We start from the raw sequence: 247,409 nt of genomic DNA on the forward strand, positions 1-247,409 counted from the left end.
ACTGATCCCCCTGTGATATGTGGCTACTTCCCACTAGCTATCAATTTTACGTTTGGTAGTGCATATATGCCCATGCCACTCTCTCACTTTGTCACAGCTTACCCTTCCTTACCATAGTGTCTTGATTACTGTAGCTTTGTAGTATAGTCTGAAGTCAGGGAGCCTGATTCCTCCAGCTCCATTTTTCGTTCTCAAGATTGCTTTGGCTATTCGGGGCCTTTTGTGTTTCCATACAAATTGTGAAAATTTTTGTTCTAGCTCTGTGAAAAATGCCAGTGGTAGTCTGATAGGGATTGCATTGAATCTGTAGATTGCTTTGGGTAGTAGAGTCATTTTCACAATGTTGATTCTTCCAATCCAAGACCATGGTATATCTCTCCATCTATTTGTATCATCTTTAATTTCTTTCATCAGTGTCTTATAATTTTCTACATACAGGTCTTTTGTCTCCTTAGGTAGGTTTATTCCTAGATATTTTATTCTTTTTGTTGCAATGGTAAATGGTAGTGTTTTCTTAATTTCACTTTCAGATTTTTCATCACTAGTGTATAAGAATGCCAGAGATTTCTGTGCATTAATTTTGTATCCTGCTACTTTACCAAATTCATTGATTAGATCTAGTAGTTTTCTGGTAGCATCTTTAGGATTCTCTATGTAGAGTATCATGTCATCTGCAAACAGTGACAGCTTTATTTCTTATTTTCTGATTTGGATTCCTTTTACTTCTTTTTCATCTCTGATTGCTGTGGCTAAAACTATGTTGAATAAGAGTGGTGAGAGTGGGCAACCTTGTCTTGTTCCTGATCTTAGTGGAAATGGTTTCAGTTTTTCACCATTGAGGACGATGTGGCTGTGGGTTTGTCATATATGGCCTTTATTATGTTGAGGAAATTTCCCTCTATGCCTACTTTCTGCAGTGTTTTTATGATAAATTGGTGCTGAATTTTGTCAAAAGCTTTCTCTGCATCTATTGAGATCATCATATGGTTTTTCTCCTTCAATTTCTTAATATGGTGTATCACATTGATTGATTTACATATATTGAAGAATTATTGCATTGTTGGAATAAACCCCACTTGATCATGGTGTATGGTCCTTTTAATGTGCTGTTGGATTCTGTTTGCTCATATTTTGTTGAGCATTTCGGCATCTATGTTCATCAATGATATTGGCCTGTAGTTTTCTTTCTTTGTGACATCTTTGTCTGGTTTTGTTTTCAGGGTAATTGTGGCCTTGTAGAATGAGTTTGGGAGTGTTCCTCCCTCTGCTATATTTTGGAAGAGTTTGAGAAGGATAGGTGTTAGCTCTTCTCTAAATGTTTGATAGAATTAGCCTGTGAAGCCATCTGGGCCTGGGCTTTTGTTTGTTGGAAGGTTTTTAATCACAGTTTCAATTTCAGTGGTTGTGATTGGTCTGTTCATATTTTCTATTTCTTCCTGGTTCAGTCCTGGCAGGTTGTGCATTTCTAAGAATTTTTCCATTTCTTCCAGGTTGTCCATTTTATTGGCATAGAGTTGCTTGTAGTAATCTCTCATGATCCTTTGTATTTCTGCAGTGTCAGTTGTTACTCCTTTTTCATTTCTAATTCTATTGATTTGAGTCTTCTCCTTTCTTTGGCTGATGAGTCTGGCTAATGGTTTATCAATTTTGTTTATCTTCTCTAAGAAACAATTTTTAGTTTTATTGATCTTTGCTATCTTTTCCTTTATTTCTTTTTCATTTATTTGTGATCTGATATTTATGATTTCTTTCCTTTTGCTAACTTTGGGGGTTTTTGTTCTTCTTTGTCTAATTGCTTTAGGTGCAAGTTTAGGTTGTTTATTTGAGATGTTTCTGTTTCTTAATGTAGGACTGTATTGCTATAAACTTCCCTCTTAGGACTGCTTCTGCTTAATCCCATAGGTTTTGGGTCATCGTGTCTCCATTGTCCTTTGTTTCTAGGTACTTTTTTATTTCCTCTTTGATTTCTTCAGTGATCACTTCGTTATTAAGTAGTGTGTTGTTTAGCCTCTGTGTGTTTGTATTTTTTACAGATCTTTTCCTGTAATTGATATCTAGTCTCATAATGTTATGGTTGGACGTCACTTGATGCGATTTCAATTTTCTTAAATTTACCAAGGCTACATTTGTGACCCAAGATATGACCTATCTTGGAGAATGTTCCATGAACACTTGAGAAAAATGTGTATTCTGTTGTTTTTGGATGGAATGTCTTATTAATATCATTTAAGTCTCTCTTGTTTAAGGTGTCATTTAAAGCTTATGTTTCCTTATTTATTTTCACTTTGGATGATCTTTCCATTGGTGAAAGTGGAGTATTAAAGTCCCCTACTATGATTGTGTTACTGTCGATTTCCCCTTTATGGCTGTTAGTATTTGCCTTATGTATTGAGGTGCTCCTATGTTGGGTGCATAAATATTTACAATTGTTATATCTTCTTCTTGGATCGACCCCTCGATCATAATGTAGTTTTCTTGTTTGTCTCTTGTAAGAGTCTTTATTTTAAAGTCTATTTTGTCTGATATGAGAATTGCTACTCCAGCTTTCTTCTGATTTCCATTTGCATGGAATACCTTTTTCCATCCCCTCACTTTCAGTCTGTATGTGTCCCTAGGTCTGAAGTGGGTCCCTTGTAGACAGCATATATACGGGTCTTGTTTTTGTATTCATTCAGCCAGTCTGTCTTTTGGTGGGAGCATTTAATCGATTTACATTTAAGGTATTTATCGATATGTATGTTCCTATTCCCATTTTCTTAATTGTTTTGTGTTTGTCATTGTAAGTCTTTTCCTTCTCTTGTGTTTCTTGCCTAGAGTAGTTCTTTGAACATTTGTTGTAAAGCTGGTTTGGTGGTGCTGAACTCTCTCAGCTTTTGCTTGTCTGTAAAGGTTTTAATTTCTCCATCAAATCTGAACGAGATCCTTGCTGGGTAGAGTAATCTTGGTTGTAGGTTTTTCTCCTTCATGACTTTAACTATGTCCTGCCACTCCCTTCTGGCTTGCAGAGTTTCTGCTGAAAGATCAGCTGTTAACCATATGGGAATTCCCTTGTGTGTTATTTGTTGTTTTTCCCTTGCTGCTTTAATATGTTTTCTTTGTATTTAATTTTTGATAGTTTGATTAATATGTGTCTTGGCATGTTTCTCCTTGGATTTATCCTATATGGGTCTCTCTGTGCTTCCTGGACTTGATTAACTATTTCCTTTCCCATATTAGGGAAATTATCAACTATAATCTCTTCAAATATTTTCTCAGTACCTTTCTTTTTCTCTTCTTCTTCTGGATCCCTTATAATTTGAATGTCGGTGCATTTAATGTTGTCCCAGAAGTCTCTGAGACTGTCCTCAGTTCTTTTCATTCTTTTTTCTTTATTCTGCTCTGCAGTAGTTATTTCCACTATTTTATCTTCCAGGTCACTTATCCTTTCTTCTGCCTCAGTTATTCTGCTATTGATCCCTTCTAGAGTATTTTTAATTTCATTTATTGTGTTGTTCATCATTGCTTGTTTCATCTTTAGTTCTTCTAGGTCCTTGTTAAATGTTTCTTGCATATTCTCTATTCTATTTCCAAGATTTTGGATCATCTTTACTAGCATTATTCTGAATTGTTTTTCAGGTAGACTGCCTATTTCATCTTCATTTTTTAGGTCTGGTGGGTTTTTACCTTGCTCCTTCATCTGCTGTGTGTTTTTTTGTCTTTTCATTTTGCTTATCTTACTGTGTTTGCGGTCTCCTTTTCACAGGCTGCAGGTTCATAGTTCCCATTGTTTTTGGTGTCTGTCCCCAGTGGCTAAGGTTGGTTCAGTGGGTTGTGTAGGTTTCCTGGTGGAGGAAACTAGTGCCTGTGTTCTGGTGGATGAGGCTGGATCTTGTCCTTCTGGTGGGCAGGTCCACGTCTGCTGGTGTGTTTTGGGGTGTCTGTGGCCTTATTATGACTTCAGGCAGCCTCTCTGCTAATTTATGGGCCTGTATTCCTGTCTTGCTAGTTGTTTGGCATAGGGTGTCCAGTACTGTAGCTTGCTGGTTGTTGAGGGAAGCTGGGTGTTGGTGTTGAGATGGAGATCTCTGGGAGATTTTCACTGTTTGATATTATGTGGTGCTGGGAGGTCTCTTGTGGACCAGTGTCCTGAAGTTGGCTCTCCCACCTCAGTGGCACAGCCCTGACACCTGGCTGGAGCACCAAGAGACTGTCCTCCACAGACTCAAAATAAAAGGGAGAAAATATAGAATGAAAGAAAGAGGATAAAATAAAATAAATATAAAATAAAATGAAGTTATTAAAATAAAAAATAATTATTAAGAAAAATAAATTAAAAAGTAAAAACAAACAAACAACCAAAAAAAATGAAAGGACAGAACCCTAGGGCAAATGGTGAAAGCAAAGCTATACAGACAAAACCTCACACCGAAGCATACACATAAACACTCACAAAAAGAGGAAAAGGGGAAAAAATAATCTCTCTTACTCCCAAAATCCACCTCCTCAATTTGGGATGATTCGTTGTCTATTCAGGTATTCCACAGATGTAGGGTACATCAGGTTGATTGTAGATCTTTAATCCGGTGCTTCTGAGGCTGCTGGGAGAAATTTCCCTTTATCTTCTTTCTTCGCACAGCTCCCAGGGTTCAGCTTTGGATTTGGCCCCGTCTCTGCCTGTGGGTTGCCTGAGGGCATCTGTTCTTCGCTCAGACAGGACGGTGTTTAAGGAGCCGCTGATTCGGGGGCTCTGGCTGGCTCAGGCCGGGGGAAGGGAGGTGTATGAATGTGGGGCGAGCCTGTGGCAGCAGAGGCCAGGGTGATGCTGCACCAGCCTGAGGCGTGCCGTGTGTTTTCCTGGGAAAGTTGTCCCTGGATCATGCGACCCTGGCACTGGCAGCTGCACAGACTCCTAGGAGGGGAGGTGGTGATAGTGACCTGTGTTTGCACACAGGCTTCTTGGTGGCTGCAACAGCAGGCTTAGAGTCTCATGCCCGTCTCTGGGGTCCACTGATAGCCGCGGCTTGCGCCCATCTCTGGAGCTCCTTTAAGCAGTGCTCTTAATCCCCTCTCCTTGAGCACCAGGAAACAAAGAGGCAAGAAATAGTCTCTTGTCTCTTCGGCAGCTCCAGACTTTTCCCAGACGCCCTCCGGGCTAGCTGTGGTGCACTAACCCCTTCAGACTGTGTTCACTCCACCAACCCCAGTCCTCTCCCTGGGAGCTAAGCTCCGAAGCCCGACCCTCAGCTCCCAGCCCCGCACTTCCCGGCGGGGGAGCAGAGAAACCTCTCGGGCTGGTGAGTGCTGGTCATCATCGATCCTCTGTGCGGGACTCTCTCTGCTTTGCCCTCCGCACCGCTCTTGCTGTGCTCTCCTCCGTGGCTCTGAGGCTTCCCCCTCCGCCAGCCACAGTCTCCGCCCTCAAAGGGACTTCTAGTGTGTGGAAACCTTTCCTCTTTCACGGCTCCCTCCCACTGGTGCAGGTCCCATCCCTATTCTTTTGTCTCTGTTTTTTCTCTTTTCTTTTGCCCTCCCCAGGTACGTGGGGAGTTTCTTGCCTTTTGGGAGGTCTGAGGTCTTCTGCCAGTGTTCAGTGTGTGCTCTATAGGAGCAGTTCCACGTGTAGATGTATTTCTGATGTATCTGTGGGGAGGAAGGTGATCTCCGTGTTCTACTCTTCCACCATCTTCTCCTGTCTCGCATTGTTTACTTTAGATCTCCAGAACTTATACATCTTGCATACCTGAAATTTTGTACCTCTTGAACAACATCTCCCCATTTCCCCTTCCCCCGGCCCCTGGTAACCACAATTCTACTCCAATATATATTCTTTGAGTACACTGATTTTTCTTTACAGTGTTCAACCCGTATTCTTTCTTGCCTTTGTAGTTGGCATTTCCTCTGCCTGGAATACTCTTCCTCTTTACAGATTTTCCCCCACTAACCCTTATTTTTCACTTGTGTCTCAGTAGAAATGTCACTTCTTCTAAGAAGCCTTCACTTCTTCCAAGAAGGTTTCCTTATGTCCCTATTCCCCTAGTATGTGGATTAGTTTTCTTTTCTACATTCTCTCACATCACTCTGTGTCCCTTAGAATTGCCCTCATCATACTGTATTTGGCTGTTCAATTGTTACATCCTCCATCAAAATTATAGGATCAATAAGGAGTTGTCTACATATATTCTTAACACAAAACTGTATGGGCACATAGTAGGATCTTGATAAATATTTGATGAAAGAATGGATGAAACTGTATATGTTAAATGACAAGTAGTATATATATATTTTTAACTGAAGTATAGTTGATTTACAATATTGTTAGTTTCAGGTGTATAGCAAGTAAAGTGATTCCGATATATAGATAGATAGATAGATTCCTTTCTGTTATAGGTTATTACAAGACATTGAATATAGTTCCCTGTGCTATACAGTACATCTTTGTTGTTTATTTTATGTATGGTAGTGTGTATGTGTTAATTCTGTACTCCTAATTTATCCCCCACCCCCAATTTCCCCTTGGTAACCATAAGTTTGTTTTCTATGTTTGTGAGTCTATTTCTGTTTTATGATTTAATTTGTGCTACTTTTTCGATTCCACCTGTGTTATATAATATATAATATTTTTCTCTGTCTGACTTAGTATGATAATCTGTAGGTCCATCCATATTGCTGCAAATGAACTTATTTCATTCTTTTTTATGGCTAACATTCCAGTATATATATATACACACACACAGTATCTTCTTTTTCTTTTGTGGTACGTGGGCTTCTCACTGTTGTGGCCTCTCCCATTGCGGAGCACAGGCTCTGGACGCGCAGGCTCAGCAGCCATGGCTCACGGGCCTAGCCGTTCCACAGCATGTGGGATCTTCCCGGACCAGGGCACGAACCCGTGTCCCCTGTATCGGCAGGCGATCTCTCAACCACTGTGCCACCAGGGAAGCCCTCACAGTATCTTCTTTAGTTATTCATCTGTCAATGGACATTTAGGTTGTTTCCATGTCTTGGCTATTGTAAATAGTGCTGCTATGAACATTTGGCATGCATGTATCTTTTCAAGTTAAAATTTTCATCTTTTCCAGATATATCCCCAGGAGTGAGATTACTAGGTCATATGATAACTCTATTTTTAATTTTCTAAGGGACTTCCATACTGTTCTCCTTAGTAGCTGCACCAAGTTACAGTCCCACCAACATTGTAGGAGGGTTCCTTTTCTCCACATCCTCTCCTGCATAGATTATTTGTAGACTTTTTAAAGATGGCTATTCTGACCAGTATGAGGTGATACGTCATTGTAGTTTTGACTTGCATTTCTCTAATAATTAGCAATAATGAGCATTTTTTATGTGCCTGTATGCTTTCTTTGGAAAATTGTCTCTTTAGGTCTTCCTCCCATTTTATGATTGGATTGTTTCTGTGAAATTGAGTTGTATGAGCTGTTTATATATTTTTGAAATTAAGCCCTTGTCGTAGCATCATTTGCAAATATTTTCTCCCATTCTGTAGGTTGTCTTTTCGTTTTGTTTATACTTTCCTTTGCTGTACAAAAGGCTTTAAATATGATAAGGTCTCATTTGTTTATTTTTGCTTTCATTTCTATTGCCTTGGGAGACTGACCCATGAAAATATTTGTACGATTTATGTCAGAGAATGTTTTGCCTATGTTTTCATTTAGGAGTTTTATGGTGTCATGTCTTATGTTTAAGTCTTTAAGCCATTTTGAGTTTATTTTTGTGTATGGTGAGAGGTTGTGTTCTAACTTCATTGATTTACATGCAGCTGTCCAACTTTCCCAACACCCTTTGCTGAAAAGACTCCTTTCCCATTGTACCTTCTTGCCTCCTTTGTCGAAGATTAATTGACTGTGGTGTGTGGGTTTATTTCTGGGCTCTTTCTTCTTTTCCATTGATCCATATTCTGTTTTTGTGCCAGTACCACACTGTTTTATTACTGTAGCTATGTAGTATTCTCTGAAGTCTGGGATGGTTATGCCTCCTGCTTGGTTCTTTTTTCAGGATTGCTTTGGCAGTTCTGAGTCTTTTATGGTTCCAGATGAATTTTAGCGTTATTTGTCCTAGTTCTGTGAAAAGTGCCATTGGTAATTTGATAGAGATTGTGTTAAATCTGTAGATTGCTTTAGCTACTATTGCCATTTTAACAATATTAATTCTTCCAATCCAAGAGCATGTGATATCTTTCCATTTCTTTGAATCATCTTCAATTTCCTTTTTTAATGTTTTATAGCTCTCAGCTTATGAGTCTTTCACCTTCTTGGTGAGGTTTATTCCTAAGTATATTATTTTTGGGGTTGTGATTTTAGAAAGTATTGTTTTTTGTTTGTTGTTTTCTTTTTACATTCTTTCTGATATTTCATTGTTGTTGTAAAGAAATGCAACTGACTTCTGCATGTTAATCTTGTATCTTGCTACATTACTGAATTCATTTATCAGTTCTAGCAGTTTTTGTGTGGAGTCTTTAGGGTATCATACAGTGTATCATCTATATATAATTACAATTTTACCTCTTCCCTTCCAATTTGGATACATTTTATTTCTTTTTCTTGTCTGATTGCTGTGGCTAGGACTCCCAATACTGTGTTGAATAGAAGAGGTGAGAGTGGGCAATGTTGTCTTGCTCCAGATTTTAGCAGGAAGGCTTTCAGCTTTTCACCTTTGACTATTATATTGGCTGTGGGTTTGTCATAAATAGTTTTTACTATTTTGAGATATGTTCCCTCTCCATCCACTTTGGTAAGAATTTTTGTCATGAATGGATGTTGAATTTTGTCAAATGCTTTTTCTGCATCTATTGAGATGATCATGTGGTTTTTGTTTTTTCTTTCGTTTATATGGTGTATCACATTGATTGATTTGTGTGTGTTGAACCATCCTTGTAAACTTGGGATGGATCCCACTTGGTCACGGTTATGATCATTTTCATGTGTTGTTGGATTTGGTTTGTTAATATTTTGTTGAGAAGTTTTGCATCTATATTCATCAAAAATATTGGCCTGTAATTTTTTTTTTCTGATGGTGTCTTAGTCTGGTTTTATTATCAGTGATATGGTGGCTTCATTAAAATGTCCTTGGGAGTGTTCCCTGCTCTTCAATTTTCTGTAAGAATTTGAGAAGAATTGATATAAATTCTTCTTTGTATGTTTGCTAGAATTCACCTGTGAAGCCATCTGGTCCTGGACTTTTATTTGTAGGGAGTTTTTAAATTACAGACTCTATTTCAGTTCTAGTGACCAGTCTGTTCAAATTATCTATTTCTTCTTGATTCAATTTTGGAGGGCTGTATGTTTCTAGAAACTTGTCCCATTTCTTCTAGGTCACCAAATTTTTGACATATAATTATTCATAGTATTCCCTTATGGTTTTTTGTTATTCTGTAGTATCAATTGTTATGTCTCCTTTTTCATTTCTTATTTTGTTTATTTGGGTTTTCTCTCTTTTCTTCTTAGTGAGCCTGGCCAGAGGTTTGTCAATCTTGTTTATCCTTTCAACGAATCAACTCCTGGTCTTACTGATTTTGTCCTATTTTTTAAATTTCTATTTTATTCATTTCCTCTCTAGTTTTTATTATTTCCTTCCTTCTTTTGACTTCAGGTTTTGTTTTTCTTCTTTTTCTATTTCTTTTAAGTGGTTGGTTAAGTTATTTGAGATTTTTCTTCTTTTTGGAGGAAGGCCTGTATCGCTATAAACTTCCCTCTAAAAATTGCTTTTGCTGTATCCCATAGACTTTGTATGGCTGTGTTTTCATTGTCATTTGTCTCAAGGTATTTTTAAATTTCCTCTTTGATTTCATCATTGACCCATTGGTTTTTTAGAAGCATGTTGTTTAGTTTCCATGGAATCATTTTTTTCTCATTTCCTTTTCTGTGGTTAATTTCTAGTTTCATGTTGTTTTTGTCAGAAAAGTTGCTTGAGATATTTTCTATAGTCTTAAATTGGTAGAGGCTTGTTTTGTGCCCTAGTATGTGGTTAATTCTAGAGAATGTTCCATGTGCACTTGAAAAGAATGTGTAATCTGGTTTTTTGGATGTAATGTTGTGAAAATATCAATTAAGTCTAACTGCCCTATTGCATCACTTAGGATCTCTGTTGCCTTATTGATTCTCTGTCTGGAAGATTTGTCCATTGATGTGAGTGGGGTGTTAAAGTCTCCTACTATTATTGTATTCCTGTCAATTTCTCCCTCTATGTCTGTTAGTATTTGCTTTATGTATTTGGGTGCTCCTATTTTAGGTACATATATGTTGATAAGTGTAAAATCCTTTTGTATTGATCCTTTTATCATTATATAGTGTCCTTCTTTATCTTTCTTTATGGCCTTTGTTTTAAAGTCTATTTTGTCTGATATGAGTATTGGGACCCCCACTTTCTTTTCATTTCCATTTGCATGAAATATCTTTTTCCATCCCCTGGCTTTCAATCTATGTGTGTTCTTTGCCCTAAAGTGCATCTCTTGTAAGCAGCATACTGTACACTCTTGTTTTTTTATCCAACCTGCCACTCTGTCTTTTGACTGGAGCATTTAGTCCATTAACATTTAAGGTAATTATTGATAGATATATATTTATTGCCATTTAAAACCTTATTTTCCCATTGATTTTATATTTCTTCTTTGTCCGTTTCTTTTTCCTTTTGTTTTTCCTTTCATCATTTGATGATTTTCCTTTTGTATTATACTTATGTTCTCTTTTTGGTTTTTGTGAATCTATTGTGTGTTTCTGACTTGTGGTTACACTGTTTTTCACGTATGTTAACTCCTTCCTATATATAGTTGCCTTAGACTGGTAGTCATATAGGCTCAAACACATTCTAGGGAAAAAAAATCCACATTTTCTTACTCTCCTCCCCCACATTTTATGATTTTGATGTCCTCTCTTACATCTTCATGTTCTTCTTTTTGCTATTCATTGTGGTTGTCATCACTTTCACAGAAAATATTTTTGATTTTAAAATATTTTGATTAAAATTTAAAACATTCTGATTAATTTTGATTAAAACATTTCATTAAAATGTTTTAATCTGTGTACTGGTTTCTTTAAGTGATTATTTTCCAATTGTAATTTTCTTTTTCTTATAGATTCTTACTTCTTTTCTATTTAGAGAAGAGCTTTCAATATTTCCTTTAGGATAAGTATAGTATTGCTGTATTCTTTTAGTTTTTGCTTGTCTGGGAAGTTTTTTATCTCTCCTCTTCTAAAGGATAATCTTGCTGTGTAGAGTATTCTAGTTTGCAAATTTTTCCCTTCCAGGACTTTAAATATATCTTGACACTTGCTTTTGGCCTACAACGTTTCTGTAGAGGAATCAGCTGATAGTGTTAGTGGGGTTCCCTTGTAATTAACTCTTTGCTTTTCTCTTACTGCCTTTAGAATCTTCTCTTTGTCTTTAGCTTTTGACATTTTTATTATAGTATGTCTCAGTGTAGGTCTGCTTGGGTTTATCTTGTTTGGGACCCTCTGTGCTTCCTGTACCTGGATATCTGTTTCCTTCTTTACATTTGGGAAGTTTTCAGCCATAATTTCTTCAAACACATTTTTGATCCCTTTTTGCTTTCTTTCCCTCCTGGAATCCCTATTTTGCATAGGTTGGCATACTTTATATTATCCCATAGGTCTCTTGTATTGCTTTCTTCTTTTTTTTTTAAATTTGGCTTTCTGTCTTGATTGGACGATTTCCATTATTCCTTATTCTATTATTCCAGGTCACTTATTTGTTCTTCTGCATTATTCATTTTGCTATTCATTGACTTTAGCTCAGCTTTTATCTTGGCAAATGAGTTTTCTAATTTTTCTTGGTTCATCTTTCTAGTTTCTTTTTTCTGTACTCTGCATTTCCATTGATACCCCTTCTTAATTCCTTCAGTATTTTCATTATCTCCTGTTTTAAATCAGTGTCTATCATATTGAATAGGTCTGCTTCATTGTTTGTTCTTTCAGGGGAATGCTCTTGGTCTTTTAACTGGGAGTGGTTCCTCTGCTTCATTTTACTTTTATTTCTCTCTGTGAGTTTAGGAGAAGCAATTATGTACTCTGGTCTTGGAGGACTCTTTATACATGGGAGCATTCCTGTGTAGCTTGTATGGATTTAGTATTTTTGGTCTGAGGGCTTTTTTTAGTATGCATGCCTGGCACCTCTTTCCTCAGCATGTGCTGGTCATTATCCCCTTGATAGGTGGTATGCAGATGTGGCTGCTGGTGCCCAGTCCTGGAGTTCTCAGTGGTGGCAATGGCTTAGGAATGGCCCTGGGACACAGGATGGGAGCAGAGGTGGCTCACAACCACTCCTGGAGTTTGGGCAGGTGGCAGTGGGGGCTCTCAACCACTCCTGGGGTCTGCAAGGGTGGCAGTGGTGGCTTGCAACCACTCTTGGCTTGCAATGACTCCTGGTATCTGGGAGGGAGGTGGCAGGAGCCCACAACTACTCCCGGATTCCAAGAGGGAGATAGCAGAGACCTATGACCACTCCTTGGGTCTGGGAAGGAGGAGGTGGGGGCCTGTGACCATTCTTCGGTCTGGGTGGGTAATTATTTTTATTTTAAACACCTGAAATTGTTCTTCCTTTTTGAATACATGTATACATGCACAAACAAACCTGTTCAAGCATTTGAGCAAAATGTTAAAAATTAAAAGATATAATAACATACAAAATTGAAATGATTTGCTTCTCTTTTGTTTGTTCTTACCATTTTAGATGATGGAAAATTGTCCTTTGAAGAATTCAAAGCATATTTTGCAGATGGTGTTCTGAGTGGAGAAGAGTTACGTGATCTTTTCCATACCATTGATACACATAATACCAAGTAAGGAACTTTTTTTAAATCACTGCATTCTGTAAACAAAGTAGAGAGGGCATGAACAAGTACATACCAATGAAACAGATGGAGTAAAGCTGCAGAGGACACATTTTGTAACACGCCTATGTTCAGTTCTGAGATAGCCTCTATTGAAATGCTGTGAAAAACTGAATTTTGAACTGGAAAATAAAGATCTTCTGTAGGGAGTTCTCATAAAGAGTTTGCAGAATTAAAACAAAGCATAGGTTATAAATAATTCTAATTCTGCCATTAATAAGAAAGTAGAATTTTACCTTGTTTCTTAGATTTCATCTCAGAAATCTAAGAATTTAAAAATTGTTCTAAGTCCATTTTTATGTTACTGTAGTAAAATAGGAAATTGCAGCAATTATCTGGACAATTCAGATGTGTGTGCTGAACTCCAAATCAGTGTTACCTGAGAGATGTAGATAATGCAGGACACAGAATTTTCTCTGAGCAATCAATGTATATAGTGATATACTTGATTTATTTTAAAATCTAGCAAAATAAAATATGAGCTCTGAAAATTTGTAGGTTTAGCTGATGGATTTTTTTGAGTCATTTTACAAGAAATGATTTACTTAATTTTTGACATTTAAAGTGCTTTATTATGTTGCACTATAGGCACAGCTATGATTACATTTCTAAAAAATATTTGCTTCTCATGATCAAGCAAAATATTTTAAAAATATTATTTATGTGACAAAAGAGGAAAATTTAACTTGCAAGTTAAAAAGGAAAATTTAACCAACAAGATATATTTTCAATGTTTTCCTTCTTTCTTTCCAAATATTTTCAAAGTGGTTATGTCACTATATTTAAAGTGATAATAGGAAAAAAATATATAATGAAAAATATTCTACCCAACAAGGGTAACATTCAGATTTGAAGGAGAGATAGTTTTAAGACAAGCAAAATCTAAAAGAGTTTGGTACCACTAAAATGTCTGTACAATAAATGTTAAAGGGAGTTCTCTAAGTGGAAAAGAAAGACCACAAACAGAAATATGAAAATTATGAAGGTAAAGATCTCATTAGTAAAGGAAAATACACAGTAAAGGTGGTAGATCAATCACTCACAAAACTAGTAGGCAGGTTAAAAGACAAAAGTAGTAAAATCATCTAATCCACCATAAGTAGTTAAGGGATATTTTTTTAAATGCAAAATGTGAAATAAAAAATATTAAATGTTGGGTGGGGGTGCAGGTCTGTTAGAATGCATTTGAACTTAAGAGATCAGTAAAGTATAATTATCGTGTGTGTGTGTGTGTATATATATATATATATATATACACATATATATATGCACATATATATATATTGTTATATATAAACCACATGGTAAACACAAATCTATAATAGATATACACACAATATAGAGAAAGGAATCCAAAAATAACACTAAACATAGCATCAAGTCACATTGGAAGAGTGCAAAAGAAAAAGGAAAGAACAATAAAGAATTATAAAAATGAACTGAAAACAATTAACAAAATGGCAATTGATACATACTTATCAATAACTACTTTAAATGTAAATGGATGAAATGCTCTAATCAAATGACACAGAGTGCCTGAATGGATACAAAAATAAGACCCATATGTATGCTGCCTACAAGAGACTTACTTCAGGTCTAAAGATAGACAAAGACTGAAAGTGAGGGGATGCAAAAAGGTATTCCATGCAAGCAGAAATGAAAAGAAAGCCAGGGTAGCAATATTTATATCAGATAAAATAGACTTTTAAACAAAGACTGTAACAAGAGACAAAGTAGGACATTACATAATGATAAAGAGATAAATGCAATAAGGAGATATAACATTTATAAATATATTTAAATCCAACATGGGAGCACCTAAATATATACAGTTATATATACTAAATAACTAATGAGTCACTGAAGAAATCAAAGAGGAAATCACACAAATGAAAATAGAAACACAACAATCCACAATCTATGGGACACAGCAAAAACAGTTGTAAGAGGGAAGTTTATAGAGATACAAGCCTACCTCAGGAAAGAAGAAAAATCCCAGAGAAATAGCTTAATCTTACACCTAAAGGAACTAGAAAAAGAAATGCCAACAAAAATCTAATGTTATTATGAAGAAAGCAATAATAATGAACATAGGAGAAATAAATGAAATAGAGACTAAAAAAGAGACAAAAAAATCAATGAAACTAAGAGCTGATTCTTTGAAAAGATAAACAAAATTGATAAAACTTTAGACAGACTCATCAAGAAAAAAGGAGAGGTCCCAAATCAATAAAATAAGAAATTAAAAAAAGAGAGAGGTCCAAAATCAATAAAATAAGAAATGAAAAAGAAGTTACAACCCATGTTATAGAAATAGAAAGGATCATAAGAGATTGCTAAGAACAATTATACACCAATAAAATGGACAACCTAGAAGAAATGGATGAGTTCCTAGAAACATAAATCTCCCAAGACTGAATCAGGAAGAAATAGAAAATATTAACAGACCTATTAGCAGTAATGAAAAATAATCAGTAATAAAACAAACAGAAGTTCAGGACCAGTTGGCTTCACAGGTGAATTCTCTCAAATATTTAGAAGAGTTAATGCCTATCCTTCTCAAACTATTCCTCCCCCCCAAAAAAAAATTGAAGAGGAAGGAATGCTTCTGAACTCATTGCAAGAGGCCAGCATTACCCTGATACCAAAACTAGACAAAGACCCCACAGAAAAAGAAAATGATAGGCCCATATCTCTGGTGAACATAGGTGCAAAAATCCTCAACAAAATTTTAGCACATTGAATTCAACAATACATTAAAAGGATCAAACAACATGATCAAGTGGGATTCATCCCAGATTTATCCCCCGGATGCAAGGATGGTTTAATATCGGCAAATCAATTAATAGGATACACCACGTTAACAAATGGAAGAGTAAAAATCATATGATCATCTAAACAGATGGAGAAAAACTTTTGACAAAATTCAACACCAATTTATGATTTAAAACCTCTCAACAAAATGGGTGTAGAAGTAATATACCTCAACATAATAAAGGCATAAATAACTAATGCACAGCTAACATCATATTCAACAGTGAAAGGTTGAAACTTTTCCCACAAAGATCAGTAACAAGAAAAGCATGCTCAATCTACCACTCCTATTCAACATAGTACTGGAAGTCCTAGCCACAGCAATTAGACTAGCAAAGGAAATAAAAGAATTCAAATTGGAAGGAATAAGTAAAACTGTCATTGTTTGCAGATGACATGATACTATATATAGAAAATTCTATATAGTATAGATACTATATATAGAAAATTCTAAACACACTGCCAAAAGACTACTAGAACTTTCAATGAATTCAGTAAAGTTGTAGGATAAAAAATTAACATACAGAAATCTGTTGCATTTCTGTACACTAAGAACAAACTATCAGAAAGAGAAATTAAGAAAACTATCTCATTTACAGTGGCATCAAAACTAATAAAATTCCTAGGTATAAATCTAACCAAGGAGGTAAAAGACCCATTTGGAAAACTATAAAACGTTGATGAAAGAAATTGAAGATAACAACATACAAAGGGAAATATATACTGTGCTAAGGAATTGGAAGAATTAATATTGTTAAAATGTCCATGCCACCCAAAGCAATCTACAGTTTTAGTGTAATCCCTATCAAAATACCAATGGTAATTTCCACAGAACTAGAACAAATAATTCTAAAATTTGCCTGGAAACACAAAAGACCCTGAATAATCTAAACAATTTTGAGAAAGAAAAACAACACCGGATGTATCCCACTCCCTCATTTCAAACTATACCTCAAAGCTACAGTAATCAAAACAGTATGGTACTGGCATGAAAACATAGATCAGTGGAACAAAATTAAGAGCCCAGAAATAAACCCATGTTTATATGTTCAATTAGTCTACAACAAAGGAGGCAAGGACATACAATGGAGACAAGACAGCTTCTTCAATAAATGGTATTGGGAGAACCAGACAGCTACTTACAAAATAATCAAACTGGACTACTTTCTCATGCCATATAAAAAATATACTCAAAATGGATTAAAAACATAAATGTAAGGCCTTAAACCATAAAACCTTTAGAAGATAACACAGGCAGTATGCTATTTGACATTAGTCTTAGCAATATTCTTTTGGATTTGTCTCCTCAGGCAAGGGAAACAAAAGCAAAAATAAATAAATAAGACTACATCAAACTAAAAAGCTTTTACACAGTGAAAGAAAATTTCAGAAAAATGAAAAGGCAGCCTACTGAATGTGAGAAGATATTTTCAAACTATATATTGGAAAAGAAATCAGTATCCAAAATATACAAGGAACTCATACAACTCAACCTCAAAAAAAACAACCAAGTAAAAAAGGGCAGAGGACTTTAATAGATATTTTTCCAAAGAAGAAATAAAGATGGCCATCAGACACATGAAAATATGCTCAAGGTCACTAATTATCAGCAAACTGCAAATGAAAACCACAATGAGATATCATCTCACACCTGTCAGAATGAGTACTATCAAAAATACAACCAATAGCAAATGTTGGTCAGGATGTGGAGTAAAGGGAAACCTTATGCACTCTTGGTGGGAGTGCAATTTGGTACAGCTACTATGAAAACATAGTGTAGAGTTTCCTCAAACAATTAATGATAGAACTACCATACAATCTAGCTATTTCACTTCTGAGTATTTTTCTGAAGAAAACAAAATCAAAAAGATACATGCACCCCCATGTTCACTGCAGCATTATTTACAATAGCCAAGATTTGGAAGCAACCTAAGAGTCCATCAATAGATGGATGAATAAGGAAGATGTGGTACATACATACAATATAATACTATTCAGCCATAAAGAGAATAAAATTTTGCCATTTGCAACAACATGGATGGACTTTTGGAGGATATAATGCTAGGTGAAATAAATAAAATAAAGAAGGCGAATACTGTGTGATATCACTTACATGTGGAATCTAAAACATACAACAAACTAGTGAATATAACAAAAAAGAAGCAGACTTACAGATGTAGAGAACAAAATAGTGGTTACCAATGGGGAGAGAGAGGGGAGAGGGTCAATATAGGGTTGGGGGACTAGAGGTACAAAATACTATGTATAAAATGAATAAGCTACAAGGATATGTTGACAGCATAGGGAATATAGCTAATATTTTATAATAACTGCAAATATTGTTAAAAATTGTGAATTGCTATGAGTCATGGGGATGAATTGTACTGCATGAGGAATACAGTCAATAATATTGTAATAACATTGTATGATGATAAATGGTAACTAGATTTACTGTGATCATTTTGTAATGTATAGCAATATTGAATCACTATGTTGTACACCTGCAACTAATCTAGTCAATTATTCTTCAACATCAAAAGAAGTGTTTTCACTTATCAGAAAGCCAGGATGTCCACATTTTTCAGTCAGTTAGAGGAATACATGAAGAAATTAGCACAATTCCTTGTAGAAGAGATTCACAGCACAGGCAGGGAGAATGATCCCCTGGAGGCAAAAATGATTCTTCCAGTATAGCAATTTGGAGTTCCAGATTGTCAGGATAGACCAAACAGTAGACCAGATGGAAGTTTTGCTGTTATGTCAGACAGTGAACACACAGGAAATTTTCTTGGGGCCTGCAGATGGAAGCCTGTGATAGAGATGGACAACTGATGTCTTTAGATCAGGTGTTCCTTATTCCAGACTAAAATAATTTTTTTGGATGCTGAGCACTGGGATTTCAACCCAGTACTTGTTAAATCACTGAAGCACACTAAAGCAAAAAAAAAAACAAAAAACAAAAAATTACCACCTACAAAAAAATCATAGTTCATCTTGAGCTAGACTTGAAAGTTTAAAATTTTCTTTCTTAACCTAACATGAAACTTTTCTCTCTAAAGTTTCACTTAATTTGTTCAATTTCTTAGGGCCATGCAGAATATGAATATTTTATAACAAGTCTTTCTAATATTTGAAGACAGTTTTTATGCACCAATAATGAGATAAAGTCCCATAATAATTGGAGAGTAATAATATCAAAGGGTTTGTTTTAGATGATAGAATTTTATTCCTTCTGAAACAGGAAAATCCGTTCATTTTATACTTGTGCATAACAGTTAAATTTTAAAGCTTGATTAGTTGGTTGATGAAACCGCCTTCTCCCTTGAGTTATCCATTACCCTCCTTAAGTAGACACATTTTATGGGCATTAGGAAAAGAAGGCAGGATCAGTACCCAAGGAATAAGTATTTAGTAGGTTGGTCTGAAGACCAAAGCCTGCACTGCATTATGACTAGAAAGGTCATTCCAATTCCAATAGCTCCAATAGTGGGTAAGAGAGATCTCCCTATTAACGTAGCCTATACATCTTCAACTAGCACTGAACGCTAAGAGAGCAGCACCAAGTGCCTGGAGGATAGGGCAGACCCCAGTCCCAAATGCTAAGCTAAGGAAGTATGGCATGACTTAGAGTCATGAAATCAGAAAATGGAAAAAGGTGGTGTAGCTGTATGTCAAGAGAGCACAGTGAAAATCAAAGTCCAGAGAATACAGGCTAAAGTGTGGTGGACACACTGGCTGTGTCAGGGTTGAGTTTTAGCAATATAGATTGGGCAAAGGAACACTGGCAGAAGAGTACTCCAAGTATTCAGACGAAGCCCAAACTGCCCATGAGCAAACTCACAGAGAACGAAGAGTCCAGATGGAGCATTTTATGATCAAGACTTACCTGTTAGAACCAGATGGCGGGCTGACATCTGTCCAGGCATTAAGTTGCCTCTTTGGCATAAGCAGACAAAGCCCAACAGATGTATACTGTTTTCCACAGAGAGGCACAAGTTAGCTGACACATGTGGTCAATGATGTTAGTTTAGCATACTTATATGCCAAATGAGGCATGGCGCCAGAGGAGCCAAGGAAACTAAGGAGGGAGAGAATAACATTCTTTTTATAGATTTCCCTCAACTTCTCCTAAGCCTTACTTAGCAGAGTTCACAGCAGGGCAGAAGATGTACTAGGAAGGACTTTACTGGTTGTGAGTGACAGAAACATAAATTAAGCTGACTTAAAGAAATAATTATCTGGTTCATGTATCTGAAAAGTCCAGAGGTAGGCTTCATGTGTGTTGGAGTAAAGTGCCCAAACAGTGGTGCTAGGAATCTGTCTATCATCTCTCACCTCTTCTTTCTCTATGTTGGCTATTCTCTTGTGCAGACTCTCTTGCTGAGAGGTCAAGATGGTTACGAGAGGCTCAAGGTTCATATTGCCACCACCTTGGCAAATGCCAAGAGGCTGGTTTTCTTTCAGAGTAGTACCAGCAAAATTCTGGTCTTGAATTATGTTAGCCTGGCTTGGAGCTCATACACATCTCTGGAAAATCACTGTTTTCAAGGAAAAAATAAAGTGAAAAGGAACCAGGATGCTATTATTGAGTTGCTATTATTGAGTTGCATGTGCTGCTTATAAAATTTGGAGATTCATCCTTTGTCAGTTGCTTCATTTACAAATATTTTCTCCCACTCTGAGTGTTGTCTTTTTGTCTTGTTTATAGTTTCCTTTGCTGTGCAAAAGATTTTAAGTTTCATTAGGTCCCATTTGTTGATTTTTGTTTCTATTCTCTAGGAGGTGGGTCAAAAAATATCTTGCTGTGATTTATGTCATAGAGTGTTCTTCCTATGTTTTCCTCTAAGAATTTTATAGTGTCTGGCCTTACATTTAGGTCTTTAATCTATTTTGAGTTTATTTTTGTGTGTGGAGTCAGGGAGTGTTCTAATTTCATTCTTTTACATGTAGCTGTCCAGTTTTCCCAGCACCACTTATTGAAGAGGCTATCTTTTCTCCATTGTACATTCTTGCCTCCTTTGTCAAAGATAAGGTGACCATATGTGTGTGGGATAGTCTCTGGGCTATCCATCCTGTTCCATTGATCTATATTTCTGTTCTTGTGCCAGTACCATACTGTCTTGATTACTGTAGCTTTGTAGTAATAGGCTGAAGTCTGGAAGCCTGATTCCTCCAGCTCCATTTTTCTTTCTTAAGATTGCTTTGGCTATTCAGGGTCTTTTGTGTTTCCATACAAATTGTGAAATTTTTTGTTTTAGTTGTTTGAAAAATGTTTAGTTTGATAGGGATTGCATTGAATCTGTAGATTGCTTTGGGTGGTAGAGTCATTTTCACAATGTTGATTCTTCCAATCCAAAAGCCTGGTATATCTCTCCATCTGTTTGTATCATCTTTAATTTCTTTCATCAGTGTCTTATACTTTTCTACATACAGGTCTTTTGTCTCCTTAGGTAGGTTTATTCCTAGATATTTTATTCTTTTTGTTGCAATGGTAAGTGGCAGTGTTTCCTTAATTTCTCTTTTAGATTTTTCATCATTATTGTATAGGAATGCAAGAGATTTCTGTGCATTAATTTTATATCCTGCTACTTTACCAGATTCATTGATTAGCTCTAGTAGTTTTCTGATAGAGTCTTTAGGACTCTCTATATATAGTATCATGTAATCTGCAAACAGTGACAGCTTTACTTCTTCTTTTCTGATTTGGATTCCTTTTATTTCTTTTTCCTCTCCGATAACTGTGGCTAAATCATCCAAAACTACATTGAATAATCGTGGTGAGAGTGGACAACCTTGTCTTCTTCCTGATCTTAGTGGAAATGTTTTCATTTTTTCACCATTTAGAACGATATTGGCTGTGGGTTTGTCATATATGACCTTTAGTATGTTGACGTAAGTTCCCTCTATGCCTACTTTCTGGAGGGTTTTTTTTCATAAATGGCTCTTGAATTTTGTCAGAAGCTTTTTCTGCATTTTTGAGATGATCATGTTGTTTTTCTCCTTCAATTTTTTAATATGGTTTATTACATCTCTTGATTTGCATATATTGAAGAATCCTTGCATTCCTGGGATAAACCCCAGTTGATCATGGTGTATGATCCTTTTAATGTGCTGTTTGATTCTGTTTGCTACTATTTTGTTGAGGATTTTTACATCTATGTTCATCAGACACTTTTACTTGTATTAATTTTTTTAATCACAGATTTCTGCTTTTTATAGTTTATATTTCAAATATAGTTTACATTTTATATTTAACTTTGTTGCCCATGAAGCTAAATGTGTTTATGTCCTGGGTGGTGATGAACACTCAACGGGATTATGTCTTTAAAATAGTGTGTATTCAGAGAGACCAGTCCAATGAAAAAATCAGGGTGTGTTTTTCCTTTGCTTTTGATAAATGTATTAAAAGTAATTATTCTCATTGTATTTGATTAGAACTCTTCTTTAATGTGAAGAAAATAATTGGATTTCAAAGCCCATAACAGAAATCCCCCTGTCATAGACCACACAACAAATTTCTGTCCTTGATTTATTACTTAAAGTTTTTGGCACAATCTTTCTTAATCCAGGTAACATTAATCCCTGAAAATTTAATATAAAATATTATAGATATGAAGTATTTTTATTCTGGTAGGAAGGAAAGTGGGATGATTGATGCTTTGTATCAGACATTCAATGTCCAGTCTCAAAACAGCAAAGAAACCCTACATGAGATTCATCATCCCTCTTAACTTCTAAATCAGATGTCATCAGTTTTTTGAAAATAATTTTATATCAACCTTGATACAGCAAAAAAGGAGTTTAGATATTGTAAGAGGCTACCACAAAAACCCACTGAAGGTTCTTGGGAATTTTAGGAAGGAGGATCCTGGAGATTAGGGCGAGAAGGCTATTAAGTTGAACTCTGAAGTCAACCCATGTCTAAGATTCTGTCTTGCCCATGCAAACTGAGATTGCATTCTTTCAACAGAGTAACTGAGTGTTTACTAAGTGCCACATATTGTGCTAGGTACTGGGGATATAGTGGTGAACAAGAGATTTGTAGTTTAGAAGCAACATAGGAAAGTAATAGCTTGATTAATTATGACAGAGAAATACAACTGTTTTGGGGTTGGGGAGTTAGGGCAGACCTAGTCTAAAAGGTCAATCAAGACCTCATGGAAGAAGTGACTTCTAAGTCATGAGACATTATCAAGAAGAGGTATGGACATGAATGGGGATGCAGATGATAGAAGTTTCTAGCCAAAGAAAATAGCATATGTGGAAGTCTTTAGGTAAGAGAGAGTGTGGCATGTTGGAACAACTGAACACATTCAGCATGCCCATAATATCAAATTCAAGAGGGTGATGGTAAGAGGAGCTAGAGAGGCAAGCAAGGAGCCAAGTTGTGAAAGGCCTTGTGAACCAGTGGGGCTTGTGAATTTCCACCCTCAGGTCAGTGTGAAGTTGTCAAAAGGTCTTAAACATGCAAGTGACTGAATTAGGTTTATGTTTTATGATAGAAAATTGGATCCCCTCAAAATGAAGAGAATTGATGACAGCTGACAAGTCTGAAGACAGAAACACCAATTAAGAGGCAGCTGCAGCTGTACTTGAAAAGTGTTTATATGAACCATAATTTTGAGAGTCTGTACTCTAGTCTTTCTGAGTTGGCTTAAATCTTCCTGATCAGAAAGATTTTGGATGATAGTTATCCTGATGCTGCAGAGCAATAATCATGGTTAACCTTTATGGGTAATTTACCATGTGCAAGATCCTGTTTTAAGCACTTTACATTCGTTAACTTATTTAATCTTTACAACAAACCTATGATTGAGCCCAGTTTGCACATGAGAAAACTGAAACACAGAGAGATTGAGTAAGTGTCCCAAAGTCACACAGAGAGCAAGGGGTAAGGCTAGGCACTGTAGCTCTTAACCACCACTCTATACAGCCCCCTGTTAAATCAGTCTTTGTATGTATACTGCCTTGGTGTCTGGCAGAGTGGTAATCTTCATTTTGTTTCCAAAATCCCTGGCCAAGCAAACTTTTCAGTGTTTTACTATCTTTGAATATTAAGTGAGGCTAATAATATTTTCTGGCAGTAAATTGTAAAAAATTCATGGCACAAATGTTAAGAAACAGTTTAGTCTGCCATCCAAGGAAGGTTCTACATAAATATGTGACGTTTGTTTGACTTGGGTTAGTAGTACTTGTGAGTACAGAAGTACTTGTGAGTGCAGAACCACATGAAGCACCAATTCATTGCTCATTGCTGCTTCCTGGGTTTTAGACAGGAGAAAAATGATGGCAGCTGTGAAGCTACACTTTCATTCAGTTCTCTGAACACTGCCCTAAATTTTTTTTTTTTTTCGGTACGCGGGCCTCACTGTTGTGGCCTCTCCCGTTGCGGAGCTCCAGACGCGCAGGCTCAACGGCCATGGCTCACGGGCCCAGCCGCTCCGCAGCATGTGGGATCTTCTCAGACCAGGGCACGAACCCATGTCCCCTGCATCGGCAGGCGGACTCTCAACCACTGCGCCCCCAGGGAAGCCCCTGCCCTAACTCTTCTTTGGGAGATATTGCTGATACCTGTGGTGGGGGCACTCTCAATAAATAGAAATCTAATATTTCAAGAGGTGTTACCAAAATGGTGGTGATGAACCTATCAATTTAGTAACCAAGTAGCTGAAATAGCTGACTGGAACATGTGTGTAGAAATGAACTATCTTTGGGATAGAGAGCCTTTTGAGATTAACATCTCTCTTTCTGAAGAGCCTTAGTAATGTGAACTCTTGTTGACAGGATTTGCTTTTTTCCTAATCATGGCTTCAGGATGCGATAGTAGCTTGGAAAGTATCTTTTGAAAAAAAGATATTAGCATAGTATAGAGATAGATGGGGGTCAAAAAGTCATTGACTTAGTAATAATAGAATACTGGAGGCCACTTCAGCCTCTGGGTATCATCTAAGAAAGGGATTTAAAAACTGTTTGGGACTGTGCCTCCATCTCTCTTCTCCTAGTGTTTAGTTTCTCAGCCGTGAAAATGGTCTGGGGACTTGTTTTCAAAGATTGCAAGGAAAGGGGGGAACTGAGCAGACTGAGTTTTGGTCTTGAGAGAGAAGAAACTTCTTGGTGGATAATGGGGTTGCAGCAGTTCTGAGAATTAAAGGAAAACAGTCTGGGTAGCTCAGGCCTGAGAAGTAATTTGGGGCACTTAACAGTCAGGACCCCATGCAATTCTCTAGAAGGTAGATACTAAGGAATTCCACAAGGTGGGCCACAGGGAGCCTCCTAAAAGGTCCATCCACCCTGACCTCAAAGGTCAAATTTTGTCCTTGAGCTTGAAGTTATATCCAGTACAGATCTATATGTCTGACAAATACATGCGATGCTACTTTTTAAATTTTTCCATTGTTTCTAATCCCTTAAATACAAGTGCTGGGTAGGAGGGAAGATTGCTTAAGCTGCACCTCACATTGTATAAGCTGTCTGCAGAGGAAACACATCAGCAGGCTCTCATGGGCCTGGCTGTGTTTGTGGGGCTTCTTGGTTACTGTTGACTGTTTGTTTGATGTAGGCTGGAACCACTTGTCTGCTAGAGCTCTTTGCTCTTCATACAAGTCCTAGGCTGTCTAGCCCTGCATTGTGCATGCTTGGAGCTTTTTAACCACACTCAGAGGTTTTTCTAATGTAGGAATTTTCTATAAAGCCACAGAATGCTGAGACGATGCTATCACTTAGATGGCTAGAGGATTTTTTTGTTGTCTTGCTCGATGGATCTCAGAACTTTACACCTGATTTTTATGGTATGTGCTTTAAGAGTTTTGCTAAAGGTGCTAATGACTTTGGGGGCAGTATAAATGGTACATGATTGTAAGTGCTAGAAAAGTTGCCTTGGAATGTGGCAGATGAGAATAGACAGAAACATGTACAATTTACTGGTTTGTACCCCTTCCAGAATCATTCCTTTGGTTGAATGAGTGGATAATTACTGGTCTTCTTTTCCCTTTCATATCCAAGAGAGATATAGGTAAATACTTCCCTCATTAAAAGAAGGAGGAAAAAATCTTACTGTTTCCTCCTTGCATTTTTTTTTTATAATTTATTTCTGAAGCAGCTATGATTTGCAGGATGATGAGTAGAAAATCTTTAACACTTTCTCAGCATAGAGTAGAAAAAATGAATTTGATGATTTTTCAATGGTCCCATTGTCTATTGTTAGTGGGAATTATTTACATGCTCACCAGTCAGAACAGTGACAAGACCCTGAGGATAATTTCAACACTGAACCCTGGAAATTGTTTTATTTCACTCAAACAGTTGTTTATCAGTACTGACTATGGGTCAGGAACTATACAAATGTAAAATCTAGCATATTTTTGGACAGAAGTGCTTCCTTCTGAGCTGGATGTTTCCTTTTACATTTTTAGATCACTGACATGTATGTCAAGGAAAAGAAAACAAAAAAACTTGCTTCTGCAGGGAACTTCTAGTCTAACTCTTTCATTTTACATTCAAGGAAACTGAGTTCAAAGAAGATAATTATGACTGACTAAGCCTGGACTAGGACAAATGTCTCCTGAACCCATCCCTCCCTCTTCTCTATTCTCTACTGCCACCCTAGCAGACCATGAAACCCAGGTGGATGGGAAATGTAAGGGTTTTTTTCCTATGACTTAATTTCTATTTTGAGCATCCATTCTGCCAGGTGGTGGAAATTTATTGTCAGTCAGTACAGGGTAATTCTCTTCCATTTCTGTGTGCTGTGCATAAGTCTGGGGCCTTACCTAGTACAAAATCATGAGTGAAGAGGGGCATCTCTACCTCTCTGTTCACCTTTCCATGATGCATCTGTAGTATTATCTTCCTTTCCACCTGATTTTTGTTCATTAGTTCAGGAAGGTCCCTTTCATTCTCTCTTTTTCTCACGCCCAACCCTTTTCATATCTGCCAGCTCTCTGGGCCACGTCTCTACTGCTTTCAAATCCTGAGAGTCTCTGTAGTATTCCGAAATCAGTCTCTATGCAGGTAATTCTGTGAAACTGTTTCAGGTGATTCTGCTCAAACATACCACGTAGATGTGTTGGCTTGATGCTTCCCACCATGCCGATCAAGGAGAACATGGACTTTCTATCTGGAGATGCTAGATCTCAAACTTCTCTATGGTTCTACCACCAGACCACCTTTTTCACCTTACAGATGTAGCCTTGAGGGGAAGACAGGGTAAATGGCCTCAGGGAAGATGACCCTTGAATCACTTTCCCTATGTCTCTTTTCCTCTTCTACTCTAGGAAATCTTATCCAGTTACAGGGTGGGGACGATTAGCTATTAATGAGTTGTAGTCTTCTAAATCTCTCATCTTACCTAGGTCTAGACTTTTGAATTTCAAAAGTCAAGAGTCTGATCCCCTGTATTAGTCAAGGTTCTCCAGAGAAGCAGAATCAATAGGATGTATATTAATATAGAGATTTCTTTTGAGGAATTGGCTTTTGCAATTATGGATGCCAGTGAGTCCAAAATCTGCAGGGTGGGCTGGAGATCCAGGAAAAGCTGATGTTGCAGTTCAATTCAAAAGGCCACCTGCTAGAGAATTCACTCATGTTTGGGAGACGTCAGTCTTTTTTTTTTTTTCTATTCAGGCCTTTAGCTGATTGGATGAGGCCCACCCACATTATGGAAGGTAAACCGTTTTACTCACAGATTATTGATTTAAATATTAATCTCATCCAAAAACTGTCTCACAGAAATATCCAGAATAATGATTGATCACATATCTGAGCACTGTGGCCCAGCCAAGTTGACACATAAAATTAATTCTCACACCGTCTCTTATTTATGGTCTGCCTTGTCCTTGCTTCTCCAAGACAATAGTAGCTTAGTCAGTAGGAAGAAATAATGGTAGGTACTGTGGAGGTAGAAGTGGATCGTGAGACTCTTTCATATTTTTAAAATACCTAACTTGCATAGTTATAGTATTTATATATTTACTTTGACTGTTATTAATTAGAATTTTTCAATATGCTACCTCATAAGTACATTTTCATTTTCACAGGTATTTATCTTTGGTCTTCCAAAAAAATAAAGTTTCTGTGAAAACATACACTGGTTTATCTTCAGTTGATTATAATTTTTTTGTATTTTTCATCAATAAACAATGAATTCCATTAATTAAAAAAAATTGTTTTTAAACCACAGGTAGGGCACTATATATTTAAGTGGAAACTATGCAATTTTTCATTAATATTTGTCACTGAGAAAATTGAAGTATAACTTCTTTCACTTAACTTGATTTTTTAAAATTTTCTTGAGATTTGCATATTTTGTCTTTATGCAAAATCAAAGGACACTAGTCTGGTAAAACTTTTAGACAAAATCTTCTAAAATGAAGCAATGTTTTTTGCTCCAAACAGCTGGGTGTTTTTTTTTTTCTTTGAGTGACATCTATGTTCTAATTTTTTAGTAGATTTTCCCTGAGTGATTTTTGAAAGCCAGCAAAGTAATGCTTGTGACTCCCTTTGAGCTGCTGGGAGACCACAAGGTTTTCCAGAAGTTCCACTGGGTACATCCTAAGTTCTGTGAAGCAGAGATCAAGCTGGGCTAAGTGAACAAAAATGACATATCCTTAATTACCACAAAATGATACCTAATTACCTTCCTGCCAGATTTAATGTAACACAATATAGCTAAGATGGTGTTTGATTTCAATGTCACTTACAAAAGATAATCTTTTAGAACTGGAATGACTTCACCAATTTTACAGCTCGCATTTTAATAGGTGTCCCTTGGGTATGCATGCTGTCGATCATATTTTGGCCATTGATATCTAATGCTTTGCTAAGATTGTTATTACAACAAAATAACTTTTTGTTTAACACCAAAATTGCAGGAGCAATTATTTTACAGTGTCTTTAAAGTTGCTTTTGATACCTTAAAAAGAAAGAAAATAACAGACATTTTAATGTCATCAAAATGGAAACTGCAGTAATTATTTCATAATAGATTTATTCTATGAACTTTGCTTGATCTCTATTTAGATGGAACTATGATAGTTGTCGAAGCCTCCGAAAACTTCTTCAGTGAATGTTTTAGAGTGTTCTTATTGTAAGAGACTAGCTATGACTGGTCTTCCATCTTTTAGAGCAAAAGATTCAAGACAGAAAATTTAGTTTTAAGTACTTTCAATGATGAGAATGCTTCAATCAAACACCAAGTATTTCTTTCAGTTTATGCTATTTTCTACTTGTTCATTTATTCTATAATTATGTGAATGCTTACCATAGCCCAAACTGTCCAGACTAGAATTGACCTATAGTTTAAAATAATATAATAATTTATTTATAATTATTTTTTCTTCCAACTTTATTGAAATATAATAGACATAATTGGCATACAGCACAGTATAAGTTTAAGGTGTTCAGCATAAAGATTTGACTTACATATATCATGAAGTGATTATCATAATAAGGTTAGTGAATATCCATTATTTTATATAGATACAAAATTAAAGAAATAGAAAAAAACAATTTTTCCTGTGATGAAAGTTCTTAGAACTGACTTTTAACAACTTTTACACATAACATACAGCAGTGTTAATTATATTTATCAAGTTGTACATCACATCCCTAGTACTTCTATATCTTATAACTGAAAGTGTGTACATTTTGACTGCCTTCCTCCAATTCCCCCAGACCCCACCCTCCACCTCTGGTAACTACAAATCTAATCTTGTTCTATGAGTTTGTTTGTTGGTTGGTTGGTTTATGAAGTATAGTTGACCTACAACACTATGTTACTTTCTATTACACAATATAGTGATTTGATATTTTGGTATATTTCAAAATGATCACCACAATAAGTCTAGTAAAGATCTGTCACCATACTAAGATATTGTTTATTGACTATATTCCACACACTGTACATTTAAATACTTTGTAACTGTAAGTTTGTACCTTTTAATCTCCCTCACCTATTTCTTTCCTCTTGCCATCCCACTCCCCTCTTTTGTTCTCTGCATCTATAATTCTGTTTCTGCTTTGCTTATATTACATATAAGTGAAATTATATAGTGTTTGTCTTTCTCTGTCTGACTTATTTTACTTAGCATAATGCCCTCTAGGTACACCCATGTTGTTGCAAATGGCAAAATTTCATTTTTCATGTCTGAGAAATGTTCCAGTGTGTGTGTGTGTATCTCACATATTCTTTTTTTTTTTAACATCTTTATTGGAGTATAATTGCTTTACAGTGGTGTGTTAGTTTCTGCTTTGTAACAAAGCGAATCAGCTATACATATACATATATCTCCTCCTTCTTGCATCTCTCTCCCATCCTCCCTATCCCACCCCTCTAGGTGGTCACAAAGCACTGAGCTGATCTCCCTGTGCTATCTCACATATTCTTTATCCATTCAGCTACTGCTGAACACTTAGGTTGTCTCTATATCTGGGCTATTGGAAATAATACTGTAATGAACATGGGGTGCATATATCTTTTCAAATTAGTGTTTTCTTTTTCTTCATATATATATACTCGAGTGGAATTACTGAATCATATGATAATTCTATTTATAATTTTTGAGAATTATCCATATTGTTTTCCGTAGTGGCTGGACCAAATTACTTTCCCACAAACAGTATATAAGGATTCCCTTTTGTCCGCATTCTTGCAAATACCTGTATTTGTTGTCTTATTGATTATAGCTGTTCTGAATGATGTGAGGTGATATCTCATTGTGGTTGTCATTTGCATTTCCCTAATGATTAGTAATGTTGAACATCTTTTTATGTGCTTGTTGGCCCTCTGTATGTTTTTCTTTTTTTCCTGGAACTTCTTTGTTTTATTCTTTTTTTTTTTTTAACATCTTTATTGGGGTATAATTGCTTTACAATGGTGTGTTAGTTTCTGCTTTATAACAAAGTGAATCAGTTATACATATACATATGTTCCCATATGTCTTCCCTCTTGCGTCTCCCTCCCTCCCACCCTCTCTATCCCGCCCCTCCAGGCTGTCACAAAGCACTGAGCCAATATCCCTGTGCCATGCGGCTGCTTCCCACTAGCTATCTACCTTACGTTTGTTAGTGTGTATATGTCCATGACCCTCTCCCGCCCTGTCACAGCTCACCCTTCCCCCTCCCCATATCCTCAAGTCCATTCTCCAGTAGGTCTGTGTCTTTATTCCTGTCTTACCCCTAGGTTCTTCATGACATTTATTTTTTTCTTAAATTCCATATATATGTGTTAGCATACGGTATTTGTCTTTTTCTTTCTAACTTACTTCACTCTGTATGACAGACTCTAGGTCTATCCACCTCATTACAAATAGCTCAATTTCATTTCTTTTTATGGCTGAGTAATATTCCATTGTATATATGTGCCACATTTTCTTTATCCATTCATCTGTTGATGGACACTAAGGTTGTTTCCATCTCCAGGCTATTGTAAATAGAGCTGCAATGAACATTTTGGTACATGACTCTTTTTGAATTTTGGTTTTCTCAGGGTATATGCCCAGTAGTGGGATTGCTGGGTCATATGGTAGTTCTATTTGTAGTTTTTTAAGGAACCTCCATACTGTTCTCCATAGTGGCTGAGCCAATTCACATTCCCACCAGCAGTGCAACAGTGTTCCCTTTTCTCCACACCCTCTCCAGCATTTATTGTTTCTAGATTTTTTGATGATGGCCATTCTGACTGGTGTGAGATGATATCTCATTGTAGTTTTGATTTGCATTTCTCTAATGATTAATGATGTTGAGCATTCTTTCATGTGTTTGTTGGCAGTCTGTATATCTTCTTTGGAGAAATGTCTATTTAGGTCTTCTGCCCATTTTTGACTGGGTTGTTTGTTATTTTGTTATTGACCTGCATGAGCTGCTTGTAAATTTTGGAGATTAAGCCTTTGTCACTTGCTTCATTTGCAACTATTTTCTCCCATTCTGAGGGTTGTCTTTTGGTCTTGTTTATGGTTTCCTTTGCTGTGCAAAAGATTTGAAGTTTCATTAGGTCCCATTTGTTTATTTTTATTTTTATTTCCATTACTCTAGGAGATGGGTCAGAAAGGAGCTTGCTGTGATTTATGTCAGACAGTGTTCTGCCTATGTTTTCCTCTAAGAGTTTGATAGTCTGGCCTTACATTTAGGTCTTTAATCCATTTTGAGCTTATTTTTGTGTATGGTGTTAGGGATGATCTAATCTCATACTTTTAAAGGTACCTGTCCAGTTTTCCCAGCACCACTTATTTAAGAGGCTGTCCTTTCTCCACTGTACATTCCTGCCACCTTTATCAAAGATAAGGTGTCCATATGTGCGTGGGTTTATCTCTGGGCTTTCTGTCCTGTTCCATTGATCTATCTTTCTGTTTTTGTGCCAGTACCATACTGTTTTGATTACTGTAGCTTTGTAGTATAGTCTGAAGTCAGGGAGCCTGATTCCTCCAGCTCTGTTTTTCGTTCTCAAGATTGCTTTGGCTATTCGAGGTCTTTTGTGTTTCCATACAAATTGCGAAATTTTTTGTTCTAGTTCTGTGAAAAATGCCAGTGGTAGTTTCATAGGGATTGCATTGAATCTATAGATTGCTTTGGGTAGTAGAGTCATTTTCACAATGTTGATTCTTCCAATCCAAGAAAATGGTATATCTCTCCATCTATTTGTATCATCTTTAATTTCTTTCATCAGTGTCTTATAATTTTCTGCATACAGGTCTTTTGTCTCCTTAGGTAGGTTTATTCCTAGATATTTTATTCTTTTTGTTGCAATGGTAAATGGGAGTGTTTTCTTGATTTCACTTTCAGATTTTTCATCTTTAGTATATAGCAATGCCAGAGATTTCTGTGCATTAATTTTATATCCTGCTACTTTACCAAATTCATTGATTACCTCTAGTAGTTTTCTGGTAGCATCTTTAGGATTCTCTATGTATAGTATCATGTCATCTGCAAACACTGACAGCTTTACTTCTTTTTTTCCGATTTGGATTCCTCTTCTTTTTCTACTCTGATTGCTGTGGCTAAAACTTCCAAAACTATGTTGAGTAAGAGTGGTGAGAGTGGGCAACCTTGTCTTGTTCCTGATCTTAGGGGAAATGCTTTCAGTTTTTCACCATTGAGGATGATGTTTGCTGTGGGCTTGTCATATATGGCCTTTATTATGTTGAGGAAAGTTCCCTCTATGCCGACTTTCTGAAAGGTTTTTATCATAAATGGGTGTTGAATTTTGTCAAAAGTTTTCTCTGCATCTATTGAGATGATCATATGGTTTTTCTCCTTCAATTTGTTAATATGGTTTATCACATTGATAGATTTGCGTATATTGAAGAATCCTTGCATTCCTGGAATAAACCCCACTTGATCATGGTATATGGTCCTTTTAATGTGCTGTTGGATTCTGTTTGCTAGTATTTTGTTGAGGATTTTTGCATCTATGTTCATCAGTGATATTGGCCTGTAGTTTTCTTTCTTTGTGACATCCTTGTCTGATTTTGGTATCAAGGTGATGGTGGCCTTGTAGAAGGAATTTGGGAGTGTTCCTGACTCTGCTATATTTTGGAAGAGTTTGAGAAGGATAGGTGTTAACTCTTCTCTAAATGTTTGATAGAATTCGCCTGTGAAGCCATCTGGTCCTGGGCTTTTGTTTTTTGGAAGATTTTTAATCACAGTTTCAATTTCAGTGGTTGTGATTGGTCTGTTCATATTTTCTATTTCTTCCTGATTCAGTCTTGGTAGGTTGTGCATTTCTAAGCATTTGTCCATTTCTTCCAGATTGTCCATTTTATTGGCATAGAGTTGCTTGTAGTAATCTCTCATCATCTTTTTTATTTCTGCAGTGTCAGTTGTTACTTCTCCTTTTTCATTTTTAATTCTATTGATTTGAGTCTTCTCCCTTTTTTTCTTGATGAGTCTGGCTAGTGGTTTATCTATTTTGTTTATCTTCTCAAAGAACCAGGTTTTAGTTTTATTGATCTTTGCTATCATTTCCTTCATTTCTTTTTCATTTATTTATGATCTGATCTTTATGATTTCTTTCCTTCTGCTAGCTTTGGGGGTTTTTTTGTTCTTCTTTCTCTAATTGCTTGAGGTGCAAGGTTACGTTGTTTATTCGAGATGTTTCCTGCTTCTTAAGGTGGGCTTGTATTGCTATAAACTTCCCCCTTAGAACTGCTTTTGCTGCATCCCATAGGTTTTGGGTCGTTGTGTCTCCATTGTCATTTGTTTCTAGGTATTTTTTAATTTTCTCTTTGATTTCTTCAGTGATCACTTCATTATTAAGTAGTGTATTGTTTAGCCTCCATGTGTTTGTATTTTTTACAGATCTTTTCCTGTAATTGACATCTAGTCTCATGGTGTTGTGGTCAGAAAAGATACTTGATACAATTTCAATTTTCTTAAATTTACCAAGGCTTGATTTGTGACCCAAGATATGATCTATCCTGGAGAATGTTCCATGAGCACTTGAGAAGAAAATGTATTCTGTTGTTTTTGGATGGAGTGTACTATAAATATCAATTAAGTCCATCTTGTTTAATGTATCATTTAAAGCTTGTGTTTCCTTATTTATTTTCATTTTGGAAAATCTGTCTATGGGTGAAAGTGGGGTGTTAAAGTCCCCTACTATGAATGTGTTACTGTAGATTTCCCCTTTTATGACTGTTAGTATTTGCCTTATGTATTGAGGTGCTCCTATGTTGGGTGCATAAATTTTTACAATTGTTATATCTTCTTCTTGGATCGATCCCTTGATCATTATGTAGTGTCCTCATTTGTCTCTTCTAACAGTCTTTATTTAAAGTCTATTTTGTCTGATATGAGAATTGCTACTCCAGCTTTCTTTTGGTTTCCATTTGCATGGAATATCTTTTTCCATCCCCTTATTTTCAGTCTCTATGTGTCTCTAGGTCTGATGTGGGGCTATTTTAGACAGCATATATATGGGTTTTGTTTTTGTATCCATTCAGCCAGTCAGTGTCATTTGGTGGGAGCATTTAATTCATTTACATTTATGGTAGTTATCAATATGTATGTTCCTTTTTCCATTTTCTCAATTGTTTTGGATTTGTTATTGTAGATCTTTTCCTTCTCTTGTGTTTTTTCCTAGAGAAGATCCTTTAGCATTTGTTGTAAAGCTAGTTTGGTGGTGCTGAACTCTCTCAGCTGTCTATAAAGACTTTAATTTCTCCATCAAATCTGAATGAGATCCTTCTGGGTAGGTTAATCTTGATTGTAGGTTTTTCTCCTTCATCACTTTAAATATGTCCTGCTACTCCCTTCTGGCTTGCAGAGTTTCTGCTGAAAGATCAGCTGTTAACCTTATGGGGATTCTCTTGTGTGTTATTTGTTGTTTTTCCCTTCCTGCTTTTAGTATGTTTTCTTTGTATTTAATTTTTGATATTTTGATTAACATGTGTCTTGGTGTGTTTCTCCTTGGGTTTATCCTGTATGGGATTCTCTGTGCTTCCTGGACTTGATTAACTATTTCCTTTCCCATATTAGGGAAGTTTTCAGCTATAATCTCTTCAAATATTTTCTCAGTCCCTTTCTTTTTCTCTTCTTCTTCTGGAACCACTATAATTCGAATGTTGGTTTAATGTTGTCCCAGAGGTCTCTGAGACTGTCCTCAGTTCTTTTCATTCTTTTTTTCTTTATTCTGCTCTGCAGTAGTTATTTCCACTATTTTATCTTCCAGGTCACTTATCCGTTCTTCTGCGTCAGTTATGCTGCTACTGATCCCTTCTAGAGTATTTTTAATTTCATTTATTGTGTTGTTCATCGTTGCTTGTTTCATCTTTAGTTCTTCTAGGTCCTTGTTAAATGTTTCTTGCATTTTCTCTATTCTATTTCTAAGATTTTGGATCATCTTTACTATCATTATTCTGAATTCTTTTTCAGGTAGACTGCGTATTTCCTCTTCATTTGTTATGTCTGCTGTGTTTTTATCTTGCTCCTTCATCTGCTGTGTGTTTTTCTGTCTTATCATTTTGCTTATCTTACTGTGTTTTGGGTCTCCTTTTTGCAGGCTGCAGGTTCGTAGTTCCCGTTGTTTTTGGTGTCTGTCCCTAGTGGCTGTCCCTGGTGTCTGTCCCTTTGTTCAGTGGGTTGTGTAGGCTTCCTGGTGGAGGGAACTAGTGCCTGTATTCTGGTGGAGGAGCCTGATCTTCTCTTTCTGGTGGGCAGTTCCACGTCTGGTCGTGTGTTTTGGGGTGTCTGTGGACTTATGATTTTAGGCAGCCTCTCTGCTAATGGGTGGTGTTGTGTTCCTCTCTTGCTAGTTGTTTGGCATAGGGTGTGCAACACTGTAGCTTGCTGGTTGTTGAGTGAAGTTGGGTGTTGGTGTTGAGATAGAGATCTCTGGGAGATTTTTGCTGCTTGATATTATGTGGGGCTGGGAGGTCTCTTGTGGACCAGTGTCCTGAAGTTGGCTCTCCCACCTTAGATGCAGAGCACTGACTCCTGGCTGCAGCACCACAAGCATTTCATCCACACGGCTCAGAATAAAATGGAGAAAAAGTAGAAGGAAAGAAAGAAAGAGGATAAAATAAAATAAAATAATAAAATAAAGTTATTGAAATAAAAAAATAATTATTAAGAAAAAAATTTTTTTAAAGTAAAAAAAAAAATCAAAGAAAACAAAAAATAACAGACACATAGAACCCTAGGACAAATGGTGAAAGCAAAGCTATACAGACAAAATCTCACACAGAAGCATACATACACATACACGCTTACAAAAAGAGGAAAAGGGGAAAAAATAATAAATCTTGCTCTCAAAGTCCACCTCCTCAATTTGGGACAATTCGTTGTCTATTCAGGTATTCCACAGATGCAGGTACATCAAGTTGATTGTGGAGATTTAATCCGCTCCTCCTGAGGCTGCTGGAAAAGATTCCCTTTCTCTTCTTTGTTCGCACTGCTCCTGGTTCTCAGCTTTGGATTCTCCCCGCCTCTGCGTGTAGGTTGCCTGAGGGCGTTTGTTTTTCCGCTCTGACAGGATGGGGTTAAAGGAGCCGCTGATTCGGGGGATCTGGCTCACTCAGGCCGGGGGGAGGGAGGGGTATGGAGTGCAGGGTGAGCCTGTGGTGGCAGAGGTCAGCATGATGTTGCACCAGCCTGAGGCACACCGTGCATCCTCCCGGGGAAGTTGTCCCTGGATCCCGGGACCCTGGCAGTGGCGGGCTGCACAGGCTCCTGGGAGAGGCGGTGTGGATAGTGACCTGTGCTCGCACAGAGGCTTGTTGGTGGCGGCAGCAGCAGCCTTAGCGTCTCATGCCCGTCTCTGTGGTCCGCACTGTTAGCCACGGCTTGCGCCCATCTGTGGAGCTCCTTTAAGCAGCACTCTTATTCCCCTCTCCTTGCGCACCACAAAACAAAGAGGCCAGACAAAGTCTCTTGCCTCTTCAGCAGGTCCAGACTTTTCCCTGGACTCCCTCCCGGCTATCTGTGGTGCACTAGCCCCCTTCAGGCTGTGTTCACGCCGCCAACCCCAGTCCTCTCCCTGTGCTCCGACCGAAGCCCGAGCCTCAGCTCCCAGCCCCGCATGCCCTGGCAGGTGAGAGACAAGCCTCTTGGCTGGTGAGTGCCAGTTGGCACCTATTCTCTGTGCGGGAATCTCTCTGCTTTGCCCTACGCACCCCTGTTGTTGTGCTCTCCTCCACGGCTCCGAAGCTTCTGCCCTCCGCCACCCGCAGTCCCCGCCCGCGAAGCGGCTTCCTAGTGTGTGGAAACATTTCCTGCTTCACAGCTCCCTCCCACTGGTGCGGGTCCCATCCCTATCCTTTTGTCTCTGTTTTTCATTTTTTTCTTTTGCCCTACCCAGGTACGTAGGGAGTTTCTTGCCTTTTGGGAGGTCTGAGGTCTTCTGGCAGCGTTCAGTAGGTGTTCTGTAGGAGTTGTTCCACATGTAGATGTATTTCTGATGTATCTGTGGGGAGGAAGGTGATCTCCGTGTCTTACTCTTCCGCCATCTTCCCCCTCTCTCCTGTCCCATCTTATTTACCCATTCATCTGTTAATGGACACTTAGGTTGCTTCTGTATCTTAGGAATTGTAAGTAATGCTGCTATGAACATTGAGCTGCATGTATCTTCCTGAATTAGTGTTTTTGTTTTCTTCAGATATATAAATAGGAGTGGAATTGCTGCATCATATGGTTATTCTCTCTCTTTTTTTCATTAAGCATCTTTATTGGAATACAATTGCTTTACAATGGTGTGTTAGTTTCTGCTTTATAACAAAGTGAATCAGCTATACATATACGTATACACCCATATCTCCTCCCCCTTGCACTCCTTCCCATCCTCCCAATCCCACCCCCTCAGCTGGTCAAAAAGCACCGAACTGATCTCCCTGTGCAATGTGGCTGTTTCCCACTAGCTATCTGTATTATATTTGTCAGTGTATGTATGTCCATGCCAGTCTCTCCCTTCATCCCAGCTTACCCTTCCCCATCCCTGTGCCCTCAAGTCCATTATCTATATCCACATCTTTATTCCTGTCCTGCCGTTAGGTTTTTCAGGAACTTTTTTTTTGGATTCCATATATATGTGTTAGCATACAATATTTATTCTTCTCTTTCTGACTTACTTCACTCTGTTTGACAGACTCTAGGCCCATCCACCTCACTACAAATAACTCAATTTCATTTCTTCTTATGGCTGAGTAATATTCCATTGTATATATGTGCCATCCATCTGTCAATGGACACTTAGGATGCTTACTCATCCTGGCTACTGTAAACAGAGCTGCAATGAACATTGTGGTAATGACTATTTTTGAATGATGGTTTTCTCTGTGTATATGCCCAGTAGTGGGATTGCTGTGTCATATGGTAGTTCTATTTTTAGTTTTCTGAGGAACCTCCATACTGTTCACCATAGTGGCTGTATCAATTTATATTACCACTAACAATGCATGAGGGTTCCCTTTTCTCCACACCCTCTCCAGCACTGATTGTTTGTAGATTTTTGTTGATGGCCATTCTGACTGGGGTGAAGTGATACCTCATTGTAGTTTTGATTTGCATTTCTCTAATGATTAGTTGAGCATCCTTTCATGTGTTTGTTGGCAATCTGTATGTCTTCTTTGGAGAAATGTCTATTTAGGTCTTCTGCCCATTGTTAGATTACATTCTTGTTATTGTGGGTTTTTTTCTTTTTTTTTTTTTTGAGCTGCATAAGCTGATTGTAAATTTTGGAGATTAATCCTCTGTCAGTTGCTTCCTTGGCAAATATTTTCTCCCAATCTGAGGGTTGTCTTTTCATCTTATTTTTGGATACCTTTGCTGTGAAAAAGCTTTTAAGTTTCAGTAGGTCCCATTTGTTTATTTTTGTTTCCATTTCCATTTCTCTAGGAGGTGGGTCAAAAAGGATCTTGCTGTGATTTATGTCATAGAGTGTTCTGCCTATGTTTTTCTCTAAGAGTTTTATAGTGTCTGGCCTTACATTTAAGTCTTTAATCCATTTTGAGTTTATTTTTGTACATGGTGTTAAGGAGTGTTCTAATTTCATTCTTTTACATGTAGCTGTCCAGTTTTCCCAGCACTACTTATTGAAGAGGCTGTCTTTTCTCCATTGTATATTCTTGCCTCCTTTATCAAACATAAGTTGACCATATGTGCATGGGTTTATCTCTGGGCTTTCTGTCCTGTTCCACTGATCTATATTTCTGTTTTTGTGCCAGTCCCATACCGTCTTGATTACTGTAGATTTGTAGTATAGGCTGAAGTCAGGGAGCCTGATTCCTCCTGCTCCATTTTTCTTTCTCATGATTGCTTTGGCTATTCGGGGTCTTTTGTGTTTCCATTGTAATTGTGAAATTTTTTGCTCTAGTTCTGTGAAAATTGCCATTGGTAGTTTGATAGGGATAGTACTTAATCTGTAGATTGCTTTGGGTATTATAGTCATTTTCACAATGTTGATTCTTCCAATCCAAGACCATGGTATGTCTCTCCATCTGTTTGTATCATCTTTAATTACTTTCATTAGTGTCTTATAGTTTTTTGCATACAGGTCTTTTGTATCCTTAGATAGCTTTATTCCTATGTATTTTATTCTTTTTGTTGCAATGATAAAAGTGGCTGTTTCCTTAATTTCTCTTTCAAATTTTTCAGCATTAGTATATATGAATACAAGAGATTTCTGTGCATTAATTTTGTATCCTGCTACTTTACCAAATCCATTGATTAGCTCTAGTAGTTTCTGGTCGCATCATTAGGATTCTCTATTATAGTATCATGTCATCTGCAAATAGTGACAGCTTTACTTCTTTTCCACTTTGGATTCCATTTATTTCTCTTCTCTGATTGCTGTCACTAAAACTTCCCATACTATGCTGAATAACAGTGGTGAGAGTGGAGGTCCTCTTCCTGATCTTAGAGGAAATGGTTTCAGTTTTTCACCACAGAGAATGATGTTCGCTGTGGATTTGTCATATATGGCCTTTATTATGTTGAGGTAAGTTCCCTCTATGCCTACTTTCTGGAGGGTTTTTATAATAAATCGGTGTTGAATTTTGTCGAAAGATTTTTCTGCAACTATTGAGATGCTCATTTGGTTTCATTCCTTCAATTTGTTAATACGATGTATCACATTGATTGATTTGCCTATATTGAAGAATCCTTGCATTCCTGGGATAAAACACACTTCATAATGTTGTATGATCCTTTTAATAGGCTATTGGAGTCTGTTTGCTAGTATTTTGTTGAGGATTTTTGCATCTATGTACATCAGTGATATTGGCCTGTAGTTTTCTTTCTTTGTGACATCTTTGTCTGGTTTTGTTGTCAGGGTAATTGTGGCCTTGTAGAATAGTTTGGGAGTGTTCCTCCCTCTGCTATATTTTGGAAGAGTTTGAGAAGGATAGTTGTTAGCTCTTCTCTAAATGTTTGACAGAATTCTCTGAAGCCACCTGGTCCTGGGCTTTTGTTTGCTCTAAGATTTTTAAACACAGTCTCAACTTCAGTGTTTGTCATTTGTCTGTTTATATTTTCTGTTTCTTCCTGATTCAGGCTTGGAAGGTTGCGATTTTCTAAGCATTTGTCCATGTTTTCCAGGTTGTCCATTTTATTGCCATATAGTTGCTGTAGTAATCACTCGTGGTCCTTTGTACTTCTGGAGTTTCAGTTGTTTCTTCTCCATTTTCATTTCTAATTCTATTGATTTGAGTCTTCTCCCTTTTTTCTTGATGAATCTGTCTAATGGTTTATCAATTTTGTTTATCTTCTCAAAGAACCAGCTTTTAGTTTTATTCATCTTTGTTATTGTTTCCTTCATTTCTTTTTCATTTATTTCTCAACTGATCAATATGATTTCTTTCCTTCTGCTAACTTTTGTGGGGTTTTTATTTTTGTTGTTGTTGTTCTTTCTCTAATTGCTTTAGGTGTAAGTTTAGGGTTTTTTATTTGAGATGTTTCATGTTTCTTGAGGTAGGATTGTATTGCTGTAAATTTCACTCTTAGAACTGCTTTTGCTGTATCTCATTAGTTTTGGGTTTGTGTGTTTTCACTGTCATTTTTTTCTAGGTTTTTTTTTTTTGATTTAGTCTTTGATTTCTTCAGTGATCTCTTTGTTATTATATAGTGTATTGTTTAGCTTCCATGTGTTTGTATTTTTTACAGATTATTTCCTGTAATTGATATCTATTCTCATAGCGTTGTGGTTGGAAAACATATGTGATACAATTTCAATTTTCTTAAATTTACCAAGGCTTGATTTGTGACCTAGGATATGATCTATCCTGGAGAATTTTCCATGAGCACTTGAGAAGAAAATGTATTCTGTTGTTTTGGGATGGAATGTCCTATAAATATCAATTAAGTCCATCTTGTTTAATGTATCATTTAAACCTTGTGTTTCCTTATTTATTTTCAATTTAGATGATCTGTCCATTGATGAAAGTGGGGTGTTAAAGTCCCCTAATATGATTGTTGTACTGTTGATTTCCCCTTTTATGGCTGTTAGCATTTGCCTTATGTATTGAGGTGCTTCTATGTTGGGTGCATAAATATTTACAATTGTTATATATTCTTCTTGGATTATTCCCTTGATTATTAGGTAATGTCCCTCTTTGTCTCTTGTAATAGTCTTTATTTTAAAGTCTATTTTGACTTATATGAGAATTGCTATTCCAGCTTTCTTTTCATTTCCATTTACATGGAATATCTTTTTCCATCACCTCACTTTCAATCTGTATGTTTCCCTAGGTCTGAAGTGGGTCTATTATAGACAGCACATATACAGGCCTTGTTTTTGTATCCATTCAGCCAGTGTATGTCTTTCGGTTGGAACATTTAATCCATTTACATTTAAGGTAGTTATCGATACGTATGTTCCTTTTTCCATTTTCTTAATTACTTTGGGTTTGTTATTGTAGGTCTTTTCCTTCTCTTGTGTTTCCTGCCTAGAGAAGTTCCTTTAGCATTTGTTGTGAAGCTTGTTTGGTGGTGCTGAATTCTCTTAGCTTTTGCTTTTCTGTGAAGGTTTTAATTTCTCTGTCGAATCTGAATGAGGTCCTTGCAGGGTAGAGTAATCTTGGTTGTAGGTTTTTTCCCTTTCATCACTTTAAATATGTCCTGCCACTCCCTTCTGGCTTGCAGAGTTTCTGCTGAAAGATCAGCTGCTAACCTTATGGGGATTCCCTTGTATGTTATTCATTGTTTTTCCCTTGCTGCCTTTAATATTTTTTCCTTGTATTTAATTTTTGATATTTTGATTAACATGTCTTGGCGTATTTCTCCTTGGATTTCTCCTGTATGGGAGTCTCTCTGCTTCCTGGATTTGACTAACTATTTCCTTTCCCATATTAGGGAACTTTTCAACTATAATCTCTTCAAATATTTTCTCAGTCCATTTCTTTTTCTCCTCTTCTTCTGGAACCCTATAATTTGAATGTTTGTGCCTTTAATGTTGTCCAAGAGTTCTCTGAGACTGTCCTCTATTCTTTTCATTCTTTATTATGCTCTGCAGTAGTTATTTCCATTATTTTATCTTCCAGGGCACTTATCTGTTCTTTTGCCTCATTTATTCTGCTATTGATTCCTTCTAGAGAATTTTTAATTTCATTTATTGTGTTTTTCATCCTTGTTTGGTTGCTCTTTAGTTCTTCTAGTTCCTTGTTAAATGTTTCTCATATTTTCTCCATTCTACTTACAAGATTTTGGATTATCTGTACTATCATTTCTCTGAATTCTTTTTCAGGTAGACTGCCTATTTCCTCTTCATTTGTTTGGTATGGTGGGTTTTTAACCTTGCTCCTTCATCTGCTGTGTGTTTATCTGTCTTCTTATTTTGCTTAACTTACTCTGTTTGTTTTCTCCTTTTTGCAGGCTACAGGTTTGTAGTTCCCATTGTGTTTGTTCTGCCCCCAGTGGCTATTATTGGTTCAGTGGGTTGTGTAGGCTTCCTGGTGGAGGGCATTGGTGCCTGTGTTCTGGTGGATGAGGCTGGATCTTGGCTTTCTGGTGGGCAAGACCACATCCGGTGGTGTCTTTTGGCATGTCTGTGATCTTATTATGATTTTAGGCAGCTTCTCTGCTAATGGGTAGTTTTGTGTTCCTGTCTTGCTAGTTGTTTGGCATATGTTGTCCAGCACTGTAGCTTGCTGGTCATTGAGTGGAGCTGGGGCTTAGCATTTAGTTGGAGATGTTTCACCATTTGATATTACATGGAGCCAGGACGTCTCTGGTGGACCAATGTCCTGAACTCTGCTTTCCCACCTCAGAGGCACAGGCCTGACACCTGGCTGGAGTACCAAGACTGTGTCAGCCACACATCTCAGAAGAAAAGGGAGAAAAAAAGAAATAATTTAAAAAATAAAATAAGGTAAAGTTATTAAAATAAAAAAATAGTCTTAAAAAGTAAAAAAAAATAAAAAGGTAATTAAAAAAAATGGACAGGCAGAACCCTAGGACAAATGGTAAAAGCAAGACAAAAATCACACAAAGAAGCATACACATACACACTAACAGAAAGAGAAAAAGGAAAAAATATATACATATGTATACATAGGAAAAACAGGAAGAGAGCAACCAATTCAGTAAACAAATCTACCAATGATAATAAACTCTAAATACTAAACTAAAGTAAACATAAAACCAAGAACAGATTAGATGCAGAAAGCAAATCTCAAGTCTACATTTGCTGCCAAAGTCCACTGCCACAATTTTGGGATGATTCATTTTCTATTCAGGTATTCCAGAGATGCAGGGTACATCAAGTTGATTGTGGGGTTTAATCTGCTGCTCCTGAGGCTGCTGGGAATGATTTCCCTTTCTCTTCTTTGTTCTCACAGCTCCTGGGGTTCAACTTTGGATTTGGCCCCACCTCTGTGTGTAGTCGCCTGAGGGCATCTGTCAAAGTAGCAGCTGATTAGGGGCCTCTGGCTCAGTCAGGCCAGGCGGAGGGAAGGGTACGGAATGTGCAGGGAGCCTGTGGCGGCAGAGGCCAACGTGATGTTACAACAGCCTGAGGCACACTGTGTGTTCTCCTGGGGAAGTTGTCCCTGGATCATGAGACCCTGGTAGTGGCGGGCTGCACAGGCTCCTGGGAGGGGAGGTGTGGATAGTGACCTGTGCTTGCACACAGGCTTGTTGTTGGCTTCAGCAGCAGCCTTCGTATTTCTTGTCCATCTCTGGTGTCTGCACTGATAGCCGCAGCTTGCGCCCACCTCTGGAGCTCTTTTATATGGTGCTCTGAATCCCCTGTCCTCGCGCACCCCAAAACGATGGTCTCTTGCCTCTTAGGCCGTTCCTGACATTTTCCCAGACTCCCTCCTGGTTAGCTGTGGTGCACTAGCCCCCTTCAGGCTGTGTTCACACAGCCAACCCCAGTCCTCTCCCTGGGATCTGACCTCCGAAGCCCAAGCCTCAGCTCCCAGCCCTCACCCACCCCTGCTGGTGGACAGACAAGCCTCTCGGGCTGGTGAGTGCTGGTTGGCACCGGTCCTCTATGTGGGAATCTCTCCGCTTTGCCCTCTGCACCCCTATTGCTGCGTTCTCCTCTCTGCCTCCAAAGCTTCCCCCCTGCCACTCCCCTCTCTGCCTGTAAAGGGGCTTCTTAGTGTGTGGAAACTTTTCCTCCTTCATAGTTCCCTCTCAGAGGTGCAGGTACTGTCCCTATTCTTTTGTCTCTGTTTTTTCTTTTGCCCTACCCATGTACGAGGGGAGTTTCTTGCCTTTTGGGAAGTCTGAGGTCTTCTGCCAGCATTCAGTAGGTGTTCTGTAGGAGTTGTTCCACATGTAGATGTGTTTCTGATATATTTGTGGGGAGGAAAGTGATCTCCACGTCTTAATCCTCTGCCATCTTGAAGTTGTCTCCCACATGGTTGTTCTATTTTTCACTTTCTGAGAAACTTCCATACTGTTTTCCACCGTGGCTACAACAATTTATATTCCCACCAACAGTGTTCTGTTTTCTCCACATCCTTGCCAGCAGTTGTTATTTGTGGTCTTTTTGATGAAAGCCATTCTGACAGGAGTCAGGTAATATCTCATGATTATTTTGATTTGCATTTACCTGATAATTAGCAACGCTGAGTGTCTTTTCATGTGCCTGTTGGATGTCTACATTTCGTCTTTGGAAAAATGTCTATTCAGTTCTTCTCCCATTTTTTAATTGGGTTGTTTATTTTTTTGATGTTGAGTTGTGTGAGCTGTTTATATATGTTGGACGTTAATCGTTTATTAGTCATATCATTTGCAAATGTTTTCTCAAGTAGGGCTACTTCTGAATCACTGGTGGGTGGAACTGAGTTCTGGGGTGGGTGTTTGTGGGGTTGAGGGTCCCATGTGTACTGTTGACCTGCTGGCTGGTGAGGTGGTTCCTGCTAGCTGCGGGGTCCATGATGTCTCATAGCTGTTTATTGCCTGCTGTTGAGTGAGGGTGGATCTCTAGTTGACTGGCTGAGTGGTCCAAGTTGTCCTAGAGCAGGTATTGGCCTGCTGGTAGGCAGGGTTGGGGTCCTTGGGTCCAGGGGCTACTGCCAGCTCACTGATTGGCGGACCAGGTCCTGGGGTGTTGGCCACAGGGCCCTGGGGGTCTAGGAGCTGGAGTTGATCCTTTGGTGGGCAGGACCAGTTTCATACAAGGCTGGCTGCAGGGTCCTGGGTTTCCCAAAGCTGGTGTTGGCTCACTGGTGTGTGCGGCTGAATCATGGGTAGCTGGCTGAGGTGCCTAAGGTATCCCAAAGTTCGTATTGGCCTGCTGATTGTCCTGGCTGTGGTCCAGATGGTCCTGGTGCTGGTGCCTGCACACTGGTTTGTGAGGCTGATCCTGGAGATAGTGCCAGCCCACTGGTGGGTGAGGAGGGGTCTCAGTGTCATTCCAGGTGCCCTGGGGATAGTGCCAGTGAACTAGTATGAGGGGCCATGTTCTGGGCCCTCTGGTGGACTGGACTGGGCTCCAGGGTGGCTGAGGGCTCAGGGGATCTTAAGGCAGCTAACCTGCTCTGGATGGGGCTGTGTCCCCATCTAGCTATCTGCTTGGCCTGAGGCATCCCAGTACTGGTGCCCACAGGCTGGTCAGTGGGGCCAGATCCCAGTGCTAATAGGCTAGATGGAAGATTCCAAAAGGGCACTTGCCAGCCCCAGTGTCCTCATTGTAGAATGAGCTCCCCAGAATGACTTTGGCCAGTGTCTACATACCCAGGATGAGCTCCGGTTTCCTCTTGTCTCTCCAGAGGCTGTCCAAGAGCAGCATCGGGTTTGTCCCAGTCTTCTTTCAAATTACTGCTTCTGTCCTGGGTCCCAGGGCATGTGAGATTTTTGTGTGCCCCTTTTAAGTTCCTATTTCAAACAGCCTTCTGACTCTCCTGAAAATAAGCCCCATTGGCTTTCAAAGACAAGTGTTCTTGGAGGTTCATCTTTCTGGTGCAAAGTCCCCAGTATGGGGAGCTCTTTGTGATGCTGACTCCTTGTTCCTTGAGGAGAACTTCTGCAATTGTAATTATCCTCCCATTTGTGGTTCACTTACTCAGGGATTGGGTCTTGACTATATTGTGTCTCCACCCCTCATACCGATCTTCTTGTAGTCCCTTCTTTACATCTTTAGTTATAGAAAATATTTTCTAGTCTTAGTCTTTCTCATCAATAGTAGCTCTGCAAATAGTTGTAATTTTGGTGTGCACATGGAGGAGATGAGCTCAAGGTCTTCTTAAACCTCCACCTTTGGCCACTTATCCTTAGAATAATTTAGATTATTACTCAGATTTGTTATTTTATGGTAGAATACTCAAAAAACAAGTTAAAATTTCCCTGTATTATTCATTTTTAATAAAGCTTTTAACAAAACAGCCATAGTTGATCATTGCAAGTGGTAATAATTTCCATCTTTGTAATAAAATTATTTTCTTTTGTGTTTGAACTCTCCAGAGCAGAAAGAGAAGGGACTAGAATAAACTATAGTCTAGAATTGATTTAATATGCCAAAATTATACAAGGAAAAAGGGAATGCATTGTGACCTGTCAAACAAAGTAGTTGCTAATTCACTTCAAATCATTTAAATTTTCTCTTATGGATGTCAAAAAGGAACAGAGAGAGGAAGATAGAAATGGAGATGTGGAAGGGAGAAACTAGACGGTTTAAAAGAAAGGTAAGTAAGGTAAGAAAGGGATAGGATAAGCAATGCCCCTTGATATTCATTTCAATAACTTAAATATGTCTTTGTGCACAAAGCAGCACATTTCCCCAAAGCATGTTATAAATTAATGGAGAATAGGAAGAAGATTTAAGCTTGAAGAAATCTGGCATAATGTCAAAGATGCTGGGGGAACTGGCAGTCTGGAGCAGATAGTGAATCCTGGAGAGAAGGGAAAAATGAATCATGTAAAGATCATTTGTCATAAATCAAAGAGCTGATAAATATGTAATACATGATACAGAAACACCATAAAAATCGCAATGTATGCTTTATTGGACAGCTCAAAGGAAAGAGCACTGGATTAGGAGACAGGAGATCTTGGGTTTTGTTACTGTGTCTATATCTTATTAGTGGAGTTCAAGTCCCTTTTTCCATTGAAATCATTAAATTATTATTCAGTTTTTAATTGTGTTTATTTCTTTCCTTCCCCAGTACACAGGATCCAGTGTCTCCTTCATTACATTTAGTTAAAATGAATGAATATACTTTTGTTGTTGTTGTTTATAGTTTTATTGCTGGGGAAGGAGTGTTCTGAGAGAAATGTATCCATTAAAGCCTCTCCTGGATACCTTACTTGCATTGTGGAGAAATATCTGATTTCACCTTAAATGAATGTTTGTCAGGAAGAATACAAGCTAACATTTGTCAAATTCCTACTTTTTGCAGAGCACTATTTTAAATGTTTTATACTTTTACCTCCTTTTAAATTACCACCACTTATCAAGGCCCTGAAAAGTTCAATGTGACCTTCAAAAGTTCAAGGGTCACATAGCTTGTAAAGGATGGATCAGGGAATCAAACCAGAACTTCGTAGTTTCAAAATTTAAATTTTCTCATAATAACATGCTTTCCCACTCATCTCTCACTTAACCATTTTAAACAGAAAAAACTAAGGCTGTGAATGATTGACTAATTTTCCTAAGCCATGCTCTTTCATTCATAGCAAGTCACTGATACTTCTTAGAGTATTTTTTAAAGATTTTTGGGGAGGGGATACAAGATTAAAAACCATACTTGGTTTTATTATTTATTTATTTTTTTTAAGTTTTAATTTTATTTATTTTTGGCTGTGTTGGGTCTTCATCACTGCACACAGGCTTTCTCTAGTTGTGGCGAGCAGGGGCTACTCTTCTTTGCAGTGCGCATGCTTCTTGCAGTGGCTTCTCTTGCTGCAGAGCACAGGCTCTAGGCACACAGGCTCAGTAGTTGTGGTGCACAGGCTTAGTTGCTCCGCAGCATGTGGGATTTCCTGGACCAGGGATTGAACCTGTGTTCCCTGCATTGGCAGGCAGATTCTTATCTACTGCACCACCAGGGAAGTCCCTGATTTTATTTTTTAAATTGCATCTATAAAGAAAGCTATTAGGAAACTAGTATCATTCAACCCAACTGAAACAAAGATCACAGTTTTTTCTAATGATGTGTGTATTTAATATATTATTTCTTTGCCTGTTCAAATTTGCAATTATCCTAAAATATATTACCATTTGAAGCTGAGAAAAACATAGTTATACATGGATTATTATTTGCACAAAAATGTTCCCAAGGAATTAATCTCCCCTGAAGCCAAACTCCCACAGCAAAATACTTAAAGAAGGAATCTCAGAGAGTGCTATGAAGGCATATGCTCTGTGAATACACCTGCTGAAGTTCATTTGGTGGTATCATCAAGTCAAGGATGCTAACTCAGATAGACCATTACAGTCTATATTGTACCTGTCCCAGCTTCTTTCACTTATTATCTCCATTGGAGCTTTCTCTGCTGTTTCTACTGCCTCACCTAGAAACAGGATCTTATGATAGCTGAGCTGTAGCACAAAAACATGGAAACAGCTCCCTGGGAATAATGGCTAGAAGGATGGCACTTATAATTAAATGGGAATCACCTGTGTTGTTTCTAAGAGGGTAAGGCACTTAGGTCTTTGTTGTGAGGTGTATACCAAAGTATCTGTGTGTGTATGTTTATTATTTAAAGTAATAGTAGCAGCTGATATCTATTGAGTGCTTACTCTTTGCCTGACCCTGTCAAATGTTTCAAGATTTATCTCCTTTAATTCTCAGAACAACCTGTAGGGCTAAATTTATCATTATCATCACTTTACAATTGAGTAAACTGAGCCTCAGAGCAGTAACTTGGCTAAGATCATGCAGCTACAATGTGTAAGAGTTCGATTCAAACCTAATCAGTCTGATTCAGGAGAGTTTACTATTAGTCACCTACTGGTGGATCTCAACCTTGTCTGCCTATTAGAATTACCCTGGGAGCTTTAAAAAAAATTACTAGGCCAAGGCTGTACCCAAGACCAAATAAATAAGAAGCGGTGGCATCAGTATTTTTAAAGCTTTCTAGGTGATACTAATGTGCAGCCAAGGGTGAGAATCACTGCACAATGGCCCATTGCTGTTCCTGATATGCCCCTCCCTTCTGGGAGGCACCTGTATTTGAGATATTTATAGAACACTGAGAATGATACCAATAAGTTAAGAATTTTACTACCTATGTGCTCAAGAATTTACTAACCTAGGAGGGAGATAATACATGCATTACATTTACATTTACTAAATAACAATATTACATTACTGCATTGCAGTACATTTACATTTACTAAATAACAATATAAGGCAGTACCAAGTGGGTTGATTTGGAGAAAAATGCTAAGAACCTAGGATTTCAATGATAGGCCTTGAAGGTTCTCAAACTACCAAACTAGTTTTGTGTATATTTATATGCCATTTCTAGGTGGCTAAGTAGTTGGAGATGGTTCCTGGTTTTAAAGATTCTCAATAGGGTCAGTATGCACAAAAGGCTAAGAACGACAGTTGACGGTTCAGAAGAGTGAAAGTCAAAGATTGGCTGGAGTGGTCAAAAACAGCATTGTAAAGAAGATGGAACACACGCAGGGCATTGCAGGGCCTAACATAATGATATGAGAGGAAGGAAGTTGTCTTTCCAGGTCCAGGGAAGAGAAGGAAAAACTTATGGAAGTAGGAATATGTCTGCTGGTAGAAGAGTATTATGAGAGAAGTTAGGCTTTGGGCTCTTTGGGAGAATTTTTAAATTAGACATCAAGGATGATTTTTTTTCTTCCTTATAGATCTCGAACTAATGAATAGCTTCCATTTATGAGTAAAAATTTCAGAATTCTAAGAAGATGCCATCAGTCAGTCCAAAGGGGTTTCTACAAATCCCTTTATTTTCTGTTCAAGATAGCATTAACAATCAGGTATCACCCTGACTGGCTCTTCAGATTTCTACGATGGTGAGGTCTCTGTTGGAGCTGTTTTTATGCCCAAGGAGAATTGAATACACTCCCCACAATGTCTTCTCTGATCTTAGGAAGCACAGTCAAGGAAAGGTTCACCCACAGTCAAGCTCTGAAAACAGGAACTTCTCTCCCTCAAGGTAACCCAATGTGACTGGCAATGATGACATACAGTTTCACCTTTCTCTTCTTCATTTGAGCTTCTGGCAAATAAACAAGCATGGAAAATTTCCCTGACATAGGGAAAGATATAAAGTCTAAAGAGTATCTCATGCATTTATCCTCTTTCCCTTGTCATAATATCATAATATTACCTGGAAATAGAAAGACCTAATCCTTCAAAATGGTGTCATTCTCTCCTAATAATAGGTAATCAGTTCTATATGGTTAAGGGTAAAGGAAATGCTGGCACATGGTAAATGACTAAGAATCCTTCACCCCTTTGGTATGCTAAAGCATAATTATCTAAGTGTCCCTTGGAATGAGAGCTACCACTTTGGGGGATACTAGTTATGTGCCAGGCAAGGGGCTAAAGGCATTATATATATTAGGTTATTCAATCTTCACAAATAATCCATTGAGAAAGGTATAATTATTTCTATCCCTAATTTATACATGAGGGAACTCTAGCTTAGAAATCTAAGCAACTTATTTAAGTTCAGTAGCACATCTAGTCAACGGTGGATCCAAGCAAAAACTCACGTCTCCCGATTCTCTGCTGCTACAAGATACAGCCTCACAGTACAGATTTAAACCCAGGTTTCAAACATGAGACTATATATTGAGAATGGGATGTCATCTGATAGCAATGAATTGGAGAGGAAATTGCCTGGACTTAGGAGGAGTAGTTAGAGATGAGCGCACTGATGTGGGACTTCTTTATATGTAAAATTACCTTTCAGTTAGTTTGGAGGTAGCCTGTCTTAACAGTTATACTCATTGAGTAGGGCTTTTATAAATAAATTACGGTACGTTCATTTGGTAGAAAACCCCTATAGTAAAATAGTGAGACAACACTATATATAATGAGACAACACTATATGTATGGATAAGAAAGGTGTCCAAGATACATTGTCATTAAATCAGCAACATATAGAATAACCTGTACAGTATGCTACTTTTTGATTAAAAAAGAAAAATATATATGCATGAGTTTGTTAGTTAATATAAGAATATTCTTGGAAAGATACACGTGAAACTGGAAATAATATATGCCCTACCAGAAGTGAGCTGTGTGGCTAGGAGTTGAGGTAGGAGGAAGACAGACTTTTCACTGGAGATGCCATTTTACCTTTTGAATGTTATGTCTTGTATGTATAATTATTACCTGCCTAAACAAACAAGGACACTGCCTGCATGATGACAAAGACAAAGTTCTCAATGGCAACAGGGATATTTGAAATAAGCTTGCAAAATTGAGTTTTAGAAATCTTAGTAGAATGAGATATTTTATGAGGCAAACCAGTGAAACAGGTTCATGTACTGGTCCTGAAGGGGGATAAGCAGGCCATTGAGGGAATATATTGCTCAGCACATGTATGCAGACTTTTATATGTGATTATGTTTAAATTTGTATGGATTTTCTTTGAGTCTGATTTTTTTTAAATATAGGATCACTACCCAGCCATATTTTTGAATGGTTAAATTAATCAGTGGAATGGAAGAGATTATATTGGATATAGGTGATATAAAATGTATGCAAAGTCCAAAATGTTTCTACAAAGTATTTATTTTCCCTCCCCTAACTCACATACAAAATTCAGAACATCATATAATTGCTAATAGTACCTCAGAATGTTGGAATAGATCCCATGTGTCTTGGTTCCACATAATAACCTCCCTCTTTTTTCACTTATAATTAACATTTTGCTTAATTTTTGTAATTTCTGCTCTTTCCAATAACATAAATATATATAAACTCCAAAACAATTGCTTTTCCCCTCATGTCCATATCAAGCACTTGAATGGATTTTGATGAAAACACAATATTGATTTTAAGGAAAAAAAAGAAAAAAGGGAAGAATTCATTTTTCACTAATAAAGCTTTCTCCACTGTATTGAACAATTTTCTGGAATGTTTCTTCTTGCCTTTCTTATACTGCCTGTCTGATGACAGAGACTGAATTCTCAAAGCAAAGTGATATTTGAAATAAGCCCTCAAGATTGAATTTTAGAAATATTAGTAGAAAGATCAAGGATTTTATGAGGCATGCTAGGTTCAGAATTATTCTTAACAATGCATTTCATTGCATAAAAAGAAAGGTATAAACATGCTCCAAACCCATCATTTTTCCTACTCTCCAAAGTAACCATTTTATTTCTCTGAATTTTTCTTTTCATTTTTTGAAAAGATTGAAACATTGCTAGTCATATCAAACTTTCTTGAATTTGGACAATTTCCCAATGCTTTTTGTATATTTACAAAAAAGGGTGTGCAAGTTTTCTAAGAAATAGTTTATTTGATTTGAGAGAAAGTGTTAAAGGTAGAGTATTGAGAGGGAAGTACTGACTACCAAAATCACCTTGGCAACTTCTTTAAAGAGATTCCTAAGTCACACCTTGAACTTTAAGGGGTTGGCCTGGAAATCTGCATTTTAAAAATTCTTCATGTGGTCCAAATGCTTAGCCAGATTTAGAAAACTCTAAACTAGAAAATAGACATGGTTGTGAACTGATTAGATTTCTGCCATTAAAAAAAGTTTTTTTAGGCTAGGAGAAAGGAATATGCCTTCTCGGCTTTGAGGTTACAGCTGTGCTTCAAACCCCTCCTTCCTGTCTGTGCTTGGCGCCTCTCCATCTGTTACCTCCTCTTTCCACTCAGTGTCTTGTTTCCAGTCTGTAAATATAACTTTCTCCCTTCATTTGAGTCCATCTCCCTAAGTCTCCACAGCCCTACATTATTTCTTCCTTTCATGCCACATTTCTCCAGAGAGTGATTGTTATGCTATGCCTGCATTACCCTGGCTCTAATTTCAGGAAAGGACTGAAACTATTGTTTCAAAAGTTGCCCAAAACAGTAAGTGTAAATTGCAGTGGTTCTTCTTCATACCTTATTGTGCTCTTCTTCAGTATAGTGAACTCCTGGAACTCTCTTCTTGACTTCTGAGATAACAATCTCCCCTGGCCATTCTACTTAGGCTACTTCCCAGTAGATCTTCCACTGAGGATTTGTTTGTTTGTTTGTTTTAATCACAATAGTTCATTTTCCCCCAGTTTTGTAGAGAAATAATTGACACACAACATTGTATTAGTCCAAGATGTATAACATATTGGTTTGATATGTGTAAATATTGCAAAATAATTACCATAAGTTTAATTGACATCTATCGCCTCGCATCATTACATTCTTTTTTTCTTGGGTATAATTTCAAATATACAATACAGTATTGTTAACTACAGTCACTGTGCTATATGTTACATCCCCTTAACTTAAATCTTAACTGGAAGTTTTTACCTTTTGACCCCCTTCACCCATTTCCCCCACCCCACACCACTCACTCTGGCAACCACCAATCTGCTCTCTGTATCTAAGAGTTTGGTTTTTTTTAGATCCCACATATAAGCACATATTTGTCTTTATCTGACCTATTTCACTTAGCTTAATGCCATCAAAGTTCATCCATGTTTTTGCAAATGGCAGGATTTCTTCTTTTTATAGTTGAATAATATTCATATATATATGTATATATACATACACACACACATCACACTTTATTCATCCTTCTACAGGCACTTAAGGTGTTTCAATATCTTGGCTATTATTAATAATGCTAAATTGAACATGGAGGTGCAGATATCTTTTCAAGATAGTGATTTCATTTCCTTTGGATATATACCCAGAAATAGAATTGCTAGATTATATAACAGTTCTATTTTTAATTTTTTGAGGAACCTCCATTCTGTTTTCCATAGCTGTTGTACCAGTTTACATTCCTACCAACAGTGCACAAGGATTCCCTTCTCTCCATATCTTCATCAACACTTATTTCTTATTTTTTTGATGACAGCCATGCTGATGGTATGAGGTGATATCTCATTGTGATTTTGACTTGATTTCCCTAATTAGTGAGGTTTAGTACCTTTCATGTGTCTGCTGGCCATATGTGTGTCTTCTGCAGAAAAATGTATAAGTCCTTTGATGACATTTTAAACAGATTTTTTTTCTTTGCTGTTGACTTGTATAAATTCTTCATATATTTTGGATATTAACCCCTTATGTATATACGATTATATATAATATATCATGATACATGATTTACAAATATCTTCTCCCATTGTGTAGATTGACTTTTCATTTGTTCATAGTTTCCTTTGCTGTGCAGAAGCTTTTTAGTTTAATGTAGCTCCATTTTTTTCCTCTTTTTTTCTTTTGTTGTCTTTGCATTTGCATTTTTTAATTTGTCAAATTAAAAAAAATCATTACCAAGACCAGTGTTTAGGAGTTTACCCCATATGGTTTCTTGCTGGAGTTTTATGGTTTCAGGCTTATATTCCAGTCTTTAATACATTTTGAGTTGATTTTTGTGTATGGTCTAAGATAGTGGTCTGGTTTTGTTCTTCAGCATGCCATTGTCCAGCTTCCCAACATCATTTATTGAAGAGACTGTTGTTTCCCTTTGTATATTCTTAAACTCCTTTATCACAACTTAATTGACCATATGTGCATGGGTTTATTTCTGGGTTCTCTATTCTGTTTCATTGAGCTACATGTCTGTTTTTATAACAATCCCATACTGCTTTGATAACTATAGCTTTGTAATATAGTTTGAAATCAGGAAGTGTGATACCTCTAACTTCATTCTTTCTCAAGATTATTTTGGCTATTCGGAGTCTTTTGTGGGTCCATACAAATTTTAAAGTTGTTTGCTCTATTTCTGTGAAAAATGCTATTGGAATTTTGATAGGGATTGCACTGCATCTTTTTTTGCCCTTTTTAACATCTTTATTGCAGTATAATTGTTTTACATTGCTGTATTAGTTTCCGCTGTACAAAAAAGTGAATCACCTATACATATATCCCCATATACCCTCCCTCTTGTATCTTCCTCCCACCCTCTCAATCCCACCTCTCTAGGTGGTCAAAAAGCACAACGCTGATCTCCCTGTGCTATGCAGCTGCTTCCTACTAGCTATCTATTTTACATATGGTAATATATATATATATATATATATATATATATACATATATGTCAATGCTGCTCTCTCACTGCTTCCCAGCTTACCCTTTCCCCTCCCAGTGTCCTCAAGACCATTCTCTATGTCTGTGTCTTTATTCCTGTTCTGCCCCTAGGTTCTGGAGAACATTTTTTCTTTAGATTCCATATATATGTATTAGCATGCAGTATTTGTTTTTCTCTTTCTAACTTACTTCACTCTGTATGACAGACTCTAGGTCCATCCACATCACTACAAATAACTCAGTTTCGTTTCTTATTATGGCTGAGTAATATTCCATTGTATAAATGTGCCATATCTTCTTTATCCATTCATCTGTTGATGGACACTTCGGTTGCTTCCATGTCCTGGCTATTGTAAATAGTGCTGCAATGAACATTGTGGTACATGACTCTTTTACAATTATGGTTTTCTCTGGGTATATGCCCAGTAGTGGGGTTGCTGGGTCATATGGCAGTTCTATTTTTAGTTTTTTAAGGAACTGCCATACTGTTCTCCATAGTAGCTCTATCAATTTACATTCCCACCAACAGTGAAAGAGGGTTCCCTTTTCTCCACACCCTCTCCAGCATTTATTTTTGGTAGATTTTTTGTTGGTGGCCATTCTGACTGGTGTGAGGTAATACCTCATTGCTGTTTTGATTTGCATTCCTCTAATGATTAGTGATGTTGAGCATCCTTTCATGTGTTTGTTGGCAATCTGTATGTCTTCTTTGGAGAAATGTCTATTTAGATCTTCTACCCATTTTTGGATTGGGTTGTTTGCTTTTTTGATATTAAGCTGCATGAGCTGCTTGTAAATTTTGGAAATTAATCCTTTGTCATTTGCTTCATTTGCAACTATATTCTCCCATTCTGAGGGTTGTCTTTTGGTCTCGTTTATGGTTTCCTTTGCTGTGCAAAAGCTTGTAAGTTTCATTAGGTCCAATTGGTTTATTTTGGATCTTGCTGTGATTTATGTCATAGAGTGTTCTGCTTATGTTTTCCTCTAAGAGTTTTATAATGTCTGGCCTTACATTTAGCTCTTTAATCCATTTTGAGTTATTTCTGTATATGGTGTTAAGGAGTGTTCTAATTTCATTCTTTCATTCTTGTCCAGTTTTCCCAGCACCACTTATTGAAGAGGCTGTCTTTTCTCCATTGTATATTCTTGCCTACTTTGTCAAAGATAAGTTGACCATATGTGCGTAGGTTTATCTCTGAGCTTTCTATCCTGTTCCATTGATCTATATTTCTGTTTTTGTGCCAGTACCATACTATCTTGATTACTGTAGCTTTGTAGTATAGTCGGAAGTCAGGGAGCCTAATTCCTCCAGCTCCATTTTTCTTTCTCAAGATTGCTTTGGCTGTTTGGGGTCTTTTTTTATATTCATACAAATTGTGAAATTTTTTGTTCTAGTTCTGTGAAAATTTCCATTGGTAGTTTGATAGGGATTGCATTGAATCTGTAGATTGCTTTGGGTAATATAGCCATTTTCACAATGTTGATTCTTCCAATCCAAGAACATGATATATCTCTCCATCTGTTTGTATCATCTTTAATTTCTTTCATCAGTTTCTTATAGTTTTCTGCATACAGGTATTTTGTCTCCTTAGATAGGTTCATTTTAGGTATTTTATCCTTTTTGTTGCAATGGTAAATGGGAGTGTTTCCTTTGCACTGAATCTTTAAATGCTTTATGTAAACAGCTAAATAAGGTAATGTTTGAGGTGACAAACACTTTAGTACTTTAATAGTTTTTTATTGTGGAACTACTAGAGACCAGGAGGCAATTGGAGCTCATGCTAGGGACCTAGACATTGGCTGCAGACATTTTTTGGAACCCATTCTACCACAAAGTGCTGGCAAGTGCCCTCTTGGAATCCTCTGTCTAGCTTTTTAGCAATGGGACCTGACCCACTGACAAGTCTGTGAAACCAGTACTAGCAGATCTCAAGAAACAAAAATATCCAGTTGGAGAAACAGCCCCACCTACCAGGAGGCTGGTTGCATTAGGACACACACCAAGACACATAACTAAAATACAAAAATTAAAGAGACACTATTAAAAACAGCAAGGAAAAAGCAACAAGTTACATACAAGGGAACTCCCATAAGTCTATCAATCAGTTCACTTTTGAGGAGGAACACTGCAGGCTGGAAGGGAGTGGCATGATATATTTTAAGTGATGAAAGGGAAAAACCTACAAGAAACTCTATCTGGCCAGGCTTACTCCAGATTTGAAGGAGAGATGAAAATTTTTACAGACAAGCAAATGCAAAAAGAGTTCAGCACCACCAAAACAGTTTTACAAGAAATGTTAAAGGAACTTCTCTAAGTGAAACACAATGGCCAAAACTAGAAATATTAAAAGTATAAAAGGAAAAATCCCATTGTTAAAAGCAAATTACAGTAAAGGTAGTAAATCAACCAGATATAAAGCTAGGAGGAAGGTTAAAAGACATAAGTAGTAAAATCATACCTGTCCACAATAAATCCCTTATCTAAGGGATACAGAAGACAAAAATATGTAAAATATGATGTCAAAAACAGTAAGTGTGATGTGGGGGGGCAGTAAAAATGTATGGTAGTTAAAATATATTTGAAATTAAGAGATCAGCTTCTTAAATGAATCATAGATACATACATACATACATAGATGGCTACATAGAAACCTTACAATAATCACAAACCAAAAATCTATAATAGATACACAAAAAATAGAAAGGAATACAAACATAACCCTAACAATTGTCATTAAATCACCTTGGAAGAATGCAAAAGAAAAAGTAATAAAGAACTGCAAAAACAGACCAAAAACAATTAACAAAACAGCAATAGGTACATACCTATCAATAATTATAAATGTAAATGGATGAAATGTTCCAATCAAAGGACATAGAGAGGCTGAATGGATTCAAAAACAAGACCTATATCTATGCTGCCTATGAGAGACTCACATCAGATTTAAAGACACACAAAGACTGAAAGTGAGGGGATGGGAAAATGTATTCCATGCAAAAGGAAATGAAAAGAAAGCCAGGGTAGCAATATTTATGTAAGAAAAAGTAGACTTTAAAATAATGATTGTAACAAGAGACAAGGAAGGACATTACATATTGATCAAGGGAACAATCAAAGAAGAGGATACAGCAATTATAAATATATATGCACCCAACATGGAAGCACCTAATTACATAGGAAATATCAACAGGCATAAGAAGAGAAACTGACACTAACAAAATGTTAGTAAGAGCCTTTGACACCCTACTTAGATCAATGGACAGATCATTCAGACAGAAAATCAATAAGGAAACATTGGCCTTAAATGACACTTTAGGACAAATGTCCATTTCATCCCCAAACAGCAAAACACACTTTCTTTTCAAGTGCACATGGAACATTCTCCAGGATAGATCACATGCTCAGTCACAAAACAAGTCTCAGTACATTTAAGAAAATTGAGATCATGTCAAGCATATTTTCTGACCACAGCACTCTGAGACTAGAAATCAACTAAAAGAGAAAAACTGCAAAAAACACAAACACGTGGAAGCTAAACAAAATGCCACTAAAGAACCAAAGGTTCACTGAAGAAATCAAAGAAGAAATTTAAAAATACCTGGAGACAAATGACTATGAAAATGTAATAATCCAAAATCTATGAGATGCAACAAAAGGAGTTCTAAGAGGGAAGTTTACAGTGATACAAGCCTGCCTCAGGGAACAAGAAAAATCTTAAATAAGCAACATAATCTGACACCTAAAGGAACTAGAAAAAGAAGAATAAAAGAAACCCAAAGTTAGTAGAAGGAAACAAATCATAAATATCATAAATATCAGATCAGAAAGAAATTAAATAGACTAAAAAAAAAGATAAATGAAACTAAGAGCTGTTCTTTGAAAAGGAAAACAAAATTGATAAACCTTTAACAGTCTCATCAAGAAAAAGAGAGAGAGGGTCTAAATCAATAAAACAGAAATGAAAGAAGAGAAGTTACAGCCAACATCACAGATATACAAAGGATCATAAGATATTAATTACTATGAACAATTGCCAATAAAGTGGACAATTTTGAAGAAAGCTTATGTCTAGAAACATACAATCTCTCAAGAGTGAACGAGGAAGAAATAGACAATATGAGCAGACCAACTACTCTTAATGAAATTGAATCAGTAATAAAAAATACTCCTGACAAACAAAAGTTCAGGCCTCACAGATGAATTATACCAAACATTTAGAGAAGAGTTAACACCTATCTATTGCAAACAATTCCAAACAATTGCAGAGGGAGAAACATTTCCAAACTTATTCTATAGGACCAGCATCACCCTGATGCCAAAACCCAAAAAGATATCACAAAAAAATAAAATTACAGGCCAATATCACTGAAGACCATAAATGTAAAAATCCTCAACAAAAGTTTAGCAAACCAAATTCAACAATACATCTAAAAGTTCATGCACCATTATCAAGTGAGATTTATCCCAGGGATGGATATTATCAATCCATGTGATAAAACATATTAACAGGTTGAAGAATAAAAATCATATGATCATCTAAATAGGTACATAAAAACCTTTTGACAAAATTCCATATTCATTTATGATAAAACTCTCAACAGAGTGGTTATGGAACACACATACCACAACATAATAAAGGGCCATATATGACAAGCCCACAAGTAACATCATACTCAATGGTGAAAATCTCTAAGAACAAGATCAAGAACAAGACAAGGATGTCCAATCTTGCCACTTTTATTCAACATAATATTGGAAAACCTAGCCACAGCAATCACACAAGAGAAAGAAATTAAAAAAGATCAAAATTGAAATGGAAGAAGTAAAAAGTCACTGTTTGCAAATGACATGATACTGTACATAGAAAATCCTAAATACACTACCCCAAAACTACTAGAACTAATCGATGAATTTGGTAAAGTTGCAGGATACAAAATTAATACATAGAAACCTGTTGCATTTATATACACTAACAATGAACTATCAGAAAGAGAACTTAAGAAAATAATCCCACTCAAAATCATATCAAAAAGAATAAAAAACCTTGAAATAAATTGAACTAAGAGGTAAAAGACCTGTACTTGGAAAACTATAAGACACTGATGAAATAAATTGCTGATGACACAAACAGCTGGAAAGATATACCATGTTTCTGGGTTGGAAGAATTAATATTGTTAAAATTATCATACAAATCAGGGCAATCTACAAATTCAATGCAACCTCTATCAAAATACCAATGGCATTTTTCACTGACCTAGAACAAATAATTCTAAAATGGCAAGGAAACGCAAAAGACACTGCACAGCCAAAATAATCTTGAGAAAGAACAAAGCTGGAGGTATCACACGCCCTGATTTGAAACTATACTGCAAAGCTACAGTAATCAAAACAATATGGTACTGGCACAAAAACAGACAAATAGATCAATGGAACAGAATAGAGAGCCCAGAAGTGAAACTACACTTATTTGGTCAAATAATCTATGATAAAGTAGGCAATAATATACAATGGGCAATAGACAGCCTCTTCTATAAATGGTGGTCAGAAAACTGGACAGCTACATGCAAAATAATCAAACTGGACACTCTCTCATTCTGTGCACAAAAATAAATTCAAATGGATTAAATAGTTAAATGTGTGACCTGAAGCCACAAAGCTCCTAGAAGAAAACACAGGCAGTAGGCTCTTTGACATCAACCTTAGTAAGTTTTATCAATCTTTCTCTCAGGCATGGGAAATAAAAGCAAAAATAAACAAATGAAACTGAAAAGCTTTTGTCCTGTGAAGGAAACTATCAACAAAATTAAAAAGCATTGTACTGAATAGGAAAAGATATTTGCAAATGATATGTCTGATAAGGGCTTAATACCCAAAATAACAAAGAATTCATACAACTCAACATCAAAAGAGCAAACAACCCAATTAATAATGGGCAGAGTATCTGAATAGACACTTTTCCAAAGAAGACATACAGATCACCAACATGTACTTGAAAAATATTCAACATCAAATCATCAGGGTAATGCAAAGCATAACCACAATGAGATATTACCTCACCCCTGTCAGAATGGTTATTATCAAAAATACAATAAATAACATGTATTGGTGAGGATGTGGAGAAAACGGAACCTTCATGCACTGTTTGTGGAAATGTAAACTGGTGTAGCCACTGTAGAATACAGTATGAAGATTCCTCAAAAAATTAAAAATAGAACTAATTCCACTCCTGAAGAAAACAAAAACACCAATTAGAAAAGATATATGCATGGTCTCTCAGACCCACCCTGGTGTAACATGTGAGGGCACTTACACAAAATATGAATACCAGGAGGCAGGGGTCAGGGGCCACCTTGGAGGCTGGCCATTAGACTCCAGGGTTTGAATCACTCAATAACATTTGCCTCAGTTTACACATATGTAAAATGGGAGTAATAGTAGTATCTGCTTTTTACGACTAAAATAGCTAATATATTTTAAAAGTTAAGAATGTATTTAAGATATTTATGAGTGAATTATAGGACATCTGTCATTTTCTTTAAATACTCCAGAAAAAAAATTGAGGGAGGAGAATGATGGTGGTTAATAAAACATATATGGCAAAATGTTAAAATGTTGATGATAATGATTTAAAGTGGGCAATACATACATAAAGTTTTCTTAATGATCTTTAATTTTTTAAAAATAATTATTGATGTATGGTTGATTTACAATGCTGTGTTAATTTCTGCTGTACAGCAAAGTGACTCAGTTATAGATATATATATATATTCTTTTTCAGATTCTTTTCCATTATGGTTTATCACAGGATATTGAATATAGTTTCCTGTACTATACAGGAGGACCTTGTTGTTTATCTATAATGATCTTTTCTTTATTTCTTAAGTTTAAAATTTCCCATAATAAAAAGTTACATAATTTTTTACATAAAATGTTTATAGCAGTACCTGGAACATAGTAAACAGTCAATAAATGCTGGTTATTATTTTTGGAAAAAAGAAAATATATATGCAGCCCTATGTTCATTGCAGCATTATTTACAATAGTTAAGATATGGAAGAAACCTGTCTATTGATAGATGAATTGATAAAGGATGTGACATATATACATAAATATACATGAATATTAGCCATTAAAAAGGAATAAAGTCTTGCCACTTGAGACAACATGAATGGACCTAGAGAGTATTATCCTAAGTGAAGGAAGCAGACAGAGAAAGACAAATATTGTATGGTTTCACTTATATGTGGAATGTAAGAAACAAAACAAACTAACAAACATAATAAAACAGAAACAGAAACAGATGCAGAGAACAAACTGATGGTTGCCAGGGGGAGGGAGTGGGGGGAGGAAAGAAATAGGTGGGGGAGATTAGGAGGTATAAACTTACAGTTGCAAAATTAATGAGTCATGTGTATGAAATGTATAGCGTGGGGTATATAATCATTACTTATATAATATCTTTGTATGGTGACGGAACTTAACTGGACTTATAGTGGTGATTATTCTAAATGTATAGAAATACTGAATCACTATGTTGTGTAACAGGAACTAACAGTGTTGTAGGTCAATTATACTCCCAAAACGAACAAACTCATAGAAAGAGAGATCAGTTTTGTGGTTACAGAGGCAGGGTGTTGGGGAAGGGGGAATTGGAGGAAGTCAGTCAAAAAGTACAAACTTTCAGTTACAAGGTATATAAGTACTAGGGATATAATGTACTACATGGTAAATATAATTAACACTGTGTATATTATATATGAAAGTTTTTAAGAGAGTAAATTCTGAGTTCTCATCACAAGGAAAAAAATTTAGTTTCTTTAATTTTGTATCTGTATGAGATGATGGATGTTCACCAAACATATTATGATAATCATGTCCTGATGTATATAAGTGAAATCATTATTCTGTATACGTTAAATTTATACAGCGCTATATGTCAGTTATATCTCAATGAAAATCTAGGAAAATAAATAAATAAATAAAATACATTTTTCCAGAAAAATAACAATTATTTCTTTTAATCTGTTTAAAGACAAAATCTGACAATCAGTGCTAATATTTGGTTGACTACTTCAACAGTGTAGAATCTATAAGAGAAAATACCATAACTACATATCATCTATTAATATAACAATACAGATTGGGGAATAACTGTATTTACCTATTTAAAAACTTAAATATTACCAAAATAATAATACTTTTTTTCATCTTTTCAGCAACCTTGACACAGAAGAACTATGTGGTAAGTTTATTTAAAGCCAATCAAACCCATTACTTGCTTTAGAATAAGAAAGAACACTGTCTTACATATTTCTACAAACCCTGAAATTAATGCCATAGATTAGGAGTTCTGGAATAAAGTAAAAGATAGTTGAGATCTCAAGGAATTTATCTTTATCCATGAGTTTTGTTCAAGCATGTATTTCACTGAAGAAAGAGTTGGCCCTTATTAATTTGTTCATAGCAGGAGAATTATAATTAGTACAATAAGTTTCACAAGAATATATTCCACCAGCTTGAATATATTTTTAAAGTGTTGTTTAATACAACTTCATTATTCACTTCAAATATATTGTGCAGAGGCTTTGGTTACTTTTTTGCAAAGCTGATCCCTTGATATGTAAAAACAACTTTGTCCCATACCTTGCCTAAACCATTCTGGAATGTCACTTGCAAAACAAATGATTCAGTGGGGAGAGATGTCTTAACAAATTCCTGATTTAGTGGCCTCTTCATTTACTTTCTTCGTTTTTGTGGGTGGAAACAAAAGTAATAGGCTAGAAATATGAAAAGGCAAATACTTTTGAGATTTATTCTTCGTTCTCAAAAATTTGTCTTCTCTAATAATAGAACTAGATTAAAGACCTATTCTATATTTATTTTGAAAGATTTGACTCTGATTTTCCTGCATAATTTTAGTTAGGGAACTAGTTAAGGGGTTTTAATTCAACAGAATTGCTCTATATCTTTAAACCCAGTGATTGTACTCCTAATTCTGTGTTATAATACTCCCTCTCAGTTCAAGAATATGCATTTTAATTTCCAGAGTGAAGTTTCATTTTTCATTATTTTGTGAATATAAAGTAAACATATTCTAATCAAAATGGATTCTAATTAAAACCAAAGTTTTCAGTGCTAGCAAATGAAATATGTAGACTCACACCCAGCAAAAATACTCCCTTTTATGTGGGAGGGGCAGTGTTTGATTGACATGGAAAATGGATTTCTTGTGCTTTTTAGTGGAAGCCAATTAACAGGTCCAAGTATCTAAAACTTTCATTCTGTTGCTTTTATCTAGTTTATCAGTTTACTAAATTATGGACCTAGAATTCAAAATACTTTAATAAATCCTTTATTAAAATAAAGTATAGATATTTCTTATTTTATTTATGAAAGTAATATTTAACTTTTTTTTTTTAAATTTAGCAACACAGAATTATATAGGTGTATAAGAGAAAATGTCAAAGGCTCTCACTCCTCTTTCCCCTGATACTGATCTCCACTGCTAACTTCTTGGAATGTATCCTTCCAAACATTTTTACACATGTAATGACATTGATATATATGAGTATGTTTTTTTCCAACAATGTGTATACTATATGATCAACACAAGTGCACACTGTTCTATATCATTTTATTACAAAGGATGCATAGTGTCCCATTTACCTTAAAATTTTTAACCAAATCCCTTTCAGTTGTTTTGGGTTTTCAGGTTGTTTCCAAATTTCCACTGGGACAAACAACACTGAAGTAAATATCCTTGTTTGTATTCTCTTTGCACTCTTATACAAGTAGTTCTGTAAGATAGATTCCCAAAAGTGTAGTTACTTGGTCAAAGATTCTTCCAGTGTGCACGCCCAGCAGCAGTATATAGGCAAGTCAACATTACTCACTTTCCTAAATAGCAGCTTTAGGCCATAACTTATTCCAACCAGTCAATACATGACTTTAATTAGATAATTGTGTATGAACTTTAGCATTGGGTCTTTGGTTTCCTATTTGTGCCATCTTTAGCTATGATCTGAAATCTATTGGGAGCAAATTTATTACTTTCCTGATCTTACACAGCTTATAACTGTTTTTGTACTCTTACCCAATTTTTTATTAGTGTATAATTGCTTTACAAAGTTGTGTTAGTTTCTGCTGTACAAAGAAGTGAATCAACTATATATATATATATATATATATATATATATATATATATATATATATATATATATATATCCCCTCCCTCTTGGACCTCCCTCCCACCCCACCATCCCACTCATCTAGATCATCACAGAGTACCGAGCTGAGCTTCCTGTGCTATGCAGCAGGCTTCCACTAGCTATCTATTTTACATATGGTAGTGTATATATGTCAGTCCTAATCTCCCAATTCATCCCACCATCCCCTTCCCCCTCTGTGTCCACATGTCCATTCTCTATGTCTGCAATTCTGTTCCTGACATGGAAATAGGTTCTTCTGTACCATTTTTCTAGATTCCACATATATGCATTAATAGACGATATATGTTTTTCTCTTCCTGACTTACTTCACTCTGTATGACAGACTCTAAGTCCACCCACATCTCTACAAATGACCCAATTTCATTCCTTTTTATGGCTGAGTAATATTCCATTGTATATATGTACCTCATCTTCTCTATCCATTCATTTGTTGTTGAACATTTAGGTTGCTTCCATGTCCTGGCTATTGTAAATATTGCTGCAATGAACATTGGGGTACATGTGTCTTTTGAATTATGGTTTTCTCAGGGTATATGCTCATACTGGGTCATATGCTAGTTCTATTTTTAGTTTTTAAAAGGAACTTCCATACTGTTCTCCACAGTGGCTGTATCAATTTACATTCCCACTAACAGTGCAAGAGGGTTCCCTTTTCTCTACACCATCTCCAGCATTTATTGTTTGTAGATGTATTGATGATGGCCATTCTGACCTGTGTGAGGTGATACCTCATTGTAGTTTTGATTTGCATTTCTCTGAATATTAGTGATGTTGAGTATCTTTTCATGTGCCTCTTGGCCATCTGTATGTCTTCTTTGGAGAAATGTCTGTTTAGGTCTTCTGCCCAGTTTTGGATTGTGTTGTTTGTTTTTTTGATATTGAGCTGCATGAGCTCTTTGTATATTTTGGAGATTAATCCTTTGTCCGTTGCTTCGTTTGCAAATATTTTTTTCCCATTCTGAGAGTTGTCTTTTCGTCTTGTTTATAGTGTCCTTTGCTGTGCAAAAGTTTTTAATTTTCATTAGGGCTCATTTGTTTATTTTTGTTTTTACTTTCATTACTATAGGAAATGGGTCATAAAAGATCTTGCTGTGGTTTATCTCAGGGAATGTTTTCCCTGTGTTTTCCTCTAAGAATTTTATAGTGTCCAGTCCTACATTTAGCTCTTTAATCCATTATGAGTTTCTTGTGTATGGTGTTAAGTAATGTTCTAATTTCATTCTTTCACATGTAGCTGTCCAGTTTTCCCAGCACCACTTATTGAAGAGGCTGTCTTTTCTCCATTGTATATTCTTGCTTCCTTTGTCAAAGATAAGGTGACCACATGTGTATGGGTTTATCTCTGGGCTTTCTATCCTGTTCCATTAATCTGTGTTTCTGTTTTTGTGCCAGTATCATACTATCTTGATTGCTGTAGGTTTGTAGTATAGTCTGAAGTGATGAAGTCTGATTCCTCCAGATGCATTTTTCTTTCTCAAGATTGCTTTGGCTATTCGAGGTCTTTTGTGTTTCCATACAAGTTGTAAAATTTTTTGTTCTAATTCTGTGAAGAATGCCATTCGTAATTTGATAGGTATTGCAGTGAATCTGTAGATTGCTTTGGGTGGTATAGTCATTTTCACATTATTGATTCTTCCAATCAAAGAACATGGCATATTTCTCCATCTGTTTGTGTCATCTTTGATTTCTTGCACCAGTGTTTTATACTTTTCTGCATACAGATCTTTTGCCCCCTTAGGTAGGTTTATTCCTAGCTGTTTTTTTCTTTTTGTTGCAATAGTAAATGGGATTGTTTCCTTAATTTCTCCTTCTGATCTTTTGTTGTTAGTGTATAGGAATGTGAGAGATTTCTGCACATTAATTTCATATCCTGCAACTTTACCAAATTCATTGATTAGTTCTCATTGTTGTGGCATCTTTAGAATTTTCTATGTATAGTATCATGTCACCTGCAAACAGTGACAGTTTTACTTCTTTTCCATTTTGTATTCCTTTTATTTCTTTTTCTTCTCTGATTTGCATGGACAGGACTTCCAAAACTATGTTGAATACGAGTGGCGAGAGTGGACATCCTTGTCTTTTTCCTGATCTTAGAGGAAGAGATTTCAGTTTTTCAGCATTGAGAATGATGTTTGCTGTGGGTTTGTCATATATGGCCTTTACTATGTTGAGGTATGTTCCCTCTATGCCCAGTTTCTGGAGAGTTTTTATCATAAATGGGTGTTGAATTTTGTCAAAAGCTTTTTCTGCATCTATTGACATGATCATATGGTTTTCATTCTTTAATTTGTTAATATGGTGTATCATATTGTTTGATTTGCATATATTGAATAATCCTTGCATTCCTGAGATAAATCCCACTTGATCATGGTGTATAATCATTTTAATGTGTTGTTGGATTCTGTTTGCTAGTATTTTGTTCAGGATTTTTGTGTCTATGTTCATCAGTGATATTGATCTGTAATTTTCTTTTTTTTGTGATATCTTTGTCTGGTTTTGGTATCAGGGTGTTGGTGGCCTTGTGGAATTTAGAAGTGCGCCTCCCTCTGCAATAGTTTGGAAGAGTTTGAGAAGGAAAGGTGTTAGCTCTTCTCTAAATGTTTGGTAAAATTTGCCTGTGAAGCCATCTGATCCTGGACTCTTGTTTGTTGGAAGATTTTTAATTACAGTTTCAATTTCATTACTTGTGATTGGCCTGTTTATATTTTGTCATTCTTCCTTGTTCAGGCTTGGAAAGTTGTACCTTTCCAAGAATTTGTCCATTTCTTCCATGTTGTGCATTTTATTGGGATATAGTTGCTTTCAGTAGTCTCTTATGATCTTTTGTATTTCTGCTGTGCCCATTGTAATTTCTCCTTTTCATTTCTAATTTTATTGATGTGAGTCCTCTTCCTTTTTTTCTTGATGAGTTTGGCTAAAGGTTTATCATTTTATTTTTTATCTTCTCAAAGAACCAACTTTCAGTCTTAGTGATTTTTACTATTGTTTTCTTTGTCTCTATTTCACTTATTCTTCTCTGATCTTTATGATTTCCTTCCTTCTACTACCATTGAATTTTGGTTGTTCTTCTCTCTCTAGTGGCTTTAGCTGTAAGGTTAGATTGTTTATTTGAGATTTTTCTTGTTTCTTAAGATGAGGTTGAATTTCTATAAACTTCCCTCTTAGAACTTCTTTTGCTGCATCTGATAGGTTTTGGGTCATCACCTTTTCATTGTCATTTGTTTCTATGTATTTTCTTTTGTTTCCTCTTTGATTTCTTCAGTGATCTCTTGGTTATTTAGCAGTGTACTGTTTAGCCTCCTTGTGTTTATGATTTTTACAGGTTTTCCCTGTAATTTATTTCTAACCTCATAGTGTTGTGGTCAGAAAAGATCCTTGATATGATTTCAATTTTCTTAAGTTTTATGAAGGTTGATTTGTTCCCCAAGATGTGATCTATCCTGGAGAATATTCTGTTTGCACTGAGGTGAAAATGTCTTCTGCTGCTTTTTTGTCAAACGTCTATAAATATCAATTAAATCTATCTGGTCTATTGTGTCATTTAAAACTGTGTTTCCCTATTTATTTTCTGTCTGGATGATCTGTCCTTTGGTGTAAGTGGGGTGTTAAAGTCCCCCACTATTATTGTGTTACTGTTAATTTCCTCTTCTATGGCTGTTAGCATTTGCATTATGTATTTAGGTGATGGTATGTTGGGTGCATATTTATAATTGTTATATATTCTTCTTGGACTGATCCCTTGATCATTATGTAGTGTCCTTATTTGTCTCTTGTAAAATTCTTTATTTTAAAGTCTATTTTCTCTGACATGAAAATTGCTACTCCAACTCTCTTTTGATTTCCGTTTGCATAGAATATCTTTTTCTGTCTCCTCACTTTCAGTCTGTATGTGTCCCTAGGTCTAAAGTGGGTCTCTTGTAGACAGCATATATATGAGTCTTGTTTTGTTTTTGTTTTTGTTTTTTGTGGTACGTGGGCCTCTCACTGTTGTGGCCTATCCCGTTGTGGAGCACAGGCTCCGGACACACAGGCTCAGCAGCCATGGCTCATGGGCCCAGCCGCTTCTCGGCACGTGGGATTTTCCTGGACCAGGGCACGAACCCATGTCCCCTGCATCGGCAGGCAGACTCAACCACTGTGCCACCAGGGAAGCCCTGAGTCTTGTTTTTGTATCCATTCAGCCAGCCTGGGTCTTTTGGTTGGAGCATTTAATCCATTTACATTCAAGGTAACTATTGATATGTATGTTCCTCTTACCATTTTGTTAATTTCTTTGGGTTTGTTTTTGTGGGTCTTTTTCTTCTCTTGTGTTTCCTGCTTAGAGCATTTCCTTTAGCATTTGTCATAAAGCTGGTATCGTGGTGCTGATTCTCTTAGCTTTTGCCCGTCTGTGAAGTTTTTGATTGCTCCTTCGAATGTCCATAAGATCCTTGCTGGGTAGAGTAATCTTGGTTACAGATTTTTCCCTTTCAACACTTTAAATGTGTCCTGCCACTCCTTTTGGCTTGCTGAGATTCTGCTGAAAAATCTGCTGATAACCTTATGGGGATTCCCTTGTATGTTATTTTTTGCTTTTCTTTGCTGCTTTTAATATTTTTTCTTTGAATTTAATTTTTGTTAGTTTGATTAATATGTGTCTTGGTGTGTTTCTCCAAGGGTTTATACTGTTTGAGACTCTCTGCACTTACTTGACTTGAGTGGCTATTTCCTTTCCCATGTTATGTAAGTTTTTGACTATAATCTCTTCAAATATTTTCTCATACCCTTTCTCTTTCTCTTCTTCTGGGACCCCTGTAATTCGAATGTTTGTGCATTTAATATTGTCCCAGAAGTCACTAAGACTGTCTTCAATTCTTTTCATTCTTTGTTCTTAATCTATTCCTCAGCAGTTATTTCCTCCATTCTATCTTTCAGCTAACTTATTTGTTCTTTTGCCTCAGTTATTCTGCTATTGATTCCTTCTAGTGTATTTTTCATTTCAGTTATTGTTTTGCTCATCCCTATTTGTTTGTTCTTTATTTCTTCTAGTTCTTTGTGAAACATTTCTTGTATTTTTTTATCTGTGTCTCCATTCTATTTCTGAGATTTTGGATCACCTTTACTGTCATTACTGTGAATTCTTTTTCAGGTAGGTTGCTTATTTTCTTTTCATTGATTTGGCCTTGTATGTTTTTACCTTGCTCCTTTGTCTGTAACATATTGTTTTGTCATCTCATTTTTTTTTTTTTTGAGGCACGTGGGCCTGTCACTGTTGCAGCCTCTCCCATTGCAGAGCACAGGCTCTGGACACGCAGGCTCAGTGGCCATGGTTCACAGGCCTAGCTGCTCCGCGGCATGTGGGATCTTCCCAGACCGGGGCACAAACCCGTGTCCCTGCATCTGCAGGTGGACTCTCAACCATTGCGCCACCAGGGAAGGCCTGTCATCTCATTTTTTTGATGGGTGGGGCTGTATTTCTTCTTACTGGTTGTTTGGACTGAGGCCTTCCTCACTGGAGTTTGCAGGCAGTTGACTAGAGCCAGGTCTTGGTGCTGAGATGAGGACCTCCAGAAGACCTCTCTCCAATTAATATCCCCTGGGGTCTGAGGTTCTCTGTTAGTCCAGCAGCTTGGACTCAGCGCTCCCACCAAAGGAGCTCAGGCACTACCCCTGGCTTGCTTATCACTGAATTCCTTAACTGAGATTTGGCACTTTATTTTCACCTTGCAGAGCTATTCTCAGAAGACACATAGAATGTAGTTTCAGACCCTCTTGAGTGGTTCTTTTAAAATCTTGAATATCTTCTGTTCATAAACCGGTGCAGTTGCACTTCTCTCTCTCAGTTGCACTCTTACTCATTTTTATTGAACTATTTTGCAAATCTTCAACTTGGTACGTGAATATTTTAAGATACTTATGGATGGGTGATGAATAATTGCAATGAAAGTTCATATAGCTAGAGTGCTTGAGCTGAAAGCATATAGAAAGCTTTATGAGCAAGTTTGAATATATTCAGTAGTCTAAGTTTTCATCTAGTTAGTTTTTGCCTACCAATTACTTTAAAAGTTAGCTAAATTCTGTAAATAAGATTGATAAAACTGAGGAATCTCCCATAAGAATTGTATAAGCCTTATATGCAAGGTTCCTTTAAGTTGCTGTGCCCAAATTCCCCCTAGTCAGATTGTATAGGAGCACCACCTTGCATTGCCAGATCCTGGGCAGTGCCGAGGGACTTGTGCCAGCTGAGTCTGGGTACTAGAAAATCAAATCTCTACTCCAGACTTTTAGAGCTGTGACTACTTGGCACATTTATAAAATCACCTAAAGGAGTTGTAGAACAGTTTGAGTGACACTAATCTATATCCCCTCAAAATAACTCATTCTTAGATTTTTGACTGATGCCTTTATTCACAACATGTTCTAACTCTCTTTTTTTGTCTTGGTCATCTCAGTTATTTTCTTTCCTATCTAATACAATTCTTGGGAAGTTACAGCAAGGTACACACTGTGGGCCTCATCTAAGCTCATGAAAATGCTTTGTGAGATTAGTTGCCAGTGTGATCTTTGTGGAAGCTAGTTCTCTGGTTCTGACTTGGAATTCTTGGGTCAGATCCAAAAACTCAACAACTTGGAGGACTGAGATGCAGAATAGAAGAAAACTCTGTAATCTGGTGATGCGACACCACCAATTAAGTACAGTAGTGAAGGAGGAAGGGAGAAACTAACCTTTGGTTAGCATTTCTTTTTCTTGTTTTGGCCACACAGCTTGTGAGATTTTAGTTCCCTGACCAGGGATTGAACCCATGCCCTCAGCAGTGAAAGTGCAGTCCTAACCACTGGACAACCAGGGAATTCCCTTGTCAGCATTTTAATAGAGAAGATGTTACATTGAACATCCATGAGGAGATAATTTCCTTTCTGACAGATAATTTATTAAATGCATCTGTTTATAACTCTTGCTCTATTTTTTAATTATACTCAATACTCAGACTCTTACTTTTCAGAGCCTCTTCTCTTAAACTGAGGAGAATTGGTTCTCACACATTTCCATATGTGCTATACAGTTCTCTTTTGCTCTTGCCCATGAAACCCTATTGGTTTTCAAATTGGCTCTTGTACACAGAGGGCACAGGGAAACCAAAGAAAGAGGCAGACCACTCCACATTGGTAGGTGGCAGGTTTAGTAGACAAGGGAACTTACCCTTCCATACAAGGTTTACATACAAGGCTTGTCTTAGGCAGGTAGAAAACGAGTAGAGCTCTGCACCCTCCCACCAGAATCTTAAGTTTATATAGAGGTCTTAACTGGATTCAGTCACATACAACAACGTCCAGATTGCTCTCTCAAGGTAGTGTCCTTGAAAATGGCTCCCACTGTGGGAATGTTGGGGAAAGCATACACTCCAAGGACAGGAAAGTGGATGAGGAGCCTCCAATTGCCCAGGTATAACTTGCAGTTCAACCAGTGGTCACGTCCTCTACATTACCTTCTCCAAACCCACATATAGGTTTCAATAAAAGTAGGTCTTTTCTCCTGGAGGTTATCCCAGTTACAAATGACAAGAGTTTGAAAGAGTAAATATTTGTTCTAAATTTTTCTCTGTCTAATGCTAAACACATTTGCCCAGCTCACATTGGTTACATGATTCAAATAAGGAACATGAGTCATAGTAATAGGAATAAAACGTTAATTAGTTCAAGCTTAGCCACTTCCAAAGCCACCCCTGACCTTCCCTCCCTGCTTGCCATATTTTGGGGTATAAAGATATACTGCTGAAATTTCAGGCTCCTACCCACTACCACCTCAAAGCTTTGATATGACCTATGGTCCTTTTTCTGTGACTAACTTACTCCTGGCAATTGATTCTACTCTTGTCTCTCCTGATGGTGTATCACCAGTATTCCCCAAACCTTCCATAGTGTGTTCAGATAACACTTTTAATAGAAAAAATTGAGGATGTCGTTCTCCTTTTCAAAATTGCTCCATGGCTCCCCATTGCACGTAGTGGTTCTCAAATCTAATATGCCATATAATCTCCTAGTGAGCCTGTAAAAAAAAAAAAAAAGAAAGAAAAATGATGAGGCCTGGGCCTCAGCTGAAAGATTCTGATTTAATAGATGAGAACTATCAATAATATTCATTTCTAACAAGTATATCAGGGCAGTGCTTCTCAAACTTCAATGTGCCTATAACTCACCTGGGGGCTTATTAAAATGCAGATTCTGATTCAGTATGTCTGAGGTGGCATTCTAACAAGTTCCCAGATGCTGCTGATGCTGCTGGTCTACAGGCCAAATTTTGAGCAGTGAGGCTCTAGGGAATTCTCTGGAGGATCTGATGAAGGTGGTCAGAAACACTGACCTAGACTTCAGGATAAAACTTAGAGCACCTAGCAAGGAATATTTCCAAATATTCAGCTTCCTCTCTCATAACTGATTTGTAGCATCCCGCTTCCGTGCTGTCTCTTCTCCTTAAATATCTCCCAATCCTGTCCCTTATATCCTACCAATGCTGAACAACACATACTCCTACAAACATGAGAAGATATCATCTGCTTCCATGCCTTTGTTTACCCTCCCTCTGATCATCCAGCAGATTACTATTTATCTGTTAATTCAGGCCTTGTTGATGTGTCCTCTGTGAAGCTCTCTCTGACTTACTCCACATGAACTTGGGTGTTCTTTGCTCTGTATTTAAATTGCACACTGTACCTGGCTCTTTCTTGAACCATTGTCTTGAACAATGATCATGTGTATGGCAGTTGCTTGTTGGAGTGTTTATTTCCCCTACCTACCTGATTGTAGTCTTCTTAAAATAGAGGCTCTGTCTTTTTATCATTGTATTCCAAGTTCCTAGTATAGCATTTGACACATAGAAGGCACTAAGTGTGTGTGTTAAGTCATGGAATGAGTAAATGAACCCTCATCATGATGAAGTGAAGAGGGAATTATTTCCTTTCATCTATGTTAAATGTCCCTGACTTTTCCACCTAACTTCCCTCTTTGAGTTCATTGGACCCCTACTCGCCCTGGCACATGTCCTGCAGTGTGTAACTTTAAAACAGTTTGAATGACACTGCACTCTACCACCTCAAAATAAACATTACAATTAGATCCACAACTTAAGCTCCTGTTCAGAGCTTGGGTGTTGTAATTCTCTCTTCTCAGTTACTTCCTTTGTAATTGGGGAGTGATTGTTTTTCTCCTAACTACTTTGAATAGGTGAGAAGAACAAATGAAAGGAGGGAAGGAAGGAAGGAAGGCAGGCAGGCTACATAGTCACCTCTGAATCCTCTAATTATTGTCTTCTCATGTGCTTTATCAGCACATGACTGCATAGATTTGATTTCAAATTGGAAAGGCAACTTATGTTCTTTCCAGGGATCTTTACTGATTGAGCCAAATATCTTCTATATGAATTGAAATATTTATTTTATTTATGTTTTAATTGAAGTATAGTTGATTTACAATATTGTGTTAGTTTTAGGTGTACAGCATAGAGATTCAGTATTTTTACAGATTATATTCCGTTATAGGTTATTAGAAGATAATGGGTATAATTCCCTGTGCTATATATCTTTGTTGCTTATCTATTTTATATAGAGCAGTTTGTATCTGTTAATCCCATAACCCTAATTTGCCCCTCCCTTCTTCTCTCTCCTCTTTGGTAACCTCAAGTTTGGTTTCTATGTCTGTGAGACTGTTTCTGTTTTATATATAGATTCATTTGCATTATTTTTAGATTCATACATAAGTGATATCATATACTATTTTTCTTTCTCTAACTGACTTATTTCACTAAGCATAATGTTCTCTAGGTCCATCCACATTGCTGCAAATGTCAGTATTTCATTCTTTTATATGGCTGAGTAATGTAGTACTGTGTATATATATATACACACACACACACACACACACACACACACACACATCTCCTTAAGCCAGTTGTCTGTTAATGGGCATTTGGGTTGCTTCCGTGAATTAGTTATTAGAGACAGTGCTGCCATGAATATTGGGATGCATGCATCTCTTTGAATTAGTGTTTCTGTTTTTTCTGGATGTATATCCAGGAGTGTAATTACTGGATCATATGGTGTTCTATTTTTAGTTTTTTAAGGAACCTCCATACTGTTTTCTATAGTGGCTACACCAATTTACATTCCCACGTGCAGTATATGATGGTTCTCTTTTCTCCACATCCTCTCTAACATTTGTTATTTGAAGACTTATTGATGATAACCATTCTGACAGGTGTGAGGTGATACCTCCTTGGGGTTTTGATTTGCATTTCTCTAATAATTAGTGATGTTGAGCATCTTTTTATATGTTTTTAACCATCTGTGTGTCTTCTTTGGAGAAATGTCTGTTTAGATATTCTGCCCATTTTTTGATTGGATTGTTTGTTTTTTTGATATTGAGCTTCATGAGCTGTTTGTATATTTTGGATATGAACCCCTTGTCAGTTGCATCATTTGAAAATATTTTCCCCCATTCCATAAGTTGTCTTTATGTTTTGTTCTGGTTTTCTTTGCTATGAAAAAGCTTTTAAGTTTAATTAAGTCCCATTTGTCTATTTTTGCTTTTATTTCTTTTGACTTAGGAAACTGTACCAGGAAAATATTGCTATGATTTATGTCAAAGAATGTTTCGCCTATACTCTCTTCTAGGAATTTTATGGTTTCATGTCTTACATTTAGGTCTTTAAACCATTTTGAGTTTATTTTTGTATGTAGTGTGAAGAAATGTACTAATTTCATTGTTTTACATGTAGTTGTCCAGTTTTCCCAGGACCACTTATTGAAGAGACTGTTTTTCCTTCATTGTATATTCTTGCCTCTTTTTTCATAGATTAATTGGCCACATGTGAGTTTATTTCTGCACTCTCTATTCTGTTACATTGATATATGTCTCTGTTTCTGTACCAATACCACACCATTTTGATTACTATAGCTTTGTAGTATAGTCTGAAGTCTGGGACAGTTATATCTTCAGCTTTGTTCTTTTTTCTCAGGATTGCTTTGTCTTTGGGTGTTTTGTGGTTTCATATAAATTTTAGGGTTATTTGTTGCAGTTCTGTGAAAAATGTCCTGGTTATTTTGATAGGGATTGCATTAAATCTGTAGATTGTTTTGGGTCGTATGGCCATTTTAACAATATTAATTCTTCTAATCTAAGAGCATGGGATATCTTTCCATTTCTTTGAATTATCTTCAATTTCCTTCATCAACTTTTTATAGTTTTCAGAGTATAGGTATTTCACCTCCTTGGTTGAATTTATTCCTAGTGTTTTTTTGATGTGATTATAAATGGAATTTTTTTTTACTTTATCTTTCTGTTAGTTCACTATTAGTGTATAGAAACAGAACAGATTTCTGTATATTAATTTTTATCCTGCTACCTTGCTGAATTCATTTATTAGTTCTAATAGTTTTTGTGTGGAGGCTTTACGGTTCTTTAGATAGAGTACAATGTCATCTGCAAATAGTGACAGTTTTACCTCTTTCCTTCCAATCTGAATTCCTTTTATTTCTTTTTCCTGTCTGATTGCTGTAGCTAGGACTTACAATACCATGTTAAATAGAAGCAGTGTGAGTGGGCATCTTTGTCTTTTTCCTAAATTTAGTGGGAAGGCTTTCAAGCTTTCAGCATTGAGTATTATGTTAGCTGTGGGTTTGTCATAAATGGCCTTTATTATGTTGAGACATGTTCCCTCTGTACCTACTTTGATGAGGTACATGAATCATCATGAATGATGTTGAATTTTGTCAGATGCTTTTCCTGTGTCTATAGAGATGATCATGTGGTTTTTGTTTTTCCTTTTGTTAATGTGGTCTATCACACTGATTGATTTATCATTATATAATGCCCTTCTTTGTCTTTTATTATAGCCTTTGTTTTAAAGTCTATCTTTTCTGATATAAGTATTGCTATCCCCACTTTCTTGTCATTTCCATATCTTTTTCCATCCTCTCACTTAAAGTCTCTGTGTATCTTTCTTCCTGAAGTGAGTCTTTTGTTGGCAGCATAATGGAGGGTCTTGTTTTTTAATTCAATCAACCACTCTGTGTCTTTTTACTGGATCATTTAGTCCATTGACATTTAAAGTAATTGTTGATAGGTATGTACTTACTGCCATTTTATTCCTTTTTTCCAGTTGTTTTTGCAGCTCTTCTTTGTTCATTTCTTGTTTTTGAGTTTCTCATTGTGGTTTAATGACTTTCTTTTGTCATATTCTTGAGGTCCTTTCTTTTTGGTTTTTGTGTACCTATTGTAGGTTACCATGAGTTCCCCATAATTATACCTACTTGCTTTAAACTGATAATCATTTGGTTCAAACACATTCTAAACACATTTTATTTGTTTTTCAATATACCTTCTAGCTTATCTAAGTGATCTTCAATCCTTACTAAAAATTTGCCATTCCTGTTGGAATTTTCCCTTTCCTATAGATTCTTCCTTCTTTACCAGTTAGAGAAGACCCTTCAAAATTTCTTTTATGGTATATTTAATATTGATGATTTTTTTTAGTTTTTGCTTGTCTGAGAAATTCTTTATTTCTCCTTCTATTCTAAATGATGATCTTGCTAGGTAGAGTATCCTAGGTTGCAGGTTTTTCCCTTTCAGGACTTTGAATGTCGCTCTCTTCTGACCTGCAAATTTTCTACAGAGAAATCAGCTGATAGCCTTATCAGGGTTCCCTTGTAACTGACTCTTTGTTTTTCTCTTGCTGCCTTTAGAATTCTCTCTGCAACTTTTGCCATTTTAATTATATGTCTTGGTGTGATCTTTGTGTTCATCTTGTTTAGGACCCTCTGTGCTTCCTGTACCTAGATATCTGTTCTTTCTTTAGTTTTGGGAAGTTTTCAGCCATAATTTATTCAGATACATTTTTGATCCCTTTTTCTCTCTCTTCTTCTGGGACCCCTATTATGTGTATATTGGCACATTTTATATTACTTCATAGGTCTCATATATTGCTTTTATTTTTTCTTTTTCATTTGTCTTTCTGTCTGCTGTTCTGATCGGGTGATTTCCATTATTTCATCTTCCAGATCACTTATGTATTCTTCTGTGCCATTTAGTTGGCTATTCATTACTTCTAGAGTGTCTTTTTATCTCAGAAATTGAATTGTGTATTTTCGATTGGGTCTTCTTTATAGTTTACAGTTCCTTGTTAAAATGGTCTGAGTTTACTCTTTTTTTTCTTTTAAACTAAATTAAATTTATTTATTTTTAAACAGCATGTTTAAAAATTGTGGTGTTGAAGGAGTGTTTTTATGTGGGAGCATCCCTGTGTAGACTCTTTGTGTCCACTGTCTTTTGTGTAAGGGCTGGTTTTGATATGGATGCCAGCCACATATTTCCTCAGGGTGTGCTGGCTGCTATCCCTTTTAGAGAGGGTGTGTTTGGTGTTGGAGTATCTAAAACCTGTGCAGAGTGTGAGGCAGGACTTCCTCTCTGCTCCGTGGCTGTCTCTGCCCTGTCAGGGGTGGGGTTTGCTCCCAAGTTGCTGGAGTAGAAGCCTTGAGGGTCAGGCTGGAGCTGGCTCTCTTCCCTTTAAGTGTGTGTTTTTCCTTCTCCCTGTACTGAAACATTTGCCTCAAAGAAGTGGAGTGCTGAAGTAAGTGGGACTCATGCACTTATAGTGGTCTGGTATGCTGCCTGTGTGTGCATCTACAGCTCCCCTCATCAACATGTTAAAGTCACATATTTTCCCCTGCTGTGGTTATCTCAGATCTAGTGCAAGTTTGTGGTTAAGATTGCATATGACAGGAGAATTCACTAGGCTAGGACTTGGGGTAGGGGCATTGTGGTTAGAGGAATTGAAGTGGCTGAGCTGCTGGTAGAGGTCTGGACTGCTTCTGGGACACTCTTTGGGTAAGTGGCAATGTTGGCTGCTGCTGTCCCACCTGGACCACACCTCAGGCCCCCAGGCAATCTCTGTGTTGCTAGATCAGGTCTTTTCTCAGGACGTGGCTGCCCTAGGAGCCAGACCCTATACCAAGCTCAGAGCCTGTACCAAGGCTGTGGCATGGAGTGAGTGGGCTGGGATATTCGCCTAACTCAGATTGGGGAGTGTGGTGAGGCATCAGCTGCTAGGGCAGACTTCTCTCTGCCCTGTCTGTTGCCAAGCCAGCACACACACCCTCTTTGTGAGTGGAGTCTAGGCTTCTCCAGCCTTTCTATCTGTCCCAATGGTTCTCCCAGCAGCCAAAGGAAAATAAGATGTGCTTATCTCCTCCACATCAGACCCAGGATGGGGACACCCAGTCTGTGGCTTGATCCCCTGACTCCCCAGGGCAAGAGTCTGCCTATGCAGTCTTTCTTTTCCTCTTAAATCCTTCCCAGGGGCACAGGTCCCAACTGGACAATATTTTTCCCATCCTACCCAGTTACAGGGGACTATTTCTTGAATCCTTTGTTGTATAAGAGTTCTTCTGCCAGTTTCCAATTAGTTTTCTTATGAGAATTTTTCCACATGTAGGTGTATTTTTGGTGTGTTTATGGGGGCAGGTGAGCTCCATGTCAACTTATTCTGCCATCTTTATCCTCCTCCCTGAAATATTTATTTTGAAAGATGGCTTTCCTTCTTTTTTAAAACAACCATGCCATTAACCAATAACCATTTCAGAAAAATATTGATTTCTCTAAGCAAATATAAGGTTTTGCATTTATGTCTATTATATTTCAACTTACTACCTTGGGATCAATATATATTCCATACCTTTAATTTTAATTATAACATCCAATATAATATTTATTCTAACCAACTGAAAAATGTGTTAACCATGCCTTTTCCTCTGTCTAAATTATTTAAAAATAATTAGATAATGACAGGAATATTTACATGGAAGTTTTCATAGGAGACTGCCCTTGTGTTTAAATTCTTACCTTTGAAGAGAGCATACCTTTCTAAAATGTCTCCCAGAAGAAACCATAACATTTCACTTAATTTCTCAAAAATTACTGACCTAGAGAAGTTTATAATGATATGCTTTTGGGAACAGCTATTTTTTTTTTTTTTTGCTAACATCCTTACTGGAGTATAATTGCTTTACAATGGTGTGTTACTTTCTGCTTTATAACAAAGTGAATCAGCTTTACATATACACATAACCCCATATCTCCTCCCTCTTGCATCTCCCTCCCATCCTCCCTATCCCACCCCTCTAGGTGGTCACAAAGCACTATGCTGATCTCTCTGTGCTATGCGGCTGCTTCCCACTAGCTATCTATTTTACATTTGGTAGTGTATATATGTCAATGCTACTCTCTCACTTCATCCCAGCTTACCCTTCCCCCTCCCCTTGTCCTCAAGTCCATTCTCTAAGTCTGCATCTTTATTCCTGTCCTGCCCCTAGGTTTTTCAGAAATATATTTGTTTGTTTTTTAAGATTCCATACATAGGTGTTAGCATACAGTACTTGTTTTACTCTTGCTGACTTACTTCACTCTGTATGACAGACTCTAGGTGCACACAACTCTCTTCAAATAACTCAATTTCATTACTTTTTATGGCTAAGTAATATTCCACTGTATATATGTGCCACATCTTCTTTATCCATTCATCTGTCAATGGACACTTAGGTTGCGTCCATACCCTGGTTATTGTAAATAGTGCTGCAATGAACATTGTGAACTTTTTCAATTATGGTATTCTCAGGGTATATGCCCAGTAGTGGGATTGCTGGGTCGTATGGTAGTTCTATTTTTAGTTTTTGAAGGAACCTCCATATTGTTCTCCACAGTGGCTGTATCAAATTACATTCCCACAAACAGTGCAAGAGGGTTCCCTCTTCTCCACACCCTCTCCAGCATTTATTGTTTGTAGATTTTTTGATGATGGCCATTCCGACTGGTGTGAGGTGATACCTCATTGAAGTTTTGATTTGCATTTCTCTAATGATTAGTGATGGTGAGCATCCTTTCATCTGTTTGTTTACCATCTGTATGTCTTCTCTGGAGAAATATCTGTTTAGATCTTCTGACCACTTTTGGATTGGGTTTTTTGTTTCTTGATATTGAGCTCATGAGTTGCTTATAAATTTTGGAGATTAATCCTTTGTCAGTTGCTTCATTTGTAAATATTTTTCCCATTCTGAGGGTTGTCTTTTCATCTTGTTTATGGTTTCCTTTGTTGTGCAAAAGCTTCTAAGTTTCATTAAGTCCCATTTGTTTATTTTACTTTTTATTTCCATTTCTCTAGGAGGTGGGTCAAAAAATATCTTGCTGTGATTTATGTCACAGCAAGAGTGTTCTGCCTATCTTTTCCTCTAAGAATTTTATAGTGTCTGGCCTTACATTTAGGTCTTTAATCCATTTTGAGTTTATTTTTCTGTATGGTGTTAAGGAGTGTTCTAATTTCATTCTTTTACATGTAGCTGTCAGGTGTTCCAGCACCACTTATTGAAGAGGCTATCTCTTCTCCATTGTGTATTTTTGCCTCCTTTATCAAATATAAGGTGACCATATGTGCATGGGTTAATCTCTTGTCTTTCTACCCTGTTCCATTGATCTATATTTCTGTTTTTGTGCTAGTACCATACTGTCTTGATTACTGTAGCCTTGTAGTATAATCTGAGGTCTGAGGTCTGATTCCTCTAGCTCCTTTCTGAAGATTGCTTTGGCTATTCGGGGTCTTTTGTGTTTCCATACAAATTGTGAAATTTTTTGTTCTAGTTCTGTTAAAAATGCCATTGGTAGTTTGGTAGGGATTGCATTGAATCTGTAAATTGCTTTGGGTAGTATACTCGTTTTCACAATGTTGATTCTTCCAATCCAAGAACATGGTATATCTCTCCATCTGTTTGTATCATCTTTAATTTCTTTCATCAGTTTCTTATAGTTTTCTGAATACAGGTCTTTTGTCTCCTTAAGTAGGTTTATTCCTAGGTATATTATTTTTGTTGCAATGGTAAATGGGAGTGTTTCCTTAATTTCTCTTTCAGATTTTTCATCTTTAGTGTATAGGAATGCAAGAGATTTCTGTGCATTAATTGTATATCCTCCTACTTTACCACATTCATTGATTAGCTCTAGTAGTTTTCTGGTAGCATCTTTAGGATTCTCTATGTATATTATCATGTCATCTGCAAACAGTGACCCCTTTACTTATTCTTTTCCAGTTTGGATTCCTTTTATTTCTTTTTCTTCTCTGATTACTGTGGCTAAAACTTCCAAAAGTATGTTGAATAATAGTGGTGAGTCTGGACAACCTTCTCTGTTTCTGATCTTAGAGGAAATGGTTTCAGTTTCTCACCATTGAGAAGATTGTTGGCAGTAGGTTCATCATATATGGTCTTTATTATGTTGCCATAAGTTCCCTCTATGCGTACTTTCTTCAGGGTTTTTTTTATCATAAATGGGTGTTGAATTTTGTCAAAAGCTTTCTCTGCATCTATTGAGATGCTCATATGCTTTTTCTACTTCATTTTGTTAGTATGGTGTATCACATTGATTAATTTGCGTGTACTGAAGAATCCTTGCATTCTTGGGATAAACCCCACTTGATCATGGTGTATGATCCTTTTAATGTGCTCTTGGATTCTATTTGCTAGTGTTTTGTTGAGGGTTTTTGCATCTATGTTCATCAGTGATATTGGCATGTAGTTTTCTTTCTTTGTGACGTCTTTGTCTGGCTTTGGTATCTGGGTGGTTGTGGCCTTGTAGAATGAGTTTGGGAGTGTTCCTCCCTCTGCTATATTTTGGAAGAGTTTAAGAAGGATAGGTGTTAGCTCTTCTCTAAATGTTTGATAGAATTCGCCTCTGAAGCCATCTGGTCCTGGGCTTTGGTTTCTTGCAAGATTTTGAATCACAGTCTCAATTTCACTGCTTGTGATTGGTCTGTTTATATTTTCTATTTTTTCCTGGTACAGTTTTGGAAGGTTGTGCTTTTCTAAGAATTTGTCTATTTCTTCCAGGTTGTCCATTTTATTGCCATATAGTCGCATGTCGTAATCTCTCATGATCCTTTGTATTTCTGCAGTGTCAGTTGTTACTTCTCCTTTTTTATTTCTAATTTTGTTGATTTGAGTCTTCTCCCTTTTTTTCTTGATGAGTCTGCCTAATGATTTATCAATTTTGTTTATCTTCTCAAAGAACCAGCTTTTAGTTTTATTGATCTTTGCTGGCATTTCTTTTCATTTATTTCTGATCTGATCATAAAGATTTCTTTCCTTCTGCTAATTTTGTTCTTTTTCTCTAATTGTTATAGGTGTAAGGTTATGGGTTTTTTTTGTTTTGTTTTTTTTCATGGTATGCAGGCCTCTCACTGTTGTGGCCTCTCCCATTGTGGAGCACAGGCTCCGGACATGCAGGCTCAGCGGCCATGTCTCACGGGCCCAGCCGCTCCACAGCATGTGGGATCTTCCCAGACCGTGGCATGAACCCATGTTCCCTGCATCGGCAGGCAGACTCTCAACCATTGCACCACCAGGGAAGTCCAAGTTTATGTTTTTTATTAGAGATGTTTCTTGTTTCTTGTAGTAGGATTGTATAGCTATAAACTTACCTCTTAGAACTGCTTTTGCTGCATCCCATAGGTTTTGGGTTGTCGTGTTTTCATTGTCATTTGTTTCTAATTATTTTTTTGATTTCCTCTTTGATTTCTTCAGTGATCTCTTGGTTATTTAGTAGTGCATTTTTATCCTCCTTGTGTCTGTATTTTTTACAGGTTATTTTCTGTAATTGGCATCTAGTCTCATAGCGTTATGTTTGGAAAAGATACTTGATACGATTTTAAATTTCTTAAATTTACCAAGGCTTGATTTCTGACCCAAAATATGATCTTTCCTGGAGAATGCTCCATGAGCACTTGAGAAGATAGTGTATTCTGTTGTTTTTGGATGGAATGTCCTATAAATATTAATTAAGTCCGTCTTGTTTAATGTATCATTTAAAGCTTGTGTTTCCTTATTTATTTTCAGTTTGGATGATCTGTCCATTGGTGAAAGTGGGGTGTTAAAGTCCCATAAGATGATTGTGTTACTGTCAATTTCCCCTTTTATGGCTGTTAGCATTTGCCTTATGTATTAATGTGCACCCATGTTGGGTGCATAAATATTTACAATTGTTATCTCTTCTTCTTGGATTGATCCCTTGATCATTATGTAGTGTCCTTCTTTGTCTCTTGTAATAGTCTTTATTTTAAAGTCTATTTTGACTGATAAGAGACGTGCTATTCCAGCTTTGTTTTGATTTCCATTTGCATGGAATATCTTTTTCCATCTCCTCATTTTCAGTCTGTATGTGTCCCTAGATCTGAAATGGGTTTCTTGTAGACAACATACATATGGGTCTTGTTTTTGTATCCATTCAGCCAGTCTATGTCTTTCGGTTGGAGCATTTAATCCATTTACATTTAAGGTAGTTATCGATATGTATGTTCCTGTTACAATTTTCTTAAGTGCTTTGGGTTTGTTATTGTCAGTCTTTTCCTTCTCTTGTGTTTCCTGCCTTGAGAAGTCCCTCTAGCATTTGTTGTAAAGCTGGTTTTGTGGTGCTGAATTCTCTTTGCTTTTGCTTGTCTGTAAAGGTTTTAATTTCTCCATCGAATCTGAATGAGATCCTTTCTGGGTAGAGTAATCTTGGTTGTTAGTTTTTCCCTTTTATCACTTTAAATATGTGTTGCCACTCCCTTCTTGCTTGCAAAGTTTCTACTGAAAGATCAGCTGTTTACCTTATGCGGATTCTCTTGTGTGTTATTTGTTGTTTTTCCCTTGCTGTTTTAATATTTTTTCTTTGTATTTAATTTTTGTTAGTTTGATTAATACATGTGTTAACATGCTTCTCCTTGGATTTATCCTGTGTGGGACTCTCTGCGCTTCCTGGACTTGATTGACTATTTCCTTTCCCATATTAGGGAAATTTTCAACTATAATCTCTTTAAATATCTTGTCAGTCCCTTAGTTTCTCTCTTCTTCTTCTGGGAGCCCTATAATTTGAATGTTGTTGCATTTAATATTGTTCCAGAGTTCTGTGAGACTGTCCTCACATCTTTTCTTTTTTCTTTATTCTGTTATGAGGTATTTATTTCCACTATTTTATCTTCCAGTTCACTTATACATTCTTCTGCTTCAGTTATTCTGCTATTGATTTCTTTTAGAGAATTTTTAATTTCATTTATTGCACTTTTCATCATTGTTTGTTTGCTCTTTAGTTCTTCTAGGTCCTTGTTAAATGTTTCTTATATTTTCTCCATTCTACTTCCAAGGTTTTGGACCATCTTTACTATCTTTACCCTGAATTCTTTTTCAGGTAGACTGCTTATTTCCTCTTCATTTGTTTGGTGTGGTGGGTTTTTACCTTGCTCCTCATCTGCTGTGTGTTTCTCTGTCTTTTCATTTTGCTTAATCTACTATGTTTGGTTCTCCTTTTCATAGGGTGCAGGTTTGTAGTTCCTATTGTTTTTGGTGTCTGCTGCCAGTTTCTAAGATTGGTTCATTGGGTTCTGTAGGTTTCCTGGTGGACAGGACTGGTGCCTTTGTTCTGGTGGATGAGGCTGGATCTTGTCTTTCTGGTGGGCAGGACCACGTCTGGTGATGTGTTTTGGTTTGTCTGTTACCTTATTATGATTTTAGGCAACCTCTCTGCTAATGGCTGAGTTTGTGTTCCTATCTTCCTAGTTGTGTGATATAGGGTGCCCAGCACTGTAGCTTGCTGGTTGTTGGGTGGAGCTGGGTCTTAGCATTGAGATGGAGATATCTTGGAGAGCTTTTGCCGTTTGATATTATGTGGAGCCAGGAGGTCTCTGGTGGACCAGTATCCTGAACTCAACTCTCCCACCTCAGGGGCACAGGCCTGACACCCTGGCGGGGCACCAAGACCCTGTCAGCCCCACAGCTCAGAAGAGAGACAGAAAGAAAGAGAGAAAGAAAGAAAGGAAGAGAGTTATTAAAAATAAAAAATATAAAAATATTAAAAATGAGAAAATGAAAAAGTAATAAAAAAAGGAAAGAAACAATGAAAGAAGAGAGAAACCAAACCAAAAAACAAATTCACCAATGATAACAAGCGCTAAAATCTATACTAAAAAAAAATAAAAATAAAAGGACAGACAGAACCCTAGGACAAGTGGTAAAATCAAAGCTATACAAGCAAAATCACACAAAGAAGCAAAGACATACACACTCATAAAAAGAGAAAGAGGAAGGCTTCCCTGGTGGCACAGTGGTTGAGAGTCCACCTGCCAATGCAGGGCCACGGGTTTGTACCCCAGTCCAGGAAGATCCCACATGCCACGGAGCAGCTGGGCCCATGAGCCATGGCCCCTGAGCCTGCGCCTCTGGAGCCTGTGCTCCGCAACGGGAGAGGCCACAACAGTGAGAGGCCCGTGTACCACAAAAAATAAAAAAAAAAAAATGAGAAAGAGGAAAAATATGTATATATATCTAAAAAAAAAAGGAAGAGTGCAACCTAATCAACAAACAAATCTACCAATAATAATAAAGTCTAGATACCACAAAAGATAAACCTAAAACCAGAAAAAATTTAGAGATGGAAAGAAAACCCCAAGTCTACAGTTGCTCCCAAACTCCACTGCCTCAATTTTGGGGTGACTCGTTGTCTATTCAGGTATTCCAGAGATGCAGGGTACATCACATTAACTGTGGAGATTTCATCCACTGCTCCTGAGGCTGCTGGGAGAGATTTCCCTTTCTCTTCTTTGTTCGAACAACATCTGGTGTTCAGCTTTGGATTTGGCCCCGTCTCTGTGTGGAGGTCGCCTGAGGGCATCTGTTCTTCACTCAGAGAGGATGGGGTTAAAGGAACAGCTGATTAAGGGGCTCTGGCTCACTCAGGCTGGGGTGGGAAGGAGGGGTATGGACTGTGGGGCGAACCTACGGTGTCAGAGGCTGGCGTGATGTTGCAAGAGCCTGAGGCATGCCATGTGTTCTCCCAAGGAAATTGTCCCTGGATCATGGGACCCTGGCAGTGGCAGGCTGCACAAGCTCCTGGGAGGGGAGGTGTGGATAGTGACCTGTGCTTGCACCCAGACTTCTTGGTGGCTGCAGCAGAAGCTTTAGCATTTCATATCCATCTCTGGGGTCTGCACTGATGGCTGCGGCTCGCACCCATCTCTGGAACTCATTTAGTCAGTGCTCTGAATCCCCTCTCCTCATGCACCCTGAAACAATGGTCTCTTCCTTCTTAGGCAGTTTCAGACTTCTTCCCGGAATCCGTCCCAGCTAGCTGTGGTGCACTAGCCCCCTTCAGGCTGTGTTCACACAGCCAACCCCAGTCCTCTCCCTGGGATCTGACCTCTGAAGCTGGAGCCTCAGCTCCCAGACCCCACCTGCCCCGGTGGGTGAGCAGACAAGTTTCTCAGGCTGGTGAGTGTTGGTCGGCACTGATCTTCTGTGTGGGAATCTCTCCATTTTGCCCTCTGCACCCCTATTGCTGTGCTCTCCTCTGTGGCTCCAAAGCTTCTCTCCCACCCCCAACTCTGCCCATGAAGGGGCTTCCTAGTGTGTGGAAAGTTTTCCTCCTTCACAGCTCCCTTCCAGAGGTGTAGGTCCCATCCCTATTCTTTTGTCTCTGTTTTTTCTTTTGCCCTACCCAGGTACATGGGGGTTTTTTGCATTTTGGGAAGTCTGAAGTCTTCTGCCAGCATTCAGTAGGTGTTGCATAGGAGTTGTTCCACATGTACATGTATTTTTGATGTATTCGTGTGGAGGAAGGTGGTCTCCACGTCTTACTCCTCTGCCATCTTGAAGGTCTCTCGGGAACAACTTTTTATTGAAGCAGTTGTGTATGTAAATCCAGCTTCATTTTTTCCCTATTTTTTGTAAGATAAAAAGAATAATGGTAACCCTCCAGGACTTTTTCATTTTTAATGAAAGTATATTGACACTTTAGTTAGTCTCATCTGAAAATTTGTCAGTTTTATCCATTTGTTTTACTCATTTATTGTGTAAATCTTCAGTTGATATTTTGTTTTATCATTACCTAAAGGCAAACAAGTATTTATTTCAATATTTTTACTTTTCAGAATATTTTTCTCAGCATTTGGGCGAGTATGAGAATGTACTAACAGCACTTGAAGATTTAAATCTTTCCATCCTGAAGGCAATGGGAAAAACAAAAAAAGTAAGGAAATTTGATTATTATCTATAAAATCTCTTCAAAATATCTTTCTCTTGAAAATCATAACTAGTTCCTAATATATCATGGAAGTACAGATTTGTTTTAATCACTGATAAATTATTTTTTTGATATAAATGAGCTTTTTTATTCATTCACAATACAATTACAAAAAACTTACCAGATTCTAGATACTGTGCTTCATGCTAAGGATACAAAGAGCTGTTCAAATGGCTCTTATTCTGATGGGGAGATAAGTATGTAAACAAGTGATTACAACATAGCACAACAGAGAGAATTACAAGATAGAATACCTTATTCGTGCTGCAGGAGATGACATCTAAGCAATTTGAATTAAAAGAAATAGTTATAGCTAGGCCAAGGAGAACCAGATACAAGTAACATCAGGTACAAATGCCCTCTTTCAGGAGGGACACAGGGCATTCTAGGAATTGAAGATGTCCAATAAGGCTAAAATACAGAAAATCCAAGAGTGGCAATGTGTGAGGTAAAACTGGTGTTGTAGGGAGGGGTCACATCTTTCACAATGTTGCTGGTAAACCTAAAGATTTAGACTTGTATCCTTAATGCAAATGAATTAGCCATTTTAAGCAGAGGTATGACAACTCATGTAGTCTTTTGAAAAGACTGTGTAAGAATTAGCTTGGGATTAGGGTGGAGAATGTGGAAGAACAGAATTAAGAAGATGAGTAGGAGGCTAGTTCACTAATCCAGCTGAGAGATGTTGGTAGTTTGGCAGTACAGGCAGAACAAATGGAGAAACGTAAGTGAATTGCACATATATTTGAGATCACGTCAATAGAATTTGGAGAAGGATTGAATATGCGGACTGGGAGGGAAGGAATTTTCAAGAATGAATCTTAGTTTTCAGTTTGTGTTCCTGGACAGTGGCACTATCTAGACAGAGAATGCTAAAAGAGGGCCAAGTTTAATGAGATAAGATCATAAGTTATATTTTAGACACATTGGGTCTAAACTACATTTGAGACATCTAAGGAAAGTCAAATAAACCATTGGATACATAGGTCTAGACCTGAGAAATGATGTCTAGACTGGAGGTATACAATATGTGAACTGTTAGTGCTTAGGCAAGAACTTGAGTGATGTGTCATCTGAAGAGAGACTATAAAGTAAAGAGAAGAGGGAACCTAACACTGAGCTTTAAGGAACTTCAGCTCTGATGGTGAATAGAGGGGAAAGAGCTAGCAAGCGTGTCTGAAATGGAATGGGAAGAAAGGTGGGAAGAAAGACAGGAGAGTATAGTGTCCAGAGTTGAAGAAGAGAGTTTCATGAAGTAGGAGGTGGACAATAGTGTTGACTTCTATGAAGAAGTCAAGAGAGATGAGAATTAAGATTTCCACTATCAGTAAGTCAAAAAAGACATTTTAGCACATAGAGTGCATAACAAGAAATTTAAAAAATTAAAGAATATACAGAATTTCTGGATAAAGACACCACAGATTAACACATACAAGTAGTTCAGCTTGCTCTTGAAGCTCCATGAAAAAGACTGAAATTAGATATTTTAATGGGGAAATTTATAGCAGCAAAATTTGGAAACTGAAAAGCAAATGGACAACAAATAGTTGATAGAAGACCTGAGATATTTGACTGCTTGGCCTGGACTGAGCAAAAGGAGAAAACCACCAACTTGATTTGTAGAAAGGCTCAGGAATTGGTGGCACTAGTTGTCACTGGGAAACAAGGGGAATAGTAAGGCTAAAACAAGGTGACCTATTAGAAATCTGAGTAGGAAGCAGTTAGATTCCCCCAATCCCCTGTTCTTCTCTACCCAGCTAAGCAACTGTGTCTTTATCAATCCAGGTAGAAAACATACCCTTGTTCTCTGAAAAGGTAAAAGAGAGCCCTGAGGTGGCGTCAGTCATAGCTGAGGGATTAAATAAAAGTTTATGTACTGCATGAAAAGACATCCAGCTCTTTTCCGTAACTTAACTCCAAGTGTGGCAACCAGACATACATCCTCCTGGCAGAAAGGAAGAGGTTGTCTCTGAGAAGTCTAACCAATACAAGAGAAAAGACCTATGAATCCTCCAGTGATGGAGCTTGGCCTGATCTCTCCTCCCATTGTGTAATCAGCTTGTTTGTACCCCATCCTTAAATATGCAGTCAGCCAAGTGCCATCAAGCTTCTTACAGGAAAGAAAGAGACCAAAACAAACTGAAAAAGAAGAAGGAGGGAGGGAGAGACTAAGACAGCGTTCTATGCAGGAAGATGAAAACTTCAAGGTAATGTCCTCAACCTCTTCCAAGAGATAAGAGAAGATATAGTATCCATGAAGCAAGAATAGTATGACAAACAGTGGGCAACCAGAAAATAAGAAAGTGCTTTTGGAAATTTAAACAAGAGAGCAGAAATAAAGACTTAACAGAATTTTGGAAAATAAAGTTTAAAAAGTCTGCCAAAAAGTAAAGCAAAATAGTAGATGAAAAAATGGAATATCAGTCTAGGATCTCCTATATTCAAACAACAAATTTCAGAAAAAGAAAACAGGAAAAAGAAATCTAAATACATTTTCTCTTGACCTCTTCAGGAACATTTGGAAACTGTATAAAATTTTATCCCTTGGGACCTTCTCTCCAGAAATGGTAATTTTTAAAACCTCTGCTTGATATGGCTGGCTTCTCTTTGTTTAGATCTTATCTTAAATACAATGTTCTCATAAAGGTCTTCTCTGATCATCTTGTCTAAGAGAGGCTGTCTTTTTAGAGTAACTCATTTGCTCCTTGCTGGCAATTATCAGCATGAGTAACTATATATTTTTTTGTTTATTTGCTGTCTATAAGGAGGGAGAAAGGCAGTGTCTTTTTTGAATACCCAGAGTCTAGCAATTGAAATGAACCTGACAATTAAAATGAACTCAATAAAAAATTATTGATTGGCTAAATAATTGATGAAATAGATATTCATACAGCTCCAAAGGCTAAAAAATTTTGTGCCTAAAAGAAAAATTGTTCCTAAGTTCATTTAGGAAGCTTTCCAATTTCTACTTAATCAAGGATAAGCTCTTTGATTAAAAAAAGAAAAGAAAGAAAATCAGAAATAGTCAAAAATAAAATTAGAAAGGTTACTTGCATGGTATCTCAAAATGAGTGAAACACAGGAGTTTTGACATTTTTCAAACCACTGTTAAACTGACATTTTCTCCATACTGTCTAGCACAAAGAACCCTTCTGACTGAGAAATCCAGTATTTCTCTTTTGAGAGTCCTTATATATTTTTACCCAGATGAAAAGTCCTGTCTCAGTAGGAAGGGCTGACTGTTCTAGGTTTTTAAGAAAAATAAAATGCAAGCCATTTGTGGTCTATCTTCACTGGCAATACATTTGTCTGCTGTGTGAGAGAATGGACAAAATGGGTTCCAGCTGCTTAACTTAAATTCCAGGAGGTAACTCAGGACAGATATAATCTGTTAACATTATTTTCCCTTCCTCCTCCTCCTCCTTTAACCCCAGCCCTTTGATAGATCCTTAAAGAGTTACCTGGATTATTTTACTTTGCTTATTTTTCTGGAACAAGCACCACAGGTCAAGTTTCAAATGGTCTTGAAAGCTCTGAAGGTAGCTAAAACCAGAACTTCCTGAATTTGAATTACACACACACACACACACACACACACGCAAATTGGATTTGTCAATTTGTTTTTCTTCTTTCTATAATGGGGTGATAAGTAACTTATACCATCAGTATGTGATGTGCTTGTAATCTCAAAGCACATGTAGAATTCTGATGCTTAAGCTAAAATTTAAATGGGGTATCCTTAAGGCTTATTAGTAAGGCTTAAAAGGAGATTATCATAAGCTAAAATGAAGAATGGTGTTCTTAAAATAATTATTTAGGGTGTGATGGTCACGTTGCTGAATGAAGCTGCATCTATATAAAAAATGCATATATATACTATTTAGTTTTCTCCTAAAAGTTATTTTTCAAATAAGCACATCCTCCAATACATCAATGATTATAAGAAAAAATAGACTTGAGTCCTAGCATTGCTGAGCATCTGTCTCTCCCTTGCTTCTTATATCTGCCTTTGGGATCCAAGTTGTTTGTCTCCCTGGCATCTGTAGATGTCTTCATTTCAACCTTTCTATCTCTTCTCTATCCCTATTTCCTTATATTTAGCATATGGGCCTCCCAGGGCTCCGTAATTCTTTCACTAGTTAAAAATTATAATCATTTCATTTATGAGAAGTCTTATTATAAAGAAAAGAAGAAATAGCAATAGGTCTCAGAATTCCTATCTGGGTAAAACATCATTAATTACTATTTTTATATTGGATTTATCCTTATAAATTTCCCTTATTTCAGGCAAAGTATAGGTGCTGAAATACTACCATGTATGGAATAGTGAAACCCTCTTAAGCTCATGGAAGAAACACCCTCTTAGGCTTATAGAAGTCAGGCACTTTCATTCTTCATTATAGTTCCATTACAATCCTTTTAAGTATGCATTAAAAATAAAATGAAAAATATATTCTTAGACTTCAGAGCAACCATAGGAAAACATTTTCCAAAAAGCTTATTTGACATCCCATTTACTCTTTAAAATGATCTTTCGTGTAATGTGTTTAGGGAATGGGAGACAGAGACTCAGGGCATGGAAAATAGGAGAGAAATGTCTTGAGGTTGCAAATTTGGCTCTATAACAGAGAAGCCCTCTGTCAGGCCTAAGCCTTAGAATCTCTTTCAAACTTGGCCAGACTTTTGCCCAGCCTGACAAAGGGGAATCCCAGGTCCTTGGAAAGCCTGCTTCATTAAGTCATGGATGACAGAGTCTGCTAGGAGACCCAGGTCTCCTGAAGGAGTCTGAAGTATTTGCTGACTTATAAAGTGAGAATCCTGGGCAGAGGAACTTGCCATCTCTGTCTGGGGAAGGAGGGAGCAGAACTGAGATCACCTGACCCAGCTCATGTGAGTATGACTTTTGGGGTAATTTAAAGGTGAGATTACGGGTAGGGTACAGACCATGGGGTGGGTGATTAGTTCAAGCAAAGAACATCAACAAAGTGGTAGTTAGGAAGGTAAGGGACAGAAGCTTACAGTGAAGTCAGAGCAGGCTCAGAACTTGGATTGGCACCCACTTGGCAACCGTATCATTAGTTTTTTTTATTGCCGCAGCCCTGCCAAATTACCTGACCACTGACTTACATCTCTGAGCCAAGTTACCAAAGTCCAATGTGTCTTCTTTCCTATTAGTTTAAGGCTAGAGTAGCTTTGACCAAAAAGGGAATGAGAATTAACAATAAGTTCCAGCTAACATTTATATAGTGCCTTAGAGTTTTCAACATCCTTTAATACACATTATTTCATTTATTTTTTGTAATATCCTAGTGAGGAATGTTAGGCAAATGAAAATAGACTTATTTCAAAAATGTGGAAACTGAGTCACAAAGTGCTTAGTTGATTTATTAATAAAATAAATTTAGTGAGATTTAAGCCAAGTGATTTTCATTTGAAATTTTTTGAGGTTTATGTGACTCCATATTGAACGTATTACAAACATGTAATTCTAAGTTGTATCATGGCACAAAAAATTTCTGTTGTTAGATAAATTTGCTCTTTGAAACGATTAAACTCTTCAGAATTTGGCTGTGGATCAGCAAAGGCTGGAGACTTCCAGCTTCTCTGATAAAGTTACTTTCAATTTTGAAAGTGAACAAATAGGTGTCCAGAGCCTAGGGTAATATATGAAAGAAGTATGTAAGAAATTATAGACAGAAGTAGATGATAATTAAATGCTAAAATAATTAAATGCTAAAATCAAAAGATGAATGGTACATATGCAACATTCTAGACAAGGAAGTTCATACATTTTAAAATACATAGTCTAATGTCATCAGAGAAATAGATGTAGCTTTAATTGGAAAACAAGGGAAGTTACATGCCATATTTAGCTTTTTACTTGGAGAATAAATATATCCAAAAGAAAAGCTAATATACCTGAGACCAATAAGCAAAAATATTGGTGGCCCTCTGAGCTCTGGGTAGATTTATAAAGGATCCAATAGCATCCAAGTAGAAGTCCAACTGATTTTTTTCCAAATAGCCACCTAACTATTTCAACGCTTTTCATTCTTTGTCTACTCACTTAAAATACCACATTTACCATTTGCTGTATACATATTTATACTTGAGTCTGTGTCCAAGCTAAATGTCCTGTTCCACTGATAAAACTGTATATTCTAATTTTATTAACACATTGAATTCTTGCTTGAATACTTGGGTATATTTGGAAATGTGAAAGTACAAGTCTACCCTGGTTGTTCTTCTTCACCAAAGAATTGTCTTTTTTTGGTTTGTTTTGCCATTATATAAGTTTTATATTGTTTTTTCCAATTCTAAGGAAAAATTCCATGAGAATTTTTATTGGATTTGCATTCCTTTTGTAAAGTGATTTTGAGAGATTGTCATCTTATGTCTTCCTGTGCAGGTACATATATATTTCTTCATTTATCCAAGCTTCCTTTTAGGTCTCATTAAATTTTTTGATACTTCATATAGTTTCAAAACTTGTCTTGTTCAGTCAACTTATAGATATTCTGTATTTTTGTCGCTTTTATAAATGGTCTGCCTCTCCATATTCCTACCTTTATATTGGTGGTATATTGGAAAATGATTGATTTTTTTGTATATAAATTTGGTAACTAGGTTAGCTACTATCTTGAGTAGCTGCTCCATCTGTGACAGTCTATTTATCTTCATTAACTGATATTACAGGCTTGAACACTGAGATCCATTGCCATTTAGTGAAAGGACCAACCTATCTCATCTGTCTTCCAGAGAAATCTAACCAGTCGCTACATTGTCTTGAGCTTTCTGGCTCACTGTATCCCATTTTTCTAATCTGAACTTTAAAGCTTCACTTTATGCCTATTGTTATTATGTAAAGTTTCAAAATCTTCTTCAGTGCCACAAGGCCATAATAAGTTGTGACTCTACATGTAAAATCTTATATCTTAGTGGAACAAGATAATTTCCCCGATTATAAAATAAAGCTTTAAAATGGTTTCACAAAATACTACAAATACAAACTTGTAGAAAGCATAAATAGATTCTTTATATTTTTATTGGAAGAGGAAAAACAAATGGTAAAACCGTGAACAAATAACATATTTAATTAACTGATAATGCATTAATATAGGCTATGAATAAACTTGATGTTCAAAAACAATAGTCAGATAAAACTTCAGTGGGTGGAGGTGAGACTCAAGCAAGAAGGTGAGAATGGGCAGGACTTTAATAGAGAAAGAAGCTAGAAGAGCCTGCAGGTCTTTGACCTTTTAAGTAGGCAGTTTTGGAGCCTGGTTCTGCCAAAGGCCTTCATTCATGTCCACAAGAGGCTATGGTTTATCAGTGGATAGGGTCTGGTTATGTTGACTGCAGTTTGTTACATTTTACCTTATTTACTGTTTCCTGAATGAGTGTGTAAGCAGCAAGCAGTGATCTTGCATATAATCTTGAGTTGAGAGGACTTGAAAAAAACAACTTAACAAATTCCTAGAACTGTGACAGTTAGAGGCTCCAGGTAAATCTCTGGTGTAACCCAACGCCATAGGGATCCTTTTAAATAATCCCTTCTTTTTCATGATCATTTTTTATTTTTAGACAATCCTACCAATCCTTTCAACTCTACTCCCTTTCCTTCACCAAACCAGAAAAAAGATATGGTGAGAAATTATTGTATTTTGTGTCATGTACTTCTTATAGTTTTGGAGCTGTTTATTTCCTTCATGGGAATCTTTTAAAATTTATCTTTATTAAATCGCTGACTGGAACACTTATGTTCTTAATAGAAGTTGGGAGTTAATTTTCAGCTTAACGAAGTAATGAGTACAAAGTGTACTACTTTATTTAAACAGAAAAGGAGGTTTGCTTAAGGATATATCTCTGAACTACAGTTGCCTTCATGAAGTAATAACCCTATTTCTGAGGAACTGATCTTTGTAATGTTCAAAGCTAGATAAGGTAAAGAGAAATTAATACAAACATTTTTAGAGAATACACAGCTCAGCATGTGATTCCTTCTGTCATGAGAGTAAAATTTGATATGACTCATTTCTTTTGCCTAAAGTGTAAAAGTGCAGAGGGAAAGATTAAAACTTGGTCTGTGCTGTATTTCTCAGATCCAACAGGCATCAGTTATTATCATGTTGAAGTTGTTCTTTCCCTTTCTTGTTTGCTATTGCATACAAAAAATGCTAAATATTATTTGAAGAATATTTACTTTTTCCAAAGCCCTTATTTGAATAGTATATTCAAAAACAAAATAAATATGTAGTACATTATACCTGTGCTTCCTGTGTAGCTACAAGGCTCATGACCACATAGTGTTGTATGATGTCCCCTTTGGAATGATTTATTTAGTGATCTGACAGTTGTGTACTAGCACATGGCCTGTAGCTCTAATGGCCCTATAGGGCTGTAGCATGGTCTGAGATCTCTGGTGTGGTTCAAAAGTGACACACTCTTAGAGTTTCTTTGAACATGGACAGTATTCAGTTTTAATTTCTGTTATAGATCATATTCACTTTTCAAGACATTCACTAGCCCTGTAAGTGGCTTGACTTCTGACAGTATGGGAAGGAGTTTGTTTTCATTAATTTTACACATATGTGTCTGAATACTAGCTGTGTGTTTTACTCTGTGAGATTGAATGTCTATTCAGGCAATCTCTTAGCTTTTCTTTTTAAACCAGAATAATAATAATAAAGCTAACATTTATTGAGCAATTACAACTTACCAAAGACTTTGCCAACACTTTTAGTTTAGTATCTTATTTAATTCTAATATTTTATTAGGTATGTTCTGCTTTGTTCCTATAGTGAATAAAGAAACTGAGGAAAAAAGTGTTAGGTCATACAGCTAAGATGTAGACAGTAATCTCAAAACTGATGCCCTATGAATTTCTTCATAGCTTTTTTGGCTTGAATCTACCATGGTTTCTAGTCAATTTCTTGAAAAGATGACAAAAAACCATGATTGGTTAGAGAGAAAAGAAAAAATATTGTAGGACTTGTTAGTTATAACAGTTATCTACTGCTGTGTAACAAATTTTTTCCCTAAATTACCAGTTATTTCATGCAGTTTTTGAGGGTCAGGAATTCAGGAGTTGCTTAACTGGGTGATTCTGACTCAGAGCTTATAGTCAAGATTTGAGTAAGAGACTGCAGTCATCTGCAGGAGCTTGAGGAACTGCTTCTGAACATCTGTTGGCATATTCAGAGGGAATAGAGAGTCAGTCATGTAGCTTTAGTTCCTCATCATGTGAGCCTCTCCTTAGTGCAGCTCATATGACACGGCAGCTGGCTTTCTCCACAGCAAGACCCAAAAAGAGGAAAAGACAAAGACAGGCAAAAAGACATACAGAGAGAGATTAAGATGAGAGAGAGACTATGATTATAATATAACCTTGGCAGTAACATCCTATCACTTCTACCACATTCTGTTCATTAGGAGCAAGTCATTAAATCTAACCCTCCTTAAGGGGAGGAGAATTAAACTCCACTTATTCAAGGGAAATGTATCATAGAGTATGTGTACATGTCTTTAAAACCACTGTAATAGTTCACTTTTAACTGTGTTTGTGTGTGTTGAGATGGAGTGGTGAAAGGGAATCTTTACCTGGTTTTTTTTCTCTATTAATATTTGCCTCCATTAAAAGAAACCAAATAGATTTTTTAAAACCGACATACATGTCCATTCCTCGTCTTAGTTGAGTATTAATAATGCTGAAAGATAGTGAGAATCAATTATGTTTTTAGAACTGTGCCTCAAGCCACATATACAAATGTATGTATGATGAAATAGGTATCAAAAGAGCCAAAACATGCATAACAAGAGAGGAAATACATGTTTATGTGTTTGAATTAATATTAAAGATGACTAGTCTAAAATAAGCTTTTAAGGAAGTATTTCATAAGTACCAGCTTTCAAAGAGTGTTTCAGTTTTTTTAATAACTGAAAATCCATGACTTTTAGGAATGACTCCATTCAGTCACTCATTCAGCAGAAATGTTGTGCTAGGAAGTGGAAAGGAATCTAAGTTTTACCACACAATGTCCTCAAGAGGCTTACCATAGAGTAGAATGGGTAATGCAGGACTGTCGTAATGCAAAACTTTGAACAGATTTGATAAGAATGGTTCAAACCACGTGGTAAGAATAGAAAATAGGAATGCATCTCTTTGTCCAGCTAATCTGGAAAGTTACCAAGGAGTAAATGACATTTCAGCTGAACTTCAAAGAACAGAAATCTCTGTCTATGGGTAGAGATTGCTGGAGTAATAGTGGGAATGGAATTCACTTTCAGGAAAACAAATAACATAAGCACATGTGTGAGAAACAGTGTATTTTCATGGAAATACAGGGAATCATGCATGCTGGAAGCATAAGGCTATTTTGGTTGCTACTGGGTGTTCAGGCTGAAAGGCAAACTGGTTGGAAATTTAGTTTAATTGTTAAGCAGTGGAGGGATATTGAAAATTTAACTGAGGGAATATTCAGTACAGTGGAGGTCAATTAAGAGAGCTCTTACTTCTCTCATATATATTTATTTGGTTTCCCAGCTGTAACCTCTAAATTCAGGATAATATTTACTCCAGTCATAGTACTGATTTTTATTCTTTTAAAGAAAAGTTACTGTCCATTCTGCAATTTTGTGCATATTTATGTCTGTGAATTTAGGTGATTTTTATGAATTCTACAAATTTTTCAACAAGAATTACATATCCACACGGAAAAAATATAATGCAACTATTTTTTAAAATAACTATTTTTAAAAAGTGTTATTCTCGATCTGATTATTTTTTTCATTGTTAACAGTCAAAATGAATTAAGACAAGGTTGCCAGCACTGTTTTCCTATTTGGATATATTTTTGTGTGCTCCAAAAGTAGTGGATAAAGACCAAGAATTTTTGGCTTACAACAGCAAAGTTATGCAAAATGTTCAGAAAATATTTATGTGAGGATTTTTCTTTCTTTTCTCAGGAATATCAAAATATGTAAGTGATCATTCTTTCTTCCTCACATGGTCATATCATTTTTCTGTATTACTCTGAAAATCAGTATCTCAATTACATGAAATGTGGGTAGGTGAGGGAGTAACTCACAGGTATTATCTCTATTAAAGCAGAGAAATGCATTTTGACTTGCCTTATGATTCAGTCAAATATGGGCAATAATAACAATCTTATTGTAGTAAACATGTGTTAGCATCATGACTTCTATCTTAAGAAAAATATTATATCACTAAATATCACACCTATCAAATTTTCTTTGTAATATATACAATATTTAAAATGACATTATAGCAATAAAAATATATTTTAAATGAAAAAAATCACCCATATGACTAACACTCAAATGAAAGGGTTAATTTCAAATTTGTATCCCCTTCAGTTCTTTGTCACCTTCCACTCTTTCTTTTATCCCCTGTGGTAGAATCAATCACCTAGTCCCAATGATTTAATCTCTTTAATATTGTTCACATCCTCCTCTCTCAACCCACTCTCTGGACCATGCTCGGCAGAGTTGCCATGATTCTAACTGGAATTATTTGCCACAGACACCAAATTCATTATTCTGTTCCCAATGTTGTCTTTAGGTCATGCTCCATCCTGCAGGATGAGAAATCTTTCTAAAAAATAAGACTTTCCCTCATTTGCCTAAAACTTTGCAATGGCTCTCCACTGCTCTCAGGAAAAAATCCAGACTCTTTGCCCAGGGCACACAAGACTTGGCCCTCTTGTCCATCTGGCACTGCTGTTCATCTTTCCAGTCCCACCTTTAGCCAGTCCTATGTGATTTCTGTCCCAACCATACTCAGCCATTTACTATCTTGAAGCATCTTACAGTGCTAGGGCTAGTTAAGCCACTCAGTAACATTTTTTGAAATATATTAGATCACAGGAAAGGCTGTGCTGCAGGTCACTGCTGATCTTGTATCAGGTGGAAGGGAAGAGGGGATCAGTGACTGCAATACAGTTCTTGTCAAGCTGAGCGGCAAAGTGACTGTTCATTCCAAGGAACGAGGGAAAACGTGAGGAGGGAGCAGATTCACAAAATTTCCACCAAAAATTGTTTCTAAAATTTGGAATGTTTAGCTGCCCAGGGCAGCAACATACTGTTTCTGAATTTACCAAAATGTGAAGTGAGAACTGCCTGTCTCTAGCCTGCCTGTGTTCCATTGGTGCCAGAGACATTCAGGGCTCCCTGGCAAGGGGCCAGAGACATTTTGTAGCCAGCTGGAGAGGACTGAAAAAAAGAAAAGGATTAGCAGTTTTAATTTTAGTGCTCATACAGTTTGTATTTTATAAAGGATGCCTTTTTTTTTTAATTAAGTCAACATCAAGTTTTCTCGTGGTTGGATTTTTTTCCTTAGTCCATTATGTTGAACTTGCCTTTAAAACAGTTTTTTCTATGACACATCTTCAGTTCATGATCTTCTGTTCTGATATTTGAGAGCTATAACCAAGATTATAATGTGGCAGAACAGGGTAGGTGCAGGTGAGTAATATTTTTAGAGTTTCTTAGAAACAGAAGCCTCATTTTCATGCTGATAAAAAGCAAGGAGGAAAAAGAGACATATAGCATAAATTTCCTATAAAGTACATTGATAACATATTTAGTTATATGTTTCTTAACAGTTCTAAACACTTTTTTCCCACATAAATATTTTTAATAATGATGAAGTAAAATGAGCTTGTTTCTGGGAGAATTTCAGTCTGGTGAATGCATAGAAGTGCATGTATATCCCTGAGTGCCAGGCCAAACTGCTACTTATGGGTAGAGACACACATGAGTATGTGCAGGTACAAATGTCTGTCAATAACAGAATTATCAAAATCCAACAGAAATTAATTCATAACAATATAGGAGAATAACTGAAAAGGAAGCACAACTCTTAGTCAGCCATCTCTTCATTTATGTGATCAAAACAGATCATTTGCAGTGATAGATTATATACTCCTACAACCCCCTTGGAAGTACAAAGGATATAAATATCTTCAGGAGCAGAATCCAATGCCTCTGAATCCTAGAGAGAAAACAGGAAAAGTAGCTTCAACAATAGGAAACACAGACTTCTTTTGAAAAGCAATAAGCAAACAAACAAACAAAGGGTGTGGTGCGAAGGGCATAAGGATGCTTTCTCAATCCAATTTAATAAGCACACTAGGAGCACCTACTACATTCAAGGTGTAACCAGGTCTTAAGCACCAAGAAGATTGTAATAGGAAACAAAAGTTACCCAAGAGTGATGATAACAAGAACACTTTTATTAATAACTATCCTACTATCTTGATCATTGTGTTACCAGATTTTTTCGGCTGATAGAAAAAGTGATTGTTGATCTAATAAAGAGAAACAGTAGGAAATTTTGTAATCCCCCTTCCCTGTGCCGCAAAGTATTAATGCAAAATAGTCAACTCTTCAGCCTCTTTGCAAAGATGAGACTACTGTGAGGATGGACCTGTGGCCATAGGAAAAGGGCAGTAACTGGAAGGAGCTGTTTTCTTCCTTTAATTCTTACTCTCCACTCCCTTTTATATTTTCTCATGTATATCAGAGTCACAAGTAAAGCTCAATGAGTTGATTATCGGTAAAAGAATAATTCGTCCAAGTTACTCATTTTAGACAAACCATTATGTAGAGAGTCCATATTTTATGTAGCCTAAGAGAAATTTTGAAAATGAGTCTTAAAGAATTAACAGGTAGAAAGAATGCTCAACATCACTAATCATGAGAGAAATGCAAATCAAAACTACAATGAGATATCATCTCACACCAGTCAGAATTGCCATCATCAAAAAATCTAGAAACAATAAATGCTGGAGAGGGTGTGGAGAAAAGGGAACCCTCTTACACTGTTGGTGGGAATGTAAATTGATACAGCCACTGTGGAGAACAGTATGGAGGTTCCTTAAAAAGCTACAAATAGAACTACCATATGACCCAGCAATCGCACTACTGGGCATATACCCTGAGAAAACCATAATTCAAAAAGAGTCATGTACCAAAATGTTCATTGCAGCTCTATTTACAATAGCCCGGAGATGGAAACAACCTAAGTGTCCATCATCGGATGAATGGATACAATGGAATATTATACAATATTATACAATATTATACAATGGAATATTACTCAGCCATAAAAAGAGACGAAATTGAGCTATTTGTAATGAGGTGGATAGACCTAGAGTCTGTCATACAGAGTGAAGTAAGTCAGAAAGAGAGAGACAAATACCGTATGCTAACACATATATATGGAATTAAAAAAAATGTCATGAAAAACCTAGGGGTGAAACAGGAATAAAGACACAGACTTACTAGAGAATGGACTTGAGGTTATGGGGAGGGGGAAGGGTAAACGGTGACAAAGCGTTAAAGAGGCATGGACATATATACACTACCAAACGTAAGGTAAATAGCTAGTGGGAAGCAGCCGCATAGCACAGGGAGATCAGCTCGGTGCTTTGTGACCGCCTGGAGGGGTGGGATAGGGAGGGTGGGAGGGAGGGAGACGCAAGCGGGAAGAGATATGGGAATATATGTATGTATATAACTGAATCATTTTGTTGTGAAGCTGAAGCTAACATACCATTGTAAAGCAATTATACTCCAATAAAGATGTTAAAAAAAAAAAAGAATTAACAGGTAGAAAGTAGCAATAAATGTCCCCTACTTCAATTTCAAGCTAAATTCTTGGCAACTCTTTCTCTTCTGTTCCCAAAATCTTCATGGAGATTGTTTGAGGAGGAGTTAGGATGCAAAGTCACTACCACTCCTATTTGCAATTCCGAAATCCATAAAGTTCTGCAAACTGAATGCTTTGGCTTTCTTTTTCTTGTTGTTTGTTGGTGATGCTGTTTGATAAGTTTAGCACCTAAATTCACTTGGTAGCAAAACCTATTTTAATATTCAGTATTGTGCTGCAAAAATATCAATATAGTCATTGGGTGCTGGGTGCTACCCCAGACCCTGATAAGGATATTATATGATACATGGTATATACTATTACCTTTCTAGATTCTGAAAATTTCTGAATTTTGAAACACATTTGGCCCTGATAGTTTCAGTAAAAGATCGAGTTGAGATGGCTATATCATTGTATATGGTATGGTAATAGATTTCCTAATTAGTCTTTCAGACCACCAGACTGTATATTTCAGCAATGCTGAAATGCAATACTATCTTACATTAGAAACAAACTACCAATTCTTTGAGAAACTCATTGCATTTCAAGAGCAGCATAACACATCATGAATAGGCAAATTGAAAACTGACCCCTGGGGCGATGGGGTAAGCATGGATGGATCTATTAACCTTTCAAAAATGACACCCTTATGAGACTGGACTAATTATGTTTGTGGCAGGTGTACTGGCATGTAATGAATTAAGAATGCTTTCACTTGTAGGCTTAATTTACTAAGAGGAATCAGGAGCTACCTTCTGAAAGTCACTGATGACAGATCACTTAGATGGCTTTGAGCATAATCAATTGGTCTAAAGAATAATTCCTTTTATATTGCTACAAGATGAGATTAATTATTGCTTCTTTACAAGTTTTTTATCCTCTGTAGTATTCTGGAGGAACTTTTCTACTTATAACCTGTATCTTCTTAGGAGGTAAAGAATGTGACCTCAAAATTGTGTCTTACATCTGGAAAGTCTCTTTAATCAAACTACAATTAAGAAAAGCCCATAATCACACACCTAACTATGGAGCTGCATTTTAAGCAGATGAAAAAGCTAACTGCTAAGCCTTAGAGCTCTCAATGAGAATAAGTTCAGATAGAAAGGAAGTCAAGATCTCACACCAAGGCCCTGTATGCTCTCTCTTCCCCTCTTCCACCCACCACCACTCAGGGCCCCAAATCCGAATTTAAAAATATAGCCTTGTAGGACCACTTATAAATTGATACCAATAGTTCCTCATTCACTGAAATCAGACACTATATTAACAATTAGGGACCTGCAGAATCACAGAACCCTGAAAAATGAAAAAAAAATAATATTTGGGTCCACCAAGGGTGAATATTCCCAGAAGGTCTAAAACTTCATTAGTAACTGCAGCTCCTAAGGAGTTCTTCTCAGCCATGCCAAGATGACTGAACCCAGATTACTGCTTGGACTATACTCCCTTCAGATCCCTGACCTCCTTTCTTGCCTGATTCTTTGCCTCTTTCATGACTCTTGATATCTCATACCCACCTGACATTTTCATACAGAATCTAATGTAACTCTTTATAATAAGGATATCTGCTATTTATTGAGCATTTAATACATATCAGCTACTGAGCACACATTATTTCAACTAATCTTTTAGTCCAACTGCATGAGTTTCTCTTACAGCTAAGCACCTGGCAAATGGTAGGTACTCAATCTTGTTTCCTCACAGCTCACTTCACCTCTTCTAATAGTTCATGTATTTCATCCTGAGATTCCTTTGTCTGACCCAACCAATATTTATGGAGTGCTGTGTCTGCTCAAATCCTCTGGAAAGCAGATGCCAAGATGGATCTAGGAGTGCAAGAAATTTGTTGGGAGAAATGCCTCTGAAGGGTAAAGGGGAGAGGAAGCAGGAATAGTGGGAAGAAGCTTTGCACTATGATGCTGATCTGACATCTGGAAAAAGACATGAAAGTTGAGCATGAAATACCTCTAAGTCCTGACCAGGCCAATGGGGAGCCCCAGAGCAAAGCCTGCCCCAAAAGGAGTTCCACATCAGGCAGAAATGGCCCAGCTCTCTAACCTTCACTATGTTCAATCATTAGTTAGGAATAGCCTGGAGAGAATGTGGCTTCAGCATTAACATTTCAGAGGCTCCCTAAGGTATAGTAGCTGGAGGCTGTCAAATAAGTATGCTCTTTTGACAGGTTTTCTCTGGTAGCACCTCTATGGCTGCCATAGTACCTACTATATACCAGAATATGATTTCAGGATCATGGGCAAAGATTCACAAATTCTTAAAAATTCACCTTTAGCAATCCATTTCTCTTAAGTCTCAAAAGCAAATGTCCATGGGAAGGGAAAGACCTAATATCTTTGTTATCTAATAACTTAGCAAAGGATAGTGGGAAGCTTGCTAAGAGTGAAAGGATGGGATCCAAAGTTTCTGAGCTGGAGAAACTCTGAGACAGAGAGAGATGTGCAGAAAGGGATAGTGACTGCATCAAAAACAAATTGCCTAGGTCTATATCTACTGATGCTCATATATCATCCTTGGTGTATATAATACTATATAGTACATTTGATTTTTGTGTATATTTATTATACCCTGGTTTGATCCAGAAAGGTTTACAATGCTTTTTTTCTTTGTCATAGGAAATATGTAACTCAGGTAGGTCCTTATTCTTGATACAGTTTTATAATGAGGATGAACATTATAGTTCTTAGAATATTCTGGAAATATTCTGAGACCCAGTGTTGACAGTATGGGAGAAGGAAACCTAACATTCCTCCCTAGAGTCAAATACACTAGTAAGAATAATCAGTGTTGCTACGCAAACACTGACTACCTGATGTGAAGCTTTGAAGACGACATTAGTATTTAACTGGGTACTATAAAGGTATCCTCTCTAATTAAAAGGAATAAAACCTTCCCTGTGATTTTCTCTGGGATTCTACTGTTTGCACATTTTCATTATTAGAGTTATTTTCTTCATTTCATTAAGAAAATAAAAAGTTGCTCATCAGCAAAGCAGCTGACTTTAGTTCTTATTTACCGAAGTGGTAAGATTCAAGGATCATGTGAAATATCAAGATGCACGCAACAGAATGATCATAATTCTGTAATCTGTATCTCCCTGCATTGATCTTTTTTGAGACCATAGAGCAAGAAGAGAAGGGTAGAGTGGGTACAAGAGAATTGCTTCAGCTATGCAAAGAAGAGGAAAAATAGGTTCTTTTCTTTCCAACCAGCATTAGACGAACCAGTGAACACAGACTTAGCCTGTTCTGGGGTGGAAGCTGAGCCCAGTGCTCCCATTTCATAGATTTGAGGAAACAAACACATGAGAGTTAATGGACTTACCCAAAGTCACACTGTGAGTTCATGGCCAAGCCTGTCAACATGGAATCATGTCCTCCATGAGGATCAAAAAATATTATTCAGAATTTGGTAGAAATACTCAAATCAGTTCCTTGCAGTCCAATCACTAAACTGTTAACATGGGGCCACTTCTGAGCATAATGAAGATTATTAACCTTCCAACTACAGGACTCTACATCTGTTGTCATAGCAAAGGAGCAAACTCTAAGCTTCTGATTAAAATGTATCCTTTTGTAAGAAACCATCAAGATTCTTATGAGTTTCATCACTGTCTTATAATCTTTTCATTTTCCATAGTACCCCAAGTCTGGAGCTCAAAATGCCTAATCGCAATTTGCTTTTTGTTGTTTACATAAAAAATGAATTAATTTTGCTCTATCAGTTTCTTGTTTTTTTTTCAGCAACATACTTTAATCATTCTAAATATTTAAATGTTTTGATTTCAGTGATGAAAAATAGATTGATGGATAATAAGGTTATAACTTTTTCATTTCTTCTAAAATCTAAATTAGCATCTAATATTAAGGTTTTTGAGTGTTTGATTCAATACAGAACACAGAAAATCTATCTCAAATATGAAAGAAGAATATGAAATTATAATTGAAATAACTGGCAGCCTGGAGATACTCAGTTCAGCATGGACTTTGATGAATCTTTACGTGAAGGCCTTAAATGTTTCTGAGAAAAACCTTCTGAAGATGACATGATTTGTGTCTGTGATGAAGAAAAACTGATTTTCAGAAATTTATGCTGCCTTTTTGCTACTATCAGCTTAAATAGAAGTTTAGCTGCAATTTAGATGACATTTCCCCTCCATTTTAATTGCTCATTCTTCGCTCTGAAAAGCTTTCCTTCCAGAAGTGCCTTTAAGGGCAGTTTTAGAGTCAAGAGCCTCTGCCCTTCGCAGCCTCAAGAGGCTGGAAATTGCTGTTTCTCTCCACAGACCCAGAAATGATCAAGAGGAATTTTGTGTTTTAAACACTTTTTGATATGAAGCAGCAGGAAAAAGACAACTGTATTCTAGTCTACTCTAGGAGGGCTGTGTGAACTTGAACAAGTATCCTTAATCTATACCTCATTTTGGAAATGAGAAATTTGTATTCAGTGCTCCCTTTTAGCTCTATAATATGTTGTCTTTGATTAGCTGCTTGCCTATGAAATTCAGTGACTTTCTGATACTGAAGTTTGTTTCTCAGATCAACAGACTATAGATACCATGTTCTTGTTAATAATTAAATATCTCTCTCTCATGCCAAGTGAGACTTTTAGTAGTTAATATTCATTTTGTAGGGGAATGGAAATGTGTCCTAATTAGTAAACCCTATGCGTAGTTAGTGTTTGGCTAAAACCTTATCTGTACTTTATCAGTGTTTTCTGTGTGTTAATGTAAGATAAGTGTTCGTGAAATGAATGCATTTTAATCTATAACAACTGCAAAATCAGGCTGTTTTATTTCCTTTTTAAATGCACCTTACACAGTTGTATTTACAAAGGGATATTCAGTAAATAATAGTTACTAATCTACAAATTTTATTCTTTTTTTCCCCAAAGTAAAGATTAATCAAGGAGCTTGAAAGTAAAGCTTTACTTTTTTTTAAAAAAAAGATGCTCTGTGTGTGATAAAAATCAATTTGAAAATAGAGGTTTGGAAATGTTTCTTCTTTTTAGTGTTTCTCAGACTTTTAAAAAATGTATCCACTTATTTATCTATTTATTTATTTTATTATGGTAGTAACATGGGATCTATCCTCTTAAATTTTTAAGTGTACAGTACATTACCATTGGCTATAGGTACAATGTTGTACAGCAGATCTCTAGAATTTAATCATCTTGCTTAACTGAAACTTAGGCCTGTTGACTAGTAACTCCCCATTTTCATCTCCCCCGCTCCAGCTCCTTACAACCACCATTCCACTCTTTCATTATTTTAATTTGCATATTTTAGATACCTCATATACATGGTGTTTAGGAGGAGAAAAATTACAAGTGGATGTTACCCTTGAGGTATTTCATGTGCTTAAAAATGACATTCAAAAGAAAGTGTGTGAGCAGTAATGTGGAAAGCACCCTATTTTGGGAGAAGAAATTTTGGTTATATTTTATTATCAATATCAACAAATATATTGAGCTCAATTTATGCAGAAATATAGCTCTGGGCTCTTTATACTGAAAAAAAATGACATTTGTTTCTGTGTTACACTCCAGAAAAATGCAGACCAGCAGTTAAGAAGACAGTATATGAGAAGTGGTAAAAGTTACTAATTTGTATGTATTTCTACTGCTTGCCAAACAGTCCTGTATTTTACAGCCCATATCTGTCTATTCCCATAACCTCTCAAACATGAGAATAGTGTACCTCCACCAGACTGGTTCGTACACATATCTTAACCCTTTTGTTGTAAAATAAAATGAGAAAGAGAAAAGCCACAGAAATCAAATGTGGAACTTAATAATTATACCCTACCACTCAGATCAAAATTACAAACTTACCAACCACCCTAGACCTTCCATGTGCCTTGTCCCAATTATAATCCCCTCCCTCCCCTGTAAATAATGACCAAACTGATCTCTCTAGTAATCATTTCCTTGCATTTTATTATGGTTTCATCATACAAATGTTCATCCCTAAAAGCTATAGTTTATTTGTGCCCATTTTTATGTCTGTTAAACTCTTTTAATTTGCAGGTTACCTTGAAATCCTTTAGAGAGATGCTCACCATCTAGACTGCTGTTGACTTCTGATGGTACAATTCATCATATTCTTTTGAACTCTGTTTTTACTTCAAATTGTCAGCTGAATCCAAAGTCTCATTTGACAAGACTTTACCTGATAGTGTGTTATCTCATCAGGAAGCACATACTATCTGATTGTCTCTTTTGATGTTCAGTGCCCAAATTAGGGGTCAGAAAACTTCAGCCATCTGCCAAAATCTGCCAAGCACATGTTTAATATGGTCTACAAACACAGCCAGACTCATTCATTTAATAATTATCTATGGCTGATTTCATGCTATATTGGCAGGATTTGTGGCCTCTTGGTTCATAAAGTCTAAAATATTTACTGTGTAGTCCTCTCCAAAATAGTTTGCCAGTACCTGGCCTACATCATTGGTCTTTATGTTGAACACTCTAGTAATTTAGGCTGTATGAAGCTCATTCTCTAGTTGATTCCTCAGGAAGAGATCATGTGAACAATTTAATCTAAGTTTTTACATATTGACAATTTTTCTGTGCACCTTACACTTAGAAGTCAATTTTCCTGATGTAAAATCCTTGGCTTCATTTTCTTATTGTATACCTAAAATATGTTTCTATACTTTCTTCTGGTAAAAAGGCATTGCTTTTGTAAAGCCTCAACATAATCTAGGTTTTTTTTAACTCTGAGACTCATTTTCTCTTTATGTGTAAGTACACAAAGACTTTTTTCTTTGCGTTTAAAGTCCAGTAATTTCACTAAAATATGTCTTGATGTGTTTGTTCTGAGTTGGTATTCTTACACATGTAGTATGGCTTTATACCTAATTTCAAATCTTTTTATTTCAGAAAAACATTCTTGAATGTTAGATTCTAGTATTTGTTCTGTTTCTTTGTTGATTTCTACACTTATTCTTTAGGAACTCTAAGTATTTTGGATCTTCTTTGTGTATCTACAATATTCGTTACTTCATCTCAAATCCTTTTTGTTTCTTTTCCTTATTTTCTTTTTTCTTCAATTTTTCATTAATGTCTTTTGTCTCATTTAAAAATAGTTGGTTATACTTTTGATCTTTTTGGTGGGCTTGTCTTTCTGGTGTGCGTTCACTGTCTGCAGGAATGTTATTTTGCTCATATCCCTTTTTTATAATAAAATTATATAGAATTTGACCTTAATAATTTTCTATTGCCTACTTTAAAAAAATACTAATTTTCCTGGATTTTTCAAAGAAGGTTGTATTCAGAATAGTTTTTCTGAATTCACAGACCTCCCTCTTGGTTATCTTGTAGTATTGAAAACTATAGTGTCTTTTCTTCTGAGATTTCTGGCTCTGTACCTCTCCCTGACTTTTATTTGGATCTTCTCTTCTTGATCTCTGTGAACCTGTCCTGCTCAGTTTTGATTTGACTCCCTGCAGTTTATCTTCAGTGTGGCACCCTCCTAGCATACCATCTTAGCTAATTAATTTCAAGAGTTCACAGGGGCTCATGCTTCCAACCTCTCTAGACTTTACTAAGATTTTTATGCTCACCTACTTTGGGATAAAAATCCTCCCAGGTTTAGCTGTTCTCAAGCTAGCCAATTATCCTTTCTTGTGAACATTTGTTGGCTATTTTGGAGTTCTCTTGTCTTCAGGTGTGTCACATATCCCATTGCTTCCCTTTGTTTCTTCCTATACATCCAGCCAGTAATACCATGCAATGCAGACCTTCTGGCTATCAGTGATTTTGTCCTTAACCACTTGTAACTTGTGGTTCATGATGATACCTTAAACTCTAGTTTTGTTGTTATTTGTTGGCTATGGAGTTTTGTTGTTGTTGTTGTCTATTTGCACTATTGGTTTTTATGTGAGAATTCCTGGAGTTTCAAAAACAATGCCACCAACATGGACATCTTCCCCATATCCTCCTGCTATTATTTTTCTGGTTTCTATGTTCCTATGAAGCAGAATAAAGAAATGGGCCCGGATGAATAGAACCACACTCATAATGACTTGAGGAGAAGGGAAGAAATCTTAGCCAATATACATAAAAAGATCTGGGAGAGAAAAGAAAAAGAGGGAGTAAAATCACATTAGAGACTGAGAAAGAATTTTGAACAGATTCTGGAAAATGAAATGGTCTGGAAGTGGATATGGGTGACAGAATTCAGAGTAGATAAAAGAGATAGTGCAAGAAGTGTTGTTTAGATTTATAAATTGGATCTCATATGCTATCCTTGATGAGAAACAAGTCAAAGACAGAAACACTTTTAAATTAATTTTGCAGTTGAACTATATATTTGTAACTCTACATTGTAACTCCTCAAAGACCAAATTTCATGGGCCACAGCTTCAATGTGGTAACAAATATGAATGTAAAAATTATACATTTCTGAAAAATCAAGGTAACAGATGTGCAGTACTAACTATATGTAGAAAAAACTCAGAAAAATTAATATTTGTAGAAAGCCTGTTACATACCAAACGAACCATATATTTATCCTAGCAATAATTGTGAACTGAACTATTATCACACCATTTAAACCCAGGCCTTGTGAGTTTTAGGCCAATGATCTGTTCATTACACTTTGTAATATCCTTCCACCAATGGATTTATAACAATAGTGAATATTCATTTATCAAAAACTACAAGCTAGACATCATACAGTGCACTTTACATGCCATGTATTTTTCATTTACTTCTCACAGCAAGCTATGAGATTGATACTGTTCTTATCTTACAGTTAGGAAAATAGGAACTTAGAAGTTTTTAATTTTTTTTTAATTTTAATTTTTCCCAAGTTCACAATGCTGTTAAGTGGTACAAGCACATATTAGAACTTCAGTGTAAATATCTCCAGACCCAGTTTCTTTTTATTATTATTTATTTATTTAATTTATTTTTGGCTGCATCAGGTCCTGGTTGTGTCACACGGGCTCTTCATTGTGGCTCATGGGCTTCTCTCTAGTTATGCCGTGAGGATTTTCTCTTCTCTAGTTGTGGCACACAGGCTCCAGGGTGCGTGGGCTCTGTAGTTTGTAGCATGCAGCCTCACTAGTTGAGGTGCGCAAGCTCAGTAGTTGTGGCATGCAGGCTTAGTTGCCCCGCGGCATGTGGGTGTTGAGTTCCCCAACCAGGGATCGAACCTGCGTCCCCTGCATTGTAAGGTGGATTCTTTACCACTGGGCCACCAAGGAAGTCCCCAGACCCAGTTTCTTAACTACCACACTATGTTGTCAGATGCACATGAATGTGATCTGTGTCTTCATCTGTTATTAATCTCCAAGTTTGGTTAACTCTATATATGTTCCCATTTTCATACCCATGCATATTTTCCTGAAATTCTACTTGTTTGAAGAGGGTTACTTTGAGGTTACTTTGGCATTGTTCTCTGAGCAAAGACATTCAAGGGGCCATATGTTCTTGTTAGGGGCTGCTGGTGTGAGACAGAGCAATAGAAGGAGCCAGAGGAAAGAAACCTACATGAAAAAAATCCTTGACAACTCCAGGATGAGCCCTTTATAATGGAGTTTGTCAATTTAAAAGTCTTAAATAATATAACATCTCTACAGTATTTTCTGATTTCAAACTAGAAAATATCTAGTTATGATAGGATTTAGATTTTTAAAAATTTCTTGGTTATTTAATAACATTTTATTACAAAATTAGAGCCTTGTTTCCTCTTTCACTAAACTGCAAAACTATAATTCTCTTAATACATGGGGATCTGCAGTTTGAAAATATTTTAATCTCTTGCTCTGTCTTCTAAGCTTTCCAAAGACCTATCTGGGATTAACCTCAGTTCATTTTTAAGGCACGTAATTAAGGACCAGATTTTTTTCTCAGTTTTATAAGAATTAAACTTGATATGGTGTTCTCCTAGTTTAAAAAGTGTATCATTTAAAATGAAAGAGTACTGCGATTTATGTCTAAGGGTGTTCTGCCCATGTTTTGCTCTAAGAGTTTAATAGTGTCCAATCTTACATTTAGGTCTTCAATCCATTTCGAGTTTATTTTTGTGTATGATGTTAGGGAGTGTTCAAATTTCATTCTTTTACATGTAGCTGTCCAGTTTTCCCAGCACCATTTCTTGAAGAGGCTATCTTTTCTCCATTGTAGAGTCTTGCCTATTTTGTCACAGATTAGGTGACCATAGGTGTGTGGGTTTATCTCTGGACTTTCTATCCTGTTCCATTGATCTATATTTCTTTTTTGTGTGTCAGTACCATAATGTTTTGATGACTGTAGGTTTGTAGTACAGTATGAAATCAGGGAGCCTGATTCCTCCAGCTCCATTTTTCTTTCTCAAGATTGCTTTGACTATTCATCGTCTTTTGTGCTTCCATACAAACTGTAAAATGTTTTATTCTAATTCTGAGAAAAATGCCATTGGTAATTTGATAGGGATTGCATTGAATCTGTAGATTGCTTTGGGTAGTATAGTCATTTTCACAATATTGATTCTTCCAATCCAAGAACAGGGTATATCTCTCCATCTGTTTGTGTCATCTTTGATATCTTTCATCAGTGTTTTATAGTTTTCTGAGTACAGGTCTTTTGCCTCCTTAGGTAGGTTTATTCCTAGGTATTTTATTCTTTTTGATGGGATGTTAAATGGGATTCTTCTTTCTGATCTTTTGTTGTTAGTGTATAGGAATGCAAGAGATTTCTGTCTATTAATTTTGTATCCTGCAACTTTACTGAATTCATTTATGAGCTCTAGTAGTTTTCGGATAACATCTTTAGGATTTTCTGTGTATAGTATCATGTAATTGGAAACAGTGACAGTTTTACTTCTTCTTTTCCAATTTGGATTCCTTCTATTTCTTTTTCTTCTCTGATTGCCGTGGCTAAGACTTCCAAAACTATGTTGAATCATAGCAGTGAGAGTGGACATACTTGTCTTGTTCCTGATCTTAGAGGAAATGCTTTCAGTTTTTCACCATTGAGAATGATGTTTGCTGTGGATTTGTCATATATGGCCTTTATTATGTTGAGGTAGGTCCTACCTCCTAGAGTAATGAAAATAAAAACAAAAATAAACAAATGGGACCTAGTGAAACTTAAAAACTTTCGCACAGCAAAGGACACCATAAACAAAACAAAAAGACAACTCTCAGAATGGGAGAAAATATTTGCAAGTGAAGCAACCAACAAGGGATTAATCTCCAAAATATACAAACAGTTCATGCAGCTCAACATCAAAAAAACAAATAACCCAATCAAAAAATGGGTGGAAGATCTAAATAGATATTTCTCCAAAGAAGATATACAGATGGCTTAAAAGCACATGAAAAGATGTTCAACACACTAATTATTAGAGAAATGCAAATCAAAACTACAATGAGGTATCACCTCACACCAGTCAATGGCCATCATCAAAAAATCTACAAACAATAAATGCTGGAGAGGGTGTGGAGAAAGGGGAACCTTCTTGCGCTGTTGGTGGAAATGTAAATTGATAGAGCCATTATGGAGAATAGTATGGAAGTTCCTTAAAAAACTAAAAATAGAACTACCATGTGATCCAGCAATCCCACTCCTGGGCGTATATCCAGAGAAAACTATAATTCAAAAAGATACATGCACCCCAATGTTCATTGCAGTTATTGACAATAACTAGGATATGGAAGCAACCTAAATGTCCATTAACAGAGGAATGGATAAAGAAGATGTGGTACATATATACAATGGAATATTATTCAGCCATAAAGAAGGAAATAATGCCATTTGCAGCAACATGGATGGACCTAGACATTGTCATACTGAGTAAAGTAAGTCAGACAGAGAAAGACAGATATCATATAATATCACTTATATGTGGAATCTAAAAAAAAAAGGGGACAAATGAACTTAACTACAAAACAGAAATAGAGTTACATATGTAGAAAACAACCTTATGGTTACCAGGGGGTAAGCCGGGGAGGGATAAATTGGAAGATGGGGGATGACATATACACACTAATATAAAATAGATAACAAATAAGGACCTACTGTATAGCACAGGGAACTCTACTCAGTACTCTGTAATGGCCTATATGGGAAAAGAATCTAAAAAAAAGGGTATATATATATATATATATATATATATATATATATATATATATACATATATATATATATGTATATATATGATTCACTTTGCTGCACACCTGAAACTAACACATTTTAAATCAACTATACCCCAATATTTTTTTTTAATAAAAATAATAAGATGAAAGCCTAAGAATGTTTAAAGAAATAGGACATAGATAATAGTTAGTATTAGTATATTAATAGATAAGCCAGTTAGTATTTACAAAGTAACAGTTTGGGGGAAAGTAGGAAAGGAGAAAAAAACAGCACTATTTTTGTAAAAGTAAATTTTTTCCTGTTATAGAAGCTGGCACAGATGTCTCACACAACAGGTAGAGCAGCAGGAGCTTAGATTAAAAGGCAGTCAGAAGTAGTACCCCCTGCTAAGTGTGATTGTGTCTGATTTCATAAACAAGAAGACACTGAGATGGGTTGTCACTGACTTGATTAATTTTCAAGTAGGACAAATACAAACAGGGAAGACTATGCGCTCATTTTCATAATTAACTGAGGTGATTCATAGTGGGTTAATAGCTAAGATTTCCACTCTTCCATCACCCAGATGGGAAAGAGCTTGCTTTCTGATGATGACCTGACAGTAAAAATGCACAGTCAGTCCTCTAAGAAACCTGATTTTCAAAGTACCATGCTTCTAATGCTAAGGATTTTACTTGAATGACTCCTAGCCTTGTTCCAGCTCCACACAAAGTAAATACGTGGATTGAAATATTTACGTTCTGACTTTCCAAAGGCACAAATGGAAATATTAATGCTACTTTATTGACAATTTCCACTTGATTATCACTTGAACAATTATCAGTGAATTCAATGAACATTATTAGAATCTGAGAAACATGCTCTAAACCTTCATTTGCCCATATCCTTTTTAATAGACATGAAAGAATAACCTGTGTTTGGAAAAAGAGGCAGAATTTGAATATCAGGTACCATTTGTATATTTTTTTTACTGCTTTATTAGTTCTTTCTACCTATATCTCAGATTCCAGGTTTTGCCCAAAGGAATATGTGCCTTAAGCCAATATATCAGTCTTCCGGGAGTTCAGTATGCAAAGATCCCTTTCTGTACCTTCTCAGCCAACACATTTGTTGAGAATAAAAAGGGCAAGGCTTTGACATTTCCCAGCTTGTTATCTATTTAATTTTCCATCTGCTTCTTTTGCCACTGCCTTCCAAAGGAACATCTGCTGCATATCTGAGGGAAGGAAAGGAAGATTGGATCTAAGCCACCTGGGTCTACAGTCCTAAACCTTGGGATCCAGATTAAGGGAAGGGAAGAAGATGAACAAATGGTCTAGAAAATGAAATGAGGACAATCTGTTAAAAATAAAGCTGTATTTCTCTTTATTCTAGAGCCCACATGACTGGACAAGCTGCACAGCAGCATCTACCACCAGCAAGGGCTAGATGTAGGGGAAGGCATCTGGTAATTGGGGAGAGGCAAGAGGAGTTTCCAGAACTGACACTCCCTCTGGTGCCTGAATCTCCATGTGATTCCCTGTACCTCACGTAGTCTTTAAGCATTTAAGGATCAGCTGCTGTGAGCCAGGCTTTGTTCTGGGTATTCTGGAGGCAGAGATGATCAAGACATGTTAGTAAACAACATATTACAATATAAAATGATAAAATTATACCCTAGGTAAGGAAACATTGTTACAAGAGCATACAGAGCGAAAGGATGTGTGCCTAATCCTGTGAAAAGAAATAGTGGTTCAAGGGGAGGAAAGGCAATACACAGATGATACCATGAGCTGAGTTTGGAATGATAAATATTAGAAAACAAGCTCTTTTTTCTCCTTATCATCAAGGGCAGCACATAACAGCAAATCTTCATAGTTGACTCAAAAACCTAATCCCCCAAAGCCTTAAACCCACCCACCACTCCTCTCAATGTCAAGGCATCAACATTTCTGTCAAATGTACCATTTGGGTTGTGCCATCTCTTAATGTTATCTGGAGAGTTACTAATGAGATAACAAATTCTCAAGGTAAGATGCAAGTCTCAGCATAACAATTTCTTAATTTGCTATGATAGAAAATGACAGAGTAGCCAGTTGACTGATTTTAGCTGTCCTCAAAACTCTAACATCACCACAGTCTTTATATGTAAGACCAAAATAGCAAACACAAACAATTCTCATTTAGCTTATCTGCAAACATTCAAGTGTTGGATGAGTATTTTCTCTGGGCACCATGGGGCATACAGAAGAGTAGACCTTTGTGTCTCTGAAGCTAAAATCTAATCTCAGTGACCAGAGTGTTTAAATTGGATAACCCAAAAAACAAAATCTCCTTTCTATAGATAGTTCTGACATGACAAATATTTAACACTTAAATGAGAAAAGAATAAGGCCAATGTAGTGCTGCATAGCTCAATAAATGCATAGTTCCTTCACTTTTACCTGCTGTCCTCAAATAAGTACAATATCATTTGCTTTAGATTAGTGCAGTGTATACTGAGGTGCAAATACAATTGGTATGATCTCTGACTACACAATTACATCTTCTCATCGTCTTAATACATTTTATTTTAAAAATATGCTTTAGCAAAATGGAATAACTGCGGGGAATGGATCAAACACAATTTTTCCTGTCATCATGTTTCCTTTTCATCTCAAAGGAAAGCTTTACTCAATTTTAAAAAAACACATTGAGAAATAATTTTTGAAACTTTTATTGCTGCTGAGTGGCAAGCTATTTGGTCAAATTAAATATTTTGTATATTTTTTATCTTGAATTAACTCACCAAAAATCCTAATGGCTATTATAGCATGTGATGTTTCATTTTATGGTTAGTTTGTTAGGTGGAGTTTAAAGACATTAAAATTTTTAATTTTTAAATAAGATATGGTGATAAGAAAATCTCCTGTGCTGTTCAGCTGCAAAAAAAATGAACTTAGAAAAGGGATTGATGATCGAAACCTTCTATGATTTCACATTAGGAAAGAAATGAAGTTTTCTACAACATTAGGTTGTTCCGTTAACAGAAGAAAAATAACAAAGTAACTTGTATCAGGAGTCCAGAAGCTCAATATTTCTTAATTTAGAATTGATAGAAGTACAGAATGTTTTTGAGTTGGAATGTATGCCAGAGTGCTTAGTCTGATTTGTAAGTGAGAAAGCTGAGACCCAGAGAGATTAATTAAATCTTGTTTGCTTGGATTTGCAACCATGCCCCAAGATTCCCCAGCATGCTGTATTTCCTAGCATTATCTTGTCACCATCATTCCTTTCAGTTTTGTATTTTCAATCATGAGATAATCATGTTGTTTAGGAATGGAGCCAAATAAATCCTTTCCTTGGCTGAACTTTTATCTATTGTTCCCACCTGAGACTCTAGGAAATCAGGTTTAGCTGGCTGGTCCCATGACCTGAAAAAGTGGTTCTGTCACCGTTTCATTCCATGCCAACCTGATTTTATTTTCTGCCTTGGTTCTCTCTACGACTTTAGAAGGCAAGAGCGGGCTTCTCTGGTGGCTTAGTGGTTAAGAATCTGCCTGCCAATGCAGGGGACATGGGTTCGAGCCCTGGTCTGGGAAGATCCCACATGCCGCGGAACAATTAAGACCATGCGCCACAACTACTGAGCCTGCGCTCTAGAGCCTGCAAGCCACAACTGCTGAGCCCATGTGCCACAACTACTGAAGCCCACGCTCCACAATAAGAGAAGTCACCACAATGAGAAGCTCACGCACCACAACGAAGAGTAGACCCCGCTCGCCACAACTAGAGAAGGCCCGTGTGCAGCAAAAAAGACCCAACGCAGCCAAAAATAAATAAATTAAATAAATAAATTTATAAAATAAAAAAGAAGAAGACAATAGCAACAAGTAGCACCATCCACAATCCACCTGTATACCTAGACTAAGTTTGGCAGGTATAGTGATTATGTTTCTGATGATCTCTGTGTAGACTTGGGGTTGTTTGAGTGAAGGTGCTTTTGTGGCTGAGGTGTTGTACTAGAAGTTAGATGCAGCTGAGCTTCGGGTAAATTTCCTGAAGGAGGGACATAAGCAGATTTAGTAAAGTGTTTAAGTATTCCAAGCCTAACATTTTCTGAATTTTGAAATAACAACACACAAGTTCCTTTGGCTTCAATGTAATACAGATCAAGCATAATAAATACATCAAGAGAGAATTAAGCCAATTGTCAACATTTGAGTACATTTAGTTGGTAAGAGAAAAAAAACACCCAGAATTAGTCACCATCCAAACTTTTCTCCAGGTAATTTTCTTCCTTTTCTACATATGTCTATTCCATAATTTGACTGGTTTTTGTCATTTTTTCTAATCTTGAAGCAGGTGCAATGGGATATGAGATATTCAAGTCATTTCTGCAGCTTTCTTATTCAACTTCTGGTGGGTAGATAGAATTCTGCCCCAACCTCCAGGACCCAACATGTTTTCTCTCCTCTTTGTCTATTTTTCTCAGGGATTAATCTGAGATTGATGGGTACATGGGGAAAAAAACACTCCTGGTTATTTTTTCCTACCATATTTCTAATTGCATTTGTTTTGTCATCCTTAGGATTACCAAGAGGCTTCCAATTTGAAACAATTTGTAACTCGATTTTTATTGAAAGAGACCTTGAATCAACTGCAGTCTCTCCAGAACTCTCTGGAATGTGCCATGGAAATTACTGAGGAGCAAACTCGTCAAGAAAGGCAAGTTAAATGCTTTCATATGATGTGTCTTTAGTGACTCCATGTTTATGAAAGACCAGTTGAAGGGCATCATACTTAAACTAGTAAAAACTAAAAATGAGAATGAATAGATTTAAATGGAATGGCAGGGACCTCCAATGGATACTAGCCTTATATTTTCCTCTAGAAAAGACCATTCTCCTTTTTCTTTTACTATCCATCATTTATTCAACAAATTTTAATTGAGAATTTAATAGATGGAGAAGACTTTACAATTTGCTGTGATAATGTAAAGATACATTTTACAAAGTTCCAATTCTTAAGGAGGCTAAAGTCTATTACATAAATAAAATATGAACACTAAAACTATAATGCAAGTTACAAGTGATAAATACCACAGAGAAGGGGAAATATATTGCCAAGAGATTTCAGAAGAGTAAAAGATTTAGTATAGATAGACATGAAAGACAGTTTCATGGAGTTTCCTGATGACATTTGAGCTAATCTTCTTAATGAGTATACTTGAAAATTACGGAAATGATGGAGAAAAATCTTATAGGCTCAGTGAATCTAGATATAGCAGGAGACTTGAGAATTCAATAAGTCTAATTATTTAAGGAAATAAAGAAAAGTGAATGATGGGAGACTTTCAAAATTCAATGCCACTAATTGAGAAGATAAGTAGTGATAATATAGTAGTTGTATAAATAATGGTACTAATGCTAAAGATAAACTTGAATTAGAAATGTGTAAAGCAGACATCAGAATAATTCCAAACAACAGTTGGTAATTTCTTGAGTTATAATTTTTACCTTGCAAGCCAGAGAAGAGCTTGGCAAAACTCTTGCTTATGCAACAAATTTTTGCATGTGCAATGGCTTATCTAACTTCTGCATTTTAAGTTATAGAGAACCACACAGTAAGTTTTTTGAACAGGCTGATAAGAGACTGCTCAGTAGGCCAATTTTTTAAGACAAATTAATGGGTACATAATTATTAGGACGTATCAGAAAAACAGTGGAATTTTCAATTTTATGTTTATAATGTCAAAATGAGTGAGCACCACCAAATTCTAACAAAAAAGCCTGTAATCTCAGATCTAATGAGCTTGTGCAGCTGATGAACATTGATATGCACTCTCCAATGGATCTGCATGGCATTTCACTTATAAACTTAGTATTTTCTTCACTGTATTGGGTGATTCCATATCAAATGGCAAAGTGTAACAATTAGCTTTAGAGAAGCAACAACCCATCTCCTCAGGTTTGAACAGAGGATAACTGAATGTCTTGAAGCACAATGAAATTGATTTCATGTTCCTGATGAGAAAATGAGGCCTGATTTCTTGTCTTTTGTTCAGGTTTTCTTGAGGTAAAATGGATTGTCCATTTTTAGACTCAATCTTTTGCCACCTGAGAAGAGGCTTGAAAAAGGATTCTGTTCCCTTTCTTCACCTGCACTTTGGTTTTTATTTTCTATAGTCACCTTGTACAAATTTGCATTCTACATTCACCACCATAGAGTGAATGCATAATGAACAACTATTCCTTGTGTTAGGCCACAGGCTAGCCTTGAACTCCTGCGACTGCTGCCAACAGCTGCACTGCAGCTGTGTTTAATGAGAAGGAGCATAAGAGTTTAAGGAAATTAGAAGACACTAGAGAATTAATGAATCTTTTATTTCTAGGTTTCTAGCTCAAAAACAGCTTAGAAGAATGGAAAATATTACAGATCTAATATCAGTTTGGGAGAGTGTTATTGAATAGAATTTGGCTAAGGCACCCAGAGATGCCCAAATCTCACCACAAATCCACGATACTCTTCCCAGGGAGGTTTCTAGAAAAAAATACACAAACAAGCAAATAGAAAACAAAGTTCCACTATGGGTTTGTGTCCATAATATCCAACATGAAGTCTCTGGTTACTCTGACTGAAGCATGTTTGTGTCCATAATATCCAATGTGAAGTCTCTGGTTACTCTGACTGAAGCATGTTTGTGTCCATAATATCCAATGTGAAGTCTCTGATTACTCTGACTGAAGCATGCAAATTAGGCCCAAGCATACAGGGACTCTATCTCTGTTCCCAAGGCTCCATCTTCCTATCAGCTAGCCACCAGAAACCAAAGTGAAGAGAGCCCCAGGGGCCTCATCATTGGAAAAAAGACAAAGAGAAGAAAGATGGCTGTCCTTTTTCCTATGATATCAAATAAGAAACAAGTGAAGGAGCCTCATAGGGAGATAAGACCTGAATTGGATCTTTTGGGTAGATTTAATGGCAGAATGATATCTCCCTGAAGGGAGGGTTGTCCTCATCTACGCTATATTACCCATCTTCTCTCATCTGGCTAACTCATCCTCCTACTTTGTTTGGTCTCTGTTTGGACAGAACTTTCTCTAGGAAGCTTTCACTGCTCACAAAACAGAATTTTATACCTACCTCCCACTCCACTACTCCTGTTAGTACCCTCTACTTATATCTACTTACGATCTCAGTTCCTTAATTATCTCCCCCATTAGACTTTGAGTTTCTAGATGGCAGGGACTTTTTCTTGTTTCCCTATACCTGGCACAGCTACATGTTAAATATATAAAGCTGAATAAATCAAAGGGGATTCCAGGTAAAGCGAGCCATATAGAAGAGCAGTGGATATGGACCTGGGACAGTGGAAAGACCAACTTACCTGGAATCTAGGGTCAGGATAGGTCTTCAAAGCTAAACAGATGCATTTAGACTTCATATGATCAGAGATTATCATTGGTGGTTGTAAAGAAAGGAGAAATATAGTAAAAATGGAGTTTAAGGGAAATAGTCTCATAGTAGTATGTAGTAAAGATTTGGGGGAGAAGAGAAGAAGCTCAGAGAGGAGAGGTCAAATAAGTATATCCAAAAATTCATTAGTGTTTTTATACCATAAAGGAAGATTCCATGAGGCTCTGTGCAGTCAAAAGTTGCAACCCACAGATATCTTTAAAAATTCCACATTTGTAATAATTTGCTACCTCTCAGCATCAATATTACTTTGGGGCTTAACACTTGTGAAACCTAAGGATACAATGACTTGCTGAAATATAGAAAAAATTGAGAAGTCATCTATTCTAGCTATCAACTCCAAGGAGGAATCACACAGTATCATTCATCCTGCAGTAATGAGTTAGACATGCTGTGTTGAGCAAAATGTCTGTGTGTATTCATGTGAAAATGGCAATTCAGAAAGAAGAGATGCATGCAGCTGGAATGCCACAGAAGTGAGATTTTTCAGAGGGCGTTCTACAACACTCTTTATATCTGTCCTGGCCAGCTGGCTAAATGGAAGCCACTTTAATCCCATGTCGTTTGAAAGTACCCAATAGACGACAAGAATTATCATTAGTTTATACTAAAGTTTTCCTCTAGAGGACCCTTGTCTTCTTATATAAACCATTCTTCCTCAAACAAACTAGGTTTCTAGGAACACAGTTTAATTATATGTGAATTTCTTTTTTATAATGAAATCTGCAAGTTTGTTCTATTTTCCAAAGTTCTTCTTTATTCAGAAAAACAACTAATTCCTTCTGGCTTGGAAGTTATTTTTCTCCTTTTCATGGTTGTTTATTACAGAAGTAAGGGAAGGCTTTAATTTCACATATAGGTGATTATAAAGTTCAGACAACTTAAATTCCCTTATCTTGAACATAAAGAAGGAATGCTCTAAATCACTTCCTCCTATGTAGTAAAGATTTGGGAGAGAGGAGAAGTTACTAGAAAGTTGATTTTTTTTTAATATGCCATAGGAAAATCTAGAGGGAAGTGTAGTTAGATTGGAGAGTAAACATAGAATATTAGTTTTGCTCCCTCCCTAAACCCTTCAAAAATGGCATTAAGAGTGTCTGGATAAAAAGGAGTCATAAACCCACAAAGATAAGAAGGATAGAAGAAAAATGATATAGAAGCTTGGAACATGAAAAGAAGGTGAATCTAGCGGTAACTGATTTAGAAGATCTGAGAAAGCTGAAACATAAGCAGCTGGTGTAAGAAGCCAAGATGCAATCCAACTGGTATCACAAAACCTCAGAAAGCCTCAAGAATTAGCTTCACCATGTGCAACTGATAGTGGGGATGAAAGTGAGGTTGACATATTGTTGAAAGCTCCACCCAAAGCTTTATATTGACTGCCTCTCCCCAGCCCTTGAGGAAGCCTAGAGGTATACTCTTTGGAGTAGGTGAACAGATTTACACTGGCACAACTGGGTGTCAGAGCACAGTTCTAAAAAATGAGGCATTAACTGAAAGTCTCCATACTGAACAGTGAGATTTGAAACCCCCTCAGAATCCTGTGTTCCCAGAGCACTGGCAGTTGGGCTTATTCCCTCCAGTTGGGACCTCCTTCTTTTAGCGATCTCATCAGTCTTAGAGAAAATACTTAAAAGTACTGGGAGTCAGTGTCCTCCAATGAACAGGCCAAGCCAGGCCACCCTACAATGGAGGCTGCAAGTTGGCAGTCCCCAACATACACATATAGATTCCAATCATTCCTGTGGTTCCTTCCTCTGAGATAAGCAGGGACAACCAAGAGAACAAGTCAAACACAAGAAACAAAACTTGAAACAGAAATATCCAGGGAGCAGAAAACTTCAGAAAGTAAATCATCAATACCCTCAAAAATCAGAGAAGATATTGCATTTATGAATTAAGGGCAGGATGTTATTTTAAAAAAAGAATATTGAAAGCACAGAAAACAGTTCTTGGAAATTCTGATTGTAGAAATGAAAACCTATGAGGAATATTTGGAGATAAAAGTGTGATGACATTTTCTAGAAATAGAACACAGGAGAGACATTATCAAAGAAATAATTTTCAGAACAAGGACATGAGTTTCCAGGTTGATAGAACAGACTAAGAGCCATTATAACGAATAATAAAAGTCACATGCCAAGTCATGCCATTATGAAATTTCAGAATACTGGAGATGAAGAGAAGTGTCTAAAAACTCCCAGAGAGAAAAACCCAAATGATAAAGAAAACACTATATTTTTCAATAATGAGACTGGAAGCTAAAATTCAATCAAGCAACTTCAAAATTTGAATGGAAAAGATTTGCAACCTAAAATTCTTTACTCCATAAAACCACTAATAATGCTGGAGGAAAAATTAAAGTATTTTTATACATGCAGTGTCTCAAGAATTTTGCCTCTCATGGTATTCCATTTCTTCTGAAGCAATTGGAGGCATTTTCTCTCCAAAACAAAGGAATAAACTAAGAGAAAAATGAAATCCAGTTTTAAAAAAAAAGAAAGATAAAGGCAGAGGTGGGGTGGGGAGGGAGAATCCAAAATAGGAGAGAGGCTAAAGGAATCTTATTTTGGGTGTGGGGGGTTGCATATAACAGAGGGCGAAAAGTGGCTTAATCACATAAGAGCTTATTATTTCCTGCTAAAGAGCCTGGTGGTGGGCAGTCTAAGGCAAGTATGGCAGCTCTACAGATTTATCATAGATTTCCTCTCTTTTTCACATCTTCGTACATGACTTACATTTGCAAGTTTACCTCATGCCAAAGCTGGTTGTTGGAATTCCAGATACCATGTTCATATTCCAACCAGGAAAGAAGTATAAGGAAAGAATAGGCAGCCTCTCAGCTCAATTCTTCCTTTTAAACAGCCTTCCTGGAAGTTCCTTACATTTCCATGTATATATCTTTGGCCTGAGCTTTTCATATAGGGAATTTGATACCTAAAGCCTAAAACTGAAAAAGAAAGAGATAGCAAAAAGTTCACCACAATAAGTCTAGTTACCATCTGTCACCATATTGTTATTACAATATTATTGAATATATTCCCCATGCTGTACATTTCATCCCTGTGACTCATTTATTTTGTAACTGGAAATTAGTACTTCTTAATCTCCCTCACCTATTTCACTCTTCCCATCTCCCCTCCCCTCTGGCAACCACCAGTTTGTTCTCAGTAACAGAGTCTGATTCTATTTTGTTATGATTGTTCATTTTGTTTTTGAGATTGCATATATAAGTGAAATCATATGGTCTATCTTTCTCTGACATACTTCACTTAGCATAATTCTTTTTTGATGACTGAGGAATATTCCATTGTGTGTGTGTGTGTGAATATATATATATAAACACAAATATATATACATATGTATGTATATATATACATATGTCATATATGTAAATAGACACACACAGACACACACACACACACATATCCATTCATCTACTGAGGGACACTTAGGTTGCTTCCATATCATGGCTATTGTAAAAAAAAAATACTGCAATGAACACAGGGGTGTGTATATCTTGTCAACATTTTTTAAAGTTAATTAATTTATTTATATTTTATTTTTGGCTATATTGTGTCTTCATTGAGGTGAGCGGGGGCTACTCTTCATTGTTGTGCACGGGCTTCTCATTGCAGGGGCTTCTCTTGTTGTGGAGCATGGGATCCAGGCATGCAGATTTCAGTAGTTGTGGCTCATGGGCTCAGTAGTTATGGCTCACAGGCTCTGGAGAGCAGGCTCAGTAGTTGTGGTTCATGGGCTTAGTTGCTCCATGGCTTGTGGGATCTTCCCGGACCAGGGCTCAAACCCACGTCCCCTGCATTGGCAGGCAGATTCTTAACCACTGTGCCACCAGGGAAGTACCTCTTTTCAACTTTTCAAATTATAGTTTTTTTTCCTTTGGAAAAACATTCAGATGTGGAATTGATAGATCATATGTAGTTCTATTTTTAATTTTTTGAGGAGCATCTATAATATGTTCCATAGTGTCTGTACCAATTTGCATTCCCACCAGCAGTGCACGAGGCCCCCCTTTTCTCTACAACATTACTAACAGTTGTTTATTGTTGCCCTTTTGATAACAGCCATTTTGAAGGGTGGGAGGTGATATCTCATTGTGATTTTGATTTTCATTTCCCTGATGATTAGTGATGTTGAGCATCTTTTCATATGTCTGCTGGCCATTGCTATGTCTTCTTTCAAAAAATGTCTGTTCAGGTCCTCCACGCATTTTTATTGACTTGTTTGTTTTTCTGATGTTGAGGAGTTGTACGAGTTAGTTGTGTATTTTGGATATTAACCCCTTATTAGTTATATCATTTTCAAATATCTTCTCCCATTCAGTAGGCTGCATTTTCATTTTGTTGATAGTTCCCTTCACTGCACAAGTTATTTAGTTTGATGCAGTCCCATTCATTTATTTTTCATTTTGTTTCTCTTGCTGAGGATACAGGTATGAAAAATATTGCTAAGAATGATGTCAAAGAACTTACTGCCTATGTTTTCTTCTAGGAGTTTTATAGTTTTGGGTCTTGCATTTAAGTCCTTAAACAATTTTGATTTTTCTTTATTTTTCTTTTTGGTATATGGTGTTATAAAGTAGTCCAGTTTGATTCTTTTGCATGTAGCTGTTTTCCCAACATTTATTGAAGAAGCTGTCTTTTCTGCCATTGTATATTCTTGTCTCCTTTATCCTAGGTTAATTAATCATGTAAGGGTGAGTTTATTTCTACGTCTCTATTCTGCTCCATGATCTAGCTGTCTGTTTTTGTGCCAGTACAATATTGTTTTGATTACCATAGCTTTGTAGTACATTTTGAATTCAGAGAGCATGACACCTCCAACTTTGTTCTTCTTTCTCAAGATCGTTTAGGTTATTCAGGGTCTTTTGTGTTTAAATACAAATTTTAGAATTATTTATTTTAGCTCTGAGAAAAATACCATTTTTATTTTGATAGAGATTGCACTGTCTTTATATTTCCTTGGGTAGTATGGTCATTGTAACAATATTAATTCTTCCAATCATTGAGCACAGTATATCTTTTCATTTGTGTTATCTTCAGTTCATCAATATTGTACATTTTTCTGACTGTAGTACTTTTACCTCTTTGGTTAGATATATTCCTAGAAATTTTAATCTTTTTGATACAATTGTAATAAATGGGCTTGTTTTCTAAATTTCACTTTCTGATAGTTTGTTGTTAGTATATAGAAACATTGTTAGTGTATAGATTTCTGTATAGTATTTTTTTTATCCTGCAAATTTACTAAGTTCATTTATTAGTTCTAGTAGGTTTTCTGGTGGCATCTTTAGGATTTTCTATATATAGTATCATGTCATCTTCAGTGAAAGTTTTCCTTTTTTCTTTACAATTTGGATTCCCTTTTTGTCTGATTGCTTTGGCTACGATTTCCAATACTATATTGAATAGAAGTTGTGAGTGGGCATCCTTATCTTGCTCTTGATCTTAGAGGAAATACTCTCAGCTTTTCACCATTAAGTATGATGTTAGCTGTGGGTTGTCATATATGGCCTTACTTTGTTGAGGAATATTCCCTTTATATCCACTTTCTGGAGAGTTTTTATCATAAATCGTTGTTGAATTTTGTTAAAAGACTTTTCTGCATCTATGAGATGATTATATGAATTTTATTCTTCAATTTCTTAATGTAGTGTATCACATAGATTGTTTTGATATTGAATCATCCTTACATACCTGGGATAAATACCACTTGATCATGGTGTATGAGTCTTTTGTTGAATTTAGTTTGCTAATACATTGTGAAGGATTTTTGCATCTATGTTCATCAGTGATATTGGCCTGTAATTTTCTTTTTTCAAGGTGTCTTTGGCTGGTTTTGGTATCATGGTGATGCTGGCTTCATAGAATGAGTTCAGAAGCTTAACTTCCTCTGCAATCTTTAGAATAGTTTGAGAAGGATTGGTGTTGATTCTTCTTTAAGTGTTTGCTAGAATTCACCTGTGAAGCCATGTGGTCCTAGACTTTTGTTATTTGGGAGGTTTTTAGTTTTTTTGATTGCTGATTTAATTTTATTACTGGTAATTTGTCTGTTTATATTTTCTATTTTTTCCTGATTCATACTTGGGAGATTGTATGTTTCTAGGAATTTGTCCATTTCTTTTAGGTTTCCCAATTTGTTGGCAAGTATTTGTTCTAGTAATCTCTTAATGGTCCTTTGTATTTCAGTGATGTTAGTTGTATCTTCCCCCCTTTTTTTTTCTTCTGATTTTATTGGTTTTATTGATTTGGGCCCTCCTTTTTTCCTTGATGAGTCTGGATTAAGGTTTATCAATTTTGTTTATCTTTTCAAAGAACCAGCTCTTACAAGTTCCCTAGTATTATTGTATTACTGTCAATTTCTCCCTTTATGTTTGTTAATATTTGCTGTATGTATTTAATTGCTCCTATGTTGGGTGTGTATACATTTACATTTGCTATATCTTTTTATTTAATTGATTTTTATCATTATGTAATGTTCTTCTTTGTCTCTTTTTTACAATCTTTGTTTAAAGTCTATTTTGTCTGATGTAAGTACTGCTAACCCAACTGTCTTTTCATTTCCATTTGCATGGAATACTTTTTCCATCCCTTCACTTTCAGCAACTGTATCTTTAGATATGAAGTGAGTCTCTTGTAGACAGCATATACAGGTCTTGTTTTTTTTTTTTTAATCTATTAGGCCACTCTCTGTGTTTTCATTAGAGGATTTAGTTCATTTACATTTAAAGTAATTATTGATAGATATGTACTTATTGCCATTTTGTCAATTGTTTGGGGGTTTTGTATAGTTCTTTTTAGTAACTTAGCTCTTTCGCTATTTTCCCTTTTGATTTGATGAATATTTTAATGCTATGTTTGGATTCCTTTCTTTTTGTGTGTGTATATCTCTTTATAGATTTTTGGTTTGCAGTTCCCATGGCATTTATATATAATAACCTATATATATCTGTGATTATTTAAACGTGCTGATCTCTTAAGTTGAAACACATTCTAACAACAACGCATTTTTACTCCCCCTGCCACATTTAATGTTTTTGACTTCATATTTTATATCCTTTTCTTTTGTAAATCTCTTAACTACTTATTGTGGTTATAAATGATTTTACTACTTTTGTCCTATAACCTTATTACTAGCTGTATAAGTGGTTGATCTACCACCTTTACTGCATATTTTCCTTTACCAATGAGATTTTCTTTTCATAATTTTCATATTTCTAGTTGTGGTCTTTCCTTTTTCACTTAGAAAAGTCCCTTTAACATTTGTTGTAAAGCTAGATTAGTGATGCTGAACTCTTAGGTTTTGCTTGTCTGTAAAACTCTTTATCTCTCCTTCAAGTATGAATAATAGCATTGCCGGGTAGAGTCTTCTTGATTGTAAGTTTTTTCTTTCATCACTTTAAATGTATCTTACTACTTGCTTGTGGCCTGAAAAGTTTCTGCTGAAAAGTCAGCTGATAGTCTTATGGGAGTTCCCTTGTGCATAACTAGTTGCTTTTCTCTGGCTGCTTTTAAGATTCTCTTTTTATCTATAATCTTTTGCCATTTAAATTACAGTTTGTCTTGGTGTGGATCTCTTTGAGTTCATTTTGTTTGGGATCCTCTATTCTTACTAGACTTGGATGTCTGTTGTTTTTTCTCAGATTATGGAAGTTTTTAGCCTTTATTTCTTAAAGTAAGTTTTCTTCCTCTGTTTCTCTTTTCCTTCTGGGCCCTCTGTAATAGTAATGTTAGTTACCTTGATGGTGTCCCAGAGGTCTCTTAAACTATTTTCATTTTCTAAAATTATTTTTCCTTTTTTCTGTTCAGCCTTGGTGATTTCCACTACTCTGTCTTCCAGGCACTTATCCATTTCCTCCTGTATCATCTACTCTACTCTTGATTCCCTCCGTGTATTTCTATTTAAGTTATTGTATTCTTCAGCTGTGTTTAGTTTTTTTATCTAACTGAAATTCCTCACTGTGTGCATTCATTCTTCTCCTGAGTTTGTTGAGCCTCTTTATGATTATTAGCTTGAACTCTTTATTGGGTAGTTTGCTTATCTCCACTTTGCTTAGTTCTTCTTCTGGTGTCTTATCTTGTTCCTTCGTTTGGAATATATTCCTCTGTCACCTCATTTTGCCAAATTCTTTGTTTTATTTCTATGTATTAGGTAGGTCAGTTATGTTTCCTGATCTTGAGGAAGTGGACTTCTATAGAAGACATCATATTGGGCCTGGCAAAACACTTGCCTCTGTTCACCAGAGCTATATACTCTAGGCATACCCACTATGTGGGCTGCATGGGCCCTTCTGTTATAGTGGGACCAATTACTATGGGTGTACTGGCAGGTGGGGCTTTTCTCTGGCCCAGTTGGCTACTAGGCCCAGCTTTGTAGTAGCTGATGGGCAGGGCCAGGTCCCAGTGTGGCTAGCTGCATGGTCTGGGGAGTCCCAGGGCTGGTGCCAGTCCACTGTTGGGCAGCATTGGGTTTCAGGGCAGATAGCTGTGTGGTCCAAGGTACCTGGGACTGGGACAGACCAGGTCCTGGGGCAGATGGTGGGAAGAGCTGGGTCTCTTGTGGCTGGCTGCTGGGTTTGTGGTTCCCAGGATGGATGCCAATTTGCTAAAGTACAGGTAAACCCCCAGCACTAATATGCGAGAGGGAGGATTCCAAAATGGTGCTTGCCAGCACCAGTGTCCTTGTGGTAGAGCAGGTTCCTAAAAAAGGTTGCTAGCACTCTCTGTGTCCCTAGGGAGAGTTGCAGTTACCTCCTGCCTCTCTGGGAAGCTCTCCAAGATCAGCTGGAGAGCTTGGGTATGACCCAGGATTCTTTTAAATTACTCTTTCACTGTGGATCTCAGATTGTGTGAGATTTTGTTTGTACCCTTTAAGAATGGAGTCTCTGTTGCCTACAGCCCTCCAGGTCTCCTGTATGCAAGCACCACTGGCTTTCAAAGCCAGATGTTCTGGGGGCTCATCTTTCCAGTAAAGAACCCCAGGCTTGGGAGCTCAATGTGGTAGTTGGACCCCTTTCTTCTTGGCAAGAATCTCTGCAATTGTGGTTTTCTTTCTCTTTGTGGGTTGCCTACCTAGGGGTGTGGATCTTGACTATACTGCATCTCCATTTGTCCCACTCATCTCATTGTGGTTCCTTTAGTGGTGGAAAATCTTTTCTTTTAGTCTTCAGATTGTTGCTGTCAATAGTGGCTCTGTAAATTGTTGTAAGTTTGTTGTGCCCATGGGAGGAGGTGAGCTCAGAGTCTCCCTACTTTACCATCTTGGTCACACCTCCCCAAGAGATAGTATTGTTATATATAGATAAACACAAATAAACACTTGTTGAAAAGTGTTGCCTTTGTATAAGGAGAATGAGGGCACAATATGGTGAAGGGGAGAACCTGTTTGTAGAAAAAAGTTTATAGAATTATTTGACTTTTTAACTATATGGATATTTAGCTTTGATTTAAACAGTTAAGTTAAAAACTGAATAAAAGGAAAAGCAAACTCCATAGGTGTTCTCAAACTAAACAAAATGCTATGGAAGTGTACAAATAAGCATTCTTTCCATTGATAATTTGGGCAATAAAAGAAACTAGTTTTTCTTAAATTACAAATCAAGGTATGATTTTTTACTCAAACTTTTAAATTACAAGAATAAAAAAAGCCCAATGTATTTTCTTTTTTTTCTGCTTAATAACTTTAAAAATAATTTATTGAAGTATAGTTGATTTACAATGTTGTGTTGGTTTCAGGTGTACAGCAAAATGATTCGGTTTTATATATATATATATTTTTTTTCTTTCTCAGATTCTTTTCCTTTATAGGTTATTACAAAATATTAAGTTTAGTGAGAGGAGGTGAGCTCAAGGTCCTTCTACTCTGCCATGTTCCCCCCTCTTTTCCTTAGTTTCACTTATAATGCCACATTACCAGGTATCTCTAGACCATGTTGCCAAGCCATAGTTCTCATAAATTTTCATTTCACTACACTAGAAAATATTTGTGTCTGATCTTTGAAGATGTGTTCCTTGAGGTAAAAGACTGAAGCCCTGACACTGAGGTTAAATATTGTCTTTGTTGTTCAAGACAAGGGCCAACCAAACCAGAAGTCCTGTCGATTCAATGGCCTGGAAAACGATCAAGTCGTCGGGTCCAGAGACACAAAATCTTCTCCCCCAACAGCCCTCAGTTTAATGTCTATGGTGCAGGTAATGAAACTTTGTCATTTTTCTTGAAGTTGACTCAATTGTATCTTCATATTGACTTATTTAAAAAGGACCAAAAGGCAGCTAAAACAATAATAATGGAATGCTTTTCTTACACCGAACAAGTTTGTCTGAAACCAAAGTGGTAAAGGTCTAAGATATTAAGAACTAGGGTGGTGATCCTAATCATCAGTTCTGTCAGAATCCTAGCAGTTGTACTTGGGCAGTACACAGAGACATGTTGGGTAGGGAAGAAAGTGACTCAATCACCTAATATGTGAAAGACTTAAGACCTATAGAAATCATCATCATCTCCAAGCAAAGGAGGTGCCCTTTAGTCTGCACCCTAATCCCAGATCCCCAAGCCTGGTTAAGCATACTCTAAATTCATTTTAGAAAAAGGTTATTGTTTCCTTTCATAACAGGACTAAAATTATAGTGGCTTTTGAAGTGCATAATGTAGTATATGATTGAGACCTCAATAATATTCATTAGGTCATCATATTTTAACCATGTAATTTATATTAATTACTTTAAAATACTTTGAAATATGAAAATTTATGTTGTTAAGTAGAGTAATTTTTATAAAGTATGAATATATATGCATATGTATGTATATATGTATCTGTATGTACCTGCACATATCACTTGAACATGTCATTTTAACATAAATGAATATTTAAATATCTACCATTTCAGAAAATCAATGTATAGATATAGTCTGTATTTACACAGATTGTACTTGAAAGATTTCAAAGTGCTTTCTTGAACACTGTCTTATTTTATCCTAACACCTTATAAGATAGATGTTAGTATCTCCATCTCCCCAGAAAGTAAAGCTATTTGTCTAGGGGTAATGGATCATTAGTCATTTTTTACAGTGAAACAACCTCAAAATCTCAGTGATTACAACTGGAAATATTTGGTTCTTTTCTCTCATGGGTCTATGTTTGACTGTGATTTGAGTGATCTCAGCTGGATGTGGCTCCAGCTTGTAGGTTGGATTCAGCTCTACTCCTCATGTAGCTTCTTAGGATCAGGGACTACTTGGGGCATTATCTTCTCCTGGTCAGTATCAAAAGTACAGGAAAAATCATGAAGCTCATTTAGAACCACTGTAGGAGTGGCCACGATGGTGGAATAGGAAGACACTGAGCTCACCTTCTCCCATGGTCACATCAGAATTACAACTATTTACAGAGCAACTATTGATGAGAAAGACAAGAAGACTAGCAGAAAAGATATTCCACAACTAGATACATTAAAAGGAATCACAACAAGATGGGTAGGAGGGGCAGAGAAGTGGTATGGTCAAGATCCATATACCTAAGAGGGTGACCCACAAATGAAATGATAATTACAATCACAGAGCTTCTCCACAAGTGAGCAAGGGGTTCAAGCCCCACATCAGGGTCTACAGCTTGGGGTTCTGCACCAGGAAATCAAACCCCCAGACATTTGACTTTGAAGGCCAGGAGGGTTCACCTTGGGGAGAGCCAGAAGGCTGTAGGATATAGAGACTCCACTCTTAAAATGTGCACAAAAATTCTCACATGCTCTGGGATACAGGTAAGAAGTAGTGACTTGAAAAGAGAATGAGTCAGACCTACCTGCTGATCTTGGAGAGCTTCCTGGAGAGGCAGGAAGCAACTGTAACTCATCCTGGGGACACAGACACTGGTGGCAGCTATTTTGGGGAGCTCATTCTACCACAAGGACACTAATGATGGCAGGCACCACTTTGGAATCCTTCTTCTAGCTAATTAGTGCTGAGACCTGTCCCTGCCCACCAGCTTGTGAGCACTAGAATTAAGACGCCTCAAGACAAGCAGCTAGTCAGGTGGGGACACAGGCTCACCCACCAGCAAGCTGGTTGACTTAAGAATCCCTGAGTCTACAGTGGCTCCAGGACCCAATCCTACTCACCAGAGGGCTCAGGACCTGGCCTCACCCACCAAAGCACTGGCACTAGCCTCAAGAAATCACAGGGCCCCACAGTCTGCCATTGGGACCCAACCTCATCCACAGTGGGTTGACACCAAATCTGGGAAAACCCCCCCACCAGGGGTCTGCAGCCAGAGACCCTGAGACATAGTTCTACTGACCAATGGGCTGGCACTAGCCCTAGGACTAGCCTCACCCACCATTGAGCAGGCACCAGCCCCAGGATCCCCTGGGACTTAGACCCACCCACCAACAAGCCTACACATCAACTCTGGTACCCTCAGGACCCAGAATTCAGAGACCCTGGAACCCGAGTCTGCCCACCAGTGAGCTGGAATTAGGATTGATATGCTCAAGGCCTCATTGCAGCCCATTAGTAAGCTGACTCCAACCCTTTAGGCCTCAGCTCTGAGACACCAGCTCTGAGACACCTTGAACCCCTCAGACAGCTGCCCTGGGATCCAGCCCCACTCACGAGCAGGCTGACACCAGCTTTGGGACATCCTGGACCCTGCAGCAAGCCATGTCTGGAACTTGCCTCATCACGAGTAGGGCAAGACTAGATCTGGCACCTGTGGCCCTACAGCCACCCACCCCAGCACAAAGATCCACCTGCCACTGGTCCAGCACTAGCCCCAGGAATCCCAGGACACTGTGGTCAGCCATGTCATGACCAGCCCTTGCCCACAAGTAGTTGGCATCCTCTGCCCAAGGCAAGGCCTGGCAATCAACCAGACAGGGGCTAGCCACACCAACTAGATCAGCCACAGTAGTCAGTCAGCCAAAATGGAAAGACCCGCACAACACAAAAAGGGGGCACTCCTAAAGCATGTAGCTCTGGTGACCATAGAGGAGTGCACCACAGGTACACATAGGACATCTCCTACAAAAGGACACCTCTTCAAAGTCAAGAAATGTAACAAACCTCCCAAATACTTAGAAATAAAAACAGCAAATTGGGCAAAATGAGGTGATAGAGGAATTAGTCCCAAATGAAGGACCAAGATAAAACTCCAGAAGAAGAACTAAGTGAAGTGGAGGTTAGTGATGTATCTGATAAAGAGTTCAAGTTAATTATCATAGAGATGTTCAAAGAACCTGAGAGAAGAGTTTGGATAAACAAAACAGAGGGAAATGTCAGAAGTCAGAAGTTTTTACGAAGAGATAGAAATGTCAAAAGTTTTTACAAAGAGATAGAAAATGTAAAGAAGAACCAAACAGAGATGAAGTATACAAAACTGAAATTAAAAATGCACTAGAAGGAATTAAAAATGCACTAGAAGGAATCAACAATAAATTGGATACTACAGAGGAACAAATCAGCAAGCTGGAAGACAGAGTAGTGAAATCACTCAAGCTGAATGGAAGAAAGGAAAAAAAAGAAATAGAACTATTTATGAGACCACTGGGACTACATCAAGTGTACTAATATTTGAATTATAGGGGTCCCAGAAGACAATAGAGAGAAAGAGAAAAGAAATAGAACTATTTATGAGACCACTGGGACTACATCAAGTGTACTAATATTTGCATTATAGGGGTCCCAGAAGACAATAGAGAGAGAGAAAGAGAAAGAGGCAGAGAACATAGTTGAACACAGTACTGACACCTTCCCTAATTTGGGAAAGGAAACAGTAATTCAGGTCCAGGAATGACTGAAAGTTCCAAACAGGTTCAACCCAAAGTGACACACTGAGAAGCATTATAATAAAATGGCAAAAATTAAAGATGAAGAGACAATATTAAAAGCAGTAAGGGAAAAGCAATAAATTACATATAAGGGAACTCCCATAGGCTATCAGCTTACTTATCAGCAGAAACTCTTCTGGCCAGGAAAAGTGACATGATACATTTAAAGTGATGAAAGGGGAAAACCTGTAAACAAGAATACTCTATACAGCAAAGCTTTCATTCAGATTTGAAGAAGAGATCAAAAGTTTTACAACAAGAAAAAGCTAAAAGACAGCATCACCACCAAGCCAGCTTCACAAGAAATGTTAAAGGGACTTTTCTAAGCAGAAAAGAAAAAGCCACAACTAGAAATATGAAAATTATGAAAGGAGAAATCTCATTAGTAAAGGGAAATATGTAGTAAGATAATAAATCAACCACATATAAAGCTAGTAGGAAGGTTAATGGATAAAAGTAGTAAAATCATCTATATCCACAATAGTTAGGGGATATAAAATACAAAAATGTAAAATATGATGTCAAAAACATTAAATGCGGGCATGGGAGTAAAAATGCAGAGTTGTTAAAATGGGTTTGAACTTAAAAGATTAACAACTTTTAATAGTCACGGATATATATATATTTATATATATATATATATATATCCATGACTATTTAAAGTCACCTATATATATATATATATCAATATATCAGTGTGTATATATATATATATATATATATATATATATATATATATATATATATATAAAACTCATGGTAACCACAAGCCAAAAATCTATAATAGATGTACACACAAAAAAAGAGAAAGGAATACAAACATAACATTAAAGATCAAATCACAAGGGAAGTCATCAAATCATAAGGGAAGGGAGCAAAAAAAAGAAGTAAGGAACCAAAAAGAACTTTAAAAATCCCAAAACAATTGACAAAATGGCAATAAGTACACACCGATTGATAATCTCTTTAAATGTCAATAACTAAGTGCTCCAATCAAAAGGCATAGAATGGCTGCTTGGAAACCAAAACAAGATCCATAGGTATGCTGCCTATAAGAGACTCACTTTAGATCTAAAGACACAGACAGACTGAAAATGAGGGGATGGAAAAAAGATATTCCTTGCAAAAGAAAATGCAAAAAAACCTAGGGTAGCAATACTTATATTAGACAAAGTATGCTTCAAAACAAAGACTGTAAAAAGAGAAAAAGGACATTACATAATGATCAAGGGATCAATCCCAGAAGAAGATATAACAAAAGTAAATATATATAAACCCAACGTAGGACACCTAAATATGTAAAGCAAATATTAACAGACATAAAGGGAGAAATTGATGATAACACAATAATACTAAGGGATGACTTAAACACCCTATTTACATCAATGGACAGATTATCCAAACAGAAAATCAATAAGGAAACACTGACCTTAAACAACACCTTAGACAAGATGGATTTAACAGATGTATATATGGGACATTCCATCCAAAAGCAGCAGATTACACATTCTTTTCAAGGGCACATGGAACATTCTCCAGGATAGATCACATGCTAGGCCACAAAATAAGTCTCAGTAAATTTAGGAAGACTGAAATAATATTAAGCAACTTTTCAACCACAATGCTATGAGACTAGAAATCAAGAAAAAAAAGTGCAAATAAACACAAACACATAGAGGCTAAAGAATATGCCTATAAAAAAACAATGGGTTGCTGGAAAAATCAAAGAAGAAATCAAAAAATAAATGGAGACAAATTAAAATGGAAACACAATGATCAAAAATCTATGGGATGCAGCAGCAGCAGTTCTAAGAGGAAGTTTATAGCAATACAAGCTTACCTGAGGGAACAAGAAAAATCTCACATAAATAACCTTACCTTACACCTAAAGGACTAGGAAAGGAAGAAAAGACAAAACCTGAATTTATTAGAAGGAAAGAAATCATAAAGATCAGAGAGGAAATAAATAAAACTGAGACTTAAAACAGTAAAAAAAAAAAAAACAAAACACCAAAAACAAAAGACCAATGAGAGCAAGAGCAGGTTCTTTGAAAAGATAAACAAAATTGATAAACCTTTACCAAGACTCATCAAGGAAAAGAGAGAGGACCCAAATCATTAAAATCAGAAATAAAACAGAAGTTATAACCAACACCAGAGAAATACAAAGGATCATAAGAGGTTACCATGAACAATTATATGCCAATAAAATGGACAATGTAGAAGAAATGAACATATTCAGAAGAAACAGAAAATATGAACAGACCAAATACCAGGAATGAAATTGAGACAGTAATAAAACTGCCCCCAAGAAACAAAAGTCCAGGAGTAGTTATCCTCACAGATGAATTCTACCAAATATTTAGAAAAGAGTTACCACCTATTCTTCTCAAGATATTCCAAAAAATTGCAGAGGAAGGGACACTTTCAAACTCATTCTGTGAGGCCAGCATCACCCTGATACCAAAACCTGAAAAGATATCACACACAAAAAGAAAACTTCAGGCCAATATGAACATAAATGTAAAAATCCTCAATAAAATGTTAGCAAACAAATTGAGCAATACATGAAAGGAATCATGAGCCATGATCAAGTAATATATTTATCCCAAGGATGCAAGGATGCTTCAATATCTGCAAAACAATCTATGTCATACATTATATTAAGAAACTAAAGAATAAAATTCATATAATCATCTCAATAACTGCAGAAAAGTTTTTGACAAAATTCAACATCCATTTATGATAGAAACTCTCCAGAAAGTGGGTATAGAGGGAACATTTCTCAACAAAACAAAGGCCGTATATGACAACCCACATCATACTCAAAACAAAGGCCATATATTACAACCTACATCATACTCAATGGGGAGAAGCTGAAAGCATTTCCTCTAAGATCAGGAGCAAGACAAGGATGCCCACTCTCACGACTTCTCTTTAACGTAGTATTGGAAGTCCTAGTCACAGAAATCAGACTAAAAAAAGAAATAAAAGGAATGCATACTGAAAAGGAAGAAGTAAAACTGTCAATATTTGAAGATGATATGACACTATACATAAGAAATCCTAAAGACACCACCAAAAAGCTACCAGAACTCAACAATGAATTTGGTAAGGTTTCAGGTTACAAAACGAATATACAGAAATCTGTTGCATTGCTATACACTAAAAACATAGTATCAGAATAGAAATTATGAAAACAATTCCCTTTATGGTTCCATCAAAAAGAGTAAAATGCCTAGGAATAAATCTAACTAAGGAGGTACAAGACCTGTACTTCAAAAACTGACGAAAGTAATTGAAGATGAGACAAACAGATGGATAGACATTTCTCCAAAAAAGATATACAGATTGCCAACAAACACATGAAAGGATGCTCAACATCACTAATCATTGGATAAATGCAAATAAAAACCACAATGGGGTATCACCTCACACCAGTCAGAATGTCCATCATCAAAAATCTACAAACAATCAATGCTGGAGAGGGTGTGGAGAAGAGGGAACCTTCTTGTACTGTTGGGAATGTAAATTGATAAAGCCACTATGGAAAACAGTATGGAGGTTCTTTAACAAACTAAAAATAGAACTACCATACGACCCAGCAATCCCACTACTGGGCATATACACTGAGAAAACCATAATTCAATATTCATAGAAGCATTCATAGAAGCATTATTAGAAGCATTCAGAGAAGCATTATTTACAATAGCCAAGATATGGAAGCAAACTAAGTGTCCATCAACAGATGAATGGATAAAGAAGATGTGATATATATATATATATATATATATATATACACATACACACACATATGTATGTATACAATAGAGTATGACTCAGCCATAAAAAAGAATGAAATATTGCCATTTGCAACAACGTGGATGGACCTGGAGTGAAATAAGTCAGAAAGAGAAAGACAAATACTAAATATTATCACTTGTATGTGGAATATAAAAAATTAAACATGGGATATATGTTTATATATAGCTGATTCACTTTGTTATACAGCAGAAACTAACACACCATTTAAAAGCAATTATACTCCAATAAAGATGTTTAAAGAAAATTAAACCATAGATTGTTCTTTCCATTTTTCATTTAGAAAACAGTATTAAGCCCAAAATATCCTTTTATGGGACTTTGTTGTGATAGCTGCCTTAAATTCTTTTAGGAGCAACCTAGAATGGAAAGATGTTAACTACTTTGCAAATTAAAATATAAACATAAACTTTGTTTACATATTTATAATATTTTATTGTAAAAGCACTCATTTTTAGTAGCCACTTCTTTGTGGCAATGCTACTGCTTCTTTTTGCATCATAATTTATTTGGTGGGCTTTGAGAGGAGCTTCACTGAAGATGGCAGGTGGAGATGTGAATTCTAATGTAAAGTACTACCCCCTTATAATTTAGGTCTTATCTTCCTAACATTCAAAGCTAAAACAAGGCTTTATAGTCTTAAATTCAATCACATTCTTCTATCAGGAAATATTAAAAACTATTACTTCAGCAAATGTCTGTGAAAATATTTTGAGCAAGCTGCCATAAGGATACACAAGGATACCAGGATGTTTGTGCAGGGGCTCACACCACAACTTACTCCTTCTTGCCTCTGCATAATAACATATATAACAGCAACAATAATAGCAGCAGAACTTACATAATGTTTATCCTGCTGTTAGATAGAGATGTGTGTGTGTATACACAGACATATTAAAAATACTAGGGGGCTTCCCTGGTGGAAGTGGTTGAGAGTCCGCCTGCCGATGCCGGGGACCCGGGTTCGTGCCCCGGTCTGGGAAGATCCCACATGCCGCGGAGCGGCTGGGCCTATGAGCCATGGACGCTGAGCCTGCGTGTCCGGAGCCTGTGCTCCGCAACGGGGAGGCCACAGCAGTGAGAGGCCCGCATACCGCAAAATAAATAAATAAATAAAAATAAAAATAAAAATAAAAATACTACATACATAGTACATGTATGTTTGTGTGTGTATATATACACATATGTATGTATGCATATGTGTATATATACACAATCCTCACAGTGAGGCTTGTGATATTATTATGCCCATTTAAAAATAAGAAAAGTGAGACCAGAGATGTTAAGTAATTTGACCAAAATCAGCGGGCTCCAGAGTTTGTACTCTTCACTCCTATGCCATGAACATAGTGTCCACTCAGGTTAGTCCCTAGGGAAGGAGATACCAGCTACCTTGCTCTTCTACTTCTTTTTGATTAATAATTTATCCCTTGCTGTATTCATGGCTATGATTTCCCTGGCTCCTGCCACTGCCCCAGAAGTAAGTTTAGAATTGTTTCTTGGTGCTTTCCTTTTTCTAAAAGAAAAATCAGCTACATTATGTGGTGGTAAAAATGGCTCAGCAGGATCTGTTCTTTTGAATATCAAAGGCCAGTGTAGGCAACAACATAAAAAAAATAGACATAAAAATGAACCCCCTGGGATACATGGATCTATGGAAATCAATAACTTAGAAAGAACTCATGTGAATCTATCTATATACATAAATATAAATATAAATATATATATATATATTTAAATGTGGTGATTAGCCAGTGACACTGTGTTCTTCCTTCAGGGTAAAAGAAAAGCTCTGAGACACCAAAGCATTCCTGCTCTGTCTAGAGTTTAATATATTGCCCTCATGGTTTTCCCCTCAAGGCTTATTAGAAGAAGATAACCAGTGGATGACCCAGATAAACAGACTCCAGAAATTAATTGATAGACTGGAAAAGAAGGTGAGTACTTCCTTTTCTTTCTTCTCCCTCTTAGTTTTCAGTAGATTATGACTCATTATTCCTTATTCCCCCAATATTCATGTCTGCCTGGATAGAATAGCAACCAGGATCTCCGTTATACTGCTTGATAGTTATTTGGGATTTTTGTTAAAGCAAATATAATGTTAATTCTCATTCCCCCCATGCCAATCCCTAATTATAGTTAAAATAGTATATAGGGTTTAAAGTTAAATAAATCTACTGCATTGTCTGACTTTTAGGTTATCAATCATGTAAGGTAGCAGTGTGCTTGAATGATGCAAATGGCAGCTCTTGAGAATGACCTGGTTGATGTCTTGGGAATGTTTCAAAGTGATTCAGGGAAATGGCTGTGTGTTACACTAAAAGATGATATTGTACACTCAACTTCTAGAAATTAGCATCTTAACTGATGATTTTTAGCATGAAAACTACCAAGTTAGCAAGCAAGTTAAGATATGATGAAGAGTTCTTCAGAACTATATTTTATGTTTCCAGTTATTGTATTTTTATTGACTAATTCAATTAACACCAAGTAGTCCTGATATTATAGTTATATTCCTCTTAAGCAGCTTTAATGGAAGAAGCTGCTTTTGTTAATCAGTAAGAATATGTGTTTTCTGTGCATGCCAAGCACGAAAGAAGGAACCTTTATGCTTGAGAGAGAGTTTCTGACTTTGAAGGACCCAGAGTCTACCCGTAAAAATATTCTATATTCATAAAATGAGTTAACAGATTTTTAAAAGTATGCAGTTGCACAAAACCAAGCTCATTGTTAATGCTCAGTAAATACTTAGTGACTGACTGAGACATGCCAAAGGAATGGAGCATATACTAAAATTTACAGTTGCTAACCTGAAGGAATGATCACTGCAAGCTGGGAAGGACCACTTGTGTCAGGAAGGGCTTAAGGGGCCTTTAGAAATGATGACAATTAGGAATTTTGAGTGCAAGTAACAGAAATTACCTCTTTAATAAAAAAGAAATCTCTAGAAGGAAATGGGAGTGTTCACGAATCAACAGACAGTCTAGAGATCTAGACTTAGGAAGTCAGTAGACAAGATAAGTCTAGAGATGTAGGTAAGCAAGAAATACTCACCAGTCTCTCAGGTTGTCTCCACTGTAATAAATGAGTTTCAACAATTTCCAGTCTATGGACATTCTGCTCAAGATTCCACTTTCCAGGAGGGAGAGTCTGGTTTGTCTTGTTACGGTTGCACACAGGTCTCTTAGATAAGGAAGGAGAGAAAACCTTGGTTAACAGTCAAGTATTAAAATGAGATGAGATCATTCACTGAAGGAAATTGTATTGTCACTAAAATCAGAATAAATGTTAGTCAGCTAACAAACTAATAAGTATTTGCTATGGGAAAATAAATTTTTAGTAAACAGAGAGCAGTTGGAGAGGGCATTCAGGTAAGGTGATGGCATGAGCAAAGGTTAAGTAGACCAACCTGGTTAGAGTCTTCCATTTAGGGACATAGTGACAAATAAGATTATATGAAAGGGTGGGGCTGAATTATGGATGGCCTTAAATAACAGACTAAGGAATTTGGACTTGATCTTGGAGACAACAGCAGGCATTTATTATTTTTCAACAGATAAGTGACATAATAAAAAAGATCCTTTAGATAGAAAATTGGACAGCAAGAATATGAAATGGATTCAAACAAGAAGATTCAAAGTCAGAGCTACCAAAGCCAGCTATAACAGTGACATTAAAGGGCAGGCTGTATACCTGAGCCCACTGGGATCAAGTATAGTAAAAGATGGGCCTGGACTAAGTGACTAAAAAGAAAATGGCAGATTTGAAAGACTTGAGGTGAAATTAACAGGACCGTTGAATGGGTATGATGTGTAAAAGGGTAGTTTCAAATAGGAGTCTGAGGATTTGAGCCCAAGTGTCTGAGACAATTATACCACTAACAGACAAGGGAGAGACAGTGAGAGATAATTGGTGAGGTAAAGTGAGGAGGTGAACTGGTTTATTAAATTTCAAGATATAATAGGACATCTAAGTAGAAATATCCAGTTAGATTAGTATTTAAGAAGCCAGGACAACAGATTGAGATCTTGAGAGCCATCTCCCAGAGGTGAAACCTCATGTCCTAAGGATGGGTAAGGTCTCTGAAATGGAGATTCTGTACAAAGAAGAACCACGTCTAGAGGAAACAACTTTGGAGAGTTCCAGTCCCTCTGCCACCACATCACTGTTCACTAAATTTAAATTGACCACTTATGGGGACAAATAACGTAAACTAAGAGTTTGCTGCAAGTCAACTTTCCTCCTTTCTAATTTCATTAATTGATGTGTGAATTGAGATTAAAATGCTTGATAATAAAAATAGTGGCCATACAAATTAGTTTTCCAATGGTGGAAGTCTTGGAAATGCAGGACCCTATTTAAAAACCAAACCTTGTTAAAACATAAAGATTCAGTTGTTAAATAAGTTTGGATTCATTTAAAGAATACAAATACCTCTTTTTAAAATGGTTTGGAAGTCCTTGGCAAAGCTCTTTCTTCTGGTGTCATAAATGTATGTCATTCTTTTTAAAGGGGTAGCTCAAACACAGGTCATGGCTTTTTTTCCAACTTAAAATCAAAGTATTGTCATGTCTCCTTCTTTTCTAGGCTTTTTTCTCCCTTCATTCCTATGAAAGCATTTCATTATGAGAACAGTGGCTGAGAGGTTTGCTGAAAGTACAATGTGATGGTCTTAAACATGGGGCTCCAGCTGTGTGGGGCTCAGCATGATCTGTCTTAATGAAAGGAGAAGCAGTGCAAGTTGGGTTTTTTTCTACAACTTGTTCTGTACTATGCTGAATTAGATTTTTAGAGGAAAAACTTCCAATTGACAAACAGAAGCTAAGTGCATATTATATTTTACTGATGGCTGTCTTGTCTTCTCAGTTGTTAGCACTAGGTTTGATCTCCACATTAAAAGGGAATGTACTTACAGTGGAAGCCATACTGTCTTTTCTCACCACTAAGTATCTATGATAAATCTTTCCTGCACTGTAAACCAAGCCCAATACCATTTATGTGGGGGAAAAATAACCTTTGAAATTTCTACAAGTCTCTTCAGACATTCCTTTTTTCCACTTCAGCCTCTCTGAGTATTTATGGGATATATTGAGATTATATCTCATGTTTTGCTTGAACTCTGCAGAAACCAGTGTTCAATGCTTAAACAAAACAACAACAAAGTCTCTTTAATCTTCATGAAGTCTTAAGTGTACCATCAGATCACAGGATATCCATATTTAAAGGGATATAATTAAGGATGTCACACTCATACAACTTGTTTTAAGTTTTTTACCTTAGATTAAAGAAAGTAGAACTGAAAAGTGTGCGTGAGTTGTTATTAGGGAAACAGCAGTCAAAGAGATCACTATTGTTACAGTTTCTATATGCAGAGTACTTTTAAAGATTCAATTCACATCTATATGCATTATATGTTTGTCTTCACAGAAGAGCTAGGATTTAAATGGGCATTCATTCAGCCACTTGTTTATTCAACTAACATTTTTTGAGTACCCACTTTATGCAAGGTACTATTCTGACAGTGAGAATATAGCAGTGATCAAAACAGGTAAGGTCCTTGGTCTCTGGAGAGACAGACAAACCCCAAGTAAACAAATTCATGAAATGAAATAATTTCGGATAGTGTAAAGTACTATGAAGAAAATGTAGGACAATGTGATGAAGATGGAGGGTTGGATACTTAAAGTGAGTAATCTGAGAAGGTCACTTTAAGGATGTGATATTTGAATTGAAGTTAGAAAAATAAGGAAGAGCCAACTAGAGGAAAACCTAGGGATAGAGAATATAAGGCAGTGGAAATAGTAAAAGTGAATTGCAGAGAAGTTAAATAACTTGCATAAAGTTCACCCACAAGAGAACTGCATAGCTAGAGCTATGTAGCTCTGTTATTAACAGGCTTATAGTATTTCAGGCAGTCTGGATTTCTATAACTTTCTATTTATTTCTTATCTATTTGAAGGAATTATTGTGCATAATCCTCACTTGTTTTCCAGTTTTGGGAAATAATTGACATACATCACTATTTAAATTTAAAGCATACAGCATGATGGCTTTATTTACATATAAGGTGAAATAATTACCACAATACGTCCGTTAACATCCATCTTCTCATACAGGTACAATAAAAAGGAAAGGAAGAAAAAAAGAAGGGAAAAATGTTTATCTTCTTAGGATTTACTCTTTTAACTTTCCTACATGCCATACAGCAGTGTTAACTATAGTCATCATGTTGTAACATTACATCGTTAATACTTATTTATCTTATAGCTGGAAGAAGTTTGTACCTTTTGACTATCTTCATCCTATTCCCCTCCTCCCACTCTCTACCTCTGGTAACCAAAAATCTGATCTCTTTTTCTATGAGTTTGGGGTTTTTGTTTTTATTTTTTTTAGATTCCACATATAAATTAAATCATACAGTACAGTATTTGTCTTTCTCTGTCTTATTTCTCTTAGCAAAATATCTTCAAGGCTCATCCCTGTGGTCACAAATGGTAGGATTTCCTTGTTTTTTGTGGCTGAATAATATTCCATTATATATGTATGTGTATATATATATATATATATATATATATATATATATATCACATGTTCTTTATCCATTCACCCATCGATGGACAATTAGGTTGTTTCCATGTCTTGGCCTCTATAAATAATGCTGGTATGAACATAGGGGTGCAGATATCTTTTCGACGTAGTGTTTTCATTACCTTTGAATATACTTCAGAAATGGAATTGCTAGATCATATGGTAGTTCAGTATTTAATTTTTTGAGGAACGTGAGAAAGCCATACTGCTTTCCATAGTGGATGCACCAATTTACAATCTACCAATAATGCACAAGCATTCCCTTTTTCCACATTCTTGCCATCATGTTATCTCTTGTTTTTTTTTATGATGGTCATTCGAATAGACATGAGTGATATCTCAGTGTGGTTTTACTTTGCTTTTCCTTAATGAGTAGTGATGTTGATCATCTTTTCATGTACATGTTGACCTTTCATATATCTTCTTTGGAGAAATGTCTATTCAGGTCCTTTGCCCACTTTTTTTTTTTTTTTTTTGCTATTGAATTATATGAGTTCTTTATGTATTTTGAACGTTAACCCTTATCAGATATATGGTTTTCAAATATTTTGTTCCCATTCCAAAGTTTGTCTTTTCACTTTATTGATTTATTTTCCTGTTGTTGTTGTTTACTGTGCAGAAGCTTTTTAGTTTGATGTAATCCCACTTGTTTATTTTTTATTTATTTGTTTGTGCTTCAGGTGACATATCCAAAAATCATTACCAAGAATCATGTCAGGGAGCTTTATTACTATGTTTTCTTCTAGGAGTTTCATGGTTTCAGGTCTTACATTTAAATCCTTAGTCCATTTTGAGTTAATTTTGTGAGTGGTGTAAGATATGGGTCCAATTTCATTCTTTTACATGTGAATATCCAACTATCCCAGAATCATTTATTAAAAAGACTTTCTTTTCTCCACTGAGTTTTCTTCCCTATTAAATATTAGTGGATTGTATATGCTTGGTCTTATTTCTGGGCTCTCAATTCTATTCCGTCAGTCTTTTGTGTGTTATTATGCTAGTAGCATACTGTTTGATGGCTTTAGCTTTATAGTATTACTTGAAATCAGGAAGTATGATCTCTCCTGCTCTTTTCTTCTTTCTCAGCATTTCTTTGGCTATTCAGCGTTTTTTGTGGTTCATATAACTTTTAAGAGTGTTTTTTCTACCTCTGTAAAAGATGCCATTGGAATATGGATAGGGATTTTATTGAATCTATAGATGGCTTTTGGTAGTATTGACATTTTAACAATATTAATTCTTCCAATTCAGGAATACAGAATACCCTTCTACTTATTTGTATTTTTGTATTTTCTTTGATTTCTTTCATCAATGTCTTTCAGTCTTCACAGTAGAGAAATTTCACTTGCTTAGTTAAATGTATTCCTAAGTATTTTTTTATGCTGTTGTAAATAGGATTGATTTCTTTATTTTTTTTCAGAAAATTCACTGTAGGCATATAGAAATGCTACTGATTTTTGTATGTTAATTTCATATCTTGAAACTTTATTGAATTCCTTGATTAGATCTGACAGTTTTTTTTGTTACATCTTTAAGATTTTTGTTTATAAAACCAAGCCATCTGCAAATAGAGATGGTTTTACTTCTTCATTTACTTTTATTTCTCTTTCTTGCCTGATTTCTCTAGGTAGGATTTCTAGTACTATTTTGAATAGGAGTGGTGAGAATTGACATCCTTGTCTTATTCCTGATTCTTAGAGGAAAAGTTTCACCCTTTCACCATTAGTATGATGTTGAGGAAGCTGTGGGCTTGTCATATATGACTTTTATTATGTTGAGATATGTTCCTTTTATGACTTTTTGTTAAGGGCTTTTATTATGAATTTATGTTACATTTTATCAAATGATTTTTCCGTGTCTATTGAGATGATTATATGACTTTTTTCTTTCTGTTAAGATGATGTATCACACTGATTTATTTGCATATGTTGAACCATCCTTGCATCCCAGGGATAAATCCCACTTGATCATGATAAATGATTCTTTTAATGTGCTGCTGAATTTGGTTTGCTAGTATTTTCTTGAAATTTTTGCATCTATAATTATCAGGGGTACTGACCTATAGCTGTCATTTCTACTAGTGTCCTTTTTTGGTTTTAGTCTCACGATAATGCTGGCCTCATAAAATAAATTTGGGAGTACTCTCTCCTCTTCTATTTCTGGAAAAATTTGAGAAGCATTGGTGTTAATTCTTCTTTAAATGTTTGGTAAAATTCACGAGTGAAGCCATCTGGTCCTGGACTTTTGTTAGTTCGGAGGTTTTTGATTACTGATTCAATCCCTTTACTAGTAAATGGTCTATTCAGATTTTATATTTCTTCCTAATTCAGTCTTGGTAAATGATATGTTTCTAAGAATTTTTCCATTTATTCTAGGTTGCCCAGTTTGTTAGCATATAGTTGGCTGTTATGATCCTTTGAATTCTGTGGTATCAGTTATGTCTGCTTTTTCAATTATAATTTTGTTGATTTGTGTCCTTTCTCTTTTTCCCTTGGTTAGTCTAGCTAAGGGTTTGTCAATTTTTCTTGTCTTTTCAAAGAACTAACTCTTAGTTTGGATAATCTTTCCAATTGTTTTTCTGTTCTCTATTTCATTTATTTCTGTTCTAATCTTTATTATTTTCTTTCTTCTGTTAACTTTGTGCTCTGATCTTCTTTTTCTAGTTTTTGAAGCTGTAGAGTTAGGTTGTTTATTTGGGATCTTTCTTACTTCTTAAGTAGGTGTTTATTGCTATGAACCTCCCTCTTAGAACTGCTTTTGCTGCATCCCACAGGTTCTGGTGTGTTGCATTTTCACTTTATTGTCTCAAAAATTTTATTTCCTCTTTAACTTCTTCTTTGATCCATTGGTTGTTTAAGACAATGTTGTTTAATTTCCTTGTTTTCATGAATTTTTCAGTTTTCTTCTTCTTATTGATTCCTACTTTCATGCCATTGTGGTCACAAAAGATACTTGGTATGTTTTTTTTTTTTTTTGGTGGTACGCAGGCCTCTCACTGTTGTGGCCTCTCCCATTGCGGAGCACAGGCTCCGGACGCGCAGGCTCAGTGGCCATGGTTCATGGGCCCAGCTGCTCTGTGGCATGTGGGATCTTCCTGGACCGGGGCACGAACCCATGTTCCCTGCATCGGCAAGCGGACTCTCAACCACTGCGCCAGCAGGGAAGCCCACTTGATATGATTTTAATCTTCTTTAATTGCTAAGACTTGATTTGTGGCTTAACATATGGTCCATTCTAGAATTTTGTTGTACACCTGAGAAAAATATATATTCTGCTATTGAGAGATAGAATGATCTATATATGAATATTAGGATCATTTAGTCTTTAATGTTGTTTGAATCTGTTGTTTTCTTACTGATTCTCTGTCTGCATGAAATGTCCATCGACAGATGAATGGATAAAGAAGATGTGGTACATATATACAATGGAATATTACTCAGCCATAAAAAAGGAACAAAATTGGGTCATTTGTAGAGATGTGGATGGAACTAGAGTCTGTCATACAGAGTGAAACAAGTCAGAAAGAGAAAAACAAACACTGTATATAAACGCATATATGTGGAATCTAGAAAAATGATACAGATGAACCTATGTGCAGGGCAGAACTAGAGACACAGACATAGAGAACGGATGTGTGGGCATGGGGTGGGGGAAGGAGAGAGTGGGATGAATTAGGAGATTAGGATTGACATATATACACTACCATGTGTAAAATAGATAGCTAGTGGGAACCAGCTGTATAGCACAGGGAGCTCAGCTCTTTGCTCTGTGGTGCCCTAGATAGGTAGGACTGGGAGTGGAGGAGTGGGAGGGAGGTCCAAGAGAGAAGGTATGTATGAATACATATAGTTGATTCACCTCATTGTACAGCAGAAACTAATACAACATTGTAAAGCAATTATACTCCAATAAAATAAATAGATAATTAAAATAAAAGTAGGGTAATAAAGCCCCCAACTAGTATTGTATTACTGTCTATTTCTCCTTTTAGCTCTGTCAGTTGGCTTTATATATTTAGGTACTCCAATGTTGGGTGCATAAATATTTACAGTTCTTACATCTTCTTGATATATTGATCTTTTTATCATTATATAATGACACCCTTTGTCTTTATTCACCATTTTTCGTTTAAAGTCAATTTTGTCTAAGTATAGCTACCTCTGCTTTCTGTTGTTATTATTTGCTTGAAATGTCTCTTTCCATCCCTTAACTCTCAGTCTATATGTGCTTTTAAGGCTAAAGTAAGACTCCTGTAGGCAGCATATTATTAGATCTTGGGTTTTTTTAAATCCATTCAGCCATTCAATGTCTTTTCTTTTTTATCAGATTATAATCGCTTTACAATGTTGTGTTAGTTTCTGCTGTACAATGAAGTGAATCAGCTATATGTATACATGTATCCCCTCCCCCATGGACCTGCCTCTCACCACCCCATCCCACCCATCTAGGTCATCATAGAGCAAAAACCTGAGCTCCCTGTGCTATAAAGCAGGTTCCCACTAGCTATCTATTTTACACATGGTAGAGTATATTTGTCAATTCTAATCTCCTAACTCATCCCACCTTCCCCTTTCCCCCCTTGGTGTCCATACATTTGTTCTCTACATCTGTGTCTCTATTTCTGCCTTGCAAACCAGTTTATCTGTACCATTTTTCTAGATTCCACATATATGCATTAATATACGATATTTGTTTTTCCCTTTCTGACTTACTTCACCCTTTATGACAGACTCTAGGTCCATCCATATCTCTACAAATGACCCAATTTCATTCCTTTTTATGGCTGAGTAATATGCCATTTTATATATGTACCACATCTTCTTTATCAATTCATCTGTTCTCCAAAGTGGCTGTATCCATTTACATTCCCACCAACAGTGCAAGAGGGTTCCCTTTTCTCCACACCATCTCCAACATTTATTGTTTGTAGATTTATTGATGATGGCCATTCTAACCAGTGAGAGGTGATACCTCATTATAATACTGATTTGCAGTTCTCTAATAATTAGTGAGGTTGAGCATCTTTTCACGTGCCTCTTGGCCAACTGTATGTCTTCTTTGGCTAAATGTCTATTTAGGTCTTCTGCCCATTTTTTGATTGGGTTGTTTGGTTTTTTTATATCAAGCTCCATGAGCTGTTTGTATATTTTGGAGATTAATCCTTTGTCTGTTGTTTCATTTGCAAATATTTTCTCCCATTCTGAGGGTTGTCTTTTTGTCTTGTTTATTGTCTTTGCTGTGCAAAAGTTTTTAAGTTCAGTTAGGTCCCATTTGTTTATTTTTGTTTTTATTTTCATTACTCTAGGAGGTGGGTCAAAAAAGATCTTGCTGTGGTTTAAGTCAGAGAGTGTTTTTCCTATGTTTTCCTCTAAGAGTTTTATAGTGTCTGGTCTTATATTTAGGTCTTTAATCCATTTTGAGTTTATTTTTGTGTATGGTGTAAGGGACTGTTCTAACTTCATTCTTTTACATGTAGCTGTCCAGTTTTCCCACCCCCCACTTATTGAAGAGACTTTCTTTTCTCCATTGTATATTCTTGCCTCCTTTGTCACAGATTAGGTGACCATAGGTGCATTGATTTATCTCTGGGCTTTCTATCCTGTAGAAATTTATCTATATTTGAATTCATCTATATTTGAATGTCTGTGTCAGCACCATACTGTCTTGATTACTGTAGCTTTGTAGTATAGTCTGAAGTCAGGGAGCTGATTCCTCCAGCTCCGTTTTTTGTTCTCAAGATTGGTTTGGCTATTCAGGGTCTTTTGTGTTTCCATACAGGTTGTAAAATTTTATGTTCTATTCTGTGAAAAATGCCATTGGCAATTTGATAGGGATTGCATTGAATCTGTACATTGCTTTGGGTAGTACAGTTACTTGCACAATATTGATCCTTCCAATCCAAGAACATGGTATATTTCTCCATCTGTTTGTGTCCTTTTTGATTTCTTGCAACAGTGTTTCATAGTTTTCTGACAACAAGTCTTTTGCCTCCTCGGGTAGGTTTATTCCTAGATATTTTATCCTTTTTGTTGCGATGGTAAGTGGGAGTGTTTCCTTAATTTCTGTTTCTGATTTTTCATTGTTAGTGTATGGGAATGCAAGAGATTTCTGTGCATCAATTTTGTATCCTGCACTTTACCAAATTCATTGATTAAGTCTAATAGTTTTCTTGTGGCATCTTTAAAATTTTCTATGTAGAGTATCATGTTATCTGTAAACAGTGACAGTTTTACTTCTTCTTTTCCAATTCATATTACTTTTATTTCTTTTTCTTCTCTGATTGCCATGCTAGGACTTCCAAAACTATGTTGAATAAGAGTGGTGAGAGTGGACATCCTTGTTTTGTTCCTGATCTTAGAGGAAATGATTTCAGTTTTTCACCATTGAGAACAATGTTGGCTGTTGGTTTGTCATTTATGGCCTTTATTATGTTGAGGTAGGTTCCCTCTATGCCCACTTTCTGGAGAGTTTGTTTTTTGTTGTTGTTGTTGTTGTTGTTTTGCGGTACACGGGCCTCTCCCTGCTGTGGCCTCTCCCGTTGCGGAGCACAGGCTCCCAACACGCAGGCCCAGCGGCCATGGCCCACGGGCCCAGCCGCTCCACGGCACACGGGATCCTCCTGGGCCGGGACACGAACCCGTGTCCCCTGCATCGGCAGGTGGACTCTCAACCACTGCGCCACCAGGGAAGCCCCTGGAGAGTTTTTATCATAAATGAGTATTGAATATTTTCAAAAGCTTTTTCTACATCTATTGAAATGATCATATGGTTTTCATTCTTTAATTTGTTAATATGGTGTATCACATTGATTTGCGTACATTGAAGAATCCTTGCATTCCTGGGATAAATCCCACTTGATCATGGTGTATGATCCTTTAAAATGTTGTTGGATTCTGTTTGCTAGTATCTTGTTCAGGATTTTTGTGTCTATGTTCATCAGTGATATTGGTCTGTAAATTTTTTGTGTGTGATCTCTTTGTCTGGTTTTGGTATCAGGGTGATGGTGGCCTCGTAGAACAAGTTTGGGCATGCTCCTCCCTCTGCAATTATTTTGGAATAGTTTAGGAATGATAGTTGATCACTCTTCTCTCAATGTTTGATAGAATTCGCCTATGTAGCCATCTGGTCCTGGACTTTTGTTTGTTGAAAAGTTTTTAAGTATAGTTTCAGCTTCATTACTTGTGATTCGTTTGTTTATATTTTCTAATTCTTCCTTGTTCAGGCTTGGAAAGTTGTACCTTTCCAAGAATTTGTCCATTTCTTCCAGGTTGTCCATTTTATTGGCATAGAGTTGCTTGTTTTAATCTCTTATGATCCTTTGTATTTCTGCAGTGTCTGTTGTAATTTCTCCTTTTTCATTTCTAATTTTATTGATTTGAGTCCTCTCCCTTTTTGTCTCTTTGAGTCTGGCTATAGGTTTATCAATTTCATTTTCTCAAAGAAGTAACTTTTAGTTTTATTGATCTTTGCTATAGTTTTCTTCATTTTTATTTCATTTATTCCTGCTGTGATCTTTATGATTTTTTTCCGTCTACTAACATTGAGTTTTGTTTGTTCTTCTTTCTTTAGTGGCTTTAGGTGTAAGGTTAGATTGTTTATTTGAGATTTTTCTTGTTTCTTGAGGTAGGACTGTATTGCTATAAACTTCCCTCTTAGAACTGCTTTTGCTGAATTCCATAGCTTTTGGGTCGTTGTGTTTTCATTGTCATTTGTTTCTGTTTATTTTTTAATTTCCTCTTTGATTTCTTCAGTGATTTCTTGGTTATTTAGCAGCACAATGTTTAGCCTCTGTGTGTTTGTTTTTTAGTTGTTGTTGTTGTTTTTTCCTGTAATTGATTTCTAATCTCATAGCATTGTGGTCGAAAAAGATGCTTGATATGATTTCAATTTTCTTAAAATTTCCAAGGCTTGATATGTGATATATCCTGGACAATAGTGTGCACTTGAGAAGAAAGTGTATTCTGCCACTTTCAGGTGGAATGTCCTATAAATATCAATTAAATCTATCTGGTCTACTGTGTCATTTAAACTCTGTGTTTCCTTACTTATTTTCTGTCTGGAAGATCTGTCCATTGGTGTAAGTGGGGTGTTAAAGTCCCCCACTATTATTGTGTTACTGTTGATTTCCCCTTTTATGGCTGTTAGCCTTTGCCTTATATATTGAGATGCTCCTATGTTAGGTGCATAAATGTTTATAATTTTTATATCTTCTTCTTGGATTGATCCCTTGATCATTATCTAGTGTCCTTCCTTATCTCTAGTAACAGTTTTTGTTTTAAAATCTATTTTATCTGACATGAGTATTGCTACTCCAGCCTTCTTTTGATTTCCATTTGCATGGAATATCTTTTTCTATCCCTTCACTTTCAGTATGTATGTGTCCCTAGGTCTAAAGTGGGTCTTTTGTAGACAGCACGGGTCTTGTTTTTGTATCCATTCAGCTAGTCTGTGTCTTTAGGTTGGAGCATTTAATCCATTTACATTTAAGGTAATTATCAATATGTATGCTCCTATTACCAATTTCTTAATTGTTTGGATTTGTTTTTGTATGTCTTTTCCTTCTCTTGTGTTTCCTACTGGAGAAGTTCCTTTAGCATTTGTTGTAACGCTGGTTTGGTTGTGTTAAATTCTCTTAGCTTTTGCTTGTTTGTAAAGCTTTTGATTTCTCCTTCGAATCTGAATAAGATCCTTACTGGGTAGAGTAATTTTTGTTGTACGTTTTTCCCTTTCATAACTTTAAATATATCCTGCCACTCCCTTCTGGCCTGCAGCGTTTCTCCTGAAAAATCTGCTGATAACCTTATGGGGATTCCCTTGTATATTATTTGTTGCATTTCCCTTGCTGCTTTCAATATTTTTTTCTTTGCATTGAATTTTTGTTAGTTTAATTAATATGTGTCTTGGTATGTTTCTCTTAAGGTTTATACTGTTTGGGACTCTCTGCACTTCCTGCACTTGGGTGGCTGTTTCCTTTCCATGTTAGGGAAGTTTTTTACTTATAATCTCTTCAAATATTTTCTCATATCCTTTCTCTTTCTCTTCTTCTTTAAGGACTCCTACAATTCGAATGTTGGTGCATTTAATGTTGTCCCAGAAGTCTCTGAGACTGTCGTCAATTCTCTTCATTCTTTTTTCTTTATTCTGCTCCTTGGCAGTTATTTCCACCATTCTGTCTTCCATCTCACTTATTCATTCTTTTGCCTCAATTATTCTGCTATCGATTCCTTCTAGTGTATTTTTTTTTTTTTTTACCGGTACGCGGGCCTCTCACTGTTGTGGCCTCTTCCATTGCGGAGCACAGGCTCCGGATGCACAGGCTCAGTGGCCATGGCTCATGGGCCCAGCTGCTTCGCGGCATGTGGGATCTTCCCGAACCAGGGCACGAACCTGTGTCCCCTGCATCGGCAGGCGGACTCTCAACCACTGCGCCACCAGGGGAGCCCCCTTCTAGTGTATTTTTCATTTCAGTTATTATGTTGTTCATCACTGTTTGCTTGCTTTTTAGTTCTTCTCTGTCTTTGTTCAACATTTCTTGTATTTTCTTGATCCATGCCTCCATTATATTTCTGAGATTTTAGATCATCTTTACTGTCGTTACTGTGAATTCTTTTTCAGGTAGGTTGTCTATATCCTGTTCACTCGTCTTCTAGGTTTTTCCCTTGCTCCTTCATCTGTAACATAACTTTTGTCATCTCATTTTTTTTGATGGGTGGGGCTATGTTCCTGTCGTACAGGTTGCTTTCCCTGGTGCTTTCCACACTGGAGTTTGCAGGCAGTTGCGTAGAGCCAGGTCTTGGTGCCGAGATGAGGATCTCCAAGAGACTTCACTCAGATTAATATTCCCTGGGGTCTGAGGTTCTCTTTCAGTTCAGCGGTTTGGACTCGGTGGTCCTACCACAGGAGCTCAGGCCTGAACCCTGGCCTGTGAACCAAGATCCTGTAAGACAAGCAGTGCAGCAAAAAAAGAAAAAAAAAAGGAGCAGAACAATAACAAAGAATAAAAAATAAAATAAAAATAGAAAAATATATTAGAAAAAATAAAAATATAAATGAAACACCACCACCAAGGGGGGTGGGGCTTAGGCAGGGGTGGGGCTTAGGCAGGGTGGGGTTTAGGTGGGAGTGGAGGCTAGTCTCAGAATCCACACAGCTGAAAAGGTCTTGGGGTTTTGGGGGGCAGGGTTTAGGCTCAGCGTGGTCCATTCTATCTCTTTTCATTGGAGAATTTAATTCACTTATGTTTAAAGTAGTTATTGATAGGTAAGGACTTACTATTGCCATTTTGTTAATTGTTTTCTGGTTGTTTTGTAGATTACTGTGCCTTGTTTCTCATGCTCTTGTCTTTTTGTGTGTGTGTTTGATGTCTTTTGGTATCAGTATGCTTTGACTTCTTTATCATGTTCTTTTGTGTAATTTATACAAGATTTTCACTTGTGGTTACCGTGAGGCTTACATAAAATATAACACCCTATTTTAAACTGATAACAACTTAACTTCAATAGAATTTGTAAACTTTACACTTTTACCTCCACCTCACTTTTTAGGTTATTGCTGTTATAATGTATATGTTTTCATATTATGTAACTGACAACAGATTACTACAGTTATGGTTATTTTTGCTATGCTCTTTTACAAGTTTTAAACAAAAGTTAAGTGAATTATGCATCACTATTACCATATTGGAGAAATAATGACTATATACTTATTACCAGTAAGATTTACACTACCTTTTTATGATGTTATTAACATTCTTTCACTTCCACTCAAAGAACTGCCTTTAGCATTTCTTATAAGGCAGGTCTGGTGGTAAACTCCCTCAGCTTTTGATTGTTCAGTGAAGTCTTTATCCTTCCTTTGTTTCTGAAAGAAAACTTCACCAAGTATAGAATTCTTAGTCGACAGTTATTTTTTTTCAATATTTCTAGTATGTCATCCCATTCTCTCCTGGTCAGAAAAGTTCTGCTGATAATCTTATGGGGGTTCCCTTGTATGTGGCTTCTCTCTTTTCTCTTGCTGCCCTTACAGTTCTTTTGTCTTTGACTTTTGACAATTTAATTAATGTGTCTCAGAGTAGCCCTATTTAGATTCAATCTATTTGAGGTCCTTTGGGCCTCATGGATCTGGATGTTCATATCTCTCCCAAAATTTGGAAAGTTTTCAGACATTATTCCTTTAAATAGGCATTCTGTCTCTTTCTCTTTCTCTTCTTCTGGAATTCCCATGATGTGAATACTTTTTCCCTTTCAGTGTCTCCCAAATTCCCATAGGTTTCCTTTACTCTTTTTCATTCTTTTTTATTTTTGCTCCTCTTCCTGGGTAACTTCCAGTGTTGTATCCTCCAGGTCACTGATTCTTCTGCATGGTTGAGTCTACTTTTGAAATTCTCTATTGAATTTTTCAGTTCAGTTATTGTATTTTTCATCTCTAGGAGTTTTGTTTATTTTGGTTTGTTTTTGATGGCTGCTATTTCCTTGTCAAACTTCTCATTATATTCGTGCTTTGTTTTTCTGATTTTGTGTAGCTGTCTGTTTTTTCTTGCAGTTCCTTAAGAGGAATTTCCTTAAGAGGATCTTATTGAATTCTTTCTCTGGCATTTCATAGGTGTTCATTTTAAGGCCAGTTATTGAAGTTTTATTAATTTCCTTTGGTGATGTCATATTTACCTGACTTTTCATAATCTTTGATTCCTTACATTGATATTTGTGCATTTGAGTAATTAGGCTCCCCTTCCAGACTCTACAGGTTGGCTTTGGCAGAGACAGTTCTTCAGTAGCTCAGTTTGGGTTTTGGGGTATGTCTGCTGGTAATGTTTTTGAGCAGGTGGGGCCTGCTATTATGCTTTATTGGGGGCAGGGCAATTGTTTCAGCTCTGAGGATAGGGATAGGGGTTGTGCCATTGGCTGAGAACTGTTGGATAGTACTACTGGCTTGGTTCCCTACACAAGTGAGGCTGTAGGATGGGCTCCATGGTTGCCTGGATTCTCTGGTCAGACTTACTAGATGGTTGGGACTGGTTACTATATACAGTAGTAAATGGGACTTCTGTGCCCTGGCATGGCAGCAGTACAGGACCCAGGGCCTATACAGCTCATTGTTTGGGGACCCAAGCCAGTCCATAGTGTGCACTGACTTCCCTGGTCAGGTGAGGCCACTGGTTTTGCTCTGCAGATGGGGGAAGCCATGGTCTGTGCTCTCTGTTCAAGTACCACTGCATGTAGGGGTGTTGAATGAGCTGTGTAGCTTCCTGTGTGCTCTAGTTAGGTTCCTTGCTTGGACACATTGGAGACTGTACCAATGAACAGGGCTATGAATTAGAATAATTGCCTGCATGTAGCAGGACAAGCAGCTCTAAAGCTGGTGAAGCTCTTTGTTGTTTTAACTCAAGCCGACCCACACCCCAAGTTCCCTGACTGAACATGGCTGCTGGCTTTGCTCTGCAAACTATTGGCTTTGCCTGCTTCTCAGCTCAAGTGCCACTGGGATGCACAACTTCCAGGAGTTGTCACCAGCCCTTCTGGTGAGATGGGGTCAGAAGACATTCTCCATAGCAGGTGGGGCTGTGTCTCACCTCCCCTGCCTAGGCAAGAGGGGGAGGTTTAGCTCCAGGCTATTCTCAGTTTCCCAAATAAGGTCCCAGATAAGGAGATGCCAGGACCTACCCTCAGTTTTGGCTATGAATTAATCCATCTGTTTGTGCATAGCACGGGAACATTCCACACCTGCTACTGGTTTTGCTTCGTGGGTAATCAGCTTTGCTCACCCACCTCTTGGCTTGAGCACCACTGGGCCACACTACTTCCAGAAGTTATTGCCAGCTCCTCTGGTAAGATCGGCCTGGAAGACACTCACCATAGTGGGTGGGAATATGATTCAGCTCCTTGCTTGGGCGTGGGCAAACTGGGCTCTAGGGCCAACAAAACTCCTTTGAAGATCCGAATCAGGCAGATCTGCTCTCCCCCAAGTTCCCAGCTTGGTTCTGCAGATGAGCAAAGCTGCTGGCTGGGATTACTACTTGGGCACTGCAGTATGAGCTTGTTCTGCCAAGATCTATGTGCTGGTTGTTGCGAGCCCCTCCCCCTCTTCTCTGTCACAGTCAGATTTCCTGTGGTTGAGCCCCACAGATTTCCCATCTTTGTGGTACAAGATCAGAGTAGGGGCTTTCACAAAATGACCCAAAATACTGGATCGGGCTAGTTGTCTCTCCTGGGATCTCTTTTTCCCACTGAGGGAACCAGAGGCTCAGGGAAGATCTGTCCAGGTGGTGCTGTGCTGGCCTGGTGATGGGGCAATGCTGTCAATGTATAGCCACCTCTCTTACCTTCTAATGAAGTCTGTCTTGGTCTCTGTGGTACAGGAGGTTGCTTCAGCCTTGTTCTAGGATTCCCTCAGAGGTGTCTTGTTCTCAATAGTTGTTAGTTGTTGTTCTTGTGAGGGGGAGCAAAGCCAGGAACAACCTATGTCACCATTTTGGTGATGTCACTCTCTAGGATATATATTCTTAGAATGAAGTCCTCAGATATTACAGTCTTGGTTTCAGTGGAGCCATTAGCATTATACATGGATCACTGCAGAAAACTCTGAGGTCTTTTTGGTAACCCTTCATTTTTAACAAATATCAATAGTGGTTTCATTTGCTTTTTATTTCACTTCTTAGCAAAGCAAAATTAGCACTAGAGTGTAAATGTCTATCATGATATCTCAAGTATATTGCCATATAACCACAGGAAAAGAAATCAGCCTAGTCATCCTAACTTTTCCTTTTTACTGTTTCTATCCTTTCCCTCTCTGCTTTAATGAATCTTCTCTCCACTTTGTTCTCTTTTAATGGCATCAGTGATGTACACTCAAATTAATAAAAAATTGAACACATCTGAGATAGCTCCTTACAATTGATATAATGGGTAAAAGAATCTTTATTGAAAGAGCCCACTTTAAAAAATCAGAATTATTTCATCTCCATTCAGATCATGAAGTTCCTTCGGTTTAATGTTAGCCCAAAAGTGCTACCATTCAAATATATGATGTTTTGTTTAATTAACTAATTTCTTGTTTTCTACCCATTTCTTACTCTAACCAAAGGATCTTAAACTTGAACCTCTAGAAGAAGTTATTGAAGGGAATACTAAACCTGTAAGTACTTTCCCTAGGTCAAAATTTTAGAAATATGTACTTTGAAAACATAATTTAATTTCTTCAAAATTAGTTACTATTTCAGTGAAAATTAAAAAAAAACAATACATGGGCATATTTCATTATGTGTAGCTAAGTAGGATTTTCTAAATTGTGATTTGTGGAAAACTAATGCCTACTTCACAGGGGTTTTCTGAAAGAACCTGTTATGTAATATGTGAAAAGTGAAATTTTTATGCATGTATAAATCAATGAGTTATTGAATAATTGAATTAATATGACTGGCAGAGAAGGGCAACATTCAAATTGTATCATCAACTAGGCTGAAGGGTACACCTGAGCTGAAACTTGGTCCCATTAATTATTGTATTTTCAGCATATAGCCCAGGGACAAGATGCTCAGAAATCATTTTCCAAAGAAAAAAATTGATGTTTAGAGAAAAGTGAACGTTTATGCTTGTGGGGAAAATATACCCATCCAGAAGGGTGGCAATTGATGGAGACTGAAAGAAAATGGACAGTGATCCTAATAGGTTCATTATATGCAGCAAAAAAGAAATTAATGTATAAATTAACTAACTGAAAAGCAGCACATACCATGCTTTATTATTTTATTTTATTTTGAGGCAAATATTTATAGCACATACTGCTTTGGGAAATTGGATGTTTGCATTTACATTTAGCGGAAATTTGGATTTTAAAATCTTGGGTATCTACAGAAAATCACTTTTTTCTTAATACCTTAAATATATTATATATTGTATAGATCTTGTAGGATCAGTCACATTTACATGAAACAAGGATATGAAATACCTTCCATCTCTGTATCATGTACTTATTCTATAGGCACTGCTTGTGTGATAGAAGGTGAGACTCACCTGCATGTCAGCTCCTGTTCATCTGTCCAAACTCACAGCACAAAGGAAATTTTCATAGAGGGAGCTTTTTCTCAGAAAAGTTTAATAATGGCTGTTGTGATTAGAATCCTATAGATGTAGACACAATTCCTAGCTATACTACATGTTCAGTGCTCTTATTACTCCAAAGACAGGGATGTGGTCTGTGTTAATTTACCAGGCACCCAGAATTTTAAAGTGATAGGTTTTGGCACGAAGGTGAGGGCAGAGGGCTGTTGAGCACAGATATTATGCAGGTCTTCTGTGCAGTCCCATAAGCACAGGATTATGACCTTGAGGTCTTGCATCTGTGTTGTCTCTTAGGTTTGCATGTAGAGAAAACTACACTCCAGTCAAGAAACATGAACATAATTTTTCTAATGTTAGGAGAGATTATTGTCTGTTCTTAAATAATTTCTTAATATAAGTATTCTCTCTCACTAGCTGTGAAGGAGAAAAATTTCTAAGGATTATTTATGAAAAGTGACAGACTCTTCCATTCTCTGGTCCCCGACAGAAAAGAGAGATCTATTTTAAGAGATCTATCAACCCATGCAGTATTGCCAATTCAATAGTGCATGGAAGTACTTTAGAGAAAAAGAACTGGACAAAGTAGTTCGATAGTCAATATCATTTAAAAGCAGGAAAGAATATTCTTTAACTATTTTTAACCATATGTAAAAGTAAAAAATTATGCTCTTTGGGAATATACACATAGTAATAGTCTGAGCTGGTTTGTTTTTTCATATTTGTCATCAAAAGTTGTATTTTTTACTAGTGGTGGTATATGTATCACTATCAATTCCTATAAAACCTCTATATTCATAATGACAAAAACAATTTTTCACTGTTATTTCACAGCTAGCACACATAATTGTATGTTACTTTTTGATCAGTGATTTTTCCTGGTGACCAAAAACCAATTCTAGAATTCATTGACTGGAGAGTTATTTTTCCTTTTCCATTAGTGAATGCATGAGAACTTTGGAAAATAAATCCTACATCAGAATGCAAAAAATAAATTTTTATTATATACTTTATTTTTAAAAGTTAATCTTTATTGAGCCTTTGCTATGTGCAAGTGTTGTGTTAAACCCACACATATGTAACTCAGTCTTCACAATAGCCATATGAGGTGGTGCTGTTATTAGCTCCATTTTACAGATGAAAAAATTAAGTTGTAAAAAGGTTTAAATACCACAGCTGAAGTCCAGAAGTTCTATGCCAGACCTACAGTACTCACCACACTGTAATAGTCCAACTCTAGTGTTTGGTGCACTTTGGGAAGTAGAGTTGCTTTTGCTAGTGAGGTTATGAGCTAATGGATGACTTTTTTTCATGAGATTTCCTACCACTAGAGCAGAAAGTATTATCTGGTAGGCTTATTTAAGCACACAGCAAAAGTCCTGAACCCTAGTATCTGCCATACTAGTTTTCTGGTACGTGAGGCATTACATAATGATGAATGTAGCATATAATCTCTGTTTAAGTCCATTTCTTTTCTCAGCCTGGAGTAAGAGAAGTAACATTTATTGAATATCTATCATGGGCAATATCTTTACATACACTATTTCATTCCATTTAACCTTCCTCAAAACTCTGTGATATAAGTACCTTTATTCCAATTTTGCATATCAGAAGACTTGAAAAAGATTAAGTAACTTGTTCAAGGCCACAGAGCTAGTAAAAGTGAAGCCAATTTACACCTCCTGGTCTAAAAGGAGAAAGAAAAAAGAAAAGAGGGCAAGATGATGGAGGTAGATAAAAGAGCACCTAACAGTGCTCAGAACCACCTCAAATCCTTTTCTGGAATGGATAGTATATAAATAAAATTTACTAAAGGAATTTTAAGAATAGTCAATGGTTAAAAGCAAAAGCACCTTTTATTTTTAACTTGATCACTAACTATGTGCTGGGCCCTGAGGGAGTGTTTGTAGATAAAGTGGTGAATATTACAGACAAGAAGACAGACTAGAAGGAAATATAGGCAAATATAACTAGGAGCTACAATAGGATGTGATGAGTATTATTATAGGAAGGTATAGATTTTCATAGCTAGGGAACATGACCTAATTTAGGGGCCAGGAAATGCTTCCAGAATGACATAACATTTAAGATGAAATCAAAAAGGATAAGTAGGAGTTTCTAAAAATGATATCCATATATCTCTTACAACACTGAATTGTTCTAACCTTTCACTAAAAGAATAGGTGCTACATGGGAATATTAAAATATTCCAGATGATTTATATCAAGCATGTCATAAAAACAGCAACCTTAGGAATTCACTATTTTATTATTTCTTAATAAAATAGGAAATAAATGCACATCAGGGATAAATGCAGATCTAAAGTCCAAGACCTTGGTTTTATGACTCACTGAAAATTTAGGGATAATTTATTGTCTTCTAGCTATCAAGTACTAAGAAGTGAGTATGAATCACTGAAAGGTTAGTATGATTTTTGAAGGGAATTGCATCAACCAGACCATACATCCTGGATCTGGCCAGGTGTATTGATCCACCTGAATACTTTCTGCCTGGTGCAATTGTGTGCTTTGTGTGGTCTCAAATGACTCAAATAGTCTCAAATGACTATTGGGGAAAAAAAATGATCATTTTCAGATATTTTCTACTTTCAAAAGGAGTTTTTAAAAAGTCAATATGGGGAGGACCTTCAAGATGGCGGAGGAGTAAGAAGACCTCAGACTTCCAAAAGGGCAAGAATATCCCCACATACCTGGGTAGGGCAAAAGAAAAAGAAAAAACAGAGACAAAAGAATAGGGATGGGACCTGCACCAGTTGGAGGGAGCTGTGAAGGAGGAAAAGTTTCCACACACTAGGAAGCCCCTTCACTGGTGGGGACAGGGGTGGATAGGAGGTAAGCTTCAGAGCCACAGAGGAAAGTGCAGCAACAGGGGTGCAGAGGGCAAAGTACAGAGATTCCCTCACAGAAGATCGGTGATGACCAGCACTCACCAGCCTGAGACACTTGTCTGCTCACCTATAGAGCGGGTGGGGGCTGGGAGCTGAGGCTCAGGTTTCAGAGGTCAGATCCCAGGAAGAGGACTGGGGTTGGCTGCATGAACACAGCCTGAAGGGAGCTAGTGAGCCACAGCTAGCCGGGAGTCCAGAAAAATGTCTGGATCTGCCTAAGATGAAAAAGACCATTGTTTCCGGGTGTGCAAGGAGAGGGGATTCCTTCCCTGTCTGCCCACAGAAGGCAGATCACCGCCTAAACAAACTTCAGAGATGGGCGTGAGCCGTGGCTATCAGCTCGGACACCAGAGATGAGCATGAAACGCTAAGGCTGTGGCTGCAGCCACCAAGAATCCTGTATGCAAGCACAGGTCACTATCCATATCCACCCCCCACCCCGGAAGCCTGTGCAGCCCACCACTGTCAGTGTCCCATGATCCAGGGACAACATCCCCGGGAGAACACACAGCATGCCTCAAGTTGTTGCAACGTCACACTGGCCTCTGCCGCCACAGGCTCACCCCACATTCCAATTATAACTACAGTACACTTCCCTCCCCCGCCGGCCTGAGTGAGCCACAGCCCCCTAATCAGCTGCTGCTTTAACCCCATCCTGTCTGGGTGGGAAGAGATGTCTGAGGGCAACCTACATGCAAAGGTGGGGCCAAAACCAAAGCTGAACCCCAGGAGCTGTGCGAACAAAGAAGAGAAAGGGAAATTTCTCCATGAAGCCTCAGGAGCCGCAGATTAAATCCCCACAAACAACTTGATGTACCCTGCATCTGTGGAATACATGAATAGACAATGAATCATTCCAAAATTGAGGCCATGGACTTTGGGAACAACTGTGGACTTGGGGTTTGCTGTCTATGAAAGAGGTGTTTCTGATTTTTATGTTTATCTTAGCATAGTTTTTAGCACTTGTTATCATTGGTGGATTTCTTTATTTGTTTGATTGCCCTCCTTTTTTATTATTATTACTTTTTTTTACATTTTTATTGGAGTATAATTGCTTTACAATGGTGTGTTAGTTTCTGCTTTATAACAAAGTGAATCAGTTATACATATACATATGTCCCCATATCTCTTCCCTCTTGCATCTCCCTCCCTCCCACCCTCCCTGCCCCACACCTCTAGGTGGTCACGAAGTGCCGAGCTGATCTCCATGTGCTATGTGGCTGCTTCCCACTAGCTATCTATTTTACGTCTGGTAGTGTATATATGTCCATGCCACTCTCCCACTTTGTCCCAGCTTACCCTTCTGCCTCCCCGTATCCTCAAGTCCATTCTCTAGTAGGTCTGCATCTTTATTCCCATCTTGCCCCAAGGTTCTTCATCACCTTTTTTTTTTCTTTTTAAGTTCCATATATATGTGTTAGCATATGGCATTTATTTCTCTCTTACTTCACTCTGTATGACAGTCTCAAGGTCCATCCATCTCACTGCAAAGGACTCAGTTTTGTTCCTTTTTATGGCTGAGCAATATTCCACTGTATATATGTGTCATGTCTTCTTTATCCCTTCATCTATTGATGGACACTTCGGTTGCTTCCATGTCTTGCAAATATTTTCTCCGATTCTGAGTGTTGTCTTTTTGTCTTGTTTATGGTTTCCTTTGCTGTGCAAAAGCTTTTAAGTTCATTGGGTCCCATTTGTTTATTTTTGTTTTAATTTCCATTTCTCTAGGAGGTGGGTCAAAAGGAATCTTGCTGTGATTTATGTCATAGAGTATTCTGCCTGTGTTTTCCTCTAAGAGTTTGATGGTATCTGGCCTTACATTTAGATCTTTAATCCATTTTGAGTTTATTTTTGTGTATGGTATTAGGGACTGTTCTAACTTCATTCTTTTACATGTACCTGTCCAGTTTTCCCAGCAACACTTATTGAAGAGGCTGTCTTTTCTCCATTGTATATTCTTGCCTCCTTTGTCAAAGATAAGGTGAATTTTGTGTGTGTGTTTATCTCTGGGCTATCGATGCTGTTCCATTAATCTATATTTCTGTTTTTGTGCCAGTACCATACTGTCTTGATTACTGTAGCTTTGTAGTATACTCTGACATCAGAGAGCCTGATTCCTCAAGCTCCGTTTTTCTTTCTCAAGATTGCTTTAGCTATTCGGGGTCTTTTGTGTTTCCATACAAATTGAGAAATTTTTTCTTCCAGTTCTGTGAAAAATGCCAGTAGTATTTTGATAGGGATTGCAATGAAACTGTAGATTGCTTTGGGTAGTAGAGTCATTTTCACAATGTTGATATTTCCAATCCAAGAACATGGTATATCTCTCCATCTATTTGTATCACCTTTAATTTCTTTCATCAGTGTCTTATAATTTTCAGCATACAGGTCTTTTGTCTCCTTAGGTAGGTTTATTCCTAGATATATTATTCTTTTTGTTGCAATGGTAAATGGGAGTGTTTTCTTAACTTCACATTCAGATTTTTCTTCATTAGCGTATAGCAATTCAAGAGATTTCTGTGCATTAATTTTGTATCCTGCTACTTTACAAATTCATTGATTAGCTCTAATAGTTTTCTGGCAGCATGTTTAGGATTCTCGGTGTATACTATCATCTGCAAACAGTGACAGCTTTAACTCTTCGTTTCCAATTTGGATTCCTTTTATTTCTTATTCTTCTCTAATTGATGTGGCTGAAACTTCCAAAACTATGTTGAATAATAGTGGTGAGAGTGGGCAACCTTGTCTTGTTCCTGATCTTAGTGGAAATGGTTTCAATTTTTCACCATTGAGGACGATGTTGGCTGTGGGTTTGTCATGTATGGCCTTTATTATGTTGAGGAAAGTTCCCTCTATGCCTACTTTCTGCAGGGTTTTTATGATAAATCGGTGTTGAATTTTGTCGAATGCTTTCTCTGCATATATTGAAATGATCATATGTTTTTTCCCCTTCAATTTGTTAATATGGTGTACTACATTGATTGATTTGCATATATTGAAGAATCCTTGCATTCCTGGGATAAACCACACTTGATCATAGTGTATGTTCCTTTTAATGTGCTGTTGGATTCTGTTTGCTAGTATTTTGTTGAGGATTTTTGCATCTAGGTTCATCAGTGATATTGACATGTAGTTTTCTTTCCTTGTGACATCTTTGTCTAGTTTTGGTATCAGGGTGATGGTGGCCTCGTAGAATGAATTTGGGAGTGTTCCTCCCTCTGCAATATTTTGCAAGATTTTGAAAAGGATAGGTGTTAGCTCTTCTGTAAATGTTTGATAGAATTCGCCTGTGAAGCCATCTGGTCCTGGGCTTTTGTTGCTTGGAGGATTATTAATCACAGTTTCAATTTCACTGCTTGTGACTGGTCTGTTCATATTTTCTAGTTCTTCCTGGTTCAGTCTCGACTGGTTGTGCATTTCTAAGAATTTGTCCATTTATTCCAGGTTGTCGATTTTATTGGCATACAGTTGCTTGTAGTAATCTCTCATCATCCTTTGTATTTCTGCAGTGTCAGTTGTTACTTCTCCTTTTTCATTTTTAATTCTATTGATTTGAGTCTTCTCCCTTTTTTTCTTGATAAGTCTGGCTAATGGTTTATCAATTTTGTTTATGTTCTCAAAGAACCAGCTTTTAGTTTTATTGATCTTTGCTATCATTTCCTTCATTTATTTTTCATTTTTTTCTTATCTGGTCTTTATGATTTATTTCTTTCTCTTAACTTTGGGTTTTTTTTTGTTCTTCTTTCTCTAATTGCTTTAGGTGCAAGCTTAGGTTGTTTATTCGAGATGTTTCCTGTTTCTTAAGGTAGGATTGTATTGCTATAAACTTCCCTCTTAGAACTGCTTTTGCTGCATCCCATAGGTTTTGGGTCATTATGTTTTCATTGTCATTTGTTTCTAGGTATTTTTTGATTTCCCCTTTGATTTCTTCAGTGATCTCTTGGTTATTAAGTAGTGTGTTATTCAGCCTCCATGTGTTTGTATTTCTTACAGTTTTTTTCCTGTAGTTGATATCTAGTCTCATAGCATTGTGGTCAGAAAAGATACTTGATATGATTTCAATTTTCTTAAATTTACCAATGCTTGATTTGTGACCCAAGATATGATCTATCCTGGAGTATGTTCCATGAGCACTTGAGAAGAATGTGTATTCTGGGTTTTTTTTTTGGATGGAATGTCCTATAAATATCAATTAGGTCCATTTTGTTTAATGTGTCATTTAAAGCTTGTGTTTCCTTACTTATTTTCATTTTGGATGATATGCCCATTGGTGAAAGTGGGGTGTTAAAGTCCCCTACTATGATTGTGTTGCTGTCAATTTCCCTTTTTATGGCTGTTAGTATTTGTCTTATGTATTGAGGTGCTCCTATGTTGGCTGCATAACTAGTTACAATTGTTATATCTTCTTCTTGGATTGTTCCCTTGATCATTATGTAGTGTCCTTCTTTGTCTCTTGTAATAGTCTTTGTTTTAATGTGTATTTTGTCTGATATGAGCATTGCTACTCCAGTTTTCTTTTGATTTCCATTTGTACGGAATATCTTTTTCCATGCCCTCACTTTCAGTCTATTTGTGTCCCTAGGTCTGAAGTGGGTCTCCTGTTGACAGCATATATATGGGTCTTGTTTTAGTGTCCATTCAGCCTATCTATGTCTTTTGGTTGGAGCATTTAATCCATTTAAATTTAAGAAAATTCGATATGTATGTTCCTATTACCATTTTCTTAATTGTTTTGGGTTTATTATTGTAGGTCTTTTCCTTTTCTTGTGTTTCCTGTGTAGAGAAGTTCCTTTAGCATTTGTTCTAAAGCTGATTTGGTGGCACTGAATTCTCTTAGCTTTTGCTTGTCTGTAAAGGTTTTTTGTTTTGTTTTGTTTTTCTTTTTGCGGTATGCGAGCCTCTCACTTCTGTGGCCTCTCCCACTGCAGAGCACAGGCTCTGGTAGTGCAGGCCCAGCAGCCATGGCCTACGGGCCCAGCCACTCTGCGGCATGTGGGACCCTCCCAGACCGGGACACGAACCCGTGTCCCCTGTATCGGCAGGCAGACTCTCAACCACTGCACCACCACGGAAGCCCCTGTCTGTAAAGGTTTTAAGTTCTTCATCAAATCTGAATGAGATCCTTGCTGGTACAATAATCTTGGTTGTAGATTTTTCTCTTTCCACTTTAAATATATCCTGTCACTCCCTTCTGGCTTGCAGAGTTTCTTCTGAAAGATCAGCTGTTAACCTTATGGGGATTCCCTTATGTGTTATTTGTTGTTTTTTCCATTGCTGCTTTTAATATTTTTCCTTTGTATTTAACTTTTGATAGTTTGATTAATATGTGTCTTGGCATGTTTCTCCTTGGATTTATCCTGTATGGGACTCTCTGTGCTTCCTGGACTTGGTTAACTATTTCTTTTCCCATATTAGGGTAGTTTTCAACTATAATCTTTTCAAATATTTTCTCAGTCCCTTTCTTTTTCTCTTCTTCTTCTGGGACCCCAATAATTCGAATGTTGGGGCATTTAGTGTTGTCCCACAGGTCTCCGAGACTGTCCTCAATTCTTTTCCTTGTTTTTTTCTTTATTCTGCTTTGCAGTAGTTATTTCCACTATTTTTTCTTCCATGTCACTTATCCGTTCTTCTGCCGCAGTTATTCTGCTATTGATCCCTTCTAGAGAATTTTTAATTTCATTTATTGTGTTGTTCATCATTGGTTTTTTTTGGTCTTTAGTTCTTCTAGGTCCTTGGTAAATGTTTCTTGTATTTTCTCCATTCTAATTCCAAGATTTTGGATCTTATTTACTATCATTATTCTGAATTCTGTTTCAGGTAGACTGCCTATTTCCTCTTCATTTGTTAGGTCTGATGGGTTGTTGCCTTACTCCTTCATGTGCTGTGTGTTTCTCTGTCTTCTAATTTTGCTTAACTTACTGTGTTTGGGGTCTCCTTTTTGCAGGTTACAGGTTCATAGTTCCCATTGTTTTTGTTGTCTGTCCCCAGTGGCTAAGGTTGTTTCAGTGGGTTGTGTAGGCTTCCTGGTGGAGGGGACTAGTGCCTGTGTTCTGGCGGATGAGGCTGGATCTTGTCTTTCTGGTGGGCAGGTTCATACCTGGTGGTGTGTTTTGGGGTGTCTGTGGCCTTATTATGATTTTAGGCAGCCTCTGTGCAAATGGATGTGGTTTTGTTCCTGTCTTGCTAGTTGTTTGGTCTATGTTGTCCAGTACTGTAGCTTGCTGGTCATTGAGTGGAGCTGGGTCTTGGCACTGAGATGGAGATCTCTTCTGGGAGATTTTCACTGTTTGATATTACGTGGAGCTGGGAGGTCTCTTGTGGAGCAGTGTCCTGAACTTGGCTCTCCCACCTCAGTGGCACAGCCCTGATGCCTGGCTGGAGCACCAAGAGCCTTTTCTCCACATGGCTCAGAATAAAAGTGAGGAAAGAAAGAAAGAAAGAAAGAGAGAGAGAGAGAGAGAGAGAGAGAGAGAGAGAGAGAGAGAGAGAGAAAGAAAGAAAGAAAGGAAGGAAGGAAGGAAGGAAGGAAGGAAGGAAGGAAGGAAGGAAGAAGGAAGGAAGGAAGGAAGGAAGGAAGGAAAAAGAAAGAACAAGATAAAAAATAATATAAAACTATTAAAATAAAAAATAATTATTAAGACAAAAAAAATTTTAATTAAAAAAAAAGGGACAGACAGAACCCTAGGACAAATGGTAAAAACAAAGCTATACAGACAAAATCACACACAGAAGCATACACATACACACTCACAAAAAGAGAAAAAGGGAAAAATATATATATATCATTGCTCCCAAGGTCCACCTCCTCAATTTGGGATGATTCATTGTCTATTCAGGTATTCCACAGATGCAGGGTACATCCAGTTCCTTGTGGAGATTTAATCCACTGATCCTGAGGCTGCTGGGTGAGATTTCCCTTTCTTTTCTGTGTTCGCACAGCTCCTGGGGTTCAGCTTTGGATTTGGACCCGCCTCTGCATGTAGGTCACCTGAGGGCGTCTGTTCTTCACTCAGACAGTACAGGGTTAAAGTAGCAGCTGATTCGGGGCCTCTGGCCTGCTCAGGCCGGGGGGGGAGGGAGGGGTACAGATGCAGGGCAAGCTGCAGTGGCAGAAACCAGCATGACATTGCACCAGCCTGAGGCGCACCATGCATACTACCAGGGAAGTTGTCCCTGGATCATGGGACCCTGGCAGTGGCAGGCTGCACAGGCTCCCAGGAGGGGAGGTGTGGATAGTGACCTGTGCTTCCACACAGGCTTCTTGGTGGCTGCAGCAGCAGGCTTAGCATCTCATGCCCATCTCTGGTGTCCGTGGTGATAGCCGCGGCTTGTGCCCGTCTCTGGAGCTCATTTAAGCATTTCTCTTAATCCCCTTTCCTCGTGCACCAGGAAATAAAGAGGCAAGAAAACGTCTCTTGCTTCTTCGGTACCTCTAGACTTTTTCCCAGACTCCCTCCCAGCTAGCTGTGGCGCACTAGCACCCTTCAGGCTGTGTTCACCCAGCCAACCCCAGGCCTCTCCCTGGGATCCGACCGAATCCCAAGCCTCAGCTCCCAGTCCCCAACCGTCCTGGTGGGTGAGCAGACAAGCCTCTCATGCTGGTGAGTGCAGGTCTGCACCGATCCTCTGAGTGGGAATCTCTCCACTCTGCCCTCCACACCCCTGTTGCTGCACTTTCCACCATGGCTCTGAAGTTTCCCCCCTCTGCCACCCACAGTCTCCACCCACGAAAGGGCTTCCTAGTGGGTGGAAAACTTTCCTCCTTCACAGCTCCCTCCCACTGGTGCAGGTCCCCTCCCTCTTCTGTTGTCTTTTTTTTTTCTTTTGCCCTACCCAGGTACGTGGGCAGTTTCTTGGCTTTTAGGAGGTCTGAGGTTTTCTGCCAGCGTTCAGTAGGTGTTCTGTAGGAGTTGTTCCACATGTAGATGTATTTCTGATGTATCTGTGGGGAGGAAGGTGATCTCTGTGTCTTACTCTTCCGCCATCTTGAAGCTCTCTCTATTATTACTACTTTTAAATTTTGTTATTTTAATAACCTTATTTATTTTGTTATCTTAATTTTTTTCTCTCTCTATTTTTCCTGCGTTTTCTTCTGAGCTGTGTGGCTAACAGTGTCCTGATGATCTGGCCTGATGTCAGGCCTGAGTTTCTGAGCGGGGAGAGTTGAGTTCAGGACATGGGACCACCAGAGACCTCCTGGCCCCATGTGATATCAATCAGTGAGAGCTCTCCCAGAGATCTCCATCTCAACACTAAGCCCCAGCTCCACCCAACCACCAGCAAGCCCCAGTACTGGACTCCTAATGCCAAACAACTAGCAAGACAGGAAAACAACCCCACCCATTCACAGAGAGGTATCCTAAAATCATACTAAGTTCACAGACACCCAAAACACAACAGCAGACATGGTCCTTCCACCAGAAAGACAAGATCCAGCCCCACCCACCAGAACACAGGCACCAGTGCCCTCCACCAGGAACTCTACACAAACCACTGAATCAACCTTTCCCACTGGGTCAGACACCAAAAACAGCTGGAACTACAAACCTGCAGGCTTTGAAAAGGAGACCCCCCAAACACAGTAAGTTAAACAAAATGGGAAGACAGAGAAATATGCATCAGATGAAGAAGCAAGGTAAAAACCCACCAGACCAAATAAATGAGGAGGAAATAGTCAGTCTACCTGAAAAAGAATTCAGAGTAAGTATAGAGAAGAAGATCCAAAATCTTGGAAATAGAATGGAGAAAATACAAGAAACTTTTAACAAGGCCTAGAAGAACTAAAGAGCAAACAAACAATGATGAACAACAAAGTAAATGAAATTTAAAATTCTCTAGAAGGAATCAATAGCAGAATAAATAGGCAGAAGAACAGATAATGACCTGGAGGATAAAGTAGTGGAAATAAATACTGCAGAGCAGAATATAGGAAAAAGAATGAAAAGAATTGTGGACAGTCTCAGAGACGTCTGGGACAACATTAAATGCACCAATATTCAAATTATAGGGTTCCCAGAGAAGAAGAGAAAAAGAAAGGGACTGAGAAAATATTTGAATAAATTATAGTTAACAACTTCCCTAACATGGGAGATGAAATAGTCAATCAATTCCAGGAAACGCAGAGAGTCCCCTATGGGATAAATTCATGGAGAAACATGCCAAGACACATCTTAATTAAACTATCAAAAATTAAATTCAAAGAAAAAATGTAAAAGCAGCAAGGGAAAAGCAACAAATAACATACAAGGGAATCCCCATAAGGTTAACGGCTGATCTTTCAGCAAAAACTCTGCAAGCCAGAAGAGGGTGGAAGGACATATTTAAAATGATGAAAGGGAAAAATCTACAACCAAGATTACTGTACCAGCAAGGATGTCATTCACATTCAACAGAGAAATTAAAACCTTTACAGACAAGCAAAAGTTAAGAGAATTCAGCACCACCAAACCAGCTTTTCAACAAATGCTAAAGGAACTTCTCTAGACAGGAAACACAAGAGAAGGAAAAGACCTACAGAAACAAACCCAAAACAATTAAGAAATTGGTAATAGGAACATACATATAGATAATTACCTTAAATGTAAATGGATTAAATGCTCCAGCCGAAAGACATAGACTGGCTGAATGGATACAAAAACAAGACCTATATATATGCTGTCTACAAGAGACCCACTTCAAACCTAGTGGTTCATACAAACTGAAAGTGAGGAGATGGAAAAAGGTATTCCATGCAATGGAAATCAAAAGAAATCTGGAGTAGCAATTCTCATATCAGACAAAATAGACTTTAAAATAAAGACCATTACAGGAGATAAAGGACACTTCATAATATCAAGGGATCATTCCAAGCAGAAGATACAATAATTGTAAATATTTATGCACCCAACATAGGAGCGCCTCAATACATAAGGCTAATGCTAACAGCCATAAAAGGGGAAATCGACAGTAACACAATCATAGTAGGAGACTTTAACACCCCACTTTCACCAATGCAAAGACCATCCAAAATGAAAATAAATAAGGAAACACAAGCTTTAAATGAAACATTAAAAACGATGGAGTTAATTGATATTTATAGGACATTCCATCCAAAAACAACATAATACACTTTTTTCTCAGTAGCTCATGGATCATTCTTTAGGACAGATCATATCTTGGGTCACAAATCAAGCCTTGGTAAATTTAAGAAAACTGAAATCGTATCAAGTACCTTTTCTGACCACAACGCTATGAGACTAGATATCAATTATAGGGAAAAAAAACTGTAAAAAGTATGAAAACATGGAGGTTAAACAATATGCTACTAAATAACCAAGAGATCTCTGAAGAAATCAGAAAGGAAATCAAAAAACATCTAGAAACAAATCACAATGGAAACACAATGACCCAAAACCTATCGGATGCAACAAGAGGGAAGTTTATAGCAATACAATCCTACCTCAAGAAACAAGAAAAATCTCAAATAAAAAACAAAACCTTACACCTAAAGCAATTAGAGAAAGAAGCACACACACACACACAAAAAAAAAACCCCAAAGTTATCAGAAGGAAAGTAATCATAAAATCAGATCAGAAATAAATGAAAAAGAAATGAAGAAAACAATAGCAAAGATCAATAAAACTAAAATCTGGTTCTTTGAGAAGAAAAACTAAATTGATAAACCATTAGCCAGGCTCATTAAGAAAAAAAAGAGAGAAGAATAAAATTAACAGAATTAGAAATGAAAAAGGAGAAGTAACAACTGACACTGCAGAAATACAAAGGATCATGAGAGATTACTACAGGCGACTATATGGCAATAAAATGGACAACCTGGAAGAAATAGACAAATTCTTAGAAAAGCACAACCTTCCATGACTGAACCAGGAAGAATTAGAAAATATAAACAGACCAATCACAAGCACTGAAATTGAAACTGTGATTTAAAAATCTTCCAACAAACAAAAGCCCAGGACCAGATGGCTTCACAGGCGAATTCTATCAAACATTTAGAGAAGAGCTAACACTGATCCTTCACAAACTCTTCCAAAATATAGCAAAGGGAGGAACACTCCCAAACTCATTCTATGAGGCCACCATCACCCTGATACCAAAACCAGACAAAGATATCATACAAAACAAACTACAGGTCAATATCACTGATGAACATAGATGCAAAAATCCTCAACAAAATACTAGTAAACAGAATCCAACAGCACACTAAAAGATCATACACCCTGATCAAGTGGAGTTTATCCCAGGAATGCAGGGATTCTTCAATATACACAAATCTATCAATGTGATACACCATATTAACAAATTTAAGAATAAAAACAATATGATAATCTCAATAAATGCAGAAAAACTATCAACAAAATTCAACACTGATTTATGATAAAAACCCTCCATAAAGTGGGCATAGAGGGAACTTACCTCAACATAATGAAGGCCATATATGACAAACCCACAGCCAACATCATTCTCAATGGTGAAAAACTGAAACCATTTCCACTAAGATCAGGAACAAGCCAAGGTAGCCCACTCTCATAGCTATTATGCAACATAGTTTTGGAAGTTTTAGTCACAGCAATCAGAGACAAAAAGAAATAAAAGGAATCCAAATTGGAAAAGAAGAAGTAAAACTGTTACTGCAGATGACATGATACTATACATAGAGAATCCCAAAGATGCTAGCAGAAAGCTACTAGAGCTAAACAATGAATTTGGTAAAGTAGCAGGATACAAAATTAATGCACAGAAATCTCTTGCTTTCCTATACACTAATGATGAAAAATCTGAAAGAGAAATTAAGGAAAGACTCCCATTTACCATTGCAACAAAAAGAACAAAATACCTAGGAATAAACCTACCTGAGGAGGCAGAAGACCTGTATGCAGAAAACTTACAGTTTATAGACACTGATGAAAGAAATTAAAGATGATACAAACAGATGGAGAGATATACCATGTTCTTGGATTGGAAGAATCAACATTGTGAAAGTGACTATACTACCCAAAGCAGTCTACAGATTCAGTGCAATCCCTATCAAAATACCAATGGCATTTTTCAAAGAACTAGAAAAAAAAATTTCACAATTTGTATGGAAACACAAAAGACCCCAAGTACCCAAAGCAATCTTGAGAAAAAGAAACAGAGCTGGAGGAATCAGGCTCCCTGACTTCAGACTATACTGCAAAGCTCCAGTAATCAAGACAGTATGGTAGTGGCACAAAAACAGAAATATAGATCAATGGAACATGATAGAAAGCCCAAAGATAAACTCATGCACATATGGTCACCTTATCTTTGATAAAGGAGGCAAGAATATACAATGGAGAAAGATAGCCTCTTCAATAAGTGGCGCTGGGAAAACTGGAGAGCTACATGTTAAAGAATACAATTAGAACACTTCCTAACACCAGACACAAAAATAAACTCAAAATGGATTAAAGACCTAAATGTAAGACCAGACACTATAAAACTCTTAGAGGAGAACATCAGCAGAACACTCTGTGACATAAATCACAGCAACATCCTTTTTGACCCACCTCCTAGAGAAATGGACAAAAATAAACAAATGGGACCTAATGAAACTTAAAAGCCCAGCAAAGGAAACCATAAACAAGATGAAAAGACAACCCTCAGAATGGGAGAAGATATTTGCAAATGAAAAAACTGACAAAGGATTAATCTCCAAATATACAATCAGTTCCTGCAGCTCAGTATCAAAAAAACAAATAATCCAATTCAAAAATGGGCAGAAGACCTAAATAGACATTTCTCCAAAGAAGACATACTGATTGCCAACAAACAAATGAAAGGATGCTCAACATCACTAATCATTAGGGAATCCAAATCAAAACTACAGTGAGGGGGCTTCCCTGGTGGTGCAGTGGTTGAGTTCGCCTGCCGAAGCAGGGGACACGGGTTCATGCCCCGGTCTGGGAAGATCCCACATTCCGTGGAGTGGCTAGGCCCGTGAGCCATGGCCGCTAAGCCTGTGCGTCCGGAGCCTGTGCACCGCAACGGGAGAGGCCATAACAGTGAGAGGCCCACGTACTGCAAAAAAAAAAAAAAAAAAACACCACAGTGAAGTACCACCCAACACTGGTCAGAATGGCCGTCATAAAACATCTACAAACAATAAATCCTGCAGAGGGTGTGGAGAAAAGGGAACCCTCTCTCATTGTTGGTGGGGTAATGTAAATTGATACAGCCACTATGGAATACAGTATGGAGGTTCCTTCAAAAACTAAAAGTAGAACTACCATATGACCCAGCAATCCCACTACTGGGCATATACCCTGAGAAAACCATAATTCAAAGAGAGTCATGTATCAGAATGTTCACTGCAGGACTATTTGCAATAACCAGGACATGGAAGCAACCTAAGTGTTCATTGACAGATGTGGCACATATATACAATGGCATATTACTCAGCCATAAAAAGAAACGAAATTGAGTTATTAGTACTGAGGTGGACGGACCTAGAGTCTGTCATACAGAGTGAAGTAAGTCAGAAAGAGAAAAAAAAATGCTAACACATATATATGGAATCTGAAAAAAAAAAAAAGTTCTGATGAACCCAGGGGCAGGACTTGAATAAAGATGTAGACATAGAGGGTGGACTTGAGGACATGGTGAAGGGGAATGGGAAGCTGGAACGAAGTGAGAGAGTAGCATTGACATATATACACTACCAAATGTAAAATAGGTAGCTAGAGGGAAGCAGCTGCATTGCATAGGGAGATCAGCACATTGCTTTGTGACCACCTAGAGAGGTGGGATAGGGATGGTGGGAGTGAGACGCAAGAGGGAAGTGTTATGGGGATATAAGGTTATGTATAGCTGATTCGCTCTTTTATACAGCAGAAACTAACACAACATTGTGAAGCAATTATACTCCAGTAAAGATGTTAACAAAAAAGTCAATATAATTTTAAACAAAGTTTTATCACTTTCTGATGCTTTTCAAAAACTGTTAACTTTTCTTGAGCACATTATTTTTGTATATATACACTAGAATCCCTTTTCATACAATAGGAGTTTACAAATCTAATATCTTTTTTTTCCTTCTGTATCCTCATTAAACCTATGAATAATATTTTGTGAGTAAATTAATTCTGCCATGCACTTTAATGTGTTTTGTGGACTATTGCCAACTAATATGTCTGAGACTTTCAAAACATAGTCTTGCTTTGCAGTAGCTGTTAAGAGACTCCAACAAGAACACACAAGGAAGGCTCTGATGTTTCTGAAGAATGCTTGGAACACAGTTGTAAATGTAGTAAATAGAGACAGAATAACATAAAACAAATTGGCTGTGTTTAAAACATTTCTTTGTCTCCAGTTATTTAAAAAGCTGATATTTCTTGAAATAAAAAGATCCAAGAAATCAGAGGTACACTCAACTGTAATGTAACGTCACTGGCAAATACTATTCAGTAAACCTGGATTAACCTTTCATAATTAGCACTTCTTAGCCCAAGAAATCCCTAATATTCCACCCTAATTCCATTGTAACAAAATCCCTCTAAGGTAAGTCATAAAAGCAACACTAACCCCTTCTAAAGCAGAGAAACAAAAATGTAGCACTATTTTCTACCGTGAAAGAAAGTTCTGGGCTGGCCATTTACATTATAGGATCTCAGATTTCAGTAAGGATTAAAGGCTGTATATTTTAAACAAGAGACATATAGAAATATCATGAAGATATTAGGACCCCTTCCCTACTTCTCCCATACTCCATATACCACATCTTAACCTAGCCAGCATAGAAAAATATAAGGATTTTCTTTGGACCTCAGAAAGTCTACCTTAAATTACCCAAGATTCAAAAAGCTCCACTTGTCACAGTAGTCATAAAATGCAGGCAGATTATCTGGGCCCCTTTATAAGTTTATTTCTTTGTGTACATATCTGAGGAAAAGTGGGGAAAGAAGTGCCTTGTTTGGATTGCAAAGTAAATTTAATTTTTCCAAATCATATTCACATCCATGTATATAAGTAAATGAACCATTTAGCTATTGCTATATAGCAAACCACCCAAAAGTGAATGGCTTAAACCACAGTTCTGCATGTAGGCAATTTAGGGCGAGATCATCTTGGTGGTCTCAGCTGGCTCCCTTTTGGCGTCTGTAATCAGCTGCATGCCAGCTTTACTGATCTTAGCTGGGCTTTCTCATATGTCTAGGTCCTCAGCTAGGATGAATCCACTGACTCAGCTTTGTTCTATGTGGTTTTAATCCTCCAGCATAGGGGTTGGCAAAACTACAGCTCACTGCCTGTCTTTATATATAAGGTTTCACTGGAATAGAGCCATACCCATTTGTTTATTTATTGCCTATGTTTGCTTTCACAATAAAACAGGGGAGTTGAGTAGTTGTGACAGGAACCATATGGCCTTCAAAGGCTAAAACCTTTACTATCTGGCCCTTTACATAAAATGTTTGCTTGGGGCTTCCCTGGTGGCACAGTGGTTGAGAGTCCGCCTGCCGATGCAGGGAACACGGGTTCGTGCCCCGTTCCGGAAGGATCCCACATGCCGCGGAGCCGCTGAGCCTGCGCATCCGGAGCCTGTGCTCCGCAACGGGAGAGGCCACAACAGTGAGAGGCCCACGTACCGCAAAAAAAAGAAAAAAAAAAAAAAAAAGTTTGCTGACCCCTGCTCTAGCAGGGCTCATTTACATGGCAATGTCAGGGATCCAAGCAAAAGAGTGGAAACTCACAAGGTCTCTTGGGGCCTAAATTTGAAACCACCACAGCGTCACTTCTGCCATGTTCTGTTGGCCAAAGCAAGTTAGAAGTCCAGCCCAGATCCAAGAAAAGGGGAAATAGAATCCATGTCTAGATGGAGAAGTAAAAAGTCACATTTCAAAGGGCATGGGTTCAGGGAGCAGTGAAGGACTCTGGTCATATTTACAACCTGCCTCACTAGATCACATAACAATTGCCTTCAGACTAAAAGAATTGTGATGGAATAGGTGGATATATTTATAATATTTCATCAGGAAAGCCCATAAGAATCATGTGAGTCACTGTTCATCAAATACCTGACCTGTAGATTTTTGTCAAAAGGATGTATCCATAATTATTTTGGTAGAGATTATCTTTAGCACAAAGTGAGAGAGTGGCATGGACATATATACACTACCAAATGTAAAATAGATAGCTAGTGGGAAGCAGCCACATAGCACATGGAGATCAGCTCGGTGCTTTGTGACCACCTAGAGGGGTGGGATAGGGAGGGTGGGAGGGAGGGAGACGTAAGAGGGAAGAGATATGGGAACATATGTATAACTGATTCACTTTGTTATAAAGCAGAAACTAACACACCACTGTAAAGCAATTATACTCCAATAAAGATGTTACAGAAAACAAAAACAAACAAACAAAAAAAAACCTAGGCCCTGGGAGAGTCAGATAGGAGGCTGATTGTTCATTATACAACCTTAGGAGATAGTTATTGACTTTGATTCCTGATCCTGAAGGGAAATAAGATAAAGCTCAATTAAAATTACTGAACTCATTTAGGTGACTAGGTTATGAAAACAAATAGACCCAAGATGTAGGATGATTCCAATGCAATAAAAGTTTTCCTAGTAAATAGTCCACACAATGATTCAGGGACACAGACTTCTCTCACCTATGGGCCTGCCAGTCCTAAGGCAGGTCTTCATCTTACTAGCAGAAAAGAAAAAGAGAAGGTGGAGGAGGCTCACATCTTTCCTGAAAGTCTTGGCTCAAAAGTAGTACACAGCACTTCTGCTCATATTCTGTTGGTGAGAACTCATCAGTTGGCGACACCTAACTGCAAGGGATAATGGAATTTGTAAGTCTAACTCTATATCTAGAAAGAAGAAAGAAATGGATTTTGATGAACAGTTTGGAGTCTGTGCCATAGTCTACCTTCTGGTCATCAGATGTTCATTTGCATCTTTCTTTTCACATTTATAGAACACATTACCTTCACAAGGGAGACCGCCCAAAGTCTCCTCCAGTTACTGCTTCTAGCTCAAATCCAGGATCCCTGGATGATGTTTAGTCTTATCTGTAAGGTCAGGATGTAGCCATTTAAAGTCTGAAATGCCCAACCCCTGCACACACACAGATAAAATATACAATGATAAAACTAGGCCAGGATAAATGCCATAAAACTGCCGCTCAGAAAACAGATGAATAGGAAATACACAACATTCACAGGTTAGTTGCAACGATGAGTTCATGCTGGGAAGGTATTTTAATGAAGGAAGTTCCACTATTAGACACCAGATCTCCATTCTGAGAGGAACCCTGTTTTCTGTTCTTCTTTAAGAGTTTCTTCTTGGTCCATTACCATCCATGACCACACCTGAGTCAGCCCATTGTGGAACATTACCTTTCTTGGGGGTTATGCAGTATTCACAGCGTGCTTCCAGCTCATATGAGTTTGGGGGCCCAAATATTATTTTAAGCCTTAAATAGTCAAAGGATTTTAACACAAGGATCAAAATTTATTTGGCAATACAGTTGGTCAAAATTTTAGTAGAATTCTGATCAATTTACATACAATAAGTTTCATGGGCCATACCTAAAATTACTTCTTAGACACAGTGTTCAAGACTTGTTTATTTCTTTGCTAAAACCTATGAAGACAAGAATTCTATCTTAATCCATCACTGTATACTAGAATCCAGCATTTACTAATTCCCTGTAGGAACACAAAGTAGGAACATTTGTTCAATATAAAACGTGCCTAACATAATACCTACAATATAATTAGTGTTCATCCAATGGTAGCTGTTAACATTAAGAGAGAAGCTCATTGGAATTGGAGATAGCAAACCAGGGGCTTAATTCTAGCTCTACTTCTACATAGCTGGGTAAGATCATGCAAGTTAGTTTCCTCATATTCTAAATCTTTCTCACATTATTGTTGTTGCTTTGCACTTTTATAATTCACCTCCAATCCTTGTTTTTTTTGCACTTTTATGATTCACTACCAACAATTGATGAGGAAAGGACTAATCTTGAGATCAAAATACCATGAGAAGCCCATAGGCATAGCTTTAGGAAAGTATTCAAACTACAGGTGCTATAAGGGTAATAGGATTTGTTACAAGAATCAGTTGTCATCCAACCCAGCATGATCCATTAAACACAGGCTTCATCTAATGCCATGAGATTTGAGTGGGGCCTATTATAGGTGGTTAATTGTTTGAGAACCCTGTGATGGTTTATGTAGCTTTGGAAATGCGTCAGTGAACACATATTTTTTGAAATTTGGTTGTTTGTAATGAAATTCATAATATGTCTAATATCACAAAATAGCCAAGGAGAAGCTGGAGCTGTGCACTGTGTACAATAAAACTTCTCTTTAAAATTTGGTAAGTGACTTTAGGTCAGTGATTCCAACCCTGGCTGCACATTAAAGTCATTTGGAGGGGTTTTTATGAATACCAGTGCGTGAACCTCACTCCAGAGATTCTGATATAAATGTAATTTTAAAACCTCCCCAGTGATTCTGATGGAGAACCACTGCTTTTAAAAGGGAAATATGTCATCATGAAGGACACCTTTTTTAGTGCCTGTTACTAGAGGCAAGAAAATATCCTGCCTATACTACAGCTTTTATACAGTGTTATTACTTGGACTAGTCATGGGCTTTTTAGTCATTTTTAGATGAAAAATTGTTTGTTTTGTGAGGAGGGATGGGATGAGCAGTAGGGGGTTGGATTAGGGAGGCTCCATGATAGTCAACAAAGTAACACTTGCCCCTTCCTCTGCAGCACATCATGCTTGTGCAGCGTCAGATGTCTGTGAGAGAAGAGGACTTGGAAGAATTCCAACTCGCTCTGAAACACTATGTGGAGAGCGCTTCCTCCCAAAGTGGTTGCTTGCGGTAAGTGCTCCTGTGCATGTGTCTTAGATGAAGGTGGGGTCTGGAGAACTGGTATTTGAGAATCTTCATCTAAAGTTATGCTGGTCATTCTAGCCCTCGGGGTGATACATTTTGCAGAGTTAAACAGGCTGTTTTCTCTTTTATCCTTGGACTCTGTGTGGATTTGAGCATTAGGAGCACCAAGGGAAGTCAAATAGACTGAAATTCCTCCTTTTGCATCCAGGCAGACTCACACTCTGATTTAAATCATCTCTGGTATATGAGGCCTCAACTCTAGTGCATCTAGCTCTGATTGCTACCTTGAGAGTGCGCCCTATGGCCTAATAACCACCATTTCAGCCATTCATTATGAAATTGCACCATCTCTGAAGTCTTGATGGCAGGACTTTGTCATTTAAAAAAAAAAAAAAAAGTTATTTCCATGGCCACTCCAGCTCAGGCTTCTGTTATCTCAGGCTACTAAAATATACTACCTATACCTCATCTTCAGTTTCTCTACTCCAAGTAGTCCGAGAAACAACTACTACAATTATAATTTCCCGGAAACAATTATCATAGAATTCTCTTATTCAGAAACCTGCAATAACTATCTAATGAGTAGCTTATCAAATGCCAGAAGTTTATCCTGACCCTACAATTATACTACCAACAGACCCCAGAGATCCATAGCACTGCTACCATTTGTTCTCCCTCACCTGAACACTATGCCTCAACAGTGCCCAGCTGCATATTGCCTTTCCAGCATAATCTATTGTCTTACCACTGTGCCTTCGATCTGGCCACTCTCCTTCCCAGAAGTGTGCACCCAGCTTCAGGTCTCTGCCAGACCATGCTCTACCTTATGCCAAAGATCAAACTCACCTGCTCCTGGAAAACTGCCACAACCAAATCCACCCCTACCTTAGGAGCTTGTTTAAATTGTATTTCACAATACTCTTAGAACATTGGGAAAGCTTTTTAGCACATGTATGCATGCATGTATGTGCACATAGAAACACATACTTTATGTCTCTTTGGTGTTCCTCCCAGTAATTACTAGTTATATTTTATTCACACTCTGGCAGAATACTTCTGCAGCTAAGAAGTCTGGCTCTGGAATTAAACATGGGTTGTATTAACTTTGTGGGTTTGGGAAAGAGAAAAACAAATACCGTATGCTAACACATATATATGGAATCTAAAAAAAAAAAAAAGGTTCTGAAGAACGTAGGGGCAGGACAGGAATAAAGATGCAGACGTAGAGAATAGACTTGACACAGGGAAGGGGAAGTTGGGATGAAGTGAGAGAGTAGCATTGACATATATACACTACCAAATGTAAAATAGATAGCTAGTGGGATGCAGCCTCATAGCACAGGGAGATCAGCTCGGTGCTTGTGACCACCAGAGGGATGGGATAGGGAGGGTGGGAGGGAGATGCAAGAGGGAGGGGATATGGGGGTATTATGTATACATATAGCTGATTCACTTTGTTATATAGCAGCAACTAACACAACATTGTAAAGCAATTTTACTCCAACGAAGATGTTAAAAAAAAAATTACTGAAAAACCCAAGCAGAGCAATTGTGTGACCCATGTATAACACACACACACACACACACACACACACACACACACACACTTTTTGATTACTCTTTTTGCATATTTTGTAATCATGAAGGCTTATTTAATCCCTGTGTTTGGCACGGGGAGGTACCAACTGAATATATATGATGCACACAGTGTATTCTCAAAACCATGCATGACTTCGGAAAGTTGAGAATAGTTTCTGCTTCCAAGGATCTAGGAAACCAGTTGGGAAAATAGGATACTCATTCATGAACAATTAAAGCCATGTTCTTGGCCTTAATTTCACAGCTGTTAAGTAGAATAAAATGATTTGTGAAGTCACTCTCAGCTACCAAATTCTAGAATTTGTATGTATTCTGAACTCCATGTCAAGGATGTAGGGAAGATGAATGTGGAACTGCATTGTAAGAATCAACCCTGGGAGTTGTACTATGGCCAAAGAAACATCCTTAAGAACTCATGGTACCCTGTGGCACATTGAACCATTAATTTATCAGCATTTTTATATAGACAAAATAAATGGGTGGCCGTAGTGTGGTGGAGAATTGTAGGAACTATCCCTCCTGTGTGCCCCTTACTCCAGTGATTAGGCTCTGTGAGTTAAGGTAGGCCACCTGGGGAACAGAGGAAGCCAAGATGAAGTGTGTCCTGTTCCTGATGAGCCAAGCTACCTTAGGTAAGATGTTTAACCCCAACCGTTCCTGAGCTACATCATTTTTCCCCATTTCACTGACATTTTCCAGCTCCTGGAATGTTCAAAGTGTCCTGGAGCTCAGGGCTGAAGCTCTAAGTGACCTTATCCAGAGACAGCTTAGCCAAAGAACTCTTGCTTTAGCCAGTGAGTTTTTAAGTGCCACAGGAAGTATGAATACATTGAGGAGGAAGACTGAGGGTGTTTAAGTTAGTACAGTCACAAAGCAAAAGCTCAGAGTTACATCATGTAATTTTAAGTTTGCAAATAATTGAAAGCTAATCATTCAAGCCTTAAGCCCTTTTAACAGAAATATTGCTGACTGAAGTTTCTAAAAATTTTATCATTAACCTTTTCTTGCTGTCTCAGTGTCATCACTGCATATGTATTGTTATCTGTATTGTACAGTCTCAAATATCAATGTCCTTAAATGTCATTGCTGTGTATTGGTCAGTTTTGCCCTTAATTGAAAGCACCCAGTCTGTAGAACAATTTTGATTAGCATTTTCACCCATAGTCCTTTGAGACACAATCTGAACTGGTCTTTCAACTCTTCCATCTGGCTCTTGACCAGATGGCCTACAGTCAGGAAGAAGGAGAAAGGAGCAACACCAACAAGCCATCCTCTCATGTCTGAACCTAAGGACAGAAAGTTTCCCAGAAGTCCTTGCTTCTCAGCATACTTCCCTTGGCATCTCATCGGCCCAACTCAAGTCACATGGCTATTCCTGGTTACAGGGGAGGTTAGAAAACAAATATTTAGCAGAAAGGAGATTGTGATGACTGTCTCAGCCCAGCACTGATTGGTACATTGGATATATTGCAAAATGAACAATGGCAGGGTTCGGTTAGACAGAGGGGAATAACAGTTGGGGAGGCAACAGACAGTATCTACCATATGATTCCCAGAGTGACTGTGAAGGTAAAATGACTTAATCCATGGGAAATGCTTAAACCAGGGCCTGGAACAGAGCAATACATGTTAGCAACCATCGCCATTGTTATTAGTATGTATAATAATGTAATAATTGTTATCATCATTATTATTGGCTTGCTGCTCCTCATTGTTTTCAAAGATTTGTCTTTTTCCCTCAGTTTCTTTTCTGTTCCTTTTAATTCTGTCATGTTTCTCAACTTTGATACCATTAAGGCTTAGCTTTCACTCACCTAAGTAAAGTGCTACTTTGTTTTTCACTATTGAGCTAACAGCTAACACACACACACACACACATATACACACATACAATATACCAATTACTGGGCAAAACATTCTACATATAATGCTTTATTTAGTACTCAGTACTATTATTACCACCATTTAACAGGTGAGGAAACAGGTTAAGTAATGGGCCCAAGGTGACAAAGCTCTAATACATGGTGGATGAAGGTAAGCCTGTATGGCTATACTTCAAACCACTACCTTATCACACTGTGTTCTCTTCTTCAGTCCTTCAAAACTTGAGCATCAGGCTAAAATTTCGTGAATTTCTTGTGGCTAGTCTGGAAAATGGCAGGTTCAGATAGCAGGATAAGTGATTTTTATATGTAATAAGTAATACAAATGAATTAGTTTGTAGGAGGCAGTTCATAGTCATGGATTGAAATTTGACCATTACATTGTCAGATTACATTTGGGGATTACAGATCCTTTTAGACTATGATGAGAACTATGGATTCTCTTCCCAGGAAAAAGTAGATATGCACAGTAATTTTCAGCTCATTTCTGGGATTTCAAGGAACCCCCCCAAAAGCCCATCTATAAACTCCTGGGGTTAGAAAATCTCCAGTTTCACTTTCTGTTCAATTCCTTTGATTATGTTATAAACCTTTCCCGATAAAATCTGAAATTGAACTAAGAACAATACTTGCTACATCATATCTTAACTGAAGCAAGCTTGATCAATAGCTCTGTGAAAAACACCAAACTACAAGCCAAATAAGTATTACAATTTCTGTGTAGTTACCACCATCTGCTGGCCACACTTAGGTAAATCCTAAATTTACACTGAGCTTGGCTATTTTACCGTATGTTTGCTCTTAAATCAATATTCTATTCTCCCAATTTTTCCCAATCTCTCAATTTATTGGGATTGAGATATACACACTACTATATATAAAATAGATAATAAGGATCTACTGTGTAGCACAGGGAAGTCTACTCAATACTCTGAAATGACCTATATGGGAAAAGAATCATAAGAGTGGATATATGTCTATGTATAACTGATTCACTTTGCTGTAAACCCAAAACTAACACAACATTGTAAATCAACTATACGCCAATAAAAATTATTTTAAAAAATTTAAAAAAGAGTAGTTTATACAAACTACTATGTATAAAATAGATAAGCAACAAGGATGTATTGTATACCACAGGGAATTATAACCATTAACTTGTAATAACATTTAATGGAGTATAATCTGCAAAACTACTGAATCATTATGCTGTATACCTGAAATATAATGTAAATCAACTATACTTCCATTTAAAAAAGCACCACACCGGGCTTCCCTGGTGGTGCAGTGGTTGAGAGTCCGCCTGCCAATGCAGGAGACATGGGTTCGTGCCCCGGTCCGGGAAGATCCCACATGCCGCAGAGTGGCTGGGCCCGTGAGCCATGGCCGCTGAGCGTGAGCGTCCGGAGTCTGTGCTCCGCAACGGGAGAGGCCAAAACAGTGAGAGGCCCGCGTACCACAAAAAAAAAAAAAAAAAAAGCACCCCATCTGATTTGTTTTTTTAAATCCTTATTGTTTTTCTAACCTCTGATTTTGATTTATAATCTGAATATACTGTGAAACGTTAGGCTGAACAAGCTGGACTTGTGGAATTAATTTTTTAAAGGAATCTTTATATTTGTATCCTACTCTCCCTTAAATTTATGAATCTATCCCCTCTCCCTTTCTTTCTACCTTAATTTGGATCTTCATCATCTCTCACCTAAGCTAGTTTCACTACCTCTCTAACTTTTCTTCCTGCTTTGAACTGTTCTCCATAGGCTACCTCACACGGCCATCAGAAGGATCTTTTAAAACCCAGCTTCAACAATGAGACTCTCCCTGCTTTAAACCCTTTTGTGTCTCCTCATTGCTACCGGATTAAATCCAGTCTTCACCTCAACTTGTCTTTTCACCCACCTCCTCTCTCTTCACTACTCCAAAACATATTATATAGGCTATTAGCCACTCTCAGGCTAGTCCAGAAGGCTGGAAGGAACAAATTTGTCTTCCCTAAATTGGAAAAGCAATTACAAAAAAAACTACAATTATGGCCAGAATATGGACTCAAACTTGATCTGGACAGCGAGAAAGTTGAGAGGTGTGAGTGTGTAAAAGAGAAAGGAGGAGGACCAACACTGGGCACTGGCAAAGTTGGAGTTAGTTGTGTAGCAGTGTGGTCCAGGTGACTTAGCTTACAGCAGGACCCCAAACAAAAACTGTCAATCCAGAGATAGAGGTAAGGGCAAGAGCTTTGGAGGCTGATTGGACTGATCCAAAGAGCAACAGCTGAGGGCAAGGAAGGTGGCATGCACTCACATTCTTCTGAACCCTGGCAAAACAGAACTCACAAAATCTTTTTGAATAGATATATGAAGGAAATTTTACAAAGTTATATTTGTGATTTCTGAAATATACTGAGACAGTATTCATGATGCCAAACCAGAAAACTAAAAACGTATATTAAACAAACAGACCTGTTAATCAATTATTGACAAAACTTCAATTTTCATGCAGGAACCATAGGTGTTTCTTATACAAATGGATAAGATTAGAGGTGATTAGAAATATTAGTTTATTTCTTGTATTTAATTTCCTGTGGCTAATTACACCTTTCCTTTTCCATTTCAGTATTTCTATACAGAAGCTTTCAAATGAATCTCACTACACGATTTACGAGTTCTGGGAGAACAGTAGTGTGTGGAATAGGTAAGTTATGAGCAGGCCTTATTTTTTTTATTTTTTTGCCAGGGAGGTGGCAATATACATGATATAATTTTAGAACCTGTAGAAAAAACTCCATTCCCTTTACCTCACCTTAAAACCTGTCTTATTTGCTCATTTTCCTAAATCTCACTCTTTTTATGGATTTGAAATCACTTTCCTTTTGAAGCACAAAAACTTTTGATTATGATCACACTTTAAGAATTACCATTTTACTGATGCTTTCAGGTAAACAGATTTAGATGTGGGTCATGGGTGTCTAAGGTGTGCAGGGGTGGGAGACAAAGGATGCAGAAAAAGATGAAAATAATTTTACTTCCTAATTTTTCTTAAGCTTTGTGGTTCTTATTTTGCAATATAGCTATATATAATGGTTAAGATCATCATAGCTTAACAGCTTTTTGAAATGTCTTTACTTACTGCAAATAAAAGGGAAATTCAAGACATTGTTTGGAAAAGATTAAAAGCAAGTCAACTTCTCTTGTAATCATTCAGTTTTGTATATAATTATATTTGTTAACTATTCCTCGATAAAGTTAAAAGATAAATCAAGTTCTTTGAAATTAAAATAATTATTAATAAGTAACAAATATATAATTAGAAAAATGAGATGAAGGAAATTTTGCTATTCTGAGATTATATAAATAGTTCTAGTTGGCTTTAAGTGGCACAGAGAATATAGCTCTCCAATAAGTCCATATTTTGGGGTGTTAAATGGTGGTAATGAAACAAATACCTGGAAATTTATTTGATACATATTTCACCTAAAATTTTTATTTTTGTGGCTATTTTAAACACTGTGCTATAATGCATAATGACATCAACAGAATTTCAGGCACAAAAGGGAGCTTTAAAGGCAACTTATTCAACTCTGTAGTTCCAGGCCTATACTTTTAGATGATTTTTCTTTCTTTTTATCCTCTAGAGATGGAAAATCTATAGTCCTTCTTCTTAGCTATCCTATTTTTTAAACATCCTGATGCCCAAGATAGTCTTCCTTCTGTTTAAACTTCTTGCTGCAATTACAGTTATCTCCTTTTGTTTTATCTTCTCTAGAGAATTAGTGCTCTCCTGTTTTAAAAAAAAATTCTGGTGATACTTGTTAAATTACTCCTTAGTCTTTTTTTAAGGGTAAATAACCAAGAAAAGAAGTCCGTATTCAGGCACTTAATCTAAATCATCCGAAACCTTGCCACCTTGAGTGAATTTGAACTGTGCTACATTCTACTCAGGAAGATTGTAATAAATTGCACAGCCATAACCTATAATTATTTATACAGCCACCGTCAGATGAATTATAGCAAGACCTTCCAAAGAAGTAATGTGGATTTCTTGGAAACTCCAGAACTCACATCTACTATGCTAGTTCCTGGTAATTATCCTGGGTTCACAATTCTTCTATGTGCTTTTGTATTGCCTTTCTCTGTTTAAAAGACAGTATGTTCTAGCCCTTTCCCCTTCATCAACTGTACTCTATTTTTTTATCTATCTTAAAATTGGAGAGTGGGGGTAGGAAATAAGAGATCTATATATTTTTTCTATTGCCTTTAGTCCTTAGTTGACCCTATTTGTATTCCTGGCTGTATTAAACCTAATATTAGTCATTTACTGGTCACCTTTTAACAATTTGAAGTACAAATCATGACATTTCAAAAAATTATTCAAATGCTTTACTATATTATAGTGTATTGAATAAATTTGAAATAGGTGACCATAGATTGGAGATTAGAATTATGTTAGAAATATCTTTATTATAATAATTGTTAAAATATTTTTTTTAATTGGAGAAAAAGGAGAAGGGAAAGAGAAATTTGAAATGAACTTGCCTGAGAAGTCTGGCCTAGCCAAACCTTATTTAAGATAATTGAGAACAAAAATTATTTGTTCATCTACCCATCCATTCAATTACCAATTAAACATACTTTTACTGAATGTTAATAAGTGCTAAGCACTGGGGATACTGGGGTTCCTAGCCTGTTTACTAGCACTGATTGAGCTCCAGTTATGAACAAGCATTGTGTTGGGAGCTATAGAGGGTACAAAGTAAAAATACAGTCCCTACCTATAAAATGCTTTCTGTCCAGTAGGAAAGACAAATGTTTGCAGAAAAATAACAAGCTCAGGACATACATAATAGTTACCTATTAGAGTCATAATGTGCTATGTGAATTTAGAGGAGTGGATTGCCTCTTTAACAGTTTTTAATGAGGAGATGATCCTTGAGCTGGACTTTAAAAAATTAGATTTGGACAAATAAAGATGGAGAAGAAGAGTACTTAGAGGTAAATTGTAGACATGAACAAATGTAAGAAATGTTAAATGTGCTGTGTTAATTGGTGCAAAGATATGATTAAAGCATAAGGCTTGTATATGGTACATGTGCAAAGAGAGGAGAGAGTAGGAAATGGGAGTTGAAAATATAATAAGGAATTTTAACTTTCTTCTTACAGTATTATGGAGCCATTAAAGTTTTTGAGAGGGCTAGTGAATGCTCTAATCAGTAGTAACTGTGGCAGGAGGGAGAAAGGTGAATGTCATGAGAGGAGAGAAATTGGTCAGGCAGGGCAATAATCTAGGCCAGGAAAAAAAAGCATCTGAACCAAGACGATATCCATAGAGTTCCCTTGCAGATAGAATTTTCAGGAGTTAACCATAGCAAGATGATGGTTGAAGCCGGGCGTTGGTGAGAAAGTGTGTAGGTAAGAAGAAAATATCTAACAGAAGCCTGAGGAACTGCCTTTATTTAAAAGGTTGGGAGAGAAAAGCCTCCTTTCATTAAGGAGACTGAGGGGAACCAGAGATAGGAGAGTCACAGTTACAGAGTATCAAGGAAACCAAAAGAGGAGTAACATGCAAAGTACAGTGCTCCTCAGGGGGCCTATGTAGGAGAGCATGACTGAAGAGAATGGGACTGAAAATTGGATTTGACAAGAGAAGTTTTAATAAAATGGTAGGAATTTTAAAATTAGGGTAGATTTTGATGGATTGGCAATAAATGGAAAATGAAGAAGTCAATTCTGGAATTGAAGCTAGGTGAGGAGATGGGGAGATCAGGTGTGAATGCTTTCAAGTTGGCTGACTCTGACAGTCTCAGCCTGATTTTTTATATTTACTCTAGATCTTAAGGGCAGGTTTATGCACTATTAGTATCATTGGTACATGCATTCTATTACTCTTTCTCTCTCAGAGCATTTCCTAATTTAGAGAGAAAAACTGAGTACAGATAAAACTGGATCAATTCCTGTTCTCAGAATTCAGAGTGAATACAATTTAATGCCTTTTAATTGCTACCCTATTTTTCATGTGTGTGTGATTTTCACATCACATCTAATTTCTACAACCACTGGAATTTGATAGAAAAAAAAGTTAGGCTTGATTCTAACACAATTTTAAAAACCTACTTCAAACAAGATTTTTAACATCTATTGGGTCATCCTACTCTATTCTAAACTGAAAGTTCTATCACTGTTAACAGCTGACTTCCCTTGGGAACAAACAGCAGATATATCTCCCTGGACAAAAAGCTGAAATTAGCTTATAAATATTATTTATGATTTTAATGTCCATATGACTTATATTTGTAACAACTAGTTTTGTGCATTTTGTTTATGTAGTTTTGAAATGCTGCATATATTTTGACCTAAGATAAAAATCTGAAAGTTATTACAGTTAGAAACACACAATGAGTGGGTTTGTATTACTAATTCACAAATAACAATTTCTAATAAGACTTTTTTTTTTTTTTTTTTTTTTGTGGTACACGGGCCTCTCACTGCTGTGGCCTCTCCCGTTGCGGAGCGCAGGCTCAGCAGCCATAGCTCACAGGCCCAGCCGCTCCGCGGCATGTGGGATCTTCCCGGACCGGGGCACGAACCCGTGTCCCCTGCATCGGCAGGCGGACTCTCAACCACTGCACCACCAGGGAAACCCATTACTGCTTTTTAATTAAGATTTCTAAGTGGTTTACTTAAGATACATCTTAAGAAATAAAGCAGGGACTTCCCTGGTAGCGCAGTGGTTAAGAATCTGCCTGCCAATGCAGGGGACATGGGTTCAAGCCCTGGTCCAGGAAGAGCCCACATGCCACAGAACAGCTAAGCCCGTGCACCACAACTACTGAGCCTGCGCTCTAGAGCCTGTGAGCCACAACTACTGAGCCGCGTGCCACACCTACAGAAGCCCATACGCCTAGTGCCCATGCTCCATCCGCAATTAGAGAAGTCACCTCAGTGGGAAGCCCGAGCACCGCAATGAAAAGTAGACCCTGCTTGCCGCAACTAGAGAAAGCCCGTGAGCAGCAACAAAGACCCAACTCAACCAAAAATAAAAATAAATAAAACAATTTATTTAAATAAATAAAGCAAATAAACCAGTCTTCACTAGATACAAAAATATAAACCAAAATATATTCCTATGAACTCTCAAATATAAAAATCACTTAAATGAGGCATACTGGAATATGGAGCCTATGCTGATAAACTATCATAAAACACCCAGACAAAAAGAGTATGAGAATTGGTCTGTGGAGCAGAATATCCCTTGGCAAAGGAGAAAGCCTTATGGTTATGGAAAAAAAGGATACATAAGAAAGTAAGATCCTATTGCCAGTCAGTGTATTATTTAAACAGCTTTGAAAACAAATTTTAATCCTTCACATTTGTCTGTTTCTCACCTCATTCCACCAATCTTACTTCTTTGACATAGGTTTGTCTTTGGGATACTTACATTTACTGGGGAAAATATTCCTAATTTTACAATACAGATATACTAAAAAAATATTATTTAAAACACATCCACTTACTTATACCCAAACTTTCTGAACTGGGAAGATTAAAACAACAACAACATGATTTTATCTTCAGGGTGTTTATAATCTCATTGCCAAGACAATCTCTATTCATATATAACAAAAACTTTTTAGTTAAACTGCAACCAAGTGCCAAAAGCTATGGTACAACTAACAAGTGCACAAGAAAGTTCAATCAAGTCAGGAAACAGTAACTTGAAAGATAAGTAATTATACAGACTAAAGATGAGGGAAAATAGTCTCTTTAAGAATGACTTGCACCTTGAACTAACTTAGCCCTAGCAATTATTTTCATTATTTAAAAAAACTCTTTTTCTCTTTTCAGCTTCATGGTGGATCCTGAACAACTAGCTGTTCCTTAACATTTTCTTTATGGTTCCAAGTAAAAAACAACTGTTCTTATCTGAAATGTGAATTAGAAAATTCTCTGTACTTATTAATCTACTCTCTACTTTTGTTTAAATATATTTACCCTAAGATGTGCACTCTTCTTAAATGTCTTCTATCATTTTATCTTTCATGTAAATTTTAGCTCAACTTTCAAAGTTCACTATTATCCTCAATATTTGCTGCTGTATTGCTACATACAATAAACCTAAAACCCTTTAGTCTCAAAATCATAATATATGAAAAGTATACATATAAAGTAACAAAATTGTTATGATAGAGAAAAAAACATTTAAAGTGAGAGCTTTTAGACTATTACTTCATAGAACAGCTTCTGTAGATCTGTCATAAACTATAAAGGTTAAATCAGTGTTTTGTGATTTTTTAAGTATCTGCTTTACCATGAGTGAAATGTATTCTTCAGTAATACCTACTCCATTCCCAACTCAGGATCCTATAACTATTCACTTTATGTTACTTAAAAAGCTAATACATGATCCAATATGACTGGTATCCTTATATGCAGAGAGAGAGAGCAGGGATGCAGTGCATCCCTGTTGTTTAAGCTTAAAAAAACATTAATACATGAGCATAAACCAATCTTCATTATAACCAATAGAATCTCTATCCATCTGTCAAGTTATAAACTGGTTTTTCATAAGTGAGCAATTCTGTGACAGGGTACCATTTAGTAATGTAACACCATTATATCATTTGTTAAGAAAATGTGGTTCAAAATTTTTGGCACATGATCCAGAGGTCTAACTTTACTTATGAAAAATAGACATTTGCATTTAAATAATGATTTCAAAATATTTTAAAACCAAAATTTTAACCTAAGTGAACAAAGAATTATAAAACAAGTATAAACTTTAGGGAAATAATAAAATATGTACTGGACAAAAAACATCTATTTTTCAGTTTCAACACTAGAATGACTACAATCCCAGTTTCACTAGAAAAACTAAAACTATGTACCTTATATATTCTGCTGTACAAGCTCATAAATTAAATATTTTTAATAAAATCTCTTTTATTCTGATAAATGCTGCTAATGAAAATGCAATGCATATAGAAATTTGTTTATTCTCTAGGCCAAATTCCTCTGAAAACACAGGTCTTCCAGGAAACAAACATAAGGTGAATTTTTCCTTTTCTTTTTTTTTTTAACTCAGACAAAAAGGAAGGTTGAACTAAAATTTTGTTTTTTAAATATAAAAGTTAACCTAACATATTTTCTCAAACTAACTTTTACCAACACCTTTGTGTACTCTCAGTCCTCATTTAGTCTAAATAAAATTAAAGAATTTTTAATAGCTTCTACTAGAAATAGGTAGTAAATATTGACATACACACGTGTGTGTATATGTTTGTGTGTGTGTGTGTGTGTGTGTGTGTGTGTGGTCATTTCTAAAGATGATAAACACTATGAAACAACACCTGGCTCAACTCTTTTAATTTATATACAAAGCAAAGAACAACATGAATGGAGATGTACAACGATTATTCAAATAAGCTATACATATGTACAAAGGCAAATAGATAATAAAAGTCTTTGCAGTCTCACTCTGATTATATACAGTAAGAAAGGATCAAAAGACTTTGAAACCTCGGGGACTTCTACTATACAAACTCTTCTTGAAAACGCTGGTTATAAATGATTTCAAAAATAGAAATTATAGCTAATCAATATATTGTTCTGGCCAGTCCATTTCTGTATCAGATTCAGAAAGTACATCAAGTCTTTTGGATACTAGGCACTTTCCAAAGTTAGGATGGTAGTATGACTTTAAATGGGGTCTGCCCTCAGTAACAGTGCTAAATGGAAGGGCTCTTTGGATTCCAAATTGGAATAGGTTCGATCATATTTTTTTTAACTAAAGTCAACAGACTTGGATAATAGGCAAATAATAAAGCAAACCAATTTAATTATATGGTAATTCTGACCCCAGCTCTTTTTAAATTACTTTTTTATTGAGATGACCCCAGCTCTTATATAAATTACATGTATTTTTGTGTATGTGTGTGTAATCATACACATATAAATACTAGAAGCTATAATATAAAGGGAAATAGTAGGGCAAAAATGAGTGTAAAAAACTGGGCCGTAGGTGTAAACTCATTTTTAAGTAACCAATAAATTTATGGCTAGTGAAGGTTCTTTTTTTTTTCCTACTTGAAAAGCAATCTTTTTCTGGTGAACAAAGCAATTAAAAGTAGTATACTAAAGACCAAGTTGGGAAATCTGCCATGGACTAAAGTTTGAATCTGGGTAACAAGTCTAAAGACCAATGAAGAAAAAGGTAGTTGTTTTAGGAGTTCAGAATTCAGTTTAAGATAAACTTTCTGCCAAATGATGTCCTTGAATGCCTTGCCAATAGACCCAGGGATCTGAAAGAATCTGAGGATAGAACTAGGGAGAGTTTACACTTACCTTTATATGAGCAATTCTTTGTGACACTGTGCTGGAACAAACTTTTCTTTTTAACAAGAGTGACAAATTGCAGGAGATTTAGTGTATAGAATTTCTAGGAGCTAAAAGTTTAAACCTCCAAATTCTTCATCCATACTCTTGTTATAAGAAATTACAGCACTGAAACTTAATGCACCTCAATTATTTGCAAATGCCTCAATTATTCCTCTTTTGGAAATAAAAGAATATTAGACAATGTTGTTATTATCACAAACCTACAGAACAATCATATATTTGAAAAGAAATACTTCTTAAAATATTATCCCTCCTATCACTGAGAACTATTCATTGAACATCCTGAATCATTCTAAACCTCTAGAGAGATTGTAATGATCCTTTCAAGTGCTGGTATGAAATCAGTGGGAAACAAAACAAAAGCAACTTTAAAAGCAACAAGAAATTATGTATCATATATACATCATAGCATATACTTTATATTTGAGAATCCTTACAGCTTACATTTTCATTCCATTATTACAAGTGATGAAAAACAAAAATTGCAAGTAGCATGCAAATTATAAATATAGTCTTCCCATTTCACTAACCAAATTCCTACTTTCCAGTGTTACTTCCCAATTTATGCAAGAAACTGCCTGCAAAGCTGAAACTGATTAGAAAATTCTTTATTGTTTAAAGTATCTCTTTCTCATTTTAGGAGAAACCAAATATCCAACCATCAAAATTAAAAATAAATTGAATTGTTACAGTCTGTTACAGTTATTGTTACTAGATCCACTTCATTTGCAGGTGTCCAAAATATAAAATTAGTAATTCTTTATCTTGAAATACATACATTCTCAAAATGCTACTTAAAGCTTTGGTTGTTTTCCTGTAATAGAGAAGAAAAAGTTAACTTATCAATTAGATTGAATGAATGTACCTTTTACTAATTAGTTTATCAAACCAAATGTTGTGACCTATTGTTTGCAGATCTAAATGCATGTTACTATAGAAACTATTAAGTAACTGGAATTTGTCAAATAAAGTAGTTCTTCTGTGTTTAGTAAAACTTATATAATACATATATTATATTTAAATATATTAGATTGTATTCAAAACCCGTTGTTCTGTTTTTGTGGTACCTAATTTTTAGAAAATATTATTAATGCATAAAACAAAAGTAGACTCAAAATAATGCGTAGGTCAAACTTCTATTGACAAAATAAAATGTTGTTAGAAGTGGAAAGCCTTCAAATGAGAAAGCGACTATATTTTATATAGCACTGAAGTTTAGATTTATTCTTATAGACCAAGGATTATATGCCCTTAAGATCTCTGAACAGGTAGAAAAATTCAAATAACATCAAGGATGCTTTACGTCATTAAATATTCCTGTGAGCAAGGTATTATGAAAAAAACTTCTAAATTTATGCTTTAATTTTAAAAAGAATTGGCTGGATGTCTGCAAGGTAGTGAGTTTAAATTAAGAGCCATTGATACACTATGAATAAACTAAAATACAAAAAATTGTAATTATGAAAAAAAAAGCTATGGATTCCAAAGGGTAAGAAATCCCCCAAATGGAGAACACAGGAGGTATTTTATATCTCACATTTGACCCATTCTTAGCATACCTATATTCTGAACTCATCTCAGTAGAATACTACAGGCATTCCTCACTTTACTGCTCTTTGTAGATACTGTGTTTTTTACAAATTGAAGGGTTGTGGCAACCTTGCATCAAACAAGCCTGTGGGTACCATTTTTCCAACACCATCTGCTCACTTTGAGTCTCTGTGTTATATTTTGGTAATTCTCCCAATATTTCAAACATTTTCATTATTATCATTATATTTGTTATAGTGATCTGTGAACAGTTATCTTCAATGTTACATAGTGAAAAGATTACAACTTGCTGAAGGCTCAGATGTTGGTTAGCATTTTTTAGCAATAAATAACTAAATTGTTTTTTAATTAAGATATGTAAATAGTTTTTTTTTTTTCCAGACATAATGCTATTGCACAACTAAGAGCAGTATAGTGTAAACATAACTTTTATATGCACTGGGAAACCAAAACATTTGTGTGACTCCCTTTATTGCAATATTTGTTTGGAACCAAATTTGCAACATCTCTGAGGTATGCCTGTATACCTTTTATACACCTTTACCTGTATAAAATGGTGTTTATGAAAACTATAAATAAAAGAAATTCAAATTCCAGTCAAAATGGAAGTAAAGACCATAAAAGATGAAAATCAACACCTACTGAGTACATAATGAGAGATAAGTACCATGCTAAAAGCAATTTTATACATTTCATTTAATTCTAACAATTAGAAATCATCCCCTTATCACAATTGCAAAACTGAGGCTCAAGAACGTTAAGTGACTTGCCTAAGTTTGAACAATATACCAGTACACAGGTGGAGCTACAACTTGAACCCAAGCCTGACATGAAACCCATGTCCTTTCCAATCAATATCCTGAAAGATACATGTATGTATTTACTGTGTGTATTTACTTTGATAGAATTTGATGAGGTGACACAGAAATATAAAGTGCTAAGAAACAGCAAAGATGTGTCGAAGAATAGTTGTGTTGTTTTACTGTATAAAAGGAGTAACTGAACAGAACAGAGCGCCCAGAAACAGACCACATGTAAATATATTGCCACAAAGGTGGCAGAGGACTATCCTTTTGCTAAATATTGCTAGGATGACTGGATATCCATGCAGAAAAAAATAAAACTTCACCCCTACCTCACACCATATAGTAAAATCAATTTCAGGTGAGTTATAAAACTTAATTGAAAAACAAAAATATTTCCTAAAATATGACAATTCCATTCTATTTTTGACAGAGTGGTAATTACTTGCAGTAATTGGTTATACTATACATTTAGATTTATGTACTTTTCTGAATTATATTTCACAATGAGAACATTAAAAAGGTTTAAAAGACACATATTTTAGAATTAAAACAACACAAAAATCTTTAAAAGATAAATATTTAGGATTAAAACAATACAAAATTAGAAAACTACTTACTGGTTTTTGAAGTACAATGGGATGATCAGGCAGAAAGTCTGGTTTTTTTCTGCAGATGGAAACACTTGAGAGCTTCAACAGAAAATCTCTGCTGTATTTGATTCTCTCTGTAGATATCAAAACATCAAATGTAATGTTATAAAGCACAGAACTCTCCCAGAACACTTTTTGGCTCATTTCTTTCTGGATGTCCCTTAACTGTCCATTATTTTATAAAATGGTAAGTAGTTTTTATGTAAAAGAGAAGTGGGGAAAAAGCTCGGACAAACATCTACTGCCTCCAATTTTCCTTTTACATAGAAACAAAGCCAATTAACCAAGGAAACATTTCAGAAACTTGGTAATGCATTGCTTCTTTTATCTGGTTTATTCATATCTAGTAAAGAAATCTTCTTTTACAAAATATAACAGGTATAACACCTATTGGGCAATTCAGATCCTAATAAGCCTATGGAAATGGAACCCTAATAAGCCTGTCTAGTCTTTATATTAACTTACTAAAAATTTAATACAATCCAATAAATTCAAGAAACATTTATTGTAGATAATGGTGAAAAAGGTCCAAAATAGGGTCCCTATCTTCAAGGGGAACAATGATTCAAATATTTGCAGATTTCTCATCAGAGACTATCACCATCTTGGTCTATATGAGACCATTTGCTGGGCCAGAAATAGTGGAGCTATAATCTTTAAATTTCCAACAGAAAAGGACTGACAACCTAGGTTCCCATATTGTGAAATAATAGAAAAAAAATATATATGGGTTTCTGTCCCTGTTCCTGGCACAAACATCCTTTCCCTTGTAATTTCCTAAGTGATAAGAGCACTAGGGGCGTCTTTTGTTCTAATATTTGTTCCTTGACACTAGTTCCTGACACAGAGCTGCTAAATCTCTTAAAATTTTCTGGGTGATTTGGTCTTCTGTTCTAATGAGGTGACTCTTGGTGGGCTCCTGGATGGGGGCTGATCACCAGAAAGACCAAGCCATGATTAGAAGCTTGGAACTTTCAGCCCCACCCCTACATCCTCTGAGAAGGGGAGAGGGGCTGGAAATTGAGTTAAGGATCGATGGTGCCTACGTGTTGAAGACTCCATAAAAATCAAAAAAGTAAAGGGTTTGGAGAGATTCTGGGTGGGTGAATACATCCATGTACCAGAGAGTGGTGTAACTCAACTCCACAGAAGCTCTTGCACTTGCAACCCTACAAAACCCTGCCCTATGTATATCTTCATTTGACTATTCATCTATATTCTTTATCATACCCTTAATTATGTAATAAACTGGTAAATGTAAGAAAGTGGTTTCCCTAAGTTCTGTAAGCTGTCCTAGAAAATGACAGAATCCAAGAAGGGGGTCTTGGGAACCTTTACTTGTAACTGTCATCGGAAGTGGAGGGTAGTCTTATGTGACCAGGCCATTACCCTGTGGCATCTACATTAATTCCAGTTTATATCAGAATTAACTTGAATTATAGGACACCAAGCTGGTTTCGCAATGAATTGCTTGATATGTGGAAAAACCTCACATCTAGTGTCAGAAGTGTTGTGAGTATAATAGAGTATTGAGAGTAGAGGAAAACACAGGAGGAGTGTAGTTTTTCCCTTATACATAGCCAGTGAAAAAAATCCTTCAGGAATGCATATGAAGTAAAAAACATTTTCAGATGAAAGAGAACTAAAAGAATTTGTCATCAGCCGACCTGATCTATAAGAAACACTAAAGGAAGTCCTCCAGGTTGAAGGGAAATGATACCAGACAGAGTCTTTCATCTTAAGATTTAAAGGAGAACAAAAGAGAGATGGCAAATAGCTGAATAAATATAACAGACTCCTTTTTCCCCCCTTATCTAAGTTTTATGAAAATATGTATGATTGTTGAAAAGCAAAACTTCTGACACTGCCTGGTGAGATTTCCAAGGTATGGAGATATAATGCATACAGCTATAGCAAAAAGATCAATGCAGGGGAATAAAGGAAAGGAAACTACATATGGTTGCAAGTTTTGCCATCACTGTTTTGCATGAAGTACAATATTAACAAGTACACTGAGAAAGTTAGATATTATAATCCCTAGATCAACCACTTAAAAATACAAAGAAATACAGCTAAAAATACAATAGATATAATTAAATGCCAAAAATTAAACTTAACAAAATCCAAAGAACAGGGGGAAACAAAAACAAACAAAAATGAGGACAAACAGAAAACAAATAATAAAATTATATGACTAAATTCAACCATATCACATTAAATCTTAATGGTCTAAACCAGGGTCAGCAAAATTTTTCTGTAAATGACCAGAAAGTAAATACTTGAGGAGTTTGGGACATATAATCTCTGTCACAACTACTCAACTCTGTCTTGTAGCAGAAAAGTAAACACAGATAATAACTAAATAAAGCATGTGGCTGTATTCCAATAAAATTTAATTTCCAAATTGGGCATTTGGCCTGAGGGCCATAGTATACTCACTCCTAAGATAAACACTGCAATTAAAGGCCATAAATTGACACAACAAATAAAAAGAGACACTGTTACATGCTGCCTGCAAGAAATACATATTAAACATAAAGACACAGGTTGAAAGTAAATGGATATAAAAAGATATACCACACAAAGACTAAGAACAGGAAGGCTAGAGTGGCTCTTAACATTAGATAAAGAGATAACAATTATCAATGTGTTGTGCCTAAGGACAGAGTTTCAAAATGCATGAAGCAAAAATTGACAGAAATAAAGGGGACAACACACAATTCCACAAAAATATTAGGTAATGTAAAAACCCTTCCCTCAGCAACTGATATAACTAGACAAAAGAAAACCCAGAAAAGACACAGATCTTAACAATACTATGGACCACCTTGATTTAACTGACAATTATAAAAGTTACATCAACAACTGCAAAATACAAATTATATTCACAGAGATATGGTACAGTAACCAAGACAGACTATATGTTGGCTATAAAATAAGTTTCAATAAATTTAAGAGGCTTGGAAAAAAGAGGACTCAAATAAATAAAATCAGAAATGAAAGGGGAGACATTCCAATTGATACCACAGAGATACAAAGGATAAGATTATATTATGAACAGTTATACGCAACAAATTTGACAACCTCTAAGAAACCGATAAATTCCTAGAAACATACAACCTACCAAGACTGAATCATGAAGAAATAGAAAATATGAAATTGAATCAGAATCAAAAACCTCCCGACAAACAGAAGTCCAGGACCATATGGCTTCACTGGTGAATTCTACCAACCATTCAAAGGAAAATCAATACCAATCCTCAAACTCTTCCAAGAAACACTCCCAAATTCAATTTATGAGGCCAGCATCACCCTGATGCAAAAACCAGAAAACGATGCCATGAGAAAAGAAAATTACAGGCCAATATTCCTGATGAACATAGATGCAAAAATCCTCAACAAAATATTAGCAAACCAAATTCAACAATACATTAAAAGGATCATACAGCATGATCAAGTGGGATTTATTCCAGGGATGTAAGGATGATTCAATATCCACAAATCAATCAATGTGATATACCACATCACAAAATGAAGGACAAAAATCATATGATATCTCAATAAATACAGAAAAAGCATTGGACAAAATTCAACATCGTTTATGCTTAATACTCTCAACAAAGCAGATATAAAGGGAATATACCTCAACCTAATAAAGGCCATACATGACAAGCCCACAGCTAACATACTCAATGGTGAAAAGCTGAAAGCTTTACTTCTAAGAGTAGGAACAAGACAAGGATGGCCACTCTTACCTCTTTTATTCAATATAGTATTAGAACTCCTAGCCAGAGCAATTTAGCCAAAAAAAGAAAAAGGTATTCAAATTGGAAAGGAAGAAGTAAAACTGTCACTATCTGCAAGTGACATAAAGAAAACGCTGAAGTCTCTACCAAAAACTGTTAGAACTAATAAGTGAATTGAGTAAAGTTGCAGGACACAAAATCAATATTCAAAAATTTGTTGTGTTTCTATACACAAATAAACTATCAGAAAAAGAAACTAAGAAAACAATCCCAATTGCAATTGCAACAAAGAATAAAAAAACCTAGGGATAAATTTAATCAAGGAGGGAAAGACCTGTATGCTTTAAGACATTAATTAAAGAAAATGAAGATGACACAAATAAATGGAAAGATATTCTGTGCTCATGGATCACAAGAATTAATATCATTAAAATGTCCATATTACCCAAAGCAATCTACAGATTCAATGCAATCCCTATCAAAATTCCAATGGCATTTTTCACAGAAATTGAACAAAAATTCCTAAAATTCCTAAAATTTGTATGGAATCACAAAAGAACCCAAATAGCCAAAGCAATCTTGAGAAAGGACAACAAAGATGGAGGTAACACACTCCCTGATTTCAAACTATATTACAAAGCTATAGTAATCAAAACAGTACGGTATTGGCCTAAAAACAGATGTATAGATAAACGGAACAGAATAGTGAGCCCAGAAATAAACGCACTAATATATGGTCAATTAATATACAACAAAGGAACCAAAACTATACAATGGGAAATGGACAGTCTTTTCAATAAATGGTATTGGGAAAACTAAACAGCTACATGCAAAAGAATGAAACTGGACCCTTTACTTTACACTATACACAAAAATTAACTCAAAATAGATTAAATGCCTGAATGTACGACCTGAAACCATAAAACTCCTGGAAGAAAATATAAGCAGTAAGCTCCATAACACTGGTCTTGGCAATGATTTTTTGGATTTGACACCAAAAGCAAAAGCAACAAAAAGTAAAAATAAATCAGTGGAACTACATCAAACTAAAAATCTTCTGTATAGTAAAGGAAAACATCAACAAAATGAAAAGGCAGCCTACTGAATAGGAGAAAATATTTGCAAATCATATATCTGATAAGGGGCTAATATCCAAAATATATAAAGAACTCATACAATTCAATAGCAAAAAACCCCAAACAACCTGATTTAAAAATGGGCAGAGGATTTGCACAGACATTTTTCCAAAGAAGACATACAGATGGCCAACATATACAAGAAAGGATGCTCAATATCACTAATCATCAGGGAAATGCAAATCAAAACCACAATGAGCTATCACATGTTAGGAAGGCTGTCATCAAAAAAACAAGAAATAACAAGTGTTGGCGAGGATGTGAAGTAAAGGGAACATGTGCACTGTTGGTGGAAATGTAAATTTGTGCAACCATTAAGGAAAACAGTATGAAGGTTCCTCAAAATCAAAAACAGAACTACCACATGATCCAACAATTTCACTTCTGGGCATTTCTAAAGAAAACAAAAATACTAATTCAAAAACATATATGCACCCCCATGTTGATTGCAGGACATCTACAATAGCCAAGACATGAAAACAATCTAAGTGTTCACTGATGGATGAACGGATAAAGCAAATGTGGTATATATATATATATATATATATATATATACATATATATATACACACACACACACACACACACACACAATGGAATATTATTCAGGCATAAAAAAAAGGAAATCTTGCCACTTGCAACACATGGATGGACCTTGAGGGCATTACGATAAATCAGACAGAGAAAGACAAATACCGTATGACCTCACTTATATGTGGAATCTTAAAAACAAAACAAAACACCCCACAAACTTACAGATGCAGAAAACAGATTGGTGGTTGCCACAGGTGGGGCTAAGGGGTAGGTGAAGTGGGTGAAGGGGGTCAAAAGGTACACATTTCCAGTTATAAAATAAGTCCCAGGGATGTAATGTATACAGCATGGTGACTATAGTTAATATTACTGTATTGCATATTTGAAAGTCACTAAGAGAGTAAATCTTAAAAGTTCTCATCACAAGAGAAAGAAAATTTTGTAACTATGTATGGTGACAGATGTTAACTAGACTTACTGAAGTGAACATTTCACAATATATACAAATGTCAAATCATTATGTTGTACACCTGTAACTAATATATATGTCAACTTTAAAAAAATGCTAAAAATAAATTTAAGAAGCTTGAAATCATATAGACTATATTCTCTGACAACAAAGTAAATTAAGAAATCTATTAATAAGATATCCAGAAAAATCTCAAATATCTTAGAAATTAAATAACATACTTTATAATAATTCACAAGTCAAAGATAATAAGGAAGTTAAAAATAGTTTAAACTTAATGACAATTAAAATATAATGTAGGGCTTCCCTGGTGGCGCAGTGGTTGAGAGTCCACCTGCCAATGCAGGGAACATGGGTTCGTGCCCCGGTCCGGGAAGATCCCACATGCCGCAGAGCGGCTGGGCCCGTGAGCCATGGCTGCTGAGACTGTGCATCCGGAGCCTGTGCTCCGCAATGGGTGAGGCCACAACAGTGAGAGGCCCACGTACCGCAAAAAAAAAAAAAAAAAAAAAAAAAAAAAGTAAAAATTGCTGCAGTGCAACTAAAGTAGTGCTCCAAGGAAAACATAAATTCTTTATTTTAATTGAAGTATAGTTGATTTACAGTATTGTGTTACTTTCAGGTGATTATATATATATATAATATTGTGTATAATATAAAAACATAAGTATATAAATATACAAAATATATATTTTTTCCCATTATTTTTCATTATAGGTTATTATAAGATACTTAATATAGTTCCCTGTGCTGTAGAATAAATCTTTGTTGCTTATCTATTTTATGTATAGTAGTTTGTATCTGTTAATCCCATACTCCTAATTTATCCCTCCTCCCCTTCCTTTCCCCTTTGGTAACCTCCAGTTTGTTTTCCATGTCTGTGAGTCTATTTATGTTTTGTACATAGATTCATTTGTATTATTTTTTAAACTACATATATAAGTGATACATATAATATTTGTCTTTCTCTGTCTGACTTACTTCACTTACTATGATATTATCGAGGTCCATTCATGTTGCTGCAAATGGAAATATTTCATGCTTTTTTACGGCTAATATTCCATTGTGTATATATACCATATCTTCTTAAGGCAACTGACTGTTGATGGGCACTTGGGTTATTTGCATGTCTTGGCTATTGTAAATAGTGCTATGAACATTGGGGTGCACATGTATCTTTTTGAATTAGAGTTTTCATCTTTTCCAGATACATACCCAGGAGTGGGACTGCTGGGTCATATGATAACTTTATTTTTAGTTTTTTAAGGAACCTCAATACTATTTTCCACAGTGCCTGTACCAATTTATATTCCCACCAACAGTGTAAGAGAGTTCCCTTTTCTCTACACCCTTTACAGTGCTTATTATTTGTAGACTTTTTGATGATGGCCATTCTGACCAGTGTGAGGTGATATCTCATTGTGGTTTTGATTTGCATTTCTCTAATAATTAGCGATGTTGAGCATCTTTGCATGTGCCTGCTGGCCATCTGTTATGTCTTCTTTGGAGAAATGTCTGTTTAGGTCTTCTGCCCATTTTTTGATTGAGTTGTTTGTTTGTTTGATATTGAGTTGTATGAGCTGTTTGTATACTTTGGAAATTAAGCCCTTGTCTGTAGCATCATTTGCAAATATCTTCTCCCAGTCCGTAGGATGTCTTTTTGCTTTGTTTATGGTTTCCTTTGCTGTGAAAAGCTTTTAAGGTTGACTAGGTTCCATTTGTTTACTTTTGTTTGTATTTCTTTTGCCTTGAGAGACTGATCTAAGAAAATACTGCTATGATTTGTGTCCGAGAATGTTTTGCTTATGTTCTCTTCTAGGATTTTTATGGTGTCATGTCTTATATTTAGGTCTTTGAACCATTTTTGTAAATGCTGTGAAGGAGTATTCTAATTTCACTGACTTACATGTAACTGCCCAGCTTTCCCAACACCACTTGTTGAAGAGACTGTCTTTTCTTCATTGTATATTCTTGTCTCCTTTGTCATGTATTAATTAACTGTAGGTGTGTGGGTTTATTTTTGGCCTCTCTATTCTGTTCCATTGATCTATATGTCTGTTTTTGTGCCAATACCATGCTGCTTTGATTACTGTAGCTTTTTAGTATTGCCTGAAATCTCACAGGAGGGTTATTCCTTCAGCTTTGTTCTTAAACATTCCGTTTTTTTAGGTTTGTAATTTTTTTTTAAAATTTAAGTACAGTTGATTTACAATGTTGTGCCAATCTCTGCTGTACAGCAAAGTGACTCAGTTATACACATATAGACATTCTTTTTTTATATTCTTTTCCATTATGGTTTATCACAGGATATTGAATATAGTTTCCTGTGCTATGCAGTAGGACCTTGTTGTTTATCCATCCTATATATAATAGTTTATATCTGCTAATCCCAAACTCCCAGTCCTTCCCTCCCCCTTGGCAACCACAAGTCTGTTCTCTATGTCTGTGAATCTGTTTCTGTTTTGTAGATATGTTCATTTGTGCCACAGTTTAGATTCTACGTATAAGTGATATCATATGGTATATGTCTTTCTCTTTCTGACTACCATCACTTGTTCTTATACATTCTTATAAGAGAATATCTACAACATATGACCTAACAATCCACCTAAAAATGCTATAAAAAGGAGAGCAAACTAAACCCAAAATAGAAGAAAGGAATTCATAAAAAGGAAAAATCACCAAAATAGAAAAAATATATAAAATTAAAATGCCAAGAGTTGGTTCTTTGAAAAGAGAAACAAAATTGACAAATCTCAAGCTAGACTAACTGATAAAGAAAAAGAACACAAATGATCAATATCAAAGATAAGAAAGGGGTTATCACCACAGTCCTATAGACATTAAATAGAAAATAAGAGAATACTATGAACAACTTTAAGCCAACATTTGACAACTTGGATGAATTGGATATACTATAAGTTCTTGTGTGGACCTATTTTTTCATTTCCCTTTGGTGGAAAACTAGGAGTGAAACTGCTGGGAGGAAAGGAGAGATTGCTGCTGCACAATGTGGAAGAAGTGAAAGAATTTTCCAGTGATGGAAATGACTTGTGGCTTTTAAAAGAACTAATGGCTAATACTCAATTCCAAGTTGTTCTCTGGACTATGCTGCCAAATAAAGAAATTGAGGAAGGCTATTAGGAAGTAAACCTGAAAGATGAGAAGATGAAAAATAAGAAATAAAATATAAGAAAATTAGAGAAACAATCAGAGTCAAGTAGGCTAATGTTACTAATATATTACTAATATAATAGTTTTAGGAAGAGAACACAAAGAAAATGGAGATGAGAAACATTATCAAAGAAATATCCACAAATTTCCACATCAGAAGAACCTAAGTCTTGAGATCGAAGAAGTTCACCAATTGCTCAGGAGAAAACTTTGAGTTAAAAAAAAAAGACTACAAAAAGAGACAAAACAATAGGAAATTTCAGAAAATCTAAGGTAAACACACAATCCAAAATACTTCCAGAGCAACAATGGCAAAACAAAACAAAACAAAAAAACAGAAATAAAAGACAAAGTCATTTACTAAGGGCCTTGGAGAACTGGGGATCAGAATGGCACTGGACTTCATAGAATTAAGAGCCAATTAACATAGACTGCTAGAAAATAAAGCAAAATGCCTTAAAATTTTAGAATGAAAATAATTTTCAACCTGGAAATTTAAAAAATCAAATTCTATATTTAATCAACACAAGGGAAACCCAGCTTGTTCTTGTGAGTTCCCAAAGCACAGGCTCCTGAGGTTGAAGATTCACTCACTGTGTTTCACTCAGCAGGTTTTGACAGCACTACCAAGCAGAGCTCTACTAATTCTTATTTTCATCCTCTTCCTCTTCCTCCATAGCTTTATTGAGGTATAATTTACATAGTATAATATTCACTCATTTTGAGTGTACAATTGAATGATTTTTAGTATATTTACAGAGTTGCGCAACTACTGCCCCAATCTATTTTTGTTTTTTCGATCTAGGCAGTGAAGGAAATCTCTGCCAAATCATTAGCTGACCATGAAGATATCACAAAAGAGACCTGAGTGGCCACAAATGAGAAATATAGAACTTTTACAGCAACTATCATCAGATACCTCACTCTCATTTGTTGTCACTCTCCATTCCCAATCCAATCTAGGCAATCATTACTCTGTTTCTATAGATTTGCCTTTTCGAGACATTTTATATCAGTGGAATCATATGATATCAGATCTTTTGTGTCTGGCTTCTTCATTTAGCATAATGTTTTTAAGGTTCATCCTCAACTCAGCATTTTCTATCCAACCAAACTACCAATCAAGTGTGTAAGTAAATACACAGATTAAAAGAATTCACCAACCCAATGTCCTTTACAATGAAGCTCCTGGAGAATGCACTTGAGCAAAATGAAGAAAGAAGAAAGCAAAGGAATTAAGAAGAGAGTGATGTCAGCGAAAATTGCCAAGTAGGGAACTCTAAAAGTCCTTCCCTCCACAAAAGCAACAAATAAAGTGTCAAAAACTTCCAGAATCAACTTTTTCCTAAATTCTGGAATTTAATCAAAACCTTGCAAAAAACAGGGGAATGCTTAGTGAAGAAAAAATCAGCTAAATTTGGTAAAGAGTTTTGTGGCATTTTAACTTGCCTGGGAACATCTCCACCAACCCAGTTTGGCTGTGGCCTTGAAAATAACAGGTCTCATTCCTGATTTAGGTTCCCACTACTAGAGAGAGAAATACAGACCAGTCTCAAAGAATAGTGGTGGCATTTTTTTTGACCTCTCTGGTGGCTCCCCGAAGAATCATCTCAAAGGACTTGCCTATATTTCACCTAAGAACTCTCCCAGGTCTGAGGCTACTATCTGAATCTATTTGTCAAAACTCTTATATGGAAATGTATTAGCCACTTCCACCTAGGAAGGGATAACAACTGGAGCAAACAATAGGCAAAACAAAAAGCTCAGGAGGAAAGGCTAGGGAAAGAGATGTGTTGGGGAATAAAGGCACTGAAAGACTCTCAGATGTTCCAAGGAATTTAGAAGGCTACATGCGTGCTAAAGGCTAGGCTCATGCTCACAGAAAGGCTTGAGGAGTTCCCAAGCTCTCGCCCCTGGCTGACCTTCAGGTTCCTCACAAGCAATAAGTGAAGGCAAAGGCAGAGCTGTAAACTTCCAGACTGAGTACTGAAGGCACACCCCAACACACACACAGAGGTCATATGCAAAGACTGGGAAAGGGCTTTTTTTGGTTCTAGGTATTAAAGGAAATCTGTGCCAAATCATTAGCTGACCATGAAGATATCAAAAAGACACTTGAATGGCCACACATGACAAATAAAGACTTTATACTATTAGTTCAGAAAACTCATTAAGCAAAAAAAACAACAATTACAACAAGCAAGAACAACAGACCCTGGGAAGGGGGGAAAATCTGATTTCCACAGTTAGCACATTATAATACTCAAAATACCCGGTTTCAACAACAACAAAAAATACAGGGCATGGAAATAATAAAGTATGGCCCACACACAGGAAAAAAGAAATTAATAGAAACCTTCCCTGAGGAAGCAGAGATATTGGACTTACTAGAGAAAGACTTCAAATAAACTAATTTAAATATGCCCAAAGAGCTAAAGGAAACCATGAGAAAAGTGTCTTGCCAAAATATCAATATCATTAAAATATCAATAAAGAAATGGAAATTATAAAAAGGAATCAAATAGAAATTCTGGAGAAGAAAATTACAATAACTGAAGTGAAGAATTCACTAGAAAGGTTCAACAGTAGATATGACCAGGCAGAAGAAAGAAGCAGCAAATTTAAAGATAAGTCAATGACATTATCCAATCTGATGACTGGAAAGAAAAAACAATGAAGAAAAATGAACAGTGCCTAAGGTACCTGTGGGACTACACAAGAATACCAACAAATGCATAATGGAAGACCCAGAAGGATAGGGGAGAGAGAAAGGGCAGAAAGAATGTTTGAAGAAAAAATAGCAGAAAATTTCCCAAATTTGATGAAATACACACACTGACACATCCAAGAAGCTCAACAAATTACAAGCAAAATACACTCAAAGAGATTCACACTCAGATGCATTATAAGCAAACTGTTAAAAGACGAAGAGAAAATCTTGAAGAAAAGCAGCAATTTATCACTTACAAGGGATTCTCAATTGGAGAAAAGGCTGATTTCTCATCAGAAATCATGGAAGCCAGAAAGCAGTGGGATGACAAAGTTACTAAAAGCAAAAAACACGTCAACCAAGAAATCTATATCTGGAATACTACCTTCAAATGAAAAGAAATCGAGACATTTGTAGATAAACAAAAACCGAGAGAGTTCATTGCTTGTAAACCTGCCTTACAAGAAATGCTAAAGGAAATCCTCAGGCTGAAATAAAAGGACAGTACACAGTAATTAGAATTCACACGAAGAAATAAAGAACACCAGTAAACATAACTACATAGGTAAATATAAATGTCAGTATCAATGAATTTTTGGATGTGAGTCCTCTTTTGTCCTGTATGATTTAAAAAACAAATACATAAAAATGCAAATCTAGGTTGATAGATTATGCAATGTATAAAGACAATAACAACATAAAGGTGGGATATAGCTATATAAGAGTAAAGTTTTATATAATTTTGAAACTAAATTGATATTAATTCCAACTAGATTGTTGTAAATTCAGTTATTCCCCAGTGCAACCACTAGGAAAATAACTAAAATACATATGACAAGGGAAATAAAAAGGGAATAAAAATGATACACTAGGAAGAATCTATTAAACATAAAAGAAGGCATTAATGGAGGAATTGAAGAATAAAAAAAGATAAAAGACTTATAGAAGACAAATAGCAAAATGGGTAGAGCTGTTCTTCCTTATTAGTTATTACATTAAATGTCACAAACAATTAAAAAGCAGAGATTGGCAGAATGGATTAAAAATATGATCCAATTATATGTTGTCTAAAGATATTCACTTTAGATCCAATCACAAAATAAGCTGAAAGTGAAAGAATGAAAAAGATATCTGATGCAGACAATAACCAAAAGAAAGCTGGAGAGGGTATACTAACATTAGATGAAAACGAACTTTAAGACAAAAATTGTTAAAAGGGAAAAAAAAGGATATTATATAACAATAAAGGGGTGAATTCATTAAAAAGAAAACAATTATAAACATATATGTACCTAACAACAGAAGGAAAAACTGACAGAATTGAAAGAAGAAACACACAGTTTAACAATAACAATTGGAGCCTTCAAAACCCCACTTTCAATAATGAATGAAAAACTAGACAGAAGATCAAAAAGGAAAGAGAAGACATGAACAACACTATAAGCCAAATAGACCTAACAGACTATACAGAACACTTCAGTCAATGACAGCAGAATATATATTCTTCTTAAGTACACATAAAACATCCAGGACAAACTATATGTTAGACCACAGAAGTCTCAAAAAGTTTTAAAACACTGATATGCAAAGTATTCTCTCTGACCACAATGGAATGAAACTACAAATCAATAACAGAAGTGAAACTGGAAAATTTACAAATATGTGTAAATTAAAAACATATTCTTAAACAACCAATGGGTCAAAGAGAAAAATAACAGAAGACTGAGAAAACACGTTGAGACGTGAAAACAAGGAGACAACATACCAAAACCTATGGGATGAAGCAAAAGCAGCACTCAGAGCAAAACATACAGCTATAAATGCCTATACTAAAAAAATTGCTCAAATCAATATCTAACATTAAACATTAAAGAACTAGTAAAAATAAGAGCAAACTAAATCAAAAGCTACAAGGATGAAGGAAATAAAGATTAGAGTGGAGATAAATGAAATAGAGATAAAATAGCAACAGAGAAAATCAACAAAACAAAAAGTTGGTTATTTGAAAAGTTTAAAATTGATGAAGACTAAGAAAAAAAGACTCAAATTACTAAAATCATAAATGACTTTGTATCCTGTAACTTTGCTGAATTCATTAGGTCTAAATTTTTTATGTGGATTCTTTAGGATTTCTACACATAAGACCATGTCATGTGTGACTGGAGAATACTTTGTCCTTTCCTATTTGAATGTCTTTTTTCTTTTTCTTGACCAATTGCTCAAGTGACAGCTTCCATAATGTTAAGTAAAAGTGGTGAGAGTGGGCATCCTTGACTTGTTCTTTATCTTAGAGGGGAAAGCTTTCAGTCTTTCACCAGTGAGTACAATGTTAGCTGTGGGTTTTCCATATTTCCATATTTCCAATGTTAGCTGTGGGTTTTTACCTTTTGTCATGTTGAGGAAGTTCCCTTCTATTCCTTGCTTCTGAGATTTTACCAAGAAAGGGTATTGGGTTTTGCCAAATGCTTTTTCTGCATCAAATGAGATAGTGATGTATCTTCTTTGCCCCTGCCTTCTGTTAATGTGGTGTATTATACTGATTAATTTTAAACTGTTGAACCACCTTTGTATTCTTGGGATTAATCCCACTTAGCCATAGTGCATAATCTTTTATTGTGCTGCTAAATATGGTTTTCAAGTATTTTACTGAGAATTTTTGCACCAGTATTTTAAGAGATATTGGTCTGTAGTTTTCTTTTCATGTGATATCTTTGTTTGGCTTTTATATCAGAGTAATATTGGTCTCATAGAAGAGCTGAGAAGTGTCCCTTCCTCTTCAATTTTTTGGAAGAACTTGGGAAGGACTAGTATTAATTCTTCTTTAAATGTTTGGTAGAATTCACCAGTAAGGCCAACAAATCTTAGACTCTTCTCTGTTGGGAGATTTTGTATTACAAATTCAATCTCCTGATGTTTTATAGGTTTACTCAGATATTCTATTTCTTCTTGAGTAAGTTTTGGTAATTTCTGTGTTTCTAGTAATTTTTCTATTGCATCTAAATTACCTAATTGGCATACAATTAATTATTCATAATTTTCTCTTATGATACTTTATTTCTTTAAGCTCATAGAAATGTCCCCACACAAAATCAGTGGTATTTTATACACAATTAATAAATAACACAAAAAGGAAATTAAGAAAACCAGTTTTTTAGCATCAAAAATAATATGTAGGAATACATTTAACCAAAGAGGTATAAGGCTTGTACACTGAAAACTGTAAGAAACTGCTGGAAGAAATTAAAGAATACCTAAATAAATGGAAATATATCCCATGTTCACAGATTGGAAGATTCAATATTGTTAAGATGGCAATAATCCCCCAAAGTGACCTACAAATGCAATGCCATCCATATCAAAATTCCAACAGTCTTGTCTTTTTCTTTTTTTTTTTGCAGAAATGGAAGCACAGATTCTAAAACTCACATAGAATTGCAAGGGATCTCAAATAACCAAACAACCTGGCAAAAGAACAAAGTTGGAAGACTCATACTTCCCAATTTCAAAACTTAATATAAAGCTATAGTAAACAAAACAGTGTGGTACTGAAATAAGGTTAGACTTACAGATCAAGGGAACAGAACTGAGAGTCCAGAAATAAACACATAAACCTATGGTCAAAGGTTTTCTACAAAGGTGCCAAGATTATTCAATGAAGAAAAAAACTGTCTTTTTAAGAAATGGTGATGAGAAAACTGCATACCTAATGCAAAAATATAAAGTTGGTGTCTTACAGTTTTCAAGTACAGGTGTTTTTTTTTTTTTTTGCGGTACGCGGGCCTCTCACTGTTGTGGCCTCTCCCATTGCGGAACACAGGCTCTGGGCGCTCAGGCTCAGCAGCCATGGCTCACGGGCCTAGCCACTCCATGGCATGTGGGATCTTCCCAGACCAGGGCACGAACCCATGTCCCCCGCATCAGCAGGCGGACTCTCAACCACTGCACCACCAGGGAAGCCCCCAAGTACAGGTCTTTTATCTCCTTAGGCAGGTTTATTCCTAGGTATTTATTCTTGTTGACGCAATTGTAAATGGGACTGTTTCCTCAATTTCTCTTTCTGAGCATTTGTTGTTAGTGTATAGAAATGCAACAGACTTTTGTATATTAATTTTGTATCCTGCAACTTTATCAAATTCATTGATGAGCTCTAGAAGTTTTCTGGTGGCATCTTTAGGATTTTCTATGAATAGTATCAGGTCATCTTCAAACAGTGACAGTTTTACTTCTTATTTTCCAATTTGGATTCCTTCTATTTCTTTTTCTTGTCTGACTGCTGTGGCTATGACTTCCAATACTATGTTGAATAAAACTGGTGAGAGTAGGCATCCTTGTCTTTTTCCTATCTTAAAGGAAATGATTTCAGCTTTTCAAAATTGAGTATGATGTTAGCTGTGGGCTTGTCATATACAGCCTTTATTATGTTGAGGTATGATCCCTCTATGCCCACTTTCTACAGAGTTTTTATAATAAATGGATGTTGAATTTTGTCAAAAGCTTTTTCTGTGTCTAATGAGATGATCATATAATTTTTATTCTGCAATTTGTTAATGTGGTGTGTCACAGTGATTGATTTGCAGATATTGAAAAATCCTTGCATCCTGGAATAAATCCCACTTGATCATGGTGTATGATTCTTTTGATGTATTGTTGGATTCAGTTTGCTAATATTTTGATGAAAGTAACTGAAGATGACACTAATATTTGGAAAGATATACCTTGTTCATGGACTGGAAGAATTAATATTATTCAAATGAGCATTCTGCCCAAGGCAATCTACAGATTCAATGCAATCCCTATGAAAATATCAATGGCATTTTTCACAGAACTAGAACAAATAATTTTAAGATTTGTATGGAAACACAAAAGACCCCAAATAGCCAAAACAATCTTGAGAAAGAGGAACAGAACTGGAGGTATCATGCTCCCTGACTTCAGACTATATACAAAGCTACAGTAATCAAAACAGTATGGATAAACAAAAAGGTCTTACTGTATAGTACAGGGAACTATATTCAATATCCTGTAATAAACCATAATGGAAAGAATATGAAAAAGAATATATATATATGTGTGTGTGTATGTATAACTGAATCACTTTGCTGTACATCAGAAACTAACACAACATGGTAAATCAACTGTACTTCAATTTTAAAAAAATAACAGTAGGATACAAAACATACACATAGATCAATGAAATAGAACAGAGGGACCAAGAAATGAACCCATGAATTTATGGTCATTTAATCTACCACAAAGTAGGCAACAATATACAATGGAGAAAAGAAAGTATCTTCAATAAGTGGTGCTGGGAAAACTGGATAGCTACATGTAAAAGAATGAAACTAGAACACTCTCTAACAGCATATACAAAAATTAACTCAAGATGGTTTAAAGACCTAAATGTAACACTGGAAACCATAAGATTCCTAGAAGAAACATGGGTGAAACACTCTTTGACATAAATTGTAGCAATATGTTTTTGAATCTGTCTCCTAAAGCAAAGGAAATACAAGCAAAAATAAACAAATAGGCCCTATTAAACTTAAAAGCTTCTGCACAGCAAAGGAAACCACTGACAAAACAAAATGATAACCTACTGATGGGAGAAAATATTTGCAAATGATATGACCAATAAGGGGTTAATATCTAAAATACATAAACAGCTCATACAACTCAACATCAAGAAAACAAACAACCCAATTAAAAAATGGGAAGAACACCTGAATAGACATTTATCCAAAGAAGACATAGAGATGGCCAACTGGTACATGAAAAGATGTTCAACATTGTTAATCATCAGAGAAATGCAAATTAAAATCATAACAAGATAGCACCTCACACTTGTCAGAATGTCTATCATGAAAAAGAACACAAATAACAAATGTTGGTGAAGATGTGAAGAAAAGGGAACCCTGGTTCACTTTTGTTGGGAATATAAATTAGTGCAGCCACTGTGGAAAACAGAATGGAGATTTTTCAAAAAACTAAAAATAGAACTACCATATGACTCAGCAATTCTATTCCTGGGTATTTATCTGAAAAAAATGAAAACATACATGCATCCCAATGTTCACAGCAGCATTACTTACAATTGCCAAGATATGGAAGCAACCCAGTGTCCATCAACAAATGAATGGAATTAGAAAATGTGGTATACATATACTATGGAATATCACTCAGCCACAAAAAAGAATGGAAGTTTGCCATTTGTAACAACATGGATGGACTTGGAGGGTATTATGCTAAGTGAAATAAGTCAGAGAAAGACAAATACTGTATGATATCACTTATATGTGGAATCTGAAAAATGAAAGTAACTATTAAATATAACACAAAGAAACAGACTCACAGATATAGAGAACAAACCAGTGGTTACCAGTAGGGAGAGGGAAGGGGGAGGGGCAATATGGGGGCAGGGAATTAAGAGGTACAAACTACCATGTATAAAATAAGTAAGTTACAAGGATATATAGTATAACACAGGGAACATAGCCAACATTTTATAATAACTATAAATGAAATATAACCTTTAAAATTGATTCAGTATTCTGCATACCTGAAACTTACATAATATTGTACATCAACTATACCTCAATTTTAAAAAGTGAATGTTGGCTTATAACTCACACCATATACAAAAATTAATTCAAAATGGACCTAAATGTAAGAGCTAAATGTAAGAGTTAAAACTGTAAAACTCATAGGGATAAACCTTTATGACCTGAGATTTGGCAATTTCTCAGAAATGACATCAAAGGCAAGGGCAACAGAAGAAAAAACGATAAATTGGACTTCAACAAATTTAAAAAAATGTGTACATATAAGTATACTATCAAGAGAATGAAAAGACAAAGGAAAAAGTCCTTGACAATTATATACCTGATAAGAGTCTAGTGTCTATTATTACATACCTGATAAGGGTCTTATATACACATATCTAATACCTAATAAATATATGTATATATTTATTACACACACACATTGACACACACACACATACATAGGGAGAGAGAGAAGGGGAGGAAGGCAGAAGGGAAGTGGGAGAGAGAGGGAGAGAACAGATGAGGGTCTAGTATCTAGAACTCTTAAAACTCAACAACAAAAAGAAAACAACCTAATTAAAATATGGTCAAAGGACATGAATAGACCTTTCTCCAAGGAGAAATACAAATGGCCAATAACACATGAAAAGACACTCAAAATCATTAGTCATTAGAGAAATAAATATCAAAATCACAATGAGATACCACTTCACACCCACTAGATTGGTTATGATAAAAAAAAAGATCCTAACAAGGATGTCAAGGAATTGGAACCCTCACACATTGCTATTGGGAATGTAAAGGGGTATAGCCACTGTGGAAAACAGTTCGGCAGTTCCTCAAAATGTTAAACACAGAACTACCATACGACCTGTCAAATCTACTCACAGGCATATATCCAAGAGAAATGAAACCAGGTGTTCAAACAGAAATCTGTACACAAATATTCACAGCAATATTATTCATAACAGCCAAAGAGTAAAAACAACTGAATGTCCATTAACTGAGAAATAAATAAAATGTGGCTTACCCATACAATGGAATATTATTCATCCATAAAAAGGAATGAAGTACTGGTACATGCTACACAGGGATGAACTTTGAATACCTTATGGCAAATAAAAGAAGCCACAAACAAAAGGTAATATATTTTATAATTATATTAAATGAGATGTCCAGAATAAGTAAATCCACAAAGACAAAAAGCAGATTAGTGTTTGCTGGTGGCTGGGGAGAGGACTGTATGAGGGAGTACTGCTTAATGGGTATGAGGTTGCTTTGGGGGTAATAAAAATGTTCTGGAATTAGATAGTGGTGATGGTTGCATGATATTGTACATTTATAATGGTTTAAATGATGAGTTTTACTTCAATCAAAAAGAAGAAAAAAGAAACCTGAGAATTGCAAGGGGAATATCCCCAGATAACAGTAGAAGTCCATTCCAGGAAAACAGCTTCACAGCAGTACTGAAGAGTAATTAATCCATACTGGAACAGGATAATGGAAGATTCTAAAAGGAAAGTCTCCTTCAGGGGAAAAACTGCCAACTGATATATATGACCATAAGGAAAATATATATAAGTGTGGCAGAGTTGTTGGAGCAACTGATGCGCAAAGTTAACAACAGTTGCATAGAAAAGCAAGACAAACGTTAACTCCAGGAAAAAAGACGGATTGTATGAAACGGAGATATGCACCTCTCAGCCAAGCAACTGTATTTATATAGTCATATAATATAAAGAGTGATGATGCTCTAAATGAAATTTAAATAACTATGTGATGGGGAGGGGGTAGATAGAAGGGTTGAAGAAGTGAGGGGACTGATGTGAAAGACATAAATTCTCATTTTCCAAAAGACGCTTTCAAAATATAATATAAAAAATGAGAAATATGGAAACAATTTAAATATTTTCTTTAGAATATGGAGTCAAATACTAGAAGAAAATGCTAATAGAGTATTTTTTATAACTTGTAACTTTTAAATTACATACACAGATTGGTTGACAAAAATTTGGAAACTAAATTAATAAATAATCTTTACTTTATTAAAAAGTAGCTGGTGTGGGGAAGACTATTTGTTCTTCGCAAGAGCAATTCTTCCTTTCTGCTTCAGCAATAGAATTAGCTGACTGGAAAACTAAAGATTATATTTTCCAGTCTGCTTTGTACAGCATGACTAAGTTCTGGCCAATGAGAAATTAAATAGAAGTTATATATGCAACTTCTGGGTCATACTTTTTAGAACTTTCTTCCTCCTTCCTTCCTGATGGCTAGAGAGGGGACATGTGGTTGGAGCAGAGGCATTCATCTTGTGCAATAAGATAGAAGCCATGTATTGAGGATGGTAAAGCCATAGGACAGTATAATACAGGGGCTGGTAGCAACTTCACAAACCAGAATGAGTACACCAGCTCAAAATTTTACATGATACAGAAGATAGAGAAATAAACTTCTATCTTGTTTCAGTCACTGTTATTGTGGTCTCCCCTTTAGAGCAGTCAAACCTATAACCAAATATAGATAGAAATCAACCAAAAGAATATAATAAAATTTCTTATGTACCTAAGGTTTGCAGCTAAGCAAATATTAACTTTACATGAGTGCTAAAACTCTCTTATGAAAGTTGAGAATTATGATAAAAATTTACCTTTTTTAACTGGAGACTGATGTTGTTGTTCATTAAGACCTTGAGAAAAGGCTTGCATTCCACTCGTCTTACACTATTGAAAGAAGAAAATACACTTTTTATCTAAGATTTTAAAATTTTATCTAACACTGTGTTTTTAATCCATTTTTAGTTTATTTTTGTGTATGGTGTTAGGGAGTGTTCCAATTTCACTCTTTTACATGTTGCTGTCCAGTTTTCCCAGCAACACTTATTGAAGAGACTGTCTTTTCTCCATTGTATAGGCTTGCCTCCTTTGTCATAGATTAGGTGACCATAGGTGCGTGGATTTGTCTCTGGACTTTCTATCCTGTTCCATTGATCTATATTTCTGTTTTTGTGCCAGTAGCATACTGTTTTGATTCCTGTAGCTTTGTAGTATAGTCAGAAGTCAGGACACCTGATTCCTCCACCTCCATTTTTCTTTCTCAAGATTGCTTTGGCTATTTGGGGTCTTTTGTGTTTCCATATAAATTGTGTGTGTTAATTAATTTGATTGTGGTAATCATATCACAATATGTATGTATATTACATCATCAGGTTGCATAACTTTTAAAAAAAATCATGTTGTTCAACCTAAATAGATTAAATTTGTATTTGTCAATCATATCTCAATAAAGCTGAAAAAAAGTAAATTTACTTTATCATGCCTGCACATATTAACAACTGAAAATGTAGATTATTTCAAATCTTTCATAGCATGTAAGAAAGTACACCTACTAAAATTTTATAAGGTGATTATCTATGTCTTATCTCATTTAACTGTCATAATCTTACAAGGAAATAAAGAAAGTGTTATGATCACCATGTTACAGGCAAGGGAAATCAAGACAAAAAGTGTTTAGTAACAAATCCAAAAGTACATAGATAAGAGGTAGTCAAGCTAGCTTTTGAAACTCAGGGCTACTGCATATAGTCATGAAGAATGTGGATCTAAAGGGGTACCATTCACAGCACAGATGTGGCAGATATCCTAGCAGGTGGCAGCAAGGTATCTTATTCTAACAAAATCTGTATTTTTATATAATTTTTTGTTCTTCTTCTAATTCTTGTAAAGGCACCAAATGGATAGCAGTGGCCCTATTAAACCCACTCATTTAACAAACACAGAGTGCCTACTACATGACTGGCACTGTGCTTTGTATTGGGAATACAAAGATGAACATAGGGCTTCCCTGGTGGCGCAGTGGTTGAGAGTCCGCCTGCTGATGCAGGGGACACGGGCTCGTGCCCGGTCTGGGAAGATCCCACGTGCCACAGAGTGGCTAGGCCTGTGAGCCATGGCCACTGAGCCTGCGCATCTGGAGCCTGTGCTCCGCAACAGGAGAGGCCACAACAGTAAGAGGCCCACGTACCTCAAAAAAAAAAAAAAAAAGATGAACATGACATTCCAGTATATGTTTCTGGAGGGATCACAAACTAAAAGGTAGACAGAAAAATAAAACACTAAATGACAATAAAACTTGAGAAGTTCTATAATAACGATATGCAGAAGGTGCAATGGAAGGAAGGGGTATCAAATTTGACTTAGAAATTTCAGGAAACACTTTACATAGGAAGTGATGCTTAAACAACACTTACAGGATTAATAGGAGTTAGGCTGGCTGACCGGTGAAAAATGAATGTTTATGGAAGAAAAGCAGCCTTTGAGCTGCAAAACATGGGATAATATGGCTAGTTTAGGAAACGAAAAATGTTGACTAGGCTTGAGTAAAGCAAAATAAACACCATTTTTTTTTCAAGTCAAGGTTCTTTGCAATTTGTGGTGAAATACCCAATCTGCACACCTAGATATTCTATTTAGCCTTTTCATTTTTATAGCAAAAATGTTCCCAGACCCTGTCACTTATCTTAAACAAATGTACACCACTGAGATAAGGAAGGAGAACAGGAAGAGACAAATTCATATCAACATCCATTCCTAGGATGAAAATTTAAAGAGTAAGATTTATAAACACCTTCAAAAGGCAAAATGTAAACCGGAAAAATACTGTAACTCATAAAGAACTAATTTCTGTAGTATAAAGGAGCTCCTAGGAAACAATGGGGAAAAAGCCTATAAAAAAGAATGGTGCATTTAATATTGTCCCAGAGGTCTCTGAGACTGGCACATATATGCAATGGAATATTACTCAGCCATAAAAAAGGAACGAAATTGGGTCATTTGTAGAGACATGGACAGACCTAGAGACTGCCATACAGAGTGAAGTAAGTCAGAAAGAGAAAATCTAGAAAAATGGTACAGATGAACCTGTTTCTAAGGCAGAAACAGAGACACAGTTGTAGAGAACAAATGTATGGACACCAAGGGGGAAGGAGGAAGTGGGATGAATTGGGAGATTGGGATTGACATATATATATATACTAATACATATAAAATAGATAACTAATGAGAACCTGATGTATAGCACAGGGAACTCCACTTCACTCGCTATAAAGCAGAAACTAATACAACGTTGTAAAACAACTATACCCCAATAAAACTTTTTTTTAATTAAAAAATATAAATAAATAAATAAATAAAAAGAATGGGTGAAGGCCATGAATTGGTAATACAGATGAAGGGAAATTCATATTATTCTTAAACAGATCAAAGATGGCCACAAATTCTTGACATTCTTTTATCTCCTCCCCTTGAATCTGAGCAAGCTCTATGATTGCTCAGACCAATCTAATATGACAGGCCCCTGCTGGTTTCCAGGCCTTAGTCTTGAAATCCAGATGTGGTGCTGTAAAGAGCCCAAGCCATTTGGTGAGGTCATTTGTAGGTGCCCCTTCCAGTCTACAGGGGCAGCTAAACTCTAAACCAACAGCCAGCATTAACTACCTGTCATGTGAGTGAGCCATCTGGCCATCCAGTCCAGTCAAGACTTTAAAGCACTCCAGACCTAGATGTTATCTGATTGCAACCACATCTTTGAGAAATGGTCACCTAAGACCAGTCAGCCCACAGACCCATGAAAGATAATAAGTTGTTGTTAAGCCAAAGTTTTCAAGTGCTTATTTATGAGGTAATAATTTAAAAAAACAGATTAAAAGAAGTTGTTCAGGCAGAAGAAAGATAATACCAGTAATAAACATGGATTTACACAAAGAAATTAAGAGTGCTGGAAATGGAATAAATGAAGGTAAAATAAAATTAATTCTTTTATTTTAAAAAATTATTTTAAAATATAATATACAAAAGCAAAAATAGTAGCAATGTGCTGTGTATTTATAGCACAAGCTAAAGTAAAATTATGACAATAGAGCAAGAATGGGAGGGAATACACTACAAAAAGGCTATGAGATCTAAGTGAGTTTAGCAAGGTCAATATACAAAAATCAATAGTATTTCTATATCCTAGTATCCAAGATGTGGAATTTGAAATTTACAAAAAATACCACTTAACAATAGTATCAAAAAATACAAAATGTTTATAAATTTGACAAAAGATGCTCAAGACCCCTATGCTGAAAAAAACAAAGCACAGAGAGAAATGTCATGTTTATGGATCAAAAACTCAAAATTAAGATGTTAATTCTTTTCAAATTAATTTTTAAACTCAATCAAAATTCCAATAGGCTCTTTTCTAGAAATTGACAGCCTCATTTAAAACTTATATGGAAATGCAGAGGACCCAGAATAACAAATTTGAAAAAGAATAAAGTTAATGAACTTTCATTACTTGATTTCAAGACTTATCAGAAAGCTACAGCAGTCTGTAAAGTGTGATGGTGACCAAGAGATAGACATATAGGGAATCTAGTATATAGCATGATAACTATAGTTGACAATACTATATTGTATATTGAAAGCTGCTAAGAGGGTATATCTTAATGTTCTCACTACAACAAAACAACAACAACAAAACAGTGATTATGTGAAATGAAGGATATGTTAACTGAACCCATTGTGGTAAACATTTTACAACATACACATGGATTAAATCATCACATTCTATACCTTAAACTTACACATTATATGTCAATTATATCTCAATAGAAAAAAACAGACATATAAATCAGTAGAACATAATAGAGTTTAGAAATAAATTCACACATATAGGATATAGTGATTTGCTTTTGTATATTATCTTTTAAAATAATTTTTTAAAATAAAAGAATAAAAAGACAACTCAAATATTAGAAACATGCAAAGGATCTGAACAGACACCAAAAAGAAAAAAGAAAACTACAGATGATAAATAAACTCATGATAAAATGCTCAATCTCATTAATTATTAGGAAAATGCAAATATAAAATACGATGAGATACAACTACTCACACACTAAAATGACTAAAAATGAAGACTGACTATACCAAGTGTTGACAAGGATGTGAAGCAACTGGTACCTCACACACTACTAGTGGGAATGTAAGAAGGTACAACCACTTTGGAAAACATTTTGGCAGTTTCTAAACCAACTTAACATATGATCCGTCAATTCCACTCCTGGGTATTGTGTGCATGTCCGCACAAAGACGTGAACACAATTACCCACAGCAGCATTATTCATAACATCCCAAAACTAGATACAATCCAATGTCCATCAACTGAGGAATAAATAAATTGTCCTATATTCACACAGCAGAATACTATTCCAAATTAAAAACAAACCAACTACTGCTATCTACAAGGACATGGAAGAATCTCAAAAACATTATGCTGAGCAAAAAAAATCTAACACCAGGGCTTCCCTGGTGGTGCAGTGGTTGAGAGTGCCTGCCAATGCAGGGGACATGGGTTTGTGCCCCGGTCTGGGAAGATCCCACATGCCGCAGAGCGGCTAAGCCTGTGAGCCATGGCCGCTGAGCCTGCGCGTCCAGAGCCTGTGCTCTGCAACGGGAGAGGCCACAACAGTGAGAGGCCCGCGTACCGCAAAAAAAAATTTAACACCAAAGAATATAGACTGTGTGATTTCATTTATATGAAATTTTAGAGCAGCCAAAACTAATGTATAGTTAAAGAAAGCAGATCAGCAGATGCCTGGAGGAGGGAGCACTAGGATTAGTGGAAGTGGGGATGGTGAATGACTATAAAGGAATAAAAGAGTATTTTGGGGGAAGATGAAACTACAGCTCTATAGCTTCATTGTGGGGTTAGTTACATGAGGTATATATTTATCAAAACTCTTTGAACAAATGGGTTCATTTTTCTGTATGTAAATTATACCTTAATAAAGTTGGTTTAAAAAAATACAGAGAGTTAGTAAAAAGTGTCCTTCATTATAAATTATGTGATATATCTCTGACATAGAGTCTGGTCACTTTTGCATTATAACTGAAGCAGTAGACAAAATTTTAAACTTAGAAGTATATCTAATTAACTGATTTTTCTCTATAAAATTTACAATATTAATATACTCCTTTTTACTTATAAAGTTTCTAAAAGAAGGTCAAGGGTTCCAAAGAGAGGTATGAATATTATTATTGTATTAATTAGGGAAATGCTAACTACTGGAACAGATAAAACAAAACATTACAATGGCTTAAAAAATTAATATAAAGCAAGTGTAATTAAGATATCATGGTACTGACACAGAGATACACAAATAGATCAATGGAAAAGAATTAAGAGTCCAGAAACAGGCCCTATTTATCTGAAAACTTATACAGTAAAGATGGCATAAATCTGAATGGAAAGAATAGATCATTCAATGAATTGTGCTTTACAACTGGTCTTCTATATGAAAAAAATAGATTTCTATCTATATCATACAAAAATTAACTTCAGGTAGACTATACACTTAAATATTAAAGAAAAACTTTAAATCTTTTTGAAGAATATGTAGGAAAAATATCCTTTGATCTTAGGGATGAGAAAACTTCATAAACAATGACACAAAGAATGAAATCATAAAAAATTTAAAATATGACTACATTAAAATTTTAAAGTTTGAAAAAAACACACACACACACAAAAAACAATTCTCTCATAGACAAAGAGAAATGGGCAAATGATATGAACTGATAATTCACAAAAGAGAAAAACCAAATGGCCAAATTAAACATAAGAAAAGATGCTGCACTCAAAGTAATAAAGAATTAAAAATTAAAACCGACAAGATACATTTCTCACCCATTAAACATGAAAAAAGAGTGAAAGTCACGGGCTTCCCTGGTGGCGCAGTGGTTGAGAGTCCGCCTGCCGATGCAGGGGACACGGGTTCGTGCCCCGGTCCGGGAAGATCCCACATGCCGCGGAGCGGCTGGGCCCGTGAGCCATGGCCGCTGAGCCTGCACGTCCGGAGCCTGTGCTCCGCAACGGGAGAGGCCACAACAGTGAGAGGCCCGCGTACCGCAAAAAAAAAAAAAAGAGTGAAAGTCTGACAATAACAGGGTAAGGATGCAGAAAAATCAGAGTACTTCATGCATTGCTTGTACAAATCACTTTGGAGAGAAATTTGACAGTATATAGCAATTCTACTCCAGGTTTATACTACTGAGAACCTCTCAAACATGTATTAAACATAACATATAGATGGGTGTTTATTGTAGCATTTATTATAAAATATTTCTATTTCTATTATAAAACAGAAACAAGTGTCATGCCCATGACAGAAAATGGAACAAGAAATGTGGTAGCTTAATATATATATATATAAAGAGATTATTCTGTATCAGCACATATTGAACTGCTTTACTCATTTTAACAGTTGCCTAGTATTCCATTTGTAAATATATTTATGCTTGTCTATGCATAATGTATTTCTGAAAGTTTCTAGATAAGAAAGGGGTACAATGGTTACTTCTGATCAGAGGAAATAGGTGACTGGGGGATAGAGATTGGAGGGAAACTTCACTAAATGTCATTTTGTATATTTTGAATTTTTAAATTTGTGACTATTTTATTTAGTCAAAAAATTAAATTAGAAAATTTTAAATATAAACCTAAATGTGAAAAAACATAGCAGAATATGTGTAGGTAAAATATTATTTATATAAAATTGTAGAACAGTTAAAACAATTCTATTTGTTATAGCAAAAGTACTAATACATTCACGAAAACAATAATAAATTGAGGACAGTTATCTTGGGGAAGTATGGGAAGGAAATGGGATGGTGCAGGGATATATAGGTTTTTAAAATTTTACCTGTAAGGTTTTTTGCTTTAACATTTTCTAAAACAAATAAAATAAAATATTTAGATTTGAAAACGGTGAGCAATGGGTATTAATAAGTGTTTATTCTCTTTAATATATGCTTGAAATAGATCATAACTTTTAAAAAGTATATAAAGCACTTAGTATAGTACCTGGCACACAACAGCCATCTAACAAATGTTACTTTCCAGTCGTAATGCTTTATTTTATCATAACTTCTAAGACTTACTCTGCTAACTCCACTTTGTAAGTACTGGGTGTTGCATGGATATTCGTTTTGGAAGTTGAAAGGGAATACTGTTCCTGTTAGGAGAGGAAAAAAAAAAAAAAACGTTTTAAATATCTATTACTTCAATAAATGGTATACCACCACCTAAAAACCTTAAGTACCTAGGATATTCTAGGCACTGTTTTGAAATGTTTTCTGATAGTTCATTTACTCAACACAATGAAATGTCAGCCATCATGTTAGGAGGTGGGTTTATAAGCATGAAAAAAGCTCAGAGATAAAAGAGTTCATAGCTTATTTTTAAAAAAGAAGCTCATAAATAATGACTATAATAAAAATAAGTTATGTGACAGGTACAGAGAAGATACCAGGGGAGAGTAGAGTGGGCTTTGGGGGTATCAACTAAGGCTTCACGAAAAGAAATAATTCAATCTGGGTCTTGAAGAAAAAGTAGATTTCTTTGAGGATGTGAGTTGTCCAGAGAGTACAGAAGTATGCTGAGAAAGGCTAAAATTAATTTCTGATTTACTTAACTTTTCTGCTTAATAAACCCCTACTCCTGTCCAGATCTTAAGAGGATATAATTAAATGAGAGATCAGGGCTACCAGCCCACTCCTACCTACCCCTGAAATAGCCTTCAAGGGAAAGGATCAGTGGAAAACTGAACCTGTACAAATGAGGGAGGGACGAGTACTGTAAAAAGGCTAGTCACAGAAAGAAGCGGCTGCCAATGGTTTTATTTCCCTCGCTTTAGGAAAAAATCTGAGACTTCGCCCTACACAACTGCTTCTTCAGTGCACCAGAAGGATACAGCTTCAGCATTGCTAAACTATGGTCCAGAAGATCCCTTAATTTCATTTTGTCTGTCCTAAGTCACAGCCATCTTCAAAGGAAACATTACCAAAGTAGAGACAATCTTCTTTGTAGGAACCAAAGATAGGAGAAAAAATGGAGGACTGAGGAGCTGTGTCATTTCTATATTTTCTGATTCATCTTTGTACCCAGTAAAAGGGCTATATTTTCCCTTTTCTAAGTAGCCAGTTATTCAGTTGAACACATGGACTAAACAGAATTTAAATAACTTTTATATTTTATGTACATATGTATAGACAAATATACATAAAATATAAATATATATACTAGTAATGAAAATAATAATAAAAAATTTAGAAATTAAATACCAAGTATTTCAAGAATTTGTCCAAAAGTTTAGTTTTATGGGCAAAAGAAAATATTTTAGAAAATTTAGATTTCCTGAAAAATTAGATTTTATGTTCCAGCTCAAGCACAGCCTTAATCTGTAAGTGTTGCTTGGTACTAATTTTTTTCAATTAGGTATATTTTTTAAAGTCTAATGCTCTCTCCAGATGACTGCTCTGCAGTGATCATAATCACAGGACACAATTTGTATTGAGAGTATCATTCTGAGCAGAAGCCAGTTGTTAACCATGAAAATGAGACATGAAAAAAAAAAGATACACAAGTTGCTCTCAGGCAAAAAAAATACACAGGTTCTTCCCACCTTTGCTGGTCTGGTAGACCATTAAGAATTTTCTTAATGTAAGTCAAAACCACAATGAGGTATCATCTCACACAGGTCAGAATGACCATCATCAAAAAGTCTACAAATAGGGCTTCCTTGGTGGCGCAGTGGTTGAGAGTCCGCCTGCCGATGCAGGGGACACGGGTTCGTGCCCCGGTCCGGGAGGATCCCACTTGCTGCAGAATGGCTGGGCCCATGAGCCATGGCCGCTGAGTCTACGCGTCCGGAGCCTGTACTCCACAATGGGAGAGGCCACAGCAGTGAGAGGCCCGCATACCACAAAAAAAAAAAAAAAAGCCTACAAATAATAATTGCTGGAGAGGGTGTGGAGAAAAGGGAACCCTCCTACACTGTTGGTGGGAATGTAAATGGGTGCAGCCATTATGGAAAACAGTATGGAGGTTCCTTAAAAACTAAAAATAGAGTTAACATATGATCTAGCAATCCCACTCCTGGGTATATATCCAGAAAAGACAAAATTTCTAATTCAAAAAGATACATGCATCCCAATGTTCATAGCAGCACTATTTACAATAGCCAAGATATGGAAACAACCCAAGTTCCCATCAACAGAAGATGTGATATATACACAATGGAATATTAGCCATAAAAAAGCATGAAATAGTCCCATTTGCAGCAACATGAATGGACCTAGAAAATATTATACTTAGTGAAGTAAATCAGACAAAGATAAATATATGATACCATTTACATGTGGAATCTAAAAAATAATACAAATGAATCTATTATAAAACAGACTCACAGACATAGAAAATAAACTTATGATTACCAAATGGGAAAGGGAGGAGCAGAGGGATAAATTAGGAGTACGGGATTAACAGATACAAACTACTATACACAAAATAGATAAGCAACAAAGATTTGCTGTATAGCACAATTAACTATATTCAATCTTATAATAACCTATAATGGAAATAATCTGAAGATAGATATATATATATATATGTATATAACTGAATCATTACTGTATACCTGAAACTAACACAATATTGTAAATCAACTATATTTCAATAAAAAAAGAATCCTTCTCTTGGTAATACTTCTAAATTCTTCAAACAGTGGAGATCATTGGTTTTCATTATTTTTTAAACACCCACCATTTATATATTTATTTACTTATATATTGTATATACATATTATTTATATATTATTTGGCCTTTCAAATACTAATTAGCCATTAACCAATTAATTTTTTAAAATGTGTACCCTAGATTACTCACCAGGAGGAGAAGTCAGATGACGAACAGGTCTTGCTGGTTGAAGTGGTTTACCAATCAATTTTTTGGTTTCCATTGTCTCAAAGACCTTGAGGTTCCATACTTTAGGCGGGAAAAATACATTTTATCTTCTAGACAAGATAATCAAGTTGCTTTAACATATATACAAATAACCACGACATTCATTTGAAGAGAATTATTTTATAAGTTAAGGTGGAAAACACAAAACAAAGCATTTAAAATAACATGCAACAAACCATAGACCCCTTTACAGCATCTGTCACAACTGAATATTCCCTCTTTAAAACATTTTCCTCCCTTAACTCTCCTGACTCTTTTCTTTAAGTTTTGTTTCCTATTTCTTTGACTGCCTCTTCTAACTTCCTTAGCTGATTCCTACTTTTCTCCAAATAAACTTAGGGATTCGTCCAAATTTGGCTTTGGTCCTCTTAGCTACTCTCATCTATTCTTATGATTGCAAATACCTATCTGCATGATAAATATGCCCTAATTTACACATCCAGCATCTACCTCTCTTTTAAATTCCAGTTTTATCTTTCTAATTGCCAAAAGATATTTCCATTTATATTTTACTATAGGTACCTCAAGTTTAACATATCCAAAATTGCAGTACTATTTACAATAGCCAGGACGTGGAAGCAACCTGAGCATCCATCGACAGATGAATAGATAAAGAAGATGTGGTACATATATACAATGGAATATTACTCAGCCATAAAAAGAAATGAAATTGAGTTATTTGTGGTGAGGTGGACAGACCTAGAGTCTGTCATACAGAGTGAAGTAAGTCAGAAAGAGAAAAATACCATATGCTAACACATATATATGGAATCTAAAAAAAAGGTTCTGAAGAACCTAGGGACAGGACAGGAATAAAGATGCAGATGTAGAGAACGGACTTGAAGACACGGGGAGGGGGAAGGGTAAGCTGGGACAAAGTGAGAGAGTGGCATTCACATATATACACTACCAAATGTAAAATAGATAGCTAGTGGGAAACAGCCGCATAGCACAGGGAGATCAGCTTAGTGCTTTGTGTCCCCCTAGAGGGGTGGGATAGGGAGGGTGGGTGGGAGATGCAAGAGGGAGAGGATACGGGGATATATGCATACGTATAGCTGATTCACTTTGTTATACAGCAGAAATTAACACAACAATGTAAAACAATTATACTCCAATAAAGATGTTAAGAAGAAAAAAAAGACTACTTGGCACAAGGCAAGTGCTAAATACATGCTATTACTATAAAAAAAATCAAATTCATTACTTTGACTCCAAAGATGTCCCTCCTCCTGTATTCCTTAAGTCATCACCAACTCCCTCATATCACCCTCAGTTAAAGACACCTTAAATTTGTCTATATTAGAGCCCCCACACCATAATCAGTCTCTAATTCCTATCCATTCTACTTCCAAAATATCTCTAAAATATATTTTCTTTACTCCCACCACTACTCTTTTAGTCCCACAGTAGTTCTTAATTCATCTCCCTGAACACCTAGACTGATTTAAATACTCCCTCTCCCTATGTACCTATGTACCTGGGACACAGTGAATATGCCCTTATCATGCCACTTAGAGAACACTGTACTATACTATACTATATACCACACTATAATGGCTGATTTGTCTTCCATACGGCAAAAGTGAGGAACAGAGTCTTCTTAAAGTGAGGAACAATATTTTCATTCCTCCTGTGTCCCCTACAACTAACTCAGTACTTGGAATGGATCCAAAGTAGGTGTAAAACAAGCATCTGCTGAACAAATGGGTGAATATAGTCTCCAAACTATGATCTCCTTACACACATACCTGCTTAAAAAACTTCAGTACCCCATCACCTCCTGAATTATTAACAGAAACAGGACCCAACATCCATGTGTCATACACAGTAAACCACTTACCTATGTCATATTATTTAATATTCAGAACAACTTTATAAATTAGGCACTATTAACAGCTAGAGCTCAGGTCTTGGGTCAGCCTACCTAGGTTCTTATCATAGCTCCACCACTTAGTTATGTAATTATGGAAAACAATAACCCCTATCTCCTAAGTTTGATGTGAAGACTAAAAAAGAAAATCTGTATAAAGCATTAGCACAATGCCTGGTACATAGTAAAAGTTAAATAAATGTTAATTTTATCATTTTTTTATCCTCATTTTACAGAGAAGGCTTAGGGAAATCAGGTAACTTGCCCAAGGTCATGAGTCTAAAAAGTGATGGGTATGCTCACCCCCATGCTTTTGGACAAGATGCTATGATCAAGCTAGCCCCATATTCTCTTTCCACCTCCCACACAGGCAGAACTGTCCAAGTTTCATTAAGTACCCTTCTTATGTGCTCATAAATCACCCCTGTATCCTCTTCCAGTGTGTTGCATTAGTTTCAAATACCTATTATCTGACTATAAAATTATAGCTCTATCACTCAGGTATATCTCTAATGGCTAGCACAGTGTCTAATACACAGTACACGTTCAATAAGTTGTTGAATTCATAAATGTTATTTTGTTTCATCATATATATTCAGGTGCTCTGTTTGGAGTTCCCTCACTCTCCCTGCTGCTCTTCTCCCAAATTGCTATTCATCCTTCAAAGCCAAGGTCAAGTTCCCTCTACTTCCGTGGAAAGTATCCTCATGTCTCAACGCTAACATTAAATAAACTGGTTCACATGAAGTTCTCTAGTTCCTAACAAATAGTTGATAGTAAAATAACAATAGTGGTAGCAACAATAATGATTTTTCTTTCTTCCTCCAGTGGTCCATATTGTATTGGGTTGGCCAAAAAGTTCATTCGGGTTTTTCCATGACTTCTTATGAAAAAGCTGAATGAATTTTTGACCAACCCAATATTTTGCCTATTAATTTTTCTAAAATGTATCATACAAAAAATCTATTATATGCCTAATTGGTTAGACTGTGAGTTAGTTTAAGCCAAAAAAACTAGGCTTTATTTATCTTTGTATCTTAGTAGCTGCAACATAATTAGTTTTACTAAATAAATCTATAAATTTAAATACCTCCTATTTAATGAAAATCTTCTGATGCCTGAATGGACCAAAAGCTTTCCAAATTTTGATACCTATCAAGACAAAGTCAAAAGTAAAACTCCACCTGATTTTGCACTTGCTCATCCAGAAATTGATTGTAACCCATGATTTTAAGCAGAGGTTGGTCTAAGTGACTGTTTCCCTAAGTATAAAATAGGGTTAATCACTTTCTTTATGCTCCAAAGAAATGCTTTCATCTTAAAAAAATGCCTTTGGACATAATTCAAGTGTTAAAATCATAAATTTATAAACAATCTCTCAAAGTTAGCAATGATAACTAAGCACAAAATAGTTACTTTTTCTTGAAATTCGGAGAGATGCAAGCCAGTACTCTAAGTTAACACCCATCTAGATTTGTAATGTGTATGTTAACTGGTATTTCAGCACAGTGATTAACAACCTTCTAAACAAAACTAATGCACTACTTTGATATAATAGGAAAAAAAAAGTTATAAGCATATGTAGCAAAAAAACCCACTTCAAATATTTATTGAATATTTTCTATGTGGAAGGGAATATTTTAATATGGACCAAAGAACAGTCTAATATTGCATTACTTAATGTTTATCCTAGCCATTTTAATTAGGACACTAATACTAGTAGTAGTAATTTTCCATCCTGTTTCCCATATGAAAAGAATACAATAGAGTACTTTGGCACACACTTTTTTATTTTTCATTGCTCAGCTGAAATCGAGTTGGTAGGTTGTAAAGTCTTTCCAGTTGCTGAGCAATGCAAATCCCCAGTATTCAATGCAAATCCACAGTTTTCAAGAGTTGGGGAGTTACAGAACTCTTATATGATTTTACAACACATGTAAATAAACAAGCAAACAAACGAAAAGATTTTTCAGTACCACCTACCCTTTCAATTTGTAGTATGAAAACTACAGCAAAGTCCCCAGATACATAAATCCACATCAGTTAAGGAAATTATTAAAGTAAACTATGTCTGCATAGAGACAGTGACATTATAGGGAATAAGTTTGGGATGCATACTATATAACAGCATCATGTCTTAAACAGTGTTATTAATGGAAAAGTATTTACCTTATACAATAATAAGCAATTATTGTAAAACTGATCTAGGATCAGAATCTATGAAGGACAGGGCTCCACAAACCAAAGCCTAATTCTCTGGGTTACAAATAAAGACAGCTGAACGACACAGTCAGCATATAAAATAACTTCAATCTTAAACTCTAATGTCTGCTCACTCATTGAATGTAGAACTCCTTTCCTTTGAAGCTACCTAGGTTAGGCATTTATGATATCAAGTGTTACAAAGAACAGTTGCAAAAAAAACATAACCCTACCTACAACATTGGGTAGCAAGTAGTGGGCCTGTCATAAAGTTGTCTTTGAAATGTAAATATATAGTTTTGTGGTATAAATATTTTTAAAGGACATTTTGATCCAATGTCTCAAAAATTCATTATATTAACACATGCTGAGAAATGGTTACTAACTAAAGTTGTTTTTCAAGTTTACACAAATCATCTTAAAATGCCAAGTGGTATGAACAGAACACTGGTTTGCAAGTCAGGAAACCTGTGTAAGTGCTATTCTTCATCTAGAATACTAACTATATCTTAGGTTGTTTGTTTAAAAAAATATATCAAACTAAATATAAGGGCCCATCAATTCTGAAATTACAAATTAACCTAAAATTTTCTAAAATATAGTACCATGAGATAAGTATATATACTGATCAATTGGGGCAAATTTTCTTTACCCAATATATCCTATTCTTTTTTAATTAAAACTCCATTTTTTGAGATCCTACTACATGTTAAATGCTTTACATATACTATCTCATTTAATTTTGAGCCATACATTAACTGTTGTAGAAAATCATTATTAGCTACTTTACAGATGAGAAACCTGAGGCTAAGAAAAATAAGAGATGTGCTCAAGTTCACACGGTTAGTAATTGGTACAAATGAGGTTCCGACTATAAAGTTCACGCCCTTGTCTCTAAACTTGTGTGTTTGGTAAGTAAAGACACCTCACTCTCCACTATTCCATGTGGACACTATTTGTATGGAAAAAAAATTAATTATGAGAAGGAACATTTATGTATAAAACCTTGCTGAATAAAGTGGTGTGTGCTAATAATTTTCATTTCCTCAATTTTCAATTTTTCTTCAACTACTAAATAAATTGTGGGATTACTATGCTTTCCTCACTCTGCAGACATGGTACACTGCCATTTTAATCCACAGAATGGATTAGATATATGAAACATAATATGTATTATACTTAAAAGCTGAATATTATACTTAAAATTTACAACTTAAATTCTAGATTTCTTTAGAAACTGCTGATGGTTCTGCTGCAATTAAGAAATAAAAGCATATAAAATTAAAGAAATAAGCTGAGAGAAGAAGTGAAAAGACCATGCTTTCATTTACCTCATGTATATTTCCCATATAGGATTATACCAGATAGGATTTAATCTTAATTTTCAACTTCAAAATATCTCTTTTACAAAGTTAGGATTCCTTAAAGCCAAATGCTGCTTGTAAGTAAACAGCAGAAACTGATAACCTGATAGATGAAAAATAACATAAAGGAAATATAGAGGAGTACAGGATAAACTAATTATGACTTACATGATGAAAGACACTTTATACTCCACAAATCGTGTTGCCATATGCAGGAAAAATTAAAACTAAAATATCAAAAAGTTATAAGCCTAGAGTGTCCCCTTATATTTTTCCATTTCATGCTTTCTGACCCAAAATTTTTGTTTTCTCTGTGAAGCATCTTTCAATACAAGCACAATTTAACATTGAGGTGGGATAAAACTGTCCAGGTAATGGGTGTTGGTGGTTGTCATAACTGATGTAACTGTCCTTTTTCAGGTTTTTTTTTTTTTTTTAGTTTTGCTAAAATATCAGCAATTATAAAATTTTGATACAAATATGTTGTACACCTGAAACTATTATAATGTTATATGTCAACTTTTGTAAAACAGAATACCTTTACATACAAGTTGCATAGAACATCTCAAATACGTTCATTAACCATTTGCTTTCCTTCTGTGAAGTGACCACACATGTCTTTTGCTTCTTTATTCTTACTGGGTTTTCTTTTCTTATTGAATTTTATTTATTATTAATAAAAACAACTACAGTAATCTCAAAAACAAAAACAAACTGTTGCCCAAAATTAGTAAGGATGATTCTAGGGCATGGGAAACAGTCTTCAAACCATCCCACTACCTAGGACCAGGTCCTGGGACAGCGGGCGATGTGCACTTCCTTTTCGGGGCTTTGTATGTGTTTGTTTTGTTTTTGTTTTATCAATATCCCTTCAGCAGTGTAATTCCCTTGGCCACTGGCCCCTCGCCCGGTTTTCCACACCGGCCCCCACCCCTTTCCTTCCGACCTGCTCGCTCCCTTCACACTCTAAGAACCACCTTGGGGACCCTGTGGAGGCCCTGCCTGATTTGCGCCGACTGACCCCAGAGGTTCTCTCCCTCACCTCAACTTCCCCCGTTTCCTCCCTCGGAGACGGCGTCCACTGGCCTCCTCACACCCCGGGACCTGACTTCTGTCCCCGTATGGCTCGTCATCCCCGGCCACCTACCGCCTAAAGATCCGGGAGGATTTCGGGACAAGCAGCCGCGTCGCGGCGCTCAGCCCTAGACGCGGCGGCCGAGCGCCCGGCTGCCCGTCCGTGAACAGCTGCAGCCGCGAGTCCGCTCCAGGCCCAGGGTGGCGGCGACGAGGGCGGGGCAGACGGCGGCTCCCAGGGGCGTTGGGCGGGCGCGGGGCGGGGCCTCGGGCGCCTGGGGCCCAGAGCGCGGCGCAGCCCGGCGGGAGCAGAACCGTTAAACTGGCGGCGTGCGTTTCTCGGGATGTGCAGGGCGCGAGGGGTGGGCGCAGCCTCTCGGGAGCCGCGCGTGGTGCGGAGGCTTCGCCGAGGTGCCTTTGGGACCCCAGCCGGCGGTCCTGCTTGCCCGACACGGGGAGGCGCGAGACGAGACCTCTGCGCGATGCCGGGCGGCGGACTCCAGGCAGCGTCTGTGAGCTATGCAGCCTCTATGAGCGAGGCCTCCGGTGAGCTGACGACTGAGCCCCTCCCGCGTCGGAGCTGCCGGCGGATCCCGCAGGCGCTGGCAGCTGTCCCTGGCCTGAGTCTAAGTGGTGCTAGGATTCGGGCTGTTATGGAATAAGGGAAATGGTTAACTTCTGACAGGAATACATATCGCACACAGACTGCCGTCTTGAAAGGAACAAAATTCGTTGAGGCGACTCCATCTGAATCCGAATCCTTTATTTTTAATTTTCACTTTTATTCTTTTACTCAATTTTTCACTGTTATTTTTGAGAGTCCCCACTTGGTACTACCACTATACTAGGGGGACGTGGAGGCGGAACACGGGTGAACACGGGTGTAATTACAGGGCTCACAATCCGGTGGGCCCCTGGGCTGGTGAACAAATTCTGTGGGCTGTGCTAAGTATTGCGATAGGGGAGTAGATTTAAGTTGGGAGCATAGTGTAAGGAATGCCTAAACTGACCCTTAGGCTTGGAATGTTAGAGCCGTTTTCGGAACAGCTTATGCTTGGTTTCTTCCAGCTGGCTGGAGGAAGAAGGCAAGGAAGAAGAGACGGTGCAAAGGGAAAAGAAAACTTGTCTGGTGTACAGTAGTTGGAGTAGGGAAAACAGTGTGGAAAGGAAACAGAAGAAGTGGACATGAATCAAAAGTTTGAATCTTTCATAACTTATCTTTTTGAATATTGGAAGGGTCGTTCTCACAGCACTATGGAGGGCAGATTGTGTGTGTGGGGTGTAAGATATAGCAATATTAAACAGGCCACAGAAGGCTTCCCTGGGGGTGTCTGCAATAACTCCAATAAAAAATAATGATGTCTGAGATAAGTACCAAAGAAGAAGGGATAGATCTGAGAGATGCTGCTGAAGTGAAATCAATAGTTTTGTGACAGACTGGGTGGAAGGAGTGAATAAGAAGAGAATCTAGGGTGACTCGGGGTTTCTGAATTGGGTGAACAAGTGAATAGGTGGTGATGACATAAGATAGGGAACACAAGAGGCAGAACAGGTTTAAGGAGGGAAATGATGAGTTCAAACTGGGACTTGTAAATATGAGATTATAAAAGAATATTTAAGTTGAGGTTTTCAAACAGCTTTTTTATGTACACACACAAAAAAATATGTACCCAAACATATATAACATATACATACACGTTATAGATAAATTGGAACATTAGGAAAGGGATGCTGATTAAGAAAACCCATTCCAGAAAAAAGTATTTAGAAAGAGGACTCAAAAGGCAAGTACTGCAAAGGAGGCTGTGTAAAGGCAAAGAAAGCTTGACTGGAATGGGATAACTGAAGATGAAATGCCTCTTTGAAAAGGGATCATCTAAGCTAGGGCTGAATGCTGATATAGAATAGGAAAAAGGTATTTAGGGAAAGGGAACTGTAGGTATTAATGTCCTGGGGTGAGAAAAAGTTTAGCATATTTCAGAAACTGATTAAGACCAGTATGGTTGAATAGAAAGCAAGAAGAGAATGCTGAAGATGAGTTTGGAGAGACAGGAAAAGCTGAAATCCTACAGTTTTTTGTAGGCTCCAGTAAGGAGACTGAATTTTATTTTAAGAGCAATGGGAAGCATTGAAGTGTTTAAGTGGGACAGTAATATAGTAGGATTTACCATTTTAAAAGGTGTGGAGTTTCACAATCACTTCCATGCATAGTCAAGTTATTGCTATTTAGGTGTAGAAAAGGCTTCCAGCAACATTCTTACCTTCCACTGAGACAGCTCACCTGGCTTCAGAGACTAAAGTGCAGGTCAGAGGAGGTGTCATGATAAGAACATGTCCTATGGCATGAAGCACCAGAAGTCTGTGGATAATGAAGTCAGTAAATCCTTTCAACCCCCAGATGTAAAAAATTGTAGGTGTAGGATTCAGTTCTCATTAATCTAGTCAAAACAGAAGTTTTCTTCTTGAGGAATATGTTTAACAATGTAACATATACAATTATATATACATCATACAATAAAATTAGTTTTTACATATTACTAAATGAAATCAATAGAAATTATGATAAAAAAGTGAGATGGAAGAAAAAATTTTTTTTCAAATAAAACCAAAATCAGTAATCTACTTCAAGGTATAAATACATTTTAAATATAGTTAATAAGCAGACTCCTAATTTTTTGGATAATTGATGAAGAATAAATTATATAAACACATTGAAATTTTAAAAAATCTCTTGTTGATTTGGTAAGAAATATTGGCATCTACAAGGATAATCCAGAACTTATACATCTACAAAAAGAGCTTAACAACAGGTTAGTGAGCAATTTAAATACTAATTACACTGCCCAAGAAAACTTGAAATGCCCTGAAATCATTGAGCTCACATAAGAAACTCATGACAAGTTTCCCCAAATTTAACAACACTAAAAATTGACACTACAAGTTGTTACTGAAATTAACTTTTCTAAACTTTCAATAATAAAAATAAATTTTGATTGCCTATCCTGGAGAAAATACCAAATTATTTACTCTCACAAAGAAAATGCACTATAAAATTGTTTTCAAATGAAGAGGCAATCAAAAAACTAAAAATACAGGCAGTTAATTTAAAATATTTTTTTGGATTTTTTGATGTTTGTGGTATTTGTCAGCTTTTTAAAAATTTTTAATTTGTTGTCATTGCATTGTTTTTCTCATTGTAAATAAATATTTACTTTGGTTCAAAAAAAAAAAAGGTTTGGAGACTGTATCAAGGAAAATACAAAAGTGGAAATAGGAATCCCAGTTCCCAATTAGAAGGATAATAATTAAGAGTTAAATGTGTCTTACTACTTGTAAGTAGAGGTTTTATTTACAATTGTATTTTCTTAGCTTATTTAACTTTACCTTCACAATACCTTACATTTAGTTAATAAAACCTTGTATGATCACAAGTAACCTTGTATGAGCACAAGTAACACGCACACAAACTGGTTTCTGGTTCTCATGGTAGATACTGTCTAGTTAGGGTGCAGTTACAGAGACAATTCCAATTCAATAGCTAATTGTTAAGATAAAGGCATTCATGGTGTGCCTGTGTAGTTCTACTGAAAGCCTGGGAGTTGGGAAAAGCTGAAGAGGTAGCATTACCTAGTGTTTACCAAATGATCTCCTTACCAACCTCCTGTCAGTATTCTTCCTCTTATTATTCCACAAACATCTACAAAGCATTTTATGGAAGATACACATATACACACCCCCAAATACAGATAATCATTGAAACAATGCATGAAAAGCTATAATAGCGATTTGGCTCCACTCAGCTTAGTTCAGAAAAAAAAAAAAATTTTTTTTGAAAGTCTATGCCTATTATGTGCCAGGCACTGAGGATATAAAAACCAAACTGAGATACGACTTGCATGACTGAGGCACAACTAGTAAGAAGAGAACAATAGTCTAAGAGTACCTATAAACCTGTAAGTACAATAGAGGGTAGTATATGTGGCAGAAGTATTTACATGGAATAGAAGTAGTACAAGGAAAGAATTCTGTCTGGGTGGAAAGGAGGAGAGGAAGGATCATGGAAGAGTTTGCAGGGGAGGTAATGCCTAAGGAGGATTTTCAAGGATAGAAAGGAGTTTACCAAGTTAGACAGGGATATTCCTTGCAGGCAGAAGGACATGTCCAAAGGCATATAGAAATAAAACAGAAGTCAATACCAAAAACTATCAGTAATTCAATACTGCAGAAACACAAAATATGAGACACTGCTTGGGTAGTGGTTCAATATTAGGCTAAAGAAGAATGAAGAGCCTTTTATCTCCCTTATAAGCATGTGGAGAGATGCTGAAGGACTGTAGGTAGGGTATGATAAGATCTTATGTGCATCTAAAAAATAATCACTTAGGTGACTAATGTGGAAAATGGATTGAGGAGAGGTACAGGCAGCAGACAAGGCAAAAATAGAAGCAGAGGGACCTGTTCATAGCCTTTTACAGGAAATGTTGATGAGAGCCACAATTAAGATAGGGAGGAACCATGAAGAGACGTGCACATACTTCAGAGAATAGGGAGAACTGATGGATTGTAGAGGGTGTGAGATGAGAAATAAAAATGGTGATGCCAGTTATCGATTTAGGCAGCCAGGTGGATCTCAGAAACAATGAAAAGATATTGTGAGTTCCCTGAGGAGGAATGAGGGAATGGAATGAATCTAGAGTGTAGGTGGAGGAATGGAACAAAGGTAAGAATAGGTGAAATAAGAAAACAACCAATGTAAGAGGAAGGGAGTCTCTGTGAAAAGTGTGGTAAGGGGCTTTAGGACTAAAGTTTTCATATGGTATCTGTGGGAAATTTGCAGAGAGCGCTGAAGACAGGTAAACAATGTTGAGGTGCAATTGAAGGTAAAGATCAAAAATATGTAGTGGCATTTGTGGTTATGGGATTCATTGGTAAATATAGAAGATGATAGATTGGAATAATCAAGAAATTAGAAGTGTTGAAGGTGATATTCAGGAATGGTAGTACAAAAAGGGTCAGAATTTTGGATAGAGGAAGCATATGTTCAGAGAGTGGATATCTGAGTATGAGTTTGGAGATGGAGTGGTTCTAACTATGGGCGCCCAGAGTGCAGCTACAGTGGTGAATAGCAGACGTGTAATGGAGATAAAGGTCACTGGACTTGAGGGAATCAAAGAAATGAGTCCAGACCAGAGTATTAGAGAGGCCATTCACATTGACATTTAAATCAATGGCATGTGATAAGAATGAAAACCAGATACTGAAGTCTGCATTAATTATGGGGGAGTAAAAGAAGACCTGGGGATGGCAGATGGTAGGCAGAGAGGAACTTTTAAAGGAAGGAGTCATACAGCAGGTGTGTAGGAAGAGGCCAGGAAAAATTAAGGCGTTACATAATCTAAGGAATTCTCTACAAATCTCCTAAGCTTATTCTTGCTAAAGGCTTAATGACTAATGAAAATGTAATGCATTTTCTCCAAGATTATTTAAATATCAAATATCTTAAGCCAATGGTATATTTGGCATAGAGTATCAGACACTGTGGCAAGGTTTTTCAGAAAATTTTATTTAAACACTGGGAACTTACAGTAGTTCTATATCCAAACATTACACATACACATAAGACACTTAATAACTTCAGAGCAATGTGTGTGATCACTTCCTTTTTAGCAAGTTACCTTAAATGAGTTTTAGTTACATTTACAAAACTGAAGACTATCTCTGTGGAGGATCAAAGACTCTCACCTGTTAAATTACAAACTGTACTCAGATATTTAGCCTTACCTAAAAACTTATTTGGGAGGCAGTCCCAAAAGAATATAGGCTTCTCATTTTTGTTTTTCAATGGTATTCCACCTAAGGTCAAACACATGCGCATTTATCAAACATAAAGAACCTTAGTATTTATTTAAATTTGTAACCGAACATGTAAAATAAATTTAAAAATTAAAAGCCTTTACAAACCTTTTTTAGCATTTTGTGCTATTTAACAATCATTTTAATAAATATTGCTATTACAAGAAAGAGAAGTTATATTAATTAAAATTCATTGTATGTCAATTTCCTTATATTTAATATGTAATATTCCTACTTATTTCCTATGATTTTGTTAATTATAAAAAAGAAAATAAATACATGTAATAATATTTAAGATAAAATGCTATAAAATTAATAATGATATAATAAAATCAAAAAATGTTTTTTAAACTAGAGTATTCTATTCTTTGTGAAATGAATACTTTGGGCAAATATTTTATTTTCTTCCCAGAGATGAGTTACACACAAGTATAGCTAGATCAAAAATAAACAAAAGCTAAACAAAAGAAATGGTGTTATTACTCAAATACAATCAAAGCTTTTTCTATATTAGAAAATGTGAATGCCAGAGAAAGTGCATGTGAACATGTGTATATTTTCAGCATGGTTTAGTACAGTGTTTCTCAGAGTATGACTCAGGAAAAACCAACATCAGAATCATTAGTGCTTGTTTTGAATGCAGATGCCTGTTCTACGCAAAATCTTTTTCAGGTCTATGGGAGTGGCACCTCAATTTCCTCTGGCAAAGCAGAAACAAGAATCCTTTTCTTAGGATTTCTGTGAATATTAAATAGCACATATTGTAAGGCTAGCACCATACTTGCCACCTATCATTATTAGGATTCTTTCTTTTCTGCCAAAATGACATATGTATACTCACAAATGACTTGCTCAAGAATACCTGATCATGGTTCTATTTTTCTCTTTTCTAAGAACTAAGCCTTTTTTTTTCCTACCTTGGACCACAGGGGACAAATAAATCCTTCCTTTTCTGATGAGTGGCTATGTTATATTCTTTCCAATAATGTTTTCCCAGCACTTTCTGTGTTCTACTTCTGTACTAGTCACTGGAAGGCTAAGTATAAACTGTCATAAGTTTGGATGTAGTTAATTAAAAATTTATGGTAATTCATATAAGACTAAGCTTAAATATATAATATGTTAACTTTAAAACTTAAGGTTTTATGGATGAAACTCATTGGTTTGGATTTTAATAAATTTAAAACTCAAGAATCAAATGACAATGTAACAAATACTGATGTGATCATCACTTAGCATTCTTATCTGTTTATCAAAAGGAAACTTAACACTTTCCAACTATTAGTTAATCTAGCACGGAAATAAAGTAAAAATCATTTATCTTCTATCACTCATAGATAACTATTCTTAATGTTTAGTGCTTAATTTTCCTTAGTTTTTTCAACACATAACATGTAAAATCATTTTTTAAAGTGAATTATACTCTACATATTGATTTGTGATCTGATTTTGTCCCACAATATTTTGTAAACCATTCCAACTGAACAGATGAAAAATTTCATCATATTTTTAATGACTGCCTGTTGTTTTACAGTATAGGTGTACCATAATTTATTTCACCTAGTCCACATTATTGAATTTTTAGACATTTTTTTCTTTTTAACCCCCATTATAAATAAAAATGTGATAAACATTGTTGTACATATATATTTGTTATCTTATCCATAACACCTTTAGGATAAATTCTTAGAGACAGAATAACTAGGTCAAAGAATGTGTGTGTGTGTTCGTGTGTGTGTGTGAGTACCTTCCCATATCTTCAAAATTGCAGGAATATTACTGCTTTTTAACTTTTGTTAATACGGTAGGTGAAATTCTTAGTTTTTAACGTATAGTCTTTCATCATTAGCAAATTTTTTAAAAAGATGGTGTTTATTAATTATTGTATTTCTTCTTTTGTGAATTGCTTTTTCATGCCTTTAGTCTCTTCCCGTATTAAAAAAAGTAATTCTTTATACTATTTTGAAAAGATCTTCACCAGTTTGTCTTTTGGCTTTACTTATGATTTTTTTTCTTTTAATCATACAATCTATTAATCCTTTCCTATTAATGTATTTTTTAAATTGAAGTATAACTGACTTACAATATGGCATTTCAGGTGTACAACATGATTCGATATTTTAATACATCACAAAATGATCATCATGATAAATCTAGTTACCACCTATCACTATATTGTTATTAAACATTATTTACTATATTCCCTATGTTATACATTACATCCCTGTGACTTATTAATTTTCTAATGGGAAGTTTGTACTTCTTAGTCTCCCTCATCTATTTCACCCATCCCCCCACAAACCTACCTTTTTGTTCTCTGTATCTGTGCCTCTGTTTCTGCTTTGTTATGTTTGTTTTGTTTTTTAGATTTCACATATAAGTGAAATGACATGGCATTTGTCTTTCTCTGTCTGCCTTATTTCACTTAGCATAATATTCTCTAGATCTATCCATGTTGTCACAAATGGCAACATTTCATCCTTTTTATGGCTAAGTAATATTCCATTGAATATATATGCCACATCTTCTTTATCCATTCATCTGTTGATAGACACTTAGGTTGCATCCATGTCCTGGCTATCATAAATAATGCTGGACTGAAAATAGGGTTGCCTATACCTTTTGAATTAATGTTTTTGTTTCCTCCACAAAAATACCCAGAAGT

The 247,409-nt window shown here is 36.4% G+C and overlaps 2 protein-coding genes across 3 annotated transcripts; one reads left to right on the forward strand and one right to left on the reverse strand.

Moving 5' to 3' along the window:
• Positions 1-12,167: 12,167 nt before the first annotated feature.
• NECAB1 (N-terminal EF-hand calcium binding protein 1) lies at positions 12,168-195,787 on the forward strand. Its single transcript, XM_060127738.1, has 12 exons — positions 12,168-12,279; positions 12,682-12,790; positions 63,920-63,945; positions 88,902-88,999; positions 120,379-120,515; positions 133,356-133,477; positions 142,790-142,866; positions 161,597-161,647; positions 184,223-184,335; positions 190,443-190,520; positions 191,816-191,907; positions 195,668-195,787. The coding sequence occupies exons 1-12, from the start codon at positions 12,168-12,170 to the stop codon at positions 195,691-195,693; spliced, it is 1,041 nt and encodes a 346-aa protein (XP_059983721.1). The 3' UTR covers positions 195,694-195,787.
• Positions 195,788-198,810: 3,023 nt separating this feature from the next.
• On the reverse strand, positions 198,811-239,118 carry C17H8orf88 (chromosome 17 C8orf88 homolog). Of its 2 annotated transcripts, XM_060127432.1 has the most exons (7): positions 238,965-239,118; positions 232,301-232,399; positions 229,516-229,589; positions 229,278-229,304; positions 228,263-228,435; positions 222,183-222,255; positions 201,252-201,298 (listed from the first exon to the last, which is right to left on the reverse strand). In XM_060127432.1, the coding sequence occupies exons 2-7, from the start codon at positions 232,371-232,373 to the stop codon at positions 201,266-201,268; spliced, it is 453 nt and encodes a 150-aa protein (XP_059983415.1). In that variant the 5' UTR covers positions 232,374-232,399; positions 238,965-239,118; the 3' UTR covers positions 201,252-201,265. The 2 variants fall into 2 exon arrangements, with proteins under 2 accessions (XP_059983416.1, XP_059983415.1); XM_060127433.1 differs by lacking the exons at positions 228,263-228,435; positions 229,278-229,304 and adding an exon at positions 198,811-199,031 and having other exon boundaries at positions 201,192-201,298; positions 238,965-239,117.
• Between the last annotated feature and the right edge of the window lie 8,291 nt (positions 239,119-247,409).

Source organism: Lagenorhynchus albirostris, chromosome 17 (assembly GCF_949774975.1).
Source record: "Lagenorhynchus albirostris chromosome 17, mLagAlb1.1, whole genome shotgun sequence".
In the NCBI taxonomy this organism is placed as follows: Eukaryota; Metazoa; Chordata; class Mammalia; order Artiodactyla; family Delphinidae; genus Lagenorhynchus; species Lagenorhynchus albirostris.

Excerpts from the sequence above, each read along its gene's own strand:
- C17H8orf88 (XM_060127432.1), bottom strand. The coding sequence starts at position 232,373 with ATGGAAACCAAAAAATTGATTGGTAAACCACTTCAACCAGCAAGACCT. Across the intron at positions 222,256-228,262 it reads TCTTTTTTCATGTTTAATGG|TGTAAGACGAGTGGAATGCA; the intron begins GTGAGAAATGTA and ends TTCTTTCAATAG. Across the intron at positions 201,299-222,182 it reads TCAGTCTCCAGTTAAAAAAG|AGAGAATCAAATACAGCAGA; the intron begins GTAAATTTTTAT and ends TGATATCTACAG.
- NECAB1 (XM_060127738.1), top strand. The coding sequence starts at position 12,168 with ATGCAGATGTGGCTGCTGGTGCCCAGTCCTGGAGTTCTCAGTGGTGGC. Across the intron at positions 161,648-184,222 it reads TTGAAGGGAATACTAAACCT|CACATCATGCTTGTGCAGCG; the intron begins GTAAGTACTTTC and ends CTTCCTCTGCAG. Across the intron at positions 184,336-190,442 it reads TCCCAAAGTGGTTGCTTGCG|TATTTCTATACAGAAGCTTT; the intron begins GTAAGTGCTCCT and ends TTTCCATTTCAG.